The sequence below is a fragment of the Macaca fascicularis genome, chromosome 14 (genome assembly GCF_037993035.2).
Source record: "Macaca fascicularis isolate 582-1 chromosome 14, T2T-MFA8v1.1".
NCBI classification, from domain to species: Eukaryota; Metazoa; Chordata; class Mammalia; order Primates; family Cercopithecidae; genus Macaca; species Macaca fascicularis.
In genome coordinates this window covers 20,891,338-21,177,396 of record NC_088388.1, presented here as the reverse complement: position 1 = coordinate 21,177,396, position 286,059 = coordinate 20,891,338, and the positions used below count along the sequence as shown (strand labels likewise).

At 50.3% G+C, this 286,059-nt stretch overlaps 2 protein-coding genes across 27 annotated transcripts; one reads left to right on the top strand and one right to left on the bottom strand.

Moving 5' to 3' along the window:
* The first annotated feature begins 62,009 nt into the window (after positions 1-62,009).
* On the top strand, positions 62,010-264,810 carry TSPAN18 (tetraspanin 18). Of its 22 annotated transcripts, none has more exons than XM_074013870.1 (13): positions 62,010-62,286; positions 99,011-99,097; positions 118,754-118,885; positions 193,837-193,977; positions 230,954-231,030; positions 231,767-231,850; positions 239,565-239,637; positions 242,781-242,975; positions 250,921-250,995; positions 252,104-252,202; positions 252,673-252,855; positions 259,446-259,529; positions 261,574-264,810. In XM_074013870.1, the coding sequence occupies exons 5-13, from the start codon at positions 231,011-231,013 to the stop codon at positions 261,619-261,621; spliced, it is 861 nt and encodes a 286-aa protein (XP_073869971.1). In that variant the 5' UTR covers positions 62,010-62,286; positions 99,011-99,097; positions 118,754-118,885; positions 193,837-193,977; positions 230,954-231,010; the 3' UTR covers positions 261,622-264,810. The 22 variants fall into 22 exon arrangements, with proteins under 22 accessions (XP_073869971.1, XP_073869970.1, XP_045227632.2 ...); XM_074013869.1 differs by having other exon boundaries at positions 118,749-118,885; XM_045371697.3 differs by lacking the exon at positions 118,754-118,885.
* TP53I11 (tumor protein p53 inducible protein 11) lies at positions 264,730-284,667 on the bottom strand. Of its 5 annotated transcripts, XM_045371701.3 has the most exons (9): positions 284,615-284,667; positions 272,432-272,499; positions 271,366-271,440; positions 270,461-270,620; positions 269,799-269,857; positions 269,558-269,606; positions 269,047-269,143; positions 267,846-267,947; positions 264,730-267,309 (listed from the first exon to the last, which is right to left on the bottom strand). In XM_045371701.3, exons 4-9 carry the CDS (start codon positions 270,587-270,589, stop codon positions 267,176-267,178), a joined length of 570 nt encoding a protein of 189 aa, XP_045227636.1. In that variant the 5' UTR covers positions 270,590-270,620; positions 271,366-271,440; positions 272,432-272,499; positions 284,615-284,667; the 3' UTR covers positions 264,730-267,175. The 5 variants fall into 5 exon arrangements, with proteins under 5 accessions (XP_045227636.1, XP_045227637.1, XP_015290361.1 ...); XM_045371702.3 differs by lacking the exons at positions 271,366-271,440; positions 272,432-272,499 and adding an exon at positions 283,716-283,885; XM_015434875.4 differs by lacking the exons at positions 271,366-271,440; positions 272,432-272,499 and adding an exon at positions 283,716-283,885 and having other exon boundaries at positions 284,435-284,621.
* Positions 284,668-286,059: the final 1,392 nt, after the last annotated feature.

The window sequence follows — 286,059 nt, the reverse complement described above, 5'->3', positions numbered from 1 at the left end:
CAGGCCAGGCCAGAGCAATGCTCCCAGAGTTCCTGCTTATCCTCCCGTTCTCCTTAGATGCCCCCTCACCCAATGCCAGCTCTCCCAATTGCAGCAACTTGTAAAATAAATGTCATGGCCAACCCCAGCCAGCCCAGACAGCTCAGCAGTTTCTCCCTGCCCTGCTCCCCAGCTCTGCACTGTCTTCCCACTCAAGCAGGCTGCAGGGAGCTGGGGAGGCACGGAGGCTGCAGACAGGCAGGGCCCAGCCAGGCTGTCTGGCTTCCTGGATCTGAGAATCAGCATTCATTTATTATTTAGCAAATATGTCTCAATCCCTGACTAAGGAGTGTGCAAAGCAACCCAGTGGGCAGGGTGGGAGTGTGTGTGCACATGTGTATCTGTGTGTGTCTCGATGTAGGTTTATGTTTGTGTGAGTGTGTCTGTGCATTTCTGTGTGTGTCTCTGTGTCTGCATTTCTGTGTGTGTGTGTCTGTGCATTTCTGTGTGTGCATGTGTTATCTGCACATCTGTGGGTGGGAAAGGGGTTTCTGGGGTGAACCAAGGAGAGCCTGTGTGTTCCAAATGGCCTGACTTCAGCAGGCGTGTAAATGGGGAAGGCAGGTGCACTCACTGTTCACAGGAGTGAATATAGAGGGTGTTGGGGGAGGCTCCTGCTATCTGCCAGTCCCTGAGATATCATTATCGGCAAGACAGGCCCAAGGATAAAGTCAGGAACTTTCCTAAGCAGGTTCTTGCAGTTTCAGGAAGGCGAGGAAATGTGGAAGGGCTTAAGTTTAAACCTTTTTAAAGATTTTATTTTTAATTGGTAATATACAGTTTCAAAAGTTTACATAATTTGAAAGGATAGCAATGAAAAGTCAGCTTCCCCTTCTCATCTTCCTCCCTCCAGAGTCCCTCCCCCTAAAACTTCATTTGTGGGAGAATGAGATGCAGAGAAGTGGCTGGACCTTGACATGTGTAATTGACAAGGCAGGTGAGAGCTCAGACCTTCTGCCTGCCACCCAGAGTTCTTTCTCCCAAGCACACTGCTTCTCAGCTGCTGACCAGGGGCAGGTAGGACCCCCTAAGAGACCTTGGGATGTGGTCAGTCCTGGGGACCTCCCCAGCCAGCAGCCACACACCGTAAAATTGCCAATCAATGAAGGCTTCCTAGGGTGTGAGCCGAAGCGGGATCCCATGGTTGGCGCCCCCAGATGAGGTGCCACCTGTGGCTGGGGGACACTTATTTCCTTCTCTATTTCCACCTCAGACCAGGCTCCTAGATGCTGGGGACTAAGCCTTGGCCCCATGCCACCTGGCTTGCTACCATGTTGTCATTCACAAAAGGTGAGCTAATCACAGAACCAATCCCGTAGGCCAGTGGTGAGGATGAAGCGAGATAAAAGCCTGCGGGTTTATCAGTGTCTGATGCACCTCTTAATATTGGAATTAAGATAAATATCATGATTACGCTGGGTGCAGTGGTTCACGCCTGTAATCCCAGCGCTTTGGGAGGCCAAGGAGGGCAGATCATGAGGTCGGGAGATCGAGACCATCCTGGCTAACACACTGAAACCCCGTCTCTACTAAAAATATATAAATATATATATATATAAAATTGGCCAGGCGTGGTGGCAGGCATCTGTAGTCCCAGCTACTCAGGAGGCTGAGGCAGGAGAATGGCGTGAACCTGGAAGATGGAAGTTGCAGTGAGCTGAGATTGTGCCACTGCACTCCAGCCTGGGAGACAGAGTGAGATTCTGTCTCAAAAAAAAAAAAAAGTAAATAAATAAAATAAAATAAAATAAAATAAAACAAAAAGATAAATATCATGATTATTATCATTATTGCCCCTACCTTCTCCGAGAACCTGGTCTTGTTTCTCTCCATTGCACTCTGACATTCTATATATTTTACTCATTTCATTATCACCTCTGTTTATGAAAGATGTTCTACAAGGGCAGGGATTTTTTTTTTTTTTAGACAGGGCCTTTTTTTGTCAGGTTGTAGGGCGGTGGCACAAACATGGCTCACTGTAGCCTCAACATCCTGGGCTCAAGCAATCCTTCCTCCTCGGCCTCCCAAAGTGCTGGGATTACAGATATGAACCACCGCAAAGGCAGGGATTTTTAATTGCTTTTGTTCACTGTAGACCCCCAGGATCCAGAACAGTGCCTCGGCACAGTGGAGTTGCTCTGTGAATGTCTGCTGAATGAATGAGTGAGCAATTGAATGTGGCATTTCTGCCTGGAGTTTGAATACTCCCTAGGGACTTGGTGCAGAGCTGTGGGCTGAGTAAGGACTGGAAGTGAACTTGACCTTGAAGAATATTAGGGTCTGATTGGTCATTGAGAAGGTCATCAACCCCATCAAAGATGATAGGGACCCACTTGGACCAGAATCAGGACAGGCCAGAGAAGCTGCGGGAAGGGGCGCTGGTGTCTGGCTAGGTTTCCTAGACACTCAGGATGTGGCTGCCCTCCTGGACATTGCCTGGAGGCGAGGACAGGCCCCTGAGTTCCCTGTCTCAGGACACTGGGTCCTAAAAGGTGTGACAGCCTTGGGAAGGCTACCGGCCCTGAAACCTCTCAGCCTCCAGACTCCTCTGTGCTCCCATAGTACTTGTGCTCCTGGCTGTCCCAGTTCCCACCCCATTAGCATAAATTGGTTAGCTGGGGGTCTCCCCACTCCTTCCCTTGGTGGGGAGCAGGGCTGATTGGTCGTTGTTTGCCTGGCCCCTAGCCTAGGGCTGGGGTACATAAGAGCCCAGAGGATGCTGGAGATGTGACCAAAGGAGCAAAGGATTAAGTGTGAGTGAATGGGTGGGAAGTGAAGGAAAAACGAAATGGGTGCATGAATGAATGAACGAATGAATGAATGAGTTTGTGAAAGCAAGAATAAGAGGACAAGCCAGTTGACCAGGCTGGGGAGATGTTCCTGCTGAGGATGGGATGTATTCAAACTGGTCCTCCTGCTAAGGTGGGTAAGGGTGAACTAGAGTGCCCTAGGCCCAGCTCTGCTGGCAGCCCCAGCCTCTCTCCCCATCCCTATCCCCACCCCTCCCATCTTGCTGCCTACCTGAGCATCTTGGCTGGTTCCCCATTCACTGGGCAGTCCTCGGAAGCTCACAAAGGCCCATCTGTGAGCCCAGACCCTGCATCTTCTCCTTGCCTTTCTCCTTCCCCACCCCCCAGAGTGGGTCTGAGCCCCTCTCCCTTCACCTCCCATTAAAATAAACATTCATTTACTGGGATTTCCTCTGGGCACCTCCTTGCTCCCAGGGCAGCCCCAACCCTGGCTTGTAAAACTACCTTCCCTCCTCTGCATTTCCTTTTAATTGTCCTCTTCCTTTTACTTGCTGGGGGTGGGGTGGTGGGGTGAAGAGAGAGGAGGAAAGTACAGCTGGGTCAGTCCAGATGTTTCCCTAGAAACCTGGAGATGCCTTAGGATATAAGGTGACAGCCAGCTTCCCACCCAGCCGGGCAAGGCTTAAGTTCATGGGCTGCCAAAAGTTCTGGGGCAGCCGCCTCTGGCCCCTGGTCCCGTCTTGAACCCCTGCAGCTGGTGGAGTGGGGAGGGTAGGAGGAGAGGAGGGAGTCCCTCTTTCCAGGTAGTGCTGACATATCACAGAGCAGGGATTCAGGGGCCTCCTCCCAGTGGTCCCTTCTTAATCCTGCTGGAGCTTCCGTCACCGGGGCTGGTCTGCTGTGTGACCCTGGGCAGTCTCCTCACCTCTCTGGCCTCACGTTTTACCATCTGGAAAGTGGGGCAGAAATAATGAGGCTGGGAGGGCACTGGACTCCCCTTGCTCTCAAAGACCCTTTGGACTTGGAGGTCTGTCATCAATCCCTGCATCCAAGCATTGGTGCATTTAGCCTCCAGATAGGCCAGACTGGGTGCTGGGGACACAGCAATGACCAAAGCACAGAACCAGTTCTTGGGAAGGCAAACAGGGAAGAGGCAATGAGAATTCAGTGTGGCAAGGGCTCTTGACAGAGGGGTATTGGAGGGTCAGGGAAGGCTGAAATGTGAAAGACAATCAGCAGTAGCCAGTCCCCATCAAGTCCCCATCAAGACCCCAAACTGCCATGCCCTGTGGCTGGGATTGCCAATGCAGCTTGCTGCTAGATCCTGGTCCTGGATTCCGTCTTGTCTACTGAGCTACTTCCATGACAAACATCCTTCCCCTTCACTGGATCTTGAGTACCCTCAAGAAGGTTTACTTCCTTTCTTGTCGGCATCTCCCACCTTCCCTTTCTTTGTATCCAACTTAGAATCCTCAGAAGTTCACCTCTTCAATAACACGCTTGCCAATTCCTGAATCCTTTCTTCCATCTATCTTTTTCGCCTACCTATGAAATTCCAACTTTAAATGGGTGAATTCTCAACTGCTTCTTTACCTGCACCAGGGCAGAGGGAGAAAACCACCGCCTAGCGTAGACTGGTCCCCTGGAAATAATGTATCTCAGGACCACTCATTCTCCTGCTCCACAATGTCTGTTCTAGTTTCTGTTACCGTGTAACAAGACACCCCAAAACTCACTGGCTTTAGTTTAGCCGAACACGGTGACACACGCCTGCAGTCCTGGCTACTCAATAGACTAAGGCTGGAGGATCACTTGAGTCCGGAAGTTTGAGGTTACTAAGAGCTTTGATTGCGCCACTGCACTCCAGCTTGGGCAACAGAGTGAAACTCTGTCTTTAAAAACAAGCAAACAAGGCTGAGCGTGGTGGCTCACGCCTGTAATCACGGCACTTTGGGAGGCCAAGGCAGGGGGATCACCTGAGGTCAGGAGTTTGAGACCAGCCTGGCCAAGATGGTGAAGCCCCATCTCTACTAAAAATACAAAAATTAGCCAGGTATGGTGGCGGGTGCCTGTAATCCCAGCTACTCGGGAGACTGAGGCAGGAGAATCACTTGAACGCAGGAGGCGGAGGTTGCAGTGAGCTAAGATCACGCCATTGAACTCCAGCCTGGGAGACAAGAGCGAAACTGTGTCACAAAAAAAATTTTAAAATAATCAAAATAAAAACAAAGAAACATGTATTTAGCTCACAAATCTGTACTTTTGGGTAAGGCTCAGCTCTGCTCTGTGCAGCCACAACGGGGTCAACTTTACTGGAGGCTGGGGGACCCTTTTTAAGGGGGTTCACTTAAAGGAAGGAGAAGGGAGAGAATAATAAAGCCATGGGGTAGAATGTTACAATTAAGTGAATCTGGGTAAAGGCTATATGAGTGGTCTTTCTACTATTTTTATTTTTGCAACTTTTTTTCCAAAATTATTTCCAAATAAAAAGTTACAAAAGTAGACATGTATTACAACAATTCCAACCATTTGAAAATGTGGTAGTTATGTGGCTATTGATTTCACAGTGGCCAAAACCTAGACCGTCCTATTACTTCAATCTTTTGAAATTTGTTAACATTTATTCTACGGCCCAGTAGGATTGTTTTGGCAGACTCCATGTGCCCTTGAAAGGAATTCTGTCTTTACTTGATGTATTTCTCTGTATTTCCCAGGCATTGTTTATGAATCATGTTATTCGTATCATCTATACACTTAGTGACTGCTTTTTGTCAGCTTGCTCTATACGTTACTGAGAAAGGTGTGCTACAATCTCCCACTCAGGTTTTTGATTTGTCTATTTCTTTTGGTAATTCTTTCATTTTTGTGCTTATGTATCATTAGATGCATCCAAAAAATAAACAACAATAAAAGTAATTTGAACAAAGCAAGCTCCCTAAACCCACAAGCCACCCCAGCCGTCATCCTCTCCTGCCTCTCTCACTGCTGATTAATCTTCCCAGATGATGAATCCACACCAGTGCCACTCAGTGCAGACTGGGGACCAGCAGTACCTGGGAGCTTGGTAAAAAAGTCAGTGATCTGCTCTGCCCTGGACTTACAGAATTGAACCTCTGCAGGATGAGGGCCAGATACATGTTTGAATGTGTGATTCCCAGTCACGCAACAAGGAACGATGATTATTAGGGTGAGAAGCACTCATTTTAGTCACCTGCCTTATCCCTACCTTCCAGCTACTCCTCAACCAACTCTGCCAGAAGCGATGACTCTCATCAGGCTCGGAAATGACCTCTGTTCCATGAAATCCAGCAGGAATTTCCCCCTCAGCAATATTTCACCTGCTGCCCACTTCCTCCCTTAGTTTAGACAACAATTTATTGTTTTCTGTAAAAAATAGTATATGCTTATTACAAAAATTAATAATGGAACAGTATCTGAATAATGTAAAAAAATCACTCCACATTCCATCATTTAGAAGCAACTGTTTTTAACACTGGATTCATGCAATTCCAGATATCTCTTTATACATACATACAGAGAGAAGCATGGATAGATAAATAACAGGAAAAGTGGAGAAGCGTACTATAATAATATGGCATATTAAATATCCTGTTCCCAACTCGAAAGTATCGTGTTTAATATCATTTGACTTTTTAAGAGCATAAAAGCCAAGTTCAATGGGGTAAAAGGAGCTGGCCTAAGTAAATGAGAAACGCTGTTTTGACTGAATACTGTAAGACTAAAGAGGAAAAGAATAAAACACAAACACTACTGTCATTAACTTGTTTCTCAGGGCGGTCCAGGTTAGCAATCCTAAAACTATTTTGCTTGTATGTTAGGTTGAACAAATAAGTATACGTTTTGTACATAACTGGAGCTAGGTTTTTCACTTTTAGAGAAAAAAGCTACAAATGGGGAAATGAGGAGGCTAGAATGAAGGCTAGAACGCTGCATTAGAATTAGTCAGTGTGAATTCAGGCTTATTTAAATGTAAATATAGATAGATATAGACAGAAATATAGCTATGTGTAGATACATACATGTCATAGCTCTGCCTCCGAAAGGGCCTAGAAGTAGTGACACTCCAGTAACAACAAGCACACCTAGAATCCACAACTTTTTTTCTTTTTTTTTTTTTGAGATGGAGTCTTGCACTGTCACTCAGGTTGGAGTGCAGTGGCATGATCTCGGCTCACTGCAACCTCTGCCTCCCAGGTTCATGCGATTCTCCTGCCTCACCCTCCCAAGTAGCTGGGATTACAGGCATGTGCCATCATGGCTAGCTAATTTTTTTTTTTTTTTTTTCAGTAGAGACAGGGTTTCACCATGTTGGCCAGGTTGGTCTCGAACTCCTGACCTTAGGTGATCTGCCTGCCTTGGTTTCCCAAAGTGCTGGAATTACAGGCCTGAGCCACCACAACCAGCCTTGCATCCACATCTTAAATTCTAAACAACATTCACCAATAAAGAAACCTGGGTTGCCTGGAGAAACGGCCAATTCTAGGGTTGAAATAGAGTGATATGGTTTGGATATCTTGTCCCCACCCAAATGTCATGTTGAAATGTAAACTGCAGTGTTGGAGGTGGGGCCTGGTGGAAGGTATTTGGGTCATGGAGGTGGATTCCTCATGGTTTGGTGCTGTCCTCACAATAGTGAGTTCTTGTGAGATCTGGTTATTTAAGTGTTTGGCACCTCCCTCCATTTCACTGTCTCTCTCTTGCTCCTGCTATGTCATGTGAAGTATCTGCTTCCACTAGTGATGACCTAGGGTATCTTGAAGAACAAACTTCTCAGCAGCAAAGTGCTCAAGATGTAGCCTGGCTGCTTCTAACTACCTACACTCAGATACAGGAGCAAATAAATGACCTAAAGTTGGAATTTATATTTAAAAAGGAAGCAAGGCATAAACATTTGGAAAATTTGCAACCTTGCCATGTAGCAAAGAAAGAAAATCTTTTCTGGGAGAGGAATTCAAGCAGGTTGTGGAGCAACCACTTGCTAGAGAAATTTGCATAACCAAAAAGGAGCCAAGTGCTAATAGCCAAGACAATGGGGAAAAGGCCTCAAAGGCATTTCTGAGATCTAAGAGGCAGCCTCTCCCATAACAGGCCTTGAAACTTAGGAGGGAAGAATGGTTTGGAGGGAGAGGGCCTGCTGCCCCGCACAGCCTTGGAACAGTGCTTCCCACATGTCAGCTGCTCCAGCTCCAGCCAGGGCTCACAAAGGCCCAGGTACACCTTGAGCTGCCACTTTGGAAAATGCAAGCTGTAAGCGTTGGTGGCTTCCACATGGTGTTAAGTCTGTGGGTGCATGGGGTGCAAAAGTGAAGGCTTGGCAGCCTATGCCCATTTCAGAGGATGTTTGAGAAAGACTGTATTTGTGTGCCCAGGCAGAAGCCTGCTGCAGGACAGAGCCCGCACAGAGAACCTCTACAAGGCCAGTGTGGAGGGGAAATGTGGGGCTGGAATCCCTACACAGAGTCAACACTGGGACACTGCCTAATGGAGCTGTGGGAAGGGGGCCGCAATCCTCCAGTCCCCTGAATGGGAGATTCACTGGCAGCTTGCACCTTTTGCCTGGAAAAGCAGTGTGCACTCAACAACCTGTGAGAGGAACCATGGGGGCTGAACCCTGCAAAGCCACAGGGGCAGAGCTGCCCAGGGCCTTCAGAGCCCACCATTTCCACCAGTGTGCCTAGGATGTGGGATGTGGAGTCAAAGGAGACTATTTTGGAGCTTTAAGATTTAATGACTGCCCTGCCAGGTTTCAGCATTGTATGGGGTCTATAGCCCTTTTCTTTTGGCTAATTTGTAACTTTTGGAACAGGAATGTTTACCCAATGCTGGAATCTTCATTGTATCTTTGAAGTAAATAACTTGTTTTGATTTCATAGGCTCATAGGTTGAAGGAACTCATTTCCAGATGCACCTTTGAACTTTGGACTTGGGACTTTTGATTGAGTTGATGCTGAAATGAGTTAAAACTTTGAGGGACTGTTAGGAAGCCATGATTGTATTTTGCAATATGAGAAGGACATGGGCTTTGAGGGGTCGGGGGCAGAATCACATGGTCTCAATATATATCCCTACCAAATCTCATGTTGAATTCTAATCCCCAGTGTTGGGGGTGGAGCCTGGTGGAAGCTGTGTGGATCATGGGAGAAGATCCCACTTGGCTTGGTGCTATCCTTGTGATGGTGAGTTAGTTATGGGTATCTGATTGTTGTAAAGTGTGTCACCTCCCCTGCCCCACTCTCCCTTGCCCTCACTCAGCCAAGTGAGACGCCTGCTCTTCCTTTGCCTTCCACAATGAGTAAAAGCTCCCTGAGGCCTCCCCAGAAGCTGAGCAGATGCCAGCGCCATGCTTCCTGTACAGCCTACAGAACCATGAGCCAATTAAACCTATTTTCTTTGTCAATTAACCCAGTGTTAGGTATTTCTTTATAGCAATTCAACAATGAACTAATATGCAGAGAAAATGTAAGATGAGCCTGAAACATCTCGTAATGCCAGAAAGAAAGTGCTTACAGAAACAAAGAGGATGGAGGCATTTCAAAAGGACACAATATGCTCAACATCGTAAATCAGTAGGGAATTGCAAAATATAACAAGATACCACTACACACCTATTAGAATAGCTAAAAATGTAAAACCCCAACAGTGCCAAATGCTGTGAGGATGTATGGCAACAGGAACTCTCATTCATTCCTGGTGGAAATGCAAAATGACATAGCCACTTTGGAAGGCAATTTGGAAGTTTCTTACGAAACTAAACACAATCTTACCATACAGTCTGGAAATCGTGTTCTTTGGTATTCACTCAAATGAGTTGAAAACTTAGAGCCACACAAAAACCACACATGTATATTTACAACAGCTTTTTCGTAATTGCCAACACTTGGAAGCAACCAAGATGTTCTTCAATAGGTGAACAGGTAAACTGTGATATGTCTAAACAATGGAATATTATTCAGAGATAACAAGAAATGAGCTATAAAGCTGCAAAAAGACATGGAGGAAACTCAAAAGCATATTGTAAACTGAAAGAAGCCAATCTGGTGAAACCCCCTCCCTTTCTAAACAACATAAAACAAATCTCCTGGGTGAGCACAGTGGCTCACACCTGTAATCCAAGCACTTTGGGAGGCCAAGGCTGGCAGGGGGATTGCTTCAGGCCAGGAGTTCCAGACCACGCTAGGAAACATATTGAGACCACATCTCTACACAAATAAAAATAATTATATCCAGGCATGGTGGCATGTGCTTGTAGTCCTAGCTACTTGGGAGGCAGAGGTGGGAGGATTGCTTGAGCCCAGGAGTTCAAGGCTTCAGTGAGCTAGGATCACGCCACTGCACTGCAGCCTGGTTGACAGAGAGAGACTCTGTCTCCAAAAAGCCAGTCTGAAAAGGCTTCTGTATGATTTCAACTATATGGCATTCTGGGACTATGGTGACATGGTTTGCCTGTGTCCCCACCCAAAATCTCATCTTGAATTTTAATCCTCATTATCCCCATGTGTCAAGGGAGAGACCAGTGGAGGTAATTGAATCATGGGGGTGGTTTCCCCCATGCAGTTCTCGTGATAGTGAGTGAGCTCTCAGGAAATCTGTTGGTTTTATAAGTGTTTGGTAGTTCCTCCTGCGTTCACTCTCCTTCCTGCCACCTTGTGAGGAAGGTGCCTTGCTTCCCCTTTGCCGTCTTCCATTATTGTAAGTTTCCTGAGGCCTCCCCAGCCATGCTGAACTGTGAGTCAGTTAAACCTCTTTCCTTTATAAATTACCCAGTTTCGGGAAGTTTTTTATGGCAATGTGAGACTAACACATATGAACACAGTGAAAGGATCAGTGGTAGCCAGGGGTTGAGGGAGAAAGAGGGAGGATGACTAGGTGGAGCACAAGATTTTTAGGGCAATGAAACTATTGTGTATGATACTATAATGGTGGACCCACGTCAGTACCTATATGTCAAAACCCACAGAATGCACAATTAAAAGAGCAACTACTCATGTAAACTATGGACTTTAGTGAATAATAATGTATCAATATTGGCTCATCAGTTGTCACATATGTACCACAGTAAGGCAAGATACTAATAATGGGAGAAGGTGTGTGTGTGAGTGGGGGAGTGAAGGAATATATGGGAACCCTCTGCACTTTCTGCTCAATTTTTCTATAAGCCCAAAACTACTCTAAAATATCAAGGCCATTAAGTAATACAAAGGAAAAAGGACACAGGAACCAACCTGAAAAAATTTCTCAGTGGCCAGGGCTAGAATAATTTGAACAACAAAATATATCATGATACTGCTGGATTATAATGCAAAGAATAAAATAAAGATCTGCAAGGTCATACTGGTACAAACAAATGATTGACTAAATAAATAAATGGGGGAGAGGGGAGACAAATCTTCATAGAGAATTTCAGATAGTAAATGTGGGATGTAATCATGTGAATAATATTCCAAATAAGAAGGATGGGGCAATAGAGCATCACCATTAGGAGACAAGCACTAATGACTGCAGGCAAGATCCACTGATGAAGTCCCCAAAGTTCCGCTCCAAAATACTTACTAATTTCTGTGGTGGTTTTAATCTATGTCCACAAATTCTTTGATACTCCTCCCTCAAGGAGGAGGAGATGAATTCCCCTCCTCTTGAGTAAGGACTGGATTAGTCACACATTTCTAAGAAATAGAGTATGAAAGGAGAAAAGCAGTGACTTCACAGCAGACAAACCTGGTAGATGCCACCTTAACCAAGTGATCACAGTTAACATCACCTGTAATAAGTCATGTCCATACTATATACTATGCGATAGGCGTTTTTACCTTCATGGTGTTCTTCCCCCAAATCTATCAGTGTAGTCACAGGAAAACATCATGCAAATGCAAATCGAGAGATCGTCTACAAAACATCTGGCTAGGACTCTTCAAAAGTGTCGAGATCATGAAAGACAAGGAAAGACTGAGAAACTCCAGGGATTGGAGACCAAGGAGACATTGGTTACTAAAGGATGAAATCCTGGGGCAGAAATAGGAGATGAGTGGAAAAACTGGTGAAAAAAGTCTACAATTTACTTAATAGCCTTATACCAATGTTAGTGTCTTAATTTGGACAAATAGGTAAGATGTTAGCATTAGGGAAGCTGAGTGAAGGGCATATGGGGAGCACTTTGCAAATTTTCTGTACATTTAAAATTATTTCAGCTAGGTGCAGTGCCTCATGCCTATAATTCCAGGACTTTGGGAGGGTGAGGCAGGTGGACTGCTTGAGGCCAGGAGTTCAAGACCAGCCTGTGCCACATGGCAAAACCCCATCTCTACAAAGAATATGAAAATTAGCCTGGCCTGGTGATGCATGCCTGTAGTCCCAGTTACTTGGGTGGCTGAGATGGGAGGATGACTTGAGCCCAGGAGGTTGAGGCTGCAATGAACTGTGATTGAACCTCTCCAACCTGGATGACAGAGTGAGACCTTGCCTCAAAAAAAAAAAAAAAAATTTAAAAAGAGAGCCAGACATGGTGGCTCAATCCTAGCACTTTGGAAAACTGAGTGGGGAGGACTGCTTGAGGCCAGGAGTTCAAGATCAGCCTGGGCAACATAATGCGACCCCTGTCTTTACAAAACAATGAACAAATTAGCCAGCCATGGTGGTGCATGCCTGTAGTCTCAGCTACTTGGGAGGCTGAGATGGGAGTATGATTTGAGTCCGGAAGGTACTCAAGTGACAGAGCAAGACCCGGTCTCAAAAATAAATAAAATTAAATTAAATTAAAATTAAAAATTAAATTTTTAAAATAAAAAGCTTAAAAAATAAATTAGTAAATTAAAATCAAAGAACTGCTTAATTTTAGATAAATCCTTTTTTACCTTAAGTGATATGAGTTTTTACAAGGCTTTTTCAAGTTAAGAAACATAATTCTGTAAAATATTAATTATGAGATTATATTGTTATTATTTATTTTCATTTGATATTTTGAGACAGTTTTGCTCTGTCGCCCAGGCTGGAGTGCAGTGGCATGATCTTGGCTCTGCAACCTCCGCCTCCCAGGTCCAAGCAATTCTCCTGCCTCAGCCTTCCAAGTAGCTGGGACTATAGGTGCCTGCCACCACGCCCGGCTAGTCGTTTTGTGTTTTTAGTAGAGACAGGGTTTCACCATGTTGCCAGGCTGGCCTCGAACTCCTGAGCTCAGATGATCCACCAGCCTCCCAAAGTGCTGGGATTACAGGCATGAGCCTCCATGCCCAACCAATTATGTTATTTTTTAAATGACATTTTCCCAACTTTATCCCTTACTGGTTGACTGTTGCTGTGAAAAATGAGGAAATTAGCAGATTCACAGTTTCTCTCTGCTTCTCTCCTAGATCTCACAATTCTTGTTAGTCACTTAATGTTATTATTGTTATTGTTTATGTTTAAGTAACCTTTGCACTGTGTCCTATATTCCAAATTCACAAAGATTTTTATTTCTATATTTAAATTGATTCAGAGGTTATCACCAATACATTTACCCTGGCTTCTCCATTCTGGGTTATTTATTTTAATAAATCCCTTTGTTGGCTACATTTCATTGCCTAATTGTTTGTTTCAAGAAGGACTAAGAGGCACTCATTCCCTATATTCTAGAACTCTTGAAAATGTCTGTCTGTGGCCTTTCAATTTGAAGGAACTTGTCTGGGTGTAAATTTCATGGGTCATACTTTCTATCCTTTGGGAGCTTGTAGACTCTGCCCCACAGACTCTGGCATGTTCCTAGAGAGAAGCCTGCAGCCAGCCTGATTTCTCCCACTCTCATGGCTTGAGATTTTTACCTGGACTCGCATATGATTCTTTAGCCTTGAATTTCAATACCTTCATTAGCATATAATGCTTGATGCTGATGGTCTTGAATCAATTTCTTACATCCACATTCAAATCTTTATTTTAGGAATGTTTTCCCTGTTACGTCAGAATATTTTTCATTGTTGTTCCATTTGTTCTCTTTCTCTTTTCAGGAACTGACTGTGCAAATGCAAATGTTGTCTGCCTCTGATCTGTCCTCCACGTGTCTTAGTCTTTCCTATAACTGTTATGGGCTGAGTTGGATCCTCTCAAAAAGCTGTTTGGTTTTTTTGTTGTTGTTGTTGTTGTTGTTTGAGATGGAGTCTCGCTCTGTTGCTAGGCTGGAGTGCAGTGGCATAATCCCGGCTCAGAGCAATCTCCGCCTCCCGAGTTCAAGTGATTCTTCTGCCTCGGCCTCCTGAGTAGCTGAGATTACAGGTACGCGCCACCACACCCGGCTAATTTTTGTATCTTTAGTAGAGACGGGGTTTCACCATGTTGGCCAGGATGGTCTCAATCTCTTGACCTTGTGATCCACCCGCCTTGGCCTCCCAAAGTGCTGGGATTACAGGTGTAAGCCACCACACCTGGCCTTGAAAAGCTATATTGAAGCCCTGATGCCCTGCCCCTAACAATGTGACTTTATTGGGAAATAGGGTCAATATAATTAATTCAGATGAGGTCATACTGGATTGGAGGGGCCCGAAATCCAATATGACTGGTGTCCTTACATGAAGAGGAGGGAGACACAGACACACAGAGAGAACAATGCATGCAACATCAAAGGCAGAGATTAGGCTGTTGCAGCTAGAAGCCAAAACCACCAAGAGTTGCCAGCCACAACTAGAAGGTTAGGCTGGAGCTGTGGAGCAGCTTCTCCCACAGGGCCCCCAGAAGTCGTCGATGCTGCTACCACTAGGATTTTAGAATTCCAGCCTCCAGAACTGTGAGAGATTACATTTCTCTTATTTTAAGCCACCCAGTACTTGTGGTACTTGGCCACAGCAGCCCTAGAAAATTAGTAGAACTATTGGTATATGTTTTGTTTGTTTCTTTACATTCATGTGTTTCTCCCAGATGTTCACTACGTGGCCTTCTCCATTCTGTGTCGCTGTTTTTCCCATGTGTTGTTTTTCTTATTTTCATAATGACTTTTTTCTTCTTTTTTTAAAAAAATTTGAATAGTTTTGGGAGTACAGGTGTTTTCTGGTTACATGCATAGGTTCTTTAGTGGTGATTTCTGAGATTTTGGTGCACCTGTCACCTGAGCAGTGTACACTCTACCCAATATGTAGCCATTTACCCCTCACCCCCATACCACCCTTTGCCCCGGAGTCCATTATATCATTCTTTTTTTTTTTTTTTTTTTTTTTTTTTTTGAGACGGAGTAGCCCAGGCTGGAGTGCAGTGGCATAATCTCGGCTCACTGCAACCTCTTCCTCCCAGGTTCAAGCGATTCTCCTGCCTCAACCTCCCAAGTAGCTGGGATTACAGGTGTGCACCACTATGCCCAGCTAATTTGTATTTTTAGTAGAGATGGGGTTTCACCATGTTGGCCAGGATGGTCTCGATCTCTTGACCTCACCATCCGTCCACCTAAGCCTCCCAAAGTGCTGGGATTACAGGCATGAGCCACCACACCCGGCCCCCATTATGTCATTCTTATGCCTTTGCATCTTCATAGCTTAGCTCCCACTTATAAGTGAGAACATACGGTATTTGGTTTTTCCATTCCTGAGTTACTTCACTTAGAATAATGGTCTCCAGCTCCATCCAAGTTGCTGCAAAAGACATCTCATCCTTTTTTATGGCTGAGTGGTATTCCATGGTGTATATATACCACATTTTCTTTATCCACGCATTGATTGAATATGGTTGGTTCCACATTTCGGAACATGGTTGATTGAATATGATTAGTTCCATATTTTGGCAGTTGTGAACTGTGCTGCTATACCCATATGCATGCAGGTGTCTTATTCATATAATAACTTCTTTTCCTTTTGGTAGATACCCAGCAATGGGATTTCTGGATGGAAATGGTAGCTCTATTTTTAGTTCTCTAAGGTATCTCCACACTGTTTTTCATAGTGGTTGTACTAGTTTACATTCCCACTAGCAGAGTAAAAGTGTTCCCTTTTCACCACATCCACATCAACATCTATTATTTTTTGACTTTTTAATTACGGCCATTCTTGCAGGAGTACTGTGGTAGTTCATTGTGGTGTTCATTTGCATTTCCCTGATAATTAGTGATGTTGAGCATTTTTTTTTCATGTTTATTGGCTGTTTGTATCCATATGTCTTTTTTTTTTCAATTGAGACAGAGTTTTGCTCTTGTCACCCAGGCTGGAGTGCAATGGTACAATTTTGGCTCACTACAACCTCCGCCTCCCAGGTTCAAGTGATTCTCCTGTCTCAGCCTCCTGGGTAACTGGGATTACAGGTGCCCACCACCATGCCCAGCTAATTTTTGTATTTTTAGTAGAAACAGGGTTTCGCCATATTGGCAAGGCTGATCTCAAACTCCTGACGTCAAGTAATCTGCCCACCTTGGCCTCCCAAATTGTTGGGATTGCAGGCGTCAGCCACTGCACCCAGCCCATATGTCTTTTTAATTTCAAAATGTCTCTATTTGTTGCTTCCATTTCTTTCCTGAGAGCTGCTGTCTTTCTGTCTGTTGCCTCATAAGTGCTTTATGGAAACCTTGACATCTTTTAGCTCATTAAGGAGGTCGGGTCACCTGCAATCTCTTTGAGTCCCTGGAGCACTGTGTGTCTGACTCTCCCTCTGTGGTTTTTGTTTGTTTAATAAGTCCTCTTCTGACATTAGTTCTTGTGGCCTTTGCTTATGTGCCTTACCTCTATTGCCTTTTTGTTTTCTTTAGTCCCACTGTGGTTCCTTTGTGATTATCATTCACCTTAGAACATGGCCAGTCATTTGTTGCAGGATGATATTGAAGAGAGAGGTATGCAGTCCAGAAAGTGACTAGGGTTTCTTCCCCGCAGACACGCTCTTTCCAAATCCTTTATTGTTATTCCTTAGACAAACATCACCTCCCACTTCAGCACTGAGCATTGCCAAGACTCAGCAAAGGCTTTCAAACGTCCTCCTTCCTCTGCCTCGCCCAGCAGTCTCCTGGTGCTAGGAGGAGTTGGATGCCAGGCAGAAGACATGGCCGGTCAGCACGTCCCCTCTCGCCCCCCACTGTCCTGTGCTATTGAACTGGGTCTACAGAGGGATATGTCTCATGCCTCTGTGACCTGAGCTGCCCCCAGACCCCATCATCCCCAGAGGAGGCCTCCCAGTGGTGCTGTCTGTAGGGAGACTCGCTTCCTCCTCGTCTCTCTGTGCCCTCTTCATATTTTGTGGCATTTAGTAGCATGTATACTTTCTGGTTTAATAAAAAATGGGGCCTGTAATCCCAGCACTTTGGGAGGTGAAGGTGGGCAGATCACCTGAGATCAGGAGTTACAGGCCAACCTGGTCAACATGGTGAAACCCCATCTCTACTAAAAATACAAAAATTAGCTGGGCATGATGGCAGGCACCTGTAGTCCCAGCTACTAGGAAGGCTGAGGCAGGAGAATCACTTGAACCTAGGAGGTGGAGATTGCAGTGAGCCGAGATCACACCACTGTACTCCAGCCTGAGCGACTTCGTCTCCAAAAAAAGAAAAAAAAAAGAGGTCTTGCTGTATTTTTCCCCCCAAATTCGTTGTTGTTTTCAGTCGGACTTGGGTGCAAGAAGCAGAGTAAACAGGCCTTCAATAAACAGGCCCAAATGCATTCCTAAGTTTCCTCTTTTCTTGCAGGCCACTCTTTCTTGGCATCCCTCGCCCCCACCCTCCTCTCTTCAGTCAATGAAATGCAGGCAGAGAGGACGTTCCTCCCTGAAGGCCACGCTAGTAAGGGGAAGAGTCAGGACACCACCCCGCCCTCCATAGGCACTCTGGCTCCCCAGCAAAAGGATGTGGGTTTTTCGGGTGTTGCTGAATTTCCACTGGGCATGGCCTGACCTGCAACTCCTGAAAAGCAACTGTTCTGTCTTCCCAGCTTCTCCAAGTCGGAGTCCTAGAAATAATCACCATGGGCTCACCCAGCAGAGAAGGACTTGATCCAACACTCTTTTATCGGCCTCAGGGCCTGGGAGGGTTGCTCAGCATCCAAGAATCCTGGAGAGTGACTCGCCTGGAATATTACAGGGGTTGTGGTAAAAGGCGGAATATAAACCAGCCCCGAGGAAACTGCCTCCAGCCACACCCTGCCTGAGAAGCCTCAGGGATCCCTGGAAAGCCTGAGTGGTTTCACCCCACAGCCAAGGAATAGCTAACAGTGAGGGCTGGGGAGACCCCACAGCCTGGGACCTGCATTCAAGTGCCGACTCCACCCTCGATTGACCTGCGGGGCACCTGGGGAAGCCACCACCCTCTCTTGCCTCTGGTCTCCATCTGCTCCATGGATGGGGTGGCCTGGAGGATCCCTGAGTCCCGGCTGGTGCTGGTGCTCCAGGATTCTGGGACCCCTCCGAGCTCCCTCCCAGGGGCTTGCCCTGCTCTTCACTCCCCCTGTAATCCCACTTGGGTGGCTGGTTGGGGATCATTCCCTGAGACCTCTCCTGGATGTGTCTGAAAAGGCCCCTCAGGACCTGCAGCTACGGCCAGCTGGGCAGCAATGTGGTGTTTGCTTCTGCAACCCTCAGGTCACCGTAATGACTCACTCTTCCTTGCCAGTGGAGGAGAACTTAGGGCTTCTCTTCCCCAAGGAGCAACTTCATGGTCAGTGAACTTCACAGTGAACTTTAAGAAAGTCTCTCAGCCAAAGGCAGATTTATAGCCCTGCATTTGCTCCTTCAGCTATTCCACAGCCAATCTCTTCTTATTCCAGAGGCAGAACCTCAAGTTGGCCTAGGGACAGTCACTGGGAGGCTAAGTTATGAGACCTAGTTGAGATCTGGGCTATGGCAGAAGGCTGGGATAACAAGTAGACTTTGACTCTTGTCTCTAGGTACCAAGACCTTTGGTCTTCCTGTCAATCTCTTGCCTCCTTTCTTCTATCCTTACTTATGAAAGGAAAAGATGGACTCTTCATTCATCAATCCATCACTCACCCACCCACCTATCCATTATGTACCCATTCACCTACCCAACTATCTATCCATCATCCATCCATCCACCCATTCATCCATTATCTATCCATTTATCCATCCATCCATCCACCCATCCACCCATCCACCCATCCTTCCATCCTCCCGTTTATCCATTCTATCCATCCAGCCTCTATTCATCATCCATCCTTCTCCCTTTATCACCTATCCATATTTTCATCCTTTCACTCATTATCCATTCATCCATCATCTGTTCATTTAGCCATCCCTCCTTCACTCTGCACATCCCTTGTTCAAAAAGCCACAGGCTTAATAACAATAACAATTACACTACAAGCAGTAATAGCCACTATTTATGGAAAGCTTACTTTGCATCAGGCACTGTGCTAATTGCTTTTCTTGCATTATCTCATCTCATCTACCACTATCCAAAGGGTCCCATGTCACAGATGAGGAAACTGTGATCAATAATCACCTAAATACTCCTTTGGAGATACAAGTATGAAGAAGATAGTGTTTTTCTGACTTCCAGCACTCACCATGGAATGAAGGGGACAGACCCCTGAAAATACAGGGTATCCATGAAGTCCAGAAGTCTAGAAAGTCATAACAAATGCATATATATATATATATATATATATATATATATATATATATATATGTTACATACGAAAGATGTCTTTGGCAATATTCTGTATGTTTGCCTGTTTCCAGATTTTATGGACACCCTGTACAGTAGAAATACAAAGTGACAGATGCTCCAGCAGGACCAGATTAAAAGTCCTGTAGAAGCACTGCAAGAAGATAAGGCCACGGGGAGAGGAGAGGACGATGCTAGAGTAGCCAAGGAAGGCTTCACAGCAGAGGTCATATGTGAGCTGAGTGTGATTTTGCTAAGCAGAGAAGGGCTTTGCTGGTAGAAACCAGCAAGTACAAGGGCATGGAGGCATGAATTGAAGACCTGATCAGAGAAATGCAAATCACTTTTAGCGTTTGCAATAAAGGAGTCATGGGAGAACCTGGGCAAGATGAGACCTTCAAAAAAGGCCACCTTGAGTGCATGGGTGTCATTAGAATGGCATGGGTATCAGAAATAAATGCTCCAGTGCTACCCAGTTGACATGCTATATTTAGGTGGGGAAAAATAACAGATTACTAACTAGCCTAGTCACTACTATCCGATTTTGTGCTATAAAGTGCATACAGTCATCTTTCAGTATCCCTGCAGGATTAGTTCCAGGATCCCCTGTGGATACCAAAATCCACAGATACTCAAGTCCCTTTTATAAAATGGAGTTGTATTTGCATATAACTTATGTACATCCTCCCATATACTTCATATCATCTCTAGATTACTTATAATACTTAATACAATGTAAATGCTATATAAATAGTTGCTGTAGTATATTTTTTTAACTTGTATTATTTTTTATTGTTGCATTTTTTGGTTTTAGTTTTTTGAATATTTATGACCTTCAGTTGGTTGAATCTGCACACACAGAAACTGCAGATATGGAGGGCCAGTTGTATATGTTTCGAGAAAAAGGCTGGAAGGATATTCTAGGATGTCAGCAATGGAGATTTCTGGGTGGTGGGGTTTGGGATAATTTTTATTTTCTCCCCACACTTTCTTTATAACGAGCATGGTAGAAGGAAGCAGGGTTCAGGGCCTGGGAGGCACGGCACCTGGGATTGATGTCCTGTTGGCCATTGACTTGTAAGGAGGCCTTGGGCAAGTCCCTTCCCCTCTCTGGCTCTCGGCTTCCTTACCCGTAGGATGAGAACTGTCCAGTGCTCCCTGAAGGTCCCATCTGGCCCAGCTCCCCCAGGCTGGGGTTTCACAGACTGCAATCTGGAAACGTGTTCTTAGGGGACCCTTGCATTCTATGAAAATTGCCCAAAAAATGGCTGGGCACAGTGATTCATGCCTGTAATCCCAGCACTTTGGGAGGCCGAGGCAGGCAAATCACTTAAGGCCAGCAGTTCAAGACCAGCCTGACCAACATGGCGAAACCCCACCCCTACTAAAAATACAAAAAAATTAGCCAGGCATAGTAATCACAGCTACTCGGGAGGCTGAGGCACGAGAATCACTTGAACCTGGGAGGCAGAGGTTGCAGTGAGCCAAGATTGTGCCACTGCACTCCAGCCTGGGCAACAGAACAAGACTCTGTCTCAACAAAAAAAAAAAAAAAGAAAGAAAGAAAATTGACCAAAAAATATTTGTGTGCTTTCATTTTCATAATGAAATCCAAGGAATGAGTTGTACATATACATAATGTCCTAAAAGTTGTGTCTGGGACATAGTGAAACCTCCATACATGTGAGTTATTTTTATTAAGAAAAATAAAAACCCATCTATCATTTATTCATCTCTGTTGCAGTGATAATTCACAACAGAAAGACATTTTCCTGGGATAAGATTCTAGTTCTTGGGCTGTTCTTTCTTGAATTGGGACCTGTGGATCTCAGGGGCCCCCAAGACACGTTTTCTCCTGTAAAAGGGGCATGCTACTCAAGTTGAATAAGAAACAAGTCTGGGGTCCCTGAAGAGCCAGGAGTGTGGGCTCTGATACCTCCCGTCCCTGCTTTCATGCCTTCCCTTCAGCAGGGGTGACTTGCTTTTTCCTGAGGCCTTGGAAACACGTGTACCTTTCCCAGGAAAATGAGTCCCTGAGGAGGCCTCCCCGCCTGCAGGCTCACTCCAGCACCTGTATTCTGTAACACAGCCCTAATTGAAATCACATTAACATTATGATTCCATTACGGGGAACAAGAGGCTGGCTTCAGGAATGCGCCCCACGGGGCCTAATCAGCTGGACTGGATCATTTATAAAGGGCTGTGCATCTGCCTGGAGCTTCAGTGTTAAGTAAGGCAGACAGGGGCCTATTCATTATTAACAAGGCTTTATGCGTTTGGCCAGGCAGGAGTACAAAGCTGGCCACAAGGGGAGTCTGAGGGAGGAGAGTATTCAGGTGCTAACTGCAGGTGCCCCGTCTGCTGGTGCCCCGTCTGCCAGTTCCCCATCTGCCTTGTCCATCAGTGGAGTCCGAGATGGAGCTGCCTCTGCCCAGGTGGAGGCGACTTCCTATCCCTAAAGCCTTGACTGTGGCCACTCCTCATGCTGAAGGGGGAGGCTAAGTAACTTGCCTGAAGTTCCATAAGTAATACGTAGTAGAGTCATAATTTGAACCTAGATAAGCTAGGTTTGGAAGCCACATGCTTGGCCAACTTGCGGTCCACAGTCCACCCCTTGGCAGTTCACACCTCTCCTGAGATGTGCCCTGGTACCACTCAGTGCTCCCCAAACTCAAGCTCTTTGAGGTTGTGATGTAAAGGAAAGAGCACTGGAAATCAGGAAACGTGGCTGGAGAGCCAACTCCTCCATTCATTTATTTCATTCATTACTCTAAGTACCAGCACACTGCCAGGTACTGTGTTAGGTGCTGTTGCTGAAAAGGTGACTGAGACCCAGTCCTTGCTCTATAGGAGTTCAATAACCACTTGGTGACACCCTACACTGCAGGGACTGTGTCCCCCAAGCACTGGACATACGTGGTTGTGTTGGCGCCTTAACGATAATGAATGAACCCTTCATCATAATGCAGTGTGTGCGAACCATGAATACAAATTCATCAGCTGTACGTATTCTGTCATAAAATGTAATTCTAGATCATTAAATACTAATTTAATTACATATGATTGGAGGCAACAGCGTGTGTTGGTTAGGAGCACAGGCTCTGGGATCCGACAGCCTCAGTTCTAATCCTGGCCCAACTATAAGTTGGGCCGCCCCGATCATGTTACATCACCTCCTATGTTTACCCTTTCTGCCTTACTTTGTCCTGAATACAGGAGATAAGGTAGAAGGAGGTCATCAGGATGAGCAATATTGATATCTTGTAGAAAGAGGTTTGCAGAATTGGGGAAGAAAAGTATGGTGGCTGAGAGTGTGGGGTCCGGGGATAGAAGGACCTGGTCTCTAGTCATAGCTCTATTCCCATGGCTGTGATCCTGAGCGAGTAACTATATGAGGACTCTTACCTTCCACACCTGCAAAATGGAGGCAATAGCAACATTTACCTTTCAAAGCTGTTATCAGGATTGAATGCAATGACGGCAGTAAAGCGCACAGCACACGGTCTGGAATGCAGTAAGGAGTACACACAAAAAGAACCCCCAAACCAAACACCTAATAGCCTTCACCTAGCATTTTAGAAGAATCTTCACCACCCAAGGTGTGATGGGAGTATCCTTAAATGCCACCAGCTGTCGTCCATTTGAAACAGTGAGATGGGGTTGGTAAGACCCATTCTGTAGGATTGAAAGTTGATGATGGGCATGGATATGTTTGTAAACAGAAACACAATGCACAAGTGTGCAACTCCCCTCATTGAGCGCTGATCCTACACCAGGCCAGGACTCAGATGAGATGGGTGGGGAATGAGACGGGTGATCTCCGGACACCCAGGAGAGTCTACTTGGCTGGAAGAGGTATTGGGCAACTCAGACAACCCCACATGTACGGTATCAACTTGAAAATCAGGCCTTTGGAGGGGTGAGAGTGGGCACAAGGGTGGTGGCTGAGGTGCCAGCTCCCCTGCTGCTCCCTGCCCATGCTGTCTGGCATTGCTGGGGTGGTCTGTTCACTGGGTATGACAGAGCCTCTCTTGTGTCTTCTTCCCTCATTCAAGCAAGAAAGACAATTTGGTTTCCTTCCCTCCAAAGTGCTGGGGACCCTGAGTCTGTCCAAATAATAATTTTTAAAAACAATCAGCCTTTATTGTGAGCCAGACCCTAAGTCCTTTACACTGGACTTTAACAGCTGTGCTGGGAGAAATTCTGCAGATGAGGAAACTGAGGCTTAGAGAGGTGAAAGGGCTCGCCCTGGGTTCCATAGCCAACAGGTGTAGCCTGTTTGATGCCAAGGCTCTAGTTCTATTCATGACGCCAAACTGACCAGCACCCCCTGCCTAGCCCAAGGTTGCGTTTTGTGACCATGAGGGGTGTCTCCCCCACGTCGTTTCCTACTCCAGTAATGAGAGATGAAGGACTCCTGGGATAGGTAGGAGTCCAACCTACAAGAACTCCCTCCCCGGCCCAGACTCCACCCTACAGTAGTGACTTCGGGTTATTTGCTCTTTCATCCCAGTCTTCTTATGAAACAACAGCAGCAACACCAGCAATAACAAGAACAGCTACCACTCTCTAGTGCCCACTGTAGGTTGGGCATCCTACGTGCACCATTTCTCTTGACCTTCGTGTTAACCATGGGAGGTGGACATAGTTGGATGCACATATTTTTACCGAGGAGGAAACTACAGTTTAGAGAGGAAAAGCAGAACCAGGATTTGGTTTTCCCCAGAATTTCAGCTCAGTTTCTTTTAACATTGACTGAGCACTTCCTCTCTGTAAGAACTGTGTGTGCTAAGAATTGCATATCAAAATCCCAGGAAGAGAGGCACTATTGTTACCCCATTTCACAGATGAGGCCACTGAGGTTCATAGAGATTTAAGTGACTTGCCCCCAAAACACATAACTTAAGTGGCAGAGCTGGGTCTTGAACACACCTTTCTGAGATCAGACCTGTGTTCTCCACCTTTCTGTCCACAAATGACAGTGACCTTTCTAACGCTGAGGCTGGGGAGAAGGGCATGCCTGGGGCCAGCGCAAAAGCAGCCCAGCAGGGAAGACAGAGGCAGAGCCTCCTTTCAAAGCAATCCAAAAAACCCAGTGGCCCCTCATTAAGAATCGAGCATGTGAGCCTGGCTGCCCAGGAGCTGAGCTGAGATCAGAGACCATTTCCAGCAAGCCTGGGTCTTTTAAGTTATTTATCTGTCTGCATTTTTCATCATTTGCCATTGCTTTGCAAGGGCTCTTCCTGAGAGTCCCTCTGGTGCCCGCCTGGCAGGGTGGCTGGCTCTGGTCTCCCTAATTTCTGAGCACTTCCACGTTCCAGCAAGGCAGCCCGGCCCCAGTTGCCCACGCAGCATCTTCCAAACCTGGACTCTCCATCGCCAGGACTGTCAGGGCTGAGAGACCTTTGTCCCTCTCTCTTTCTCACCAACATCTCCCCACAACATGAGGGCTGCCGAAGTTCTGGAGCAAGCGGATACCTTAGCACAAATACGACGCTCTCGCCCTCCTCTCTCTCACTATGCCCCAATCCATGCTCTGCCCCTCACTGCCCCAGGAGGTTGACCTCTAAGGATTATACCCCCAGGCTCCCTTGCTCTCTTGACTGTGGTCAGGCTTAGGTGATGGGAGACACTGGCAGGAAACCAGAAGGTGGAAGGAGAGAGGGGTTGGGGTATTTCCACCAAGGTTTTGGCTGCATCTCTCTATAATGGCAGCTCTGGTGCGATGGCCTCTCTCCCACACTCCAGTCCTTGCCAGGTTCCCTAATGCTGTTCCCTCCCCCAGTGCCTTCAAGATCAGGGGTAGTAATGGCTTCCTGCTGTTGTTTGTTCCCGGGCCCCTCAGCATCCCGTGCTAGTTCCCTTAATTCTGTCTATACCTCTGTTAAATCCTCCTCGAAATCCTAGCTGATGTGACTTCTGTTTCCTGTTAAGATCCTGACTAATCCACAGGAACTCCTGGCTCCATGAAGTGCAAACATGGGCAGGAATAAAAGCTCCCAGGTTAAGGCTGCCAGGGATACAGGAGAGACTCATGCTTATTTCTGTTTAGAGGACAAAAGTCGCATTTCCTCCAGCACACATCTTAGGTAGGGTGTCCTCATTTCTCTCTACCTCTTGTTGAGGAATAAACAGAGATGCTCTGTTTTATCAATACTCTTGTGACAGATGCTTTGTTTAGAAAGGTGTGAGGCTGGATTTGAACTTCCTGGATGGAAAGGGCAAAGCCCCCTGGTAGGGGAGTGGGTTCAAAAGCCCACATAGCTTTCCACTGTCCCTAACCGAGGTATGACTTTAGGCAACTTCACCACAAACCTCACTGAGTACTTCAGTTGTCATGCTTTGTCTGTAAGTAATAGAAAGACCAATGAAAACAACTTGAATAATGAGAAACTTATTATCTTGCCTAATGAGATACCCAGAATGAGTGGTTCTAGAGTTGGCAAATCCAGGAGCTCAATGGATGTAAAACTCTCAGTTGGCTTCTCAACTAGCCTCTTGGCTTTTCCCTCATGGTTACAAGCTGGCTGCCACAGCTCCAGCCATCACATCAAGATCTAAAGCAGAAAGGCAAGAATCCCTGATTAGACACTGACCCAGTTGCTACAACAAGACCTAAAACAGCAGTGGATTAAGCAAGATAGAAATATATTTTCCTGGTCTTTTACAGTCCCAGGCTAGTTCAGAGTTAACATGGCAGCCCAGTGATATTGAGGACTAGATTTCTATATCTTGTTGCCCATATTGCAAAGTTGGAGGTGGCTCGTCATGTAAGTACAGTCATGTGTTGCGTAGCGATGGGAACATGTTCTAAGAAATATGTCATTAGATGATTTTATTGTTGTCCAAACATCAGAGAGTGCACTTACACAAACCTAGATGGTACAGCCTGCTACGCACCTAGGCTAGACGGTATAGCCTATTGCACCTAGGCTATAAACCTGCACAGCATGTCCCTGTTCTGCATACTGTAGGCAATTATAACACAGTATTTGTGTATCCAAACATATCTAGACATAGAAAAGGTATAGTAAAAATACAGTACTGTAATTTCACAGGACCGTTGTCTTCCATGAGGTCTGTCATTGATCAAAACATCTTTATGTGGCACATGACTGTATTCATCAGGGAGGAGGAGGAAAAGGAGGGGAGAACATGCTCCTCCTTTTGTGGGTGCACATGGTAGTTGCACACATGACTTCTACTCGTATTGTTGGTTAGAACATGGCTGCATGGCCACATCCATCTAGCTACAAGGGAGGCTAGAAAATGCAGGTTTTGGCTGGGCAGCCACATGCCCATCTAAAAACTATTCCTAAGGCCAGGCGCCGTGGCTCACACCTATATTCCCAGCACTTTGGGAGCCCAAGCTGGGTAGATCACCTGAGGTCAGGAGTTCAAGACCAGCCTGGCCAACAGGGTGAAACCCCATCTCTACACATAATACAAAAATGAGCCAGGCATGGTACTGCGTGCCTATAATCCCAGCTGCTTGGGAGGCTGAGGCAGGAGAATTGCTGGAACTGGCGGAGGTTGCAGTGAGCCAATATTGTGCCACTCTACTCCAGCCTGGGTGACAGAGTGAGACTCTGTCTTAGAAAAATAATACTAATTAAATAAAAACTGTTTATACAGGGCAAAAAAGGGGAAAACAGATGCCTGGGGACAAAGAGCCATCTCTTCATAGGCCCTATCTAATGTCCCCTTTGAATAACAAGGAAAACCTTCCCAGGCACCCTCCACTACCTCCCCACCACCAGGCTCCCTCGTACATCTCATTGGCTAAGTAAGGTTCATGCCGCGCCAGTTCCCAACCTGTAAGGAAATCCGGCTGGCTGAGACGCAGGTTCTGCCATGAAGAACAGAAGGGCAAGAATGGCCGCCGAGTGGTCAGCTAAAATTGTACTGAGTGACACAGCTACAACCTGGGAAGCAGCTTGGTTCTTCTATTCCTACACCCCACCCCCTCCTTTTCTTTGGTGGCAAGCAACAGAAATTGGATTTGCTTAGCTAGGCCAGCATAAGAAAGGAGCGAACAGCTGGTGAGAAGGATGCTGCTGGATTTCAGGGACCAGAAGTGGGACATCACATGACTCAGGAGTCTCTGCTCTCTCTGTGGGCTGTCTTCATACCCTCTACTTACAGACTGAGTCCTCCACAGGTGGGGGACATGGCCAGTGAGCCCCCCAGAGCCCCGTCTAGCAGCCCCATCACTAGGTGGGGAGACTCCTCCATTCCAGTCAACCTGTAGAATTCTGATAGGACCAGTAAACTGTGATCTAGGTCGTGGGATCATAAGAAAGCAGGACAAACCCTCCTTAAAAGCATGAGATCAACTTGGGAGAAGGTAGGAGCCCAGAAAAACTGGTCCGGCTGGAGCCTAGGCAGATGAAATAATAGGTGAGCATTTCCATTCTTTACTAAGACTGGAAAGTGAGGGTGGTGAGGTGGCTTTTTGGGGTGAGGGTGGTGAGGTAGGGATGACAAGACCCTAGGAAGCAGGGGGAACTGCCCCTAATTAAACTTCACATGGTGCATTGTTCTGATGTGATTTCTGATTCTGGTACAAGTATGCTTAAGACTGGTGTGCACTGGTTTTCAAACTGTGCTCCAAGGAACCCCTGGAGGCTGGAAATGTGGAGGTGGCTCCCCTGGAGTCAGTGGCAGCATGATTTTTGCCTGTTTTATTGACACTTTAGTTTCTGCTTCTATAAAATGGCAATAATCATGGTAGCTATTCATAAGATCAGTTTTAGTCATAAATTAGATTACCCATGAGAAGGGCCTGACACACAGTACATGCTCAAACATTGCTGGCTAGGGTTATTATTCATTACTTTGTATAAGAAATTATTTGAGGCTGGGCACGGTGGCTCACGCCTGTAATCCCAGCACTTTGGGAGGCCAAGGCGTGTGGATCACCTGAGGTCAGGAGTTCGACCAGCCTGGCCAACATGGTGAAAACCTGTCTCTACTAAAAATACAAAAAAAAAATTAGCCAGTTGTGGTGGTGCATGCCTGTAATCCCACCTCTTCGGGAGGCTGAGGCATGAGAATTGCTTGAACCTGGGAGGCAGAGGTTGTAGTGAGCCAAGATCGCACCACTGTACTTCAGCCCAGGCGACAGAGCAAGACTCTGCCTCAAAAACAAAAAACAAACAAAAAGAAATTATTTGAAACAAGCATTCTGTGGGTTAAAGCAGTTTGAACTGACTGGTCAATTCAAACAGAGGATCTAGGAATCTGGAGACCCAGTACCACTCGGCAACTACGGGATGGACCTTGGGCGAGTCCTGGGCTCCTCCTGCAGACAGGACCCGCCCACCCCAGTGCTCTTATGTCACCTGAAAAATAGGCCCCTCCCACCCCCAGCCCTGAAGACACAGCCCCATGTCAGAGCGCATGCCTGGGCAGGATTTCAACCTGACCCTTGAGTTGGGTGCCCTTCTGCAATGCAGGCCCCGCCTACCTTTCTGGTCTCAGTCTCCTCTTTGTTCAGGTGCGGGTCAGACAGCACCCCATCTCTCCATCGGTGTGGTTGTGACTGTGGATATGGGTGACTCTGTCAGGATTCTGCCCCTGCTGTGCCTGTTTGCCAGGGAACAGGACTGTCGCTGTGGTGAGGTGACCAGCTGCGAGTCGCGGGTGATGGCAACGCAGGGCTGGTGGGGCGGGAATGGTGAAGCAGGAGCCTCGGGAAGATGAGCTGGATAGCTCTTGCCTGGCCCCAGGGAGAGGCTTGGGGCGGGGGGTGTCCATCTGCCATCTGCCCCCACCTGGCCTTGCCCCAGGGGCTGACAGATCCCTCACTGACTGACTGGGCCCTGAGATGCCGTCCTGCCACGTCCTTAGACAAGGCCTTTGACCTCCCACTCTGTACAGGCAGCCGAAAGGGGCACAGGGAGGGTGGGGAGGTGACAGTCCTCCACCTCCACCAGCCCTGGGGCAGCCTCTTGTCCACCCCTTCTGAGACGTCATGGGGGGCCCCTCCTTCCATTATTCATGAGCTGCGGCCTTAGAAGCCCGACACTGCAGACTGGGTGCTTCCCACCTCTCTGACTAGTCCTTCTGACAGCCTGGTGCAGGAGTTCTCAAACATGCCTGATCACTAGGATCAACTGGGGCACTTGTCAAAAATATGGCTTCCAGACCGGGCGCAATGGCTCGCATCTGTAATCCCAGGACTTTGGAGGCCAAAGCGGGTGGGTCAGTTGAGGCCAGGAGTTCGAGACCAGCCTGGCCAACATGGTGAAACCTCATCTCTACTAAAAATACAAAAATTAGCCAGGCATGGTGGTGCATGCCTGTAATCCCAGCTACTTGGGTGGCTGAGGCAGGAGAATCGCTCGAACCCGGAAGGTAGAGGTTGCAGTGAGCTGATACTGCGCTACTGCACTCCAGTCTGGGGTACAAAGTGAGACTCTGTCAAAAAACAAAAACAACAACAACAACAAAATGGCTTCCAGAGTTTCATTCCCGTTGCATCCTAATTCAGTGGATCAAGGTGGGGCCCAGGAACCTGCATTTTACCAGCACCTCAAATGATCTGATGAACATTGAAGTTGGAGAGTTTTGTAGCCATTGAGATTAAAGGGGTGGGCTATGGATCCTTTCTGACCTGGGTTAGATGCTGTGTGACATTGGGCCAATGACTTACCCTCTCTGATTATGTCTGAGACAAAATGGGGACAACATAATCACTACCTCAGAGAGACCTTGTGAAGCCTGAGACCAGGCAGGCAGGGATAGCCCTTACAACTGTGCCTGATAAGGATCAGCAGATGGCAGTGACCACTGGTCTTTGTATGATTATTAATGTCATAGCTAACCCTGCCTGCACAAGGACACTGCGTGGCTTAAGTGAAGAAGGCAGGACTCACAGGGCATATGTTCCAGCATCTAGTCCCACATTTTATCCGCTCCCAGGGCCCCAGGATGAGAGCCTAGCCCTGTCCACCCTGAGAGCCTGTTAATGTCATTAGCTCTGCCGGCCGCAATCCCCTCCCGCCACACTCAACACCTCCCTCCCCAGAGCCCCATCATGCCACCTGTCTGCTTCTCCCATCAGGGCTGCCCCACGTGCTGCCCTCTTTGGGGTGGGGGTGGTCAATCCCACTTCAGGTGATGAGTGGGGAGCTGTAGCAGGCCCTGGGCTGGGGGCTAGGGAAGAGGCCCCGAGTTAGGAGCTGGGGAGGGCAGGGAGTGCATGGAGGGTAGGACTCTGCCCGGATGCCCGTGTTCACAGTCTGCCCTTGGTGCTGAGCCAGCGCCAAGTCTCAAGCTCTCACCTGGACTGGGAAGACATTGGGATGGGGTTGCCTGAGTGGAGACCGAGGTCGGGGGATATAAAAGAGTTAAAATCTTGTCCCCCCGCAACCTACCAGCCTCCTCCCCTGCTTCCCCCAGCCTGAGGCTGTGAGGTTCCAAGATGCAGAAACCAGGTGTCTCCACCAGCTCCACAGTATGTGCTGGGCCTGAAAAGAAGTCACCTCACTGTCCTCCAACCTGAGAGAGCTTCCACAGGGGAAAAAAGGCTGAGAGGCGGGCAGATCTGAGTTCAAGTCCTGGCCCTGCTGCAGCACGTTCTGCCGCACTGGACCTTGACTTCCTCGTCTATAAATTGGGCGTCACAAAGGGGCCCACGGGACTCCTGTGAGGATGTGTGATGATGCTGATGGTGCACACGGTGTGTGCTTCACTCACGTGGGGCTGCCTTTCCATACCTGCACCACACAAACCACGTTAATGGAAAACGAAACCGAATCACAATCCCCCCACCAGCTGGGCTTCTCTGCAAATTAACTGTCCTCGTTCTCCCTGACCCCTCAGTCCTTGTCCCCACTGGGATATAATGCTTACAGGGTTGCAACTCGACCTAGGGCCAGGGCTGCTGTCTAGATGTGTTTCCTACTTACCCTCATATCACAACGTTTTCTCTGCATTGCAGGATTCATTCATTGTTTTTGATTCAGTACGAACCTACTGAGTGTCCCAATGCACAAGGCCCTAGGTTACCCTCTTGAACATCCACTCACAGCTTTTCTTTTCCAAGAGCTCCAACAAGTTCCAGAGGTGATTTTTGTTTGTTTTCTCCCCCTTTGTCTCTGTGTTGGACCTTGGGTCACAGAATTCTAGTAATCATGATCCCTCATTCATGCCATCCTCTTGCCATAGGTTCATAAACGGTTCTCCTTTGTTAATTTATATAAATAAACACCCAAGACCTTGTCATTCAACACAAGAAGCAGAATATTAACCAGCACTTGCATCCGTCTGTGGGCTTCTTCCCTGTCTGACCATCAGCCTTCCCTACCCAAGGAAGCCACTATCCTGAAGCCTTCTGTAGGTCACATGATCATCCCTAAACCAATCACTGTGGCCTTCGAGACAGAACAGGCTGATTGGCTAGGTCTGGATCACGTGACCATACTTGGAGTCCCAACCTGGGGTAGAATTAGCCCCATGCAATGCACGTGGGTGGAGAGGAGAGAGGGATGGGTGGTTTCCCAAAGGCATCCTGAAGGGCCAGGGAAAACAAGAGCCATCAACCACACTTAGACCCAGGCTCAGTGTCACTTGAACCAAGTCTTCCCGTGGCACCACAGGGCTCAGGCCTGCCCTGCTGACCCCCAAGGCCTGGACCTGAAGCTCCTGGAAGAACAAGAGTTGGTGAGAAAGGACATTTTCACTTCCTCCCACGGTCTCGAACCACAGCCTGGAATCTCCAGCCCTGCCTCAGCTGAGGGAGTGGGGAAAGGAGGCTGTCTCTGGGGGACTCTGGAGGGCGGGGCAGCAGGCTGGGGTGGACAGGGTCCTGGGCTGCTGTTTGACTCCTCCTCTTCCTCCTCCTTATTATCATGTCCTCAGGGCGTTACCCAGGTCATCTCCTTTAGTCTTCCCATGATTTTACGCGGGGGGTCATTATTATCCCCCTCTCACAGCTGAAGCTTCCGAGGCTGGCTGGTGAGAGACCGGCACGTGTTTACCCAGCAAAGCGGGGTCAAGCAGAGCCGCAGAGTCCTAGAGCCAGGTGGCCCTGTGGGATTGGCTTCACCCTTACGCTGGGGAACCCAGAGCCCAAACAGTTTAGAGTCCCTGTCCCAGGGCCTTCAGTGAGTGATGGCTCTTAGCCCGACTCCTAATTCACGGCCTGCTCCATGAAGCCAGATGAACCCAGGTGTGAGACTCGGCTTCTCCTCTTCTAATTTCTTTTGAGACGGAGTCTCGCTCTGTCGCCCAGGCTGGAGTGCAGTGGCCGGATCTCAGCTCACTGCAAGCTCCGCCTCCCGGGTTTACACCATTCTCCTGCCTCGGCCTCCTGAGTAGCTGGGACTACAGGCGCCCGCCACCTCGCCTGGCTAGATTTTTGTATTTTTTAGTAGAGACGGGGTTTCACCATGTTAGCCAGGATGGTCTCGATCTCCTGACCTCGTGATCCGCCTGTCTCGGCCTCCCAAAGTGCTGGGATTACAAGCATGAGCCACCGCGCCGGGCCCTCTTCTGATTTCTTAAAGTCTGTGTCCCTCCGTGACCTTGTCCACAAATGGGGATGGCAACAGGCCCCACGTGGGAGCTTACTGTGAGGTTAATCACGCTCTCACCTGCAAGGTGCTGAGCATAGTGGCTGGCACATGGCGAAGCCTCATGAGTGAGGGCTCTTTTCAAGACCATCATTTAGCCCCATGCTTCTCCACCTACAACAGGGGAAGAAGAGAGGCTCAAGTCATCTAAGGGGTGTGGCCATGCTTCCAAAAAATGTAATATTGAAATAGTCCCATAGAGGAAGTCCAATGTGGTAGTTAAGAACACAGACCCTGGGACCAGCCGAGGTTCCAGTCTCCACTCTGCCATCTATTAGCTGAGCCTTCTTGAACAAATTCCTTAACTTTTCCATGTCTCAGTTTCCTCATCTACATAATGGGTTAATAACAGTTGCTGTCTCCTGGAGTTGTTGTGAGGAGTAAACAAGTTAGCCTGTATGTGAAGTGCTCTGAACAACACCAGGATATGGCTAAGGACTTCGTAAGTATTCACTGTTACTAAAAATGCTGGTTATTAGCTGTCACTTTGAACAATCAATCATAGTTACAGAAATAAAATAGAATGTAAATGCTGTTAATCTTCCCAATATAAAATAAAATCACATAGTCAACAAATATTCGGGACTGATTGTTAATTTCCTCACCTTTTATGGAGAGTCACTAGTAGATACTGCCTACAGTGGATAAATGAAGAAACAGAAATGCATTGTTTAAATTGATTGATTGATTGATTTTGAAACAGGGTCTCTCTCTGTCACCTAGGCTGGAGTGTAGTGGCATGATCATAGCTCACTGCAGCCTCAACATCCTGGGCTCAAGCAATCCTCTCATCTCAGCCTCTCGAGTAGCTGGGACTGCAGGCGAGTGCTACCACACCTGGAGAATTTTTGTATTTCTTTTTTAGAGACAAGGTCTTGTTATGTTGCCCAGGATGGTCTCAAACTCCTGGGCTCATGCAATCCTCCTGCCTCGGCCTCCCAAAATGTTGGGACTACAGGCGTGAGCCACCAAGCTCAGCCAGAAATGTATTTTCTATGATTTAGTTTGAAAACAAACAAACAAACAAAACAAGCTGGGCACAGTGGTGCGTGCCTGAGGTCCCAGCTACTTGGGAGGCTGAGGTAAGAGGACTGCTTGAGCCCAGGAATTGAAGTCCAGCCTAGAAAACATGGCAAGACCCTGTCTCTTAAAAATTTTTTTAAAAAAATAAATAACAATGAAAAACAAACTTGGAGTGTTTAGGAGAACAGAGAAACTTACTTTTTATTATTTTCTTAACCATATGCATAGGTTCATTCCATGAGAAAAGTTTTAAAACAATTGAAAACAAATAAATGACGGCAAGTCATTTATAAATCAGAAACAGTTCAAAGAAAGCACTTGCTCTCTATGTTAGTAAGAAACAGGAGATGGAACCAAGAAGTCCACACGCCTACCCTGATTAGAGTTCTTTGGGCAACAAGCATGTATTACTTATAACAATAAAATATGTAAATGAAATAAACTTGAAGCACATGTGATTATTTGGAATCCCAGAAGGAAGGAATATGACACCTAGAATCACACTGTCCCTTCCCCTCACTCCTGACCAGGCCTGGGCGGGAATTCCACTCCTATTATCGGATGTTGCAGAAATCCCAGAAGCTGCCTGGATGTAACCCTGGCTGGGCCTCCATATCCAGGTGGGCCTCCAAGGCAGGGCTGAAGCTACCCTGAGCAGCTTCCCGACCCAGCAAGAAGCCAACTGGCTGCTGGAGCCAAGGAAGCCTTGTGCTTAGCTCGCTCCGTAAAAGGTTCCAGAACTGGGAGCAGATAGTTCCAGGCAGTCCCAAGCATTAGCTCACCTGTGAGTGGTAATATAAGGGGCATTAGAGAGCTTCCTTCAACAATCTGTATCCATTCATTCACTCACCCATCAAATGTGTGTTAAGTCCTTAGCAATAGTGTCCAAATTCTCACCACTTCATAAAAACTCTGCAACCCTGCTTCCAGATCCCCACATGCCTGACACCTTCTTTTTATGTGAATGGAGCATAACATTACCATTAATATTCTGAAATAAACCCCATGGATGTTGTAACTTACCTACGTGCACGATTTTTAAAAAATAACCATATATAATGTCCTATCTGTAACATAAACAGGAAATATAAAGAATGTCCCGTAAAATAAAATCCGCACTTGAATAAGCGCTCAGGCCCAGCTTCTCTGGAAGACATAGGAAGCAGTCAGGGGCTTGCAGCCTATGCGGGACCACCGTGAAGGGGACAGCTACAGATGTACAGGAATGCGGGGCACTGAGCCGAGACTCCAACGTTCTAATCATGTCACTGTCAGATGCGCGTTTCCAAAATTGTGAACAGTTCTTGGCATGTTCTGAATAAAACTAAATATAGAGTTCTCTTGTTTTTGTCTTTAGTTGCATCCTTGAAAATTCAGTATATATTTGAAGTGTGGAAAAATGCTTTATATTTACATGTAAAGCAGAGCTAAAGTCTAGACTCACATAATGATAAACATATTTTCTTCCCTACATGAATGTCCAGCAGGACATGTGAAAGTCACGTGACTTGTGAGGAGACTTCCTCACTGGGCAGCACCATCCCACTTTTTTTTTTAGACAGAGTCTCACTCTACTGCTCAGGCTGGAGGGCAGTGGCATGATCTCAGCTCACTGCAACCTCCGCCTCCTGGGTTCAAGCAATTCTCTGCCTCCTGAGTAGCTGGGACTACAGTTGCGTGCCAACATGCCAGGCTAATTTTTGTGTTTTTAGTAGAGACGGGGGTTTCGCCATGTTGGCCAGGCTGGTCTCAAACTCCTGACCTCAGGTGATCCACCCACCTCGGCCTCCCAAAGAACATCCCTCTCTTAACTCATCATCTGCCTTCCCAGACCCACCACCTGCTCAGTTCAGTGGTGCTCCCTACCCGACCTTATCTTTGTGACAATCGAAAATGCCCCCAATCCATTTCCAAATCATCCCTGGGGGCAGTGCCATCCAACTGAATGTGTTGTTTAATCATCTCAACAATCTGATATAAGAGGTACTAAACTTATCCCTTTTTACAGATGAGGTGAAATGGCTGAGCCAGGACCCTCACCGGAAGTTGTCTTAAGTCCACGCAGTCTGCTATACTTCCTTCTCCTGTGTCCACTGGACCTGCAGTGGCACTGGGGACCCAAATATGAGAAAGGCATCCCAACTGGAGGTTGCCAATGCATAAACACCCCTGTCTATACAGCATGGTGCAGATTCAGACAGAGGAACATATGGAGTGCCGGGACATGCAGCAGAGGAATGAGCAGACAGCAAGAGTGCCACAGCTAAGCCTGGCGTGGAGGTGGTGGAGAAGCGAGGGAATGGCATTGCAGGCAGGGGAACTGTATGAGCAAGGGCATGGAGGCCAGGGAAGCATGAAAAGTTCAGGGTCTATGAGAGGGAGGGGGTGGTGGCAGGGACATGGGTCTGGACAAGCAGGCTGTGATGTGATTGTGAAGCCCGAGAGGCATGGTGAAGCAGTGTGATCGGGCTGGGCAGGCAATGGGGAGCCATGGGAGGTTTTTGAGCAGAGTAGCTCCGTGAAGGTGTTGGTTTTAGAATGATCCCTGGGAGCAGGGTGGAGAGTGAACTGGGAGGGTGAGGCGAGGGTGTGCCTCCAGTGAGCGTGTGTCTCCACAATCCAGACCAGGGATGTGGGTGGGAGCAAGACAGCAGAGCCCTTTCAGAGGCAGAATTAGCAGCTTCGCAACAAACAGGCTGTGGGTCCAGGGTGTGGAGGAGCCTCGAATGACCTTGGAAAACAGGTAACGGCTGGAGGAGAAGCAAATTCAAGCAGATATGGGATCTGGGTGAGGACATTTTGAATCTGAACTCTTTCCTCAACACTGCCTCTCCACTGCTGCTTCATCTGCCCAGAACAGTCACCCTCAGCTTTCAGTATGGCTGGGGCTCCTGCTAAATGTCCCCTCTTGAAAGAGCCTGCCTGACCTCCCTGTCTACAGTAGCTGTTACTTCCTTATTTCCTGTCCAGGCTCTCTACTTATTCCTGTTGCAACAGCCATCATCATTGGTAACTTGACCTGCTAGTTTTATGTTTCCTAAAATAGAGCCAGGATCCGTCCTGCTTTCAGTCTCTTCTGTAGCCACACTGTGTGTGGCACATAGTACCTTCTTGAAAACATTTGTTGAGTGAATAATTTGAGAGAGAAGGATATCAAGGGAGAAATGCTCAGTGAGCACTTACAGATGCCCCTGCTGCCTGAAAGCCCCTATTTGATTCTCTCTCATTTGACACCAGTCCTACAGGTCTTCTATAAAGTCATTGAGAAGGACATCAGTCCTCTCTGAGCCACCTAGCTAGGAAGGGGTATGTCAGGCTCCTAGTGGAAGCCTGGTGTCGATATTGGGGGTCTCTGTGGACCTCTCCCCCACTCTCTGTAAGACGATGGTTAGAGGGAGGTCCTTGCATCTCTGCTGTGTGTGTGTGTGTGTGTGTGTGTGTGTGTGCAGGGGGTGTTAGGGGTGGGAGTGGAGGAAGGAGGAGGCAGCCCGGAGCCGGGTCCTTCCTGGAAGCCAGAGGCAGGATGCCAGAGGCACGCGTTCCCCAGCAATCCCCAGGCCCAGGGGAGGGAGCGCCAGACCTGAGCTCAGCAGGTTGGAGATGCACCCTCTAGCCCACCCCCACCCTACCCTGCGAGAGGTCCTGCAGGCCTGGCCAACACCCTCTTTCTCTCCCTACAGCACTCCTCAAGGAACTGTCTGGTTTTAATAAAAGGAGTGAAACCTCTTCAGTCATGTGATTTCCAGCATCTCCCTTAATTCCCACACGAGCCTGGGGGAGATGTGCATTGTCACCAGCCCTATTTCACAGATGGGCAAACCGAGACTGAGGGAGACTGTGGCTCACCCAGGGACGCAGAGCCAGGCAGAGACAAATCTCATGCTCTTAGCCATGCCAAACACCGTCATCTCCATCCCGGCCCCATACCTGGAACTTCTACACCTGGATACCCCACATGTAGATGCCCCATGCCTGGATACGCCACCCCTGGGCATCCCAGACCTGGGTGCCCCATAACTGGGCATCTCACAGTGGCAATGGGAACAGGCTGAATGGGGGCCCCTGCCCTGGAGACCCTGACAGCCCTGCTCCCAGAATCACTAACACTCGCAGGAGGGCCTGCCTCTTTATTTCTGTCTCCTTGGGCAGGAAACACGGCCAGGAGAGAGATAAGGAGGAAAGAAAGGAGGGGCAGGCTTCTCTGGAGCCAGGGCTGCTGCCTCCCCCTCCACACACAGGGCAGAAGAATAGAAGGAAGTGGCCAGAGAGAGGCAAGTGTCTGAGTCTGGGGGTAGGGAACGTGGGGCATGGAGGTTATCATCTACAAATAACCCTATCTCCAGGACCCCCAGGAGAGGGTTGGAAGGGGCTGAGGCCAGAGGGTCTGGGCTGTGTGGCTGAGGGGGTGGACAGGGGTCATCAGTGTCTGTCTGGGATCCAGATCAAAGGGCCACACAGAGGACAAGGACATGACCTAGGACCCTCCCCTCTGCCTGCTGCTCTGACCCTGCAGTTGGCCAAGCAGGTTGTGCAAAGCCCCATCCACCACACATCCTGGACCCACCTGCCCATTGGCTCAGTCCTCCCCCTGTCCATCCAAGCCTGCGCTCCCCCACCCACTCATCCATCCATCTACTCCTGCCTCCCTGCCTCTGAGCCTTCCATTCTCTGTTCCTTCTGTCCACCGCATCTACCTTTCCTCTTCACCTTCCTGACTCATCCTTCAGGTCCCAGCTTGGAAACAACATTCTCCGGGAAGCCTTCTTAAACCCCCCAAATCCAGCATAAGGAACACAGCCCATGGCCTCCCACAACCCTGGTCTTCTCTCTCTATGATACTTGTGACAATGACTATTTCATACTCACATCCATTTCCCCTACTACCCAAGGTAGGTGATAATTCTTCAGCACCCAGAACAGTGCCTGGCATGCACTAGGTGCTCAATAAGTTCATCTGGCATCTTTACTTTCTTATCTGTCTCTCTTCTCTCTTCCCTGTCTCTCTTTCCCTTTTTGAGGCTTCCTGGATACCTACCTGAGCCAGGTTGGTGTTTGCCACTGCCCTTGAGGCTGGTAGAGCTAGCATGGGAGTAGGTGAGGCAAAGGAGTGGATGGATATCCCATCCACAAATCATATGACCAAAGGTAGAGAGAGACAGAGACTGCATTCTTTTTGGGGTAAAGGAGGAGGAAGAAATGAGAGTGGGCTTCTCGGGGGAGGTAGCACTTGGGCAGTGGAGATGGTAGTGGGCTGAGGGGTAGGCTCAGGAGTCACACAGGGAAGCACAGGCAGCTTTAGGGAGAGGCAGGTGTAAGGAGGAAGTCTCCCTGAAGACGGGGGGCAGAGTGAGAGTGATGCAGTAGTAGTGGTATCAAAGTAGGGGGAGGGAAAAAGAGATGTGGGGGTGAGGCAGGGAGGGAGGGAGAGAAAGAAACAGAAATAGAAACAGCAGAGAAATGAGGGAGAGAGAGACTACAAGACAATGTGACAAAAGAGAGAGCAGGACATCCAGAGACCCCATCGCACGCCCAGGGTGTGTGTTGGTGGAGGCCAGAGGACAGTCCAGGTGCCTGGCTGTGGTGTGTCCTGCCTTTGAGAGAGTGACAGGCCTCAGGTGGGGGTTGGGAGGGCCTGGCTGCTAATCTCCAAGAGAAATGGTCATGGCCATGGGTCTTAATGGAGTCAATGACTCACAGCTGGATGCCGCTCTGTGTGTGTGGTGGGGGTAGGGGGGTGGGGAAGTGGGGGGTGGGGGGGTGGGGAGTTGGGGGGAATGGGTCCCATGCCAAGAGCTATGCAGGGGACAGCTCTGGCTTTGAGGATGAAATGCAGTAGCCAGGGCCAGCACCTGGGGTCTGCTTACTGCCTGGATGCCTCCAACATGGAAAAGCTGCCCTCGAAGGAGAGGCCTGGCTGAACCCAACTCCGAGCCTCTGGCTGGGCTATGTCTTCCTCCCATCCTTCAACCCTTTCCTCTCCTGGACTGGGAGGGGTAATCTGGGGCCTTCTGGAGGTGGCCAGGAAATGGGAAGGAGGGTGCAGCACCAGTTTTGGGGCCCTTCTGAGGGTGAAACTGGGGTGTAAAACTTAGGATCTGCCATGACATGGACATCAGGATGACTAAGAGGCCCTGCAATGCAGGGAGCAAAGCCAAAGGCCCAGGGATGTTCCTGTCCTCTGAGCAAACTGTTTGAGCCTGGCCTTTCTGGGCCTAGATCTTAGCAAACCCCAGGCATTGTTCAGGCTCAGAGTCCAGGTAGAGCAAACTTGTCATCTGCCCTCTGGGAGGGCTTAGTTATTAAAATGGAAACAGCTACCATTTATCCAGAACTCACTTGGGGCCAGGCATGGAGCTACATACTTTATACAAAACACTGTATTTGTCCCCAGTGACTGTCAGTTGCAGGCACAATTATCACCCCTGTATTTAGTTATCTGTTGCTGTGTAACAAATCACCCCAAAGCTTAGTGGCTTAAGACAGCACTCCACTCATTTATTGTCTCACGACTTCTGTGGGTGAGAAACCCAGGCGTGACTCAGCAGGGTCCTCTACTTCAAGGTCTCTCACAAGGCTGCAATCAAGCCATCTGCAAGGGCTGTGGTCTCATCTGAAGGCTTAAATGGGAAAGGATCTCTTTCTCAGCTTAGTCAGTGGTTGTTGGCAGAATTCAGTTATCTCTGGGCTGTGGCCAGAGCTGCTGTTAACTTTTCATCACATGGGCCTCTCTCACACACACACTTGCTTTTTTAAAGTCCACAGGTAGAAGGTGGTAGAGTCTGCTAGCAAGGTGGAACTCACAATCTTTTGTAACATAAGCAGATACAAAGTAACATCCTCAATATTGCTGTATTCTGTTGATTAGAAGTAAGTTAGTGACTCAGTGGAGAGGAATACAAAAGGCTATGAACACCAGGAGGCAGGGTCACTGGGGCCATCTTAGAGGTTGTCAGCCATGCCTCCATTTGATAGATGCAGAAAGAGAACCATGAGAAGTTAATCATTTGAGGTCACAGCTCATGAGTGGCAGGGCCAAGATTTGGACATGGGTCTGTGGGACTTCCAATCTGTAGCAATGCGGAGCCCAGGCTCTGGTAACAGACTGGCTCCACCCCTTACCAGTGGTTGATCTTGGGCTAGTTACCACTTGAAGCCTCAGTTTCTTCTTCCATACAATGAGGATAACAATCATAATAATGATAGAAAATCTCACGTAGCACTTACTTTGTACCAGGTACTCTTCATGTAAGTCTTTTTATGAATGAGCTCACTTGATTCTTACAGGTACCTATAAGTATGAGCCCTCCCATTCTGCCCACACTAAATCATACCATGAAATTTCCGGGTTTTTTTTTTTTTTTTGGACCAAGTTTTGCTCTTGTTGTCCAGGTTGGAGTGCAATGGCATGTTCTCAGCTCACCACAACCTCTGCCTCCTGGGTTCAAGCAATTCTCCCACCTCGGTGTCCCGAGTAGCTAGGATTACAGGTATGCGCCACCATGCCCAGCTAATTTTTGTATTTTTAGTAGAGGAGGGGTTTCTCCATGTTGGTCAGGCTGGTCTCGAACCCCTGATCTCAGGTGATCCACCTGCCTCAGCCTCCCAAAGTGCTGGGATAATAGGCATGAGCCACCACACCCGGCCTTTTTTTTTTTTTTTTTTTTTTTTTTAGATGGAGTTTCACTCTTTCACCCAGACTAGAGTGAAGTGGTATGATCTCAGCTCACTGCAACCTCTGCCTCCCGGGTTCAAGCGATTCTCCTTTCTCAGCCTCCCAAGTAGCTGGGACTATAGGTGCCCACCACCACACCCAGCCAATTTTTGTATTTTTAGTAGAGACAGGGTTGCTCCATGTTGGCCAGGTTGGTCTCGAACTCCTGACCTCAGGTGATCCACCTGCTTTGGCCTCCCAAAGTGCTGGGATTACAGGCGTGAGCCACCGCGCCTGGCCTGACATTTCCTTTTGAAAACTGTCCAGTGGTTTCCCTTCCCACTAGAAGTAAAAGCCAAAGTCTTCTGCTCCTTGCTCACTCCTTTCCAGCCACTCTGGCTTCTGGCTGTGAATTGTCCTCCTGGGGCTCTTGTGTGTGTAGTTCCCACAGCCTGGAGCCCAGTCCTGCAGCTGGGGCTCCCTCCTTACTTCCTGCGGCCTCTGCTCAAGTGTCTTCCCTTAGAGGGCCCTGGGTCCCTCCGTTTAAATACCACTCCACGCCCATTTTCTTTATTTTCCCCCTTTGTTTTTTCTTCCTCCTGTTTTCTTTTTCTTTTTTTCTTTTCTTCTTTTTTTTTTTTTTTTTTTTTGAGACAGTGTCTCACTCTGTCACCCAGGCTGGGGTACAGTGGCACAATCACAGCTCACTGCAGCCTCGACCTCCTGGGCTCAGGTCCTCCCACCTCAGCCTCCTGGGTAGCTGGGACTACAGGCGTGCATGCATCACCATGCCTGGCTAATTATTTTTTTTTAATATATTTTTTTGTAGAGACGAAGTCTCGCTATGTTGCCCAGGCTGGTCTGGAACTCCTGGGCTCAAGTGATCCCCTCACCTTGGCCTCCCAAAGTTCTGGGATTACAGGCATGAGTCACTGCACCTGGCCCCCGCTCCCGTTTTCTATCCCCTTAACCCGCTTCTCTTTTCATCGCAGTGCTGACTTTATATGGTATTAGTTTTGGTTTCTTCATTGTCTGTCTCCCTCAGTAGATTACGAACACAAGGACAGAGGCATTGTTTGTTCCACCAAATCACTAGTACCCAGAAGAGTGCTGGCCTACCCCAAGGCACTCAATAAATATTTGCTGAATGAATGACTGGATGAATGCTAGCTTTTGGTCATTGAGGGTAAGACCATGAAAGGCACCCCTGACCCTTCAGTCCAGCCTGGCTGCACCTCTTTCTCCACTCCTTGCCTTCTCCCTCTAAGAAAGTGAGGTGAGGAGGAATTCTGGGTTCTTGGGAATCACTGAAAAGAAGCTACCCCACTGTCACTCAGAGCAAAGATATAGCCTGGCCCTGAAGGGAGGGAACTGCTCTGGTACCTTCCACCCATCAGTCCTGGCTGCCATTTGCTGAATTTAAACAATTTGATTAGATAGAGCAGTTACGTTAATTTCCAGCTGGTCGTGGTGGCTCACACCTGTAATCCTAGCACTTTGGGAGGCTGAGGCAGGCGGATCACCTGAGGTTAGGGGTTTAAGACCAGCCTGGTTAACATGGGGAAAACCCATCTCTACTTAAAATACAAAAATTAGCCGGCCACAGTAGCGCGAGCCTGTAATCCCAGCTACTTGGGAAGCTTAGGCAGGAGAATCTCTTGAACCTGGGAGATGGAGATTGCAGTGAGACAAGGTCGTGCCACTGCACTCCAACCTGGGTGACAGAGTGAGACTCCATCTCAAAAATAAATAAATAAATAAATAAATCCATTTCCATTGTAGTGGGAGAATGCAACAGTTAAAACACATAAATGTGAATTCAAACGCCAATACAAATACTAATAGCTCATATTTATTGAGCTATTACTAGGTGTGAGGGGCTGAATTCTCTCCTCCCCAAATTCATGCTGAAGTCTTAACCTCCAGTACCTCTGAATTTGACTGTATTTGGAGTTAAGGTCTTTAAAGAGATAATACATTAAAATGAGGCCAGTAGGATGGGTCCTAATCCAATATGACTTATGTTCTTAGAAGAAGAGACTGGGACTTGGACCTCACAGAGGGAAGACTGTGTGAAAGCATGGCGAGGAGACAACTGTCTACAAGCCAAGGAGAGAGGCTACAGAAGAAACAAACCCTGCTCACACCTTGATCTCAGACTTCTGGCCTCCAGATCTGTGAGGATTGAAGTGTCTGTTGTTTAAGCCAGCCAGGCTGTGGGACTTGGTCAGAGCAGCTCTAGCAAACTCAGTCACCAGGCACGATGCTAGGCTGTGTGTGCAAATCTGGCCCGTGAGATACAAAGGCAGTACTAATGAGGTTTTCCTCTCTCTTGTAAAGAAGCAGGTCGGGTGCGGTGGCTCATGCCTGTAATCCCAGTGCTTTGGGAGGCTGAGGCAGGAGGACTGCTTGAACTCAGGAGTTTTAGGCCGGCCTTAATAACATAGGAAGACCCCGTTTCTACTAAAAATTTTAAAAAAAAAATCAGTCCAACATGGTGGTGCATACCTGTAGTCCCAGCTACTTGGGAGGCTAGCAAGTGGGAGAATCATTTGAGCCTGGGAGATTGAGGGTTCAGTGTGCTATGATGGCACTGTTGCACCCCAGCCTGAGTGACAAAGTGAGATCTGGTCTCAAAGAAAAAAAACAAAGGGAAGAATCTTTGAAGGCCTATGAACATTGTTGTTTGAATATGCTCTGCCTGGAGCTGCTGCAGCCATTTTGCCACCACAAGGCAAGCAAACATGGATACACAGAAAGATGAAGGGTACCTGGGTCCTTGATGCCCCTGCTGAACTGTGAATTACCCACCCTAGTTCTGGACTTTTATTTATATGAGAAAATGAAAATCCATTGCTTTTTAGGCCACTTTGAGTTGGGCTTTTTGTTATCTGCCTCTACACCAGTGTGGCACCCCAGTGACAAAGGTAGTCCCTAGTCACACCCCGAGACCCTGAGAAGTGGAGTGACCTGTCTCACATTATACAGCATGTGAATGAGGTTCTGGGACTCAGGCCTCATCTTTCTACTCCAAAGTTCAAGTTCTCTGGGCTGTTTCGAGCTGCCTTGGCCCTGACATTTTCGATGGGACGAGATCCCTGGAATCTGAAACCACTTGGCCTCCCACGTTGCCATGGGAAGCAAGGAGGGCTCCAAGGATGGAATCAAGGCCAAGGAGTGGACATGTAAAGGGAGCAATCGTGGACTCAGGGAGAGGCAGGGCTTGGTCAGAGTCAGGGCAGCAGACCACAGATGAGGCCGCCCGGGGAGGCTGTGAGCCTCAACTTCCTTCCCTACACATTGGAGATGATAATAGCACCTCCCTCTTTGGTTTGGTGTGAGGGTTAAATGAGAAAATGCAAAATGCCTAGAACAGTATCTGGCCCATAGTGAGTAGTCATAGGTCTTAGTTTGTACTGTTACTATTGTGACATCAGCCTGTTTCCGTTTTGTCCTCCAGTCCCCAGCTGGCGCCCGGCCTCCTTCCACCGGAAGCAGCAGCGTGAGTGGAAAATTGGCTTTGGGAATATCTGAGTCCTTCCATTATAGGAATTTGTCTGGGTAGCAGAGCAGCTCTGTGATGTTGTGTATTGAAACCCAAGAGCCCCACCGGCACGACTGGAATTCAGGAGAAGGGTCCCTCGGGATTCCCTGCACAGCCTGCCAGGTCCCCCCACGCTCTCCTCACTGTGTCAGCGTGGCTGAACTGGGAGGGCTGGACTGTGGTTAGAGGAGTTGTGGGTCCAGACGATGGTCACCCTCCTAGCTACTGTGTATCCAGCACCTCTATGCACCTCATTTCATTCACCAACCCAGTCCTCCTGAGTGGTAGGTATCCTGTCCCTGAAGAAGAAACTGAGGTTCAGAGTGGCGAGGTCAGTTTTCCACAGTAAGTGGCGGAACTGTGATCTGCACTTGGACCTCTCTAGAACGAGTGTGCTTGTGCTTTGTCCACTCTCACGCGTACAGAAAAGTGCTCACTTCATCCTGCCCAAGCTAAACCCAATTAAGAATCCAAGTCACAAATTGGTCACCAAAGACTGTGGTTAATTTAGAGACCACTCTGTGTGAAGTGCTGTGCCAGGCACTGTGCTCTGATATCCCTCTTGGGGTTTCACAATTTATCTTACCACAGTACAGGCTCTGAGAAGTCCTGCTCTAAAGAAGCCCGTTTCACGTTGTGTCACTAGCAGCTTCCCGCTTGGTAGAGCTCTGTTTTCTAAGAATCCCATTCACACCCCTTGCACAGAACATGCTTTTGAAAAAGTCATTCTAGAGATTGGAAATGCTGGAGAGAATCTTTCTAGGACCTTCAGAACAAACCCATGCAGACGATGCGACTTCCTTCCCAGAGGGGCACAGAGATAGCTGAGAATAGAAAGGGAGGGACTCCAGACTTGGAGTTTCAAAAGGGCCAGGAAGTACTCAGGTGCCTGGATGATAGATCTGGAGATTGCGTGTGGTTAGATGGATAAAGAATGATCTCCACCCACACCTCCAGCCAGAAGGAATTACTCAGACTGTGGAGGGGGAGACGGGAGAGGATGTGGCCAGGGAGAGGGGTCAGGGAGCCCAGAGGATGCAGCAGGACTGGCTGTAAGGATTCAATGTGGGAAATGGAAAGCACCCTATGAATTTTAAGCAGCAAATGAATTAAAACCGAAAAGTAGATGGTTGCAAAACTGTGGGAGGGCTGGAGAAGGGCAGTCAGGGGCAGCCCCTGGACTTTGGTTTGGAAGGTCATGCCCATTGCTATGACTCAGATGTGTGGACGCTGCTGCCACCACTGGAATTGCCACATACCTGCGAAGCTGGTAGCAGATGCTAGGGACACTCTAGCTGCAGCTCAGTGACTACACCTCTCTTCCTCCTTCCCCACCTCATGGGGGCATGTTTACCTATAGAACCTCATTCATAGCCCAGATCCTAGCTGCAAAGGAGTCTGGGAAAGACGACTGCTTAGCTTTCCAACATCCCCCTGACAGAATAAGGTTCTCAACCTGGGAGTGAGTGTCCCAGAGGCCAGGAGAGCACTCAGGGCTCCTCCAAGAACCGGCCTCAACATCCAACAGTAGGCCAAACCATAGGGGCTTGTGTTAGTCTGTTTTCACGCTGCTGATAACTTATTTATTTATCTAAAGTTATTTAGATAACTTATTTAGTTATCCAGCTGATAACTGGATAATTTATTTAAAAACAAAAAGAAGAAGTTTAATGGACTCACTGTTCCATGTGCCTGGGGACCCCGTGTAGTAGGAGAGAAAATCAGATAGGAGATGGGGGTGGCTAGCAGGTGGATCATGCAGGGCCCTTGTACCTTGCATAGACTTTGACTTTGACTCAGCATGAGATACAGTCATCGCAGAGTTTCAAGCTGAAGAATGAAGTGATGTGACCAACATTTTAACAGGCTCACTCTGAGTAGTGTATAAGAAGAGACACACCTGCAGCGGGGGAGGCAGGAGGAGGCAGGGACAGCGTGAGAGCTGAAAGCGAGGGGCCATTGCAATAGCCCAGGGGAGAGATGAGGGTGTTTTGGAGGAGGATGGTGGCAGAGGAGGTGGCGAGAAATGGCTGGATTCCAGGCGCATTTTGCAAGTGCAGCTAACAGGATTTCCTGACAGATCAAATGTAGGGGGTGAGAGAAAGACATGAGTCAGGGATGACGCCAGGGCTTTTGGCCGGAGCGCTGGAAGGATGGAGTTGCAATCAACTGGAAAGATGAGGCCATGGTTCTTCCTGCTTCTTGCGGGTTCTGCGGGGAGGTGGGGAAGATGAAGAGTTTAGTCCTGAACTTGTAAAATTTACAAGTTCAAACTTATGTTCATCTTCAAAACAGCTGCCAGAGTGTTATTTCTCTGAAAGAAAAACAAAGGAAGGAACAAACAAATCTCTAGTTGGCTAAGTCATGAAGTTCTAACTCTTCGGCTTGGGTGGATGAGTCTTTAATGAAACCTGCCCGGACGCATCTTCCCAGCTCTTTGCTCTCTGCCCATCCGTGTCCCCTTGTGTTCCCAGCCTCCTCGTAGACCATTCATCCATTCATTCCCTCCCTCCCTCAGCATTTGTTTAGCGTCTACTCTGCCAGACACGGAGTTAGGCATCAGGGCTACAACCCTCTTGGAGCTCACATTTCCCATCATCCTGTCCCGAACCCTAGTGCCTTCACACTAATTGTGCCATTTGCTTCAAATACCAGCCAGCTCCTTCTCCTCTCCCTATTTACCCTCTAAGGCCCAACTGTTACCCTGTCTTCTGGGGGACATTTTTGATGCCCCAGACACAGGAAGGTCAATATTTCCAGCACCCTCTGCTCCTATCATCTGGGGGGCTTCTCGAAGGCAGGGACTTGTCCTTATTCAGCCCTCTATCCCCCAGTGTTTTCTTGATTGCTTGAAGGATTCAGCAGCTTGGATCTTGGTCTGAGCCACACTTGGCTAATGATGTCCTTTTGGTCATGGCCTCAGCCGGGATGAGCTGGCCACGATTTTAACCTTTCTAGAAAACAAATACTGGCAATATCCTTTTGAGAACCAGGTGGACCCTTAGAGCCTCATGGTGGGTTCTCCAGGGTAGAGAGGAGGAGGGAGGCTCCTGATCCCAGTTAGTCTAAGTCACCAGCACCAGACATCCACTATGGCCTCTGAGAGCCAGGGTAACCATGGAAACCAGGCATTGAGGGTGGGAGGAGCAACGAGTGGAATGAAGCCAGGCCCACAGAGAGGCCAGCAGGCCAGGCTGGGCTTTGGGGCCACTCCATGTGTCTGTGTATCGGGTGGGGGATGGGAGAGGTGGGGAGTGAGTGTCCCAGAGGCCAGGAGAGCACCAGCTGCAGGAAAGGGTATCTGTAAGGCACAGACTCAGAGCTCAGAGCTCATGAAGTGTCCTCGTGTTTCCCACAGCACAGGGGCCCTGGGCTCCAGCCCCCTTCTTTGAGAATCAGGAAAGAAAAACAAATGAGAGGTATAGAGAAAGGGGCTGATAGTGATAAAAGACAGCAGAGGCCCAGGAGCTGAGCAGGGAGGGCAGGGGAGGGAGAGGGAGAGAGAAAGAGAAAGAGAGAGAGAGAGAGGCTGTTTGATGGAGAAACCACAGAGATGGGGAGGGAGAGAGAGAGCCCGATACCTACATAGAGAAAGAGAACTGGCAGAAGACAGAAAGAAAACCAGCAACACAGACACTGAGAGACACACAAGGATGAGCGGAGAGACAGAGGGAAAAGGAAGAGCTCACGGGGGAAGATGAAGAAGAAATAGGGCAGAGGTGGAAGGAGAAACAGCAACAAAGAGCAAGAGGAGGTCAGAGAAAAACGGGGCAAAGAAACAGAATCAACAAGTGGGGACACAGAGGGCGTCAGCCAGAGAGAGGCCAGAGTGAATGTGAGCAAATGCAAGAGGAAGAAAACAAGCCAGAAACAGACAATCAGGAGAAGAAGAGGGAGGAGATTGAGACTGAAAGATGATCTGATTGGCAGAGGGCACGGGCTGAGCTGCAGAGGCCGGCTCCTAGCCCTACTCCAGGCAAGCCTTGAGCCCTCTGCCATGCAAAAGACCCAGAGAAAATCCCAGTCTGCCCTAGAAAGTCACCAGAGCTCGGCCCCTTGTCTCCCCAGGAGAGTAGCCAGGTGGGGTGACCTGTCCCAAGCTGAGGCTCAGATGCGGTGGCCCTGGCTATACGGCGGGGACCCTGAGGAGTAGTGGCTGCAGCAGCAGTGGCAGGCTGGCTGCTGGAAGTGTTTGTCAGTGGTGGCTGCCCTCCCAGGGCCCTCCATATGCTCTTGCATATGCTTAGCAACTCACCTATGAACTATGAGCTGTATTTACACCCGGGCAGGTGATGACCTATTGTTGAGAAAGGGAGCTGGCAATGTTTTCCATTCCAAGTGGTGTTGCCATCTAGGCAGGCTGGGATTCTCAGGCAACCTGCAGTTCCTGCTTAGTGAAAAAATAAGAGCTACTGCTTTGCCGCCAAGAGATAAATTCCTCCCAAAAGGTAATGCCAGGAAGTAGAATTTCTCTCTCAAATAACTTAATATGTGTTTTTTGTTGTTTGTTTGTTTGTTTGTTTTCCCTGAAGACAAATGAGAACTATAGACTCCATTATCTCCTTGTTTGCCTTGGCTGCCAGGAAGCTCAGATAAAAATGCAGTGGGGGTCTGTAGAGGAATGGGGGTCAGAGCTTCCATTCAGTGTTTCAAAGTTTCCTGTCTAGATTGCTGGGTAAACCAATAAGAACCATTTTAAAAAATTTATTCATTCATTCATTTCATTGACAGACAACCACAGAAAGTCTGCTGGGAGTCAGGATTTAACCCAGGCACCTTTCTTATCTGCTAGGAGTCATCTCCAAACACAGGTCCCAGAACACAGGACTCTGCCTAGCCCATAGTAAACATTTTTTATATGTTTATTCTTTGAATGAACAAATGAATTCACGACCCTGCTTGAAACCCCACTCTCCAGAACTCCTCATAAAAGCCAGATTCTTCAGCTTGGCATTTCGTAAGCTTCCCTATCTACTTCTCTGGCTTTGTCGCTTACCCCTCCCTCATGTGCATTCCATGATTTAATCACATGGACACTTCATAATTCCCAGAAACCCTCATACTGCTTCATACACTCCCCATTTCTTCAGCTGGTGAACTCCTATACATCCTTCAAGACCCCAGTGAAACATCACTGCTCATGACAAGCCTTTCTCAGCCTCCCTAGTTGTATTTAATATTAATGTCTCCGCTTTGCTTCCGCAGCATGCTTGGGCCTTGCCTTTTTTATTGTCCCCAAGTCATGTGGCACAGCGTGGCTTCTTACATGTCCATCTCCTGTACAAGTCTGTGAGGTCCCTGAGGGCAGTATGGGCTCTGGGGCTAGACCCCCTGAATCTAAGTCCCAGTTCTGTCGCTTGCCAACACAGACTTTGAGAAAGTTATTTAACTGCTCTCTGCCTCAGTTTTTTCATCTGCAAGTAGGGCTGATAATAATGTCTACAATTTAGGGTAGTTGCAGAGATTAAATGAGTCAATACTTACGAGGCACCTAGAACAGTGCCTGGCAGTTTAGAGTGCTGAATAAATGTGAACTCTTGTGTTAATAGCTGTGCTACTGACTGATCTGATGGGTCCCCAGTGCCTAGCACGATGCCTGGCACATGGAAGATCCCAGTCACGGCCTGTTGCATGGAAACAAAAACTATTAAAGCATGACCTCTGCTCTCAAAGAGTCCCAGCCCAAGAGATTCATTCCCTGTCTATTCGGTGTCCACCGTACCAGACTTCATTCTAGGTGCAGCTGTAAACAAAACAATAAATAAGTATATACTACAGAATCTTAGAAGATCCTAAGTGCTATGAAAAATAAGTGGTATTAGGATTGCAATTTTAAATGGGGCGGCCAGGGTAATCCTGGCTGCAAAGGTGACATTTATGGGAAGGCCTGAGAGAGGTAGGCTGTGAGTCATGTACCTATCTGGGGGAAGAACATTCCAGGCAGAGGGAACAGCAGGTGCAAAGGCCCTGGGGTGGGAACGTGTCTGGCATGTTGGTGTTAGAGGAATGGCCAGGGGCTCGTCTGGCTGGAGCAGAATAAGCAGATGGAAAAAGGAAAGGAGGGGACCTGAGGCAGCGGGTTGGGGAGGTAGGGGAAGACAGATTACATTGAGCCTTGTAGGTCATTGTCAGGACTTCAGCTTTTATTCTGAGAAGCAACAGGGACAAATGCAAGCCTGTCCTCTTGATCAATATTTCACTCTGCTTCTCAGAGGTATGTGTGGGGTGGAGGTGCTCTGTGTGGAATGCCCAGTAGAAGTGAACTTCCCTGTGGATGACACAGAAAAAAGGCCTGGATGGAGGTCTCCGGCAAGCCACAGGATGGCAGGTGTGGTGAGGCAGGGGTCTGCCCGAGCTGTGTCTTCTTTAGCCATCCAAACCTAAACCCAGGTGCTCCCTGAGCCCTTGGCCCACCAGCACTGGCTTATTTGTCCTTTGACTTCTGAGTCCAAAGTGAAAGCGGCTGAGGTTCCTTCCCGGACTTTGGGGTGGCTGAGTGTTCTGTGGTTCCCTGGAAAACCGGCTTTTTCCCCACCTTGGAGGGAGGTGCTTTAGGTCCTTGTTTCTTAGGCCTGTGGTAGGGTGAGCTGCTTAAGAACAAGGAGAAAGTGGAAGCTCCACAGAGGAGACACAGCATAGGATAAGTGGTCTTGGATCTCTGCATCCTAGAAGACCACTACTGGGCTGGTCAGGTCTCCAGGAACCCCCAAGAAAACAGAGAAAAAGAGCGAGAGAAAGAAAGGAAGATGGGTGGGAGATAGGTAGGGCGGCTATATAATTTGTCATCCAAACCAAGACGCTTTGAGAATGAGGAGACACTGCTACTAATTACAACAACATAATCCAGGCATAAGCAGGAGGCTATGAAGGGGTGGGGAGATAGGCAGAGGGTCAAAGACAGGGACAAGAGAAATATTGAAATAGACATGGAAGGCGTATTAGTCCATTCTCACACTGCTAATAAAGACATACCTGGGACTGGGTAATTTATAAAGAAAAGAGGTTTAATTGACTCGCAGTTCAGCATGGCTGGGGAAGCCTCAGGAAACTTACAATTGTGACGGAAGGGGAAGCAAACACATCCTTCACGTGGCAGCAGGAGAGAGAAGTACATAGCGAAGGGGAGAAAAGCCCCGTATAAAACCATCGGATCTCATGAGAACCCACTCACTATCATGAGAACAGCATGGGAGATCTACGCCATGATCTAATCACCTCCCATGAGGTCCTGGCCCCAATACGTGGGGATTACAATTCGGATTATAATTCAAGATGAGATTTTGGGTGGGGACACAGCCAAACCATATCAGAGGTTTGGCACTAGAAGGAACTCACAGGTCATCTCACCTAACCTGGACAACTCAGAAAGGGCAGAGACTTGTCCAGGCCACCAACACATTGCCAGCAAAGCTGGCACTGGATACTTGATCACTGACGTCCAGTGTGGTGGTCCCTCCTGCCTCCTGGTCTTGGGTGTACTCAAGGCCCTCTTCGAGCTCAACTGTTCCCTTGAGTTGTTATTAGTTTGTTTTAGGCACGGGGGAGCGGGGGTCAGTGGTTGCAGCCTATAAAAATGGGGTATGAATTGTTCAATGGGCTTTTATCTCTAATAAAGTGCTGTTGGTCTCCTTGGCGTGGCCTCTTAGGAAGGATGAGAAGCCACCCACTATTCCCACAGGCCATCCTCAGGGGTCTTTACCTCCTTGCAACGTAAGGAATGGCTGGTGCCACTTCTGTGACCCAAACCTAAGCCCAGGTGCTCTGGAATCCTGGATAACAAGCACTGGCTTCCTTGCCCTTTGGCTTCTGAGTCCAAGAGTGAAAGCTGAGATTCCTCTGGGAATTACTGGCCTCCTTCTAGTAAATCCCAAAGCAGAGAGTCTTCTCCATGATCTGTGAGCTCTGCAAACCAGGGGCCACATCTGTGGTATTCACCATGATATGCCCAGTGTTTACCTAGGATAGTTGTAGCACATGGACAGTACTCTAAAATATTGAATGTCTAAATGAAACCTCAGATTTGAGGGCTCATGCCCCAGAATGTGGCCTGGTGTGGTGCTCAGTGGCACAGATAAAACATAAGATTTTTTTTTTTTTTTTTTGCTGGAGAGGATATGCTACTTGATTTTTTTCCCTTTAGGGGATTTAACCTCCTAATTCTGTTTTGCTAAAGCTAATATTTATTGATTATTTGATTCAGTCTTTAATTCACCAGCTGTTCATTGAACCCCTACCAGGTGCCAAGTACTGTGAATTAAACTCTGGATAAGGCCTCTCCAAGGTGGCTGGTTCACCACACTCAGAAGTGAGCGGCTGCGATCTGCTATGTTGCAATTGTCTGAATAGACCCAAGGTCTTGCGGCAAAGGTCAGCCTCTTAAAAATTAGAGCCACTAAGCAAACATTCTCGGGGCGCTTTATGGAGTTAAGCTGTTTATGCTGGGGAAGCATTTCTAAAAACTGCACCTGGGGACTTTTATCCACTTTATAATTGTCCCTGGCTCCTCTGTAACTGGGGATAGATCAGGCATAAGCCTGTCTCTAGGTTTATTAAAGATTTGCATATTTGGAATAAAAAGCAAAGAATCAGGCAGTCGGTAGCAGAGACAGAGAAAAAGCTGGGAAGAAGAAAAATTGGAAGGAGAGAAGTGGATATCTGGATAAATGGGGCTCAGCCCTGGCTCTGCAATAAATTCCTGGACGAACTTGGCCAAGCCATTTGCCCACTCTGATGTGCTAGCTTCCTCATCTGCAAAGTTGGTTGGGTAAAATCACTTTGAGAAATGGTAAAGTGTTCTATTCCTCTTTTCTGGGAGTCCTCATTCCCTGTCTTCCTGCAGAGGCTCTCGCCCATTCCCTTGTCAGAATGCTAGACAGAGGTCAGCAGGCAACACTGAAAAACAGAGAAAGTCAAAGTAAAGCTGGTTGTTGGCCAATGCTCGTTAACTCAAGAACAAGAGACTCCCCACATTTTTTTCGTGAAAGGTCTTCAGGGTCAGTTCACATATTGGCACATGAACTAGCTGTTCCCATTAAATGAGTCAGGCAAGATGTGAACATTAATTTGAGTAAGTGAATCAGCCTCACTCTGAAAAAGAAAAAAATCAGAATGGATGCATGCATATATAACATGTATATATAACATGTATATATAACATATACGGCTGGGCACAGTGGCTCATGCCTACAATCTCAGCACTTTGGGAGGCCAAGGAGGGCGGACCAGGAGGTCAGTAGTTCAAGACCAGCCTGGCCAACATGGTGAAATCTTGTCTCTACTAAAAATACAAAAATTAGCCGGGTGTGGTGGCAGGTGCCTGTAATCCCAGCTAGTCGGGAGGCTAGGGCAGGAGAATCACTTAAACCCGGGAGGTGGAGGTTGCAGTGAGCCGAGATTGTGCCATTGCACTCCAGCTCTGGGCGACAGAGCAAGACTCGGTCTCAGATAAAAAAATAAAAAGTAAAAAAAATAAAAAACATATACACAGAGAGACACGCAAGCACAGACATCACAGACATGTGCCATCACACACACACACACACACACACACACACACACACACACACTCAAGCAGGGGGTGGGCCATCACCAAGGTTCCTTCCATCTCTGGGGCTCTGTGGGCCGGATGGGAATTAGATCCCAGGGCATGGAAGAGGGCTTGATCTTCTTCCTGCGAAGAAGGAAGAATTTAACAGATGAAGAAGCTGACGTAACAGGATAAAGCTATTGGAGGCAGCAAGATAAAGTGGCTAAGAGCCCAGGTCCTAAAGCCAGATTGCCTGAACCTGGAGCCCAGCTCTACCATTTAGCTAGGTAATATTCGTCTAATTACTTTGCCATTCCATGCCTCAGTCTCCCCACCTATGAGATGGATAATGACAGTACTTAATGCTCTGTAATATTAATAGAGTCAACCATTTCTGAGGGGCTGGAGAAGCTTCTGGAGTCCTCCTTCATGCCTCCTGGCTTCAAGTGATTTTCCTGCCTCAGCCTCCCAAGTAGTTGGGGTTACAGGCACCCACCACCATCACACCCTGCTAAATTTTGTATTTTTAGTAGAGACGGGGTTTCACTATGTTGTCAGGCTGGCCTTGAGCTCCTGACCTCTGGTGATCTGCCCGCCTCGGCCTCCCAAAGTACTGGGATTACAGGTGTGAGCCACCATGCCCAGCCTAGTCTGAAGTTTAAAAATTCGCTGATTGCATTGATTATGCCAGGGACCACATGCATTCTTTGTTCTTACTCCAATGTGAGTGCCCAGGTACACAGCCAGTTCCTGGCCCACAGTTGAACCTTCACAAATATTTGTTGCATGACTGAATTGTACCAAGTGCCCCTGTGAGACTCTGAGAGCTAAACCTGTAATCTCAGCAGCTCTACACAGACGATAATGCTGATTTAAAAAGTCTTACATGGGCCGGGCGCGGTGGCTCACGCCTGTAATCCCAGCACTTTGGGAGGCCGAGGCGGGCGGATCACAAGGTCAGGAGATCGAGACCACGGTGAAACCCCGTCTCTACTTAAAATACAAACAATTAGCCGGGCGCGGTTGTGGGCGCCTGTAGTCCCAGCTACTCGGGAGGCTGAGGCAGGAGAATGGCGTGAACCCGGGAGGCGGAGCTTGCGGTGAGCCGAGATCGCGCCACTGCACTCCAGCCTGGGCGACAGAGCGAGACTCCGTCTCAAAAAAAAAAAAAAAAAAAAAAAAAAAAAAAAAAAAAAAGTCTTACATGTGTTACATGCTTGCTGGTTTTCAAAGCCTCTTTGCAGAAGTCATCTCCTTCAGTTTACACCAGTGGTGTGGGCGTTAACATCTCCCTTTACAGATGAGAAGACAGGCTCAGAGAAGTTAGGCCATTTGTCCAAGGTTGCACAGCCAGAGGTTCAAGGCCAGGACTGGCCCTAGGTCACCTGAACTCCCTACCCACTCCTTTCTCCCTGTCACATGAACATGTGGTCTAGATGTAAATATAATGAGAAAGATTTGAATCCCAGTTCTTTATTTGCTGGGTGACTTTGGGCAGGTCTCTGGCTTTCCCTCTCTGTAAAGCAAGCGTCCTGACCATCTCTGCCTTATGGAGTTGTATGGAGGCTTCAGTAGGCTTGTAGGCCTCTAAAGGCTTTATCACAGTGCCTCATGTTAAATATTAGGAGTCTAAGGCACAGAGAGGCAAAGTAACTTCCCCAAAGCCAAACAGCTGGTGAACAAAGGAGACAAGCTTTGAACCTGGGTTTATCTAACCTCGCAACCTGAGCTTCTACCCAAGTAAGCACTCCACAAGTGGCAGTTATTGGTATTGTGCTGTTTACTATCAGTTAATTTAAAAGTGAAGGTGGAGAATGAAGTTTCAGCAATGCTTTACCCAGCAGGACCTTCCCTTGCTATTCCCAGGGAGTTACTTTTTGGAAAGCTCAGCCACAATGCATTCAGAGGAAGCTTGACCCTGGGCCCCTCCCAGCAAAGCCATCCAGATTCTACTCTGTGTGTTTGTGTGTGTGTGTGTGTGTGTCTGTGTGTGTGTGTGTGTGTCGGCGGGGTATATATAATGTGTGTTTGTCTGTGCGCGTGCACGTGTCCCTGGGAATTGCAAGCATTCCTGAGGGTGAAGAAGGAGGAGGCAGGCCCTTGTACCTTGTGCTAAAAACACTCGGAGAGGCTGGCCCTGGCCTGTGTGAGGCTTGTTGAAGGGAGAAAAAGAGAGAAAGTGGAGGAATCCCTGAGCTAGTCAAGGCCGGGAAGAGTCAAGACCACATCCCTCTAACCTCCACAGGGTGTTCCTAAGATTTGTGAATTTATTTCCATGAAAGTCATTGCAAAGATAAACAAATTTAATCACTCAGCTGTACATTTAATGAACTGTCACGTTTTGGAAATGATTGCAAATTACATATAAAAGGAGACAATTCAGAAAAAAATCAGAGAGGCAATGATTAAACATTTAAAATGCAGACTGCCTTGGCAAAGCTAGGTTGTAAGGTCAGCATGCCTCTGGGGGAAGAATCTGCCAAGTCTAGTGTTATCCAAACAGCCATTCAAGCATTGGGCTCACCTGTATTGCGTATTTATCACATGCCAGGAGCTATATCAAGGAGTTTCCATGAGACCTTCACAGCCACCCCACGCTAGAGTTGCAGTTACGATTCCCATTTAGAAATGCATGGGAGAGTTTAGGTGGCTATCAGTTAATTGAAGTGGCTCAAGGTGGTACAGTTAGGAAGTGGCATAAAAAATTCCCCTGAGTGGCCACGTGCGGTGGCTCACGCCTGTAATCCCAGCACTTTGGGAGGCCGAGGTGGGCGGATCACGAAGTCAGGAGATCGAGACCATCCTGGCTAACGCGGTGAAACCCTGTCTCTACTAAAAAATACAAAAAATTAGCCAGTTGTGGTGGCAGGTGCCTGTAGTCCCAGCTACTTGGGAGGCTGAGGCAGGAGAATGGCGTGAACCCGGGAGGCGGAGCTTGCAGTGAGCTGAGATCGCCCCACTGCACTCCAGCCTGGGTGACAGAGCCAGACTCCATCTCAAAAAAAAAAAAAAAAAAAAAAAAAAAAAAGAAATCCCCTGAGTATCAACTCTGCACTGGGTCTTGGAGACCCAGAGATGAACAAAGCAGGGCCCTAGACCTTGAGAAGCGCGCAGCCTAATCAGCCATCACGTTATAAATGTCAGGAGTCAGGGGTCATCCCTTCTAGTGATTTCAAATGCCTTTTAAGCGAAGGACACTTTCTCCTTGAAATCTCATGTGAGACACCATCATGCAAAACAGATGAAAAGGGAACCTGTTTCTGGCTAAAGCTGGGAGGGAGACTGCTCTTCCTCTTTCGCCTTTCTCGTTCTTAAGATACCTGGAAGCAGTGTCTACCAACCCATCTTAAAACCTGCTGATCTTGTCCAGATGCCTCATTTCACAGATGGGAATACTGAGGCCCAGAGAGGAGAAGGAATTGCCCAGATGGCCAAGACTGGAACGTGGGCCTTTGGACTCCTGGTTCAGGGATCTTTGCTGGGCATGAGGTCTGCAAATGCTCACCCCAGGCGTCCTGTGTACAGTGATTGGGGCGTAGAACCTGGGTGGTGCAGCACTAGACACACTTTGGTGAATTTGGGGCTTTTAAGCCAATTCAACTGTTTCTGCAGGTGCTGGAGAAAGCGAAGCCTAAGAGCTTCCTAGGGGAAAGGTGAGTATTTTCAGAAAAGCCATTTCCACTAGATGCCCTAATTCCAGAGGTATTGAAAGCACCGTGGCCTGGGAGTCAGGAGGTCTGGGTTCAACGCCCAGCTCTTAACCACGATGAGAATCTAGTCTATGTTTCTTCCTCAGTTTCCCCATTGGTGAAATGAAGTGGTTGGATTACAGTGAATTCTCCACAAGGTTCCTTCCCGAATCTTTTAGAACTTTCAGGCCAGGCCACTTCTGGGTTTCTGCCAACCTAGACTTCAGTGGGTGGGCTCTAGCCTTCCCTGCTCCTTCTCCCTCCTGAGGACTGCCCATCCATCCACAGCCCCATCGCCTGCTCTTTGGTTCCTTCACAGCTTCTCCCCTCTCTAGTCCCTCTCCTTGGTGGAGCCTTCACCTTCTAAGTTTCCCGATGAGCCACAATCTTGGTGCCTTACTTGCTTTCATCAAACAGCCAAAGGGATTCTATGGGCCATTTGCCCAAGCCTCCATTTTACAGATGGAAGGACTGAAGCCAGAGAAGGGAGGGATTTCCTCAAGATTACCTTGTGAGAGGGAGGTGCGGTCTTCCTGTAACCCGATTTGGCCTTATCTTGTCCAGGACTAAATTCTTGGGGCGCCTAACTTTAAAAAAAAAAAAGGACTTTTTTGGCCCAATATAAGGTTGGTACAAAAGTAGTTGTGGTTCTCGCCATTACATTCAACAGCGAGAACCACAATTACTTTTTTTTTTTTTTTTTGAGACAGAGTCTAGCTCTGTCACCAGACTGGAGTATAGTGGCGCAATCTCGGCTCACTGCAACCTCTGCCTCTTGGGTTCAAGCAATTCTCCTGCCTCAGCCTCTTGAGTACCTGGGATTACAGGCACGTGCTGCCATGCCCAGCTAATTTTTTGTATTTTTGGTAGAGACAGGGTTTCACCATGTTGGCCAAGATGGTTTCGATCTCCTGACCTCGTGATCCACCCATCTCAGCCTCCCAAAGTGTTGGGATTACAGGCGTGAGCCACCGCGCCCAGCCCACAATTACTTTTGCACCAATACATAGAATTATGTTTCCCAATTGAGAGGACATCCGAGATGTTCAAGGAAATTAAGGTCATTGGAGGTAATCCAAGGGCTTCCAATGTCCTAACTGACCTGGTGAGGAGTGGGGGTGCAAGGGGTCCTTTCCCAGTTCTCTTTTCATCAATGCTCTTGATGAAAAGTTTGTTGCTAATTTGTCTTTAACATCTTTCTAGCCTTTGTTTACCTCCCTTTCAAAGGGAAAGTGGGCCCTGAGCTTCAGCACTTCCTCAGGCAGCAGTATCTTGTTAGACTATATTATTATTATTGTGGTTAAAGATACATTGTTAGAATTTAATAACACTTATTTTCATTGTATTTATTTTCATGGTTACCTTCTGTTTATAGTAATGTGATGCTGGCTTTCCATTTATGGTAATAACATATCTTTTTAAAAACAAGCCATTTAAGTAAATCAAAAAAATGAAAAAATAAGAGTTGATTTAGAGTAAGCTATTCAGCAGATATCCTTAGCTGATGCACAGATAGGGCCAGGTTCTCCATGGAGGCTGAAGAGAGGCTAAGGTCTGGGAAACTGACTTGGAACTGGAGTCACGGACAGAGCTGGTTGTCTTGAGTTGTGTAGCATGTCTGCACTCTCTTCCCCTGCGCCTGCCCACTTCTGCCAAGCCCCAGAACCTTAGAGACTCTATCCCTCCCTCTGGCTGTCTCTGATCTCCACTTCCCAAGCTCCAGCACCCTCGCTGTGGGCTTCCCATTTTTCCTCTTTAAATGTCTGCGGCGCCTGGTGTCCAAGGAGGCTCACACGGGGCCTCTCCCAGCAGCATTCCACAAGTGCAGGACCTGCGGGGTACTCAGCCAGAAGGGGCGGCCTCCACCCTCCATTATGTTTTGGCAGCTGAAGGGTGAATGTGGAGCCCTTCTCCTTGTCCTTCTCTTACAGAAATTCCACCGTTAGAGACTTCCTCTCCTTGGGTGAAGCTTTGCTCACTCTGGGTCCCTTTGAAACCGTGGATCCAGGGATTTTTCTTCCAGCCTCGTGCCTACTCTTTAAGAGTCCCGGTGATGCGATGAAGTTCCTGAAAGGACCAGACATCCCCGGAGTCCTTACAGGGACAAATCCATTTCCTGGAATGTAGGCAAGGAAAGACAGCCACTTCCTGCCTCTCAAAACTCTGGCTGGTGGCTGGGTGCAGTGTCTATGTCTGTCATCTCAGCACTTTGGGAGGCTGAGGTGGGAGGATCACTTGAGGCCAGGAATTGGAGACCAGCCTGGGCAACATGGTAAGAGCCCAGCTCTACAAAAAAAACAAAAAAAAAACAAAAAAAAAACAAACAAACCAACAAAACAAAACAAAAAACAAAAGCAAAAACAAAAAACAACAACCAAAAAAAACGACAACAGAAAACATTAGCCAGGCATGATGGCGCATGCCTGTGGTCCCAGCTACTCGGGAGGCTTAGGTGGAAGGCCTGGATTGCTTGAGCCCGGGAGGTCGAGGCTACAGTGAGCCGTGCAGGAGGTGGGGCTACAGTGAGCTGTGCTTGTTGACCAGGCTTGTCCAGCCTGGTCAACAGAGCGAGACCTTGTATCAAAAACAAAACAAAAACAAAAGACCCCCCTCCCCCCAAACTCTGCCCAGTGGCCTGACTACCAACACTCACATACAAGACAGGAGTAGCGTCAGCTCCTTCCTATTAGTCGCTCCTTAGTGAGAATCAGCTGGCCAAGGAGCCTCCTGCAAAGCTGATGTATGTTGAATGCCTAGGGCCCACGGGGATGGGGTGTGGAAGCTTCAAGCTGGGACTCAAAACACAGTTGCCAAGGGAAGAGAAGTGGGCGACCCGAGCCCTTGTCATCAGCACTTTCACTTGGGCTGTCAGCTTTGATCTGCTTGCTTGTCCGTTTTGTCTGGGGCAGGGCCGGGTAGTTGTTTAGAGGAGGCTCAGAGGTTAAAAGTCTCAGGCAAGTCATGTTAGGGGTTGGAACGAGCCGGTGCTGCTGTGGCAGCAGTACAGAGAAGATAAGCTCCCCAGCCCCGCAAGAACCTCAGCCCTGAGGCGGGAGACACAGATCGAGCCCCTAGCAATCAAGTTATTTGCATCTGACCTGGGGTCAGGCGCCTCCTTGCTGAAAGTCCCCTTTCTTATCTGCAAGTCAAAGGAGGGTGTGTTCCCCAGGCTTTCAACAGGTACTTCTCCCGGCAAAGGGAAGCCCAGGAGCCCGAACGGGACCGAGGATCTCACCCCAAGCCCTGGAGTTGGGCCCTGGGGTCAGCTGAAAGTTCCCCTGGAATAAATACACTTTGGGTCCAGCATGCGCCTCTCCTCACTCCCGCAACGGTATTCCAAATTCAGACGCAGCGAGGGCCGGCGAGCAGAGTGGGAGGTGGTCGGAGGCAGAGGAAGGGGAGATGGGCAGAGGGTGGGCCCAGGGACCCCCAGACAAGGCCTGGACGCGGGGCTGGAGGCGGAGGCCGAAGCTGGCGGGAGGCGAGGGGCAGCCCGCGGAGGAGACGCGCTTCTCGGCAGCAGCGGTGGCTGGAGACGCGAGGGGCGGAGGTTTGGGGAGGAGGAGGGAGCGCGGGGGAGGGGAGGGACGGACGGCGGCGGAGGTGGGGCCGGCGGGCTGGCGGGCGTGCAGCTGCCGCCGGCGTCGCGGGGCTCCAGGCTGCGGGGCGGACGTAGCGCCGAGCGATCCACCGCGGAGCCGCGCGAGGCCGCCCGAGCCCCAGCCCCGGCTCCGGTCCCGGTCCCCGCCCGGAGCCCCGAGCGAGCGCCGCAGCCTCGCGCCGCGGTTCCCCGTACGCGCCGCCACCGCCGGGAAGGCAGCCGGCGCCGGGCAAGTTGCGAGCGCGCCCCTCCGACCAGGAAAGTTTCCCCCCGGCCGCTGGCGGGAGTTGGCGCGGGGTCCGGCCGCCGCAGCTGGAAGGTATGGGGCCCCGCACCTCCGTGCTCTCCGCACGCCGCCGCCGCGCCCCCGGGGACCTGGCGACCCCCGCGCGCCGCCCCGGGGGTGCTGCTGGACGCGGCCAGGGAGTGGGGTGGAGTAGGGATCCCAGGACGGTCCCGGGAAGCCCAGCAACCAAGTTCCACTCAAACTAGCACGCCGGAGCTGGGGGGGCCGGGGAAGGTCTCGCCCCTTGCCTGCCAGGAGTCCGCCGAGGGCCGGGGGCTGCGCCCAGGACAGGTGCAGAGCCGGTGGGCTCCCAACGCTCCGGGTGGGGGAGTGGGGGCTTCTGGAGAACGGCGTGGGGTGGCAGGTGTGGTTGCAAGGTTCGGGGTTTCGGCCAGGGCTGCGCCTGGAAAGGGGCTGAGCGCCACGCCACCCGGTAGGACAGGGAGGGACCAGGGACTGGGAGCGGCAATCAGGGCCGGGAGGGCTGTGGGGCCCGGCAGCGGCACCGAGGGCGGGCTGCCTTTGGGGTCCCTGGCAGCGGGGCGGGGCGGAGGCGCCACGCGTTCCTCCAGGACCGCTGTTATTCCTTAGGTGTGTGCGGTCTGGGGAAGCGGAGACTCCGTGGGGTGCTGGGTGGGTGGGAGGCTTGGGCACGTCCAGATTTAAGGGCCAGTGGGAACCATTTGGGAGGGTGCTCGGCTCGGGTGGGATCGCGCCGGCTCCGGGTCCTGCTGGAGTGAGGTGAGTGGGCTCCCGCCAGGGGGCGCACTGCCCCGGCCCTCGCCCGCAGGAAGCGCGTTCTGGCTCCTGTGAGGCAACTGCGCCGAAATCCAGGACGCAGGGACCACAGACACCAAACTTAAACGCCGGGTCCCGCCCTGAGGAGCCCGTCCTATACTAGCCAGACAGGGAAGCGAGACTGAGGGTGAGGCAAAGGGTTCACAGTTATAAACTGCGCCGTGGGCTGAAAAGGCTGGGAGTCAGATGTGATTTTTCTCGGGGAGGGTGCCAGGTCAAATGGATGATTAAGAAATTTACCCCCAGAAAAAGACGTAAGAAACTACAACTGCGAATTGGTGCAGAGAGAGTGGGTTGGGGAATTAACTTTTTGACGGTTCTTGGAGTTGCAGAAACCCAAACCCCAAAATGCATGCACCCTTTTTGTAAAAGTTGCACCTTTGTCCCCTGGATCTGGCCGAATCCCTGCCTGGTGAAGGCAGAATGGGGGTCTTGGGGTATCCTCTCTCTGGGCACAAGTAAACTGGGAGGCACAGGGTGGGTGGTGGGGGATGGGGCCTTAAAGACTTCAGCAGTCCAGGCAGAAGTGTTAAATTTCTCAGCAGCCAACGAGCCCTGGCCCCCACCCTCAACCCCTGGGTCTGGGGTCTCTAGGCCACATTCTTCTGGTCATTTCACAGTTATTGGTGGAAATCTGCCCTGGGTCCCAGTTATCTGGCCTCAGGGTCCCTGTATGTAGCATCTGTGTGTCTGTGCCTTAGGAAGTCAATGGCTGCTTGCATCTGTGAGGAGTGTCATCTTTGTCATGTGCGGGGCTAACATTGAAGGGATACTGGAGGGACTATTGCCTCATCTTTCTCTCCAGTTCCCTCCCTCCTCCCCTCATGCCAAGTGAATGCAAAGGAGCAAATCCTAGAACGTGCCGTGGCCTCATTGTGGTTGGTAGAAGTTTTCATCTTTCTCTTGGCTGGTAACCTGTGCTCCTTGGGCAGCCCCCGTCCTGCTCCCATGTCCTTAATGTCCCTTACAAAAGTGGGGGAAATGGGGGTCCCTTAAAGAGATGAGGTTCCTCTGTTCAATGTAGTCTGCCACATGTTTTTGTTGGATGCTACTGAAATGCTCCAGGACAAAGTTGCCATAAAGACAGATCAGCATGATTTTTATTTTGAATAGAAGAGGAGGAGGAGAGAGGAGAGAAAGGAAAGGGTGGAGAAGCCTGCTGTCTCGGGATAGGTCTTTAAGACATTCCAGGGGGCTGGAAAACAAAAGAAGTATTTTTGTTGTGTTTTGCTTTTAGTGACTCTTGTTTTTCTGTGGAGGGAAGCCTGCAGGGACCAACCCTGCCTTGGAACCTGCCTGGGAGCATGGGGCCCCTAGAAGGCCAGCGTTTTCCGTGCTCTGTCCTTCCCCTTTTCTCCCCACCCCCACCCCACTTCTCCTGAATTGGAGAGTGAATTGAAACTCCCCAAGGGCTACTAAAGTCTGTGTTTGGGCTTGAAGTATCTTGTGTGGGCTCAGTCTTCTCCCAGGCAAACTCCAAGATCTCTGATTTAGCAACATTTCAAGTCTTGGGCACTCTGTTTCCTTGTCTCCCTTGTCCCCAAACCCATTCAAACAGCCAGTAGATGTGGTGCTTTTACCCAACCCCAGGCTGAAATAGTAGCACATCATTGAAAGCTGCAGGGCACTTTCTAGAAGCGGAAGTTAGTTGGGTTTAGGATACCTTGGGGTTGGGTTTAGGACACCTTGGACTGAGTTCAGGAAGGAACCCTCTGCCCTTTAAAAAATGAGATTTTAATGGTCTGAGGGGTGCGTTGGAGGGCAGGGTGCTGGGTAGGGATATGCGATTAATTCAAGGATTTGTGGGAGGGAGTGCCAGGAAGAAGGAAAATAGCAGATTTGAAGTCTAGCTCTTCTGGGTCATTCATGTGGCCTTGGGCAAGTTATTTCCCCTCTTGAGCCTGCTTCCTCAGTCTGTAAAATGAGTATGTTGGCTGAGGAGATTCTGAGCCATCTTGCAACTTAGAGCAGGAGAGTCTAACCTTATAGGGGTCTGGGCAGCCCTGCTCCATTCCTTCCGCCTTCCATTCAGTGGAAGGCGCCTCTGCCGGCTAGCTTGCCTCTCTCTGCCCGCCTGTACGCAGCAAAATCCTGCGTTGAATGAATGCAGCAGTTTCAGAAACCAGCTCCTGTCATCAGAGCTGAAGGACAGAGTGCCCAGCAGTTTTGGGTAGAGAGGAGAATGTCTCTAACCAGTCCCTGCTGGGAGCCCCATGTTAGTCTGCAAGCTCACGCCCCACTCTTCCTTGGGAAGAGCCCTTTCAGTTCCCGGGCTGCAGGTTTTACAGACCTCTCCCTTTCCGGAGGGCTGCTCTTCTGGCCTATTTCATCAGCCATTGAGAGGGAAAATCAGGAACATTTGTTCATGCTCAGCTGGGGTGCAGCACCGGGAGGGAGCCTTGGAAACCAGCACTCTGGTCCCACGGAGCAGATGACGCCCATCGATCAGGCATTTCTACCACCTGATGCCGTTGAGCCATTGCACCAGCTTGGGCTCCTCCTGCCACCCAGGCTGGCACCTTGGACCTGCATTAGCGCTCCATTTGAGGGAGTGGGGGTGGATCATGAAACACTTTTTGTGAAGAGTGGGAGAGTAAGGTGGTGAGCCTGTGTTTGCAGTTGGCAGGGCTGGTCTTTCATCTGGGCGCTTGTTGTCTTAAGATCCAGCCCTTGCCCCTGGTCTGCACCCAAGACTGCTGCCTTAATTAGTGAATTCAACAACTTGGAGATGAGCAAAAACATGTTCACTGGTGGTGGGCAAGTATGTACAAAAGGTAACAGGATGGAGCAGAAAGGTAGCTGAACCAGGCATTAGGAGACTTGTGTTCTAGCCCAGATACTGTTACAGATGGAGCCATGTGGCCTTGTGTGAGTCACAGCGCCTCGCTGAGCCTCAGTTTCTCTATTTCTTTAGAGGCAGCAGTGCAGGTGGTTGGACTGCCTGGATTTGCCTGTCGGCTTTATCCTTCATATCAGTTTGTGTGACCTTAGACCATTTAACCCCTGGTGCCTCCATTTCCTGATTTGTAAAATGGAACTAGTAATACCCCATCAGATTGTTGTGGATAGTCTTTGAGATGAAACTAGTAAAACATTTAGCATCATGCCTGGCATATAGTAAGTGCTCAATAAATGTTCACTATCATCATCATTGTCATGATTATCATTATTACTATTGTAAAATGGGAGGGATTAACTTTGATTAACTTTGGTCCTTTCTAGTTTTCTGGGGCTGGATTGTGTGTGTGTGTGTGTGTGTGTGTGTGTGTGTGTGTGTGTGTGTGTATGTGAGACAGAGAGAGAGAGAGAGAAACAGAGAGAGAAAGTCTGTCCTTGGGTTAGAAGGCAAGGGTGAATAAGTGGCTTTTTTGGTTCTTTTCTTCCTTTCTCTGCCTCATTGAGGGGCTCCTGAATCTTGTGACTATGCTCATGGTAGCCCCGTCCCCATGGCAAGAAGCCCATTTTGACGTCACTGACAATATCCTGGCTCCTGGCAGTTGAGGGATGATATTTCAACAGCTAGCATTTGCCCATCCTTTCCCTTCTACCCTTTGTTTCCCACCCTTCACCATGGTATGACAACCATATGTTCAGGTAATGTGTTTAAGCTGATCAGCCTCTCCCAGAGTCACCCAAATAAAAGGCTATCTTCCTAGAAGACACTTTCAACTTTAAGATAAATAATCTGGTTCTTCTGTTGTGTTGCTTTATGTCTGGCTGGCCCTGAATCCCTTTTTGTGTTCTGCCCGTGGTCTGCTCCAAGGACGTGGGCTGGGCCAGGTCTGTGGCCTAAAGCTTTGGACCTTATTGGCCATGCTGGCTGACGCAGCCTCTTCCAGCGGCTTGAGAGGGGACAGGCCAGCCAGGCTGGGCCTCTGCTTCACCTTGTTCCAGCAAGGCTGCTGCTCTGAGATATCCCAGAGGTGATTATCACGGGGGCAGACACTTGGGAAATGCTGCCTGTCCGCCAGGAGCTTGACAATGCCTCATCCTGTCTCCGCCTACAAGGATGGTTTAGATATTGCCCACATTCTGTAGTTTAGAGAGTGAAGGCTCAGAAGAGTAAGTGGTGGGATTGGGATTTGATCCTAGGTTGATCTGGTTCTCTATCCTGTGTGCTAAACCACTATATTATATTTCCTCTTGTATCAAAACCTCCTGTGAGCCGAAAAGCCCCAGGAAAGATATCTCTTAGACTGAGTCAGGCCCCCTCCTCCCCGCCTTTGATCATCTTCCAGGCTCAGAGCACCTTATGAGATTCTGTTTTTGTCCTACGTGGATTACTCAGGCATCTTGGGTACAGTGATAAGTAAGAGTTTTTTGGGACATGGCTGCTTATGGAGGGGTTAGAGGGGGGATGATCTTATTAAACAACAAAAGGTTGTAATGGAAAGAGGATGCATATCGGAGCCACAGATCTGAAATTTGAATCCTGATTCTGCAATTTACTGGCTGTGTGGCCTTGGCTTCCTTATCTGTGAAAATCAGAATAACAGCAACCACAGATGACTCTAAAATCTCAGTGCCTTAACAAAACGATTAACTCCTGATTACATTACTTGTCTAACCTGTGTCTCTGATCCACACAGTCACTCAGGGACCCAGGCTTCAAAGATGATAACTCCACCATCTTTGTAACTGCTTCTTCTAAAACATGAGGCATCCAAAGTTACTGCAGATGGGGAAGAGGGAGAAGGGAGAGCCACACTAATACTCAGCTGCTTTGGCCAGGCCGTGACACACATCACTTCACCTCTAGCACCTTGGTCAGAACTGCCATCTGGCCCCAAACCAGCCCCCAGGGAGGCTGAGAATGTAAGGAAGTACATGGATATTTGATGAGCACTAAGTCTCTGCATTTACATTTACCCTAGTAGAGTGTTTTAAGGATCAATCGAGATGATGCATTTAAAGCTTCTAGTATAGACCTGGTATGTTGTTGGTTGTTAACACATAGAAGCTTCCTTTCCCTAATAATCCCAATGTGCATTGCTCTTTATAGATTACAGACTGTGTATATTGAAATTATTTCTGGGCAGATCATATTGTGCCTATAATATACCAGAGGGAGGTGAGTCCATGCATGGCAAGGGTACTAGAAGCCAGGCCCTGGATCTTCAGCCCAGTTCTCCCATGACTTCCTTTGGCTTACTGAAATTTACTACTCTGAGAACGTTTTCCAGCATGTCTCCCGGGATGTTTCAAAACTCACTTCTGCTCCTGTCTCCTCCCCCCATTCCTCAATAGTGTGGAGTATCTGTATTCATTTTATGGATGGTGAGGAGGGGAGGTTGCAGGAACTATCTGGAAACTAAGGGAGAAGGTTCTGGCCATGAGGTGAGACAAGCCAGAGTCTTAGGTATTCATAGTGAGAGCCATAAGAATTGGGCACCACATTTGGGCTGCTTGGGGAATTGCTGTGCAGCCAAGCTTTGGGGTATCCCTCCAAGGCACACCTGGTGCTACCTGCAGCTCCCATCCACCTACATACCTCCATGCTGACCCATTGTGTCCTTGTGAGAGTGGGCAGGGAAGTGGAGGGCCCTGCTATAGTTTGGTTTGTTTGACCTTCCAAATCTCATGTTGAAATTTGATCCCCACTGTTGGAGGTGGGGGGTGTTTGGGTCATGGGGGCGGATCCCTCATGAGTGGCTTGGTGCTCTTCTTCAAGCGAGTTCTCATGCTGTCAGTTCCCAGGAGGCTGATTGTTAAAGAGCCTGGTTCCTCCCTGCCCTCTCTCTTGCTTCCGCTCTCACCGCGTGATCTCTGCACATGCCAGCTCCCCTTCACCTTCCGCCCTGAGTGGAAGCAGCCTGAGGCCTTCTCCAGAAGCACATGCTGGCACCATGCTTCATGTACCACCTGCAGAACCATGAGCCAAACAAACCCTTTTCCTTTATAAATTACCCAGCCTTGCATATTCCTTTATAGCAACACACACGGACTAAGATGGGGCCCTAGGAGGCTTTCCAGGTCTGCTTTTCCAGTACGATGTCCAGACCTAGGTTCAAATCCTGACTGCTCTATTTAACACTTGTCCATCTCTCTCAGCCTGTCTCAGTTTTCTCCTCTGCAAAATGGCAAGAATATAGGAAAGCTAAAAAGCGAGTCAAGTGCTTGGCACATAGTAGGTGTCATGTTTGCACCTCTTCTCTCCCCCTTGAGTAAGAGGAAGAGCTGCCCTTGGCAAGGGAACAGTGCCTGGGGAGATGCTAGAAGTGGGCACATGTGCTTGGACTCCTGGTCCTTGGATGGAGAGGCACCCACTTCCCTTCCCAGCAGCCTTGGGCTGGACCCTTGTGTTGGCTTCCATTTGCAATGGGAGAAGAATTTGGAGCCCTGGGTCTTGGATTTAGGCCCAACTTTTCATGTTTAACTCCCACAGCGGGTGCAGGGCTGGAGGTGTTGCTGAGAGAGGCTCCCCCACCCCGCCCTGTGTTGTTGCCTCTCCTTCTGGGGGGACAGATTGCAGCGTGCTCTAGTGGGCCAAGTGCACTGGGCCACCTGCTGCCTGACATTTAGGGCTACCCCAGCAGGGCAGGCCCAGGGAACTTGCTCATTGGCTGGTGTCTTAGCCCTTGGGGAATGAGGCATTTCTCCAGTCAAAACAGAAATGCCACCCTCCATGGTCCCTGTGGGGAAGAGCTGGGCAGGCTGGACACGGGGAGTGGAGGGGCCTGCGGTTAGGAAGAGGATGATCTCTCAAGACAGGATTCTGAGATGTGCATTCTTCTGCTGAGCATAGTTCCTGGGGTCATTGAAGAGTGCAGCCTTCCCCTGCAGCTAGATTTACGCTGACTCAGGCACGGAGGCCAGGGATGGCTGTGACTGTGGCACCTTGGGGCCCTCAGACACTTCCCTCACTCCTGCATCCAGTCCTCAGCTTCTGTGATGCAGGGGCAGCAGCTCTGAGGCAGTTCCATAGCTCTGTGAGATGGCTTATTGGTTTCCTGCGGCAGCTGTGACAGCACCATAAACTAGGTGGCTTAAAACAACAGAAACTTATTCTCACAGTTCTGGAAGCTAAAAGCCTGTAGTCAAGGTGTTGGCAGGAACATGCTGTCTCTGAGGGCTCTAGGGAAAGGTCCTCTTTGCCTGTTCCTAGCTTCTGGTGGTTACTGGCAACCCTCTGTGTTCTTTGGCTTGTAGATGCCTCCCTCCATCATCACATGACATTTTTTCCTGCGTGTCTGCCTCTCTTCTTCTTATAGGGACACCAGTCTTGTTGGATTAGAGCCCACCCTAATGACCTCCTCTTAGCCTGATTACATCTGTGAAGTTCCTGACAGCCAGGGGTTAGGCTGTCAACATATCTTTTTGGGATACACAGATCAACCCATAGAGGTGGTAGTATTATTGCTCTATTTATAGTCAAAGAAGTCAGCGCAGAGAGGTTATGTAATTTGCCCAGGTTCATACACCTATATACAACTAGTAAGTGACTGGTAAATTACTCTCTGTACATTTCATTCCTCTTACTGTTACAGTAGGTTTGCATACCTACCTCATAGCCTAGTCCTGAGCATCAAAGGAGGTGAATGTCTGTGTCAAAACACACTCTGTCCACAGCTAAGTGTTTGCCAGTTGTGTTATCCATCTTTGCTCCCTAGATGGGATGTCTCCCAGGAAACATCAGCGTATAGAAATTACAACCAGTTGGAGCTAGAATGTTTTCTAGAAATAATTGTTTGAGTTGACTGAATGAAAGGCACCATTTGCATTCTTTCAACTCGCCTTTCTGGAGTTGCCTGCCAGCTCCATCTCCTCGCAAGTAGAGAATATCAGATGAGATGGATTTTTCTTGCTTGATAATTTTGCTGGGTTCCATTTTAGCACCAGAAGTCATGGTGGCTTTTGCAATTTGGGCTTCTCTCCCCAGGAAAGTGTCTGGGCATCTGAATAGGGAGGGTCCCTGGGAGGCTCAGTAGATGACTCTCAGCTCCAGAGCCCTTCCCTCGGGGCAGGGAGAGTTTGGGGGTTCAGCTGTGGAGGCTGGAGGACTCTGATATGCAACCTCATCTGGGTGCAAGGAAGCAGGGGAGGCAACCTGCTGTGGAGGGTTGGGACACATTCTGAACACAGCGCCTGGGTTCAAACGCCTGGTCGGCCTCACCCTATGACCTTTGTTTGATCTTTGACAAATCACTTCAATTCTCTCTGACTCCGTTTTAACTCATCGGGGTTGATTAAAATGCATAAATGTATCTCTTGGGATGGAATGTGTACATGAAAAGTGTTCAGTGAATGTTAGGATTACTTTAAATATTTTATTTGTCATCTGTTTTCCTCCATAGAGTGAGGGCGGAGATGTTGCTGTTTGGTTTTCCATGGAGCTTGTAGTGTGGAGATCAGTCCCTGGGGTTGGACAGATGCTCATATACTGAATGAATGAGGAAATGAATGATTGAATGAGTAGATTCTTAGCTATAGCTTCTTTGGGATTCCATCCCTCCTTGCTATGTACCAAGGCCTCTGCCCCTAAGCCCCTCTTATGTGGGGGCATGGGGAGGCCAAAGCACCAAAGCCCAAAGGGAGTCATAGAATGCCATGAAAATGCTCAGGGCGTCCAGGACAGAAGGGCCACCTCATGGATGCAAAGGACAAGTTGGGTTGGAGGATGAGGAGAAGTTGAGAAGGGAGTCTGGGAAGATTGTGGTCACCGCAGGAAGCAGGTCGTGGTGGCTGAGTGGGAAGATCACATTCAGAATGTGGGGTTTCTCCCATGACAGCCACCAGAGGCACTCCCCGATGTCTCCAGCACACCAGAGAGGCCCGCCCTTCTCCAGTGTGTTAAATCAATAGGCATACCTCATTTTAGGGAGCCCGATCTATGAAAATGCCAGCTGGATTCGAAAGTCTTCATTCAATTTATAGACAAGTTAACTCTAAGGTTCCCACTGCTTCCTTCTGCCTTAAAAATAAATTCCATTTATGGAAGTTCAGCTTACACACTTTGTTAGGAAAACATCTGCTGTGTTATGTGGTCATGTTAGCCGCCTTGCTTAAAACCCTTCGATGGATTCTCGGTTGTGTTCAAAAGGCTTTCATGTGGCCTCTGCCCCCTCCCCAGCCAAGCCTCACTCCGTCTTCTCCAGCCCATCTGCCGTTTGTTTTCTTCTCTTGCCCCTACCTTCATGGACGAGTCTTTGTGACCTTCCTTCCCTGGACTGTTTTTCCTCCCTCTTTAGTTACCTGACGCCTCCTCATCCTTTGGATCCCAGCCCCCGCATTACCTCCTCCAGGAAGTCCTCCTTGACTTCCTAATGGGCCAGATTCCCCATCTGTAGGCTCAGATGGCTCCACAGTCCTCTCCTTGGTGGTATTTTGTCACTCTTGGAGGATTGTTGACTTCTCTGTGTAATTTTTTTTTTCTAACATCTATTTCCTCCACTTTGGTGTAAGCCCAGGAAGGCAGGGGCAGTGCCTGTCTGTTCATCCTTGTATCCCAGGCACCTGGCAGGGTCTCAGAAGGTGCCTGAGAAATTCTCTTGCCTTCTCTCCATTTTCTCCTCTGCAAGCCAGTCTTTTTTTAGATTGTTCTGGTGGTTACTGGTAATCCTCCGTGTTCTTTGACTTGTTGATGATCACAGCTAATATGTATTGATTACTTGCAGGGTGCCAGGCCCTCACAAATCAGATCTCATCCACCAATAGAAGAGTTTTTTACAGTGGGAACGCTGGAGCCCACCTGACTTGAGCCCCAGCTTTATCACGTACCTGCTCTGCAGCCTTGGACAAGCTCCTCAACCTCTCTGTGCCTCATTTTCCCATCATAAAATGGGACTAAATATAACACGTAACTTATGAGTTGTGAGGATTACATAAATTAATTCATGTAATATTTGTTTTTCCAGTTTTGGAGGCTGGAAGTCCATGACCATGGTGTTGGCAGGTTTGGTTTTTCTGACGTCTCTCTCCTTGGCTTGCGGATGGCCACTTTCTCTCTGTCCTCACACAGCCTTTCCCTGGTGTCTCCTGTGTCTCCAGAGCTCCTCTTCTAAGAATACCAGTCAGATTGGATTAGGATCCTTAAGGCTTCATTTTAACTTAATTACCAAAACATTCACATTCCAAAGTGCTAGGGGTTAGGGCTTAAATATGAGTGTGCAGGGAGCACAATTCAGCTGCTAATATCTTCTAATTCAGTACTCTATCCCCATTTTATGCTTGAGAAAACCAGGGCACAGAGAGGTTAAGTCACTTGCCCAAGGTCACACAGCTGCTAAACAAGGATGGGAGTGTAAAATCCAGGTAGTCTGAACCTGGAGCCCGCACTCCACCACCAGATGGTCTGTTTCCTGGCTCTGCTCCTCTGCGGATCCCCACAGTCTTCCCTTTTGGAGCTGGTTTGTTTCTTAACAGCAGAGTGGGGAGGAAATCAGGATCCAGGGGTCTTTGTGACTTATCTCCTGGCCCTTTGCTCCCGTCCAGCCTTGAATCCCTCGTTTGGTGGCAGCCGCCAAAACCACGAGGGAATGGGGGCCTTTACTTCTGCACTTAGGCTGTGAGGGAGGTGGAGGCCGCAACGGGGTGGGATAGTAGTCAGAGATCCCAGGAAGTGAGGGGGGTTTCTTGATTCCAGGGTTTCCCTCTTTCCATATCTTTTTTTTTTTTTTCTAGGAGTTATCTGCTCTTTGAAAATAATCATGTCTGGTTGGGCACAGTGGCTCATGCCTGTTAATCCCAGCACTTTGGGAGGCTGAGGCGGGCAGATCACTTGAGGTTAGGAGCTCGAGACCAGCCTGGCCAACATGATGGAACCCTGTCTCTACTAAAAATACAAACAATTAGCTGGGCATGGTGGTGGGTGCCTGTAATCCCAGCTACTCAGGAGGGTGAGGCAGGAGAATCACTTGAACCCGGGAGGCAGAGGTTGTAGTGAGCCGAAATTGCGCCAGTGCATTCCAGCCTGGGCCACAGAGCCAGGCGAGACTGTCTCAAAAAGAAAATAATCATGTCTTCCTGGTGAAAGACTTAGGAAAAAATAAAGAATAACAGCAAGAGAATGTGGAAATAGAAAAAAAGCATATTCAATGGAAGGTCACTCTCAATCTTACACCAGTCTCTGTGCCCAGAGAAAGCCCTGGACTGCTCTTTGGGGTTTCCAGCCTGCCTTCAGGCCAAGAGATTGAAGCGGGTGCTTGAGGTTGGAGGAACCAGAGGGAACAGCTATTCACCGAAGCCATGAAGCTTCTCCTGGGTAGACCATGGGACATGGGAGAGGTCCGTCCTTTTGGGATGAGTGCCTGGCATGCCACTGCATGGCCTGCCATGATGCAGTCATTCCCTACCGGTGGATTGAGCTGCTTGTCTCATGCACACCCCTTTCCTGTTGCCCCACCGAGCAGAGACACCTATAGTAGGGTGGCCACCGGGTCAATGACCTATTCTCTTTGTCATGGTTGCCTGGCCCTCTCTGATCTCTTCCTGCCCCTTGCCTATCCCTGCTTGGTCCCCGCAAATATCATCTTGGCCTTTTCATCTCGTGGGGCGCAGGGGCCTGGGCTAGGTGGGGTTTGGGAAAGAGCCCTTGGGACCCTTTGGGGAGGATGTGTGACCGGGAGACCTGTGGGTCAGGACAGAGGGCATCTCTACCTTCCTCCAGTGTGCGATGAGGGTGCCAGTTGGCAGATCAAAGGGCTTTTTGTTGTTGTTTTATTTTCCTTTCCAGAGCCTTCTTGCTGGGAAAGCAGGCTGTAGAACCAAGGGGAACAGCTGCCACATGTGTGTCCTGTGAGAGGGCAGGGCCAGCCAGCCAGGAGTGTGGGGCATCTGGCGCTGCTGAGGGGCTGGGACTGGGCCACAGGTGGGAGCTTTCCCCAGGAGACTCTGCACCTAGAAACTGATGGGAATGTAGTGGCCGACCTCAGAGGCTGTGGGCCCTCAGCAGGACAGGAACACCTGCAGAGTATTAGCAAAGAATCGGGGGAGCTGCCCCACAGCCCCACCCTAGCCTGTGAATTTCTGTCTTCCACTGTTCTTCAAATGGAGTGATGGAGGGAGCACTGGACTGTGAGTCCAGAAAGCCTGAGCTTTAAGTCCAGTCTTGGTTTGGTTCTAACAAACTCTCATGTTCCCTCTGGACTTGTTTTCTGAGACAGAGTCTCGCTCCGTGGCCCAGGCTGGAGTGCAGTGTCGCGATCTGGGCTAACTGCAACTTTCGCCTTCTAGGTTCAAGGGATTCTCCTGTCCCAGTCTCCTGAGTAACTGGGACTACAGACATGCACCACCACACCCGGCTAATTTTTTGTATTTTTAGTAGAGACGGGGTTTTGCCATCCCTCTGGATTTCTCGTATCTCATCCGCATCACGGGAGTGGGGCTGCTTGTTCTCCTTTTAACTCCAGAGCCTCTGGGTCTCCCCTGAGAGTCTCGAACTGGGAACATGACCTCGGAGCCTTGTGTCCCCTGGAGAAAAGCTCTCAGGAAGCCCAGGCGTGGTTGTTGATGGAAGTGGGGATGCTGTTTAAATAAATTAAGAGCCAAAGAGGACAATCCATGGCATTCTTTTCAAGAGCTGGGATGATATGCATAACATTTCCTCCCTTTCATTTGATAATTTTTCCTTCTCAAAGCAGTTTAATGAAAGAAAGTGTCTGAAGATTTGCTGCACAATGAGCTCAAATACAAATATTCTTTTAAAAAGGTGGTTGCTATGTAATCAAATTTAAATAATGGGCAATTTTTGTTTCTTCGCAGTCTAACCACTTACAAAGGTCTATTCAAACCTGTCTGAGACGTGTGTGTGTGTGTGTGTGTGTGTGTGTGTGTGTGTGTGTATGTGTATGTGTAAAGAATAATGACCTTACTGTTAGAATCTTTTTGGAAAAAATATTAATGATGATAATAATATAGTTAAAGTTGTGGGTATGAGTTTGCGCGTGTCTGCTGGTGAGACATATGGGATTAACATGAAATGAGCTGCTAGAAGGAAGTTCTGAAGGCAGCTGTAGAGTCCTCCTGGCATTTGAATGGGTGCTGTGAGCAAGAGAAGCGAATAGTTTTGGAGTTCCATGGATCTGGGTTCAAATCCTGAGTTGGCCCCTACCAGCCACATGACCTTTGGCAAGTTATTTATTCCTTCTGAACCTTAGTTTCCTTATCTAGAGAAAAAGGGACAGCTAGAACAAGATCAAGTGCCTAGCGTGGTGCTGGGCATGGGAGCGACCTGCCAGGCTGGCCCCTTCCCCTCCCCTCTGCACCCTTCTCCTTCCTCTCCTCTCTCTGCTCTCTCCCTACTCCCTTCCCTTTTCTTCCTTTTCCTCTCCAGAAGCAGCAGAATTTTTCCATGTACACACCAGACTCATATACGTTATAGCTCATTCGATGCCCAGCAATCCAATCGGAGTGGGATTTTTATCTCCATTTTACAGAATGGAGACCTGAGGTGCTGCAGTTACGGAATCGGGTAGATCACCCAGCAGGTGGAGGGGTATATGGGAAACAGGAAATATTTGTCTGAAGCATAGCAAGGCTTGGCCTTTTCCCATGTATGGAAATTTTTGCCTGGGAGGTATGTGGAATGCAGAAAGGGTTCTTGGTGTTGCTTCGAGTAGCCTGCTTCCCTGCTACCCTCCTTCCCTCCTTCCCTTCCTTCTTTCCTTCCTTTCTTCCTTCCTCCCTCCCTCCTTCCTTTTTCCCTTTTTTCCTTCCTTCTTTCTTTCTTCCCTCCCCCCTTCCTTTTTTCCTTCCTTTCTTCCTTCCTTCCTTCCCTCCCTCCCTCTCTCCCTTCCTCCCTCCTTCCTTCCTTACCTCCTTCCTCCCTCCTTCCCTCCCTCTTTTCCTTCCTTCCTTCCTTCCTTCCTTCATTTCTTCCTTCCTTCCTCCCTCCCTCCCTCCCTCCCTCCCTACCTCCCTCCTTCCCTCCCTCCCTTCCTTCCATTGTGTGCACTAGACTTTTAGTGAAGGTTTGAAGCTGAGGGTCGTCCATCCAGAGGGTAGTGACATGTCATCCAGCCCAGCAGTGCACAGTGGACTGGTCTGTCTTAGAAACTGCTCAGCCATACTTGCCGTAGTAGCTCTCCCGGGTCCCTGACTCAGACTCCTCTTGTTCATTTCTCGTGTCTCAAGCTTCTTCCTTGTCTCAGGCCTGCTCTGTCCCTCTCTGAGGCCAATCAAGGACACAGAGTGTTTCTGCTCCCCTGGTCTCGCTTGGAGGAGCCCCTGCCCCTGGCGTGGTGACTCACGCCAGGTACCGCTAATACGAAGAAAGCAAGAGGGTGGGAGGAGATGGCCTCTCCAGCACCCAACTCCTCATCCTTTCCTGCCATCCACTCTCCCATTGACAGAGACCCTTTCTTATGGGCCCTGGCTGGGGCCTTGGCTGAGGACATGATGGACCCACCAGGCCGGGGCCTCCTTGTCTTGGACCTGCAGAGGGATGGCTTCATGGGGGGCCTGGCATCTGCTCTCATACTCCTGATGCTGCCTGATTCCCCGGGACTGAATTGCACTTCAGTGCACGGAGGCTTCTTAGGAAACATCCTTCCAAGAGTCCTCCCCAGGGGCCGGCAGACCATTTTCCTGAGCCGCCTCTGCCTGCCTGCCTCTCCAGTTGGTTAGGGGAAGCTGTCAACAAAGGCAGCACTTCCCCCTAAAAACTCAGTAGCCAATGATGCATCTGGGTACATGCACATGCCCTCGGATGGGTTCTATTAGGCCCTGAACTTGTACCTTAAGCCATCACCAAGGTTTGCATCAGGAAAAGTGTGACATGAAAGGCAGAGGGTAACAATGTCTTTGGGGTGAGGAGCAGCAGGATTAGATCAAGCGCTTCTGCCAGTTAAGTGGGCAATAGAGCCGTGGGGTGCAGTGGTTAGAGCCGAGGCCTGGGGTCAGGACATTGTGGACGCATTCCAGTCCTGTCTGTCTCTGGTTTGTGTGACCTCGGGCTGGTTACATCTTGGTGCGTCCTTGTCCTTCCATATGACATGGGAAAACAGCAGGCAAGTGGTTGGGGAGAAGCCGAGCACGGTGCTGGTGGGGCTTCTGCAGAAACAGCCGAGTCCTTGGAAGTTTGAGGCGTCGTGGGAAGATGTGTGCTCCGGGCTCGGAAATCCCCAGTTTTCGAGTTGCCCTTGGGTCATTTCCCATCACCCCTATTCTGCCGCCTCTGAGAGCAACAGGCAGACTCCCAAAGCCTGCAGCCCTTTCGAAAGTTTCTGCGGTTGCTGGAGTCCTGCCTTACTTCCTGGTTGTGGACGGGCATGCCAGGTGCCTTCCTTGGGCCCAGAGCTCTGTAGAAGGAAAAGACTTCAGAGATGAAGATAAAACTGCTCCTGCCGGAGGAACTGCTGTTGTAACACCACCCGAGTACCCGCTTTTGGGTACATATTGCTGAAAATGGCCTCAAAAAGGCGGATTTGAAGATGTTAGGGAATTTTTAGATATTTTATTTTAGTTATTATTCTTTACATTTTCAGTATGAGTGAGGGGAAAAGAGCAAGAAGGAGCCATCTGGCCTGCTTGAGGGGAGAAAATGAGATTGCTTGGTTTTCCTTTGCAGCAAAATGCACTGGGAGTTTTTCTGCAAATGTTAATAAAGACAGAAAGCAGTGAGACAACAGTGGCCTCCTGGGCTGCCGCTGGAAACACCTCCAGAGTGGGGCCTCCTCCCTGGGTTTGTGTGTATTATCGCTTCAGAAAAGGCCCATTTTCAGGGATGTCAGATCACCAATCTCAGTTGCATTCGAGAAAACCTCTTTCTTCTAGCCCAGAGATCAACAGGGGAACGTCTGCTTTGGGCTGCAGTCTTGTCTCAGCCTGGGTGCTGTCTCCCCTGTTTACTGCTTAGCTGGGAAGAAGTGAAACAGATGTGATTGGTTTGAGATGAATGAGGTTACTGTCATGTTTCTGGCCTTCGCAGTGGTTCCTAATTGGTTGCAAGAAACTCCATGGAGTCGGAGGAGAGAGCTCTGGCTTAGAGATGGGGGTGTAGCTTCAAGTTCCAGCTTCGACCCAGCCTCATCACGTGACCTTGGACAAGGCAGTACTCCTCTCCGGGCCTGTTTGCCATCTATAAAAACCAGGGCAAAAAACCAAAACCTAACACACACACACAAACAAGCCAGGGTTGGGATAAATTATCTTCACAGCTAGCTTTGCAGGGTTGGCATGGGAAATAGAATCAAATAAGCCGAATCATGGGGTCAGGTGTGGATTTAGTTCTTTCCCTGCTTCTCATAGTCACCCTGGGTATGAGAAGGCTGGGCTGCTTAAGAAAGTAGCAAGGGTACTTTCTTAAGTGCCTTTGGTACTGCTACTCCAAACAGCAGGGGTGGCATGGTGTGGTAGTACCTGGATGGCAGACACTTTTCATCTCAAACGCCAATGCTGATCGATTGGTAGGGCCTGTCTGAGTGCAGCTGAAGGGTGGATGAGCCTGTTTTACCCAGGCTCAGCAGGAAGGAGTGCCAAGATCAATTATTGATGTCTGTCATGGTTGGAGGAGGGTGGAGTGCTAGCGAACAATAGATGGGGAATAGATGGGGGGAACTTTGGGGTGCTGGGTATAGAGCGTAGGGACTGGGGCACTTGAATGCCCTGTCACTGGCTTTGTTGCTCTATGACCTAAGGTGAGGGTCCAATATGGGGCTGAATTTCAAAATAATCATAAAATAATCATACATGGGCGTCTTTCTTCTTCAGGAAGTCTGGTTGGTACTGTAGAGTTGAGCTAGTGCATTGCTGAGCATGTGTATTTTGAAGAGGCCATTCAAGTGATTTTAATATAATTTCATCCTGGTGGAGAAACAGCAAGTAAACCACTGACAACCTATTCAGGCTCCAGTTCACTCATCAGTAGAGAGTAGGGTTTTCCTCATCGTACTGCATTGGAGCCCTGAGGCTCCAATGAGCTCGCGGAGAAGACGTCTGAGCAGTAGCTAAAATAAATGAAGTGCACAGGCCAAGGATACAAAATGATGGCATGTATGATTCTACTTATATAAAGTTCAAAGTCAGCAAGAGAATCTATGGGAGTCAAAGTCACAACAGTGATGCCCTTTGAGCATGAGTTGGGGGGTGTCCAGGAGGGGCACGAGGGGCTCCTGGGTGCTGGTGTGTTCATCCTCTCATCCTGGCTGGTGGTAACATAGGTAGGCTCAGTTTGTGAATGTTTGTTGAGCAGTACACTTCAGATCTGTGTACTCTTCCCTCTCTGTTATACTTCTACGAAAAAAAAGTTCTATTAATAAAACAAAAAACAACTAAGCTGATTCTAATCAGTTGAAAGAGTGAGAGAAGGTGCATAAAAGCCCAGATTTCTGGTTCCCTTGACACATGGCATGGTCTGGTGGCAAATGTGGGCTGGGGGTAAGCAGCAGCCGCCCCACGTGGGTGGGGCACGTTGCTGTCTTCTGTTTTGGTTCGGAGTTCCTGTTGGGATTTGAGTATGAGACCCAAGACTAAATGCTTCTCTCTGGGACTCCCAGCCTCTGTCAGGGAGTCTTTGCAGATGAATGTTGGGTGAGTTAGAAGGGAACAGACGTCTCCTGGTCATACTGGGGTTCAATCCTGACTCCACCTAAACTTACTATCTTGGTGATTTGGGGTGAGTTATTCAGCCTCTCTCAGCCTCAGTTTACCCACTTGTAAAGCAAGGAGAGTAGTACCCACACCAAAATATTGTTTTGGCCAGAGGCAGCCACTCATGCCTGTAATCCTAACACTTTGAGGGGTAAGGCGGAAGGAATGTTTGAGGCCAGGAGTTCAAGAGCATCCTGGGCAACATCGGGGGCCCTGTCTCTACAAAAAATAAAAAAATAAAAATTAGCTGCAGGTGGTGGTGCATGCCTGTTGTCCCAGCTACTTGGGAGGCCGAGGCAAGAGGATTGCTTGAACTGAGGAGTTAGAGGCTGCAGTGAGCTTTGATTGTACTACTGCACTCCAGCCTGGGCAACAGAATAAGACCCTCTCTCAAAAAATAATTGTTTTCTGGTTAGGGCAAGATTATGATTAGAAAATGCACAGTGTGCCTGGGCAGCAGAGATGCCCAGCAGAGCTTCATTTGCCCACTTTCCCCACTGCTTGCCTGGTGCTACCCCTTGTGCCTGTCAGGAAGGAAGACTCAGTTCTTGGGGAGGAGTCACCTGGACCCAGCCTTCCCGTTGCTCATGTCAGGGTGAGATGTGGGAAACCCATTCTTGGGGCCCTGGCAGTTCCCTCCTCACTGGCCCAGCCCTGTGTCCCCAGCCAGCTGGCACTGAAGAATGAGGCCTTTCTCTGACTGGTCAGGGCTAGAGGCCCAGGCGAAGTGGTGGCTGTAGCTCCCAAGCAGCTGATTCTGCTGGCCACAGCACCAGGCTCTCCCACAGGCGAGCATCTGCTTTGCCTTGTGGGGCAACCGGCAACTAGGAACATGCCAGCTCCCTGGCGTCTTTTCTCCATCCTGCCTGCAGCAGCCGAGAGCAGCCCTGCCTAAAAGAGACAGCTCTCTGGGGCACAGAACTTCAGCAAGGAGCTCGCAGCTTGGATCTCAGCTGCCTTCTCGCCTTTTTTTAATCCCAGATATCCCTTGGGCAGGGAGATGTGGGGACCAAGGGACTTCCCTCCTCTAAGACTCAGCCTTATCTGGAAAATGGGTGTGAATCGTAGCAGCCTCTTAGTGCTGCTACGAGGAGGGACTATTTGTACTGAGCCTCGTTGTTGCTCAGGAATCTTAAATATGATCGCGAATATGACTGTTGCCATTATGACTGGTTACGAGGCAGCATCAGGGGAAGCCATTTGGGTTGACTTTGGTATAAAGGATGTGGTTTGAAATGGCCTGTGTCTCGGAACAATCTGTTTTGATTTATTCTACTGTGGGAATTTGAAAATGGCCCAAATGTTTCTCCTCTTCCCCACCTCTCTCTCTCAGCACTCGGATTTCCTCACTCCTGCACTCATCTCCTCGTGCACACTCACACGCTACCGTCACACTTGCTCACTCTCATCTTTCCACACTCAGAGTGCAGGTGGAACTTCCAGGGGCCCAAATACTTTTCCTTCTACCTCAAAGGCTCACACTGTTTCCACTACACACACACACAAACACGTATGCGTGGTCATTCTCACACTGAAACTCCTCTCCCTCTCTCTCATCCCCCTAGTTCTCTCCATCACCCGCAGCAGAGCTGCAGGGTCAGAAGACTCGGTTCTCCTTCTGTCTCTTACTAGCCAGCTCTATGGCTGTGTGATATGGGCCGAGTCACTCAGCCTCTCTGGGCCCTGGTTTTCTTCCTCTCAAAACAGACAAACTACTCGTTTATGTTTAGAGAGATCATCATTTTCTGGCCGGGCATGGTGGCTCACACCTGTAATCTCAGTACTTTGAGAGGCCAAGGCAGGCAGATCACTTGAGGCCAGGAGTTCAAGGCCAGCCTGGCCAGCCTGGTGAAATACCATCTTTACTAAAAATACAGAAGTTAGCTGGGCACGCCTGTAATCCCAGCTACTTGGGAGGCTGAGGCACAAGAATTGCCCGAACCCTGGAGGCGGAGGTTGCAATGAGTCAAGATTGCACCACTGCACTCCAGCCTGGGTGACAGAGTGAGACCGTTTCTCGAAAGAAAAAAAAAAAAAAAAAAAATCAACACTTTCTTCCGCAGTATTTCAGATGATCTGAGATAAGGTTCTTTCTACATCTTAAATTCCCTAACTCTGCCAGTGAGCGGACTGGATCTTATTAGGCAGACCATGTGCCAACCTGGAATTATATCAGTATTTTAGCCTGACGAGGCTAAATATCAGTATTTTAGTACTGACGAGACATCGCTTGGTTTCAAGCTAGAAACTAACACAAGGTCGGGAGAAAATGGAAAGTTCAGGATGGTGATTCACTCTTCACTTTAGAGAAGCCACAGTGTCCTAGTGCCGCACTCACTTTTATTCTTCTCATTTCCTCCTCATGCACCGGCAGAGATGACTTAGGGAAACAGAGGCAGCGGTCAGGTTGCCACTGTGAATGGGGGGTTGGGGGCAGCGGAAATCAAGACAAAGATTTTGTGTTTCCTGCACCACATCCACCAGAAGGATCCACTTCCTTTTGATGTGTATCCCTCCTCCCCACCCACTTCCAGGGACAGAGAGCTAGAATGCATCGAGAGCATACCACCTCCTGTGTACTGCCCTATTGAATCCTTGCAACAACCCTACAGGTTAAGTGTGGATCCATTCCCATTTTAGGGATGGTAAGACTGGTGTATGGTGAGGCTAAGTACCTGGCCCGGCATCATACTGCGTGTCTGGCAGAGCTGGGTCTGCAGCTGGGTGCTTTGGTTCTTGAGCTAAGCTTGTGACTACCAAACACTGCAGTCCTGAGTGGCCCTGTGTCAAAGTGGAGTGGAAAGACACAGGATTTCAAGATGAGAGGCTTGAGTTTTAATCTTGCTCTGCTATTAATTTGTTATGAGCCTTGAGTGAGTCTCTTATCCTCTGATGCTCAGGTTCCCCATTTACAAAATGGAGAGAAAACTAAAACCTGTTGCTCAAGATTACGGTGAGGCATGAGGGAGGTAAAGTGCCTGGGACAATGTGAGTGCTTCCATATGTCAGCTCTTTTCGTGGTTTTCTGATTTGCCTTGGCAAACTTTTTTGCTAGGCATGTGGGCTTGCTACCTGGCATAGAGGGCCCCACCCTGGAGTTAGAAGAATTCATTCCCAAGTGACATTGTGCATAGGTCATCATGATGCCTTTGTATAAAACCCATTTGGCCACCAGAGTGTCTTGGGGATTACATTTCAAGCACTAAAGTGGAATGAATGAGGGATGATTTCGTGCAGTGGTATTCAACTTTACTTGTAGCCACAGAACTCAAAGTTCCACGTGGAACTTTTTTTTTTTTTGAGATGAGTCTTGCTCTGTCACCCAGACTGGAGTGCAGTGGCGCGATCTCGGCTCACTGCAACCTCCGCCTCCTGGGTCAAGCAATTCTCTGCCTCAGCCTCCCGAGTGGCTGGGATTACAGGTGCCCACCACCACACCCAGCTATTTTTTTTTTTTGTATTTTTAGTGGAGACAGGGTTTCACCATCTTGGCCAGGCTGGTCTTGAACTCCTGACCTTGTCATCCGCCTGCCTTGGTCTCCCAAAGTGCTGGGATTACAGGCATAAGCCACCGCACCCAGCCCACGTGGAACTTTCAAATGTGAAATTGCTCAAAATGGCGCTGCCCTGTTGAAGCAGGCATGGGGGCTGCTCCACCCTCCCCAACTCACTTCCTTACTTTGTTATCTCTTAGGGAATCCCTGGGGAACCCATTTTGAAAACCACAGGCCATCAGGTGACAGATAATGAAACAGACCCAGAAAGGGGCGGTAACTCACCCAGGAACCTGAAGCAGGCACTTGGCTAGAATTATTTTCATTAGCAGCATCATTTTCCTTTTTTATAAGAGAGCTTTCCTGTGTTTCTTTTGGCTATCGATCTTAATTAATCACCTAGAGATGTGTCTTTCAATATTGACACTTACTTAGCAGCTGACGTTTCTGAATTATTCTCTCTCCTACCTTCCTCATAGTCATAGATAAAGGCTGAATGGATATTTATTGTTAAAGCTGGGAAAATGGGGCTTTTTATTTGGAAGCTTTTGAAACACTGTATTTACCCAAATAATCCTGCCTGAGTCTGCAGGTGTTTGGAGACCCAGGAAAATGTATTTGACGAAATAAAGGAATAAAAATTGTGACCAGAGTGAATCCCCCTATGAGACGGTTTGTAGGGGATCTTAAGAGTCCTATTTGAATGCAGCATCTCTCTCCACCTCCCACATCCCCCCTTTTGCAGCCCCCGCATCAATTTGGTGTTCTAGACCACGTGGCCTTCTTCCTTCAAAACCTAATTTCCACACGGATTTAGCCAGCAGTGACCAGCTACATGAAGAGCTTTAGTGAGAATCAATAGGCGAGGTCCCTGGAGTGTGCTCTACGCTGGCTGCATGTGAAACATCCCAGCTAAGATGAGGAGCAGCGAAAGAAAGATGGATGCTTGCAAGACATCTGGGATCTTGGATGTTTAAGGGCAAGGTGAAGTGACTTAGAGAGGCTTGGTGACTTGGCCAAGGTCACACAGTGACTTACAGGCAGTGCCCTCATCCTCTAGGGTTCCTAGGCTGGTGCCCTTTCCAACACACTGAACCATTTCTTTGCTGAAAGCAGAAGCCCTTTGCTTTATTATGGAGGTAATAAACCGATTCTTTAGTGTGGCCAAAGACAGAGAGGGAGCGAGCTATTAATTAGAGGACGGTTTTTAGGGCACATAAATGGGCAATGCTATCAGAGCAGGTAGAGATCACCCATGGTATGTCCAGCTGTCCCTGAGTGATGGGAGGTTCAGGAACGGAGAAGACCTGGTGCCTGCCAGCGAGCGTGGAAGAAACACATGTGAATTCAATTCAAGGCTGGCGAGGCTCGTGCTTGGCTCCCTGCACACTTTGTGTTCTGGGAGTGGGTGGAGAACACAGTCTTCTCCAAGCCTGACCCTGGCAGCCTGGCAGATTTCATTTCTTCCTTTTCTACTTGGGAGGCAGACAGGCTCCGGGGCCAGGCTGCCTGGGGTTCAGATGCTGGCTCTTTTTTTTTTTTTTTTTGAGGCGGAGTCTTCACTCTGTCGCCCAGGCTGGAGTGCGGTGGCACCATCTCGGCTCACTGCAAGCTTCGCCTCCCGGGTTCACGCCATTCTCCTGCCTCAGCCTCCCGAGTAGCTGGGACTACAGGTGCCCGCCACCACGCCCGGCTAATTTTTTGTATTTTTTAGTAGAGACGGGGTTTCACCGTGTTAGCCAGGCGGGTCTCGATCTCCTGACCTTGTGATCCGCCTGCCTCGGCCTCCCAAAGTGCAGGGATTACAGGCGTGAGCCACCGCGCCCGGCCCAGATGCTGGCTCTTACTGCGTGGATCTGTGATCTTCGGCTAACTGCCTGTGCTTATAGAGTGGGGATAGTAACAGTACCTTTCTCACAGTGTGGTGGTGAGGTCCTAATGTGATAATCCACAGCACACATACATGCTTAGGAAGTGCCTAGTGGGGTAAGCAGGCAGTTTGCATTACCTGTTACTTTAGGGCATCTTAGAAGGGAGTGTAATTGTTTCTGCATTTAAATAATAATGTTTATCACTTTCTCTGATTGTAAAAGTCACACATAAGGCTGGTGCAATGGCTCACATCTGTAATCCCAGCACTTTGGGAGGCCGTGGGTCAGCAGTTGAGGTCACTTGAGGTCAGGAGTTCAAGACCAGCCTGGCCAACGTGGTAAAATCCCATCTTTACTAAAAATACAACAATTAGTTGGACATGATGGCAGGTGCCTATAATCCCAGCTACTCAGGAAGCTGAGGCAGGAGAATCCCTTGAACCCAGGAGGTGGAGGTTGTAATGAGTCAAGATCACACCACCGCACTCCAGCCTGGGTGACAGCAGGACTTCGTCTCAAAAAAAAAAAAAGAAAAAGAAAAAGGTCACACATATACATATCTCAGCTACCTAAAGCTAATATTTTGCATATTTCCCAGTTGTTTCCCTGTGTGTTGTGTATGTTTGCATGTTGTTAAGTAAAATATATGAGAAGCCAGTGTCTTGGACTGAACTCTAGCACTAGGCCCCAACACACCAACCCAAAATGGAGTCATTCATGCTAAAGTTTCACCTTATCAAACTGAAACGTAAATTGTTTACTTGTAAGATCTGACCTTCCAGGAAATCAGGAGGAAGATGATAGCTTAATCTCCAAAACAGGCCAGTTTTAGCTGGTGTGATGAAGTCCTCTCTGTTTTAACCAATACAAGGAAAGTGACTTTAAATGACCAATCCACATTTTGTTCTTTGTTTCTGCCTTCTTTAGCCTTTTCCTGTCTATAAAGCCCATCTCTTCTATTCAACTCAGCAGAACAACTTTCTTTCTTTCTTTCTTTCTTTTTTTTTTTTTGACGCAGGGTCTCACTCTGTTGCCCAGGCTGAAGTGCAGTGGCTCTATCTTGGCAACAGAGCGCCTTTCTGTTTTGTAGATGGGATGCTGCCCAGTTCATGAATCACTAATAAAAACAAATGAGATCTTTACAACTCAATTTGTTGAAATTTTGTTTCTTTGACAGTTTGTGTGTGTGGGTGTGTGCACACGCATATGTATGCATACATGTGTCTATCTCTATCTCTATATAAATGAGTATGTGTTATCAGTATAATTTAAAAAATAAAATCATGATTCTCATAAATCTAGAATGAACATGGGTCAAAGATTGATTTAATGAGGAGGCCAGCAGGATGGAAAAGCTAGCTCTCAGGGGAATTCGAGGAACAGTGATAATGTAGGCATTGGAGAAAGAATGCCTGAATATGATGGCTGGATTGGATATACAACTGGTTAATGCCCTATAAGGCAAAAAACTATAACCTTGGGGCTTATCTGTTTTACCAGCCAAAAAATCTACAAGTTCATGTGTAACTTTATACAAAGTTACATTCCTCTAGAATCCCCTGGGTAATTACAGGATCCTTGGGTGGGCTTGCTAAACAGTACTCCAATATGAGGTTGAAATGACACAGGCCTCTCTTTGCCTTTTTCCCACATTACAGATGATTTTTCTTAACAGTATCCATATATTCTTTTTGATCATATGCTAGAAAACACTGTGGGCCTCACCTTTCTCAATATTATAGCGCATCCATTTTCTTTTATTTTTTTTGAGACAGAGTCTCACTCTGTCGCCCAGGCTGGAGTGCAGTGGGCTCACTGCAACCTCCGACTCCCTGGTTCAAGGGATTCTCTTGCCTCAATCTCCCTAGTAGCTAGGATTACAGTCATGTGCCACCACCATGCCCGGCTAATTTTTGTATTTTTAGTAGAGACAGGATGTCACCATGTTGGCCAGGATGGTCTCCATCTCCTGACCTCGTGATCCACCCTCCTCAGCCTCCCAAGTGCTGCGATTACAGGCGTGAGCCACTGCACTTGGCCAGCGCATCCATTTTCAAAAGACAGCTTTGACCTGCTCATAAACCCAGCTTGACCCACCCTCTGTGGGTGCCCCCAGCGTCTTGCTGGGGGTCCCAGGGTAGCTGGACTCACTGCTGCCACCCTCACATTTTATTGTAATCACCAATTTCCCTGTCTTTCCATTCAAACTGAGTTTTTTGGGATCAGGGATTTGTTGCGCTGAACTGGCTTCCTGATCCCACTGTCCCAAGCATCTATTATGTGAGCACATAGTGATCCACTTCAGTGTGGCTTGCTGAGTGAATACACGTGGGTTTTAAGACGCCTGGCTTCTGTCAGTTACAAAAAGATGAGCTGTGCTGTTAGGGACCGGCACGGACTCCTCTCCTGGCGTATTTGAGTCAAAGCAGCTCCCACCCCTCATGCAGGGTGACAGCCTATCCACTACTCCCATCTCGAATTCTGCCATTTAATTGTACTTGGACGCAACACCCTCAGTCTGCAAAACCAGTCATGCCTCTTTTCTCTAGGACTCTCTTGACCGAGCTCTCTGGTTTTCTAACTTTCTTTCCTAATCAAGGTCTTAAAGGGGTAAAAAGTTCTTGGCCTTCTAAAGCTAAGGAGGGACAAGTGTGACTTGAAGGATTAATCTCCACGCTATGAATTTTAAAGCTCTCTGGTTCCACGTGTTGGGAAAACCCATCAAAATGCTAATGACTCTGCAGTCTTGCCTCCTGCGGACCTTTTCTGCATTAGAATATATTTACATGGACTTGAGCAGGAAGCACTACAAAGAGTTGGGGTGCAGTTTTCCCAGTATTCCACCGCAGCCCTGTGGGTTATAAAGTCTGAATTAATAGCCCCAGTTGCGGAGAAAGGCTGTGGTTGGCTGTGGGGCTGGGCTGTTCACTCAATTCCAGTTTAAAGTTCTTAGCTTTCAGCTTCCTTGCTAGCTGCAGGGTGGCCAGTTTAGAAACATCTCTATTACTGTCATGTGGCTTTTTAATACTGCTTCTCTCTGAGGCAGACTACCCTTGGACATGCGTTCCCGTGTGTTTAATACTGCACATTGCGTCCACGTGGAGTTCAAGGTCTGGAACATGTTGAGACACAATTCATACCAAAGCCAACTTCAGCACTGAGGCAGTCTCTGTTCTTCTTGAACCATGTGCCAAAGCCCTGGCTATGCTTGTTACCTTTGAAAGCTCCGGTATCTTTGCTCAAACAGCCCAATGATCCAAGATGTAAGATCTCAGATGTATCCTTGGGAGGATGAATACTATTGTGTTGGCCACACCTGGCCCCTAGTGCAGGCTGGACTTAATGAATGCTGTGACTTGGGCAGCTTTGGCTCTGTGACTGTGGATAAGATGCCTGACGCCTTTGAGCTGTGCAGTGTAGGAGAAGGAAGAGTGCAATTTAGATGAAAAGGGAAGTCCAGTGGATAATCCTTGTCCTTACCTCCTTGAAGTGATGAGAAAGTGCTTTCAGACAGCAAAAAGAGGGAGCAGATGTGGGACGATGCCCACCGATGGCAAGAGGTTTTGGGTTACACACGCTCTTTCCTACTCAGTTGGCCAACTTGGCTGTGTCCGTCTGTGGCAGGTCCTACACAGGAGGGCATCCAGAAACCCTGGCTGCCATGTGCTGTCTGCAGAAAAGCCCCAGACCAGATGGGAGGCGTGAGGGGAGATGATTCTTAATAGCAGTTGCATTGAGAATAAACAGTTTCACGCAATCATTTATGGGGATTGGGACATTCCCCGCCTCCCTGGCCCTTCCACCCTCCTCATCCCACCAAGAGCTAATGGGCTCCGATTGGGAGGCCGGTGCCTCTGGGTTGACCCTCGGGGCCCCTTGCTGACGGTGCCCAGAGCCTGCTGCACTGTGTCAAGTACAGTAGGGAATGGCCTCCGTTTCCTGAGGGGGAATAGATCCCCGTCTTTCTGAGGATGTCATGGTTTCACTTCAGCCCCACTGGGACCCTGAGGCACAATTAGCCAGGCTGATTGGAACTCATTCTGGGAACAAAGGGTGCTGGGCCCAGTGACAGGGCGAGCAGGTGGGAAGCGCTTCCCTCCTCCAGTCAGACAAGTGCAGGTGGAGAGCCCGGCAGATACTGCAAGGTTCTCAGCGCTCAGGTGGCTTCATTAAAGGCTGCCCTGGGGTTTGCTGAGCTGGGGACGCAGCCGCAAGGCGTCCTGAGCATGCCTTGGCTCCCCTCCCTCTCCCCCGCCCCCACACCAACTCCCTACGTAGCTAATTTAAAACAAAGCAAAACAAAGCCCTGGCTTTGCTTTGGAGCCATAAACTGCAGAGCTTTTATCTGTCAACAAGCAATACATCAGGCTGGCAGGGGCCCAGCCTGGATCCTGTGGCCTGGCATCAGCGTGGGAAAGGAGGTCTGAGGCTGAGCCGGCGTCCGGGGTCTCCCTGAGGACTCTGCCCCTTCTTGGGGCATAAGGCCAAGTTCTTGTGGCCTCGGGACTCAGAAGGGTGGCCATTTCTCCTAGGAGCCAGGAAGAGATGTAGGGTGGCTAGGGTTGGGAGTACAGAGCCAGGGTGGGGAGAAGAGGAGACAGAGAAATGGAAAGAGAGGGAGAGAGAGAGATGGAGGAGGGAAGAGGGAGATGGAGAGAGAAATTGCCAACAGAAGCTAACCAGGGAAAGGCTTATCATTGGGTTGGTCAACTGTCTGTCTCCCTTTGTTCCTTGCTGCCTCTTCCAGGAAGTCTTCCTGGCTCTCCTCCTTCTCTGAAATCCGACTGACTTGGGATTCTAGGACATCAAGAGACTCTAAACCAGTGGTCTTCAATGTTATCTGGAAACTTAATATATAAATTATTAGGAAGTCCAGTTGTTGTGAATTAAGTGTCTGTTGTGTGTGTGTGGAGGGGTGTAGCCCCCATCTGTTCTTTGTGAGAACAAAAAGGAGGGAGGGAGGGAGGGAAAGGTTCCCAGGAGAATAACTTGGAATCATGAATCATAGCTACTCCCCTTTTTTCCCCAATTTTTTTTTTTAGTTGTCATAAAATACACAACAAAAAATTTACCATCTTGGCCATTTTTAAGTACACAGTTCAGTTATTTTAAATACATTTATAATGTTGTGCAACCATCCATGCCATCTATCTCCATAACTCTTTTCATTTTGTAAAATGGAAAATCTATATCCATTAAGCAATAATTCTTCCCATTTCCCTCTCCGCCAGCCCCTGGTAACCTCCATTCTATTTCCGGTCTCTATGATTTTAACTATTCTACATGTGGAATCATGCAGTATTTGTCTTTTGTGACTGACTTTTTAAAATTTAGCATAGCATTTTCAAGGTTCATCTATGTTGTAGCATGTCAGAATTTCCTTCTTTTTTAAGGCTGAATAATACACCATTGTGTAGATAGACCATATTTTGCTCATTCATTCATCTATTGATGGACACTTGAGTTACTTGCATATTTTAGCTGTTGTGAATAATCCTACTCTGAATATGAGTGTACAAATACCTCTTTGAGACCCTACTTTCTTTTCCTACTGTCTTGTTCCTGATCTTAGAAGAAAATCTTTTGGTCTTTCAGCATTGAATATGATGTTTGCTATTTGCTGTGGGTTTTTCATATATGACTTTTACTGTTTTGAGATAGTTTTGTTATATTTTTAGTTGAATGTTTTTATTATAAAAGGATGTTGAATTTGTCAAGTGCTTTTTCTTTTGGGTATATACTCAGAAGTGGAATTGCTGGAGCATATGGTAATTCTATTTTTAATTTTTTGAGGAACTGCCATACCATTTTCTACAGTGGTTGTACCATTTCACATTCCCACCAACAGTGGGAACAGGGTTCCAGTTCCTTCACATGCTAGCCAACACTTGCTATTTTCTGTTTTTTTTTTTTTTAAATAGTAACCAAGCCAGTGGGTGTGAAGTTGTATTTCATTGCAGTTCTCTTTATTTATTTACACTTGATCTTAGCCAAAAGGCTGATAAATGATTATTGATTGATTGATTGATTTGAGACAGGGTATCACTGTGTTGCCCAGGCTGGAGTGCAGTGGTGTGATCTTGGCTCACTACAGCCTCTGCCTCTTATGCTTAAGTGATCATCTTGCATCAGCCACCCAAGGAACTGGGACTACAGGCATGTGCCACCGTGCCCAGCTGATTTTTTGTATTTTTTGTAGAGACAGAGTTTTGTTATGTTGCCCAGGTCGGTCTTGGACTCCTGGGCTCAAGAGATCCACTCACCTCTTCCTCCCAAAGTGCTAGGATTACAGGCAGTGTGAGCCACTGAGCCTGGTCTCATTGCAGGTTTTGATTTGCATTTCCCTAATGTCTAGTGATGTTGAGCATTTTTTCTTATACTTATTGACTGTTTGTATATCATCTTTGGAGAAATGTATTTTAATCTTCTCTGCACATTTTTTAATTGGTTTTTTTTGTTGTTGCTGAGTTTGAGTTTTCTGTATTTTCTGGATATTAATTCTTTGTGAGATATATGATTTGCAAATATGTTCTTCCATTCCATAGGTTGCCTTTTTGCTTTGTTTGTATTGTCTTTTGATACAGAAATTTAAAATTCTTTCATGAAGTCTGGTTTGTCTGTTTTTCCTTTTGTTGTCTGGGCTTTTAATGTCATATCCAAGAAATCATTACAAAATCCAATGTCAAATTGCTCTGGCTAGAACTTCTAATACAATACTATGTTGAATAGAAGTGGCAAAAATGGTCATCCTTGTCTTATTCTTGATGTTAGAAGAAAAGCTTTCAGTATTTCACCATTGAATATGATGTTTGCTGTTTGTTGTGAGTTTTTCATATATGACTTTTACTGTTTTGAGATAGTTTTCTTGTATTTTTAGTTGAATGTTTTTATTATTAAAGGGTGTTGAATTTGTCAAATGCTTTTTATGCATTATTTGATATAATTTTGTGTATTTTCCTCTTCATTCTGTTGATGTGGAGTATTACCTTGATTTTTGTATGTTTAGCCATCCTTGCATTCCAGAAATAAGTCCCACTTGGTCATGGTGTATAATCATTTTAATATGCTGCCAAATTTGGGTTGATAATATTTTGTTGGGGATTTTTGCGTTAGTGCTCATAAGGGATATTGGTCTGTAGTTTTCTTTTCTTGTAAGTGTCTTTGTCTGGTTTTGGTATCAGAATAATGCTTGGCTCATTGCCCTTTTTACAGAAAGTAGCAGCAGAATATATTTTACAAAATTCCTGCTTCTTCTATTTATCGAGTGTTTATGATAGGCTGGGTACTGTGGGAATCATTTGCAATCTATTAGCTCATCCAATCCCTAGCTCAAGCCTGTGAGGTGGGACTATGGCTGTCCACACTTTGCAGGTGGATATCCTGATATTTGCTGGGATAGAGAATTTTACTGAGGTCGCATGGGTAGCAAGAGGCAGAACTGAGATTTAAACTCAGATCTGTGGGGGCGCACAAGCCTGACTTCTTAACCACAGTGCTTTACATTAATTCATGCTGGGGGCTCCTCATCTCCTACCGTGTTTCCTACCCCTGTTGCAGATAGGCAGCAGGCTACACTGCGGAATTAGTCCTTGTGCAAAGCCCATTCACAGGAACTGTCCAAACAGTGCTATGCTGTTCAGTTATCCTGACCCTTTATCGATTTTAGAGTTCCCCCAAAATGGCATCTTTTCAGGGCTTCTATCAGCAGCTGTCCTTCTGCTGTACATCAGGCAGTTTGCCTATCCCATGCCTGTTCAAAAGCTGGCCTATTGAACACAGTTGGCAAAACAACTACCCTGCATACTGGGCTTAGCTTAGACACAGGAAAGCTTTGGTCTCCTTGTGGCACTGTTGAATTCTTCAGCATCTGGGTCAGCAAAGGCCAAGACAAGAGGCAGCTCTGACCACTCCTTCCTGAAGGCCTTATCTGTAGATCTATGGATCGAGCAGGTGGTACAGTGGAACGAGCTAGGGGTGATGCTGTTTGACCACGTGGTCTCTGCTCAGACCCACTGACTCTGGAAGACTAAAGCTAGGCTCTTCATAGTCCTAAGAGTCTCAGTTTCTCAGGGTCTAGAGAAAATTATATAAATAGTTGAGGGTCATTCATTCCCTCTTTTTCTCACCATTAACCTAGTTCTGTCTTCCCACATTTGGTTAACTAATTGTTTTATAGATCCACTTGTCTTCCCCCTGTCCTTCTATTCATCCCTGCATTCATCCATCTCTCCATCCACCCAGTCATCTTCCCATCCCTCAACCAATTATAGCCTAGTTCCTTCTTTCTACCATTCAAGTTCTTTTATAGATCCATTCACTACCCATCCACCAATTTCTCCTAGTTGTCTATCCATCCAACTATTATTTGCAGAGTCAGTAACTGAGACTCATAGAGGGAGTAAGATACCACCCATATCTTTGAGGAACTCATAGTCTGGTAGGTGGGAAAAATCACATAAACAAAAAATATACTGTTATCTATACACACAATTTGTGATGTGAGCCCGGAGAACAATGACTTATTATGCGTGTTGAGAGAGTGGGAAGGTTTCACAAAGGAGTTAACTGAAAGAAGGTTTTGAAGGATGATTAGGAGTTTGCCAAGTGAGGGGAGGGGTGAAACTCAGGGTTAAGAAAGGAAGAGAGGAATTCCAGGAAGAGCAAACATCAGTGAAGTTGGGCTGAGCACACTCTGAGTCCAGGTGAGTACAATTTGACTGTGGGGTCTGTGCATATGGCAAAAACCTGAAGGTGGGCCTGGAAGGGAATTGGGGATCAGCTGATAAAAGGCCTTGTGTCTAGACAAAGGGAGGCCAGGGAACCCACTAAAGCAGGAGACAGACACAGTGCTCTCCGTTTATGGGCTCACTCTGACAGTGAAGGAGAGGGCAGAGCGGGGAACAAAGGCTGCAGGCTGGCAGACCAGCCAGGAGCCCGTGTGCAGCAAGCAGACTGCAGTAAGGAGGGTGAGCCCATTCAGGGACTGGCAGGTTCTATGAGGATGGAGAGTCAAGGCTGCTTTGGGACACATGAGGTGAATAGAATCAGTAGCTGGGAAATAGACAAGAGTCTTTGATCTGGGTTTTGGTTGCACAGGGATGCTCTGTTTGTGAAAATTCAGTGGGGTGTATATTCATGGTGTGTGTGCTATTGTGTATGTATGTTATATTTCAATTAAAACAATAAAAGTAGAGTAGGAAACATCAGGAGACATATTAAAGTTTCTCATCTGGGCCTCATCCAGGACACTGAAGTGGGCTGACCAAATTTTTCCTATAAATTGAGAGCTCTACCCCTAGTTTGGAGGAAAGAAGAGAAGGAAGAAGCTCTAACTTTTGAGCCAGGCCTTGCAAAATGAGTGAAATTGGCTTATACTCATCATAGTTACTGCCACCTATTAAGCTCTTATATTTTGTGGATTCTAAGGCACACTTTTTTTTTTTTTTTAACATCTTAATGTCTCTAAAACCAGGATACATTGTACAAAAAGTGATGTCATAGTTAATTTAATTAATTGGTAGTGTTTTCTGTTTCTTAGAAGTACTTAAAATTACGGTGTCATTATAATCCATGGAGACTTCCATTCAAGAGCCATGATATCTTGTGCCAGGCTCTCTGCTAAGTCCTGCTACACATTTCTCATCGAATCTCACAACAGCCTGTGAGTCATCAGCTGTTGTAAGCCCTGTGTCATAGATAAGGAGTCTAGGTATGATGTAGGTAGGTCACTTGCTCTGGGTCACAGCTAGTAAGAACTCGATTTAGGATTTCAACCTGTGCCACCTCAAACATTCGGGAGAACTGTGTACAGAGCAAGATCAAGTCGGGCTGGGAGGGTTGTTGGAACTTCCCAAAGCCCAAGACTAACCAGGTCAAGGGTGACCCCCATCATCTGCCCACCAGGCTTACACTCTGCCACTTGCACCCAGGACCCGTTCCTGCTCTTAGCCCTAAACCTTGGGATTCCTTCCTCCATCTCCCAGGACAGCTCTGGCTCTAATATCTGTAGTGACTCCCCTCCCCCGCAGAGAGGAGGGGACTGCAATGAGATCTCATGGGCATGGGGGAAACATTCTAAGCCCAGCTGGTTTCCCTCACACAATGCAGATTTGCTTAAATGGGAATTAGGATTAGTGCTGGGTTTTGCCTCTTCTGGCAGGCTGGTAATAAACTAATCTCCTCTGAGGCTGCAGGAAGGCAAAATTCCACCAAAGACGGGAGACAGCTTAAGGCTCTGGAGCGCAAAAACTGGAAAGTAATTTTGTTATTGACAGGCGCTGCCCACACCTCTTGACATGCAGCCCGCAGCTCCTTCCCGGCGTGGCTGCAGCTTTTAATTCCGTTAATGTGTGACATTCACCCAGGCTGCGTGGCTGACAGGCACTCTTGACACTAATACGTGTTCTGTGCAGTCCCTGGAGCTCATAAAAGCTCATTATCAGTTCTGAGCCAGTAAATGCAGTTCCTGGCTCAGGTAGGCCCGAGTTCCTCTGCGATGCTCCAGACAGTAGAGCAGGGACATCTGCGCCAGCCAAGTCCCACACGCCTCCCTTTGTCCAGGGCCCTCAGCCTCCCAGGCCACTGGAATGTGCCTAGGAAAGCCATTCCATAGGCAGAGCCCTGGGTTCAAATTTATATCCAAGAAAAGGGGTTCCTTCTGCCCTGCTCTGTGAACTGACTCAATCCAGCATTTTGGGAAGTCAGTTTGTCAGCACTACCCAAAGGCAGAATGTGGCCAGCCTCTCCTCTGCCCACTTCTAAGCATCTGGGCTTTGGAATTGCAAGAACATTTCTACACCAAGATGGGCACCCAGGGGGTCATTCCAGCGAAGCTATAGAGGCCAGAAATAGAAATATTTGACAGAGCCACGGTGGGAAATAAACAAATGGTAAATAAATTATGACCCACATGTACTATGGGATACTGTGCAGCTATGAAAAGGACTCAGGAAGATCCATTTTGGACGTGATATCATTGACAAGTGATGTTGTAGAATGTGTGTGGTAAGATCCCATTTTTGTAAAAAGTCACACTGCGTGTGTAGTCACATAGGTTCGTGCTTATACACACATGCATACATGCATTTGATTAGGTAGAATAAAGTCTAGAGGGTCTCACTCCAGAGTGTTTGCAGTGGTTCTACCTGTTAAACAGGATGGCTGGTAAGGAAGCACATACACTTTTGTAGTTAAAAATGAAAAATTTACATATATATACAAATAACTAGCCGAAGGTCATACCTATATATACACACATATGTGTGTGTGTGTGTGTGTGTGTGTGTGTATGTGTTTATGGGTTTATAAATGTAACAAATTCCTCTGATTGTAGCCTTAGTCTGGTTCATGATGCATGAGGTCCCTCTGCACTGACACTGCCTGGATGGACACTTGAGGCCCAGATAGCCAAATAAAATGAGGTCCCATCCTCCAGCCAATCCCTGTTTCCCATCAGTTAACGGAAGTCCTGAGACTCCCTTGCATGCATGAGCTGCCCTGATGCTGGGGTCTGTGGGGTAGACCTTGAACTCATCGCCTTCCTGCTTACGCCCCTCCCACTGTGGAGATGGCACTAGCACCAGGCTTCCCATGGCTGAAGTTCTAGTCCCAGCTCTAGAACTAGCACTAGTTCTAGTCCCAGCACTAGAACTTCCCATGGCCGAAGTTCTAGTCCCAGCTCAGCCTCATTTCAGTGGTGTGACCTTGGGCAAGTTATTTAACTCCTCTGAGCTCACGTTCCTCATTCCTGAAATGGTGACACTTTCTTCTGGGGTCGTAAGTGGTGTCAGGATGATGATCATCATCATCCGAGAGACCTGAAACTCGATCAGGGTTTCCACTGTGCAGCTAGTCTCTGAGGGCAGGAGGAGCCCGGGAGCGGAGAGATGAGGGAACTTCGCTTTCTCCCCTGTGCTCTGGAGGCTGTAAGTTTTGCTGTTATTTCTCAGCTGTGCATGTGACTGAGCCAGTCTCTCGGGACTGGCCTGTCTCTGCTGGCAGGTATATGGCCTGGACATGGTGAATTTGATCCTTCTCTGGTGACCTGGGGATGCTTCATCAAACTGACAGAAGGGAAGGGTTGGAGAAGCTGGACTTCTAACCCCACTGGCATTCTGGAACTGAGTTCTTTTTTCACCACCAGAGGCTTTCCTTACTGTTACTTATCTCTTCATGGATAGCAGACCTTGAAAGTGTTGGGTCTGCTCAAAGAGTCTGCATTCATTAGGCAATGATTAATTCTTTTTCCTGTTTTCAAAATGACTCAGAAAGCCTTTTTTTCAGCCTAAGGAAACCGGAGTTCCCACACCAAGTTGATAATATTCTAGCTAGAAGCAAAGAAACACAGTGTGATGTTTTGATTAGCATGTTCAATGCCATCACATGGATGTACAGGCTCCGGGCTGACTTGGGAGGATTGAAAATATGCCCCCATTCACAGGCTCTGGAGATGCTATCCTGGGAAGCTTTGTGGGGCTGGTGCTTAGTCTTGCCTTTCTAGCTGTATTAGTCCAGTCTCGCACTGCTATAAAGAAATACCGGAGACTGGGTAATTTATAAAAAAAAAGATTTGATTGGCTCACAGTTCTGTAGGCTGTACAGGAAGCATGACAGTATCTGCTTCTGAGGAGGCCTCAGGAAACTTACAACCATGGTGGAAGGGGAAGCACGCACAGTGACATGGTAGGGACAGGAGCAAGAGAGAGAGGGGAAGGTGCTACGCACTTTTAAACAACCAGATCTCACGATATCTCACTCAAGAGAACAGCACCGAGGGGATGGTGCTAACCCATTCATGAGAAACTATCTCCATCATCCAATCACCTCCCACCTGCCTGGATGGACATCTGAGGCCCCACCTCTGACATTGGGAATTACAATTCAATGTGAGATTTGGTGGGGACACATTTGAACCATATCACCAGCCATGGGTGCCCTGTCTGGCTTCTGTGCTTGCAGTGATGGAAGTAGGGAAAGGAGACCTTGGGGAGTGGGAGCCACATGTGGACTGAGGTGATCCCCAAGGACTCCTGCCTTTTTGAAATGTGTTTCTCTCTCTTCTTTCTCTAGAGTGTATCCAGAAGCTACTGTCAGGAGGACACTGTAAGAGAAGCTTGGCACCCCTGGACCCAAAGGAAAAGACACCAGTGGAAAGAGGTATGAAGTGGCAACGTGGCAGGGTGGCATCTTCGCTTACTCGAACAAGAGGGTCTTCTCTTCTGTCTTCTGTTCCTGCCCTCCAAACCACCACTTCCATGTGAGAGGGCTCTCAACTCTTGCCCAAGGGGCACAGGGCAGGAGAAGGGTGGCTTCACTCTTCTCCTCACCCCTAGACATTTACTCATGGGTGAGGGCGATGGGGCCAACTTGGTGCAGGAAGTGAGGGTCGATGGATGGCAGGGAGTGAGCCCTTCAAGGAAGAGTAGAGCTCCTGGGGGCTCCAGGCAGGGTCATGAGGGCTCATGGAATCTGTATCAAGGACCCCTCCCCGACCTCAGCCTCCCCCATACCCACCACAGTTTTGGGACTGTGAGAAGGAGATCGCTTCCTAGGGCAATTACCATCCCTCTGCCCTCGATTCTCTTTTGAACAAAGTCTAAATCCACAAGTACTAGGATCAATCACCACATTCTATGGTGAAACTGAGAACAGAAAAGCCTTGGTCTGCTTCGGAGGCTCTGGGAAGTCCTTCTTGAGCTGACCATGATTCTGGGACTGGTGATGGGCTGGGTGGCCTCATGGAAGCTTTCTGGATGAAAAGCCAAGATGTCTGTCCTCTGAGCAGCCTCGACCAACAGTGTGACTTATAAGTCATTTCCCTCATTGGGCCTCATTTTCTCATTGTAAAATGAGGCAGCTGCAACTTGAATCTCTGTTCTAGCACTCACATCCTCCATTTCTGGGATTCCAAGACCAGGGCTGAAATAGAAGAAGTGACAGGTCAGGGGTTGGGAGGTTGTGGAAGGCCATGGAGAGGAGAGGGGATTCGAAAACTCCAAGGAGATCTGATGGCCTGTCTTGGGCAAAGGACGATGGCTCCAACCCTTGGTGGTAAATCACAGGGTTTGAGGTGCAGAGGAACCTGGGTTTGAGTCCCTGCCTATCAGAAGAGAAACCAGCAATATGACAGAGGGCTTCATGCCCCAGGCACAGTGTGATGCTCATTCGCTGCACTATCCCATTCTGTCCTCTTAACTGTCCTGTCATCTTGCCACTGTGACCACCTCCACACTACGGAAGAGAAAACCAGGCCTCAGAGAAGTTAGGTGACTTGCCTAAGGTCACATAGCACTGAGTAATGTCATCGAGATTTGAAGCCACTGCCTGAACTGCCATACAATTCTTGTGTCTTTTGCTTACTAAAGTCTGTGACTTGAAGCTTAAGGTTAAAAATAATTAGACAAATCATCTCTCTGAAGTTCCATTTCCCGTTAAAAACATAAAAATGGTTTGTTTCCTTGTCCTACACTTTTTTTTTTTTTTTTAATTTTGGGCATCTCACGAAATCCCTGCAGGCCTTGATATTCTGATCTCTAAAATGGGACAGTGACACTTACTCACGGGTTGCTTTGGGGAAGACGAGGAAGACTTAGGAAGCTCCCCGCACTGTTTCCTATATGTGTGCCCTCCACACCTACTCCACCTGCTTCCCCTGCCTGGGCTGCTGGCAGGTGTATGGGGTGTGCAGATTATGAAGTGCTGCACTACTGCCTAATGGTGTTTTCTATTTCGGCTGCCTCTGTGCCCATAGTCAGAAAGCACTTGGCCACTTTCTTAGTCACCAATCTGATAGTTCACTCGCCCTTCTGGAGTGTGCCGCTGGCTGCCCTAGATTATTTTAGGCTGGAATCCAAGACAGGGTGGCCGGCTCCCAGGGGCAGATAAAACAGGGCCAGGCTGAGGCTTTAGTGGACAGTGTGGGAGGAGCGGCGAGGCCTGGGGCCTGCTGGGGCTGTCCCTCACTGACAGCGTCTGTGTCCCATGGCTCACCCTGCCAGCTGCCAGGACCATAATCTTAATTGTAAACCTCCTGGCAGCAGCTGCCCTGATCCCCACAGGAAGCAGTTGCCTTATCACAGAGCCTGGATCCTGCCCAGTATTCTTAATCTGGAGAAGGCACTGAAGTGAGTCAGAAAAACCTTCCCGTCCCCAGGACCTTTCTTCTTGGGGATATTTCTCCATCAGGGGAAGCCGTGGGCCTCAAGCCTCGGTGTGTAAGAGGAAAAAATCTCTTTAAGTGCAGAGCAAAGCAGCAGGGTTGCTATTGTTCTTGGTTTACTTTCAGGAGGACAGCCCAGGGAGCAGAGCTATTTAGCCTTGCCCCTCTTGTTAGCCAGGAAATAGATAAACGTTATAGCATCACAGGGAAAATATAAAGACGACCATAAAGCAACAGACAGAGAGGCATACGCTGTCATGGAAAAGCTTTGCTGGGGTTTTGGAGCTAGAAGGATGGGGGCTGAGTCCCAGCTCTGCCCTTCAGTACTGTTTGGCTTGGGGGCGAGTGACTTGATCCCCCACAGCCTCAGTTTTCTCATCTGTAAGATGGGCAAAGAGCATGCACCCCACTGGGTGGTTGTGAGGTCAAGGTGACTACCATGGGAAGCCCCTGTTTGCTTTGAACAATGGCAGCCCTCTTGGAATAGTGTAGCCTCCCAAGGTGACCCCCTTGAAGAGTGCCAGTCTCTTGGGATGTAAGAGCTGAGTGTTTGTAACCAAACAGTGGGGTTACCCTGGAGACACATACCTCCTTCTGTGCAAGGTCTAAAAAAGGGCTGTAAGAGGGACCTGGGTTGTGTCAGCTCCCTGTCCTGATGTGCTATCTCTTAGAGCCACCTCAAGTGTGAGCAGTTCATCCCAAGTCTCATCCCAAGTCTGTGACACTTCACTCACAGCCATCTTTACTGGACTTTTTCATAGATAATTGTTAATCCTACCCACACTCCAGAAGGCAGGCATTAATAAGCTCTTTCAATGATTCCAGGCTTCATATCTAAAAAGCAGCAAGGTAAGGACCCAAACACAGGGTTCCTAGCCCAAGGACAGTGTGTTTGTGGGAGCTCCTCATGGCACTCTCTGCACCTAGAGGCACCCGCTGTGCCCACGGTGGCACTCTTCTCCAATTCACTACCCAGTCTTGCACTGAGTGTGGTGCTAAGGCAGAAATGAAAGTTCCCTGATGTTTTTATCTCCCCAGCCAGCCGTTTGATGCAGGCTAAGTGAGAGAAGGCAATTTCTATGGATTCCCCAGGCTCCAGTTTATCTTTTTTTTTGTTATTGTTGCTCAAGCTTTTGGTGTTCTATCTAAGAATCCATTGCCAAATTTGAGGTCATAGAGATTTACTCCTGTGCTTTATTCTAAGCGTTTTATTTAGCTCCTACATTTAGGTCATTGATCTTTTTGAGTTAATTTTCATACATGGAGTGAGGTAGGGATTCAGTATCATTCTAGTATATGCGAACATCCAGTTGTCCTTGCACTATTTGTTGAAGAGACTATCTTTTCTCTAGTGTATTGCCTTTGCTCCTTTGTCAAATACCAGTTGACGTATATATGTGGCTCTATTTCTGGGCTTTCTATTCTGTGCCAGTAATCTGTCTGTACTTTCATGAATACCACGCCATTTTATTACTGTATCTTTATAGTAACTCTTAAAGTTGGGTAGTGTCAATCTTCCAACATTGTTCTTCTCTTTCAATTTTGGGTTGACTATTCTGGATGTTTTGCTTCTCCAAATAAACCTTAGAATCAGTTTGTTGATATCCATAAAACAACTTGCAGGATTTTGATTGGGATTGTCTTGAATCTATAGATCAAGTTGGGAAGAACTGACATCTTGACAGTATTGAGTCTTCCTATTTTTGAACATTGACTATCTTTCAGTGTTTTCATTTATTTACTTCTTTGATTTCTTCAATCTAGTTTTGTAGTTTTCCTCATACAGATCTTATATATATTTTATTAGCCTCAAATTTCTCATAATTGAGTATGATATTAACTATTGGTGTTTTGTAGATGCTCTTTATCAACCTGAGGAAGAAGATCCCCTTAATTCCTAGTTTGCTGAGAGTTTTTATCATGAATAGGTGTTGGATTTTGTCAAATCCTTTTTCTGCATTTATTGATATGATCGTGCAATTTTTCTTCATTAGATTGTTGATATGATGGTTTATATTATTTGATTTGTTTTTTTCTTTCTTTCTTTTTTTTTTTTTTTTTTTTTTTTGAGACCATCTTGCTCTGTTGCCCAGGCTGGAGTGCAGTGGTGTGATTTCTGGTCACTGCAACCTCCACCTTCCAGGTTTAAGAAATTCTTTGCCTTAGCCTCCCGAATAGCTGGGATTACAGGCACGTGCCACTATGCCCAGCTAATTTTTTGTGTGTTTTTAGTAGAGGTGAGGTTTCACCATTTTGGCCAGGCTAGTCTTGAACTCCTGACCTCATGATCCACCTGCCTCGGCCTCCCAAAGTGCTAGGATTACAGGCGTGAGCCACTGCGCCCAGCCTATTATTTGATGTTTTAATATTGAACCAGTTTTGTGTACCTGGAATAAATCTCACCTGATCATGGTATCTAAGACCTTTTATACATTCTTGGGTTTAATTTGTTAATATTTGTTGAGGATTTTTGCATTTACATTCATGAGAGATATTGGTCTGTAGTTTTCTTGTAATGATTTTTTCTGGTTTAGGTATCAGCATAATGATGGCCTCACAAAATGAGTTAGGAAGTATTCTCTCCACTTCTATACTCTGGAAGAGATTATTGAGAATTGGTATAATTTCTCCCATAAGTGTTTGTTAGAATTCACCAGTGAACTCACCTGGGCCTGATGCTTTCTTTCTTTGCAAGGTTTATTGATTAGATTTCTTTAATAAATATAGGCCTATTAAGATTGTCAATTTCTTTTTTGTGTGAGCTTTGGCAGATTGTGTCTTTCTAGGAATTGGTACATTTTATCTAAGTTATCAAATTTGTAGGCATAAACTTGTGCACATTTGTGGGCATAGAGTTGTGTATTTCTTTTATCCTTTCATGTCTATGAGACATTCCCATGTCTGTGGGAACTGTAGTGATATCCCCTTTTTCATTTCTGATATTAGTAATTGGTGTCTTTTCTGGTTTTTCTTAGTTAACCTAGCCAGAGTTCTATTGATTTTATAGATCTTTTCAAAGAACCAGCATTTGGATTTGTTGAATTGATTTCATGTTTTCTGACGGCTATGTTTTAATCATGGCTCTATCACTAAGTATCTGAGGGATCTTATGGGTAAATCTCTTTGATTCTACATCTCGGTTTTTACATCTGCAGGATGGTGTGGCAATAACAATGCCTAGCCCTGAGTTGACTTGAGGGCAAAGGTCAAATGTGAGTACACATTCATTTTTTCAGCAAATATTTGTTGAGACCCTACCATGTACCTGGCACTGCTCTACATGCTGGGAATATTGTTTTGAATGAAATAGCAGAGTCTCTGCCCTTATGGAGCTTGCCTTCTGGTTGAGGGAAACAGAAACCAAACAAATACATTGAATATCAGGTGATATTAGGTACTATGAAGTTCAATAATGACTGGAAGGGGCAGGGAGTGACTCAGGTGGTGGGTTGGGGGAGGATTGCTATTATGGATAGGAGGTACAGGGAAGGCCTTCCTAGTCAGATGTAATTTGAGCAGACACCTGAAGACAATGAGGAATAAGCCTTGACATAATCTAGGGGAAGAGCCTTCCTGTTTGAGGGAATAGCAAGAGTAAGGCACATTAGGCTGGCTGGCATGTTAGAGGACCAGCGAGGATGCCGGGGTGCTACCGGCATGGTAGTGTGGATGGAGAGGAGGCCAGGAGTGAATTGGAGGCCCAGCCTGCACAGTGCTGCTAGCTAGGGTGAAAGCTTTGTATTTTGATTCTAAAGGGTCTAAGTTTGGTAGGAAGCCAATAAGCAAGAAAGAGACCGGATCAAATTTATATTTTACTAAGATCACTCTGGCTGCTGGGTGGAGGGCAGTCTGCAGGGAGAAGGGAGACCGGTACGAACACTTATGTTGGAATCCATGGAAGAGGCAAGGTGGCTTGGAAGGTGGAATGTGGTGGAGGTGCTGAGAAGCCACAACATTCAGGATCTATTTTGAGAGCAAAGTTGATAGGACTTGATGATATGATGGGGGTGAGAGAAAGAGGTCAACCACAGCTTCTAGCCTGAGATGGAAGAGCCTAGGGTGGGTTCTGGCAGAGAGTGGAGGGAGGGCATATTGAGTTCTTCTCAGGCATTTTAAGTTGAGATGCTTATTAATCACTAAAGTGGAGGTGGAGAGGAGTGGCTGGAGATATGCACCTGGGGTTCAGGGGTGAGGGTGGGGCTGGTCTCCAAATTTGAGAGCCATCAGCTTATAGAGAGTATTTCAAACCTTTGACCATAATGAGATTACTCAGGAAGTGAGTGAAGATGCAAAAGATGACGGAGGACTGAGCCACTGTCAAGGGCAGTCATGTGTTGTTTGAGAAAATTCTGGTCCCAGGCAAGGGTGGATATACTGAGCAGAAGTGTGCACCTTAGGCAGGGGCAAAGGTGAGAGGCTTGAGGATGAGTGGAGAAATGAAGTTCTGTGCCTTGCTGCAAGGTCTGGCTGGATCTTCTAATGTCTTTATCGGATCATTCATTCATTCGTTCATTCATATGAACCAAAACACTTATCAAGTGTCAATTGTGCTGGAAGCACAAGGCTATTTACCTGTGGGCCCCAGATGTAAATGACACGTAGTGCCTGAGCTGGAGGAGGCCACCATTCAGCTGTTGATGCCTGACATAAAATGTGACAGGTGCAGCAGAGGCATTCCTAGGTATGTTAGTCAGCTTTTCCAGAGAAACAACCGATAGAATATACAGTCAGCTGGATATACAGATAGGATATCAGGATAGATATCCAATAGGATATACAACCCTCTGTATCCATGGGTTTTGCATCTGTGGATTCAACCAACTCTGAACCAAAAATATTCTAGAAAAAAACTGCAAAATAATACAAAAACTCCCAATACAGTGTATTAGCTATCATGAGTAAACTAGAGATGATTTAAAGTGTACAGGAGGATGTGCATAGGTTATAAGCAAATACTGCTCCATTTTATATCAGGAACTTGAGCATTAATGCATTTTGATATCAAAGAGGGTCCTGGAACCAAGGGATGGTTACCTCCATGGATTCTAAGAGATGATTGTTTATATAAAGAGATTTATTATGAAGAATTGGCTCATGTGACTATAGAGGCCGAGAAAGAAAAGTCCTGAGATCAGCACTTTAGGTTTGTGACTCAGGAGAGTTGATGGTGTAAGTTCCAGTCCAAGAAGAGGAGAAGTCCAGTGTTCTAGCTCAAGAAGTCAGACTGGTGAAATTTCCCCTTACTCAGCCTTTTGGTCTATTCAGGTCTCCAGTTGATTGGATAGGACACAGCTGCACTGGGGAGGGCCATCTGCTTTACTCAGTCTACCTATTTAAATGTCAGTTTCATCCAGAAACACCCTGGAAGACACTCCCAGAATAATGTTTGACTCAAATTATCCATCACTCTAGGATATTTGACACCCAGAGCACATGATTTTTGTATACTTGCTTCCTCTATACAACAAAATTATTTTCAGTAATAATGATGAAATAAAATCAATTAGAATAATGGCCAGAAAAGAGACTGAAAATTTTGTGAACTTTGTATTTATAACCATGCCAGTAAACAAACATTATGACATGAAAAAGTAAAAAGATAATGGGCCAACAGTTCTTAATTACATTAATAGATAATTTGACAAAAGAGAAAATAATACATGAAGAAATTTGCAAAATGCATTAATGCTTAAGTCCCTGATATAAAATGGAGTAGTATGTGCTTATAACCTATGCACATCCTCCTGTATACTGTAAATCATCTCTAGTTTATTCATGATAGGTAATACACTGTATTGGGAGTTTCTGTATTATTTTGCATTGTTATTTATTTATTTATTTTGAGATGGAGTTTCACTATTTCTGCCCACGCTGGAGTGCAATGGCGCCATCTCAGCTTACTGCAACCTCCGCCTCCCAGGTTCAAGCGATTCTCCTGCCTTAGCCTCCTGAGTAGCTGGGATTATAGGCGCACACCACCACGCCCGGCTAATTTGTGTATTTTTAGTAGAGATGGGGTTTCGCCATGTTGGTCAGACTAGTTTCGAACACCTGACCTCAGGTGATCCACCTGCCTTAGCCTCCCAAAGTGTTGGGATTACAGGCATGAGCCACTGCACTCGGCCCGATTCTGAATTCTTATTGTCTAAATGAACGGGTATCACAGGATCCACACATGTTGGCTTCTGAATGAATAAGTATGTGCTCTCTGAATTCACACCTATGCAAACACAATGTGCTTTAAAGGCTAAGTTATAAAAATATGCTCATTTGAAGCTTACATACATATTATTAAAACTCACCAGTGACTGCTGCAATTGTTTAGAACTTAGATCACCAAACGATTTTTTTTTTCTCAAAGTGGAGTGTTTTATCACTGACATTGTTTAGAACTGTCAGCTTTTAGTGGGTTTTAGGTTTGTTTTAAAATTCCCTACAGGCAGTTAGTTCATCCCTTTGTTGCCAGCTCCCTGGAAGGACGGCTTCCACTGCCCCGCTCTTGGCACGCCCATGACGAGATGCTCCCAAGAGGGTTGCTGTGAGGGGACGGGATGGAACGGTAGTCAGAAGGTCGGGGAGACCCTGTAACTGAGTCCTGCAATAGGACCAGGTAGTCTCCAGGTAGAATGAATGGACACAAGGCAGAGCCTCGTAGCCTGGGGACCCCTGGCATCCTGGGAACCCTGGGTCAGTAGGTATTTTTACTGAAAAAAGCCGCCAGGGTTCTGAGCACCATCTGTGTACCCGTGCCTGGGGTTATGGAGAGCTGGGCACTAAAAGCTTCGTCCTCAGAGTGGCAGTTTGGAGCCTGCGAGGCTGCCTCCCTCCCAGTCCTGCGCTCCTCAGTCGGACTCCCACACTCAGCCCCTCTCTCTCCTTCCCTTTCTCTTTCAGCAGTACCGTGGAGGCAGCTGTTCTAATTAAAAATCGCGTAAATACCAGGAGATAAGGATCCAGGGGTTTTGTTTTTTATTTCTGCCGAGACTCCCCAGAGAGTCTCTTCAGTAGGAAAGGTCCCTTTGGAGCTGAGATTTTTCTCCTCGACTTCAAAGACAGGGCTTCTTAGGAACAGAACATCTGTTTAAACTGAACTTGAACCAAGAGGCAGGCAGGCATGTCCCACGGGAGAAGGAGGGGGCACAGCCCAAGGGTGTGGAATCTGCTTTCTGTCCCTGGGGGAAGCTCCGCAGGCAGGCTCATTCCTGTATCTCACAGTGTGTCCCCATGCTGGGCAGCTTCTCTTAGTAAATGCAGAGGAAGTGATGGCAGGAGACCCACAGGCCTGGGGCTGGGCTTTGGGTGGACTGCTGTCCAGATAGCATCCAGGCTCCTGACCTCAAAGCCTCTCCATTCAGGAGAGGTAGCAAGGAAACCTGGGGTGACAGAGTTGGCTCCTCCTGCCTGGAGGTCCCTGTGGTCCTCAGAAGTCACCTTCCAACTGGGGACCTCCCAGCTCTTGTCATTTGCATGGACAGAGCCTCCTTCATCCTCCCTTCTTCCCTCCTGATTTCCCTCTCTTCTTTTTTACTTCCCTCCATTCATTAGGCATCCACTGGGGTTCAGAGATGAAAAACTCCCAATCCCTGACCTTGAAGGGCTTACCACCTGGTAGAACAACCAGGTTGATCTCAAAAGATAAGAAAAGTTGAGCACTTTCGTTGTGTGTGTGTGGCTGTTCTTGTTAAGGCAATGAAATAATTCAGAGCTTGGAAAATGAAGGGAAAAGAAATCATTCACTTCCTCTCTCAGGACCAGAGCCTCCTTCGTTTCCTGCTTTTGTTCACACTCAGGCGTGTGTTCAATAGTTGACACCAGAAAGTCCGTTCAGTTTGGCTTCCTGCTTTTTTTTCCCCCATCTCTCCTGGCCTTCCAGTGTGTGAGATTCTTTCCTGGGCATCACAGGCCTGGAGGACCCCTACTGTTGGACACTCAGCTGCATCCAGTGTCTGCTGTCACCTGCATGCCTGCTGGGAGGGGTCGCCAGGTACAGCAAATAAAATTAAAGGATGCCCAGCTAAATCTGAACTTCCTATAGACAATGACTCAATTTTTAGTATAAGTCTGCCCCGTGCAATATTAGTTCCGTGTACTATTTAGGAAGAATCACTGAAAGATTATTTGTTGTTTATCTGAAATTCAGACTTCACTGGGCATCCTATATTTTGTCTAGGAACCCTGTGCCTGGAGTATCTGTTTGCACGTGTATAGTCAATGCTGCATTACTTAATGACAGGGAGAACTATCTGGCTGATAACGTTCCTCTCTGCATTTGTGGGGAACACTCTTCCTAACTTGAATGCTCCTGTTCCTGCCCACACTTCTGGACTGCTCTGCAGCTTAGCGTACCTGGAGGTCACTGAATCCCAATAGGTCCTCTCCAGGCACATTTCATTCCCAGCCTCCTTCTGGGAGCCTCTAGTGACTGCAGTGGTTTGGTTTGCTCCCTCTAGTGGGGAGGGGGTGGGAGGGGGCGGTGGGAGGTGAAAAATTTGCACTCCGTTGGGCCTCTGGGGCTGCTTTCTCCAGCAACCGCCAGCATCTTTGGCAAGGATGGAAACAAGGATTGTGTTCCTGCTGCGCTGGAGGGAGCAAGGGCTTGAGGATGTTGCTCCAGGCTGCTAACCTATAGAGGTCGATGACATCTTTCTCTCCATCAGTGAATTTATTTTTCATTCCAAGGCAACTTTCAGGGTGGTAAAAATATAAAGCTAAGTGGCAGACGGTTTTTTTTAAAAAAGTGATTGTAGGCTGGGAAGACAGGGTTTTTTGCCTTGTGGTTAAATGGATTTTCTGTTTAACTGAGGGTTAAGTAGAAAACTCGTTTTGATTCATCCTCTGTTGTTGCCAATCTTTCTCAAATGTATTAGCTGCTCCCTGGTTTTCCTAAGTGCACCATAATGACCATAATTGAATCTCTCTGCTGGCAGAGGATCCTGTGGGGCGTCTGGGCACACTGTTGTAAATGTCAGTCTTCACCGAGTGGCCCAGTTATTGGGCTTTACAGCCTGCAGCGTAGGCTGGTGTGCTCTGCAGTGGCCTTCACATTCGCTGTCTTCTCATTCTGCCTGCCCAGCCACCCTGGGCCGGGACTCAGGAAAGGAATTAGTAAGACCACTGTATAGATGTAGAAACTGAGGCCCACTTGGGGAAAGATTGGCCCGAGTCACATCTGGCTGGTGGAGGGCCTGGGACTGAAGCCAGCGGAGACAGCTGTGGTATTGGCCCCGATTTAAATCCTGGCTCTCACTTGCTGGCTGGGAGACCATTAAGCTTCATGAGCCTCGGTTTCTTTATCTGTGATTTGGGTATGATAACCTTTCCCTGCATAGCTACCGCTGGGGTTAAGCATGAGGATGTGGGTGGGCTGCACACCACAGCCATCATATATTTAAAGGGAAAATAGCACCCCTCCTGAAAAAGAAATCAACATACCAGTGCTGGGACCCTGTGTCCAGCTTCTTTCTGCTCTGCTGTCCTTCTTCCTCTGAGCGCTGGTGGTTTTACACGCAGACTCTGCAGCTGGAATGTCTGGGTTTGAGCCCTGACTCTGCCCCTGACTCTCCGTGTAACTACAGTCTGAGCTTCAGTTCCCCGTCTATAAAGTGGAGATCATAATCGAAAGCTGCCTCCTAGAGTTGCCGTGAGGATTCAAGGGAAGGGAGCTGAGGAAGTGGGTCAGGGCTGGCCATTGTCATCCTAGTACCTGGTTGAGTGAGTCTGGGTTCACCATGTTTCTCTGGATTTGGTTCATATTCTGAGCCTTTTAAAGGGACTGGGTTTGGGACCTAAGCTCCTTGTTGGTGCCCCAGGAGCCTGCATGGGCAGCCTGGGGAGGAGGAAAGATACCCCCTCTCACAAGCTGGCTTTCTGCACTGTGTGGTGCTTTACCCCTCCCTGGGCGCTTCCCCAGCCCTGGTTCTAAGGAAAGATGCTAAGAGAGACCTGCGGATAGCTTAGGAGGGGACCTAGAAGGGAGACTTCTGCCCTGCCATGGCCCCTGCAGTAGGGTCCCCTACCTGAGGGATGCTGGCCCTCAAATAGCTTCCCTGTTTGGGACCTTCTGTGCTCCCCCATGTGTCATACATTTCTAGCATTTCAAGAGGCATTTGTTTTTCCCATGTTAAGGGATCCATGGACTGAGGAGACCTATCTGTGTGTGACCTCTGAACCCTTTATGGGGGACTGGGCTGGGGGTGGGGAGGACACCCTGCCAAGGTGAGGCCACCTCGTCTGGCCTCTGGGCTGCTGGCTCAGCCACATCCTGGGTCCTGCAAGCAACTCTGCTTCAGCTCTGGGTCACCAGCACCTACTTCTGCCAAGCTGCTGCCTTGTCCTCCAGCTCACCCACTTCCCAGGACCCCTCTGGAACTCTATGGGGATGGGGAGGTTGCAGCTAAGTAAATAGTCACCCTATTATTTTAGGAAAGGAACAACAGCCTGTGTGCAAAGCCCCTGGGTAGGGCTGGTTTATTTATGCATTTGTCTTTAATGGGAAGGCTGAGAGAAATTGCATGGTTTGTGAATATTTACAGGCAAATTACTACAGGGAGGAAATGAATTCATTCTCTCTCCTCTCCCACTGTTAATAGATCACACTGTGGTTCCCTGAAGCCTGCCTCCCACCTCCCCCACTTTTCTTTCTTGCAACTCCTTGTAGTCTTCATGCCAGCTCCAGGAGGGCGTCTGGGTAGATGTGCCAATTTAATTTGCCATGCAGTTATTGAGCGTTAACTGTATGCCAAGCCCTGGTACAGGGACTAGGGGTACCCAGGTAGGCACCACATGTGTGGGTTCTGTCTGCAGAGCTCTGGGGCAGGCTGACTCAGGAGAGAAGTTGCCAGTTGAAGGATTTTTCCTCAGGCAGAGGGAAGAGCATACGAGAACCCTTGGAGGGGTGAGCAGACGGGAATTACGCTCTGGGTGGGGGGTGGGGTAGTTAGTCTTCTGGTGTGGTTAGAGCACCCATGGGAGGAAGAAGGAGGTAGAGCTAGAAATGGGGGCTGGGCTGGGTTCTTTCTAGTTCTGAACTGGGGAAGGAAAGTGGGGAGAAGGGAGAGATGGCCCAGGATGGTGCAACTTGTGTAGCTAGCCAGAAGAAGCACACCTCTTGTTTAAGGGCCTGAGTTGGCAAATAGTAGCCTCTTATGGGGACAGAGGGAGGAATTTCTCCCTCATATCCTCTTTCCTTGGGGCCAAGAGGCATATAATGGGAGGTCTCTGGGCTGTCACTCCTCCCTCTCTTTTTCCCTGCAGACATCACCAATCAATTGCAGCACTTTTGTTGGTTCCAGAATCCTCTGGAAAACAAGCTAGGCAGTCACTACCTATTGATTCCAGCTGGCCTTCTAGAAGGAAGGTGAAGGGCCTTCTAGTAGGTGGCTGGACCTTAGGGTAGCCCCATCAGTGAATTTGCAACGGAGGAAATTTCTTCTTCTCTTTGGGCCTCAGTTTCTCTACCTGTAAAATGGGGAGAGAGATGGCTCACTTGGTCTCTGAGGACTTTCCCAGTGCTAGCCAGCCAGCATTTGTTAATACCCGCAGTTAGTTAGTCTTTCCATTAAGCGTGTGTGCACTTACTCTGACTGGTGCTGAGTGGGGCCCTGGGATACACAGGTGATCCTGGCAGCTGAGACCTGGCCTCCTGAAGCTGACAGTCCTGGCAGTCTGTAGTTCTTAGAACCTCAGGTGTTGAGGTCATCTGACACCAAGGGCAGGGTTGTCTTGATTCTTGCAGACAAATGGCACCCAGTGCAGCCAGCTCTCCAGTGGCTGGAGGTCCTAGGGATCTCTGGGGACATTAGTCCTGGTCTCTGGGCCCACACACCAGGCATCGTCCCAGGATGGTTAGATGCCATTAGGGCTCAGTCTATGCAATAAGAGCCACAGCCCAGGCCCCAGGTCCTGTTGACCAAGCGAATAGCTGATGTGGCCACTGGGGATCCTGAAAGGGCCCCAGGCCACGTGTATCTGTCCTGGGAACCCGCCCCAGGATTGACCCCCCAGCCCTTTTTGGCAGGGGAGAGGCCTCCATTGTGCTCCGTTTCCTTCTAGGTGTGCATGTTCCTCCTCAACCCTTCCTCCCCACCCACTCCATGGTTGTGTTCTCAGTTTACCCCAGGTCATGTCAAGTGAGATCAGCCCTTTACCCTCAGGATTCTGAAATAGAGCCAGGGAGAGGCCAGACATTTCAGAACTGTCTAGGTGCTCCCCAGGGCCAGATGCTCTCAGATGCCAATAAAAACACTGTGTCCTTTTTGTGTTCAGTGAGGGCCCCTCCTTGACCTGCTGTGGGCAGGAGTGACTAGTGATGTTCAGCTGGTTTTAGACCTTGGAGAAGGTTAATGGGATCAGTAGCATCCTAGGCTGGGAGCCTTTGAGATCAGAGCTATGGGTGAAATTCATCAGTCTCATAGAGAAAATGGAGTACACCACCATGGCCTTGTTAAGACACGGATGGCCGTCTACTGCTAATGGGTACACACACTGCTGCATGCTATGCCTTAATGCCTGCCTTCCATGCACACAACTACCCACATACCTGTGCATGTTTACACACACACTGGCACACATACCTGCATACCGGTACATACCTACATACATACCTGCACACCCCCCATATACCTGTGCACACCTATCCACATGCCTGTGCACATCTATGTACACTCCTATCTAAGTGCCTGCACATACTTACCCACATCCTTGTGTCTGCCTAAGCACACATCTGCATACATCCCTGTGAACACCTACACACATACCTGTGTACACCTATGCATATACCTACCTACATCCTTGTGTCTGCCTATGTACACAGCTGCACACATCCCTGTGAACACCTACACATATACCCATGTATACCTATGCACACATCTGCCCACATCCGTGTCTGCCTATGCACACACCTGCACACATCTACCCACATCCCTGTGCACAACTGCACACACACATGTGCATACCTATGCACACACTTACCCACATCCCTTCATCTGCCGATGCACACACCTGCCCACATTCCTGTGCACACCTATGCACACACCTGTGCACACTCACAGACACATGCACACACCCATTTGTGCAGACGTCTTCATACACCTCTCCTACACCACCCCCCAGCTCCTACACACCCACCCACACATCCTTGCCTACATATCTTCCTTCAGATTCATTCACTCCGAATATGTCCTCCCTGCCTGTCCCCACTGTATGCAACAATGCAGCACACACACACACACACACACACACACACACACACACACGTTCACAAGCTGCAACCAAGCTATTAGATGAAATTGATTGTTTCTCAGCTCTGGGCCTACAGAGCTCAGGATTATCTCTTTACTCCAGATTATCCATTTACCTGGATGCCAACAAGCCCAGCAGGGGCTCCAGGGAGGATGGGAAGGTTGAGTCAGGGATTGTCTGGGCCCAGTACAAGTGCCCTCTGAGGCTGGGTATGTTTTCTGAGTCCTGTTTCATACCTCCCTCTGCTCATTCATTCATTCATTCACCTACCATCCATTCATTCCATCCCTTACTGACAGCAGCGATCGAAACAAAAACATGGCCTTTGCCCTGACAAAGCTTCCCTTCTTCTTACAGTCCACCGACTTTATCATTTCCTTCATGGTTCTGATATTTGTTGAGGAGAAAATGACATCGGACTTTGATACTTGCTTTTGGAACCAGACGTCCAGTCCTGGAATCCAGTCTGTGTCTGGAATCCACTTGCTAGACCTTGGCTATGTCATGTCACCCCCAAGCCTCTGTCTATTTCCCCATCTGTAAAATAGGGGTCATGGTTCCTCACTCCTGGGAAGGGCCTTGAGCCCTGCGAATGGCAGCTGTGAGTACTGACTTGAGGACTTCTGTGTTCATCAACAAAACCTTCCTTAAAACAGGGCCGCACAACTTACGAGCTTCCTAAGGCTAGGGTAGGGGCCCTGGGAAACACTTTTGAAGTCCTGGTGAGTCTTTGAGCCTATCTGTGGAGTACCTACTTTTCAGACATGGCCGGTCAGTTTATTTTTTCTGTCCCTTTAAGAGAAAGCGGTTGCGAAGGGACTGGCTCATCACAAACATTAAGGAAATCTGATGCTCTAGAGGTTTCTGCAGGGGGCCGGAGGAGCAGCCAGGAACCGGTGGCTTACTCATCATGTGCCTGCAGCCTTGCTGGAGGGCCCCGGCCAGTTTCTCCCCATCTGTAGAGTGGAGATTGGAAGCCTGTTGGTGAAGGCTCGGAAGATCTCGCTGATGTCAGCCTGTTGAGCATGGTGGGTGGCTGCCTGCTGTCACCCAGTGTCCAGCACGAGGCTCTTGTTGGGAGGGAGGGAGGGAGGGAGCTCTTCCATGCAGTTCCAGAAGCTGGGGCTGCCCAGGGCCTGGAGAAACCATGAGGTGACTAAGTGACTGCTTTTTGTGTTTGTTAAAATGTTTTAACAACCTTAATTGGTCATTGGAAAACTGGACTGTTAGCTTCTCGATGGCTGGGACATTGTGGGACGCTATCATGTCTATGTTGCTCTAGAGGCTGCAGGAGGAGCTGTAGTAGCAGCACACAGTAGGATGCAGCACATCCTCGCTGGATGACGGATAACTGGAATCTTCCAGCAGCCTGTGCTGGCATCTGTCTTCTCCCACAGCCCCGGGCACGTTTGGTAACAACCCAGGACTCTAGAACCTTTCAACATAGCCTGAGTACCTTCATACATGCTTACCCAACAACTTTTTTCCTTTTTCCCCCAAAGAGCTACAAACTTTATTGAGGTTATCTTTTATATACAGACATAAATTGTACAATAACATCCATTTTGACCTTGTATACGTCAGTCCCTGTAAGACATAGAAATTTTCCATCAGCCCAGAAAGTTCCTTCTTAGCCCTCCCCAGTTAATCTCTGTTCCTCCCCCAGGGGCAACCGCTGGTCTGCTTTCTATCACTATAGACTAGCTTTGCCTGTTCCAGAACTTTCTATAAATGGAATCCTACAGTAGGTACTCTTCTGTCAGGCTCCCTTCACTCAGCTTACTGTTTCTAAGATTCATTTACATTGGTGCCTGTATCAGTACTTTATTACTTTTTATTGCTGAGTAATATTCCATCTTATGTTGATATAATAATTTGTGTATCCATTCACCCTTTGATGGTTGTAGTATTGTTGTCAATTTTTGGCTACTACATAATCAAGCTGCTATGGACATTTGAGTCCAAGTCTTTATGTGAACACATGCCTTACTTTCTCTTGTGTAAGTATCCTGGAATATAGTAACTGCATCATAGGGTAGGTGTAGGTATAACTTCGAAGAAACTGCTGGCTGGGTGCGGTGGCTCATACCTGTAATCCCAGCACTTGGGGAGGTCGAGGTGGGTGCATCACGAGGTCAGGAGTTTGAGACCAGCCTGGCCAACATGGTGAAACCCGTCTCTACTAAAAATACAAAAAATTAGCAGAGCGTAGTGGCAGGCTCCTGTAATCCCAGCTACTCGGGAGACTGAGGCAAGAGAATCGCTTGAACCCAGGAGGTAGAGGTTGTAATGAGCCAAGATCACGCCACTGTACTCCAGCTTGGGTGACAGAGTGAGACTCCGTCCCCCTGCCAAAAAAAAAAAAAAAAAAACAAGAAGAAAAGAAACTGCCAAGCTGTTTTCCAAAATGCTTGTATTGGTTTCCACTCCCATCAGCTGTGTACTGGAGTTCCAGTTTCTCCACATCCTAGTCAATGCTTGCTGTGGCCAGCTTTTTCGTTTTAGACATTCTAATAGTTGTGTAACGGTATCGCATTCTGATTTTAATTTGTACTTCCCTATTTAACTACTGATATTAAGCGTCTTTTCATAGGCTTATTGTCATTTGACCTTCTTTTGTAAAGTATCTGTTCAAGTCTTTTTTTTTTTTTTTGACAGACTCTTGCTCTGTCTCCCAGACTGAAGTGCAGTGGTATGATCTTGGCTCACTGTAGCCTCTGCCTCCTGGGTTCAAGCAATTCTTGTGCCTCAGCCTCCCAAGTAGCTGGGATTATAGGCTTCAGCCACCATGCCCAGCTAATTTTTATATTTTTAGTAGAGATGGCGTTTTACCATGTTGGCCAGACTGGTCTTGAACTTCTGGCTCCAGTGATCCTCCCGCCTTAGCCTCCCAAAGTGCTGGGATTACAGGTGTGAGCCACCACACACGGCCTCAGCCTCTTTTGCCCAATTTTTATTGTATAATTTGTCCTTTTTAAAGGAATTCTTTGATTTCTAGAAGAAAACACAGAGAATATCTTTAATGACCTTGAGGTAGGCAAAGGTTTCTTAGGACATTAAAAATAGTAACCATAAAAGGGAAACTTGATAAATTGACTTCATTGAAATTAAAAACCACTGTTCATTGAAACACACTGTTAGGAAAATGGATAGGAAAGCTACAGCCTGGAAGAAAATAGTCACAACAACATGATATACCAAGACTATTTCTTTCTTTTTTTTTTTCTTTTTTTTTTTGAGATGGAGTCTTGCTCTGTCGCCCAGGTTGGAGTGCAGTGGTGCGATCTCGGCTCACTGCAGCCTCCACCTCTTGGGTTCAAGTGATTCTCCTGCCTCAGCCTCCCGAGTAGCTGGGACTACAGACATGTACCACCACGCCCGGCTAATTTTTGTATTTTTAGTAGAGATGGGGTTTCACCATGTTGGTCAGGCTGGTCTCGATCTCCTGACCTTGCAGTCTGCCCACCTCGGCCTCCCAGAGTGCTGGGATTACAGGCGTGAGCCACTGTGCCTGGCCTACCAAGACTATTTCTGAGGACTTGCTTATGCCAGGCATTTGCCTGATGCTGTGTGGTCCTACAAATCCCGCCCCTCTGCCTGTCAATGTCTGTGCCAGTGTCAGGTGTCATGGCCTCTCAGTCCCTCAAGGCTCTAAACTCTTTCACCCTGGTGGTTGCCTTCACAGAGGCTGTTTTCTGGAACACACTTTTCCTGGCTGTTCACAAAGCTCCCTCACCCGTCTCGTCTCAGGGCTCAGTTTCAATGTTTCTTCCAAAGGAAAACCTCCTCGGACCCCAGAGGCACAGCCAGGGAGGGGTCAGCGCACAGCCTGCATTGTTGGCTGAGGGAGAGATTGGAGTACAATTTAGAATCCCATCCCTTGACTTGGGGGTAAAATGCAACATGCCATTAATAAGGGGGCGCTGGTACTGACAAGATGGAGAGGATATGGGGCCATGGTCCCAGATCCAGAGGCCCCTTCTGGGGCAGATATTCCCGCCTTAGCTGCTAGGGAATGGAGAGGGACCAAAGAGGCTGTTGGAAGACTCTGGGGCTCCGAGCGACAGCTGAGGACCAACCTGTACCAGTGTATGTCAGCAGTTTTCTCTGGTGTGTACAGGCTGTACAGGCAGGCTCTCAGCCCTGCTCCCAGGGCCTCTGTTTCCAGCACATGGTCTTGCTTTTATTCCTTGTCTTTACCGCAGTCATGTCCATCCATTACCTTTCCACAAAGGCCATAGATTTCGAGAATGTATTCAGGCATGAACACCCCTAGGTCGGCCCCGCGAACTGGGTTGGACTCCTTGCTCTAATCTCTCTGGGGACCCTGTGCTATCGCTTCCCCTGTTTATCACAGTGTAATGCAATACTATTGCAGTGTTCTTTGTTCACTGTCTGTCTCCATCCCAGGACAGAAGACTCTGTGAAGGAAGCTGCCACCCCTGCCTTGCTCTCTGCTGTGTCCTCAGCCCTCGGGGCTGTGCTTGGTACACAGGAATCGCTCCATGACTTGATCAATTAGTGATTACCCAGCAACCACCGGCAAGGTAGATGGCACAAGTACATTCTCTCCATTTTCCCAATGGGGAAATCAAGGCTCCGGGAGTTAAATGGCTTGTTCAGGGTCCCACAGTTGGCAAAAGGCAGGGTTGTGAGTGAACAGCAGATCTGGTTTTGAATATTTCCACCCTAAGGCAATTGCACTCCTAAGTTTAAACCTAATAATGTGAGTGGTGAATGCTATAAAAATGTGGAGTGCTGTATAAATAAAATGTATCATTAAAAATATCTATGGTGATTTTAATCATCCCTAACCACAGTAATGAGACAAAGCATGGTTCTAAATCTGGGCAGGGCTAGTGCTAAAATCCAGATGTTTCCTAGCGGCCTGATATATTTTGCATTGTGAATGCTTTTGTTAAATGTTGATGAGATGCAAAAGGATATTTACAAAATAAATGTAGGGGGTGGATTATAATAATACATTGAGCACATGAGTACCCACCAACCAGATCCAGAGACATGGAAAACCCTGAATGCTCTGCCCAAAGTCACCTTTTTCCCATCCCAGATTTTCCATGTATTCCCTCTTGCTTTTTTTTTTTTGTTTAATAGCTTTTTCACATCCATTACTTTAATGTTTTCTATTCATTTATATATTCATTCAGCAAATGCTTGTTGAGCTTTGCAACCACGGATAGTTACAGAGCTTCCGAATCCCACCCCTGTAGCCGTGCAGTTGTTGAAAAGGAAGAAATAGAGGTGTTCTCCCCCCTCGTACAAAAAAGTTATCATCATGGTACGTGCCCCCTGCCCCCCACCACCCCCTGAAGCAGGCTTTTATCCCCTCAAATGCCTCATTTGTGCTTTGGCCCAAACTACAGCCCCCTGTGAGTTTTTTCCACAAAGTACTTGTGGCTTTGGCAAGGTGGTTTTATGATGTTGATAATATGCCCTTTGTCTGGGGCCTCCCCCGCCCCTTTCCTTTTCAGTCTGTGTATTTCAGGTCTTCGGCGGGACTTTGCAGAACTTTGTACTTAGCAGGACTGGACTTGGCATAACTTCATTCCTGGGGTCTCTCACTCTTGCCGCCTGCCAAGCGGTGGGACCAGGGCAGCTTCGATGCTGGGGTCTGAGGGGCAAGAGTGGGAGGTGCCCATGAACTTGCTGGCAGAGGGTTACAAACACTTGCTACTTGCTATTTGTGTGACCCTGGGCAAGTCACTTAACTCTTCCTGTTTCCCCTTCCACAAGGTGGATATGGCCGTCGTGCCTACCTGGGCTGTGTTGAGGGTTAGGCAGGCAGAGCCTGTGACGTGCTGAACACGGTGCCTCATGCACAGTGAGGGCCCCACCCAGCTAGCCGTCAGTAGGACAGGTGAGATGAGGGCACCAAGCGATGCCACAGGACCCTGCAGTGTTTGGCCGCCTGGGATTTAAAGAGCGTGGCACATCCACCATGATCATTCAGGCTCCCGATGCTGTGCCCAGTAGGCTGGGCATGCGTTGTATCTTCATTTGACAGATGAGCAGACTGAGGCTCAGAGGATGGTCCCTGCTGCTAAGTGGCAGAGCACAGCAGGGGCCTCCTTTCTGTCCTGTGGGCTGCCTGCCTCAGCCCTCCTCATGGGGAGGGGCCAGATGGGCTTCTGGGGCTAGGGACGGAGGGTAGAAGAGGCTGCAGGGAAAGAAACTCTGTGGGTCTGGGCTTTGAAAGCTGGCGTTGGGTAGGTTCAGAGTGAAACTCAGTGATGTTCTTAGTGTGATTCCCTGCCAGTTTTGTGGCATCTGCTGTCCCTAGGGGGCAAGCATGAGGGCTGTCCTCCGCCAGACCCTGCTGGTGAGTGGAAGTTGCCCCAGGATCTAGGGTGATGTGGTCACTTCCCTGCTACCTGCACGGGATTATCCACTTACTTTTTTTTTTTTTTTTTTTTAAGACAGGGTTTCACTCTGTTGCCCAGGCTGGAGTGCAGTGGTACGATCTCGGCTCACTGCAACCTCGGTTCCCCGGATTCAGGCGATTCTCCTGCCTCAGCCTCCCAAGTAGCTGGTATTACAGACACCCACCACCATGCCCTGCTAAGTTGTGTGTTTTCAGTAGAGACTGGGTTTCTCCATGTTGGTCAGGCTGATCTCGAACTCCTGACCTCAAGTGATCTTCCCACCTCGGCCTCCCAAAGTGCTGGGATTACAGGCATGAGCCACCGCTCCTGGCCTGTCCACTTAGGATTTTTAACCCTTGCTCCATTTTCCTCTGCCACTGTTGAGGGTGATCTTAGGAAGGCAAACCGTTCTGACTATTAGTCAGGGCAGGGCCTAATTAGGAAGGCATACATATGATGCTTGTGGGCTGGGGACAAGATTTGGATGGAGATACAATATAGATGAATGGATTCTAAATCTATGCAGATTGTTTGGGGCAAAAATTTCAACTCTTGAAAAACAGTGATCTAAGCTGCCCATATTTGAGTGCTTTCTATGTGCCACCGTTACCTCCATCAACTCACTTAATCCATCAACCCTGTGATGTATGTACTTTTAGGATTCCCATTTTACAAACAAGGAAACTGAGGCTCAGAGAGGAGAATTAATTCTTAGTAAGGAACACAGTTGAGATTCAAAGTCAGTTCATGTGGATTCCAGAATCTGAACTTATCCCATCCCCACCTGCAACTCGGATCTTTCCAGAGTCATGGGTGGTGCAGAACCGGAGAAATGCCTGCAGTGGATGACTCTGTGCTGGCATTGCTGGCTGTGATGGCTGATTCTCATCCTCTTAGACAGAGTGGGAAGGCAGCAGGCTCAGAGGGTAAGAGCCACACTGCCTGGCTCTCTTGGCTTCCCCACGCCTCTGTTTATCTTAAAGTGTAAATAATAGCAATCTGACTTAATAGGCTTGTTATGAGGGTTAGAGAGAGACTGCACATAAAATGTTAAAACTTGCCAGGCCCAAAGCAATTACTAGATGTGAAGATCATCTCTGCCCAGGCAAAAGCCAGGGATCTGGCTGACCTGTCCTCCAGCTGTCAGGGGATGCTTTTGAGGAGATCTGTAGCGGTCCTTTTTTGTGAGGCTGCTCTCTGGAGTTCTCAGAAGACCCCAGTGTGACTGCTTACTTAACTCGCCCTTCCCAGGCTGTGTGTCTGCCTTAAAGCCCCTCATTACAACACAAGGCAGTCACACTGGCTTCTGTTCGTTGTGGACCTACTAGGAGCCTGGTCCAGGCCCAGGGACATTCCAGGCATTCTCTCTGGTAGGACAAGTATCATTATCCCCATTTTGCAGATGAAGAAAAGGTTGAGCATGGAAATCGGAGCTTGCTGGTAAACATGCCTTCTCCTCCATGGTTCATGCAGGGGCCCAGGAATCTTCTGTACGCAGTTGGTGGCTGAAGCTTTGGAGAGCCAGGGACCCACGGAGCAGCCCTCATCCCAGGACCCTCAGTCCCTAGATGGGTGGGATTGGTCACCACAGAACCTCAGCAGTTCTTGGGCTGCACGGCTCAGTGGAACTTTCTGTGTGATTGAAATGCTGTCTACGTGCGCTGTCCAATATGAGAGCCACTTGCACGTCAAACTTTTCTAAGTATGACTAGTGTGACCAAGGGACTAGCTTTTTAATTTTAATGAGTTTAAACGTAAAGAGGCACGTGCGACTAGTGGCTACTATATTGGTCAGTACAGGTTGGAGGATAGGTTTTCTTTTTTTTTCTTTTTTTTTTTTGATTTGGAGTCTCGCTCTGTTGCCCAGGCTGGAGGGCAATGGTGTGATCTCGGCTCACTGCAACCTCCGACTCCCTGGTTCGAGCGATTCTCCTGCTCCAGCCTCCCGAGTAGCTGGGATTGGAGGCACGTGCCACCACACCCAACTAATTTTTGTACTTTTAGTAGAGACGGGGTTTCACCATGTTGGCCAGGATGCTTTTGGTCTCCTGACCTTGTATTCCATCCACCTTGGCTTCCCAAAGTGCTGGGATTACAGGCTTGAGCCATGGCGCCCACCTCGGAGGAGAGGTTTTCTGCAAAGGGAAGCATTTGAGAGAGCTTGCAGCACCTTGCTGGTGGCTTTGTTTCTCCTTTACCAGGAGATTAAGAGGAGTTCATGTGTCACAGCTGATTTTACACTGATTCCCTCCCCGCCGCTTCATGGAGAGAAGAGAGGCCAAGTGACTGGAAGAATCCATGCATGCAGCTGGTGTTGCCTTTCTGCAAGCACCTCTACGTGGGGTGCCTGGGCTCGGCATGTGGAGAAGACCGCAAAAAGCAACGCAGGCACGTGTGTTTTCCAGAGAGGAACAGGAACAGCAAGGGAAGGAAGACCTGCGCATTTCCCCTTTGCGCTAACCTGACAATAACACCCTCGTGTCAGTCTCTGGGTTTCATTCACCCAGGAAGGGAGTGTTGCATGAATTCATCAATGAATTCTTTTCACAGCTTACCAGTGTTTGCATGACGCAGAGGCGGGATCATCAGAGAAGCTGAGGTTCTTACTTCCCAACAGAAATAAGTCACAGGCAGGGGAATTAAACAACCACCCCACGTCAAATCTTGTAGGGATCTTCCCATCTTTAGCCAAAACTGAGATTAAATTATCCAATTTGGAGCTTTTGGAAGAAAAATAGCTCTGTTGGCTTTTCCTTCTGCCAAGAAAAAAGCTCTTCAATTTGTCAGTTCCTTTATGAACTTGCTGTATGTCTTAGGACAAGTTCCTTAATGTCTCTGAGCCCCAGTTTCCACACCTGACAAAGGCATATCTTGAAGGGGATTGTAGAAATTTGATGAGACAAAAAGTGAGGCTGGCCTTGGCAAGTAACAAAGCTCTGTTCACTCTTGAAAGTAGCCATGACGTTGTGCAGAGGGAGGTGAGCTCTTGAGGAGGCTTCGAGATTGGTGATTCGAGCTGGGAGCAAGCCAGGGGTGAATGGCGGTCCGTATACCCAGAATGATGGTATTCGTGGAATGAGAAGGAAAAAAATACCCCAGATCAGTAGGAAATGACTCTTTATTTTCCTTGACTGTCGACAGGACACCACAAGCACTGGAAAAGGAAAAAACAACAATAATCATGTTCAAAATGTATCTCCAGGGGCCCTTGGGAAAGGCAGCCCTGCCCTCCTCCTAATTCTCGTCTCTGTGGGGCTGTGCAGGGCGCAGAGGAGCTGGAAGGCCCCCTCTGGAGCTCTTATCCCATGCCCGTGCCCCTTTCTGAGTGCTTTAGGGGCATGAAGGATGATCTGGCTAGTCCACAGGGTAGCTGGGTCTCTCAGGGTTTCTGGGGTGTCCTCATACTGTCTCTGAGTCTGAGACCTCAGACATCATGCGCTTACTGTCCTTGGTGGGTCACCGGGGCAGCAGCTTCACTGCTGGGCTATGAGGGGTGTGACTGCTGCATGTTTCCACATATGTGTGTATGTGTGTGTGTGCATATGTTTTTGTGTGTGTGCATGTGTTTGTGTGCATGTTTGTGTGCGCATGTGTGTGCATGTGTTTGTGTGTGCATGTTTGTGTGTGCATGTGTGCGCGTGCATGTGTGTGCATGTGTTTGTGCGTGTGTGTTGCGTGTGTGTGCATGTGTTTGCGTGTGTGTGCATATGTGTGCATGTGTTTATGTGTTTGTGTGTGTGTGTGCACGCGCATGTGCTGTGAACTATAGGAGAACATACAGTGGTGCCATCTCGGCTCACCGCAAGCTCCGCCTCCGGGATTCACGCCATTCTTCTGCCTCAGCCTCCCGAGTAGCTGGGACTACAGGCGCCCGCCACCATGCCCGGCTAATTTTTTGTATTTTTAGTAGAGACAGGGTTTCACTGTGTTAGCCAGGATGGCCAGATGTTTAAGTAAACCTGGAACCTTATAAGGCAGAGTGAGATACCCGAAAAGATGATGCCATGAGGCTTAGAATCCTCCGTCTGCCTCTGAGCCTCAGCTTCCTCATCTGAAAAGTGGGGCTGCTAGTAGCTAATTCACAGAGTGGGAGAACAGGTCCATGTAGGGCCAGGAGGACAAATCGTAGCCAGGACAGGGTGACATGGTAAGGCTGTCATCCTCACGTCGGCTTCCTCTTGTGGATCCCTTTAGGAAATGTCATTTTTGTGTTTGAAGCTGGGGTTTTCCTTTTACCTGGGTCCCCTCTTCTCCTGGGGGCATCAGTGCAGGGTCTGTCCTGAGACTTCTCTCCAGACCCTCAAGAAATGAAGGCTAGCCTGGTTCCCATGGCCCGGCGTCCAGTCTGCTGCTGTCTCAAGCCTGGTTTGAGTCGTGGCCTCCTGAGAGACTCCGTTCCCTCTGAGTTTTGGGAACTGAGCCTGGAGGTGGCTTTCTTCCTTTTTCAGTTTCCCCTCACACCACTGAATGGGGGCAGGGACATCACCGGTGGGGAAGTGCCCTGGACTTAGTACTGGCCCTTGACAGACTCCAGCACACACCTAGGGTGAGAGCCGTGGAGCCAATCTGCTTCTCTGACTTTGGGGGATAGCCGGGGAGATATGCCTGAAGTGCATCCATAATAACTTCGTGCACAAGTTTGAACTAATTGGCTCATCTGTTTAATTAATATTGGATACTCCAGGTCCCCTGAAGAGGCTGGAGAGCATCCATCTGGCCCCCACGTGGGGAGGCTGGAAGCCTTGGCAACGATTCCGGAGCGAGTGGGGCATTTGTTTCCATTCTAAATAATGACTGCCCTGATGCCACCCACCCCACCTCCTTCTCCTGGGCACTGGGAGGCACTCAGAGGCATCCTAGTAACTTCTTCTGTGGACTGTCTCCTCCTCCTGGTCCCCGCTGTGTCCCCAGCCTCCAGGGAGCCAGTCTCCAAGGTCTGGGCATCTGCTCTGGGAAGAGGGGATGGGCTCCGGGAGCAGTGTGCAGTGGACAGTGGCATTGCCAGAAAGGGCTCACGGAGGGCTTGTGGCCAAGGGCAGCAGTGAATCTCCCTGGCTGTGGCACTCAAGGCACCCTCACTTCTTGGCTGTGTGACAAGCCATTTCACCCAGCGAGCTTCGGTTTATCACAGCATTCATAGCAGATGATGGTTTACCAGCAGTAAATTTGGGGCTAGCATTATGTTTGTTCATTCAGAAATATTTATTGAGCACCTACAGTGGGCTGCAGACAATGTCCTGGATAGGAGGGTACAGCAGTGGACAGAAGCCCCTCCCTTGGGGAGCTGACACTCTAGTGGGAGAGGCAGACAGTTAAACAGGTATTCAATGTGAATTGATTTGTAGACAATATTTGTTTGTATGTTATATAAATATCATAGAAATTCATGTGCATAATTAAATCTATATTTCTTACTGGCTCATATATTATATATATCTACATAATAGTCCTGAGAAATTTAGCGAGTGATGCCGGGGGAAGCTGTTTTTGGTGCAGGTCAGGGACACCTCTGTCCCTTCAAACAGTGTTGAAGAAGTGAGGGAACAGCCTGGAGTATCTGCGGGAAGGACAGTTGCAGGCAGAGGGGACCGCAGGCAGATGCGGCCTGGAGCAGCCAGGGGCTGGTGAGTCCCAGGGCTGGAGCCAAGTTCACGGGGGCTGAGTGGAAGGAGGTGAGCAAGGGTGGCCAGGGAAGGTCATGAGGGGCCTTGCGGGCACTTGAGTGTGGTGTCTGTCTTGCTGACCGCCTGGCACACAGTAGGTGCTACCTAAGTGTACTTCCCTTCACCCACTGTTTCATTAGAGCTCTCTCAGCAGCAGAACTTGTGCGGGGTGGTGGGAATTCAGAGAGGAGCAGGGCCCTCTCCGTCATGGGCTTTGGTGGAGCTGTGTGGAGTGATGTAGAAACCAAGAGGTTTCTGTGCCCCTCTCATCCTCACTCAGTGGGTTCCTACCGGCAGAGGTGATGCCTCAGTTGGCTCTTGAAGGAGTGGACCTCCACCACGGGGAAGTAGCCTGGGAAGGATGTACTGAACAGAGTGGACAAGCAATACCTGCCAAGGCCAAGAGGTGGGACAGAGTGTGGCTTGTGGGACAAGTGCTGGCAGTGACTGTGGCTGGAGATCCAGGGTTTGCAGGAGGGTGGGGAAGCCATGGGAGCTGAGGCTGGGGAGTGGTCCAGCTCCTGCAGGGCCTCTTGTGTGACTCAAAGTCAAGTTGTCCCAGAAACAGACCCTGAGATGAGATGTGCTTCCAGGGCGAAGGGGCAGGAGCTGGGAAAATGGGAAAGGAAGGGAGACAGCGAAACAAGGGTGAGATCCTAGGCCAAGCCCTGCGAGGTCTGGGGTGTCTGTTGTGCCTCAGAGTTTGTACCTCACCTCCTGAGTTAAAGTGATTCTCATGCGTCAATCTCCCAAGAAGCTGGGCTGATGGGCATGTGCCACCATGCCCACCTATTTGTACCACACTGTGGCAAGGGAGCTGTGCTTTCCTACCCCACACCTGCTGGTCATTGGCTGAGGAGGCGGGGAGGCTCAGAGCACTTCTGACTCTTGCTTGTGGGGTAGAACCGCTCCAGGGACTCAAGGGCCACCTGCTGAAGAAGAGTCCTAGGTGCAGGCATTAGGAGCAAATGTATTTAGAAACGCACCAGGCATCAGAAGGGAAATGGCTGAGCTAAGGTGAGCAGCCCTCCCAGCGTGCCAGTGACCCAGGAATTTCCTGGGTGTAGGATGCTGAGTGCTAAAGTCAGGATGGTCAGTCATCGGGAGCAGCAACGGTGTTGCCACACAGACCTCACCGTTTTGAGCCTCAGTTTTCTTTTCTGTAAAATAGGGATCAATAGAGCCAACCTTGTGGGGGATGCTGTGGAGAGTTACCGCATGTTACTGCGGCACATTGCCTGGCCTAGAAGCCACTTGAGGAATGCTTGCTCTCTAAGCCCTGCTCTCCACTTGCCAGGCACTCGATGACCCCAAGCCCTGGAATGATGAAAGCAGACATTTCCAAAGCTGGGGAATGTCCTCCTGTTCTTTACCTTCCACCGCGCTCCTTTCCCATCCCTTCCCCAGCCGTTTGACAACTGCCCATGGTCTGAAGCCCTGGAGAAGAGGAGGCTGTGTCTTTAAGTGTTCCGAACAGCACTGAAATGTTATGACAGTGCATCTCACAAGGGATGCCGTTTCCATGGTAACCCCACTCTAAGATAAGCAAGCCGCCTGTATTTTTTTCTGAAAGGTTGAGGAACAGGGGGGTGGGGGGAGTTAGGCGATCTGTCAGCTTGTGGGACTTGAAAGCAAGAGCCACGTCCATTAATCCTTTAGCTCCGATTGTGTTATCCAGGAATGAGCCATTACAGGAGGGAGAAGCAGGGCCCCTTCCCCTGGTACCCTGTCTCATGAAGTTGAGTAGGGGCTACCTCTGGACGCGTAGCAAGAGGAAGACAGAGAAAGAACCACGGTCAAGTTTTGTCTGAGAAACTGCAGCCCTCTAGCCTTTACCAGGTTCACCCCTACCAAGTGTTTCCTGGTATCCAGAGAGTACCTGGTCGAAAGAACCTGGAGCTTCACACATGTGTGCGTGTGTGTGTGTAGAGCTTAGAGTGTGTATGTGCGCGTGTGGATGCATGTATGTGTAGAGCCCAGGGTCTTTGGTATTAAGAACTTAGGCTCTGGCCGGGTGTGGTAGCTCACACCTGTAATCTCAGCACTTTGGGAGTCCAAGCAGGTGGATCACCTGAGGTCAGGAGTTCAAGACCAGCCTGGGCAACATGGAGAAACCCCATCTCTACTACAAATACAAAAATTAGGTGGTTGTGGTGGCACACGCCTGTAATCCCAGCTTCTTGGGAGGCTGAGGCATGAGAATCATTCGAACCCAGAAGGTGGAGGCTGCAGGGAGCTGAGGTCTCATCACTGCGCTCCAGCCTGGGCAACAGAGCAAGAGTCTGTCTCAGGAAAAAAAAAGAAAACTCAGACTCTGCTCTGAGACATAAGTTCAAATTCTGGTCCTATCAGCGACTGGGTTATTGGACAAGCTACTTAACCTGCTGAGCCCTCAGCTTCTTCATCTATAAATGGGGATAATAATGAAAGCACCTGTCTGATGAAGTGGGTGTGAGGACTTAAGAGAGAATGAATGTATGTAACTAACAGTGCTCAGCACAGTGCCTACTCCACAGTAGGTGCTTAATAAATGCTAGTTATTAACATGCATTTTCATTAACTGAATCAATGGGAAAATGATGCCAGCTTGGTTGAAACATAAAGAGGGGGTCCTCACTGGCTTTAGGCAGACGTCGGCATTGTCCAAGACCACCTCAAAGACCTGCTGCCATTTCTGCCATTGGAACCCCCACCTCCACCCCCAGGATCTTCCCATCCTACCTAGAGTCAGATCTAAATTCCTTATTGTGGCTGACTCCTGCCAGCCTCATCCTCACCACCTGGGCTCCTTCAACTAGCTGGGCCAGTTCCTATCCTCACGCCAGCTGCTTCTCTCCTGGGACCACTGTTTCCTTACTGGCCCACTCCAGCGTGGAAGGGTTTGACATCATCCAAGGGCTGCTGCCTCATCCCCTGGTCCTGATGTTGGCATCAAGCGATGTTTAAGATGCCTGCCCTGGAGCTTCCCTGCCTGGGTTCAGATCCAAGGTCCCACTGCCTGCCCCAGTCATGGTAAGCCAGATGATTTCTCTAAAGCTCAGCTTCCTCATCTGCAAAGCGGTCATGATGGTATCCTACCTCCACTCATCCAAGCGGTAGGGGTGCAGGAAACCAGCTGGGAGGCGACTGCAATAGTCCAAGCGAGTTCTGGCGGTGGCCAGCCTGACACACAGGTGCGAGGATCGGGCATGCACCGGACTTCCAGGGATGAGTTCACACCCACTCACTGCCGCTCCCTTACTCCTACCACTTCTGATTGTCTAAGCTTCTGGGGCCCAGACCCCATTTTCTGCCCCAGGAGCCGGAAGAAAGGATACATTTCTTTCACCAGACCCCCTGGAGTCTTGACCTCTCAGAACCTGACTGGCTTCCATGTGGTTTGGGGCCTTGGGGTGTATAGGCATGAGATGCATTGTGCCCTGAGCCCACTGCCGACTGGCACCAAGGATCTTTGGAGGCTTTGGGGTGATCTGGGACTAGCCAGGGCTCCCCGCTCCCAGGCCTGCTGAATGTGGAGCTGTAGCCTGCAGACACAGCCTGTCACTGTCACTGCCTGCCCCAAACCCCAGGGGTGAGCCATGGCTGCAAACGCACTTTCTATTCCTTTTTTGTGTCCTCTGACCTCCCTGTGGTCCCTCCGTTGCCCTTTCCATGCAACATCACGGCTGTATCTCATTCATTTGCCCCAACATCCAGGAGACCCTTTGCCCACAATCTGCTTTTACAGAACAGCGAGCTGAGATGTCACAAGATGGCAAGGAGGAGGAGAAAATGGAGGCTGCTGGTTCATTGCTAATTTATTTTGACAACCGTAATTTCATTTTAATTATTTATGATCATTCTTCAGAGTTCACTGGCAAGTGACCTGAGGTGTATGTTTTGTGCAGTGGAGAAGCCATGGCAGTGGGAGATTGGTTTTCAGTGTTTATGAGGTTTTTGCTGATTCATGGGAAATGGATGGCAGGGCCCTCTGCCCCAGCCTTAGCCCCACTCCTGTGGGTTCCTCCACCGCCATTGAAGAATTATTCTCCTTTACACGATGGGGATAAAAGCAAGAACCTGGAGCTCGGGGTCGGTCATAGGGACTGGTGGAGTCATCGTCCCTGTTTCCAGCTGGGTTTCTTCTTGGATTTTACTGCAAACCTCTCCAGGTGTTGCCTGCACATAGCGCCCAGAATGGAACCCAGCATGTCAAGGTAGGGAAAATGTTGGTGACCACAGGTCTCCCCCGATCCTTGTTTTATGCACTAGGGAAGTAATGACCAGAGAAGGACAACCATAACCTCAGTCTCACAGCAACAACCAAAACGCAGACCTGCTGAGCCCGGGCCAGCCTGAGCCTACCCACCCTCTGTCTGTCCTCTAGGCTCCTGCCCTGGCTGGAGCAGGGTGTGTAGGTATCTGTTCACATGCATGTTCCCAGCCCCCAGGCCTGAGTCTGCAAGGACTTTTTCAAGAAAATCATCACCCACTTTGAGACACTGGCTTAGAGGGTGTGTTCAGAACAGTGGCTACTTCAAGACCATGGCTGGTGGGTTTCCTGTGGTATTGGCTTTGAGGGTTCTGAGAACGTTCTCTTGCCCCTGAGTAGCGTCCTCACCCCACTTCAGGTATTACAGGACTTGTAATCCTACCTGTGGAAATCTTTTCCTTTGGCGATAAGCATCGCCTTCCATATTCTGGATGTCCCTAGGAGGAGTGACTCATTAAGGCCACAGGAAATCCGTAATAACAACCCCTCATGTCTGTTGAGTAGGTTGGACTGTTGGCTTATCTGATTTCTCACAACCCAGGAGGCAGACAAAGCAAGACTCTTTCTGCCCATTTTACAGATGAGAACTGAGAGGTTCCAAGAAGTTGACACCTCTAAAAGTCACGTGGCCAGTGAGTTCACAAACCAGACTCTGGACGTTTGAGCCCCCACTATAGCCTGATGGAGTAGGGTGTTAGGGAATAGAAGAGGCTGAGAGGACTGGTGAGTGGGTGAGGGAGTGAGAGGGGAAAGGCTTTGGTGGGGGCTACTGTACCCGCCATTATTTCCCTCTGCATTTTGGTAGCTTGGAGGGTAGATCTGGTGGGATTTTCTGAGGGATGTGAGGGATGATGGCGGGGTGGGGAGGAGCATGGAGAGTGATGAATGGATTGTGTGCCTGAGCACCTGGGAGTGAAGTCCTGCCAATCATGAAAATGGGAGCAGGAGCAAACACCTGCAATGGGATGCCTCCTTGATGGGACTCAAAGATTCTTAAGGACCAGTTCTGTGCCGCATTTTATCATCCTTGTGTCTAGCAAGGGCACTGATGGGATGAGATTCTCAGGAATGGTTTGTCAAGAGTAGATGTGAATGGGGGAAGGGAAGGAGCTCCTAAGAGCATGAAAGTGAAAAATTCGGGAGGAATTAACACTCCCCTGCCTCAGGTGAAGCGACCTCTGGCCTTTCCCTAAGTGAGTGACATACAGCGCTAATGCTTGGCCCCTAAACAGTTGTTCAGCAGAGAAGTTTAAGAACCATTGTGTACTCTGCCTCCATTTCTAGAGAGTCAAGACACTTGTTGGGTCAAATAAAGGCTCTGATAAGTTCTGCACAAAGGAGCCTGTTTAACTTGGGGTAAGCCAGCATTTCCCAGACTTGACAGATCACAGTGTCTTTTTTTTGTTGCTGCAGTTATTAACATCTGAACACACTTCTAGAAAGGGAACACACTTCAGGCCAGCCTCCCTCCTGTCAGCTCAGCGGCTGGCCGTCCCTGAAGAGGGTCAGAGAGGCCCGTGCCCTCCCACACTCAGCTCTTAGGAAATCACTATCTACTGTTGAGGATTATTCTGAAGATGGTGCCATCATTAGCATCATAGTAGCGGCTTCACTTACTCAGTCCTTAAACCCCCAAGCAATGTGGTGTGCAGTTTGCCTGCGTCTTTCATGTAAGGCTCACAGCAGCCCTATGACATGGGTACTGTCATCACCATCCTTATTTCACAGACAGGGGAAGATGGGGAAAGCAAGGCTTGGAGGAGTAAGTCACTTGTCCAAGTTCACACAGCTGGAAAGTAGCAGAGCCAGGATGTAGTCACAGAAAAGCTCCAGTGCATTCCTTCCCCCAAGCCTAACCACTGCCCTGTCCTGTGAGGGACTTGGTAGCCTCCCGCATCCCACCCAGACCATGGCTAAGACACTCTGGGGACCCCAGATTTGGTGTTTGCGTTGCTAGCTTCAGTCTGGACCCCCCTGGGCAGCCCCCAGCCCCTGCCCTCCCCTCAGCCTTCCTGGAACTGATGCTGAGTATATTGGAAACCCATGGAATTGGAGAGTTTTAAACAGGAAACTGGTATAATTTTGGTCAGGAGCTCAGGCTAGAGTGAGGAAGCTCTGCCAGGCACAGCCACATCCAAAAGAAATAGAGAGGGAGGGTTTAGAGTTTCCAGTTTGTGCATTTCAGGGATATGAAGATAGATAAAGGAGTTGTATTCAACCCTGTCCAGGCTTGACTGTCTTTTGTTTTTCTTGTCTCCCAAGTCCCTCTTTATTGAATCTGGTGAGACCGAGGCCAACCAGGGGACCCAGGGCAGTGAAGCTTCATCTCATGGGACTTACCCCACCCCCACTTTGCCTTTGTGACTTTTTGTGTCACGCTTTGCACCCCACCCCCTCCCAGGCAGTGCTGCCCCCTCCTCACCCCTGCCCTCCCTCATGTTTTGTTCCTCTGGGAGCTCCCCAGAGAGTGGGCCACTGCGGGGGTCATTGGTACAGAGAGGACACAATGGAACTCTTGTGAAGCTGTGGGCTTCTCCTGCCCCCCTCCCCAGGGGCCTGTCCAACATTCCGCAGCCTTGCCCGAGACCTTCTTGAACCCTCGTCCCCTTCGAAAACCAGACTAAACTGGTCTCGTGGGGAGAGGGTTTTTGTCTGCCTAAGGAGCCTGTCCCACACCCCACCCCAACTTCGGAGCGGCCACTGCCCTTGCACACCCCATACCATGGTCCAAACGACACACCTACAACACCATGCCAACCTCAGATTTAAATGTTTTTTAGATTAGCAAGTTCATTCTTCACTCAGCTCTCCCCAGCCCCCATTCAACTGCATTTCAATTCCACAAACATCTGGTAGCCCCCCAAGTAAGGGAGAATTTCAATGAGCCGGCAGTAGCTCCTGGTGGAAGAGGGCATTGTGGTGGGGGGACTAGAAGGATGGCCCTCCCAGGCCTCTTGCATGGGGTACAACATTGATTGGGTGTTTATTATGTGTCAGCGATGATCTCTGTGGTTGCAGCAACCCCATGGGGTAGGTGCCACTATTTTCCCTTTCTACAAAAGAGGAAACTGAGGCATGAGGAGTGATGACCCATTCCCAGGGTTACAGTCAGGAAGTGGCAGAGCCAGGATTTGAACCCAGGCAGCCTGCCTTCAGAGCTGCTCTTAACCGCCCACTGCATTTATTAGAATGCTTGGCGAGTATTTATTTATTTATTGAGACAGAGTCTTGTTCTGTCACCCAGGCTGGAGCGCAGTGGCATGATCTTGGCTCAGTGCAATCTCTGCCTTCTGGGTTCAAGTGATTCTTGCGTCTCAGCCTCCTGAGTAGCTGCGATTACAGGTGCACACCACCGCGCCCGGCTATTTTTTTGTGTGGTGTTTTTTTGTTTTTTTTTTTTTGTATTTTTAGTAGAGACAGGGTTTCACCATGTTGGCCAGGCTGGTCTCAAACTCCTGACCTCAGGTAATCCACCTGCCTCGGCCTCCCAAAGTGCAGGGATTACAGGTGTGAGTCATTGCGCCCAACTTGGCAAGTATTTATTGAGCTAGGTACTCTCTGACACTAGAACAGCCTCTCCCCAGGGCACACACTTTAAGATTCACAACATACATTCAGACCACAGTCTTCAGGATCACTGTGCAGGTATTAGAGGACCCATTTTGATGATGGAGAAGCTGAGGTTCAAAGAAGTGAAAGGTATGGCCAGAGGCCCCAGAGCTGTGGATCTGGCAGATCTGGGATTGGAGCCTCTTCTGCCTCACTTACATCTCAGCTGAACCCTTAGCTCAGTGTCAGGACGAAAGACCTGTGCCGTAAATGAAAGGCTGGTTACCTGCAAGAGACCAGGGCCCAAGGCTGGGTGATCCCCTCTGTCTGGGTAAGAACAGGCCACCTGGTTCAGGGCTTTCCCTGGCTGTATGAAGTTCCCCTTCCATAGGGCCTGCGTTTGTGCAGTGATGGGAGGCTTTGCTCAAAGCTCATTTGCAGGTGTTCTCTGCCAGAGCCCCTCTCTGGGCTGTGCAGGAGGATGCCCGGTGACACCTGTTTGCAGAAGTTTCTGGTCTCCCTACCTGGAACCGATTTTGCTCAACCCCCTCGTAGTCTCTTCCTGAGAAGGGGGCTTCCTAGGATTGGGGACGGGTGGGGGCAGGGACTTCTCAGGCAGTCAGTGGGGTCATAAATCCGGCTAATTGCAAAGCTTCCTTCCACAGAGGCACAGTGTCTGCCCAGAAAGTCTGTCTCCTGGGAACAGGCCAAGAGGACACAATGAGTCTTTACCATGCAGGGGCCCGCCTGGGCTGCGAGGGGCTGGGGGCCTGACCCACAGTCCAGGGCTGCGCAGTCTGACAAGTGCAGAAGCAGAACCAAGCCTCACATCTTCTGACCCCCAGGCTGAAGCTTCTTAAACTGCACAACTGTCCCCTCATATCTACGGATGGCTGGTTGTATGGATGCTAACATCTGCAGGTGCTCAAGGCCCTTAGATTATTTGCTTATTTATTTATGTTTAAATAGCTTCCAAATCAGGATTGCCGGATTGTGGGGGCTGAGCAATTGGCACGTGGGAGTTCACTGTGGTATTCTCTGTGTGTGTGCTTGAAAACTTCCAAAAGTTAGAGTTCACATGATAAACTAAACGTCATCACTTCAGAAAGGCTTTTGCAGAACACAAATTTAGATTGCCATTCTCTGCAGCCCCTGCTTTGCTTCCTCCACAGAAGTTACTCTAACGTGAGGTTCTTTTCTTATCTGTCCATGTCTGTCTCTGTCTCTGGAGTGGAGCTTCCTGTGTTTGCTTCATTTACAGGTATCTCCTTATCTGCCAGCACAGAGCTGGGCATACAGAAGGTACCCAGTACATACCTGTGGAAGGAAATAATATCCATATGGCATCCAGAGAAACCACACTAGCTTCAGGGGATTGGTGGGGAATCATGGGAAAAAATGAAAAAAAAATCTTCATAAGTTAGCAGTGCCTCAGGGTGGTGGTTAAGAGCTCCAAAGACAGTAGGAAACTACCTAATTTGAATCCCAGTTCCATTTTCCCAGTGATCTTGGAAGAGTTACTAACCTTTTCAAGTCTTTATCTCTTCACTTGTAGAATGGTGGCAATAATAGTTCTAGCTGCCAGCTTCAGTGGCTCACGCCTATAATCCCAGCACTTTGGGACTTGGAGGTGGGAGGATCAATTAAACCCAGGAGTTCAAGACCAGCCTGGGCCACATAGTGAGACCCTGTCTCTACAAAAAATAAAAATCATCAGCTGGGCATGGTGGTGTCCACCTGTGGTCCCAGCTACTCGGAAGGCTGAGGTGGGAGGATTGCTTGAGCCTGGGAGGTTAAGACTGCAGTGAGCCATGGTCAAGCCACTGCACTCCAGCCTAGGTGACAGAGTGAGACCTTGTTTCAAAAAGATTCTAGCCATCAGTATTCAAGAATGTCATCCATGCACTTCCCTGCCAGGTCTTAGAGCTACCTCACTGGGAAGCACATTGGGACCTGGAGAGTCTCTCCTCAAGGTGGAAAAGGTAATAGATGGGGAGTTTGGGGAGTGGACAGCAGCCCCTGGGGTCTTTGATGGGTCAGGAACCTGAAGGAGTGGAAACAGCAGACAGACACAAAGGCTCTGAGATGGGTTCCAGGACCCAGAGAAGCGAAGCACAAAGTGGTTGAGGTGGGTATGGGGAGAGCTGTGGGAGATGAAGTGAGGGGCTAGTGGTGGGGGCTGCAGGGCCTTGAAGAGTTTGGGTTTTATTATAAGTGCAATGAGAAGCCTTCAGAGAGTTTTAAGCAGAGAAGCTCCAGGTTCTAATTTGCATTTTAAATAAATCCCTCTGGCTGCTGCATGGAGAATGGATTATTGGAGCAAAAGTAGGAGCCAGAGATCAGAGGAGATGGAAGTCAGGGCTGCCTCTCCAGCCCCTACTGGATGGAGCAGATGGGAGTGTGGGGGGGGTGGGAGGTATTGTACACACACACACACACACACAGCCTTTGGCAGGTTGGACTCAAGAACTGGGTAAGAGGTGGCTGGGGCTGCAGGTGGTAGAGGCTATGGGTGGGGACTCCAGGGCCTCTAGATGAGAGGTCCAGTTTGTCCAGACTGGTTTCCAAAATGCTGGGATGGGAGAGGAAATAGTGAAAGCAGAATGACACAAAGGGCTTTGCTAGAGAAGCCTTCCTTGGAGTCTGCTCAGACCTATTCCTTTTATTATTGTTGTTCAGAGCATTGCTCTGATTTTAACATTGAGCTGCTCTGATAAACAGGTGCACCAGCTCCAAGATGGCGGGGACAGGGGAGGGACCCATGTTTGGGGGGAGTCATGGCAGAGGCACGGGGCACAAGTGAATCTTTCACTCACACCCATTCATTGAGGGCCTGACACATTCCAGGCCCTACTAGGTGTTAAAAGTTATTCACTGGTCTATAAAACCAAGTTTCTGTCCCCGAGGAATTCAGCCTAGTAAGAAAAGGGAGTGTACCCGGACCATACACAAGTGAGTGTTCATGGGTGTGAACAGGGCAGGAGCAAAATTCACACAGGCAGTTAAGGCTTTTCAGAAGACAGAAGTCAATGGAGAAGCCAAGAAAGGATTTACTGAGATGGCCTTGAAGGACTGAGGCTGGGAAGATGACATTCTGGGTGTGGGGGACAGCATTTGCCAGTGCTTAGATGTGGGAAAGCAGGGGGTGGGGTGGGGAGTATTTTTTTAGCAAAGAAGGTATCATCCCTTTGGGTGGGGATTCTGGGAACATGTGCAGGAGTAGGGAAACATTAAATCAGGGAGGGAGGTTGAGGCCATAGTACAGAAGTTCTTGAATGCTGAATTTGGGTTTAATTGTTCAGTCATGAGCAGTCTGAAGGTTTTGGATCAGGCCAGTAGCCTGGAGATACGGCTCTGAGAGAGGGTAGAGGAGGGATTGAAGAAGTGAGAGACTGGAACAAGTTGTCTACTGCAAGGATCCAAGCAATAGAAGCTGTCGCCCTGGAGTGGAGCAGGGGACACCGGGGTGGAGATGAGGAGCTGATGAAGGAGGCAGCAGGACAACTCTTTAGGACTTTGGAATGAATTGGATGGGGCAAGAACAGAAGTGCTCTGAGTCTCTGTGTATTTGAGCTGAGATGCCTAGATTATAGAAGCAACTAAGAAAAATGGTGGGAACTCAGAGGATAGAGGAAAAGCTAGTGAGAGGGACCACAGAGATGATGAACTCAGCTTAGGGCAAAATTGCTATGATTCTTACTCCATCAGCCTTCCTACATGAAAACCCCATTCCAGCAGTATTCTCTCAGCACTTGGATGGACGTTTGACCAGCATTTATTACACCTGAAAAATAAGAATAAAATGTCACCAGCTCACTGAGCTTGCCTGCGCTGTTTATTCAGATTACATTGCTGTTTATCATTACTTTGCTGTTTTGTCTCTTTCTGCTCCTGGATGGTAATTTTTTTTTTTTTTTTTTTTTTTTTTTTGGCCCCGAGATGGAGTCTCGCTCTGTCGCCCAGAGTTGGCGTGCAATGGTGTGATCTCGGCTCACTACAACCTCCACCTCCCAGGTTCAAGTGATTCTCCTGCCTCAGCCTCCCAAGTATCTGGGATTACAGACATGTGCCACCACGCCCGGCTAATTTTTGTATTTTTAGTAGAGACGGGGTTTCACCATGTTGGACAGGCCGGTCTTGAACTCCTGACCTCGTGATCCGCCCGCTTCGGCCTCCCAAAGTGCTGGGATTACAGATGTGAGCCACCGTGCCCTGCCAGTAAGTTTCTTGAGGGCCACAGGCAGAGGCCACATCAGTTCTTTTTTGACTTCTGTGGACCCAGGATACAGCACGGTCAGCACCTGGCAATGGACGAGTTCAACAAATATTTGTGGACTGAAGGAAGGAAAGGAGGGAGGGAGGGAGGAAAGGAGGGATGCCTTATCCGTGTCAGTTTAGCATAGAGCCTGGCCCTCAGAAGCTCTGTAACTAACATTTGGGGACCGGAGAGCAGTAGATGAGGGATTCTTGGCAAGCTGAGGTTTTCAGAGCTCCCCTCTGGTAGCTGCTGTGCTTGCAGGGGTGTGTTTATCTTTAAGGTCTGGATCTAAATTTTTCTTTCAAGTCCAAAGGCTTTTACAAACCCCAGCCTAAAACAACAACTGGATTGCATTTCTGAGGAAGAAGGGTGGGGGTGGGGAGAGAAGGAGAAGGAGAAAGCAAGAGAACCTCTCCACTGCCAACCCCATAATGAGTTCCGAGATGGAGGTAGAGCTAGAAAAACAGAACAGGCTGTTTAAGTGAGACGAGCAAGAAGCCCAGCCCCCAGGGAGGGCCTGGAGAGGATGCAGAGAAGAAGTCAGTTTGTGGAGAAATAATAGATCTTCTCCTGGTTGACTGTTATCAGGGCAGCTGCAGCCGCCCTTGGTGGGGGGAATCAGGAGTGACTGTCTGGCTACCTTGTTAGTGGGAGGGGGTCCTCCCAACCATGGACGGGAGCAGCCGGCACTGGACACTGCCCAGCAGAAACAGAGCTGGTTATCGCTTTTCATAAAGACTGGTCATTTTCATAAAGCCTAATCAATGCCTGGGGGATTCTCCTTGGCAGAAAGAAAGGCAGCTCTAAATGGGAGCGGCAGATGCATGCATCTGTCAGGAAAGCCAGGGACAACGTACAGAGGGGTGTGGCTAAAGACAGGTGGCATTCCTGGCCATTTTTCACAGCTCTTTGTGATGCAGAAGTAAATACATATGTAAGCTGCTTCCACAGAGGCATTCTCTGGGTACTGGTAAATCAGGGAAGGTTTGGTGGGAAGGGTCTTGATGCCTAACCTCACATTCTGGCTCCAGTTTCCAGGAAGCCCCTGTTCCTCTCAAGAAGAGATTGGGGCCCTGGGCCAGGGAGGTTGAGTTCGAGTCCCGTGCTGAGCTTTACTAATAGTGGGATCTCAGCTCAGTCACATGGTCTCCCTGGCCATCCATGTTTGCCTTCTGTATTAATCTGCTAGGGCTGCTGTAATGAACGCCCACAAACTGGGTGGCCCAAAACAAAAGATGTAATCTCTCACAGTTCGGGAGGCTAGAAGTTCAAAGTCAAGGTGCTGGCAGCGTCGCGCTCCATCTGAGGCCTCGAGGGAAGAATCTCCCCTCACCTCTTCCAGCTTCTGTGGGTTGCTGGCAATCTTTGGCATCCCGTGGTTTGCAGACGCATCACTCTAATGACATGGCCATCTTCCCTCTCTCTGTATCTGTCTCTCTGTGCCTCCTCTCCTCTTATAAAGGCACAGTCATTGAATTTAGTGCCTACTCTAATCCAATATGACCTCAGCCTCATTAATGCCCTCCGCAGATTCTTTCCAAATAAGATCTCATGCAGAGGTTTTGGGTGGGCACACATTTTGAGGAAACATTATTTTTTTTCCTTTTTTTTTTTTTGGAGAGTCTCACTCTATCCCCCAGGCTGGAGTGTAGTGGTGTAATCTCGGCTCACTGCAACCTCTGCTTCCCGGGTTCAAGTGATTCTCATGCCTCAGCCTCCTGAGTAGCTGGGATTTACAGGCACCTGCCACCACACCCGGCTAATATTTGTATTTTTAGTAGAGACAGGGTTTTGCCATGTTGGCCAGGCTGGTCTCAAACTCCTGACCTCAGGAGATCCACCTGCCTCAACCTCCCAAAGTGCTGGGATTACAGGCGTGAGCCACTGCACCTGGCCCGTCTTTAAAGAATTGTTATACTGTATGAAGTCAAACATATATAGTTCCTAAATAATTATTAGGTGCCTGTTGGGTGCATAGTGCTAGAGAAGCACACAGATAAGGATGACGCTGTTCCGGATTTGCCAGCCTCATTCCTAACAAGCCAACTTCAGCTCAACTTGCACTAGGTCTGTTAGAATGGGTGGGGTGGGTCCAAGAAGCCAAAGTTTGCCCCAAAAATGTAACTGCTTAAGGATAACACCTGTAGTGATTGTATGATACAGCCTCAAACTTGCTTGGGCGTTTAAAGGAAATTGTGAAAGCCCTTTTTTCAGTGTTACTTGTTCTACTATAAAAATCTGTCTAACTCATCTTGGGACTGAAAGAACATTTTCTGATTCCAGAGACTCTCTCCAACAATTGTTGGAACGTTGGTTGAATAATCTAGGAAGTCTTTGGCAGATCTAAGTTAAACATAACTTTTCGAGCCGGTTCCTTCAACACCTCCAGAGCAGGCAGGAAGTGTATTAGCAATAAGAAGCATGTGGTATGTCAGACAATTTTAGGTGGCACTCAGATGAACTGGAATGCTTTTTATTTCAATGGTTATATAGTTATCTGAGTTTGTATTTGAAGAAGTATATTTAGCACATAAAACCCATGGTTTCCTGAACAGTGCTGCTTAAGACAAAGTTTAAAAAATGAGCTGCGTTTAAGTCATTGAAAGAAACAGATTCAGTAAAGGACAGTACAAGCCAAGGACAGTGGCTCATACTTGTAGTCCCAGCTACTTGGGAGACCGAAGTGGGAGAATCACTTGAGGCCAGGAATTGGCATCCAACCTGGTTAAGTAGTGAGACCCTGTCTCTTAAAAAAAAAAAAAAAAAAAGAAGAAGAAGGAAAGAGGCGGGGCACGGTGGCTCATGCCTGTAATCCTAGCACTTTGGGAGCCCGAGGCGAGTAGATCACTTGAGGTCAGGAGTTCGAGACCAGCCTGACTGACATGGTGAAACCCTGTCTCTGCTAAAACTACAAAATTAGCCAGGTGTGGTGGTGCGCGCCTATAGTCCCAGCTACTTGGGAGGCTGAGGCAGGAGAATTGCTTGAATCCAGGAGACCGAGGTTGCAGTGAGCCGAGATCGCACCACTGCACTCCAGCATGGGCACAAGAGTGAAACTCCATCTCAAAAAAAAAGAAAAGATAAGGCCGGGCACGGTGGCTCAAGCCTGTAATCCCAGCACTTTGGGAGGCCGAGACGGGCGGATCACGAGGTCAGGAGATCGAGACCATCCTGGCTAACACGGTGAAACCCCGTCTCTACTAAAAATACAAAAAACTAGCCGGGCGAGGTGGCGGGCGCCTGTAGTCCCAGCTACTCCGGAGGCTGAGGCAGGAGAATGGCGTAAACCCGGGAGGCGGAGCTTGCAGTGAGCTGAGATCGGGCCACTGTACTCCAGCCCGGGCTATAGAGCAAGACTCTGTCTCAAAAAATAAAAAAAAATAAAAAAAATTAAAAAAAAAAGATAAAAAAAAGAAAAAGAATAGCACATGTGGGATACAGAGAGGGTAAAATGAGTGAATGAAGGTGGTATTCAGTGGGTGTGGGTATTGCAAAATTCCTGGGGGCAACTCAAGTTTGGGAATCACTGGTTGAGTGGATTAAGACTTTGGCATTGGTACCTGGGTTTGAATCTCTGCTCCGCTGCCTGCTGGCCTGGTAAACCTCAGACAAGTCGCCTAATGCCTTTGGGTATTAGTTTCCCCATCTGTTAAGAAAGGCTTTGTGGCCCAGCTGAACATCCCTGTGGAGCACTGCGCTCAGAAGGAGAGCTGATATGGGCTGCATGTGGCCTCCAGTGGGACAGGAAGACAGGCACACACCCCAGCTGCCCAAGGGTTACTCAAAGGAGAGGACCATGTAGGGGTGGCTGGGTTCTGAGACTCTGAGCTAGGGATCTCCCCTAGAATGTGGGACCCTGGAGTGTAGTCTCAGGAGGTAGCACTTGAAGATCCAAGACTGAAACAGGGCCAGGAGCAGATATTGTTTTAGTAATTTGGGAAACTTTGGTTTGACTTTTTTTTGTATAAGCCTCTATTATGTGCCAGGTGCTTCATATGAATATTCATTATTTTGCAATAATTTCCCCCAGGAAAGTGATATTATTCCCATTTTACAGATGAAGGCACTGAGGCTTAGAGAGGTGAAGTAACTTCACCAAGGTCACACAGCTAGAAGAGGTGGTGCAAGGATTGGAAACCTCTACCATCATCCTCCAGCATCTTGAGGGTGGGTGTTTCCGAACCTGGATTCAGACCACTGCTGTGATGATGGACAGACCTAGTACAGGAGGGAGAGAGAGGAAATTGACGAGAAAATCCTATGCCTGTGTAAAGAATAGCCTATTTTTGCGTGTGGATTCCCTAGGTAAAGGCATCCACAGGCTCTGCTCATTTCCCCTGTGTTTCTAGAGCGGGGACACTGGGGATCATTACCTGATCTGTGGCTCTCACTTTTCTCTGCAGCATAGGAGTGAGTGACATGTCCAAATACATCCTCCAGAGACCATGGGGGAGGGAGGTGAGGACGTGGAAGAGGGAGATGGAATCTCAGGAGATCAGAAAGCAATTTGAACATGAAGTTACTCTCTGGGGCCTGGCAGCTGTGTGGAGAAAATGATATAATTTAACGTTTCTTGGAAATTGATATTCTCACTTCCCAACGGATCTGGGTTTATGGACAGATCTGGGTTCCGTCTCCCTCACCATGGTTTGTGATAACTGCTGATTATCCATATTCGTCTAAGATTTGCATTTCCACACGGACTCTTTGCTTGAAAACAGGCCTGTGTTAGTTTGGTACTTGGGTCTATTGTGGTTCTCAAGTGTCATCCTTGAACTTGGTGCCTTATCTCCTTTCCAGGCTTACACCCCCTCAGAAATCATGGTAATCCTAAGAGCTAACACTGATTCTATAGCAACTACCATGGGTCAGACCTTGTTCTAAGCACTTCTAATGTCCTAAATTATTAATCTTCACCACACTGTTCGCTGATGCAGGTACAATGAGCACTGTTTTACAACTGAGGCACAGAGAGGTTAGGTGACTTCCTAAGGCCACACAGCCCACCTGTGGTGGAAGCAGGAATAGAACCAGAGTCTGCCTTCTTAACACTGTGCCATTCTGAGTTCCCCAGGAGTTCCTTTACACACACCCATCATGCACTGTGCAGATGTCCATCGCTGAGTTTATAACACAGGGGAGCATTCATATATTTTCCCATTTATCTCCACTGAGAGGTCTCTGAAGCTGGGCATGAACTTCTTCATTCTGCATCCCCAGGACCCGGCGTGGCACCTGGCATATGGAGACTATTCGATCATGTTCTTGTCACGAAAGGATTCAAATCTGAAATTCACTTTCAGGGAAATTCACATCAGTGGCTTCCCAGGAATTGGGAAGGAGCCATTTGAGAAGCAGAGAGCCACAGGTCCATAGATGCGGCTGGCTGTCAGGACATGTGCCCGGATAACCCAGCTTCTCACTTGATGCTGAACATTAGTACAGAGTTGAGGTACATTTCTGGATCTCGAGGGCGTGGGTGCTGGGAGTATGTATCTCAAGAGGTGTGATAGCTCTTCTGAATGATGGTAGTGAGTATGCCATGGGCAAGGCAGGGTGGCACCATGGGATACAGCAGCATGCGCTTCTGATCTGGCTCTACCACTGATTTTCTTTAAACCTCATGTTCCACATCTGTAAAATGGGTTTGTTACGGGGAATAAGTGAGATGTACAGTGAAACGTGTTCAGCACAGCGACTGGCCCATAGGTCCTCAGTAAATGTTAGCTTAATGCATCTTATATTGTCAAAATTACTTTCTTATCTAGCACCCACTGGATCTTCACGCAGCCCTGCAAGGCCCCATTTGATGGAGGAGGGAACGGCACAAAAATGATTGCCTTAGGTCATAGGGTTAGGAAGTGATGGAGCAGGAGCAGACCTGGAGCTCTGGCTCATAAACCAGTGCCTTCATCCCCATATCACCCTTTTGCCTTCATATCATTGGGAAAACTCAGGCTTTTCTTGCATCTTTTTTCTTTTTCCAAAAACCATTTATTGAGATGGAATGTACATAGCATATAATTAAGCATTTTAAAGTGTGCAATTCAGTGGCATTCAGCTCATTCATAGTGTCCTACAGGACCACCTCCGTCGAGTTCCAAAACAGTTCCATCACCCCTTATCCATCAGGCAGTTTCTCCCCACCTTCCTCTTTCCTCAGCCCTTCGCAACTACCAATTCCTCTTCCTACTCTATGGATTTACCTCTTCTGGGTAGTTCATATAAATGGAGTCATACACTATGTGGCCTTTTGTGTCTGGCTTCTTCTAAGCATGTTTTTGAGGTTCATTTCTGTTGTAGTGGGTATCAGAACTTCATTCCCTTTTGTGGCTGAATAATATTCCATAGTATGTATATACTCTAATTTGCTTACTCATTCATCTGTTGATGAATATTTATTTCCATCTTTTGGCTCTTGTGAACAGCACTGTTATGTTTGAGCACCTGTTTTTAATTTTTTTTTTTTTTTTTTGAGACAGGGTCTCACTGTGTCACCCAGGCTGGAGTGCTGTGGCTCGATCTCGGCTTATGGCTCACTGCAACCTCCTCCTGGGCTCAAGTCATCCTCCCACCTCAGCCTCCCAAGTAGCTGGGACTGCAGGCACATGCAACCATGACCAGCTAATTTTTTGTTATTTTTTTTTGCAGGAAGGGGGTTCTGCCTTGTTGCCCAGGCCAGTCTCGAACTCCTGGGCTCAAGTGATCTGCCTGCCATGGCCTCTCAAAGTTCTGGGAATTACAGGTGTGAGCCACCATACCCAACCTGTTTTCAATTCTTTTGAGTCATAGTGGTTTCCTCATATTTTAAAAGAACAGGCAGAAGCACATTACACTGTCATTTCGTAATATGATGTAACCAGTAGGCGTTTCTAATTAAAGAATTGACTGATATCTGTCTCATCCCAAAACAATAACAGGCTTCCTGTTCTATAAACACAGTTGAAACTCTTTTATATCCCTAGTCATAACTGGAGTTTCAACACACACACACACACACACACACACCCCTGCCTGTGCCTTCTCATACTGTAGCCACAGCTTTTCCATTAGTTGTTGTCCAACTGGGAGATTGCACCTCTGTTGATGTTTATTCACATAATCTGATGTTTGTTTTGTTTTGTTTTTTAACTGCCTTCATTAGACACTCAGCACCATTCGCTGGATGTGAGAAGAGAGAGGGAGGGAAAGGCACACTCTACAATTAGCCTTGGAAAGGGAATCAGAAATGTAAGCACAATTAGTCTCCTAGTGATAAACTTCTTGATGACATGTACCATGTTTTAGGGTTTTTTTTTTTTTTTTTTTTTTTGAGATAGAGTTTCGCTCTTGTTGCCCAGGCTGGAGTGCAGTGGCGCAATCTCGGCTCACTGCAACCTCCGCCTCCTGGGTTCAAGTGATTCTCCTGCCTCAGCCTCCCGAGAAGCTGGGATTACAGGCGCCCACCACCATGCCTGGCTAATTTTTTTGTATTTTTGGTAAAGACAAGGTTTTACCATGTTGGCCAGGTTGGTCATGAACTCCTGACCTTAGGTGATCCACCCACCTCAGCCTCCCAAGGTGCTGGGATTACAGGCATGAGCCACTGTGCCCGGCCCATGTTTTATGCTTTTTAAAGAATGTTTCCTTTAGCCCTGAGTGTAAAGTCAGGAGTTAATCAAAGCACTATTTTGATGTGCTGACAAGTTCCTTAATGAAGATGGCTGCTATCGGTAAAATTAGGAACCCCCAGGGGGAGAACAGAAGGGCCAGCTCACTCTCCAGGGTGACAGCTGTCCCAGTTAACCCTGTGAGTAGGCAGGGCTGGCAATGCCATATGTTGCTAGTGGTCGACTTCAACCACAGAAACAGGCTCTGTGGTTTCCTTCTTTGGTCACTCTCAATGAGTAATCGAACATGCTTACCTCCCAGGTCTCTAGCAGGTGGGCCTGCAAGCTGGGGGCATCCTCCATCCTGTACAGGCAGGCAGGCCTAATTAAGGCAAAGAGCATGCATTTTGTAGATCTGCAGGCCTGGGTTCCAAACCCACCCTGGCCACTTCCTGGCTGTGTGACCTTGGGCAAATGACTTAGCCTCTCTGGGCCTCAGTTCCCTGATAGGGTTACAGGAGTGATGACATGAGCTCTAGCTTGTAATGTGTTCACCAAGGTGCTTGGTGCATATTAGGGCTCACATCTGTGATTGTCGTTATTATGCCCTTTCCCTGCTTCCTTCCTGCTGCATGTATGATGTAGGACCTTCTTGCGTCTGATGTGTAACTGATGTTGCGATTAAACTAAAAGAATCCTCTGCTCTCATGGAGGGCAGTCCAGTGGGGATGACGCATAAACAGACTCACAGAGGGGACATCATTTGCTGCTGGAACCCAGGGGAGGTGGCTCAAACTCTGATGGGGACCATCTTCACAGACCTCCTAATCTGGTTCCTAGAGAATGAATAGTGGAAAAGGTGGGGCTGACATTTCTATTACCCGTCTACTGACCCTATCCCCAAAGGGTGCCAGGGATCATTAAGGCACAGACCAGGTTCATGAAATAGCTTCACTGGGCTCAAAGAGAGGCTGCAGGATTCTTAGCCAAAGTGGGTATCTGAGGGAGGGAGAGGGGATGCCACGGGCTGCCCTCAGCCTCTGAAGCTGCTTTGGCACCATTGGGGTCCCTAGGGTTCCTAGGAATGTTAAGACAAACCAGTGTGCATACACACACACACACACACACACACACACACACAGAGCACTATTGCTTATTTACCCTGAGAAAAGTTAATGCTTTGTATATTGAATGAGGGAGCAAAGCCCTGTGTCTGTGTATGGCTCCCCGACACCAGGCCTGCTCTTTCTGGGGCCACCCATAACCCTCACCTTGCAGCAGCCTGCTGGCTATCTCTCTGTGCTCAGCTCCCTCGCTCTCCCAGGGAATGGGCCGCCTTGATTTCTCCCAGTCCTGCCAGTCCATTCCTGGCCTCAGCGGCCTGGTGCTTCTGTCTCCTGCAGCACAGGCACCCGGCCAGGCCGCTTCTGGAGAGATGACCCTGAGCAGAGGAAGACCAGCTGCATGCCCTGTGGGCAGGAAGCCACAGGCCACGGCCTGAGGACAGACACAAAGGAGAGGGTGTGCTTTGAGTGGATGCAGGCCAAATCTTTGCTTAGTCTTCACTGTGTGATCACGGCAAGTCAGGGAACCTCTCTGAGTCTTGGTTTCCAGAGGGGGAAAATGAGAATCATGATACTTCTTGCATTTGTGGGGTTAAAATAATGTATATAAAGTGCCTGGCACAGTTCAAGTGCTCAGCACACCGTGGTTATGAGCACAGAGTGAGTGAATTGGAGACAGTCTTACGCTTTCTCATGTCCGGGAGTGGCTGCCAAAGGGCTCTTGAAATTTCCGCTCAGCAGGCGCTGCTGGAAGGAAGACCTCTATGAACTGGCTTTGTGCCCCTCCTTGCTGTGTGACCTTGAACAAGACACTTGGTCTCTCTGAATGAGGTTAGAAACGGGAATTGTACAACCACTATCAATGCCAGGGTCCCAGCTGCATGCATGACAAAAATACACTTCAGAGGCTATTATTTTGCAAGATGCCCACAACCTTGCCTGGAGAGGCCCAGGAGGAAGTGCATAGACCAGAGGGCAGACTACCACAGAGGGCTGAGCTGAGCGGGGCAGAGCCCTTCTGGGTCCTCTGCACACTTGGGATCCAGCCACGCCCAGACCTGGAGAAAAGCCTGTGTAATGCAGGGGCCAAGATGTGAAAATAAAAATCAAGGGTGCAGAGATCCTGGGAACGGGGCCTTGGAGATAGATTCTTCAGGGATCATCAAACTTTATAAAGCAGCAAAGCCACTTTTTCAAAGGAAAGCCCAAATAGAAAACAGACAAAAGCAAGAAAGGAGTCCTTGGGCGGTTTAATTCTTCATTGTTTGGTGGAAAATGCCTCATTGTTTGTGGCATCTCTGCAGAGCACCAGAATGGAGGTTCCCAGACTTCATTTCCTTTACCAATATATATTTTTTTAAAGTCAGGACTGACATCTGCATCTGGTTGCCAATCTCTTCCTGTTGCAGAGTAAGGATATATATTTTTTAAGACAACAATCATCCCTTATCACCATTATTTCTTGGAAGAAAGACTATTTGCCCCTCTTCCCACTCCCCAGATAGGAAGGACTGGGCTTTACAATGAAAACACTTGGCTCCATGAAAACTCATTGTCTTGTCTTGAGTTTTCTCACTTGCTTATTTGAAAATTGCAACAGCAGAGCAGGATGTGTGAACCCCTTCCAGAAGGTTTCCAGTCACATGGTTTGAAAGGCATTGACTAGTCCCAGTGCCTCATTTTGCAGATGTGAAAACTGAGATCCTAAAAATAATACGGTGCACTCACTCAGCAACACTTTGCGTCTGTGCCATGCTATGCACCAAGCCTGAGTTAATACTGGGGCTTCAGAGAGAAACACCATCTAGGAGGATCCCACAGGGAGTTGGTGGTAGAATCCATCCATCCATCCATCCATCCATCCATCCATCCATCCATCCATCCATCCAACCATCCACCCACCCACCCGCCCACTCATTCATCAATGGTAAATGGTATGGCCACTACAGTAGACCAGCCAACTAGGAGTCCAAACTATGAACAGGGCCTACAAGGTACTGCCTACTGGGTTTAAAGTCTGATAGAGCAGGTTGCTAAAACTAAAGAAAGCTAGTAAATAAGATAATTTCAGAGAGTAAAAAGTGATGCAAATATGATGAAATATGATAAGATGCAAGGGTGACAATGGGGGCTGCTTGGGTGTATCCCTCTGATGGGAGGACATTTGTGCAAAGAAGACCTGAACCACGAGAAGAACCTCACTATGCAGAGAGCTGGCGGAAGAGCATTCCAGGCAGAGGAAATGGCAAGATAGAAAGGGGCTTGGCGTAGAGGCACAGCAGTGGGAAGATTAGAGTGGCAGATGGTGGAGCCGGTCAGAGGCTTCACTGTGGGCCTAGGAAGGGCTCAGCAGGCAGGCAGCTAGGCTCCCACCTGTAATGTAGGGCAGGCACTCCTCGGGGCTTCCAGGCCCCACTAGGACCTGCCTTCTACCTTGACACATGGATCCAGACACAGACTAGAGTGATTCACGGGCTGGATGCATCTCTCTCCCCATTTTAATGCCCTTCTCAATCCATCTTGGGTCAGAAACAAGGGACCAAAATGAGCCCATCTGCACTCCCAGAAGATGACTGAGAATTGAGAGGCCAAAGGCTGAATTCTTCAGCTCTGCTGCTGTTCAGCCCCTCCTCAGGGGCTGCTGGACTGTGGGCTGGTCGGGGGCACCCTCAGGGTTAGGGTGTGTGGTCTTGAGGACTGCCCAGCTGAGGTGCCTTCTTTTGTGCCTGGAGCGTGTGGTATGTGAAGGGGGGTCTGGGGAGTTGAGGGATGATGGGATTTAGACACTTGTTCAACAATTATGTCTTGAGCACCTACTCTATGCTGGGGATTGTTCTAGAATGGCCACAGGGATACCATGGTGATAATGATAAATACATATTTGCCTTAGATAAACTCAGGCCATAGTGAGTGCCCACAAAATAAAAGGAGCTCATGGACCATGATGGAGGAGTGGGGAGGGTGCAGGAGACTTCAGATTGCCCGGCAGGGGCAGCTTCTCTTGGAGGAGGGGGCAGTTGAGAGCCAAGCTTGACAGCCCACCAGCCATGTGTCATCAGGAGAAGTGTGCTGGGCCAAGAAACCAGCAAAGGCAATGAGGTGGGCACAAGAGGAGGCTGAGTGGCTGGGCAGAGGGAGCAGAGCAGATGATGGAGTCTCACAGAGCCTTCTCCCCAATATATCCAGAAAACAAAATCAGTGTCTGTGTGCAGCACAAATGCAGTGGGGAAAGCGCCAGAATATAAAAACCTGAGCTCTTATTGTGCCTTCCTGTGTGACCTGGGGCAAGTTTATTGCCCACTCTGGGCCTTAGTTTCTTCTCTGTAAACAAGACTGCTGGACTGGAGAAGGAATGATAAATCACTTTTATTGTTAGTGCCAACGTAGACCAATGATAGCAGATGCCAAGGCACTGGACTGAAAAGATGCATGGAGCTCCCTTCCAGGTAGATCAGCAAAGAGTACTGTAATCGATTAGTGATGTCTGTCATGGGTGAGAACCAGGAGGCAGTTACATGCATGCCACACATTTGCCATTTCTGGGTCACCTGCGACTGAAATTGTCCAGAGACTACATTGGACATGCATGTGCTTGTACCAGCTTCAGCATCTGTGTCTTTTCCCCTCTGGTTCATCAGAATTGAGTGCTGTCTGTGCTCTGGCACAGGTGAACATCAGAGAATAATAGCAGCTGATGTGTGATGCTGCCTCTGTGTTGACACCAGGCCCCGGTGCTCATAGCTTGTGTAGTCCTCCCAGCAACCCTGGGAGAGGATCTTAACTCCTCTCTCCATACATAGGGATTGAAGGCAGGTGAGGGCCCACACGTGTTCGGAGACTGTACCCTGAGAATTGCTTGGGGAATGAGTTGATGAGAAGCTGGTGCTGACTGGCAGCTTCTCCTGTGTCCTCCTGCTTTCCCCGAACCTGCCTGCCTCCAGTGAATTCTACTTCCAAATGCAAGTGAGTGTAGACTTCCTGGGGGAATCTGCTCCAAGCTGCTGCTCTCTGGGTGCAGGAAGGAGGTGGGCCGTGGTGCCTCCTGAGCAGGAGGAGCCTGACAGCTTTCTCTTCCAAGCTGCTGTCCGCCTCTCCTCTTCCCCCATTGCACTTCCGTTCTGTCCCTGCCAAGGAAGAGCAGTACAGCAGAGTGCAAGGCCCTGGTGAGGCAACTTTCAGGTCAGGGAATCCTGTGACCAGCTGGGCTCTGGTGCCAGATGTGCAGTGAGCTACCGGGGCTAGCAAGATGGGGCCACTTGAATGAAGGCTTCCTCTCAAGGAAGTGTGATGCTGGAGGTGAGGAGCGGGGTTGGGGGCCTGCTTAGCTTCCCTTTGGGGATGCCCTTGTGAATACCACAAGATCAGCACATGGGAGAGGCAGCTGATAGCATGCACGGTGGGCCATCCTGGGTTCCAGCTCTGGCTTTGCTGCCTGCTCTCACTGTGAGCTTGAGCAAGTCACTCAACCTCTTTCTCAGAGTAAAATGGGATTTATATTGGTTATCATCAAAGTAATGCCACTTAACAAAAGATTCCAAAGCTCAGTGGCTGAAACCAACATTTACTCTTGGCTCAAGGGCTGTAGGCTGGCTGACACATGGCTGGGCTGGCCTGACCTAGGCTTTCGGCTCCAGGCTTGGCTGCAGGTTGTGTTGATATCTGCTCTCTGTGTCTCTCTTCCTCCTTGGGCTGGCAGCTGCCTGGACCCTGTAGTCAGCTTTACATGTGTTTATTCTGGGGTTCAGGCTGAAGGGGCAGTGGCTACTGAGATTTTCTTCTCACAGCAGTTGACCAGAGGGCAAGAAGACCCTCCCAGCCTTGGCACAGTCATGCCTCTGCTCTGACATCCCATTGGTCAAAGTCAGTCATGTGGACAGGGCCAAATTCAAGGGGTGGACAGTCACTCTGCCCATGTGAGGCTGCAGCAAGAGTGTGGGTGACTCATTGTTTTATAGAGAGGGAAGACTGTGGAACCCTAATTCAGCGTGCCGCCAAAGTGCAGAAGGGCTTTGATGCAATACATAGTGTCCAACCCATCTACTTCACAGACAGGAAATGAGGCCCCAGGAGCTGAAGTCACCCAGGCCACCTGACCACTGTGGTCCAGGCACTTCTGCCAGTGTGGTTTCATTTCATCCAGCTGGACAACAGTCCTCAGTGGTAACTGAAGAGGAGAGGCCTGTAGCTATCCAGGAAGCGGGGCTGGGGTAGGGATCTGCAGAGTTCTAATTCTTTCCGTGTTGAATGCTGATGTCTGTTCCCATTTGCCTTTAAGCCTGTGTTAAGTTAGGAGGGCAGGCAGCACTGGCCTGTAAGTCAGGATATCCCAATTTTGCAAATGGCTAGGTGGGTAATGTGGGCAAGTCCCTGTTGTTTAACTTGGCTGGTGCAGAACTGACGGTGAATGGCAGGAAAGCCCATTTCCCTCCACGGCCCTGCCTGTGCAGCCCTCCCTGGGCAGGGGATGCTATTTCTATACATCCTTCAGGACGCAGCCCTCCCAGGGCCCTGACCCTCACCTTCCTCTGTCCCCAGCTCTGAAGCAATGGAGAGCCTGGGGCCAGAGGATTTCCTGGCTCAGCACCCCAGCTGTCCGGAGAGCATCAGCAGGGGCCCAATTCTGTGTCCTTACCTGGGTTCTCTGTTTCCAGATCAAGGCTGATGAGCAGGTGGTCCAGCGTCCTGAGTTTGTCTGAGACCTGGCTCCCGGCTTCTCTCCTCTGTGCCCACTTCACTCCAGTAAGAGCTAGAGCATCCCACATTCCCCACTGCCTGCCCTATCGCCACATCTCCAATCCCCCAGGGCTGAGAAACACAGCAGTCAATGTCTGACTCTTATCCTTGCAAGGAAAAGGAGGAAGAAGTGAACAGTTATGTATTGACGGCTTATGTGCCAGGCCCTATATAGCAATGGTTATTATATTGAAAGAATAATATATGATATAACGTGTCCTAGATGAGCCTATCATATAAGCAGGGAGTCCTGGCTGGGGCTCAAGGGGCCTAGGCCTGAGTTCTGGTCCTGCCACTAACAGCACGTGGCCTGACTTCCCTGAACCTGTTTCCCCATTTGCCAAATGGCCTAGGTGATCTCTTACATCCCTCCCAACCCTGGTAGTCCATGGTTGGGCCAGACAGACCCCTCCTGAGTAAACAGCCTGGCCATTTGCCTGCCTTCTCAGGTCCTGGTTTCATGGATTGTTTAGAACATTCCCTGGAATCTAAGCCACAGATGTGCCTGGTATATGGATGTGCAACTGGATCTGGAGAAGGAGTCAGGCTGCTCTGAGCCCCCTTCTGTCAAGGCTGCCTTCAGGCGGACTCTTCTCTGGAGTGGTTTGGCCCCATCTTGCCTTTGGCCGGGGATTGCTACCCACTCCAGGCTCCTGCTCTGTGCTCCTGGGTGGGAATTTGCACCCAGGCAAGCTGCTGAGTGCTAATGAGAGGAGCTGGCAATTATAGGGACTGGGGTTGGGGAACTTGATTTCTGGGGAATAGAGATTGGGGACGGCAGAAATGGCTACATTTCAGCCTGATCACAGGGGCCCAGGGAACTTACTCTGTTTGTGTGTTGTGACGGGAGGTGGATTGTGCGCATGTGTGCGTGTGTCGGGTTCTTTAAAACTGCTAATTGTCAGGGTGAAAATATTTTCACACATTTGCTCTCCAGGAGAATGTTATTATAGTGCACACTGGCAGCCTCGTTGAAGTCAAACGGACACAGTCAACATGGAACTCCTAATTAATAGACGCTCATGCTGCTCTCGGGCACGGCAGCGGAAGTAATTATCATGATTTAATTGACTTTTCTCCCCTCTCTTATGCACTCTGCTTTTTCCATTTTCTTGAGCTTGGAAGGCTTTTTTTTTTTTCTCTCCTCTTTCCTTTCCTTTTTTTTTTTTTTCTTTTATGCATACTGTCTCTCATGCCAGTGCTCTGTCAAATCCTATTACAATAAATATTGTGACAGCAAAAATCTCTACATTACAGAAAAGTCCAGAGCCTGAGCCAATGGCTTACTTATTACTTATTACCGTCTGTTGGTTTTGTAAAGGTACGACAGATCCAGGCAAAGGTGTCTGGCAAGGGGAAAGGGAGTTGATTTGCTCAAAACTTTTGGTTTCTGGAAGCTCCCTGGGACTAAGGACACAGAGAACCATCTGCACTAGCGCCAGCCAAGGAAGGTTGCTGTCAAGATATAGTCAGGGCTTAAGGAAATCCAAGGGGCAAAACTGGGACACCTCTGAGCCCCTGCAACCAGCAAATGGAAGAATTCTATCTCTGGCCAGGCTCCTTAGGGTGGCCTATGCTCTTTGTGCTTTTGACTAGTGTGGTCTACTCACTCATGGTAACCTTGACGCAACTGGTGCCTGGGCCATGCATTCTCATGGGTTTCAGTTCAGTTTCTCACAGCCAACTGGCCAGCGCCCTAGGAGCCTCCCTGTGCAAACCTGAATGCCTCCTGCTGTTAGACGGGGCCTTCCATCCATGCCTTCTGCGGCTAATGGTCAAGGGGTGGACTGCTCTGGGCACAGGCATCCTCCCTGGTCCAATCATCTGTGGCAAGTGGACAGGGTCATATGGTGCACTGTCCACTTCTCAGAAGCTATGGACCGAGCCTTTTGCAATAGATGAGACTGTGGGAGGTGCCACATGGCACTTGAGAGCTAGACTGCTTGTGGCCACTTGCTGTGCATTTTTGTGCAAGTTCCTTAAACTTTCTAAGCATTGGGATCCTCATCTATAAAATGATACTTTCCTAGGTCGTCATGAAAGATACATGAGTGATATGGTTTGAATATTTGTCCCCCCTCCCCAATCTCATGTTGAATTTGACCCCCAGTGTTGGAGGTGGGGTCGAGTGGAAGGTGTTTGGCTCATGGGGGTGGATCCTTTATGTCATGAATGGTTTGGTGCTCTCCCTGCATTAATGAGTAAGTTATTGCTCTATTGGGTTCATGCAAGAGCAGGTGTTTAAAGGAGCATAGCTTCTCTCTTGCTCCCTCTCTTGCCATGTGACATGCCTGCTCCCCCTTCACTTTCTTCCATGAGTAAAAGCTTCCTGGGGGTTCACCAGAAGCCAGGCAGATGCTGTGCCATGCTTGTACAGCCTGTAGAACAATGAACCAAGTAAACCTCTTTTTTTAAATCAATTACCCAGTCTCAGGTATTCCTCTAGAGCAACACATATGGACTAATACAATGAGTTGGTGCTTTTGATACACCAGAGAGGCACTCAATAAAATGTTAACTTTTAGGTTGCAGAAAGATAGATGAGGCAGCTGCCAATGTCTGATAAACAAGTGGAACATGCTAAGATCACAGACATCGAACATTGCAATAAGCCCGAGAGATCAGGTTTAGCTCTCTACACTCCTCACTGTACACATGGGGAAACTGAAGCACAGAGAGGGATGTAGCCTTTTTTTAAGGTCAAATAATTTTATCTAATATGATACTGGACTGTTTATCATGGGGCTAAAATTAGGACCAAGACATTTCCTTGGGTCTCACTGGGGATTATTGAGAGTGGTTGACTTTTAATTAGAACATTACAAATAATAAAATCAGGAAGAAGAAAAGATGAGCCTGTGATTGTTCCGTTTCTTTCCTTTGTCCCCATATTGGGATGATTAGTTAAGTGCATATTAAGGTTCTGGCCTCTCTTGAAGTGCATCATCTTCATTATTTTTCTCAGATAATTTCTCTCTGGGGTCGGTGGGTGAGATGACACTCATCAGCTATGTTAGACACTTAGCTTCTCTGAGCCTGAGTTTTCTCATCTGAAGAATGGGGAGATATACTTGACCCTACTTGGACTGAAAGCCATTCAAGGTCAGGGATGGTTTCTTCTTCACCTCCTCTTCCTCTTCTATTTCCCTGACTAGAACACTGTCTGGCACACAATGGGTTTCTGCATAAATTTACAGAAACTAAATGATCCCTCGAGGAAGTAGAAAGACTCACAAGGAATCAGGTCTGTGGACAGGTTGTGTGGTCAGCTTGGCTGTGCTCCTGAAAGGTAGGGCCATTTGTGCAAGAGCTGAGGTTCCAGAATATCAAGATACTGCAATCTCGACTGTCTTGGAGGAAGGGTGACCTTGGCTGGGTCTGCTTCTGAGGATGGCTGGGGGTGGAGACCAGACTGGAGGGGTTGAGATATGAGTAGAAGACAGAGAAATGGCAACAGGAGGTGTAGCCAATTCCTTTGAGAGGCCTGGCTGTGACAGGCAGGAAAGGTGGGGTGGGGGTACAGGGATAGGGACACCAGAGAACTTCTATGTGTCGATGAGACAGGGCCAGGGATATTCAGTAAATATTTCAAATATATTCAAATATTTCAAATATTCAGTAAATATTTCCCAATTTAAATGAACTTTGATCTGGGGGTCTTTCTCAACACTTTCAAGAATGGTTGTGGGTAAGATGATTGGTAATAATTGAGAACCGAAACTACTAGTAATGGGTTCAGGCAGTGCCTGGTGCTGCAAGAGGTAAACCCACAATCTCAGTGGCTTAATACAATACACATTAATTTCTCACTCAGCAACAATTCAGTGAAAGTGGTGGGTGGCTATCCACACAGTATTTTGGGTCCCAGGTTTCTTCCATTTTATATGTGTGGCTTCCAAGCTCACCATGGAAGGAGGAAGGAGTAAAAAGGGCTCACTTATTTTCTCATCTCATTCTCATCAATGATAGTGGAAGTGACGCTCAAGTCACTTCCACTATCATTGGTGAGAATGAGTCACATGACCACACAGGTGCAAAGGAGGCTGGAAAATGTAGTTCCTGGCTGGCTAGCCCTTCCCAGCCATAGCCCTAGAAGGAGCATCCCAGTGTTTGGGGGACAGCCACCCTTCTGGAATTACAGCTGCCTTCAGCTGTCCTTCCCCAAAGGCTGAGGAGACACAGGCTAACTCTGGGAAAATGTCAGACCCCCAGCGAAGACCAGGACCCTGCTTCTGAGGACAAATGAGATAAATCATTGACCTGGGCTTCAGTTTCTCCAATTGTGTAATGTAAGTCCTGCTGAACCAAGTTAAGTGAATTAAAGGGACTGAGGGTCTCACACGTAGGTGGAGCTGAGTTCATTCTCCCACCAGCTGTGTACATTGGGCAGGTTTCTTAGACTTTCTGAGTCTTTGTATAAATTCTCCCTGACTTGCAATGAGGATCAGCAAGACACTTCTGGCCTATAGTCAGCCCCCAGTGAATGTGAGTTGCTGCTGTTACTATCCAGGTCATCACTTCATTCATTACAACATCGGAAAGTGACGCAGAATTTTTCTCAACCACTTTGCCAATCAGGGACCTCCATGACCGGCAATGCCCCCTCACTGCCCAGGCCTTGCTTGGCCCCAGGCCTGCCACTGGAGGCACTCTGCCCACTCAGGCTGATTGCATTATAGCTTGTACCCACATTCGGTGGTTCTGGAACTCTTGTCCTGCGTCCAAGAAGAATGAGGATATGCTGACAATTGAAAGGGTGAGGATGGGTGGAGAAGAATTTTATTGAGAATGGAACAGCTCTATTGGAGAGACAATGCAGTGGGGGGGTTCCCCTCCCCCAAAGTCAGGTAGTTTATCTCCTAGTGTGGCTGGGTCCAGGGCTTTTTATGGACTCAGGATGGGGAGTGCGTGCCAATTGATTTATGAGTATGCAAAAAAGGTGAAAGTGAAGACACCACTCAAAGGTGGCCACAGCAGTGTAGAAAACCAATTAGGAAAGGGTAGGTAAGTGTAGAATAGGTAAAGGGTGGGGATCAATCAGAGGAAAGCATGCCAGACTGGAAGACAGTTTCTCAGTCTGGTCCATGGATTTGACTCGTAGCTTGGCTTTCAGGCTTTAAACTGTCTTCAGACGGAGGTGGGGTTTCACTGGGGACCCACCCCTATTTGTCTCCTGCTATCAAAAGTAAAGGTCCTGGCTTAGGTTTAAGGCAAAATGAATACAACTGATATTGTCATGTTTTTGTCATCAGCATTTTCCATCACCCTCTGAGACAATCAGAGAAGCTCATTTGAGTCAAGTAGCTGGAGGAGGGGGGGAAGAGGATAAGAAAGAGGTCCCCTCTTGGAGCTGGGCACCACTCATAGCGGAAAACCAGGATTTATGGGGCTTATTTCTTGTCTGTCTCTGAAAAGAGGCACTAGAGTCCTGCGCTGTAGCCAGTCGCTGGGAATCAGTTAAAAAACAAGGCTTGGTCATGACCGCCCCCAGCTCCACCTCCTGCTGTCAGGGTGTTCCCTCAACATAAAGCCTGCCTCACTACCATCGTTGAGGGTTTGGAGTTCAGGCCTTTGATGGATCATTTGTTTCTTGAGCTGAGTCCTCAGAAACCTCTGGTGCTTTTGAATTTCCCCTCTGCTAGGGAAGGATAGATTGGCACCCTGCCCTCACCCCACACCCCTCCTAGCTGTCACTATGTAGTATTTTAATTTATTGGTCCTGGCTATTCATTTGCCTTGTTAATTATTTGCCTGCCCTCTACCTTAGCTAATCAGTTGGCCTCTTTTGGGGGCCTCTGATCACCCACCCCCCACTGGGGCTGGGGGCAGGGATAGGGGTTGTGATGGCCTTGATGTCTTTGAGGGAACCAAGCTGTGTGTGTGTGGGGGGGTCACTGGGAAAGTTCAGAAAGGAATGCTTCCCTGGGAGGGGCATTGGCCATTCTGCCCTAACCGAATACCTCTGGGGCAGTCAGGGCCACCCTGTGACCTCCAAACAAAGCTGGGGGCCTTTCCTAGGACTGTGGGAAGCCAGATAGGACAATGGGAGGAAGGAGAAAGCAGGGAGATAAAGCCAGAGGCCCCCAGGCCTGTGCCTGAGATTCCAGAGGCCGACTCCTCACATCCCAGCGGAGGAGGCCTTCAGAGTAAACACGCTGGGCTTCCTGGTTCACAGGGCCAGTTCGGGTTTTAATTGTGGCTGTTACTGTTGAGATAATTGTTCCATTTCAGGAGAAGCTGGAGAAAGGAAAGACTGTGTGTCCGATGCTTCTGCGGGGATACTGCTCTCATTCATTCATTCACTCATGCTACAGATGTTGATTGGCACCAGCCAAAGGCTTTGCTTGGTGCTGAGAATGTAAAAATCAACATCAGCTCATCCTCATCCTCCCTACACCCTTCTCTGGTCCTAGAGACAGACACTAAACCCATCCTCCCAGTTCAGTGTGGTCAGACAATAATAGGGACGTGAAGCTGTGCCAACGCTGGCACTTTACCTTCCTTTTATCAGGTTCTGGGTCAGAGCCCCTGAACTGGGGGGAGGAGTTCTGACCTGAGTGCGCCTGCTGACTCCTGAATATCAAAGGCGGGCAGAGCTCCCTTTTGATCTCTTCTCTTGACTCCAAACTGAAGGACACTTAGAAGGCAACATGGTAGAGCCTGATGTTTATCCAGCACCTTCCATGTGCCAGAAACTGTGTGAGAGCTTTTGCAGATCACCTCAGCACAGCCAGTGAGGGAGGGCTGACTTGTTTCCCACTTCACAAATGGGAAGACTGAGGCCCCACCAGGTTGAGTCAATGGCTCAGTTCACATTATTAGGAAATGGGCAGCCTGGGTGGGAGCCCAGGTCAGTCTGACTCCAGTGCTCTCGAGCTTCTCCCTGGGTCCTGCCACCTTCTGTAGTGTGCGCCCCCATCCACTGTTGGGCTCTCAGGCACCAGCAGAGTCTGAACTTCTCCTAGAACAAGGCTGGTCTTGCCTGACTTGATGCATCCCAGCGGGACCCCTCCTGTGTGAAGCCTCCTGACAGACTCGAGCTGGAAACAGGAGTCAGGGGCCATGCAGCTGTCTCCTTACAGGTTTCGGGGATGTTGCTGTCTTAGCATTTGCACCTGATAGAAATGTTTAAGTGGGGGTTGGCTGGGTTTTATACGCCCAGGGCCTGTGTTCTCAGACAAGGCCATTTCATGGATTCTCAGACTTCCCCGGTTCCCAACAGAGACCCTGGTGGGCTTATTTCTCCATGAGTGTGTTTAGGGATGGATGCTTGCTTTGTCTACTGTCTACAGGCCTTGTAGCATATGCAAGGCAAGGCAGCCCCGAAAACCAGGGTGTGGGTCCCCACTCTGTCCTCTTACTGACTGTGGGCCTCGGGCCGGGAGCTTCTTCTCTCTCAGCCTGCATTTCCCATCATTACAATGAAACAAGGATAAGATCTGCCTTACAAGGCTGGAGGAAAGATGGTGAGAGACAGGGTCCACACTCTTACACCGCACACAAAGTGAGGGGGCCATCACAGAAAGGAAGGCTTTCCTGGAATAGCCAAGGCTAAAAGAAGGGCCGGGCATGGTGGCTCATGCCTGTAATCCCAGCACTTTGGGAGGCCGAGGCGGGCAGATCACCTGAGATCAGGAGTTCAAGACCAGCCTGATCAACATGGAGAAACCCTGTCTCTACTAAAAATACACAAATTAGGCCAGGCGTGGTGGTGCATGCCTATAATCCCAGCTACTTGGGAGGCTGAGGCAGGAGAATCACTTGAACCCAGGAGGCGGAGGTTGCAGTGAGCCAAGATTGCGCCACTGCACCCCAGCCTGGGTGACAAGAGTGAAACTGTCTCAAAAAAGAAAAAGAAAAAGTGTGCATTCACCAATGCATGCAGGTGGACGCTTTTGGATCATCGTCTATGTATCTATTGCTGACAAGTACCACTGATATTAGCACCTAAACTTGCTATGTGCCAGACACTGCTCTCAGGGTTTTACCTGGCTCATCTTGTCTCACCTGGTTTAGAGATAAAGAAACTGATGCATAGCATGTTTAAGTAACTTGCCCAAAGTCACACAGCTAATAGGTGGTAGAGCCAGGATTTGAAACCAGAAATGTCAAACTCTAAAGCCAAAGCTCTTTACGCTTCAGGTCTTGCCTCTGGATGTTTGTGTGGCCTTGTGGACAGACATACACAGGGGTCTGGATTCTGCACAGAGCCTGAGTCAGAGGTAGTATGGGGAGTGACTTGGGGAGCCTGGGGTAGGGGCAGGATTTTACTCTCTTTCTGTATAATGTCATTTCTCCTTTATACACTTTTGCCCTCCCTGCCCTGTTGGCGCCTGTGCCCAGCTTACCAGAGTCTTATGTGATTGCGGGCAGGAGGGACTCTCTCTTCTACGTGTGAAGGCATTTGGATTCTTGGGTGCTTCCTGTTGTGGCCAAACCAAGAGCCTTTTAGCTCACGAGGGCCCTGCCTGGATGTCTGGCCTCTCTGGGCTGGGCTGGAGTCTTGGGTGGACCCTGCCAACTCTGCCACTGCACTCCTTCCTGCCTCCAAGGTCACTGCTTCCACATGACCCTTCCAGGGGGCCTGATTGTTTTCCGGCTGGTTGCTATAATCTATCCTCTGAGCCTGTCCCAGGGGCTCTAGGCCCCGGGGTTGCTTTTCCAGGTCCCCGATGTTACTTACCCACCACACAACAGGGATCCCGGCAAGCCTCAGGTACCTTGAGCCATAGCTTCCCTTTCTCCCTCGGCCCCTGCTGAGTCTTGAACCCTGAATGTCTGTGCAGACAGGTGTGCCCTGCCCAAGCCCAGGCCCTGGAGGAGGGTAGGTGATTCTGCAAGCAGACTGGGAAGTGCCTGGAATCTGGGAGGCAGCCTTGCCGGGGGTAGGGGGGATGGGGGTATCTCCAGGTGGGTGATTTCCATATGCTGAAGGGGGACGTGTCCCACCCTGGGGTCATCACGGACTTGGCTGGAATAAAGCCTTAGCCTGAACTCAGGTTAAAATTATCCCCCTTTTAAAACATGGAAACCCAAACTGCTTGTGATTTCGAATACCTCTCAAGAGACCTGTTCCCACTACAGAAGATATCTTTTAACGTGGGAAGCTCAGTGTGCGTTTGCGAGAATGGATGCTGAGGGGTTTGGAGACAGGTGCGTGAGGAAAGGAAGCTGTGGAATTGTGCAAGAGAAGTTGGCAGAGAGAGGAGAGGGACATGGGAAGCAGGGATGATTGGGCCCTGAAGCAGGAGAACTTGGCTGCGTTCATCCTCTGCAGGCCAGGACAGTTCTCCTGGGAGAGTCCAAGGCACAGGAGTTAGGAAAGCAGGCTGCAGACTCCCACCTGGGTGTTTGGTTTGAGCCTTGGCTTCAACCTTACTCATGTTTCCCCACAGGGATGACTTCTTTCTTCCTGGGAGTTCATGGACTTTGGACCTTATTGTTATCATTTTTATGATGTTAAAGGTCTTCTCTGTGTAAGCATTGGGTGTCTTGCACAGGTGGCTATGCAAAGTGCCACGAGGTAGAGGCTGGGGGAATGAGGGTTTGGAGATGCTTGAGGTATGGTCTTTACCTATGTGAAAGGCTGGAGGTCTTTCTTTTCAAAGCCAGAAAAATCTGGCTTTGGACTACATCATTCCGATCCCAAATCTGGCTCTGTTCTCTTATTGACTGATTGCTGTATTTAAAACGGTTTGTTTAATTAAACAAACAAACAAAAAAAGATGGCAAAGAGTTGGGAGCCTCGATTGTCCATTAGCTGGCTGGAGGATCTTGGCAATTCTGATTTGTCTGGAATGGTTTCCTTACCTATAGGAGGATGAAGGGGTGCTCAGGGCCTTTGCAAGGCTGGTATTGCCACAGACAAGTCCACAGGGCCATAAGCACTGAGGCAGGGGCCCTGGAAATGTCGTCTGAGCTGAATGCATGACGGCAAGCCCACTCATGTGGCTTCAACTGCCTTTGTATGATGGAGGCTTCTGAATTCCTAGCTAGACCTCTTTCCTACACTCCAGACCCCTGGTGTCTGGATGTCCCATAGGTCCTTTACTGACTTAGCAGCTTCCCTGACCTTCATTCCCTTCCCCCTTCTGCAGCCCAGCTGCAGTGAACGGGGAGCCTCAGTCTACCCATGGCCTGAGGCCACTACCAGGGAATCCTCTCTGACTCTCCCCGTGCTTCACTCCAGCCCCCTCAATATCCAGCCCATCCCCAGGGCCTTTCCATTCTACCTCCTAAATAGCTCTTGAATCTACCCTCTTCTCTCCATCATGACCCTTGTGGAAGTCACCACTATCTCCTGCCTGGGCAACTGGTCTCCCCACCTCTACTCTTGCCCCTCTCATTAATCCTGTCTCTCTACTATAACCCAGTTTTTAAAATGCATGTTTATTTTTTAATTTATTGACTTAATTTTTAGAAAAATTTTAGGTTTACAAAAAAGTTGAAAAGTACAGAGTTCTAAAGAGACTCCCCTTACCCAGGCACACACACAGTTTCCCTGATATTTACATCTAATATGATTGTGATACATTTGTTACAGTTGAACCAATATTGATACATTGCTATTAACTAAAATTCATAGTTTCCATTAGGGTTCCCTCTTTGCATTGTACATTCTATAGGTTTTGATACATGTATGATGACATGTGTCTACCAGTACTGTGTCATACAGAATAGTTTCACTACCCCCCAAATCCTCTGTCCTCCATCTAATCTTCCCTCCCTTCCTTCTCCTGAACCTCCCACAACCACTGGTCATTTTACTCTCATCATAGTTTTGCCTTTCCAGAATGTCATATAAATGGAATTTGACAGCATGTAGCCTTTTTAGACAGGCTTTTTTCACTAAGCAATATGCATTTAAGGTTCCCTCATGTCTTTTTGTGTATGATAGCTCATTTCTTTTTATCCCTGAATAATATTCTATTGGACAAATGCAATTTGTTTACCCATTTACCTGTTGAAGGACATCTTGGTTGCTTCCATATTTTGGCAATCATGAAAAAAACTGCTGTAAACATTAGTGTGCAGTTTTTGGTGTGGATACAGATTTTCACCTCATTTAGTTAAATACTAAGGAGTACAATTTTTGGATTATACAATAAGATTATGTTTAGTTTTGTAAGAAACCGCCAAACTCTCTTCCAAAATGGCTGCACCATTTTGCACTCCCACCAGCAACGAATAAGGGTCACATCCATGCCAGCATTTGGTCTTCTCAGGATTTTGGATTTCAGTGATTTTAATAGGTATATAGTGGTGTCTTATTGTATGAAAAAAGAGCCCAGACATTTTGAAACATGCGCTATGAACCAACTGTGTCTCTCCCAGCATTTCTGTGGTTCCCACTGCACTGAGAATAAAATTCCGACTCCTTCTGTGGTCTGAAGGGCCTGCATGATCCACCCCTGCCTTCCTCATGAGGTCACATCACTCCCTTCCCCTAGCCTACTCCACATCATCCACACAGGACTCATTTCAGTTCCTAGAACCATGTGATCTCTTTCTTGACTCAGGCACAAAGAGGGCGTTCCCTCTGCCTGGAGCTCTTGTCCAGCCCTCTCCACCTGGCTGGCCCCTCTTACTCTTCAGTGTTCAATGCAGATATACCTCCTTGGAGAAACCTTCCTCTTCTCTCTCATCCCACTCTATCTATTGCCTTCATGGCACATATTTCAAACGGGGCTTGCAGATGTATCTGCTGGACTATAGTTTGCAAGTGCCATAGCAGGGAGAAGCCATGCCAGTTTGCTCACCATCACATCCCAGTGTCTTGCATGGTACTTGGCATAAAGGTATGACTTGATATTTATTTGCTGACTGGAGAATGAATGGCTGGGCCAGTTTAGTTGGGTAGGAGAGGGAAGGGGAAATATTTATTGAGCATTGGTTAGGCACCAGCCACGTCTGGCCACATTCGTGTTTGTTATTTTCTTTGATCCTATGAGGGAAGGTCATCTGTACTTTACAGGTGAGGAAAGTGAAGCAAAGGGGGCTTAGGCAGGGATCAAATTCCCACAGAGCCAGGCACCTAACGCAAACAAGTAAGCAAATTCAGTGAAAAACAAACAAGCAAATCAGCAGCTCAGGCTCGGGCATTTAAACTATGGCTTTAGGGTCTGGAAGATACCAGAGAGTGGCAGGGACTGCAGTAAACTTCATCACACACCACATCTAAACAGAGACTTACTCTCCAGCTAGCTCCAGTATTTTCAGATCTTCTAATATTTTAAAAAAGAAGTTGGAAACTCAGCTTTCTAAAGAGATGTTTTCCAATTGTTGAAAATTACCAAGCTAATTCACACTTTTAAAAAAATGCCACTGTGCCGGCTGGGCGCAATGGCAGGTGCCTGTACTCCCAGCTACTTGGGAGGCTGTGGCAGGAGAATTGCTTGAACCTGGGAGGTGGAAGTTGCAGTGAGCTGAGTTCACACCACTCATTCCAGCCTGGGCAACACAGCAAGACTCTGTCTCAAAAACAACAACAACAAAACAAACAAACAAAATGCCACTATGCCAATGCTGTGTTAGGCCAATGGAGGTGTGATCCACTTTCTTAAACTCTGGTTTAGGGTCCAGGGAGCAGAAAAGCAGGAGAGGTCCTCTGAGGACCCCCATCTGTTCCACCTTTTCAGACCTTTTGAAAGGCTGCCTCGTACCTCAGGAACCGATGAAGAGGTTATGTATGCTCAGAGCTACAGACTCAGACAAAAGATGTGGCCCCGAAAAAGATGTCAGGATGTTGCCATGCACTAGAGCTGACAAGTGTGATTACATTTCTGTATCCCTGGCTTTCAAGGTCTCTCACCCAGGCCCTCACAAGCCCCAGGGGAACCTAGAACTTGGCTTTGGAAAAAGCATGTCCAAGGATACAAACCTGGGCATCACTGTGCTTGTTTACATGGCCTCTTGACCACTCCTAGGTCCTGCTGGAGATGCCTGAGTTATCAGAACATTTGGATCATTCATTTACTCGCTCACTCATTCATTCATTTATTCACAAACATAGGTTGAGTGTCCAGTATGCACTGGCATTCTACATGCTGAGGAAACAGGAAACAAGGTCTCTGCCTTCATGGAGCTTGGCTTCTAGTGGGAGTAACGAGTTAAGAGATGAATGCATAACATGATGTCATGCAGTGGTTAGGCCGAGATGACAGGGTGTGGCCGGTGGGGTGGGGAGTTGTCTGGGACAGCTGGTCTAGGAAGCCTTCTTGGAGGAGGGGATATTTGAGCAGAGACCTGAATGAAATGGAGGGAGCTGAGCTGAGATCCAGGATAAGAGGTTCTAAGCAGAGGGAGAGCCAGCACCATGGCCCCTGACATGCAACAGCTCCGAGTTCAAGGAACAGTAAAAAGGTCACTGATCAAAGAGGGTGAGAGGGGAGGACAGTGAAGGAGACCATCACTCCCCTAACTTTAAGATGGCGTCCACCTGTCCAAGCACTTGACTCATGTCATAGTGACCTTCAGTTCCCTACCTATGATGCAGGCGTCATTACCCTCACTTCATCAGAGGAGGCAACATCGCTTGACGCCGGTGGCTGCCCATGCTAGATGGGCAGTGTGTGGGATGTGAAGCCAGGCAGCCCGCCTCCCAGCCGCCTCCTTTCCATCGGTATGCATTCTGCATCTTACCAAGGCCTATGTATGTGGTATCCAGCTCCATGCCTAGCACAGTCCATGCTATTAATGAATAAATGATGCTTGTTCGTGCTCCACTTGATGGAGGGTAAACCTCGTTTTCATCCTCAATGCCTCCTCTTCCTTTTCCCTTCATTCTCCTCTGCTTCTCTCATCCCTCCCCAGCCCAGCTTCTGTTTCCAATTCTCTACCCTAGACCCCCAAATTCCACCTTCCTCAGCTCCCAAAGAGCCTTTCCAGCTCTGGGCTGCTTCTTCCCACGCTGACAGCTGGAACAGAAGCCCGGAACAAGCCAATCATATTCCTCCCAAACTGCCACTGCCCCAGAGGGACATGTTTCTCTGCAGCACCCTCATTGTCCCGGGGGCCCTGGGGAAGAGCTGTCGTTGTCGGGCTTCCGAAGCTGACTTTCTTCCTTGTTCCTCCTTCTTCGATCTCTGCTGCACCTGCTCCTGCCTGGCTTTGCCAGAGCCTGCAGCCTTCTCCTTGTTCAGGCAACAGCCTCACCACCCACTGACTTCACAGACGTTCACTTTTCCAGGGAAACCTCGGTGGCTTTCCACTGCTGGTCTCCTTCTCGAGTGGCGTGGTCTGAATATCTAGGATATCTTTGGGACTTTACTTTCCAATGATGCTCCCTGGTGGTCTATCAAATAAGGCTACACTCCTTCTCTGTGCCTTTGCCCACACGCTCTCCTCTCCCAGGAATACCGTTCTTCCCTTCTCTGCCTGCCTGAAGCTTCCGTGTTTGAAGACACCTCCTCCAGGAGTCCTCCCTTCACTGCTCCAGTAGAAACACTGTCTCCTCACTCTGGGCTCCAAAGCCTCTGGTCTGCCCCTTATCATTTATCTCGGTGCCTGGCTGTCCTGGACACAAGGGACAGGGCAGGATCCTGGACAGACACAAGAACCTGGGTTCAAGTGACAGCTTTCCTTCCTGTTGGCTTAGTAACCTTGGGCAAGTAGCTGAACCTCTCTGAGCCCCATTCCTTCATCTGTAAAGAGGAATAATAAAATTACCTTCTTGGGTTGGTTTAATGATCAGAGACAAAGCCCCTATCTCTGAGCAAATGGTGCAGCAAATGGTGACTCTTAGGTAATTATTTCTCATTTGACTCTAGTTGCCTTGTTTGCAAGAGCTTTACCTTCCACCTCCTCTAGGAAGCCCTCCTGAATTTCCAGGCTTAATTCCTCCTTCCTGTTATCACCAAATGACCTAATTAATAAGCACTTTTCAACCCTTAGAATAGTTATTTGAATGATTTTTATCTTCTATGCTAGAAAAGGCTTATAAGCATGAATGACATAATTTTATCTCAAAGAGTCCATCTGTGGTGGCTAAATGTCACTATGGATCACTGTAAACCCAGAATGATGGCTGGGCAGGGGAGAGGGACCCAGGAGCAGGCAGGTCACCCCACTGAGCAGAGAAGATGCCGGCAACTGCAGCCTGTAATGTAGACACCAGGTCTGATAGACACCCCACCTGGGCCTTGATTCTTCTTTCTTAAAAGTCACCTGGTGGGTCTCTGGGATCTGGGACTTGCTGGGGATAAAGACACCCTCCCCATCTAATCACTTGCAATTAGATGCTCACCCCCACCCAGTAGAGGAATTTGCTTTGTCCATAACCTGCCTGCCCAAAGAGAGCCTGCTGGGCAGGTAAATAACACTTGGGTGTGGCTTCCCTTTGAAAAGGAATTTATAATGGCGGCTTCCTAGATAATTAATTACTGCTGCCCACTCTGCCCAGCTACAGGCAGTCCCAGCGATCAGCTTTTGTTCCCAAGGCTTAAACCCAGGCAGGAACCATGAGATTGCTGAGGCCAGGAGCAAAGAGGGGGCTTTTTAGGATTCTTTTTTCTTCCTTTCAAATGGACCCTCAGGGAGATGCAGGCGAGGTGGGGGGCTTGGGACACAGAACAGTGAATTACTAGCTTCTTTCCAGCCTGCACCTTGGGCACCTCTGGCAAAAAGACCTGGCAGTTCCTTTCGGCCCCTGGAGCCTCTCGCCTCTGCTTAGAAAACAAATCCCTGCCTAAGCTGGGGTTTTTTGTTGGCTCCAAAAGGAGAGAGCCACATGGGTTCTTTCTGGGGAGGAAGAAACGGCCCCAGGGAGAGGACTGACTGGTTGGGTTTCAGAGTGCACTGTGTGTGCCTGGGTTGCGAAGTTGGCAAATGATGAATCTATTTTTTTTCCACTTTGATGAAACCCAAGGCCTCACAAGGAGTTTTCACCATTGTCCTTTGCTAAATGCATTTCCCCAGCACCCCTTCTTTCATTTTCTCGCTTCTCTAGGGAGTTGGGGAAGTCATAGAGAGAGGGGTTAGGCAGGCAGGCTCAGCACCAGGCTGATGTGGGTTCAGATCCTGCTCAGCTGTAACCCAGGCATGTTGCTAAACTTCTCTGACCTCGATGTCTTCATCTGAAAAATGAGAGTAATCACAACACTCACCTCAAAGCGTTGTTGTTAAATGGGATAATATTTGCATGGTCCTCAGATGCCCTACAAGTAGACCCCAAGGCAAGCATTTGTGGACAGAAGATATATTAAGGATTATTTCCCAGAAGAAGCCGCTAAAGGTGTTGGGGGAACAGGACAGGGAAGGGGAGGAAGCCAAGCGAGGGGGCGAGATTAGGCCCTGCAGGGGGCTGCTTTTGCTGGTCCCACAGGGAAACCTGTAAGTTCCTGTTAACTTGAGAGAACTGAGCTTTCATCCTCCACACCCTCAGACATTGGCTAAGGGCCACCCTGAGGGTGAGGAAGGGATGGAATCTTCCAGGCACCTCTGGCTGCCTGCACATGGGAGCAGGGGACTCCGGTAGCTCAAAGGTCATCCTCCGATGAGAGTGGCTTAGGCAGGCCTCTAAGGAAGAAACACACAGAAGAGGGGGCCGCGGGGAGGGTCCCTGACAGTGCTGCTGCAGTATGGGCAGCCCCCAGCCCGGCATACGCAAGTGTTCAGTACACCGTCCTGGGTCAGTCACTGGACAATTCACGCAGATGAGAATCACAGAAAGGTTAGGACATGAACCTGCAGAGGCAAAGCATATCCATGTATGGGCTGGAGTTGGTAAGTCCCTTCTCAGACAGGCTTAGATCTCCTAATGTCATAGTTCTTTGGAATTTCAAGCTGAGATCTTCTTCATATTTCCTGAAAGTCCTTTTCGTGCCTTTCCTGGGGGTTTGGACTGCTCCCAGGGGAGGAGGAAGGCTTGGGTGAGGCATTACTGGACCAGGCCTGATTTTGCTGAGAAAGCGATCTGCAACCCAGCTTGGATCAAGCCCCTCCCCAACCTGTCTGGTCTCACAAACACGTTGTATTTTACTGTTGGGGGGTGGCAGGGGTGGGCAGTGGTAACAAAATGTTACAGGCATGCCTGGTTTTATTGCACTTCTGTTTATTGTGTTTTTGTTTTGTTTTTATTTATTTTTGCAAATGGAAGCTTTGGGGCAACTGCACATAGAGCAAATCTATCAGCACCATTTTCCCAACAGCATGTGCTCACTTCCTATCTCTGTGTTGCATTTTGGTAATGTTCAAACTTTTCATTACCAATATGTCTGTTGTTGTGATCTGTGATCACCGATCTTTGATGTTACTGTTGTAATTGTTTGGGGGCATCACAGGCTGCACCCTTATATGAGGGTGGATTTAATTAATAAATGCTGTATGTGTTCTGACTGCTCCACCCACCGGCCATTCCCCTGTCTCTCTCCCTCTCCTTGGGCCTTCCTATTTCCAAATACACAACAATATTGAAATGAGGCCAATGAGTAACCCTACAAGGGCCTCTAAGTGCTCAAGTGAAAGGAGGAGTTGCACATCTCTCATTTTAAATCAAAAGCTAGAAATGATTAAACTTAGTAAGGAAGGCATGCTGAAAACTGAGACAGGCCGAAAGCTAGGCTGCTTGCACTAGTTAGCTAAGTTGTGAATGCCAAGTTCTTGAAGGAAATTAAAAGTGCTACTCCAGTGAACACACACATGCTGATATGGAGAAAGTTGTAGTGGTCTGGATAGAAGATTAAACCAGCCACAACATTCTCTTAAGCCAAAGCCTAATCCAAAGCAAGGTCCTAACTCTCTTCAATTCTGTGAAGGCTGAGAGAGGTGAAGAAGCTGCAGAAGAAAATTGGGAGCTAGCCAAACTTGGTTCAGTTCATGAGGTTTAAGGAAAGAAGCTGTTTCCATAACATAAAAGCACAAGGTGAGGCAGCAAGTGCTGATGGAGACGCTGCAGCAAGTTATCTGGAGGATCTAGCTAAGATCATGGATGAAGGTGGCTACACAAAACAACAGATTTTCAATGTATATGAAACAACCTTCTACTGGAAGAAGATACCATCTAGGACTTTCATAGCTAGAGAGAAGTCAATGTCTGGCTTCAAGGCTTCAAAGGACAGTCTGCCTCTCTTGTTAGGGGCTAATGCAATTGGTAACATTAAGTTGACGCCAGTGATCATTTACCATTTTGAAAATTCTAAGGCCCTTAGGAATGACACTAAATCCACTCTGTGCTCTGTAAATGGAAGAACAAAGCCTGGATGACAGCACATCTGTTTACAGCATGATTCACTGAATATTTTAAGCCCATTATTGAGACCCACTGCTCAGAAAAAAAGATTCCTTTTCAAAATATGACTGCTCATTGACAGTGCACGTGGTCATCCAAGAGCTCTGATGGAGATGTACAGGGAGATTCATGCTGTTTTCAGGCCTGCTGAGATACATCTGTTCTGCAGCCCGTGGATCAAGAAGTCATTTAAACTTTCATGTCTTCTTATTTAAGAAATAGATTTTGTAAGGCTGTAGCAGCCATAGATAGTGATTCCTCTGATGGATCTGGGAAAAGTAAGTTGAAAACTTACTGGAAAGGATTCACCATTCCAGATGCCATTAAAAACATTCGTGATTCATGAGAGGAAGTCAAAATAGCAACACGAACAGGAGTTGGGAAGAAGTTGACTCCTAACCCTTATGAGTGACTTTGGGGAGTTCAAGACTTCAGTGGAGGAAGTAACTGCACATGTGGTAGAAATGGCAAGGGACCTAGATTTGGAAGTGGAGCCCGAAGCTGTGGCTGAATTGCTGCAAACTCATGATAAAGCCTTAGTGGATGAGGAGTAACTTCTTATGGATAAGGAAAGAGATGGAAATGACTCCTGGTCAAGTTGCTTTAAACATTGTTAAAATAACAACAGAGGATTTAGAATATTACATGAACTTAGTTGCTAAAGCAGTGGCAGAGTTTGAAAGGATGGACTCCAATTTTGAAAGGAGTTTTACTGTGGGTGAAATCCTATCAAACAGCATGACGTGCTACTGAGAAATCTTTTGTGAAAGCCAGAGCTGATTGGTGTGGCAAACTTCACCCTCTTATTTTCAGAAATTGCCACAGCCATTATGACCTTCAGCAACCACCACCCTGATCAGTCAGCAGCCATCGACATGGAGGCAAGACCCTCCGCCAGCAAAAAGACTACTACTCGCGGAAGGCCCAGATAACAGTTAGCATTTTCTAGCAATGAAGTACTTTTAAGTTAAGGTATGTACATTTTTTTTTAAACAATGCTATTGCACACTTAATAGACTACAGTATGGTGTACACATACTCATAACTTTTACTTTCAGTGGGAAACCACAAAATTTGTGTGACTCACTTTATTGTGGTGTTTGATTTATTGGGATGAGCTAGAACTGAACCTGAATATCTCCGAGATATACTTGTATCCACCCAAATATTGATGAGATTTGGGTGGTGGGGTTCAAGAATAATGTCCCCACACCCCTTACAAAGATGTCCATGTCCTAATCGCTGGAACTTGTAAACACATTTTCTTACATGGTGTATTAGTCTGTTCTCACGCTGCTAATAAAGACATACCTGAGACTGGGTAATTTATAGAGGAAAGAGGTTTAATTGACTTACAGTTTCACATGGCTGGGGAGGCCTCACAATCATGGTAGAAGGCAAAGGGAAAGGAAGGCATGTCTTACATGGCAGCAGGCAAGAGAGCTTGTGTAAAGGAACTCTCCTTTATAAATCAGATCTCATGAGACTTAACCACGTAATGAGAACAGCATGGGAAAGACCCGCCCCCATGGTTCAATTATCTCCCACCGGGTCCCTCCCGAGACACATGGGAATTATGGGAGCTACAATTCAAGATGAGATTTGGGTGGAGACACAGCCAAAGCATATCACATGGCTAAAGGGACTTGGTAGATGTGATTGAGTTAATGTTTTTGAGGTGAGGTGGTTGTCCTGGAATGTCAAGGTGCAGCCAGTCGAATCACATGGGTCCTTAAAAGTGTCAAAGGGAAGTTTGACTTCAGAAGAGGAGTGTGGGAGTGACGCCACCTGCGAAAGACTGGACTGGCCGCTGCTGGCTCTGAAGAAGGAAAGACCCATGAGTCAAGGAAGACAGACAGCAACCTCTAGAATCTAGAAAAGGCAAGGAAAAGGGTTCTCCCCTGGAGCCTCCAGAAGGAACGTGACTCTGTAGACACAGTGAGACCCATTTGAAAGGACTTCTAGAATAGTTAAGAAGATAATACATTTGTGTTGTTTTTAGCCACTAACTTTGTGGTCATTCATTACAGCAGCCAAAGGAGACCCTTTTAGGTGGTGTAATTGTTTAATTTTATGTGTCAACTTAACTACCTAGAGTACCCAGCTGTTTAATCAAATCCTCATCTAGGTATTGCTAGAGAGGTCCTTTGTCAATGTGGCTAACATCTACAGTCAGTTGACCTTAGGTATGTAGGAGGGCCTTATCCAATCCGTTGGAAGGCAGGAAGAGCAAAAATGGGGGTTTCCCAGAAAAGAAGGAATTCTGTCTCAAGCCTAGAGCATCAGCTCCTGCCTGAGTTTCCAGCCTGACTGCTTACCCTACACTTTTCAGACTGTACATCTCTCTGAACGTTTTGGTGGACATGCAAATGCGTTTCTGTTCACTTCACCTTGATGCACTGGAAAGGGTCTGGGGCTTCGACTCTAGGCCACCTGGCTCCCCAGTCTGTCCTCTGTCTGCTCAGGCTGTCTCCCTTGCCTCCTGCAAAAAGAGAAACCATTTCTCAGACACTCTCTGGGATTAGGCCAAATAAATGAGTCTGTGTCTGTCTGTTTTTCCCTAATGAGCTTCTCCCTCGGGCTCTTTTCCCTTTTCCTTGGATCTCTGCATTCATCACTTTCTCTCCCACAAGGAAAGAAAGTATATCCTCGTGTCTTCCTCTGTCCCTCCTGCAACAGCTTCTCGGGATGCAAACCCCTCTGCCATTCTTTCCCTTTTATCTAGCCCGCCTCTGTCTCTCCTGCCCTCCCCCTGTCTGCCCCAGGGGTTCCTCTACCAACTCCTCCATCACCACCACCACCTGCCTTCTCTCTGCCCCACTAATCTTGTCTAATTGCTTCCTGGAGTTAAGACAGGCACCATCACTGAACTGAGCATGCAAGAGGGGAGGGAGGTAAGTGTGGGGCAGAAGCTCAGGGGCCATTTAGGGACCGGGGGCAACCAGAGGACAGGGAAGGCCAGTGGCTGTAGGCCTAGGGAGGCAGAGGTGAGTGTGACTTGTTGATTCCATGGTGCTCACCAGGATAGCTCTCCGGGGGCCCAGTCCTCCCAAGCACATGGCTTGTTCTGCAGTCACACTCCTAAATGCCACACCCAGGGTGGGTGGCTGTCCTCAGCTCCTCACAGGACTGTGATGGGGCCCAGGGCCAAGCACCTCCCCAGAGCTCATGGCTATGTCAGGAGGGAGCCTCACCCTAGGTCAACCTGGGCTTTGTTCTGTGCAAAACCAGCGTGCTGCCTTGGCCAAGTCCTCCACGGAGAGAAAACTCCTGAGGCCAGGGAATCTTGAGCAACGTTGTTTGAGGGCTCAGTTTGTGAATCTGTGAAATGGGGCTGATCATGCATGACTTAACTCCTGAGCACTTAAGTAGACTGTTTGGCGAGGGCATGGCACAGTGCCTGGCCTGTTGTCACCAGCCAGAGAGTGGGGGAGGCAGCCTTGAGGGTCTTTGCCCATTTCCGCTGGCCTCTCTCCCTCATTGGGGAAAGTTGATATAATAACTAGATGTCAAAAGACATCAAAAGAGGAAGCAGCATTTGCAGAGCACTTTGTAAAGAATGAAGCTCTTTTGGCGGGTGATCTTGCTTAATACTCCTAGTAGCCCTGAGGTGAGGGAATGATTCTTCTCATTTTGGAAATGAGAAAACTGAAGTTCAAAGCAGTGAAGTAGCATCAGTGCCTGAGGGTGCCCAGTTCAGAGCTGGGATGGAGCAGGATTCCAGTCCCAGGCTGCCTCCCGGAGAGATGGGGCACAGATTCCCATGGGCAAAGCAGGCCCCAGACTCTGTTTCTGTTTCAACAGAAACGCAGCGGTGTGCTGCTTGATGTTGTGCAAAACACACCATGTTCATTATCCTGCTTGATCATGACACAGCTTGCATATCAGGCAGGAAATCTTAGCCTCACTTTGCAGATAGAAAACACCATCTAGAGAGATTGAATCATTTCCCTGTTTTCCATAGCCAGCAGGTGGCACGGGGCCGCCATCCTCCAAGCTCAGGGCTCCTGGTTACTGCTATATGACCATGGGTACAACTGTACTATTCTTTGCCTCAGTTTCCTCCTTGTCTCCAAGGATGTAGTGAGAATTAAATGACACACGGATGCAGAGAGCCTGGTATCATCACAGTACCTGCTGGGACCTCAATACCTGAGCATTTTCTTCCCTTTGGGGAACTCTTGCATCAGCCCCCCAGGGCAGCAGGAGCCCTGGAGTATTGCCTGGCAGGATTAAAGATATGCAAAGATTTACTGAGTGTCTACTGCTTATGTGCTGGAGGGTTTGGTGGTGACAGACACAGTGGCTGCCTACATGGAACGTAATACTCCAGCACAGAAGGTGGGCAGAAAACAAGGTAACCAGGAATTCATCAAATGACTGCATGTGGCCAGTCGGGGTGGCTGATGCCTTTAATCCCAGCACTTTGGGAAGCAGAGGCAGGCGGATCACTTGAGGTCAGGAGTTCAAGACCAGCCTGGCCAACATGATGAAGCCCCCGTCTCTATTAAAAACACAAAATTAGCCGGGCATGCTGATGGGTGCCTGTAATCCAAGCTACTCGGGAGGCTGAGGCAGGAAAATCATTTGAACCCAGGAGGCAGAGACTGCGGTGAGCTGAGATTGCACCACTGCACTCCAGTAAGAGCACAAAATTCCATCTAAAACAAAACAAAACAAAACAAAAAACTGCATGTTGTAATAAGTAGTATGAGAGTGGGAAAATAGTTTTTAAAAATAAGAAAGACAGGCTACCTTACTTACAGTGGTCAGGAAAGGGCTTTATGGAGGGGACCCTTGGGCTGGTGCCCTAAAGCAGGTGAAGCCGACCGTGCAGAGCTAGGAAGTGGAGGGTTCCAACTGACAGGGAAGTATGTGCAAAAGGCCCTGGGACAGGAATAGGTTTGGGCTGTTCACGGGTAGAGAGAAGAGCAATATAGCTGGGGCCCAGTGAGAGATGAGGCAGTGGTTCCAGCAGAGGTTGGCAGGGATCCCACCATCAGGTCCAAATGATAAGTTTAGTCTTTTCTTCTAAGTCTAATATGAAGTCATAGATAAGGCTTTAAACAGGAAGGGATGCGCTATGATTTAAATTTTAAGAGGTGAGCCGTTTGTAAGCTCATGAACAATTATGGTTGGAAGGATCTCTAAATCTGATCTAGCCCACCTTTTCATTGTGCAGTGGGGAAACTGAGCCCCAGAGGTGGAAAACAGGTTGTCAGTGTCACACAGCACATCAGGGCCAAAGCAGCCCTTGAACCCAGATCCTCAGACTCCAGCTCTAGTGGTCCTTCCTTTGAGAGGCTGGCAGAAGCCCCAAGGTGGGTACAGCCTCAGTCTCCTTCAAGGATGAGGAACCATGCCAGCAACCAGGCCACCTCAGGTCTAACTGTGGCTGCCCCTTGCCCATGACTTTTGCTTCATGGCCACTATTAGGTCCCTTCATGCCAAAGAAACATACATGAACCAAGTTGGATTTTTAAACCACACCCTCGCTGTAGTAACTGCAATTCTGCCTGAACGTGTTTGACCCCATGTAAAGATACATCTGCTAGCAATTCTGAGAATGCATTTAACATTTTTGCTCTGTGATGCACAGAGCATTTTCTATGCATGACCGCGTCTTTCTCTTTTGGAGCAGAGTCCAGGCAGCATGACCCACTTTGTGCAGACGGGATGATGAGGCCAAGAATGGCTGATTGACTTCCATGAAGTCAGGGAGGGATAATGAACGAGAGAGGGCCTCCTAGGTAAGCCAGGGGCAGTGAAAGGGAAGAGAAAGAAGAAACTGAGCAAGAAGTCCTTGAATTCCAGCATTAGAACCTGAGAATCATTCTCCAGGTTCTAAGAATTATAAAATGATAGAGCTGGTAGGCCTTAGCAATGGCATGATTCAATCCATCATCCCAAAATTCCATTTAGGAATCACATGTAAACAGTAAAATGTATAAATCTTCAGTGTGCAGCTCAAGGATTTTTATGCACCACGTCACCATCATCCAGATTAAAGTATAGAATGTTCCCATCCCTCCAGCCCAGAAGGCTCTCCTATTCCCCATCCCAGTCAGTACTTCCCTTTTCCCTCCCCCTTCCTGCAACCCTTCCCCCAAGCAGGTGACTACCATTCTGGCTTCTATCACCTTCAAGCAATTGTGCCTGTTCTTGAACTTTGTATAAATGGAATCATACAGTGTGCATTCCTCTGACTGCCTTCTTTAGCTCAACATGATTTTATGATCCATCTATATATATCCAATATCGCATATAGCAGTAGTTTGTTCTTCTTTATTGCTGTGTGATATTCCATTGTAGGAATATATGACAATTTATCAAATTTTCTGTGGATGGACATTGGATAGTTTGCTTTTTTTTTTGGTGCTTATGATTAAAGATGCAACTAATACTCTCGTCCATGTCTTAGTGGGTCTAGGCAGGCATTTCTCTTGGGTGTGTAACTGGGAATTGAAATGCTGTGTCTTGTGTTTAGCTTTAACAGATGCTGTCAAATAGAGTGGGCACGTCATAGGACAGTCCTGCTAGCAGTGTGGAACAGTTCTAGTTGCCCTACCTCCTCACCCACACTTGGCATTACCTGTCCAGTTTTAACCAACTGGTGGGGCTAAGAGATATCAGATTAAGATATTTAACCAACTGGTGGGGTTAATGAGATATCTGTAGTGATATCTCCCTGTGCCTTTTAATTTGCATTTCCCTGGTAGTAAGATGCTGAGCACCTTTCCATATGCTTATCAGCTATTTGGATTGCTTCTTTTAGAAAGTGCCTAAGTCTTTGGCACAATTTTAAACTGGGTTGTTTTCTCTTTTTCTCTTATTGATTTGTAGGAGTTCTTTATATATTCTGGACATAAGTCTTTTGTTGTAGATAAGTGTTGCAAATAGTTTTCCCAGTCTATGTTTTGCCTTCTTACTTTCTTATGGTGCCCAAGAATCATTTGATAAGAAAGAAAATGTATATTTATTGAGAACTTCGTTTGTGCCAGGCCTGGTCCATCTACCTCACCTTGCCTGGTGCTCACCACTCAGTGAGGCAGGAATCATCGTCACCATTGCAGATTCAAAAGAGGCTCCAAAGATGTATTGAAAGGATTAGAATGTGGTGTTTGGAATTCTCCTTAATGCCAATACTTTAGATGTATGTAATTCTTTTAGTTTATGAAGTGCTTCTCTGATGGCTGTCTTATTCCATCATTAGTTTAAGCCAGTGAGGTAGGCAGGCAACAGTTATTGGAGAGGTAATGTCCCATAGAATTTACTGAAGACTCACCCAGAGCAGGGGGACACAGTGGAATTTAGTCCATTTGGCCATTCAAAGTCGAATGAGTAAGACAAGTCAACATCCAATATGGGGTGAAATCATAGAGGCTTATTCATGATTTATCCCTCTGAGCCTCAGTGTCCCCATCTGTAAGATGGATTTAATGAGACCTACAACTCATAGAGCTGTTGCATGGATGAAAGAATGATACTGCATGCAAAGTGCTTAGCACAGTACCTGGCACATGAGTATCTCACTGAGTTTTGACATGGTGTGTATATACCAGGCTTGTTGATGAGGGTCCCGCAGAGAATACACCAGAAACACTCTCTGCCCCCACGGAGCTTGTAGAGATGAAGAAAATGCAATGGGAGCACAGCACAATAGTGGCCACTTTGCTGTGGGATAGATGGGAGGCTTCACATAGGAGGCAACATGTGAACTGGGTCTTGAAGGTTGAATAGGAGTTCATCAAGTGGGCAAAGAGAGGAAGGACATTCCAGACCAAGAGAACTGCATGGACAGAAGCCTGAAGCTGGGACTTATCCAAGGCTACCTGGCCAAGAAATGGGTGAGCCTCTTGCCCGATCCCAGATCCCAGACCTGTGTTCTGTCTGCCTTCTGTGTTCTCTGCTTGACACTCTCCAGGGCATACAGTTTACAGAAGTGGGTGGGTAGGTGCCACCTGTGCTATTTCCACCTGGCAGGGTGAGCCATCACCAATGCCAGACCTGCAGCATTTCCCAAGGCAGCAGGGAAAAATGGGCTTCCAGTGGAGAGCAAAGCATCAGCTTAGGGACTTTATGACTCCCAGACTCCTGTTTCCCTTCCTGGATCTCTGTTATTGCATCTGTAAGATGGGGAGAATAAAAATGGCAATAATGACCACACTGATGGAACCTTTCTTTACTGTGTGCCAGGCACTGTGCCGAGTACTTTGCAGGTGGCATCTCTTTTCCTCTATGCAACAGCCCTGTGAGCGGTGGCTCTCTTTATTCCCATCTTCTAGATGAGGACATTGAGGCTCAGAGGGATAAAATGACTTGTCCAGCATTTCACAGAGCCAGGAAGTGGCAGCATCCGAACCAGACCAGCTCTGTGTGACTCCAGCATTCCGGCTTGTAGCTAAGAGATCTTCCTGCTCACACTCCATTCCCACCGCCTCAACATGCATCTCTGATGTTTGATGAGTATCTGTTTAATGAACGTGGCTGTCCCTTCTTGTGGGGTGTTGGGCAGGCCTGTGCAGTGATGCGGGAGAGTGCTTGGCAGGGGCCTGCCTCCCCTGAGGCCAGAGCTTCTGACTGCCCCTGAACTGTGAAAGCTGGTTGTGGGGACACCTCAGGGATCAAAACACTCGACAAACGTCAAGTCTAAGGAGCCCCGAACATTTAACGGAAACAGTCTGCTCTGGGCTGGGCTCTTCCAAGGGGCTGTGTGTGTGTGTGTGTGTGTGTGTGTGTGTCTTTGTGTGTCTATATATGTCTGTGTGTGCACCCATGCTGGGGCCAAACCTAGCTGAGAGGAAGTGGAGTTGCATTTATTATAACATAAACTAAGATAAGTTTCCTGCCCAGGGGAAATACAGGCTATCTCCAGGTAGGAAGGTGCCCCTTTGTCAGGGAAGTTCTTCTCCACCTTCTACTCTGCAGCCGTTTGAGGAATCCTGCTGAGCACAGGACTTGCGCCTGGGAGTGGCAGGTCCTTGCTCTTCAGGAATGAACCCAGCCTATTGAAAACCATCATCTATTGAGTACCTACTGTATGCCATGCACAGAGTGGAGAACTTCGGGGGGCTTTCATAGTATTTAACTCTCGGAAGGGCCCTGTGCCTGCAGTATTCCCTCAGGCTGGTGGGAACTTTGCGGAGCATTAACTTCAGCAGGAAGCAGAGGAGGAGCCACTTGCCCTGGGAGAGGGAGAGACCCAGGACTGTGCGGCTCCAAGGCAGAGAACTTCCAGGAAATCCCAAAGGCTTCAGGGATGGGGTGGCTTCTAACCAAGGCTCTAGAAGGATGGGAAGGATTCTGACAACAGAAATGGGGAAGAAGGGCTTTCCTGGCAGGGGCAGCAAGCAGAGGCAAAGGCCTGGAGGTGGACTAGCACAGAACAGGAGACAGGATGGTGGCCAAGAGTACAGGCCCTGGGTTCAGAAAGCCACAGCGTGAGTCAGGATCCCTCACTTAGGAGCTTTTTGACCTCCTGTGAGTTACCTCACCTCTTCTTTAATAAAATTGGGGGCCGGGCATGGTGGCTCACTCCTGTAATCCCAGCACTTTCAGAGGCTGAGGCAGGCGGATCACGAGGTCAGGAGATCGGGACCACCCTGGCTAACACGGTGAAACCCCGTCTCTACTAAAAATACAAAAAATTAGCCGGGCGTGGTGGCAGGCGCCTGTAGTCCCAGCTACTCAGGAGGCTGAGGCAGGAGAATGGCATAAACCCGGGAGGTGGAGCTTGCAGTGAGCCAAGATCGCTCTGCTGCACTCCAGCCTGGGTGACTGAGCGAGACTCTGTCTCAAAAAAAAAAAAAAAAAGAAAAAAAAAAAGAAAGAAAATTGAGGCAAAATTTACATAACATAAAATTAGTCATCTTAAAGTGTGCGATTCACTTTGCATAACGTTTGGGAGGTTCATCCACATTGTAGCACTTATCAGAACTTCATTACTTATGATGGCTGAATAGGATGTACCACATTCATCTGCTTATCCATTCCTCTGTTGATGGGCATTTGAGTTGTCCCCACCTTTTGGATACTATAAATGATGCTGCTATAAACATTTGTGTACCAATCTTTGTTTGAGTCCCTGTGTTCAGTCCTCTTGAATGTAGACCTGGGAGTGGTTGCTGGGTTGTATGGTACCTCTAGGTTGAACTTTTTAAGGAGAGAGTATCACTTTGAACTTCAATTTCCACACCTGCAGAATGGAGATAATAACAACAGCTGTGTCATAATGAAGGGAGGATGGGAAGGGATTTGAGGATTAAATGAAGTGCCCAGGATAGTGAGGGCTCAAAGTACCTTTTGTTGCTTTTTTTTTTCCCCCCCAGATGGAGTCTCGCTCTGTCACCCAGGCTGGAGTGCAATGGCGTGATCTCTGCTCACTGCAACCTCCGCCTCCTGGGTTCAAGTGATTCTCCTGCCTCAGCCTCCCAAGTAGCTGGGACTACAGGTACATGCCACTGTACCTGGCTAATTTTTTTGTGTTTTTAGTAGAGACAGGGGTTTTACCATGTTTGCCAGTCTGGTCTTGAACTCTTGACCTCAGGTGATCTGCCCATCTTGGCTTCCCAAAGTGCTGGCATTACAGGGATGAGCCACTGCACCCGGCCTCAAAGTATCTTTTGAATAGGCTGTGCTAGGGAAGGCTGACAGGTTGTGGGAAAGGAGGATGATGAGCAGGGGTCTCCCGTGCCTAGCTGAGCTTGCCCCTGCCCTGATCCGTTTGGCTCCTCGAGGCTTTCAGTTCTTTCCCCACCAAAGATGGGGCAAAGTGAGCAGACGGCTGGTACCCTGGAAACCAGGCCCCTTCCTGCTCTTGGAGCCAAGGAGGCTGGCTCTGCCGGCCTCACTGAGCTGCCTTCCCCCAAGGAGTGTGCCCTTAGCGACCACTGATGCCCCATTTGCTATTTGCTCTCTCTCCACTTCTTTCCTTCTCTTCAGAGCTGTTCAGGCTTGGCAAGCAGCAGGGGCTCAGAAACCAAATTAACAGGTAAAATTCCCATTCTCTGCCTGTTACTCGCCTGGCTGAGCTGCAAAGTCTGCGACATAACAGGAGTTGGGAGTGAGGAGGGGGTGGGGGAAGGGAGCCAGTGTCAACAGGACTCATTTGAGAGAAAGAAGGATCCCCAGACTCATGATGTGGGAAGAGGCCAGTGGCACCCAGGGAAGTAATCACTGGGGTACCCCCTATTCCCTCTCTTTCTTCAGAGCTGCCTCCTGGCGTCTGTGGTTCTCTGACACTACATGGTCCATGAGTGGCATAAGGTGACAAAGGAAGACAGCAGGGAGCTTTGCCCAGGGGAGGACTCTAACCATGGGGCTCCCCCGACCTCACTGGCCCTGTCTCTTCAGCTGTACTCGGGTCCCTTTGGTGATCAGGAGACAGGTGCTGGGGCCCAGCAGTCAGGCAGAACTGAGTTCAAGTCCAAGTGCAGCCATGTAGGCATTGCAAGTGACCTTGGGCAAATTCTCTCTCTGAGCCTCCGTTTCTTCATCTTTAAAATGGGAGAACACATCTCTTAGCTGGGTTGTTGGTTTTGAGATCAGGAGGAAAAGTGCATTGTACAGCACCTGCCTGTGGTAAGCTGTTAGGATAGAGGCCATGGGTGACGGTGGGGGGCAGGGGGGCAGCAGTGAGAGTCAAATGATCTTTGTTGATTCCTGTCTCAGGTTTGACTCCTGTTGGGCATTGAGTCCCGTGCCAGGAGGAACTGTGTCTGTTTTCTTTGTGAGCTCCCTGTGTTTTAGGTGGGGGTCCCTAAAAGCAAGACCTGAGTGAGGATGGTTATCTAGGTGAACTAGCGAAGGAGGATTCTCAGGAGAGCTCTGCAAACCAGCAAGGGAAGCAGGAGAAGGCAGAAGAAGTAGCTAAGCAAGGGTGAGGTTTAAGAGCAGGCTAGACTCAGCCTGGTCTCTGGGGCATGAATGGCCTCTAAGACATTGCCCCAAACAGAGGCAAGGGAGCTGGACTGTTATAGCCCCATGTCAGCCTGCCAGTGGCTATGGGCTAGGCCTGGGGGTGCAGATGGGGGTGAGATCTCTGGGCAAGGTGGCTTCCAGAGATCTCTGGGCAAGGTGGCTTTATAGCCAACAGCAGTTCCCCTGGAGAAGGTTGCAGCCGTGGCACTGCTGCAGTTGGGATGGGTGTCCCATCCAGGAAAGGGGACCAGGGTCCAGCACCCAAAGCACCTGCACACCCTGAAAGCCCTCAGTCTAGGATGATGAAGAAAGCACTCACCGTGGCACCTGGCAGACTTTGGTGCAGTGCCCCTTCTGCCACTTCACAGGAATCAGTGACCTTCCTGGGTCTCAGTTCAATGATCCCTCCCACATAGGGCCCACCGGGTTTGCTTGAGGACACATCAGGTGCCACAGCTCATTCGCCAAGCACACAGTTGGCCATGAGCGTCAGTTGGGTGTGGAGGGCATACGATTTGTTGCTTTCCCCATAAATAGGGAGACCGTCCCAGGATGGGGTCTCTGTGGTCTGGCCTGGCCCAAGTGACTGCCTTCCCTCAAGGGTGAGAGATGGACTACATGACCCCTAATAACCCCTGTCCCCAGGACCAACAGAGAAGAAGGCCATTGTTCTCAGCTCCCTTCCTCCAGAAATGAGAAACACAGCTGAAGCCGCTCCTGCTCCCCAGGGCCCTCCAAGGCCTGGAATTTCCCCATGGGTGTTTGTCCCCAACATGACTGATTTATTCCTATCATTATTCCTACATATTGAGTGATATGTAGATACATTCTGCTTAGTAAAAAGAACATATTTCAGGTGGGGTTAGAACCCCTCCTGCCACCATTTGCCAAGAGAACTGATGACAACTCCGTGTCCTTGTGTGGTTGAGGTGTGGTCAGGAAAGTTCTCCTTTAGGGTGGTGCTGCCAGGGTTTGGGAGGGACTCACACGATCCCAGTGAGGACAAGGGTGAAGGCCAGGCACTTCCCAAGGTCCCTGCTGGCCAGAGGATGGCACAGAGGGGTGTATGAGCTGCCCAGCTTGGGTTTTTCCAGAAAAACCCTTCAATGTGGATGGAATGATCATTGCAATACTAATAATAGTTTCCATTTACTGAGCCTTACTGTGCCCCAGATAATAGCAGATAATAGATGGGTCTTTGCGTCTTCTCATTTAACTCTGCACATGAGACATGTCCCCATCTTACAGATGAGAAGGCAGACGTTCAGGTTCACATAAGGTATCTAAGGTCACATAGTAAGTGATGAGGCCAGGGTTCAAATTCAGCCTCACTCACCCAGGAAGTGGGGTGCAGGAGACCCTGATGCCTGTCCCAGTCTGTGCCAGCTGGCCTTATCCTAGGAACAGGTCATTTCACTCCCCTGGCTCAGGCTCCCCAGATTCCTCCTCACCTCACCTTTACCCATCTGTGGGCACTTAGCCCTCTGCCTTCCCCACTCCAGGGTTGAAGATGGTGGAATACCTCTGTCTCCTTACAGAGAGGAGAAAGTGGAAGCCCAGAGAGGGCGCTTGATCTGCTCCAGGACACACAGCAACGTCATCCCAGGGCTGTGGCTAGAACAAGGGTTTTCTCCCTCTTGGTCAGTATTATTAACCCGTTGACCTTTCTGCTTTAATCCAACCCCAGACTTGGCCATGCTGCACGTGTGTGTGGGGATGTGAGTGAGTGCGTGGAGAGGAGAGGGAAGCTTCTCTCCTTGGTCACGTTTGCCACACACAGCCTGAGCAGCGGGCCAATGGGGAATCTCTGGGGACTGGCTGGCTCTGAGTGGAAGCTGCTCCCGGTGTCACCTGCCCCTTCCTACAGCTCCCTGGATGTCACACTTCCCACTTCCTAGCGGGGCTAGCCCTGCATCCCCTAACCACCTAGAGGTTGCCCTCTAAGACCTGTGCACTTTCTCTGTGGTCTGGCCTCTGGCTGAACAGGGGGTTTTATACAAATCCCAGTAGAGAGAAATAGATCAATGCTCCCCGGAAATGTCTCCATCAGCTTCCGGAGAGTGGGCTTCAGAGTTCCAAAGAGCAAAGTTGGAACATCAGACAAGGGGGAAAAACAAAACCCAGGACCTAGAGTGGTCCCTTTTGCCCCTGTCGTGAAGTTCCTCTGGGTCCCTGTTACCCCAGGCACTCTTGCCCCCCCGCCCCCCACTGCTGGGTCCCTGTCTACCTCCCTCTCCTCTCTCCTCTCATACCTCTGCCAAAGCACAGCCCGCCTGCTGCTTTCTACAGCTGCCATGCAAATGCAGGCCCCTGCGCCATTGCCTTGGCTCTGTCTTCTGCTTAGAGCGCCTTTCTTCATCATCTCCAACACCCATTGCAGCTAAGCCACCCGCCCGGGTGCTACTTTCTCCATCTTCAACAGCGCTGTTACCCATTCATTCAGTGCCCAGGTATGACATGCCATTCCAGGCCCTGGGGATACAAGAGTCAGCGGTTGGGAACATTCCCCAGCCTCTGTCTTCTTCAGCTATTTGGGAACATATCGCTAACTCAGGCTCACTGCAGAGACAGTGCCAGAATTTCTGTGCCCTCCCCCAGTGCCTAACATAGTAAGTTATACATACTTAAGTAAGTTAATGAGTGTTTGCTGAGTGAATGAAGGATGACTATCACTTACTGCCTTCTATTGTGATGTCTCTGCAGGGATTTCACCCACCATTGGTCGAGTACTGTATGCCATGATCAGCTCTAGGCACCAAGTTTCTGTGTTCCCAGGATTTGTTCTTATTTATAACAACAAAGTAGATAACATCGGCCCTTTTCTGGTGCCCGGCCCTGATTAAAGAGGCCTTGGTGAAGAGGCAATGGCAATGTTACATGTAGTAACAACCCTATCAGTAGGAACTCTGATTATCCCCATTTTACAAATAAGAATTCAGGCCCAGATAATTTAAGGCATTTTCCCCAAGCCACACAGCTGGTCAGAAGTAGAGACAGGACTCCAATACCAGCACTCTGACTCCAGAGCTCAGCCCCTTACGTTTATTGAGTGACTGAATGAATGACTCGTGTGCTACTTGATATGCTGGCTTCTGAAAGAGTTAATTCACACTCAGGAGTGGCTGCAGAGGCCTTCTTTGTGCAAACATGTACATACTATGCATACATGCACATGTGTGTGACCCCCTTGGCTCTCTCTCCAGTGTGTGCCACCTGTGCTAGAGTCTATTGTCCTGTCCCTGATTCTTGCCTCTCAAGTGGACCATGCACTGGCCCTGTGTCTGAGGGTCCTTATATAGTCTCTTTGCTCAGCCAGACATGGGGGTTACTATGCCCTAAAAGATCAATTGTTCCTAAATGCAGCCAGGATGTTTATCAGGGGAAGGGGAAAGGAAATAAGATGGTCTGCAAATGAACTATGACAGATAAACCTCACCTCCCAGGAGACTCTTGGGAAATATGCAGGCTTATAAAAATGCTCTGGGCCATTCCAACTTGGAAGGCAGAGATGCGTCTAAAATCTACCAAAACATCCATTCACGTGATCAATTGCTCATTGCTTCATCAAAAGATCAAGGGTTCGTGCTATACTGACACCCTAATAAATGAAGGAGGGACTTGGGCATTGGTGGTCTTCCAGGGCCTAAAACAGCAGGTGGGGAAGCACCTTGGTGAAGAGGCAATGGTGAGCTATAGAAGGTTTTTGAGCAGGAGAGGGACATGGTCCAAGCTTCACTCCTGAAGATCTGTCTTCCTGCCTGGTGGAGGATGGAATGGAGGGGCAGCAGAGAGACTGTGGAGGTTATAGCTGGGGACTGGGTGACAGGGGATGAAAGCTCAGGTTAGGGATGTGGAGTCCATGAAGGGGGTGAGAAGGGAGGAGCCTCATTATGGAGATGTTTCCGGGTAGATGGGACTGAGTTGTTTTGGCAGGGGAGAGAGAGTGGAATTTGAAGGCCCATAAGTCTGGGAGACTGAATGACTGGAAGCATTCCTGGAGGGGCCATTTCTGGGACAATAATAACAATAATTGCTACACAAGCCTTCCTCTGTGTCAGGCACTGTGCTTTATGGCTTTTGCTGTATTAAATACTCACAAGAATCCCCTCAGGTGATAACTGCCATTGTCTTCATCTTACACATGGGGAAACTGAGGCACAGTTACCTTGACAGAGATTACCCAGCCAATAACTGGTAGAGCCAGGATTCCACTCTAGGCAGCTGCCTGCAGAGCTTCTGCAGGTAACCCCCACCCCACGCACCTCTCCATTCACAGGCCTGCAGGAGGCTGTCTTTATTTCTGGAGCGGACATGCATTTCCAAGCAGAAGCACTGAGAGGGGAGGACCAGGGCTTCACTTGGAAACTGACCTGAGTGCAGAAGCAGCACCTCGAGGACGAGTCCGCAGCCCTCTGGGGCTCCTGGTTCTGTGTGGTGGGGACATCAGCCCAGAAGATTAATGAGAGGGCAGGGGAGGGAGGAAAGGAAGGAAGGGAAGGAAGAAAAATTGCTGCCCATTATACCTGCCCTTTGGCAAGGCCGGGTAATTAGCAAACCCTCGGCAATAAAATATTTCGTTTTGGTGTAATTGCAAAGTAATTATGTGGTATGGGTTGTGTATTAATCGTGTTGATTAATTACACTCAGGTAGTAATTAAACATCTGCTTGATAATCGTGTGCAGCCTGAGGCTGAACATTTATACACATACACACACGCCTGTGCCACACGCAGAGCTCCTTGGTCTCTGCTCATTGGGCGGTGTGTGTTTGTGTGTGTGTATGAGATGTGGGTGTGTTTGACAGAGCCTCGCTGAGTTAAGAGACCTCTCCCTCCCCCACCATACAATGAGCACTTTGTTCCCCAGCCTCACCTGGAACACTGGGAGGAACTGACCTACGACTGGGGCCGTGCCACCCTGCAGCCCCTCTCGGAACAGAACATGAGGCCCAGGTGTCTCCTGTCTGGCAGGGCTGCCAAGCCAAGCTGGGTTGGCACGGGGCTCAAGTGCTCCATACGTGGCAATGTGCTGTCATGTCTTAGAACTCACTGCAAACTTGGCACCAGTCCCTTCCTGCACCCTCTGAGACTGTGTTTGGCTTTGAGGGTCCGTGCTTGGGCAGATTCCTTTTCCCCAGCAGCTGGGAGAAAGTTTTTATTGTAGGAACCACTTGGGCTGAGGCCCCGGTACCAGCACAGCACACCCATTAGGACTAGATTTAATAACCTGATCCTGGACACTGTGGGGACCAAAGCAGGATGCTGACCTGTGTGCAGGAGCCTGTTTCTCACCTGGATCCTGCCCTTGCTGTGTGATCTTGAGCAAGTCACTCCCATTCTCTGTCTCTGCTTCCTGGTCTATAAAACAAAGAAAAACTGAGCTCGGAGGCCTCCAAGGGCCTTTGCAGCGCTGCTGTACTCAGATTCTAATTTGGTTTGTACTAATTAGGAATCGGAGACAATTTAAATTCAATACATATGATCCTTAGTGAGTAAACAATTGGAAATAATTCCTTCCTTTATGACTTCCCAAAGACTCACTCATGAGCAATGAGAACCCAGTGAAAATCAATAGCTTTTATTTTTCAGACAGAGAAATTGCAGGTTCCTTGAACTGCTGGGCATTGCAATTCATTGTTGTATTTTAAAATGTTATGTTTATGTTTATGGACTGCCATTAGATAATATGGATTCATCCTGAAGGTGGTTTTTTCATTAACTTAACTCATTTTACTTATTAGTTCACATTTATAGCTTGGGTTTAATAAGCACACTGTGCAAAAGTCATAAAATACCCTTTTTCTTTAACAATATTTTAAAATCAAGACTTTTCTGAGTCATCTCAGGTTTATTTGCTCATAACTTGCTTCTTCTGTGATTTGAGGCCCAGCACAGCCAACTGTAGCCTGTTATTTGACCTTGAGCTTCAGTGTCTTTATTTGTAGTAGGGGAAAGGCATCACTAGTTAATAAAAGTAATCAATTTTAAAAAGGAAGCATTCGACAATCACTTACTATATTCAAAGTGGTTCTGATATATAAGCTGGTTGAATCTCACATTCCTGAAATGGCTTTATTTTTTCCCCCCACTTTATAGGGGAGGAAACTGAGGCCCAGAGAGGTTAAATGACTTGCCTGAGGCCACACAGTTGGTGACAGTGGCAGAGCTGGGATGCGAACACAACATGTCTGTATGAGTCATGCTGACACCTAAAATTAACCCTCACAGTATCTAAATCAACCAACATTTTCCCTCCCACATCTGTCTTCCTACCCTCGGCCTGTCAGACTCAGTATCCCTCCACACCACCCACCCACCTTCCCCCAACATCCCCTTATCCCCATCCACCCCACCCCCCACCAGGCCCTGCCCATCCTCCTTCCATCCTCTTGTTTTCTGTTTCCACTTGCCTGGGCTTCTTGCTGCTTTTATTTATCTTTATTTATTTATTTATTTATTTATTTATTTATTTATTTATTTTTGAGACAGAATCTCACTCTGTTACCCAAGCTGGAGTGCAGTGGCACGATCTCGGCTCACTGCTACCTCCGTCTCCCGGGTTCAAGTGATTCTTCTGCCTCAGTCTCCCGAGTAGCTGAGACTACCAGGTGTGTACCACCACGCCTGGCTAATTTTTTGTATTTTTAGTAGAGACAGGGTTTCACCATGTTAGCCAGGATGGTCTTGATCTCCTGACCTCGTGATCTACCTGCCTCAGCCTCCTATAAGTACTGGGATTACAGGCATGAGCCACCGTGCCCAGCCTTCTTGCTGCTTTTAATTTCCCGGAAGCACATTTCTGCCTTGTGATCTTTAGTGGTTCCCCATTGCCTGTGGATAAATTTCATCATCCTTGGCCTGGCATTCAAGGACCTTAACCATCCACCCCTTGCCTTCCACTTCTGTCTCACTTCCCACTCTGCCCCAACAGGCGGGCTTGGCTCATGGTCTTGAATACCCACCCACATGTGGGTACCCCTGTGCCTTTGTTCGCCCTGGTCTCTCTGCCTATAGTGCCTTCCACGTCTTCATACATTCCGATCTTCTCCTTCCTCCAGGAAGCCTTCCCTGGGGCCTCTCACTCCTCTGAATTCATAATGATTTGATGAACCCCTCCTTAGCCATCTGGAACTACAGACCCACAGGCATTGTCCTCTGTTGCCCATAACAGTGAATAACCCCTTTGAAGGTGTAATCTGTGCCTCTCTCATCCTTGGTGCCCCTGGAATCTCAGGTATATAGCAAGTGTTCAATTAATGCTTTCCAAATGAGTGAATGTTCATGTTCCTCGTGGTCTCCAGGAAACAGAACTCCCTGTCTTCTCTGTTGAATTCAGGACCAGCCCCATGCAAATTTCGGGAAAGACCTGTCCAAGTTCTACCTACTTTCAACAGCTCTTCCTCCCTCCCTCCTTCCCTGCACGCTTCCTTCTGTCTTCTGAGAATTGTCACATTTCTTCTTGATCAGTGACTCAAACAAAACTGTTTTCCTCTCTTCTTCCATAAAATTTCCTTGTCCTGGGCACCATTTACTTGGTTTACTGCGGCGTGAATGGGCTTCTGGTTTCTGGCAAATTAATTCCAGCTCTGATGTTCATCGTGGATAATGGTGAAGAAAACGAGACATCCAGGGGCTGAACGCCACTCTGTTTTTGAGCCTGAGGATTTTGCAGATGAGGAAACTGAGGCCCAGAGGTGGGGAAAGAGGGACTTAGGTAAAGGAATCTGCTGAATTCTCAGTCAAGGCTCCCTGGGGAACTCTCTGCTGTTTCCTGGGTTATCTTGATCATGGGGATTAGAACTACCACTCTGTTGGTGGTCAGTGCACTTTACAGTTTGCATGAACTTGACCTAAGATAGGCATCTCAGCTGCTCTGTGAGGTTTCACCGAGGCTCAGAGGGGTGGGTTGCCTGCCTCGACCACAGAGCCGGTGTCTAGCAGTGTAGCCAGGGGTGGAATGCAAGTCGGGCTGTGCCACAACTGTGCTCTCCCCACTTCCCCCGTGGATGCCAATGCTCACTGGCTTCCCTACCTGCTGGCAGCAGCCTTGTGTTTACGCCAGACTTGATCTACGGGATGTATTCCCCTGGTTGGAGCAGGTAGCTAGAGAGGGAAGGAGACAGAGCCAAGGAAAAAGCCAGGCCAGGCCTCAGTGAGAAGGACCTGGCCTCAAAGAGCCTAGGATCAGAAGATAGGTGACGTGGGCCAGGCCTGGCTCACAGCCCTCAGAGCTGGGCTTCCTGAGCTGCTGTGGGATGACCAGGGCCTTGTGACTGTCCACTCCCAGCCCCATCCACCACTCAGCCGTATCCTCCCCAACTGGCATTTCTGGGCCTGGACTTGGGAAAGGAACTTTATTTGAGGATGACACACACATGCGTTTACAATGACACATGTTCACACACTGAATCCCTGCCCCCACACACACACAGATGCATGCCCACCCCCACATGCTGCCGACAGTCATGCGCACACATGGGTGACACATGCCCTCCTGAATGTCTCTAGTTCACGCTCTATTTTAAACAGTCTAGGCGGCAGCATCCCATAGTGATCAAGAGCTTCTGCTCGTAAAGCAAATAGGGGTTCAAATCCAGTCTATTTCACAGCTGTGTGTCTGAAAGTTACCTAGCTTCTCCAGGCTTCAGTTTCTCATCAATAAAACGGGGATGATAGCACTGTTAGAATGAAATGGGTGGACACATGTAAAGCGCTGACCACGGGACATTTATATTCATTTCTACTCAGCTCCCACAGGCAGCCTTGGCCTGTGGTCTCAAATGCCTGCCCCCCACTCCCACATCTGAGTATCTCCATGCCTGTGCTCACCCTGGGCCCATGGCCCACAGCACTCTGCTGCCATCTCCACACACCCATGTCTGCCCCCTCCTCCAGGAAGCCTTCACATGCCCTCGGGTGTTATCAGGGGAATTAGAGGAGAAGCTCCTCTCCCCGTGAGTTATTAGAAGCACAGGCTTCAAAGCTGGCCTGAGAGGTGGCAGACTGACGGAGGGTCCGTGATCCCCTTTCACTGATGGAGAAACTGAGGCCCCACGCAGGTGAGGGTGTGCCTGAGTGTTCACAGCAAGTTAGTGTGGTGTTGGGACTGGAACCCAGGACTCCTGCCTGCGGGTCTACAGCTGTCACCTCCTTCTCAGAGTGAAGACTCCCCCCTCCATGGATCTGTTAGTTAGGTGGGTGATCTGGTTCTCTCAGCCAGTTTGAGGGAGCATGGAAGTTGGGGGAGATAGATGGAGGGAGCATGGAAGTTGGGGTACAGAGAGGAGTGGGAGATGCTAGGGAGGAGAGGCCCAGAGTGGGAACTGGGACAGGGTGGGCTGAAGCAGGAACCATGGGTGACCTGGTGAGCCCGCAAGGATGGCATGGCTGTGTATGCTGCTACTGAAACAATCTCTGTCGTCACCTCTTTCCTGCAGCCATTTATTTATTTCTTTATCATGCCCTTTTGGAAAATGCTGGGAATGCCACCCCTCCTGGGGAATGCACCCTCCCCCTGCTCCCCAGTTCACACCGTCTGGTGTGACATTCGTGCTCACCAGCTTGCACAGTGCTAATGACATTTGCATTTTACTGGCTGGTGAAATGTGGGCTGTGCTTGGTGACGGGGGTAAAGGGATCCTTAGGCAGATGGGAGGTTCCCAGCCTAGAAAGAGGGGCAGGCTTGCTGATCTGGGGGCCCACACAGGTCTCTGAGATGCAGAGAAAAGGGAGAAGGTGGGTGCAGAGGGGAGGAATATCTGGCGGAATTTAGAGATGCTGTTTGTCTAAAGGCTTGCCAGGAACACAAGGCAACCCAAGTCTGGTGTTCCACCTCCCCTGACATACACATGCACTGTCCTCTGCGTCACCTCCTTAACATTTATTGAGCAATTTCTAGATGCCAAATGCTCCTCTGTGGGCTTCACAGACTTATGAAAGTCATTTGAATTCCCAGCAATCCTCAGGAAAAGATGCTATTATTATTCCCATTTTACAAATGAAGAGTCTGAAGCTCTGAGAGGACACCTGACTTGCCTCTTCTGGAAAGAGGTTGCGCCTGTGGCCAAGGTCCACCTGCCTCCAAAACCCATGCTCTTGGCCACTGTGGGCAACTTCCTGTTCTCTGTCTGGGCTTGAGCAGAGCCAGGAAACATTTGTCTGCTGAGGCCCAAGACTGAGTAGAGGTGGTGAGCATCCTCCCCCGTCCGCCGCCACAGCATGCAACAGGCTCCTGCTATGCTCCTGGGGCTGCTCCAGCCTGACAGCTACAGAGAAGGGTTTGGCCCCAGAGAGAGGCCCCAGCATGAGTCAGGAGAGACCCAGAGTTTAGGCCTTGCTCTGCCACCAACTCGCTGTGTGACTTTGAGCAAGTCGTGCCCCTCTCTGGGTATCAGTCTCCTTATTTGTAAAAAGAGGCCATTGGTCTGGCTGCATGGAGCATCCCAGGAATGCATTTTCACACGAGGAAGAAACTTCTCTCCAATCTGTTTGGACTCATGGAGTTGCCTTGCACTCAGACATACAAATTATGTTTTACATCAAAGCAAATCATGAAACATTTGCTGAACCTCCTCTCCCTTCTGCAAGGGGAACTGTGCTAGATGCAGGGGTTATGATGCTTATGTGTTTTTACTCAGCACACGCATACACGGGCACATGCATACCTTTGTGTCTTAGAATTATTTCCAGGCTACTTCAGTCGGATCTAGATGTTGAGTCTCCAATGCTGATGCTCACCTGCAGACTCCTGCAGTCTTGGTTTTATGACTTCGCCTCCTGCAGGGCCAGGAGAGCCCTTCAAACAGAAAGAAGAGACCTCAGCTCAGGCAGGTAATCACGGCTGCCTCTGCTTCCCTCTCACAGGTGAGCATCTCCTGGACAGCGTCAAGCTTCAGATGAGCTGAGCTTCTAATACTACCATCAAAGCAACCGGAACCCCTTGAATTTGATTTCTGGAGACGCGGGCATAATCCTTTTGCAGACGTCTCAACGCTGGCTCTCCAGGTAACGGAGTTTAGGCTTGTTCAGCAAGGGGATTTTTGCTACTTTTGTTGTTGCTGTTGTTGTTGCTAAGGGTGACCATCAGCAGGGCACCTGTCATTCTCTATCATTCATTCTCTTTCATGCATTAGTGTCTGTCTCCCTCATCACACCAAAGGTGCATGGGCAGGAGTGTAAGGGGTGCAGATAGTGTGAGTGGATCTGAGCCAAGGTTGCTGGGGTTTCACTAGATTAGCCAAAAAGATAACCCTCAGAGGGGCCAGACAGCTGAGAAGGCTGAGGTACAAGCTAGCCTACCAGGTTGCTGGCCCATACCCCTCAAGCTCAGCTGGGGAAGGGTGGAGCTGTTGCCCAGGTAAGCAAGAACCAGTGGTGGGTCAGAAGTAAAGGTTGGCTGCAGTGGGTGGTGAGAAGGCAAAAGCTGAACTGAGGTCAGATGCTGCATCATTTGGGAGCCAACACTCAAACTGGATTAAGCAAGATAGGCCATTTATTAGCTTTTTTATTAGTTTCTAATATATTGTCGATATGGGGCCTATTTATTGGTTTCAAGGCAGGCAGGGCTGAAGCCAGGGCTCAAATGATGCTATTAGGACCATGTCTCACTACATCCGTGTCCTCTGCCTCCCTCCTTGTGAGTTTCAGTCCTTGGCAGCCACTCTCCATGTGGCAGCAGGGCAGGGACGTGCAGCTGCAGACTGACGTCTTGCTCATTTCAAATCCAATGGAAGGAGAGCTTCTTTTTCCTAGGAGTTCCAACAAAAATCCCAAAGTCAAGGCTTATTGGATGGTCTTGGGTCACATGACCACCTCTGAGCAATCACTGAAACCTGGAGGATAAGCTATGCTGATTGGCCAGACTGGGTCAGTCCGGGGGTGGGGGGGTTGTGGGTTGAGTTGGGGGGTTGTAGGGGGTTTGGGGGGGAGTGGGGGGGTGTGGGGGGGGCGGGGGTTTGTGCCGGAGGGTGGTAGGTGTGGTGGGTTGGGGAAGTCAGCCTGCATGCATGAGGGGATGGACTTCCAAGGGAAAATCCAGGCATTGTTTTTAGAAAAAGGAGTAAGGAATGCCGGGCAGACAAAGCAGCAGATTCTTCCTACTGGTGTCATGGTGGGAGTCAGGGGCGGGAGCAATAAAGCACCCAGGTGGTCGCATGTGCCCCAGTTGGGGTCCTTCCTGTGATTTATGGTACCAAGGTTGGCCTCTCTCTAAGTGCCTCTTTTTTAGTGAATCCAGTATCTGAAAGCCCAACTTTCTCACACACACACACACACACACCCCCCATGCCTCTGATGGATCTGCAAGTCATACTTCACGTTCCAAAAAGATTGTTCCAGAAGGTCTTCATAAAGAGTCCCTGCACTCTCTGATGGCCGCCCCACTATTTCAGCTACCCCAGCTCCTGGCTGCCTTGAGTAGACCTCCACTCGCAGGGAAGGCCTGTTCCTTCTTCCCCCCACCTCCACTCCTTCTTGACTTGGGGGACTTTCTTGTGCCTCTTTAGGGTTTATTTGCCCTAAATGGGCCCCTTCCCAGAAGACCAGCCGCAGCCTTGCTTCTCCGAAGCCCCTTAGAGGGACAGGGGAGTAGAGGGGGACGGCCACTGGTTGAGTGGAAGCTCTGCCTCTGGGGGCACAAGGGTACACGTGGCCAGGCCAGCCTGGCAGCCCTGCTGCCCTCCACCGTGGCAGCTCTGTCCTGCATTTAGGGAGAGATGTGTGATTTCATTTGAGCAAATATTCCTCTGCAGAAAAAAATACTGAAAACCACAGCTTGTGATGCTGCCTCCCTGGCAGCTGTGGCCAGGCACTTTGTCAGATCTGCCCTTCGCTTGGTTTTGGTCAACCACAAACCTCTTGGCCCTCCCCCAGTCTCTCTCGGTCTGTGTCTCGCCTGTGGGCTCCAAAGCTCTGACTCACCGTGCAGCCAGCTCAGCGCTCAGCACCACCCTGCCTTATATGGTGAGCTCAGCACCTCTGGGTCAATGAGTGTTAATTCATTTATTCAGCCAATGGCTGTTGAGTGCCTACCATGGGCCAGGAGCTGTTTTAGATGCTGGGGATTGAGGGTGAGAAAAGCCCAAAGGTCCCTGTTCTCAGGGTTCCCTGCCCTCTCCTCTGGGAGATCTCCTGAGGACAGGACCCTCCTCTGGGTGTCTTGCCCCCAGCCCCTCGCCTGATGTCTCACACAGTGCTAAACCATAACTGGGCTGGCTTGGTAGATACGTCAGTCAGTTAACTTTCTACACCATTTTGTAAAGTTCCCACCTGTGCCTGATGCAGCAGAAATAGCAGAATGACTTGGTTCTCAGCCTTTAGGACTTAGGGTGTAAGGTGCCACTCGTCATGGCCCTGGGGAGGAGGAGGGGCAAGTGTTAGAGATCTGTATGCAGACCTGCTCCTGGAGTGTGCGCCTGTTCATAAAACGAATCATACAAGCTCCACTTCCCAGGCATGCTTCATTCATTCAGATGCACTCAACAGGCACCTCAGAGGCCAGCTCTAAGGGAGACGATCAAAGTCAAGACATCCAAGGTAAAGAATGGGAGGGTACAGAGGAGAAATAGAAAAGAAGGCTTGGAGGTTCAGAGGCCAGAAGGAGATGTTACCGCTGCACAGTGGTGGTGTAAAATCAGGGGACGCAAGGCCTGTGAGCTGAGCCTAGATATGGGCCAGGTGAGGACGCTAGAAAGGACATTTGGGAGGAAGACACAGTGAGAGCAAAGGCCTGACAGTGGGACCCTGAGGCTTGAAAGACTGTGCCAGGCAGGAAGCCAGATGAACTCGGTTAGCCTTCTTTCCTGCAGGCCTCCAGGCTTGGCCGTGCTGGGCCTGGGGCCATCTTGTCTTCAAGGCTGCTTTCAACTACAGCTTGGGTGGGGAGTTTAGTAGCCCCTCCCTTTTCCTTTTGTCCTCTTCGTCCCTGGAAAAGGGAGTTTTGGAGAGTCCTTTCAAAGAGATGGTGCTGCACAAAGACCGGGAGTTCTCAATCCTCTCATTCCTGAGATCCGTTACAGAGCTTAGGACTCATTTTCACTTAGAGCATTGCAAGCCGCCGACCTAGTGGCAGACCCTGGGCTGGAAGTTGGGAGACTTGGTCTGGGCTGTGCTACTGATGTCCTTAGCCTCCTGGCCTATAGTTTATCAAGCCCCTTCCAGCTTGAGACATTGTATTCCATGTCAGACCTGGATTCGGATCTGAGCTCTGCCAGCAGTACAGCCTCAGTATTCTTATATGTAAGTTAGGGATAATAATAGTACACTTCTCATAAGACTGTGTGAAGGTGAAAGGAAATACTTGAATGACAGAAAGTGCTTAACAGAGCACCTGCCAGGGATCAGCATTCAGTGTAGTACTGATGCTATTGGTGTTGTTATTATTTATATTTCAATCGTATTAATATAACTCTGTGGGAGTCTTCAGTGTATAGGTGCCTGTTGGTCCATGTCCCAAAAAACTTGGTGATGGGGGCCAGGCGTGGTGGCTCACGCCTGTAATCCCAGCATTTTGGGAGGCTGAGGCAGGCAGATCGCAAGGTCAGGAGTTCGAGAGCAGCCTGGCCAACGTAGTGAAACCCCGTCTCTACAAAAATACAAAAATTAGCTGGGTGTGGTGGCATTCACCTGTAGTCCCAGCTACTTGGGAGGCTGAGGTGGGAGAATTGCTTGAACCTGGGAGGCGGAGGTTATAGTGAGCCAAGACCACACCACTGAACTCCAGCCTGGGTGACAGAGTAAGACTCCATCTCAGAAAAAAAAAAAAGAAAACTTGGTGATGGGGTGGGACGTCACACCCCTCCCATCTCCAAATAGTGATGGGGTTGGGGCTGCCTTACCTAGAATCACATTTATTCGTTGATTCACCAACACTTCATTGAGCACTTGCTGTGTGCCTGGGCCTCTGAGAGGCACGTGGAGTCCTATTGGATAGGATGCTCAGGGTCCCTGCTCTCAGCAGCTCAGGTCTTCAGGCTGAGGCCTTGGGGGAAAATCCCACCCCGGCTTCCCATGGTACCTGAAGCTTTGTTCAACCCTCCCTTGCCATCTTGGGCCTAACTCCTGGGTGAAATGCCAGAGAATCCACTAAAATGAACTGGTCCGGTGTTGCACATGGACCTAAAGGATGGGGTGGATTGCCAAGTCCCAGTTCAGCACCAGGAAAACTGAAGTGTTTCAGGGGGAAGATGGGCTTGCCCTGGGCGCCAATGGCAAAGTCCTGTTTCATTGTCACCCCGCTTTGATGCTTGTTTGGATCCTGAACTGCAAAGGGTTTTGATTATTTCTGGAGGATGCCAAGCCTGCACGTGGAAGGGGGTAGGGGTCCAGTCTGCCCCTGTGTTTGCCTTGCGGTCTCCTGGTGGCTGTGGGTATCTCACCCTCTCTGGTAGCCAGCAGAGCCTGCCATGTGGGGCATCAGCCAGGGGTTGGTGAATGGATGGATGGGTGGAAGGATCACAGTGGATTTTCTAGAATCCATGTTGTCCCAGCCTCAGCCAGGGTGGCTGGAGATACCAATCTGTTGGCTTGTTTTTCCATGACAATTTGATTTTGGCTTCCGTGGAATATCAGGAATTTTCAAGTAGTGGAATGGACTCAAAACAAATGGCTTTTGAGCTGATCAGCTTTCTCAGTTTGATTTCAGGGAGGCAGCCTGGTGTGTATCCTGATTTAAGGACCAGAGCTTGCAAACTCCAGCTCCTGGGTGACCTTGGGCATGTTATTGAGTCTCTCTCAAATTCTCGTCTCTCATCTAGCAAATGGTGGCACTAATGGCATCATAGGGCTGTGATGAGCTTTAAATTAAATAATGAGTGTTAAAACATGTAGCAGAGCTCTGGGCACATGGTAAATGCTCAAGAAAATGATGATGGTGTATTTAATGAACACCCTTAAGTTATTTGTTGCATCTTCTTGCTCCCCCACGGATTTTTCCAGACTACTTTGCATTTGTAAGACAAAAAAAATTACTTTGAAAAGTTATTATTACACAAGCAATATAGGCTTCTTAAAAATTCAAATGATCTGGAAGGATTTAAATTAAAAAGCAAATTCCTCTTTCCTCCACCTGCCAACCACATCAGTCCCTTTTCCTAGTAACATTCTCTTTGAATGCAGGGCTCTTCAAGACTAGAACTTTTCTTCTTTTTTTTTTTTCTCTCCTTAAGGGCAGGGGACAGGTAGGAAGTCAGGAGGGGACAGTAGTCTGGTGGCTGTTGCAGCCAGTTGTCATCCAGGCTAAAAGTCCTGAGGCTGGTGCCAAGGGGCCTCAGTGGAGCAGAAACAGGAGCAGGAGCAGTCAGGTCCCGTAGGCAGCCTGGCTTCCCCAGCACTGTTTGCTCTGAGTCACAGGGGTCTCCAGCACTCTATGGGGTCTCAGAGTCCTGGAGATGAGAGTGGCCTGAGCCGAACCACATTCAGGCCAGGCTTGGAGTGCCAGGCTCACAAACAATGTGGATGGCCACCTGCCAGGGCCCCCTATTCTGTCATGGTGCCCCAGGGCTCAGTCCAGCTCCAGCGTCTGTGACCCTGGCAGCACAATCGTTTGTTCCTGCTCACCTTCTGACAGTCTGCACTCCCAGCTGTGCCCTCTGCTGCCACACTCGGGTAGAGGCCCAGGTCCAAGTGAACACAATTGGCATTAGGCTCCAGCAGGACTGGCACAGGGCCCAGCACATCATTGGTGCTAAATGGACTTGCAGCAGGTACAAGGTGTGCCATCTGCCTTTACTTCTCTAAATCTGATTTAATCTGCCCTTAGCTCCCTCGTGCATTTGAAAGACATTCAATCCCAATTATGTTGGGGAGTGGATTTTTACCACCTAGGATCACATAGGAGGCTTGGTGGCCTTATGTGATCTGAAACATCTGGGAAAGGCTGCTGGACTTGAGCCCGCACAGGGGCCCCGCAGACAGGCTGCTTTGCCAATCTCAGGGTCTCGTGAGGCCAGGTGGGCAGCAGCTATTTCTGTGCCAACCAGGGCACAGCTGTGGTCTTTGGTTGCAACTCCAAGCCATGAGCTTTGGTGTTCAGTCTCCCAGCCATTCTCTGGCATCTCAGGATCCCCCCATCACAGTCTGATCATCTCTTGGGAGAGCCATTCCTGGAGCAAGGCACCTGAGCTCGTAGCTTTTGGATCCCACCAATCTGGCTGATCTCTAGAGACGCTCTCCACCCCTCCCCTCAAGCCTGCTGCCTCTGCCGCTCTCCTCTGCACACTCACACCGCAGCCACCTTCATGGGCTTCAGCCTAAGCTGTCTTCCTAAACCCGGCCACTTTTCTGACTGGCCTGGGATACCAGCCACCCCCAAGGCTTAGAACCCAAAGACTTGGCCACCATCTTGGGAAAGAAGAGAGAATACCCACTGCCGAGTGAACACATTGGGGAAAAAAATGTCTCAAGACATGTCCTGTCACTCCCACTGGTTGCAACAAATGCATCAATACCTTTCATTCAAGTATTGATTGAGCACCAACCTTAAAGCAGATTCTTTCAGAGGCTGGAGGTAAAAAATAATAAAAGACCAACCTCAAGTTGCTTAGGGTTTAAATAGCAGTTCTCAAGGATGCTCCTCAGACCAGCATCACCAGCATCTCCTGGGAACTTGGATATGCAGATTTTCAGAACTCCATCCCAGACCCTCATGAATCAGAAACTTGGGAGTGCAAAGGCCCAGCAAACCTGGGTTTTGACAAGCCCTCCAGGAGATTCTGATGGAAGCTCAAGTTTGAGGGCCCCTGAGGCAACAGCAGGCAGCAGTCTGTCTAATGCACTGTGATGCATCAGCCCATAGACCAGGTGATGCATGCTGGGGAAGGGGGAGGTACTGGAGAAGGCTTGGTTTATGATTTTTTTTTTTTTTTTTTTTTTTTTGAGACGGAGTCTTGCTCTGTCACCCAGGCTGGAGTACAGTGGCCCGATCTCGGCTCACTGCAACCTCCACCTCCCCAGTTCAAGTAATTCTCCTGCCTCAGCCTCCTGAGTAGCTGGCACTACAGGCGTACACCACCAGACCTGGCTAATTTGTGTATTTTTAGTAGAGATGGGGTTTCACCATGTTGACCAGGGTAGTCTCAAACTCCTGACCTCAGGTGATCCACCCTCCTCAGCCTCCCAAAGTGCTGGGATTACAGGCATGAGCCACCACACCCGACTGGTTTATGAATGTTTTAAAGGGGGACAAAGGAGTCTGTGTGTGAGTCCAGAGAGAGTAGATTCCCGGCAGAGGGATTAGCACATGCAAAGTCCCTGGGGCATGACAGAGCAGAAGCATTCAAGGAGCTACAAGTGGTGCCACTGGGTGGAGTGAGCAGAGGAAGTAGGGGAGGGGAAGGGATATGAGATAGGCCTCTTGTGCTGAGTTTGGGCTTTTCCCCAGGAGCACTGGGGAGCCATGAAAGGGTTTATGCAGAGGAGGAAGACAGGTGATGCCCTGAGAAGATGGTAGGGAGGTGGGATAATGGTTGAGCGTGAATAGACTCAGTTGCAGTCATTGCAAGGCCTCCAGCTGGTGACAGGCTGGCTTCTAAGGGCAGGGCTGAGCCTGTGGGGAGATGGAGAAAAAGGAGGCCGGGTGCAGCATGGATACCCTGGTCATGCAGGAGTTCTGCCCTGTTACTAGATCCTTCCCTCAGGGGACTCAGTTGGAGGCTGGAGCCCAGGTGGCCATCTGTCATCACTCTCCGTCTGAGTGCCTTGGAAGCCTTCAGTCCCTGCCAGGCACTGTAATTCATCTCTGCATGCTCCCCTTTATCTTTTTGGGGATAGAGGAAATAAAATACCATCTGCACATCTGGGTGCTAGGCCTGGAATGGAGGCACCTGGACGTGCAAGAGCTAACCCAGACACCCCTGAGTGTGGAGCTGGGAGGAGACCAGGAGAGGATCCTGTCGGGGCCTGAGGTGGGAGCCGGGCTGTGGGTGTGGGTGTGAAGGGCACCTGGCCTCCCCACCTCAGTACTGGCGTGGGGAGCCCCATGGAGAGGAGGGAGCAGAGCCCCTTCCTTAGAGACCCCAGCCTTCCTTGCTGCATTCCTAGGCCCAGGTGGGCACAGCTTAGGGAATGCGGGCTCACCTCTCCCAGGATCAGGGAAAGGAGCTTCCAATGAGCTCATCCTACAGTGAGTCCAGCCACTGGCCGGGAGGAGAAAACTTGCAAACCACAACCAGGGTCCCGAGTCCTTGGGGCCGGCAGAACTGGAGAGAGGGAAGGTGGAGCCCCCACACCTGGGGCAGAAAGTGAGGCAGGTCTGAAATAAGCCGCTGGCTGGAGGGCCAGATGGGGACTCTATATCCTTTGAGTTTAGCAGCTCCTGCTTCCAGTGCACCCACTGCTGGTGCTAGTTTAAAGGGCAGTTGCTTGGAGCCAGGTGATGCCGGCTCTGGTCTGTGTGTATTTAAGGATCACGTTAGCTCCAACCCGCAGTCACTGCTGATTTGTGGTGAGCGCTTGGAGGAGCTGTGGTTCTGGCTGAGGGGTTGCCAGCCAGGCTCTGCCCATTAGGTCTCCTCCCTCAGGAGGGCTCAGGCCCTTTTTTCTGCTTTACTCTTAGTATAGATTTAACTCTTGAAAGAAGTGATCAGCAAGGATGTGTGGCCTCGCAGACTGGGCCGGGACGGATTTTAAGGTCATCAGTTTCGACTCCTTGAGAAGTGCTCATTCAGCTTCTGCTTACATACCTGTAGCGACGGGGAGCTCACTACCAACCAAGAGAGTGGTGTTCAGACTGCTTTGAAAAAAGTCATTCCCCTGCTTTGTAAAGCCTTGGGTTTAAATCCTATCCATGCTGCTTGCTGTGTGACCACAGGCAAGTGACTCACCTTCTAGAGCTCTGGTTTCCTTTAGTCCAAAATGGGTTTGGTAAATATCCACTTCTCGCACTTGGAGAGGTTAAAACCAGTTAACTGTACAACCAGGAACGAGTCAGATCTCTCCACAGTGCATAGAAACTGAGCCCAGACAGTCTTCTCAGCAAATGTACATGTCCCACATCCAATAGTATCAGCAGGATAAATGTCAGCTTCTCCCTGGCACATAGCTGATACCAGGATATGATTGGTGCTGCCTGCTCCTCCCTTTGATGGAACCGCAGTGCCTTAGAGACATGGCCGGGCCCCCTCCATGGCTTTTATCCTAACTCAGAGTCCTCAGACCACAGGATGCCCTGAGCTGTCACACGGGCCCAGTGTTCAAAGGCTTCTAGAAGGCTCAATCTCTCTGGAGGCCTCCTTCCCTCACACAGTCTCCTCCCAGGGCCCTGTCAGAACCCCAGGCCCACCCTCCTCACATTATCAGGCTTTGTGTCAGGGTTTTAATGAGGTCAGGGTGGGCGGGCAGGCCGCATTGCCTCAACTCCCACAGGAAATAACAAGAAAGCACCAGTGGAACGGCTCAGGTGGAGAGGTGGTCCCTGAAACTGGCAGTGACCTCAGGCCTCAGCCCGCAGTACCACACTTCCCACAGGGCATGGGCCTTGCCCCCTACCATACCTTTCTGCAGTCCTGTTTTGCTCTTGTTCGTATTTTATTTTTTAAACAGTCTTATAAAGGTATAATTTACACACCATAACATTTGCCTGTTTTAAGGATATGATTCTATAGTCTGTGTTAACTTTACAAAGTTTTGCAACCATCACCACAATCTAATTTTAGAATATTTCCATCATTCCCCAAAGAAATGTGGCACACATTCGCCATCAGTCCCTGTTCCCACCCCAGCCCAAGGCCACCACCAGTCTATTCTGTGTATCTATAGATTTACCTTTTCTGGACATTTCATATAAATGTACTCATATGTCTTATGTGGAGGTGGGTGGAGACAGTGTCTGCTCAACGATATGCCCGTCTCTCCGCAGCCAGCTAAGGCCAAGGCAGAAGTGTGTGTTTTTCTTTTTAAGAGTTGAAAGAGCTCATCGAGGCCCCTGAGTGCAATTTTTACTTCAGTGCAAGAAAGAAATCCTCTGTACCAATCTCCACATTGAAACCCCTCTGACATCTGCTTTAATACACCTAGTGTCAGCAGCTCACTACTTCCTGGAGACTATGGGAAATTCTCAGATCCTGATCGCATAGAGTGCCAGTCCTACTGGTGTCATTTGATCTTTGGTTTTATCCTTTGAGATGGAATCATTTTACAGCTCAGGAAATTGTAGCTCAGAGAGGTTGAGTCACTTACCCAAGGTCACACAGAGGATGGCTGGATTTAAACCCCACGTCTCTGCGATTTCAAATACATGGTTTAACACCTGCACCACATTTCAGCTGTTAAAGATGTCATTACATTCGACTCTGCTGGGGGACTACTCATCTTCGCATTGGGGTTCACTCTGTCTTCTTATGTTAGTAACTTCTACTCATTGTTTCTAGTTTTGCTGAGTAGACTCACACAGATCACCAACCTGAGAGTGGAGTGGCATAGAGACTGGAGAGGAGGAAGGAAGCAAGGAGGACTTCCTAGAGGATGTCTGAGTTAGGACTTGAAAGATAAGCAGGAATTGATGGGCAGAGCTGGTAGGGAAGAGTTTCCAGGGACTCTTAACTGACAGTTCTTTCATATTTCACAGCTGCTTGAGACTGGAGGGAACTGTTTAGAGTTTTACTCTTGCTGTCTGTCATTCGCAGTTTGGGCTATTATAACAAAATACCGTAGACTAGGTGGATTAAACAACAAATATTTATTTCTCAAGATTCTAGAGACTGGAAGTCTAAGTCAGAGTGCCAGAATGGTAGGGTTCTCGGTGAAGGCCATCTTCTCCTTCCATCTTCATGTGGCAGAGAAAGAAGCAAGCTCTCCTGTCTCTTCTTATAAGGGCACTAATCTTATTCATGAGGGCTCCATCCTCATGACCTAATTACCTCCCACCTCCAAATATCATCACATTGGGGGTGAGGATTTCTATATATGAATTTGGGGAGAGACAGACATTCAGTCCACAGTACTATTTATTCTTCCCCACACATCACCAGTAAGTGGTGGTCCAGCAGCAGTGCTTGATTACCTCCAAAGAGAGGGAGCTTACCACCTTACCTGGGAACCTGTTCCATGGTGGAGCAGTTCTGATTCTGCCACAACCAGCTTGGGACCATGCAGGACACAGCCAGTCCCTCTTCATACCACCAGCCTTCAGGATGCTGGGCCTGGCAGGCAGCCTGAAAGTCTTGGCTGAGATGTGCCCTGTTCCTTCATCCATTCTTCTCGGTGTGTATTGTTTGGTGTAGATGCTGCTCATGCCTGCATACCTGCCTCAGGGATGCCCATCCCATACCCTTGGACTTGGAGGCAGGTTCAGAGTAGCGGTTAAAAGCCACTCACTATGCCCTCATGCAATCTTTTCTCCATGCACAGAGACAGAGCATGGAGGGAGCTCTGTAGTTTCTCTTCCTCTTTTTTTTTTTTTTTTTGGAGACAGAGTCTCGCTGTGTCACCCAGGCTGGAATGCAATGACACAATCTTGGCTCACTGCAACCTCTGCCTCCTAGGTTCAAGCAATTCTCCTGCCTCAGCCTCCAGAGTAGCTGGGATTACAGGCATCCACCACCGTGCCTGGCTAATTTTTTTGTATCTTTAGTAGAGATGGGGTTTCGCCATGTTGTGTTGTCCAGGCTGGTCTCAAACTCCTGACCTCAGGTGATCCACCCGTCTCGACCTCCCAAGGTGCTAGGTTTACAGGCATGAGCCACTGTGCCCAGCTTCTTCCCCTTCTTATAAAGATACCAATCCTATCAGATTAAGACCCCATTTTTTTTTTTTTTTTTTTTTGAGATGGATTCTCGCTGTGTCACCCAGGCTGGAGTGCAGTAGTGTAATCTCGGCCCACTGCAAGCTCTGCCTCCTGGGTTCACGCCATTCTCCTGCCTCAGCCTCCTGAGTAGCTCGGACCACAGGCGTCCACCACCACGCCCAGCTAATTTTTTGTATTTTTAGTAGAGACGGAGTTTCACTGTGTTAGCAAGGATGGTCCCGATCTCCTGACCTCGTGATCCACCCGCCTCGGCCTCCCAAAGTGCTGGGATTACAGGCGTGAGCCACCACACCTGGCCGACCCCACTCTTATGATCTGACTGAACTTCAGTTACCTCCCTAAAGGTCCTATCTCCAGTGAAGTCACATTGGGAGTTAGGGCATCAACATATGAATTTGGGTGGAAAGAGGCATAATTCAGTCCATAGCATGCACCAACCTCACAGGGTTGCCACGAGGATTCACTGAGTGAATGCATGTAAAACATCAAGTGCAGTGCCCGGCACATGGTAAGTGCTGTGCTCATGTACGCTATCATTGGAGCACTGAGCATTATGGGAGAATCCTCTTTCCATCCTTGCTGCAAGTCTAGACCCTGTGAAAGCCTGATGAATATAGTTCACATGTTATTTAATGATAGCAGGTATCTATATTATGCTTACTATATGCCAGGCTCTGCTTTAATGCTTCACATAAGTTATTGAAGCTTCACACCAGCCTTTTATGCAAAAGGGAACTGAGGCACAGAGAGGTGAAGCAACTTGCCCAAGGTCACACAGCCATCAAGTGCCTAGTAAGTTGATAGCACACAGTTAAGTAATATTATAGTTAATATGAAGTAATAGTCATTAAATGCCACCTGCCCAGCCTGGGCACAGGGCGCCTGTGCTCCAAAGGAGATAGATCCATGACCAGACAGTGGCAGGACTGCATGCTGAGTGTTCTGACAGGGCAGACCCAGGGAACTATCATGGAGCCCAGGATACCTAGGGCTGTGGCACCTAGCCAGGCCTAGAGAGACACCAGGGAGGGCTTCCTGGAGGCAGGAATGTTTCAGCTGAGGTTGGGAAAAAGATGGGAGAAATGCTTGGATAAGGGGCTAGAGGTGACGGTATGTGGTTTTGGGTTGCTGGAGGACTCAGCCAATCATTTCCATTCTAAGATAGTCCAGTGGTCCCTTGGCAGCACAGGGGCCCTGCATAGCCTAGAGACCCTGGGGTGGCCCAGCACTTCGTGGCAGCCTGGGGGTTCCATGTTAGTTCAGGGAATTTCATGGTGGCCCAGAATTTTTTCCCACACTCAAGGGACCTATGTGAGCCTGGGCACACCATGACAGCCCAGGGATTCTGGATAATCCCAGGAGTGCCATGGCAGCTTCAGGAAGTTCCAGACATTTTGGACCCTGGGGATTCTGTGACAATCCCGGAGATTGCGTGGCAGCTCCAGGGTCCTGTGGCCTTATTCTTGTGGCTGCAGAAAGAACAATATGCAAACTCATAGCAGACAAACCCCTCGACTGGAGACAAAGAAAGCAACATGGAAGGGACCTTATCCAGCGATGCATTTTACAGGCTTAAATCTAAGGAGATGTGGCTGAAAGCCCAGTCCCTCCAAGGCCCGGGGGAGCTGAGGGATCTGGACTCCTTGGGGTTTATTTCCTTCTGGGAAGCTGAAAATGAGCCACCTTGAGGAGGTCTGCGGGGAGTGCTGTCCTGACTTGTAGGCATGTGACTTGAAGAGGACTTAGGATGCGCCTGTTGCCTGGATACGCAGGCACTGGTCGTCAGAGCCCTCTGAGCGGAGCATGGGGCAGAACCCAGAGGGAGCTGTTATCTGCTAAAGGAGCTGGCGTTCCTGGACCTACAGACATCAGGATTGGCTCCTCAAGGGGCTTCTATGATCTAGGCCCTCCCAGGCTGGCATAGCTGTGTTTGTTCCGGCCCTGCCACTCCAGGCCAGCTGGGTGGCTTCACCTGTCCCCACCTTGCACCCAGCACCCGCAGCATGAGGATAGCCCTACATCTGTTTCTTAGGGGGCTTCAGGAGCTGAGTGGGGTGGGAAAGACCCCTGTATAAAAGCATGAGGACACATTCCTACTCCACCATGGAGCTGTGCACTCCTGGGCAAACTCCATACCACTGAACTTCAATGTCCTCACCTGTAAAAAGGAGATGGGCCTAGCACAGTGCGGGACATACAGTAACCAATGTTAGTTTCACCTCCACCTCTTCCACCTGAATCAGAGATGGCAGCCCGGCAACCTGGGCATGGGGAAAAGGGTGGGTCTCAAGAGGAGAGCCCATCTGGTCCCATAATAGTCAATGGACTTTGTGCCTTTGCCTCTGGGCAAAACCTCCCTCCTCTGCCCTTGGAAGAGCCAGAATGATCTCTCCCTGTTCCAGGCACTCGATCTCATTTAGCCCTCCCTCTAACACTGTGAGATAGTACTATGGCGATCCCATTTTACAGATAAGCAAACTGAGGCACAGAGAAGGCAACTCAGCTGTCCCAAGTCACAGAGCAAGGATTCATGCCCGAGTCTGTCTTGATTGCCAAGCCTCTCTTCCCAGGTATCCTTTTGAAACACCCCAGGGAGAAAGAGGAAAATGGTGAGATGGGAACCAGCTGGAGAACTAATTGCATGCTTGGTGCCTGGGTAGGGGGACATCTTTGTCCCTCAGGTCTATGGCTGGCTGGGCTGGCAGTTCCCAGTGGGGAGGCTGTGAGGAGAGGCTGGGGCTGGGTTCCACCCAGGCTGACTCCTGATCCACTTAAGGATCTTCCAGCCCTCAACAGAGTGGAACCTGCTGAGACCGCGCTTCTCCCTTTAGCAACCCTTTTTCGGAGAATACCATAGGAAGAGGAGGGAGGCAAACAGACATAACTGGAGAGAAGGAGGGGTCCCGCAGCCCACAGACCCATTTTGCTTTTCCAGCCAAGTGAGAATCAGCATTAAACGGGGGGTAGGGGGGTAAGACCCACTTCCCCTGCTCGCCTGTGGTTACATCTCCCCCAGGGCTGGAGCAGCACCTCCATGCAAGAGTGAGAGGCCTTGAACCAGCCCCTTGCAGAGGTACATTCTCCCCCGTGGGGCCCTCCCTGCCCATGTGGGCCTAGAACACCAGACAGCCCAGCTCACAGCCAGCCTCTCTGATGCGACTGCCAAATACCAGACCACTTACCGGGCTTTTCCAGAGAGCTGGTGTCCCTAACCAGAGCTCTAAGCCTGCAATTAGGCAAGCAGCAGAGGGCTTAACTTTCTCTGGGCTGTGGGCATTTCAGTGGGAAAGATAAGATTGGTTTGGATTAAGCTAGAGCATAAAATAATATTTATCCTCAAACAATACTCTCTGGCTGGGAGCAAGTCTGGGCCCTGGGGCTTCGGAGGCTAGGGGCTGCCAAGGGATTTGCCACCTCCCTTCAGGTCACCAAGAAATCTTCCCTCCCGACCTTCCCTCAGCCTGGCTCGTTGCACAACCCAATTCGCAGTGCTTGCTCTCATTACAAAATGGAATCGAGAAGACCTTATAGCGTTCAGAGCATAATTATCTGCAGAGCACTTGCCCTGTGCAAAATTATCTCATCGAATCCTTATAACTACCTTGGGAGTCGAGCTTATTGCTCCCACATTGATCCAGACTCAAGTCCCAGCTCAGTCACTTCTAGCTCTCGACCTTAGGGAAGTGGCTTCATTTCCTGTGCGCCTCAGTTTTTCGCCTGTAAAATGGGAGTGATAATAGCTTTCTCAAAGCGTGCTCAGGAAGATGAGCTAGGATTTACATAAAACACCTCATCCGTGCCCTGGCGCCATAGTAGTGCTTAATGAATGGGAGGTGATATTATAAAATCTTAGTCTTTCTGGTAAAATAGGCCTCGGGTATGTGAAACAGCCTAGCTGGAGTCACAGAGCTATTCAGTGGCAAAGCTGAGATTCAGACCCCAGGTGGTGTGGCCCTGTGCGAGCCAGGCCTCCAACCTACTGGTCAGGAAAAGGCCCAGGCAAGAGCTAGCCTGGCCTGCATGGGGCTCGGGGTGCCACTCAGACACAGCCTGGAGCTCCAGAGAGGAAGGACCCCTGTGCTTCCTGTCCCCAGTCCCCTTTTGTGGAACAACAGGGCCGTTTTCTGTTCCTTATCCCATGCTTCAGTGACCTGTGCCCCTGGGGACTAGGAGAAGATCGCCCTGGCTCATTCCCGGGATGAACAAAGGTGGGTCAATTCTGTCTCTGAGAGGACAAGGGCTGACTCCAGGGAGGCAGGTGTTATGTGTCAAATAGGGTGTGTGCCAGCGTCCCCAGCTTGGACACTGTAGAGGGCACTCCTCTGATTAGTGACCTTTGCCACATGTGACCTTGCTGTGTGGCCTGAGGAGATCCCTGTCCCTCTCTGGTCTTTGTTTTCTTATCTCCAAAGTAAAGGCATTGGAAGTAAACAGAAGGGATCACTGCCTAGGCTGGAGAAATCAGGGAAGCCTTCATGGCTGAGGAGACATCAAGCTGGGCCTTGGAGGGTGAGAAGGAGTTTTCCAGGCTGACCAGGGAAGAAAAGATATTCCAGGCCCAGGTTTTAGCACCATCAAAGACACGGTAACATTAGAGTATGGGGTTTAAGTGGTGGCCCTTTTACAATGATTCGTTTTAATTACATAAATAATACATGTTCCTTGTTGTAAAAAATAGAAATCATTCAAGTATGAAGAAAAAGATAAAAATCGCCAACAGTCAGCTACTCTTTGGTACTGCTTCAGCCCTTTTTAACATGATTGAGAAAGTGGCTTGTAAGCTTCCTGATGTATGGAGACTCTCAGCTCCCGGGCAGACAGCAAAGAACAAAGAATTGTCTTCTGGAAGCAGAGCCAGGCCACAAGTCCCAGACAGACAGGGTTTCATGGAGCTGGGACTGGGAAGAGCCCACCAGGAGCATTGGTGCCTCCTCCCCAAGGCCCCTGCAGAGCCTGCAGCGGATGCCAGGGTGGAAGGACTTCTCCGCCTCTGAGGAAAGGAGGCCCAGAGGGAGGGTCTTTGTGTGCACAAATGCAGCCTGTGGGAAGGGCCGTGCACTGCCACTTCTGGCAGTCTCTGGGCCTGTCAGCTGGCAAAAGTCGCCATCCCGCTGCCAAACCATCAGGGGGTCCCCATAGTGGCTTAACTGTGGTTTCCTATGATGTCTGCAGGGTACAGCAGGCTGGGGCGGGAGCCTGATGACATTGTGAAGTCACTGCTGTGATCTTGCCAGTTCTCCAGCGCTGCCTTTAAAAGGTGGTTCATCTAATGGATATTGGGTGGGGTTGGGCAGGGGCAGTGTGTGGCCCAGGAAGAGTGGCCTGGAATGGTCTGTCCAAGGTCATTCAAGGGGAGAGGTGCAGGCTGCAGAGATCCCAGTGTCCATTCCCTGGGCTCCCACCCCTGTTCTCCCATCCCCAACACAGAGAACGTTTTCCAGAAGCCTCAGCCAGGACCCACTCAACTAAATAAAGCAGTGAAAGCAGCCCATGAGGACCCCCCACCTCTGCCCCTCTGTTAGATCATCTCCCCGGGCGTCCAAGCATCTGGGGCCCCAGAAAGCGGGGAAGGGAGGGAACGGAGAGAAAGAGCGCAGGTTGTGGTGACCACCTGAGCCATCATCATGTTGGCTATGAAAATAGGATGGGTTGTTCCATTTCGCCCACAGCCCCTGTGAAGTCTGTTAACAGTAATTACAAAGTTAGGAGAAATTCCCAGGCCTCCTAATTAGTGTGAATAGGGGCTGGGTAAGCTAGTCGTGGGAAAATAGATGTCTTTGTTTGCATTCTTAAGAGGAGACCACAGCTTTCTACCTTTAGGTGTAATAGAGCTTGGCCTCTCTTCTCTCCCTCTCCCCACTGCTCCCGGCCCAATACCCTGCACTGTGGACAGGCATGTAGTTGCACATACCCACTGACCACTATATCTCCTGTGTGTGCACATGCAAACACACACATGCACGTACACACACACACACATGCACACAGAAGCACAATAGACTGCATCTTTCCATCCTGAATTAAGACGTCATCTGGCAAAGCAAACACCAAAAACCAAACAGCATTTCAGCCATGCTTCCGGCCCCACTGGCAATACCATCCAAGGCCCCTTCCCCCAGCTCCACCCCAGACACCCCAGGGGACTCCTTCCCAGGCCTCCCCAAATTAGACTGTCTTAACAAACCATTACGTGTTCCAATTAGAGCAGCAGCGGACCTGGCTGGCTGGGCAGTATAAGAACGCTCTTCTCTTCCCGCTAACAGGCTGAGGGGCACCGCCCCGGGAGGGAACGAGCCACGCTGGGCTCCCCTCTGGATGCTGTAGAGATAATGAGATCCAGCGTCTCCATCCCAGCCTGAGGAAGGCTCCCTGCTCTCTGGGTCTGGGGCCGGCCCGGGGGGAGGTTTCCTTTGGAAGCAGGAGGGAGAGAAAGAATAAGGAAGTGAAACTAACATTTATTGTGCAGTATGGGCTATTGAGCCTGTGCCAGGAAATGTTGCACAGGATGGTGCTTTTTAAACTGAGTGGTGGGTACCCACGGGGCCCTGGGGTACTTCTCCCTGAACCAGAAGGTACACAGAGTCTCAGGGTTCACCCTGTGCATCCTGATAGAACATTAATTCTTGAAGATTTGGAAGATAACACCTTACTTTTATATTTAAAAATCATATTGTTTAAATATGTGGTATATTTTGGAGTAAAATGCAAAAAAATTACATGAATATGTGAAATAAAACAGGAGATTCATAGTCAGATGTGCTCTCCCACTCTTGTGTCTGGGCTGGGTCTCCAGATTTCCAAAAACGTGGTGGTAACATGTTGTCTTCCATTGCCATTGTGGGAACTGAGGAGAGAGCTTTCCCATTGTGTGATGTTGGGCAACCCCTATACCTCCCATCCCTTAGCAGCCCAATGGAAATGCTAATAGCACCTCCCCAGGGCCAGCTTCACAGCTATGTGACCTGTGCAATCCACTAGAACCCTAAACATCAAAGGGCCCCACACTTGGTTCAATGCTCTGCCCTTGCCATCTTGAAATTCTTAATAACTTTTGAACAAGGGACCCCCCTTTGTTTTTACTGAGCCACGCAAATGATATAGTTGCTTCCCAGAAGTGCTGTAGCTGGTCCTGCACCTTCCAGTAGAGTTTTAGCAAGGGTTAAATCAGACATGCGTGAAAGAAGCCCACATGGAAATTATCCCTCCCTTCCTCCCTCCCTTTCTCCTTCTTCCTCCCCTAAACATCCATTGAGCACTCAGTATACTGGGTGCTGTGACTCAGCCATCAACCAAAGCCCCTGCCCTCTTACATTCAAGAGAAAGGGAGAGAAGGTGAATAACAGAAAGAAAACATTGCCGGAGATCCTGTCCACAATGAGGGGACAGACAGTAACGGAGTGCATGGGCTTTTGTGTGAGAGGGGCTTAGGGAAGGTCTCTCTCTTTGAGCAGAGACCTGAATAAGTCGAATAAATGAGCCATGTGGACTATCTGGGGGAAGAGAGTCCCAGGCAGTAGGATGAGCAGGTGCCAAGGCCCTGAGGCAGGAATGTGCTTGCCACTGAGGAGGAGGCCAGAGCAGCTGGAGCTGGCTGGAGCGGGGTGAGGAGGGTGGTCGGAGGTAAGCCCAACAAGGGAGGGCCAGGCCACAGAGGGTCTTGTAAGCTGTTGTGAGGATATGGCAGGGGTAAGTAAATGACAGCATGGGGGTGGAGGACTCCTTCAGCCAGAGCTGGATGTCTGTGGCCTCCCAGGGTAAGTGTCTGGAGGCCAGATGGCAGAGGGGAGGAAGAAGGGTGTCCCATTGTCCTCTGGAAACTCAAGGCAAGTTGTCTTTGGTCAAGGGATGAGTGCCAGCTGCCATGCAGGGACCTCTACTGTAGGCAAGATATGGCTTCTCTCCCGGCTGTCTCTCCTCCAACTGGGCAATAGCTGTTTCAGCCCAGACAGCTGAGCCTCACCGCACCAAGGGTGAGGCTGGGGGAGGCTGGACAGTGGAGGAAGGAGTAGCCTGCCTTTCTGGAAGCCTAGCCCATCGTCCATCCTGGGCCTCCATGACCACATCTTGGACAAGCTGTACAGTCAAAGACCAACCCGAAAGGCACTCATGACAGTGCCTGTGCCAGAGCAGCACCAGGATGGCCACTGAGTGAGGTTTTCCAAGCCATAGCCCTGCCAATGAACTCCAAGATGTACGGCAGGAATGCTGGAGAGTGGGACAGCCAGGCAGCCTTGGTGCCAGGTCCCATACGCAGGGCTGGAAGCTGTGCCAGTTCTGTGCTTGTGGATAGAGAGACCCTCATGTTCTGCTAGCCTCTGCTAAGCTGCATAACCCTAGTGAAGGGGTGTCACCTCCCTGGGACTCCATCTCCTCATCTGTAAAATGGGGATGATAGTGATGTTATGAGGATTAAATGAGAGTGCGGGTGAAGCACACAGACGGTCTCCTGGCACATGGGGCATATTGACCCAGTGTGAGCCCTTGGGTACAGAGGCCTGGTCTGATAGTCACCGCTGAGTCACACGACCTGATCACAGCTCAGCTGAGAAGTAGGCCACCGAGAGATGAATCTTAAGACCAAGCCACCATGTAATATTGCCAAAGACCTTCAGAACATGTTGTGTGGCCAGGGCCAGGTCCTCAGAGCGATCATCTGTGCATGAAGTGGTTGGACTCGAGGACCTCTGAGCCCCCTCCAGCCCTGACATTGTGTATGATGGGAAAGTGACTGATCCCTCCATGAGAGCCCACCTACCAGGGCAGCACCGCTCAACGCTGGGCAGGATGGCAGACCGCAGGGGTGGGCAGCATGACACCTTGTGGCTCCAGAGGACTGCTGGGCAAAGGACCTGGCCTGCAGGCTGGAGGGGCTGGCTGTCTGTCCTCCTGTAGCAGGCGTGGGACCCCTGCTGTCCCACCAGGGAGAACAGTAATGTTGGGCAGTTGTTATAAGCCTGGACTCTGCAGCCAGACTGCCTGTGTTCAAATCTCAGCTCTGCCACTTTCTAGTGTGTGACCTTGAGCAAGTGACTTAACCTCTCTGAGCCTCAGTCTTCACTGTTGAGAAATGGGGGCAGTAATAGCATGACCGCACAGGGCTACGGGAATGGATAACCATGTCTGGCACTGGCAGATCTGTGGAAGTGCAAACTCCTCTTGTTATTGGTTGTTTTCCTGAAACTAGGTCCCCAGCCAGGTCCTGTCCTGGTGAGCCAGTTCCACAGCTGAAGGTGGGGGTCCTTCCCAGACCCCAGCCACCCTCTGAACCTCAGCCGCCACCCCTGAACACCAGTTCCCTCCAGGGGCAGCTGTAACATCATGACCAGAACAGGTCATGAGAAGGAAGGATTTCTCTGGGCATCACTCATGAAGTTGAGCAAAGAACTCCAAAATCCCTATTTCAAAGTGAAACATGACCTAAAAAGGGTCTTCATCCTAGTTTCCTATTTGTGAACTGTGGATATCGGTCCCTCAAAAGGTTGTTGGAAGGCTTCAATGAACTGTATGGGAAAATACATCTCCGCCACCTGCAGCCCAGCAATGCAAGTGTCCGCTGTATGCCAGGCACTGTTCAGACACGCTCCACCTGCTTCATCCATTCCAACTGGCAGGGGAGGCACTGCCTGCCCAAGGGGGCACACAGGAGGAGGTGGTCGGTGAATTCAGACCAGGACTAACCATTCTGGACCCTGTCCTCATTGTCTCCAGTTGCAGGCACCCAGGAAATATGATCCAGGTTCTACTTTAGGTTTGTCTCTTCTCAGAACATTTACCTTGGCAAGCCTGATATGATGGCTTCTATAAAGGACCTGTTTCCCATAGAATCTGTTCTCTAATAACATTTGCTGTTTGGAATTATACTTTGGAAGCGGTCATTGGTGAAATAATGACTTCAGGCTAAATTCAGAATCATCTTCCCAACTTTCACAGTGTGGCCCAGCTTCTTAGGCTCTCTCTGGACCGGACCCAGCTCTGTACAAGTGGTTAGGGCCCCTGGTGGTCCTGGAGTCACCTAACCAGGGCTCAGATGTGAAGTGACTTGCCCAAGGTCACACAGCACCCAGGGGTAGGGTCAGATCAGACCCTGGACAGCCTCATTCTAAAGCTGCCTCCCATTTCCCTGGAAGCACAGCATCCATGTGGTCCCCGGGAAACCCTGTCCCTGCCCCTTGGAACTTCCTCTTCCTTAATTAAGGGGCAGCTGGGGGGAAATGAAACACCTACCAGTTCTTCCTTTTCCCAGCAAGGAGGCTCCCTGGGGCCCCTGCTCCCAGCGGGTCTCTACAGTCCTGAGGCTACCTCAGGCAAGCAGGGCTTTGTACGGTGGTTCACACATGCAGAGCCTCTAAATTAAAGGCAGCCACCTCCCTCTGGGGGTCACAGTCCCAGGGCAGGGCTAGGGGATTTATGCCCAGGCTCCCGGATGAGGTGTGCTTTAAGAGGATGCGTTGCCGCTGATGTTAGCAGGTAGCCTTCCACCTCACCAGGAAATGGTCAGACACACACACACACACACACACACACACACACACAGCGAGAGAGAGCGTGTGCGTGCATGCATGTGTGTGTTCCAAGAGGGAAGAGAGAGCAGAGACAGAGACAAGACTCTGAGACGGATAGAGACAGAGGGACAGGCTGGCACATGGGACTCAAGGCCAGAGAGTGGGGTGTGGCCAAGACACGGAGCTAGCTGGCTGGCCGTGAAGCCTGAACTTAAACCCAGACCCCCAGACCCAAGGGTGCTACCTTTTGTTCTTATATCCTCAAGAACTGCAGAAAAGGCACCAGTTTGCCTGATTTGAGCCTGGCTTGAAGCCCTGTCAGAGTCCTGCTTTCAGCACCCCTACTCCAGACACGGAGGGGCACTTTCCTGGGTTGAGGCACCATTGCTGTCTGTTTAGCAGGGCAATGTGAGTGTGCCTGCGACCTCCCCTGCCAAGCTCAGGCACTGGGCACCATGAGGCAGGAACTACATCTCCTGAGATCTAGCACTGTTACAGGGTGAGGTTTTCCCTCTGCTCCCAAGAGTTCTGTTTCATTAAAACCTGGATCCTTCCATTTTACTGACATTTCTTAGCCCTGCAAGCCACAGATTGGGCTGTATGTACATTTTTAAATGATGAGGCTGGCTCATCAAATATTCAGACCACCATTTCCATTTCTAAAAGGACAATACCTGAATCCTTTCCTCCCAGAAATGGAGCCAGTGGCGCCTAGATATTTCTGCAGCGTTGGCACTGGGAACCGTGAAACCAGGGCACGGTGTCCCACGGTAGATAGCGAAAGGTGTGACTTCCAAATGAATCACAACAGCGCCTGCTTCTTTTCCATGTTTTATGCGGTGTGGTCTCATTCAACATTCACAATGACCTGTGGGATTACAGGGTGTGCTGAGGCTCAGAAAAGCCAAGGCCACACAGGTAGTGAGTGGCAGAGACAACTCCACCTGGGCCACTCGCCACTCTGCATGATGTGTGCCCAGAGAAGCCCAGGGCAGGCAAGTAACTTGTTCAACATCAGAGGCTGGTTAGTGGCAGAGCAAGGGTCAAACCCTGGGTCTCCCGACTCCCACTACAACGCTTTTTCTAGTGGGGTTTCTGATTCTGAAGAGTTCCGTGCTTGTCCCTACCAGCTTTGGGACTTGGATACCTCTGAGCCCGGATGCTGGAGAGACTGCCTGGGTTCGGATGCCAGCTTAATCACTGAGTGATTCTGGGCCAGTGACTTCACCTCTCTGTGCCTTGGTTTCCTCATTTGTAAAATAGGCATAATAATTGTACCTACTTCGTAGGTTGTTGTGAAAATTAAATGAGTTAATAGATGCAAGGTGTTTACAACCATTTCTGGCACTTAGCAAGCATTCTGTATTAACTCTTATTGCCATCATCACCATTACTGCCATATCGTCTCTTTCCCAGGGATGCAAAGGAGATGACTGGCTCGTCTGTCAGGGTCCCAGCTTCCTCTCTGCCCCAGGTCTGCCCACACAGCCTCCAGCCTCCCTGCCCCTTGTAATTGCTATTGGGCCTCAGCAAAGCAGGGAAGAGACCTTCCCAGGCACAGCAGGCTAATCAAAGTGCATACCCTTGGCTTGTCATATGCTCTGGATGGGTCATTTGTCATCCATTATCGCCCCAGAGATGGGGCCAAGGTCCACAGCAGGCAGGCGGACCGAAGCTGCCCAAACAGATCTCAGCACAACTGTTCCATGCGCCCTCCTTGCCTGGTCCTCTGGCAACCCTTGTGCAGCCAAGCTCCGTTCCCATGTGCTACAGGGGTGGGGGTAGAGGGACTTGCTGTGTTCAAACAGGGCAGCAGCATTAGGTCCCAGGCCTCGGTGGGTGGCCAGCTCGACTTCCTCCAGTTCCTTTAGCCTCTTCTGTTGGAAAGATCCCACCTGTGCTGCTCAGCTCCTCATGTTCCCCACTCCGGGCTTTGACTAAACCTTACCAGCTCCCAGGAGTCACGTCCAGAGCTCCCCCTGCGGAGGTTTAAGTCAGCCACCACTTGCCCAGTGTTTCTCATTGCTAAGGGCATTGCCCATGACCCATGAGGGCCTCATTTGACCATCATGAATGACGACCCTGGGAGGTAGGTGCCATCTTTATTCTTATACTCCAGATGAGGCTGCTGAGGCTCAGAGAGGTGCAGAGATTTGCCAGAAGCTGCACAGCCACATGGGGTATGAACCCGGCTCTCTGGATAGGCAGTTCTGTTCCCTCTCCAGTCTCTGTCCCCACACAACAGAGGGAAATGCATTCACTGAGAGAGAGTCCTCTCCATTAGCCGAAAGTCACTCCCTCAATAATTCCTAAAGTCAGGAATGCACAAACTATAACCTGTGGGCCAGATCCTGCCCAGTGTTAATTTGTAACTAAAGTGGGGTTGTCCTAGAGTCACGTCCAGTTGTCCCCGTGCTCTCTATGGCTGTTTTCTCAACCCAAGGCAGATCTGGGTAGCTGCGATGGAGACAGTATGGCCCCAAATCCTAAAATAGGTACTATCTGGCCCCTTTTGGAAAAAGTTACCAACACCGCTCTAGACGAGTGTTCGGCAAATCCTTTCTTGTCCCCATCACATCTATGTCCCTTCCCTAAGCCCTTCTCCGGTATTTATTACTTTCCATCCTGCCCAGCTCCCATGAGGTGAGCCAGGTGGGGATTTCTGTCCCCATTCCACAGATGGAGGAACTAAGACCTGGAGAAGATAATGATGATTGTTACTATTATTTTTTTCCCCAAAGAAAAGTAGAAATATTGTCCTGGCGCTCTGAAAGCGTGACTCCTTGCTCATCCCTGGGCTTCCTAGTGGGATTGCCAGCGTCCTGCCGGGCCTGGGGAGCCTGACGGGTTGGTAGAGCTGGTGACCGGTCCTCTGTGGAGGGATGAGGCGTTTCTCAGCTTTCCTTTGTTTCAGCCCCCTGCCTGTCTCCTTCCAAGCCCAGCCCTCTCCCTCCCCCAACCCCTGGCGTACATCTTTCTTTATGACTCCAAGGAGCAGCTGGGATGCTTTTTATGGGGAGGAAAGAGAACAGGACTCTGACTCCCTCCTGTCCATCTACTCAGGCCCAAGCCTCAGGTTCTCTCTTTGATTCATTTCCTTGCAGTCTTTTCTCAGCCATGCAGGGCGCTTCTGTCACGGTCTCTCTGTCTTCCGGTTGTTCGCCCTCCATAATTTGAGCTCTGAGTACCTGTAGTCATTCCTCTTATGGGAAGGGGTTGTGGCCTCCCCTAATTCGGGCCAGGTGACTAGAATCAATTGCAGTTGCCCTGAGAAGACCCTCTGTCTCCAGTATTTATTACCAAGCAAATATCAATGGGGCAGATGCCCTGTGGAGTGAGGCCCGGGGCTGGGCTTGATTTCTGCTCTGATGACAGTTCCTGGGCCCTGGGGGTTGGGGGAAGCCTGCCTTGGAGCTGGAGGATGCTGTGAGAAGGAAGGGAGGCCTCCACTGTCTGCCTGCCTTCGAAGTTCAGGAAACTTGCCCTCCCTGGGACCGGAAGACACCTGTTGTCTCTGGATCTGGAAGCTTCTGGGAGCTTCAGGCCCTTGAGTTCTGAGAGACCTCTCCTTCACACTGCACATGAGCATTATTCAGGCAGGAGGAGACGTGACACAAGACCAGCAAAGTCTCTTTACTGAACACAGGCTGAGAGCTGAGAAAGTTCATTGCAGAGAGGAGCAGACAAAGTGAAATTGATGGGACACTGATGGCAGCCTGGGATAGTTGAAGGGGCTGTGATATCAATAGCAGTAAAATCAAATGTACAGCACTTAGTTCATCCCAAGCAAGCATGGCTCCAATATGGCTGTGTCATCTCAGGCAAGCTGCTTAACTTCTCTGGGCCCCACTCCCAGTGAAATAGAATCGTCTCTGCTGTGCTGTCTTTGCTGGACGGTTATGGGGATCAAGCAAGGACATAAGCATGGAGGGCTCTGGGGGCTGTGAAGCAGAACATTGATGCAGGGAGCTGTTTTGTGATTCATGTAAAGGAGGAAGGAATCTGGTTAGATGCCAGGAACGACTTCCCACTTAAGGAGGAGACGTGGGAATAAGGTTGTGGGAGCTGCCCTGCTTCCTAAAGATCTTTAAGAGTAAGGTCAGTTTGGCTGTCGAGAAACAGTTTTGATATTCACAGAGACATTGGCCAAATGACTTTCGATGTCTTTTTCATGACACTATAGTTAGGTTCGTTCACGCAAGAAAGTGATCAGTGGCCATATCAGTATGTGCACGTAAGTGTTTGGTCTGCATCCACAGCTGGTCTGTGTGCCTGGGTCTGTGTGGGTTTGTTTGCACGTGTCTCTGTGTGTAGAGCAAGAGGCCGGAGCCAGAACTCCCGCTGACTCATCTTCTTTATAAAGTTGTTGGAAGAATTTCCTCTTGCTGTCCTAACCAACTGGGGAGGACTTGGACAAAGTACCAGAGTGGAAAAGGATTTTAGATTTGATTTTTATTTTTTATTATCCGACTTCCTAAATTTCGGCTAATAAGAGCCTCAGCTCTGGAATTGACTGCAGAGGCTTGAATCCAGGCCCCTGCCCCATGCCCCAATCTATGATCTTGGCTCCTACTTCCCCTCTCGGGGCCTCAATTTCCACATCTGTAAAATGGGGGTGGCAATGCCTACTTCATAGGGACATTGCAAGAGCCAAGTGAATTAGAACATGCAATGTCCTTAACAGTGCCTGGCCTATAGAAAGTGCTTCATACATGCTGGCTATACTCAGAGAGCACTGGCTTTGGCGCTCCTCAGCAGTGGTATAGCCTTGGGTGAGTCACTTCATCTCTCTGACCCCAGTGTTCTCAGCTGTCAACTGGGAATAATAATATGCCTGTCTCATAGACTATAGTGGGGTTCAAAGGAGATAATGTAAGAACTTAGCACAGTGTCCACTGCACAGTCGGCATTTAGGAGGTAAAAGTAAGTTTCCTGTGTTCACCTGCAAAAGGGAAACTCCCCCTGGGACCCCCCTTTCCCCTCTCCTGACCCTTGCCATAGCCCCAGTGTGGAATTCTGTGTCTCACCCACTCCCTGGGTTTCAAATGCCACCTGCTTTATCCTGTCTGACACTAAGCGCACCAAGGAAAGCTGGAAGCTCCCTGCGCCCTTTTCTGCTGGGGTAGGGGTGGGAGTGAGACTGTGCTGGCAGGAATATCCAGGGCTCCCCCGTCCCTCACCCCTGGCTCAGAACTGTGCCCTTTCCCTCCCAGTTCCCAGGCCCCCTTAATACCCGTGAAGCCATTAAATATTTAAATCTGGGCAGTGTGGTGGGCCAGGTTGTCCCAGCAACAGCCCTGCATATTTTGGGATGGATTATTGTCTTTCAAAGGGTCTTTTTTGGAGCTCCAGGCCCTGGGGGGGATGCAATGTGGGAAGGGAGGGCCAATGGGGAGGAGGTGAGGGGGCTCCTGCCCCACTCTGAGGCTTGACTGTGAAAAGCAGCAGAAACTGAGAGTCAGAGAGGGCAGGCTTTGCCCAAGTTTTCAGGGTCTTGACTCAAACCCAGGACTCGGGGCTGGCAACTCCTCCTCTTCACCACTTGCTTCTGCCCTCTGAGTGCCCATCAGCCGGCAGGTGCCCTGGCCCTTAGCAGCCACGTGTCTTCTGGCATCTGAGCCCCTGTTCTTCCCTCACCAGCTGGTATGGGAAGCTTACACACCTTCTCTGAGCCTCAGTTTACCCCTGGGTAACTCAGGAATAGTTCACCCACTTTCAGGTGATGTTGGAAAGTGCTTAGTATGGTTCCTGGCACACATGAAGCAGGAGCAGTTATTACATTGATGGTATTGTTAGAATGACTGAATCCTTATTGGGGGGCACCATCTAGTACCCCCTGTATTCTCTGAAGGGACTCAGAGGAAGTGGGAGAAACAGACCTGATCACCAAAGCGTTTATAATCTGGTAGAGAAGGTTCAACAGCAGCGAGTTCAGAGTCACCTGTCCCTGGGGCTAGGCTTGGCTTGGGCTACATTTGGAGGTTGCCCAGTGTGTGGCCAGGAGCACCCAGGCTGGGAGCCACCATTCAGCTCTGATTTTGCTATGAGCCTCTGGGCCAATCCCCTCCCCTCTGGACAGTCTCCTGAGCTGTAGAATGTGGGTAACCTCTAAGCTACTTTCTAGCTCAGCTCCATGTCCAGGATTTGAATTCCAAGGCAACTTTGAGACCCAGGTGGGACGGATGCACCAGAAAACCACAAGGATGATGATATAGTTTGGCTGTGTCTCCACCCAAATCTCATCTTGAATTGTAATCCCCACATGTTGAGGGAGGAAAGTAATTGGATTATGGGAGCAGTTTCCACCATGTTGTTCTCATGGTAGTGAGTGCATTCTCACGGGATCTGATGGTTTTATAAATGTTAGTTTTTCCTGCGCTCACACTCACCTCTCTCTCCTGCCGCCCAGTGAAGAGGTGCCTTCCACCATGATTATAAGTTACCTGAGGCCTCCCTAGCCATGCGGAACTGAGAGTCAGTTAAACCTCTTTATAAATTACTCATCTCAGGTATTTCTCTCTAGCAGTGTGAGAATGGATTAATACAGATGGCCTGTTTCTCCCACCCTTGGTCTTGGGGGCACCCCCTTTAGGAAGTGGGCCCAAGAGGATGAGGCTAGTCCTGCAAGGTCCTCCTGGTCCCCATGTAAACCCCACTCTTTGAAGGTGATTTCAGGGCTGAGGTGGACCTCCCAGAGTCCCACCCAGTCACAGGACCCAGCCAGGCTCACAGCACCTCTTTCCCTACATTCCATTCCCCACCACAGACCTCTGGGTAAGCAGAAAAAACCGCTGCTGCCTCACACCCCAGTCCCAGGCTCTCTCTGGAGGCAGGAGGGTTTCCAGAGAATAAAGTCTCCATTCCAGACACATGCTGACTGGCCCCAGCAGGAGGCCGGTGGCATCAACCATCCAGTTTGGGCTGCCTAGAAGAGGAGGGGGCAGAGGCCAAGAGCCAAAGCCCACATGGGTTGATGTCAGGGAACCTGGGCTCTGGCTGCTAGGAATGACCTGGAAGGATTCCTTGTGGGTTTGACTGGCAGATGGGCCATTAGCTGATGACTTGTATGTCACCCCAGATTTGGGGGCCATAATTTTCAGCATACTTGGAGCCTTGGACCCTAGATAAACCTCAGGGTCCTTCTCATCTTGAGGTCTCTGAAGCTAACTTTGTAGACCTTCCAGGGATATGAGAAAAGGCGAGACTTGTGGGCCTTCATTGAGCCTGCAGAACCCAAATCTTAGGGCCAAGTCCCAGAGGTCTGAGGGTTAGCAAGCTCCCAGGGACTTTTCCCATGCTAGCTGGCTCCCTGTTCTCCCCGTGACCCAGAATGGCTGGGCCTGCCCCAGGCAGGAAGATGGCCACGGTCCTGCCCCACATGCTCTTTCCACGGAGTTTAGGGTTTTGATCCCCACCCTCTTTCCTGCTCACATGGTCCCATTTGCTTCTGCTGCAAACTTTTTTTCCCTCTGCTGAGAGCTGGGGCTGAGGAGAAGGATGATTTAGGGGAAGGATGGGAATCATTGAGTGGCAGATTGGACTGCTAAGACAGATGGGCTGAGCCATTACCTTCAAGGCCAAATGATGTTCTCATTCTGGGGTCTATGGATTCCGTAGAACTCAAGGGATTGGTGAACTTTGAGAAACATATCTTCACTTTAACATTTCACTGAAAATGAGTATTTTCTTCCATTTTAAACACAAGCAACAAACCACAGTACTGTTAGCAGTACTTGTGACTTTGTCATCAATAGATCTAAGTGCATATTTTCAAATTACCTAAAAATTGCTGGGAATTTCTTAAAATGATGATAGTTATTAGATCCTCACTAGATCTTGAGTTTTGCATGTTCATTAAAAAAAGCACTTGTATTATCCTATTCCAAATTTGCTTTTTAAGAAGTATTTTGGTTGTGCACAGTGGCTCACACCTGTAATCCCAGCACTTTGGGAGGCCAAGGCAGGCAATTGCTCGAGCCCCGGAGTTCGAGACCAGCCTGGGTGTCATAGGGAGACCCTATTTCTACAAAAAGAGAAAAAATTAGCTGGGCATGGTGGCATGCATCTGGAGTTCCAGCTACTTGAGAGGCTGAGGTGGGAGGATTCCTTGAGCCCAGAAGTTGGAGGCTGCAGTGAGCCATGATCATGCCACTGCATTCCAACCTGGGCAACAGGGACCCTGTCCCCCAAGATAACGTTTTTGATAGCTATATTTCAATATAATTGGTTTCCTTTTTAATCTTATGTATTATATTTAAGTGGGGTCCAGAGGCCTCATCAGACTGCCGAAGGGTGGGGGTAGATGTGCGAGATCCTTGTTAAGGGGCTAGGTGCTGGGCTTTTTGGAATCAGGCCAGATGGCTTTTGCGGCCTGGCTGAATGATGTGAGGTAGGTTGCACACCGTCTCTGAGCCCAGTTCAATCACAGGTCAGTGGAGAGTGGACACACCCTCTAGATTCTTGTAAGGACCTGTATGCCTTTAGTTCAAGGCCAGATATACAGAAAGAGCTGTGGAAACCCAGGCTCTGGTTAGCATGAAGTTTCCGAAAACCTTCAGGGAGGCAGCCTGGAGGATGAGAAACAAGACTCAGTCCAGGTGGAGCCAGAGCAGGTGCTGCCAGAAGCTCTGGCTTATGCAAGGCTGGGCAGGGGACGCGGTGAGGATTGGAGACTGCTGTGGCCGTAAGCCCATGTGTGTGTATGGGGGGTTCCTGAGGGACTAGGACACAGGGACGCTTCGGAGCAGCCAGAGCAGAGTTATCCATCTTCAGAGGAGCTTCAGAGGCTGCTGCTGGCTGATCCCTCAGGTCTGGGGGTCACTCCTTCCATTCTTTCTGGCAAGTAAGGCTCCTGCAAAGGCCAAGGATCTCACTAAATGGGGAATGAACAAAAGCAGAAACGTAGGCAGGAGCGAATGAATCAAGAGTGTTATGGTGTGAATTACCACAAGAATAATGGTTGGTTGGAGGAAGCTTGTTCTTTGGCTACCCAGGGAGGCCACCGAGGGAACGCTCTCTGAACCCCATGGAAGCAGCCAGGCCATCTGCCCCCTTGTGCCTACAGCCCCTTCTCCAAGGTTATGGGAGGCTGTGGGGCTGTCTGCTCTCCCCACAGCAGGCTGAGTCAGCCTTCCTTCCGTTCCCCTGGTGCTTACACCATCTCCCAGAACTGGGGTTTCCCTGCCACACCTGGATGTCTGCTTCTCTCCTCCTGGCACCTGCCTTTCCCCAGATCGGGCACCTTTCCTGGAGGGCTCAGCTGGGCTCAAAGGACAGGGTGTGGGTGGGCATCCTGAGCAGAGGGGGTGGCTTCACTCTGACCCACACCATCCCTCCCAGGCCCCCGGACTTGTTCGCTTGGCCTGCTTCAACTACACTTGGCTGTTGGAGGTGGACGCTCAGGCCAAACACTCTTCCTGACAACCAGAGTGACCTCCGTGCTTCTGTGCTCCCCCCAAGTTCAAACTGTGTGGGTTTCCCAGGTTGCCTTGCCTTCTGAGAAAGTGGCAAAGTAACAGTCCCTAAAAGAGGGTGAAGAGCTTTGTCCGCAGAGGCCTTTGCAAACAGGTGGTCTCAGTGCAATGTCTAGTGCCTAAGACAGGCAGAGGGACCCCCGACCTGTTTCTGGGACTGGCACCTTCTGTGGCTTAAGTCCAGCCCCAGCCTATGGGGGATGGCAGGCATGGATTGTGTGAGGGTCACCCTGGGGTTTGGGGACTCCGAGTCCTCTGGAAGACGGCCAGGGCAGAAGAGCCAGGAGATAATAAGCCAAAACCTTATTTTGTCCCAGCAGGTCCTCCAGCTTACTGTGTGACTTCAGGCTAGTGAGCCTCAGTCTCCTCATCTGCAAAACATGACTGCTCACCTCACAGTGTAGTTGGGAGGGTCTGATGACATACGTGTATAAAGCATTCAGGAGTTACCTACGTGCAGGTGTAAGTCCTGGGAGGCTGCCTCAATTGCTGGGAAGAGCAGCGGGCTTCATGTCAGGAGGTCCTCGTTCTAGCCATGCTGTGTGACTCTGGGCAAGAGCCTGTCCCTCTCTGGGCCTCAGCTCCCGCAGTGTGAAATGAGGAGTTGGAGACAACCCTCACTAAGATGCTTCCTTCTTTGATGATTCTCTGATGGCCCTGTGGGAATTCTACATGGGACAGAAGAAAGGGCTGGTGGCAGGGACAGGGTGCCCAGCCTGACTCAACTCACGGACTAGAGAAGGGTCCTTCTCAGAGCCTGCAGATGCTCTGTGCTGCCTTGACATTCACAGCTCCATGAGCTGGGGGGGCAGCGGAGCCTGTCATTTAGGATCCGATTGCATCCACAGCAGGCTGTGCTCCTGGTTAAACCTCAAGGCACCCACCCCTCAGGAGCCTAATTAGATTTTATCCCCCGCTCAGCTGTGACCATGTCCCCATGTTGGTGCCAGCACCAGGCACGCCAGGATCTCAGGCCAATTGCTTGTTTATGAGACCGTCTGTCTTGGGATGAGGCCCAGCAGGCACAGCCAGTGAGCAAATAAGTCCTCCCCATCAGCCTTGAACCTGATGGCAAGAATCATTGTTAGTCTTCCAGGCCTCAGGCCGGCGTCCTGACCAAGGAAAAGATGTGGGTTTGCAGTCCAGCAAAACCTGGCTACAAATCCCAGCTCCATCTCTTCCCAGCTCTGGGACCTTTCTAGCCCCATGGAGCTTTAGTTTCCTCATCCCTAAAGGGGAATGATGATAATATCGTCTACTTTGTAGAGCTTTTTGGAGGATCAAGTGAGATCATTTTAAGTGAACGCCCATAATACATTGCCTTGTGTTATCATCAGGCCTCAGTAAATGCTGACCCTGTCCTGGTCCTCCCCACATGGCCTCCCTGATTCTAGGCTCTCCCTACCCCAGTCTTGCCCTGGCAGTCAGGGTTTCGTTTTTGTATCTTGCCTGGCAAGGCCAGGACACTTGGTTAATGTAGCCAGTAACACTTCTCTCCAAGTAGGGACTGCGGTGATTGTCTCACTAGACTTGAGTGAGTCCTTGAGGAAGGGCAGCCCTTGGTCCCTATGCCTTGGACCAAGCCCAGGGCTGGCACTCTTGGTTCCGGGAGCACAGGAAGGAGGGAACGGGATGTGCAGCCTGTCAAGTGCTTTCACCTTCATCATCCCCTTGCATCCTCCTGGAAAGGATCTTAGAAGTTAGCTCTGAGCATCCCCACCTCCCAGATGTGGAGGCGAGGCTCCAGAGGTGAGGTGTTTGGCTCAGGCTTGTGGCTGGCACAGGCAGATCCCCCACTAGTGGGAACCCAGTTGCAGGGGAACATAGGGTCCTCTGAGGCTCTGCCCTTGGCCACAGCGCCCTCTCCTGGCCAGGGTGCATGCAAGCCCTTTCTCAGCCCTGCACCAGCCCAGACCTTCCTTTGCTTCCTCCACTGGGGGCTTCTCCGTCTCTCTTGTCCAGCTGCCTCCTTTCCTTCTCTCCAGAAAGCATGCCTGGGGGCTGGGGAGAGTGAAAGTAAAAGGAGTGATTTATGAACTGAGCTGTTCTTCTTAATCAGAGAGCCCCTCCTGAGCCCCTGCTCCGTGCAGATGGGGCTGAGCCGCCATCTGGGCAACAGGAGGGGCGAGATTAATAAAGCTGTCTGGCCCGGGCAGGGGTCCGCCGAGGAAAGCCCCAAGGCACTGTGTGACCTCGGTCCCATCTCTGCGCCTTTCTGGGCCTCGGGGCTCCCATCTGTTAAGGGATGGCTAGCCTGGGCCATCCCCCAGGGCCTCCAGCTGGCTCAGGGAAGGAGTCTAGCCAACTTCCTGGGCCTCTGTGCCTGGCTGCCTGGTTCAGGGAAGAGCAGCACTGGGCTGGAGACTTTGGAGACTGGGGCATGGCGCTTCCTCTCTCTGGTGCCACGCCCCACAGATAGGTGTCGTATCAGGAGCTCTGGTTTGGGGTCTAGCTGACTTGGGGCTGAATCATAGCCATGTTTTGCTAGCCAGGTAAATAAGCTCAGGTGAGTTAATTACCCTGCCCAAGATTCAGTTTCCTCATCTGTAAAATGGGTTAATAGCAGTACCTACCTCCTAGGTAAGGATTAAATAAGAGGACAGGTAGGAGAAAGGTATAGCGGAGTCTGGTACATGGTAAACCCTCAATCCTAGTAGTTATTAGGCTCAGTGATCACAAAATTGTGGCAATTCATTTGAATTTGGGTCTGTTTAGGGGAAAGATGTTTGTATCCATGCTACCCAAGCCATGTGTCCATAGCTTTCCCCCCACACCCTGCTCCATTCATAACTGGTGAATGTGGGCTGGGCATCCACTTATTTCCAATATCTGATGCTGTTGATCATAATAGCTCCCATGGTACTGTGAATTCTTACAACCACCTTTGGCTTCCAAATTCATCATCACAGTTTTCCGAGGAGAACCTAGCACCTTGGAGAGGGGGGTGACTTTCCCAGGGTCTCCAGGGAGCTGGCCAAGGCAGAAACCAACCCAGCCTCTGCAGAAGCATCAGTGATGGGGTGAGCATGGTGTCACTGGGCTGTCCTCCTCCAGGACAAATGAGCCAGTCAATGCGACAGGGGCTCACAGAGGACAAAGAAAAAAAGGGAAAAGAGGTTAGTTCAGGGAAGTTGGGACACCACAAGGGGCGAGCCCATTCCCGGCCAAGGGACAGCATTCAAAGGGGCTGGAGCTCCCTGGTGGGGAGGAGGCAGGCAACTGCCAGACATACCCCCAGAGTTCAGCACCTCCTCCTTGTCTCTGGGTTGGCCTCTGTCACCCATGCTGCTCATCTCAGCCTCAATGTCCAGAGGGAGATGAGGTAAGGAATGGTGATACAGGGCACCAGGACTGGGATGGAGCAGGAGAAGAAGAGAAGCGGAAGGAAACCATTACCCCGTCCTTGCTTCCCTGAGCCCTGGGGCTGGGCATGGGGTACAGGCCCTGAGCTACAAAGCTGGAAACAGCTTGAAATCTCCCGAGGATGCTCGGCCTTGTCACTGATATCTCCAAGTCTCAGTTTCCTTCTGTAAAAACCATTCACCTGTGTGCCCATGCTTATTTGCACCTTGTGCTCCCTGGCACTGCCCCTAGCACATAGTACGTGCCAATGTACGTCTACTCAGTGGATGGTAGATGGGTGAGTGGGTGGGTTGAGGGACGAAGGGAGGGATGGGTACATGGGAAGGAATCTTTCACCCACCACCCCTTCACTGACCCCAGTGCACCTGCGGTAGCCTGCCTCGCGGGCTGTTGTGAGGATTCATTGTGATCACACAGGAAGAGAAAGCACTTTCTATAAAAGCCACTTTTGAGTCTGACCCCTGAGTATGGATTCCAGCCCTATCACTTCCCAACAGTGTGATGCTGGACAAGTCAATTATCTCTCTTTTCCCATTGGACTCAGTTTCCCCATGTACTGCGGGGATGATGGGGTGATACCTACTTCATAGGGTTGTTCTGAGCATTTCATGAGCTCACGCATGTCAGCACTGTACCCCAAGTGCACGGAGTGCTGAAGCTGGTGCACACAGATGGGACAGGCAGTTGAAGGGCCTGTCACTTATGTATGTTTAGGCCAATAGGGGTGCCAGCTCCTGGGGCTGTGGCCATGTCTCAGGAGGGAGGCCCCTTCTCCTGTCTTTCCATCTTCCCATCTCTACTTCTGCATTCCCCCAAGACTAACCTTCGCCATCCCCTTCCCCACGATTCCTCTCCCCTGTGCCCAGAGTTATGCCGGTGGAGTCAGTCCTCCCCACTGTGGGCCCCCCAGCACTGCTGTTATCTGCCTCCTTGTCTCCTCCAAGCTACCACCACCACCACTCACCTGTGTGTCCATGCTTATTTGCACCTTGCACTCCCTGGCACAGCCCCTGGCACATAGTAGCAACTCAGTGTATGTCTACTGAGTGGATGGTAGGTGGGTGAGTGTGGGTTGAGGGAGGAAGGGAGGGATGGGTAAATGGGAAGGAATCTTTCACCCACCACCCCTTCACTGACCCCAGGCAGGCTTGTACTTGAATGGGAGGGATTTTAAATAGGCATGGATGTCTCCCCTTTCCTTCCCTAGGAAGACCCCTACAGCCCAGGCTTCCCCGGGTCCCAGGTCTTCCTGGGACCGTCCTCTAACCCAAGGTTTGAGCAGGAGCTGGCTGTGGAATTCCCCGCAGGAGTGATAGAACAGGAGTCTCCATATGGGCCTGTTTGACTTCTGAAATCGAACCCTCATTTCCACTGCTGGGAGCTGGCCCTCTGAAGGAACCTTCTCGCAAATCCTTATGCAAAGCCAAGAAACACTTCCCAGCATCAAATCTCTCTCTCCTGGGAGTCTGGGCTTTGGGGGAGGAAGTTGATGAACAAGGCCCTGCTGGCACTCTCTCTGCTGAGGTACTGTTGTGGATGGCTGGGTGGCAGCCAGGGATGCAGGTTACTCACACCCATCATCTCCTCCCAGGCCATCAGCCTCATGCAGCCGTGTCAGCATACATGAAGCCCATGCTAGAATCTGCAAGTCTCTTAAAGATGTGCCTTCCAAGGCAGCACCTGCAGAAGCACCCAGGAGCTGCCATCTGGGCAGAAGGCCACTCCCCCGCTGGAGTGGCCCCAGGTGCTGAGAGCTTTTCATGAGCTCTAATGGGCCCAGATTAGCAGGACACTTGCCCCAAGTGTGTGTATCTGGAGGGCGGGTTTTCATAAGCAGCTTCTTTCATGGGGCTGCTCCTTATTGACTTCCTGTGGTAATTGAATATTTTCTCTTATTGGACAAGCTGGGCCGATAAAAGAAATATACACAAGCCTTGCTGACGGGAGATTCTGTCCTGCTGATGCCTGAAGAACTGCCCAGGTGACACATTGGCAATTGCCTCTCCTTTCTCAGCGTACCTCTGCCCCATCACCTGACACTGTTCCATCTCCAGTCTGATCCTTTCTGATCTGCCTGTCTGTCTTTCTGTCTCCTTCGGTCTGTCCCTCTCTTTCGGACTTGGCTTTGTGTATTTCTCTGATTTGCTGACTCCACTGTCTCTTTTTGCTCTTTTTCCACTGTACATTCATTCATTTATTCATCGAGATATGTAATTGAGAACCCACTATGTGCCAGGCACTGCTCCAGACACTAGAAATAAGCCAGTGAACAAAACAAGTCCTTGCCTTTATGAAATATGCATTCTAATAAAGGCAGATGCATGCTCCCAAAATAAATAAGGAGTACATAGAGTATGTGGTGTATCCACAGGGCACGGGGCTGGGCTTCCAAGCTCATATCCATGACTAATTAATTGGTTTTGGAACTTGGCCAAGCTCCTTTTCCCTCTCTCAGCCTCAGTTTTCTCATTTCCAAAATAAGGGTATTGGGCTAGATCGTGCTTGCCAACCTTTGACGATTAAGAACTTCTTTTATTGATATGCTGGTGATGTAAGTTACACAAGAGCTGGATCTAAGGCAGCACTTACACAAACAGTAGTGTCAGAAGTTTACCTGAAGTTCCCTTGAAACCCTTTGTATTAGTGTGTTTTCTATTGCTGTAACTGAATACCGGAGACTGGATAATTTATAAAGACGAGGCATTTATTTCTTACAGTTCTGGAGGCTGGGAAGTCCAAGGTCAAGCACCTGCACCTGATGAAGTTCATCTTGCTGCCGGGGGACTCTGCAGAGTTCCAAGGTGGTGCAGGGCATCACATGGCGAGGGGGCTGAGCATGCCAAAGTGGCTTTTATAACAGACCCACTCTCGGGATAACCAACCCACTCCCATGATAACCCATTAATCCATGAGTGGATTGATCCAGTCATGAGGGCAGAGCCCTTGCAATCTGATCACCTCTTAAAAGCCCCACCTCTTCATCGTATTACATTGAGTGTTAAGTTTCAACATGACTTTCAGAGGGGACACACATTCAAACCATAGCATCCTTAAACGCCTCGTTTTGTTATACACGAAACAGTTGGCTGCATCTGAGGGTCATGTTGTATTAGACACCCATTTGTAAGCATAGGACCTTCCCATGGCCAGATGAGGGTTGCTGTGACAGGCACATGAGCCTTCAGACCACAGGATCCACAGAGCAGATCCTGAGGCAGATACCACATGGAAGGACAGGGGATCACAGCACCTAAACTGCTCTCCAGTGCTTTCCAGGTGCACGTGGGGAGTGGAATTCCCACTAAGTCAAGCTTGCCTGTGATGCTGACTCTTGCATTTCATCCCTCTGAGCCCCAGGATTTAAAGAATTTTATGCACCAAATAGAATGTTCATTTTTGTTCTGCAAAGTCATACAGACCTGGTGTCTAGAGATTCTGAACAACCCAAGAAACAAGGTCATCACCTGGGGGTGGTTTAATTGCTCCAAAACCCAAGACACTTGCCCCTCGAGCCAGCCCATGGTGAGAGGTTGATGTCTGAGATGTTATTTGAAATATTGAAAATAACTTTAGGATGTTGCTAGTCTCAGGGAACCCAGTTTGAGCACCACTGAACACAATCAGTCTCCCTGCTTCAAAATCCTCCACCCCAGAGTCCTCCCCTCTCCTGAGGCTGAAACTGATGTGCCTGTATCTAGAACAGCAGCTGAGAGGAGCTACCTTGTGCAGGGCAGGAGGGAGTAACAGAGCCCAGAGCCGGGATGGAGCCACCATGTGTCAAGTGCTGCGTGAGGGACTGTACCTCTATGATACAATTTCATGCTCAGTTAGCACAATTTCTAGAGGAAGTCAGCATTCCTGTCCCCATTTTGCAGGCATGAGAGCAAAGGCCTGGAGAGGTTATGTAGTTCATCCACAGTCATGAGGCAAGAAAGCGATAGGCCAGGTCCCACCTGACCCTATAGGCCCCACCCACACTGCTACTCTCCCTCCAGGGCCCCCTCAGCTCAGGGAAATGGGGAGACTTCGATGGGCCTCCCACCACTGGCCCCAGAGAGGACATCATGTCCCACAGCAGACAGGCCCGCCATCTCCTTCCTAAGTGCCTCTCTTTTGAGCAATAACAAAGCTCTTGGACCTCATAGTCTCAATTTTCTTTTCACCCCACCCTCCAGAGATTCTCCATTGGTTCCCCTCCCTTTAGAAGTAAATTAGAAAACTGTGCAGTGAAGTTGACTTCTAGAAGTCATCCATGGATGGGTGGAGCTAAGAGCCAGGCAGAGATTGGAGGTCCCATGTGTATGTCATTATAGTCTGACCAATTGGCTATGGAGGTGTGTCCCCACATTCAGAAGGTCTCTATAGGGGATGGAGCAGGCGAGCCCTGGTCTCTAGGCTTCAGCCTGGCAGTGAGTGATGGCCCAGGAAGCTGTCCCTGCTGGAGAATAATGGGAGATAAAATGGCATAGGTGGTATGAAGACAGGTCTGCACTTTGGAGGAGGATGGATGAATGGGGCAAGGGAATTAGCATTCATTGAGAATGATGATTAGGAGTTGTGGCCCAGATTAAGATAGACGTGGGTTCAAATTCTGGCTCAGGCACTTCTGTGCTATGTGACCTTAGACAAGTGATTCCACCTCTCCGAGCCTCAGTTCCCTCCTCTGAAAAATAGAATGACATTACCTATTTCCCAGAGTTTTACAAGGATTCAATGAAATTGTATGTGCTCCCTGGCACATAGTAAGAACTCAGTGTATGCCAGTGGTTACTATTATTAGCTACTATGTGCCAAGCCCTGTGCTCAGTATTTTCCATGCATCATGAGGAGGGCTTTTTTTTGAGATGGAGTTTCGCTCTTGTTGCCCAGGCTGGAGTGCAATGGCACGATCTCGGCTCACTGCCACCTCTTCCTCCCGGGTTCAAGCAATTCTCCTGCGTCAGCCTCCCAAGTTGCTGGGATTACAGGTGCCTGCCACCACCCCCAGCTAATTTTTGTTATTTTTAGTAGAGACAGGTTTTCACCATGTTGGCCAAGCTGGTCTCGAACTCCTGACCTCAGGTGATCTGCCTGCCTCGGCCTCCCAAAGTGCTGGGATTACAGGCGTGAGCCACCGCGCCTGGCCGAGGAAGACATTATTTTTATCCTGACTTTACAGAGAAGGAATTCAGTTGTATGCAGTTCAGTAACTTGCCCCACCAGCTAAGCCTGGCAGAGCTGGGACACAGTCCCCTGTTGGGCACCAAAGTACTCTTTTTACTCATCCACCCTGCTCTGAAACTAGAACCCAGGCATCCGTATTCTCCACCGGCCCCTGGGCTCACATTGTCTGTTTTCCTACCTGACTCACCTTTGAGGTTGTGGGAGGCTCTTCCCAGGAGACACGTCTCCTTTGATTGCATTTGTCTGGGAACCCAGCACTCCGCAAGCCCAGGCCATGAGATGTAATCTGCAATGAATGTGGTACACAATAAATACAGGTAGTCCGTTTATGAGCTGCCGTATTTATTACACCCCTTAATTGCTAAAAAGCCAGAGCCAGCTGAAGCTGGATCCTACCCTGGAGAGAAGCTCTGCCTGGGTGGGCAGAGGGAGGGATGGCAGAGCCTGGCCTCCCACACAGGAGTACTCAGCCTCTCGCTGTTGTGGCTGCTCTGCCTCCAAAGGCCCGTTCATCAGAGTTAGGACCTGATAGAGGAAATGGTCAGGGCATCAGATTCCTGCTCTGCCATTTGACACATGAAGACCCTGAGGCCAGAGAGAGAAAGTGATTTGCCCAAGGTCACACAGCAGTGACTTACAGAGCAGGAGGCTGGGCTCCAGACTCCTAGGCCAGTGCTCCTTGTGTCCAATTCTCTGCTTGAACATCTGCTCCTGGATCAGGTAGAGACACAGGATCTGGAGTTGGGTGAGTGGTGGTTTTGTAGCCCAGTCCGTGCATACAAGCTGTGTGATACTGGGCACGTTACTTGACCTCTCTGAGCCTCAGTGTCATCTGTAAAATGGGCATAGTACATCCTGCTTTAGGGGCTTGTGGAGAGATTAAAGGCAGTCAGTTCTGTGGAGCTGGCACGTGACTAGCCATGAGTCAGTGTTCAATAAATGTTCTTTCCTATCCTCTTTTCCCTTTCCAAAGGGCACAGATGTCTGAAGATGCATGGAGCTGAAATCAGCCAAGAGCTGAAAAGAGAGATGGGTCAGAATAGAAAGGCTCTGGGGTGTGAGGCATTGTCCTGGGTTTCTAATCTAACAGCAGGCCTGTGAGTAACCTATGAAGGCAGTTAGGTGTGGACGTGGTAAGAGCTGTCCACCCTGCTCTGTACAGGTACAGCGGGGAGCCCTTTACATTGGACATTTTCATAGGTGAAGAAACTGAGGTTCCAACAGGCTAAGTCACTTGCCCAAAGACGCAGAGGTAGAAAAGGTGATGGGCTGGGATTCGAACCCAGGTGTGTCTGACTTCAGAGCCCATGCTTAGGACCATGCTGATTAGATGCAGGTTAGATGTTCCTTCTAGAAATCAGGGATGTGGTTGGCAAGCTGGCCTGGAATTGGTATCCTGGAGGACCATTCTGCAGGAAGAGAGCCTGGACTTGGTGAGGAAGGAAGAGCCAAAGGCCCCACAGTCAGGGATGGTGGTTGAGATGCTTAACAACCACTATGCACTGGCATGAACCAACCGAAGACATGCTGGCCAGACAGCAGGACAGCGATCCCTATGGGTCCCCACTGAATCTCAGCCCTGCCCACTGCCCTCTGGGAGGGCAGGGCCTGGAGAAAGGGAAGGGATAGGTTGTCCTGGTGCCTCCCATCCCTGGCAGCTCTAGGCTTTCAGGCCTCAGGAAGATCTGGAGAGAAGGGTGAGCAAGCAGGGCATTAGGAGGGCCCTGTCCTGGGCTGTCCTCACCCAGGAAAGGGTACAACAGAGAAAGGAGAGGGAGCACAGGGAGAGCACGGCTGTGGGTTTGAATCCTTATTGCTCCACTTTCCAGCTGTTGCAGGCGAGGAGGATACAAATGACTGGAAGCATGCCTTAGCCCAGCACCAGGCTTCCTACACACCCTGCTGAATTAACACTCTCTGTGTGGAGGGGTTTTACTTAGTCCAAACCATGTGCAACCCTACTGTGTCCCAGGAGCGCACAGCCACAATTCTGCTCCTCTGAGATTCACCAGGAACGCTGGCTGATGATGTTATGGTATATATTTTGGTGGGGGCAGTGATGGATGTCAGCAGAGGCCGTGGGATATTATATTAGGGGAAGGCACTGAACTTGGCTCGATGGGGACAGGAGGGGGGAATCAGGGAAGGCTTCCTGGAGGAGGTGATGCCTGTGACGAGTGTTAAAGGATGAATAGGAATTAAGTGGGACTGGCGTAGGTGGAAAGGCAATCCAAACAGAAGGGATCAGCATGAGCAGAGGCACCAAGTAAGCCTCAGGGAGATACCTCTGGGGGACTCTCCTTTGATGGTGGTGATAGGAAAGTCAGGGCAGAAAAAACAAGAGGTGGCCATGGGCAGTCTTGGAGGTCCTGTGGTCTGCAGGAGGCAGCTTGGTCTCCTATAGAGGTTGGGTTCCAGCAAGAGAAGGCTGTGGTGACATGTACTTTGTGGAAGGGTCCTTCTGGCAGCAGGGAAGCACTGGATTGAAGGGGAGGTAGGGAGGCCAGTCCCAGCCCAGAGGCTGCAGCCATGTCTGGATGAGAGAGAAAGCTAGGAGCAGGGCTGAGGCTGGAGATGTTTCAGAGACCCCTGTGATAGAGAGGATGGTGTCATCCGATTTTACCTCCGAAGGCAGATGGCATGTCATGAATTCAGGCCACGCTCACTGAAGTAAAGACAAATCCCCCATCCTGCCATCACACACACACCGTCCTTTGTCCTTCCAAGCTGGACTGCCTGGGTTCCAATCTTGGCTTCACCGCTCACTAGCTATGACCTCAGACAAGTCACCTCGCCTCTGTCTGTCTCAGTTTCCACCTCCGGAAAATAATAAGAGTACTAATCTCATGGGCTGTTGTGAGTTAGTAAATGTAAAGTATTAGGACGGAGCCGGCACATAGTAAATGCTCAATAAATAGTATTATTTGTAGGGGTGGAGACTTGGGTGGATAACCTCAGGAAAACCCTGATTTCCCCTTCCCCCAACACAATTTAAGAGAAACCCTTGGGGCGCTGTTAGAAGGACAAAAGCTTGGAGCCTGGAGTCCCTGGGTCAGGTTCACCCCATGATTTTCCCTTGCGTTCCTCACCAGGTAACTTGGTGCCTGTTTCCCACTCCTAGTAAAATAAGAAGGAGGATGTCCCAGGTGGGCTCTGAGTGTCTTCCCTTCCTGGCTTTGATGCTGAGTGGCCCCACTTGTGCCTCCCCTGCTCAGCATTTTTCCAAGTTGCATTAAGGACCAGCAGAGCAACAAGGAGGAGGTGTCCCTTTAGGGAAGAAAGCCCTCCGGCCCCAGGGCCAGTGCCAAATCCAAAGCCCATGTGCCTGTCAGACCTTCCTCATGGGCTCCAGGCGCCTTAGCTATGTCTGCCTGGCCAAGCTCAGCTGGTGGACAGACACCTGACACCTTGGCAGAAACAATGAGAGGAGGGATGCGAGGCACCACCCCTGAGACCAGGAACCTTTCCCGTGCCCACTCCCTACCAGCTGGCTCTGTCTGTGCTCCTCTCTCCATGGATTCAAATACACTTAAAAACAAACAAACAAACAAACAAACAAACACCTCTAGCTCAGACCAAAACACAGCCTGGGGTGGTGCTGTCATCACCGATTAGGAGAGGGGTGGAGTGGCCAGGCAGGTAAGATGAGAGGCAGGCACCGCTCTGCTCCATCTGTTCCTTATGATATAAGGGTGCTAGTCTGGCTGCTGAGGAGAGTGTTGGATTGTGGTTTGGGGTGGGGAGGGGACAGAGTTGCTGAGACCCATTATGTGCCATGGGTCTTGTCACTGCTTCCTACAAGCTGTGTGGCCTTGAACAAATCCCTTAACCCTTCTGAGGGCTGGGCTGATGGAAGCATGTGTCATCAGAGTACATACCTCCTTGGTGGTCACAAGGATTAAACGAGATAATATGTGCAAAGCGCTAGGCACAGTGTTGGATCCCCAAACAGTGGCTACAATTATTACTGTTTTCCCAAATTCATTTTAAATTGACAAATAATAATTGTATATGTTTACGGAGTCCAATGTGATGTTTTGATACACGTTTTACTATTATTAATATTAATAATAAGCCTCCCAGAAACCCTTTGAGTCAGACTTAGCAACCTTATTTTGTGGAGGAAGAAGATGGAGTCCAGCCATGTCCTGTGGGAGGAAGCGGGAGCTGTAGAAAGTAATCAGATACCATCTCCCCGACATCCATCCACACCCCGACACATACTCCCAGAACCCTTTGCACCGAGTCCTGTCATGGAGGTACAGACACCCCTGCTGGAAGCACCTGCAGTGCCGGCAGCTCAGGACTGGCTTGAGTGCTGGCCCTGCCCCTTACTAGCTGCGGGACATTGGACATGTCGTTTTCATTCTGAGTCTCGGTTTCCCCACCTGTCGCATGGATCTCTAATCCCTGCCCTGAGTCTCTCCTCAGAGCCGTTATGAAGAAAATGTGAAAATAACGAATATGGAATGTAAACATGTCTTGTGCACCTTGAAGTCTGACTCATGGGAGCAGATGCTGTCAGCTTCCCCTGGGGGATGGGGGACGTTTGCATCTCAGTGCAGCCCCGGCTGTGCCTGGCAAGCAGCAGATGCTCAATCAATGCTGGCTGAATGGAATTGTGTTCAGTGACTTTGCTGCCACGGGTATACTTTTAGGTGAAGACAGGAAAGGCTCCCGGGGAGGTGGGATGCTGGAGGTCTCAGAGTCGACGTAGCCAAGGCTCAGGAAGGCTTTGGCCCCAGAAGCAGGTTTTAGACCCCCAGGTAGGCTGCTCTCCTTTTCCCTGCAGCACCCTGTCTCACTGGCACCAAGCAGCCGCCCTGGTCTGTTCTGTGGCTGGAGGGTATGTGGGATGGTGGGAAGTTTGTCAGGCCTGGCTTCCGGTCCTGGATATGGGACCTTGGCAAGTCCCTCCAGGCTCTGGACCTTGGTTTTCTCTTCTGTGAAATGGCCAGCTCACACCTGCAGTAGAGCAACAGCGTGAAGCGGGACTGCTGGGCACTTACCACATGCCCGACGATGTGCTAAGCATGTTACTGTGGGATTTCAGTTCATCTTCACAACACTGCTAGGAGGAAGGTTCTGTTCTTAATCTCCGCTTTAAAGTTGGAGAGAGCAAGATCCAGAGAGGTGGAGTAATTTGCCCAAGGTCACACAGCAAATGAAAGCTGGAGCCAGGGCTGAAACCCAGCAGTCTGGCTCCAGCATTCTCATCTCTATGATCGGCCTCCATCTTCTTCCAGCCTTTGCACGGGTGGGGCTGGCTGTGGGGCCCCCCTGGGGAGGGGCTGGGGTTCTTCCTGGGTGGGGTCCCCCATCGGGAGGACTGAGGTGGCCTTGTGTTTTTAGGTGGAGCACCATGGAAGGCGATTGTTTGAGCTGCATGAAGTACCTGATGTTTGTTTTCAATTTCTTCATATTTGTAAGTATCCTGGGTCTTCCCAGGCCTCTGCTGGGTGGGCAGAACTGGCTGCTGCTTTGAAATAGTCACACTGGGCTGAGTCCCTGGGGTGAGCACAGGGGCCGGTGCTAGAGGCAGGGGTACCTGCCAGCCAGGCTTTCATGGAAGGGGGCCCCCAGCAGTGCCCACCGCACTCTGAAGAGCCTACCTTCTTAGGAGAAACATTTTACACAGGCCCTGGGGTGGGTCAGCCCCTCTCAAAAAGGTGGAGGGGGCCTCAGTCCGGCCACTGTGTTGGGATCTGACCCCTCGTGGGGAGTGGGAAAGGAAGGGATGGGAGTGATCAGGGGGCAACAAGAGGGAGCCCCACCCAACCTTATCTCCCTGAGCAGTTGATGGACTTCAGAGCTGGAGGGGCCGAGTCCATGTAGCCACCAGATACAATCAGAAACCTCTCTGGGACTGGAAGACCTGCATTCAAATTCCACTGCTGCATCTTAGCAGCTTGTGATTTGAGACACATTTCACCTCTCTGAACCTCAGTATCTTCATCTCTTAATGACCTTCCTCAACAGGCTTTTTGAAAATTAAGCAAGCTTAGTTTACAAAGTACCCTGGATGTGGTCAGTCCTCAATAGCTTAGCTCCATTTCCATCCAACCTATGGATTCTGTATATGAAGGGACAGAGGCCCGGACATTCAGGTGACCCACCCACCTGCTGGTGGCCCACCGAAGGCTCTGCTCAGACTCACGGCCCCTCCCAGGAGTAGAGCTGTGGCCCTGGCTTCTTGGACCCCCACAGGCTTTCCTGGTCCAGCCCTCTCAGCCTTTGATCTTAGTACAACCAAGACCTGGGTGAATAAACCTCCACCCATGTCCTTCAGGGCAGGCTCTTGAAAGAGGGGTCCCCTCTCTGGCCAGGGCTGACCATCTGTCTCTCTCTCAGCGTCTATCTTTCCCTCTCTATCTCTCTCTATATATCTTTGTGTCTTTTTAAAAAATATACATTTCAGCAACTCCCTTAGTTTCTCTTCCCTACCTCATCATCCTAAAAAGCCTCAAGCCTGGCAGACTTGAATTCTAGACCCAAGGTCACCACCTTCCAAGCCGGGTGACCCTGGGCCAGCTCATCCTTCCTCCAGCCCCAGCGTTCCCACCTGAAATGGAGCTGGGCCCTCCTTGAAATGTTTAGCATACAGTTGCTGAATCCCCAAATCTCCGGCAACAATAAGGAGACACAGATTTTCCTGGAGGTCGTGTGGGAGACCAACGAGAGAGGCACAGGCTGGGCACAGTGGCTCACGTCTGTAATCCCAGCACTTTGGGAGGCAGAGGCGAGTGGATCACCTGAGGTCAAGAGTTCGAGACCAGCCTGGCCAACATGGTGAAACCCCGTCTCTACTAAAAATACAAAAATTAGCCATGCGTGGTGGCGGGTACCTGTAATCCCAGCTGCTTGGGAGGCTGAGGCAGAAGAATCGTTTGTACACGGGAGGCGGAGTTTGCGGTTAGCTGAGATCATGCCACTGTACTCCAGCCTAGGTGACAGAGTGAGACTCTGTTTCAGAAAAAAAAAAAAAAAAAAAAAAAAAGGAGAGAGACACTGCACAGCAGATGGCGAAAATGGAAACCCTGTCGCTGGCCATGCCTGTTAGGTCTTTCCTTCTCTTTCCCCTGCTGAGTCCTTCAGGCGTCTCCACTGGACTGCTGCCCTAAGGGTACCTACAAACGCCCCTCGCCCAAAGCCATCAGCTGTCTTCAGCTTGCAGTCCTGCTCAGCCAAGCCAAAGCCCAGCAGTTTTCCTGTCACCCAGCTGTCAACCCTCACACAGGCCTCTTGGGCCTCCGGTCCTCCCACCACACAAAGGGATTTCAAATACTTTACAGCCTGCAAATCCCATGGTACCAAACTTTGGTTCTTCCCACAACAGGTCTGCTTCTAAAACGTATCTGTGCCCAAGAAAAATGGAATAGGCTGGGCACAGTGGCTCACTCCTGTAATCCCAACAGTTCGGGAGGCTGAGGCAGGAGGATCACTTGAGCCCAGGAGTTCGAGACCAGCCTGGGCAACATGGCGAAACTCAATCTTTACAGAAAAATACAAAAATTAACCAGGCCTGGTGGCACGTACCTGTAGTCCCAGTGACTTGGGAGGCTGAGGTGGGAGGATGACTCAGGCCCAGGAGGTCAAGGCTGCAGTGAGCTGTGATCCGGCCACTGCACTCCAGCCTAGGTAGCAGAGCAAGACTCTGTCTCAAAACAGAAAAAGTAAAGAAAAATGGAACAGATATTTATTGAAATCTGCTAAACGCCTTCTATCCTTTCTTCCTTAGTGCTGCCTTAGGTGGTGGGTGTTTGAGTCTTCTTTTGACCACAAGGAAGCTAAAAGGCTCAGATAGGTTATGACACTTGCCTAAGGTCACACAGCTAATAAGTGGCACAGCTCTCTCTCTAGACTATGCTACCTCTTTCCAAAGATAAATAAGGCACAGAGAGCCCAGGTTGATGGAGACATAAATAAGAAGGCTTTTGAGCCATGGATTTGAGAGAGGGGAGCCCACTCTCAGGTTGAAACCTCACTGAGAGTCCTGTGGGGCACAATGACCATGACTTGGTTGGTGTTTTCCCAGCCCCTAGCATGGGGTGGGGCAAACACAGCATAGGGCTCACTCAGAGCATGTTCATGGACCTTTGTTTAGGGTGTTGAGGCTGCAGTCAGGGGGTCTGCGACCAGCAGGCATCTCTGACTCTGCCATGAACTTGCTGTGTGACCTTCAGCAAGTTGGTGGCCCCCTCTGTGTGGAATCAGAGGGTTGGACTAGATGACCTCCTAATCCTACAGGTCTTGACATTTCAGGAGAAGATAAAATTGGCAAATAGCCTGTATATGATACATTTCTCAGCAGCCCCAGGTAGGGCCTGGGTCAGAAATTGGATTTAGAGGATACGTGTTGCACTTAAGGTCACGGCAGCTAGAAAAATTCCAAGCAATTCAAGGTGCCGCTGGGACTCACTGGCTCTCGCTGCAGATGAATTCCTGCCTGGCTCACCTAGTGCTTGATGCCTCCGACCCTGGGGCCGGCTCAGGGGAGTGGTGGGTCAGAAGTGCCTAACCTCCCTTTCTGCCTATTTCTCCTCCCAACTCCTCCACTGGCCCGAGCAGCTGGGCGGGGCCTGCCTGCTGGCCATCGGCATCTGGGTCATGGTGGACCCCACCGGCTTCCGGGAGATCGTGGCTGCCAATCCTCTGCTCCTCACGGGCGCCTACATCCTCCTGGCCATGGGGGGCCTGCTCTTTCTGCTCGGCTTCCTGGGCTGCTGCGGGGCCGTCCGTGAGAACAAGTGTCTGCTGCTATTTGTGAGTACCCCAGCCCCCACCCCACCCATGGGTGCTCTGAGGGGTGTCGGGGATCGGCTGCAGACTCCCAGGCCCTGCCTGGCTTCCATTCAGACCAGTGCTTCCCAAACTGGGGGCGGGCTGTCAAAGAAGGGATCGTGGAGATGAGCACATCTGACCGCACTCATTCGGTCGTCAATAGTCCTGAAACCGTGAGATGCTCAGCGACTTGCCCAGAGTCCCATGGAGTTGGCGGCAGAGGGGATGACACAGACGCTAGGCCAGGGCCCTTGTAGTGCTTCAGGCTGCCTCTTCCCATGCCTTTGGGACCTGTTTTTTTCCCCGGGGCAGCCCTTCCTCTTTCCCACTTCACTTTGTTGCTTTCCTGCAGACAAGCCAGGGCCCTTGGCTTAACGCACACCTAGTCTGTATCCACATGCCAGGAAACTCAGAATGAGGTTTGTGCCACATAGGCCCACCTCCAGGGGTGGGATGGTCCCCAGCCTTTTCCATTTGCCTTGGTGGCGCCAGCTTCCAGAGTCTGCTTTTTTACCAGGCCCACGCCTGCAGTAGGTGAGCTGGCCCAGGTGGAGGGAGCCTTGCGTCCAGGTCTGAACAACCAGGCGTCTCCAAGGCGTGGTCAACTGAGAGCACTGACATTGACCTTGATGTTTTTCCACTTGCTTGCTATTAAAAACTCTAATATATAATTCCTTAGTAACATCGCTAAGATGGCTAGTAGATGAGGCCTTCCCCTTGTAGATATCCAATTCTGAAGTAGGTGTGATATGGCCTCTGAAGGTTTCTTAGTCATCAAGTAAATAGCCCTTGAACTCCTGTCATGCGCATGTAGTTCACTGGGTGCTGAAGATGCGTCGGGGACCAGGAGCGACGGTCCCTTCCCTCACAGACAGGCACAGGGGAGGCAGCCGAGCTGTGCGGATGAGCTGGGCAGCGGGCAGGCCTGATTTGAGTGTACTCCCTGCTCCATCCCCTAAGGGTGCGGCTCCCGTCTAGTTCCCTGACCTCCCAGAGAGCAGCCGAGTCTTCTTGTTAAATGATGGGCAGGCCAGCTCAGCTATAGATCACAGCCAAACCAGACAGGCAGTGCGTCTCTAGTTCTCTGGTCTCCTGGATTCCCATGGGCGGTGGTGCTTGGGGTCTCCACCTGCTTTCCTGTGCTCAGCGGGTAGGTCTTCTCTCCTCTAAGAAGTCCTGGACTTGGAGAACTTCTGGGCTGAGCCCAGTCCTGCTACAGGGTAAGTTAAAAACAGCCCTGTTTAGAGAAGTGTGGATGTGGCTGGGTCAACTTGTGGATGCTCCTCGTGTGAAAATTCGTGGGCAGAGTTAAATGACAGGGAGACCTGGGCTGGTTGGCTGGAGGGCTCCCTTGCAAAATTCTGTGGATAAGCCAGCACCAGCACCAGCTGGGAGGAGAGACCTAGCACCATACCTCCTCCCCAGATGACAGCACACTGCACGGCCCCATTCATGTCCCGGTGAGATGCCCCCCATCCAAAGGAAGTGAAGTCAGCTGCCAAATGAGTGACAGGGAGCCTTGGGCCCATGTGTCCTACAACAGCACAACCACCACAGACTTCATTTGAAGCGAAACAAAGAAAAACTGTGAGCGCCCCCTGGTGGACAGTTCTCTACTGCTTGTCACGGTGCTTGCAGAAGTCTTGGCTGGGGAGCCCGAGCGGACTTTAAAAGGAGCTGGGATATGGGTCCCAGGACACACCCAGCCTCCCTTTCCCCCTCCTCACCTCGGCCCCCAGGGGCTCATTCATTGTTAATGGGTTCGGCTCTGAAGCCAAGACAGGAAGCCAGGCTGGTGTTCTTGGCTGGGACCAGGCTGGGGCGGCTCCAGTCTCCTCCAGTAAGTGGCTGCCTGCAAACCTGCCAGCCACCCGAGGCTGTCCTCCCTCCCATGCTATGGGAGGCAGGACTGAGACCCAGGGATAGGAAATGTGTCCACGATCCTCCCGAGAGAGCTGATCCTGGCTGCCAGGCTGGGGGCCCTTCGACAAGGCCTGATGGCAGACCCTTCCCCTCCCCTCCCAACCCCGTCTCTCTCCCTTTGTCCCCCTTCCTTCTGCCTATCTCGGTGCAGCTCCCTTTCTTTCCCCTCTGCCTCTGTCCTTCCCATCTCTGTCCTTTTTTATTTTTTGACAGGGTCTCAGTCTGTGGCCCAAGCTGGTGTGCAGCCGTGTGATCTCGGCTCACTGCAGCCTCAACCTCCTAGCCTCAAGTGATCCTCCCACCTCAGCCCCCTGAGTAGCTGGGACCACAGGCACATACCGCCACACCCAGCTAATTTTTGTATTTTTTTGTAGAGACAAGGTTTTGCCATGTTGCTCAGGCTGGTTTTGAACTCCTGGGCTCAAGAGATCCACCGCTCGGCCTCCCAAAGTGTTGGCATTCAAGGCGGGCACCAACACACTTGGCCTTGTCCTTCTCTTGATCTCTGTTTTTATTCCTACGCCCTTTCCTTGTCCCTGTCCTGATCTCTCCCTTCCCCGTTACCCTGTCTCTCTCCACTTCCTCTGCTTGCCCTCCCCTCTCTAAGGCCCCACCCATACAAGCCTGAGGTCACAGTGTGGGTCAGAGGCAGAGGACGCTTGGATCAAGGTCTTCTGGCTCCCAGACCAGGGCCATCCACAGGCTCCTAACCTGGAATGGACTCCAAAATTTACCTAAAATTATATGCAAAATGTTATGGCAGGGCCTGTTTATGTGTGTTGTATATACGTGGATTGTGTGCATACTCATGTGTATTTGCATGTGTGTTGTATGTGCATGTATGTTGTGTTCTATTGTGTGTGCTTGTGTTTACATGTGTGCATTGCTTTGTGCATGGGTGTTGTATGTGCATGGGTGTTAGGCATGCATGGGTGTTACATGTGCGTGGGTGTCATGCGTGCGTGGGTGTCGTGCGTGCATGGGTGCACATATGTATGTGTGTGGACATGTGCCTGTGTGTGCACATGTGTGTTGTGTGTCCATGTGTGTTGCCTGCATGGGGGTTGGGGGGTTCTGTATTTCCAGAGAAAGGCACCAAAATTTCTGGAAGGTTTTCAAAAAGGTTTATGCCCTAAAAAAATAAAAAAAAAACCACTTCTCCCTTCCTGGCTGAACCTGGACCTAACTGTGTGGTGGTTCCAACGGAAGAGGGCATGGAGCCTCACCCCTGGCAGCTTCTGGGATCCTTCTAGAAGCCTTTCACTGCCTTCCCAGCCTGTTGGAAAGGAGAAAAGGCTTGTCTTGAGAGGGGCCAAAAGAGTGACTTTAGTCAGTCCAGGAAACCTGGCTCAAAGGTTCGCAAAGCAAGGAAGCCTTGAGATGGGGCTGAGGATCCCCTTCCCTCTGCTCTGAAACTGAAGTCCCACAGGACCTGGGGACAATCAGACTAATGACCAAACCACTCTGTGATCAATTTATCTATCTAAAGATCCATTTCCCAAATACTTGCATTGATCAGTATGATAGCACTCACATGCAATAAGACAGTTTCAGCCTCCTATTGAAAATGTGTGGCATCCCTTTTTCCCATTTGCTCACCTTTGAGTATTTCAAGGATTTTTTAAGCCAACTTATCTAAAAATTCTAATTTTAAAAGTATTTTACAATGAAGGCAAGCTCAACTGGAAAAAAGAACAGCAAAAAGAGATGAGTATATTCAGAAAAGATAAATGAGCTGAATTGTACATGCGGTATGTAAATTTGGTAAATATTTATTAGACAGGGGAACTGTGAGCAGACATTGCCTATAAGCAGATGGGTTAGAAAAGCCTGGAAATATTCCCAACTAGGCAACATAGCAGTTTCCTCCCCTTTGCTAATTTTTCCATCCTAGGGAAAGTGATGCAAATTAGAGGATCAGGAATGGCTGACAATTGTGTCCTTAGGCAAATGGGATGCAAACCCTGGGAAAGGCCTTGATGAGGGGAAGCCCCAAGAATGTCTGGGTCCAGGGGAATTCCCCAAAGGACTTTAACACTGGTAAATAGTCTTAAGCAGGAGGACATTTTCATGCTGGAGAAGGGCGAGTTGGCAGAAGTGGCATTGTGACTGCCGTGGGCACCGCGGCCTTGCACTTTGATTCACACTCCCACATACTCAAGTCACGCCCAGGCCCTGTGCCTGGGAAGGCCCACTTCCTCCAGTCCACGGCTTCCCAGGTTTATTTTTATATCTCATCTCCTGATGCTTCAGGTCAATGGAAACTCCATGAAGATGGGAACTGAGTCTGCCTTGTATGCATTTATTTGCCAATACCTAGCACAGTGCCTGGCACGGAGCAGGTGCTTAATAAACAGCTCTGGAGCCAAGGAACAGAGAGGACGTGGTATCAGAGGTTTGGCTAAGTGCATAGACTTTGGAGTCAGAAAAGCTGAGGCTCTAACTCCTGCTCTGCCATTTCCTGGCTGTATGACCTGGGGCTGCTCACTTAACCACTCTGAACCTTAGATTCCTCATATATAAAATGAGGATAATCATACTTCCTTCCCAGTGGTAGTGTTGCGTTCATGAACCAGTGGGAAATGCATGTTTTGCTTGGCTCTCTTTGTGGGATGCCTAAGCACTCTATAAATGGGAAACTAGAAGCATTGGTGCTGAGCCTCAGGAGGCTTTGCAGGCCATGTGGAAACCGTAAGACCTCGGGGCTCCCGTAGCTTCCAGGGTAACATGGTGATGAGAGGCTGTGTTCCGCAATCAGAGTTCTTGGGGTGAAGTCCCAGAGGTACTACCCACCAGCTATGCCAGCTTGGGCCAAGTACTGCTCCTCTCAGCCACAATCCCCTGTCAGTAAAATGGGGGTGTTGCTGATAACAGCATCTGTCTCAATAGATGAGAGGGCTTGATGAGATGATCCGTGTAAGATCCACAGTGTCTGGGTAGCAAGGACTCAGCAAGTAGCTGTTGCTGTTTTTCCAGAGCCGCCCACACCAGCACTTGTCTTCGGGAGGGGTGTGCTTCCTCTGGGCTCTAAGTAACCATCTGAGCAGCTCTCATGTCATGCCAGTCTTGCGAGAAGCACTGCACCTGCATTACCTCCTGGAAGCCATGCGCAGTCATCCTGAACCGCACACACACGTCCCAGAGTGACGGGCACGCAGAGTGCACAAGGCTTGCGATCTGCTTCGTCCATTATTTATCACTGTCCAGGCCGAGGCTGGTGGGCACGCCAGCTCCAGCTCATTGCCGTGGATGGAAACCATTTCCGAGGCTGCTCCTTGCCAGCCTGGGGATCTGCCAGTAGCTCCAATGAGAGGACAGAGGGCAGGGAGGGGCTCCTCATAGAGGCCCCGTGTAATGGAAGTGGATGGCCATCCATCACCAGTCAAATGGAAGTGCCAGGATCCCTGCCAGCGGCCTCCGTCACTGTCACAGGGGAGGTGAGGCTGCAGAGGCAGAAAACACATTTCTCATTTCCTCCTGGAAATGAGAATTGTGGGAGTGGCAGAATGGACCATGGGCATTGTGACCTGGGGCACAGGGGCTCCCCCCACCCCGCCCTCATCACACTCTGCTCTGGTTGGGGAACTCTGCTCCCTGACCTCAGCTGGAGGTCAGCCCCCTCTTCAGGGAGCACACGAGCATCTGGCCTGGTGTCCCTCATCCAGATGTGCCAGGCAGGCCACCCAGCAGACCCTACTGAGCTGTGGAGGCAGACTCCTGGGCTCAGAAGAGACAGTGACAGAGCAATGCCCGAGCCACACCCTGCATCAGGGAGCAGACGCAGCCTGGCGCTCTGAAAAGGCAGCTGGGCCAGGAGGGAAGCATTCTCTCTGCAAAGCTCCGAAGAGCTCTGCACCTGTGGGGTAGTCATTTCCCTTCTCCAGCTTGAGCTTCCTCAACTTCGAACAGGGGGAAACTACATAGAAAAGAGACCGTGAGAACAGCGTCCGGTGCCCGGCAGTCCCCTGTGACAGCAGAAGCCTATGTCGGAGCAGCTGGAGCCCAGTGAGACCTCAGGGGCTCAGGGGCCCACGGTGCATCTGAGGGCTGAAGCAGACTTGACGTGGTGGCTGGGGACAGAGGCCAGCCAGCACAATGCAGGAGGGAGGAGTGACACATCCCCGCCGCAGGCTGGCTGCTCCGCTGAAGCAAGGGCTCTCCTTAGGTTTGGACATTTACAAAAACTAAAACCCGCCTGCCAGGCCTCGGAGATGTTTTATGTCTGTGTGCGGAATGGACAGATTCTACAGCCCTCCCGAGGCTCTCGCTAAGGTGGTCCCCGGCCCATGCAGTTTGGAGAAGCCTCAGGTCCTCTAGAAGGCAGCCGCTGTGGGTACTGGAGTCAGGGAGGGAATTGGACTGGGGTCTCCCTGGGGTGGGGATAAAGTGACAGAAATCTTCCTCTGACCACAAGAGGCACATTCCGGGAGAGAGACACCTAAAGGTATTGTCAGCAGCCCACAGAGCATCTGCGAGGAGGCCAGTGCCTCACCAGGAGCCGGGCCTAGGAGGTCACAGAGGAGCCTGCTCGTGGCCCACATTCGCTGCCCTTCTGCACATGAGAGCCCAGTGCCAAGCTCAGCTTGGGCTCATTTCCAACAGGGGAAACGCTTTCAGATTCCTCCTGATTCCCCACAGGGAAACCCCGGAAGTGGGTCTCCACATCCCCATTTTTCTGGCAAGAAAACTGAGGCTCGAAGGGGTTTGTTTGAGTGATTGTCCCATGACACGCGAGGACAGACAAGGCGGGCCCTGAGGTGTCCTGACTTGAAGCCCAACACCCTTTGCCTCCTTGCAGCCTGGCACGTCAGGGACAGGCAGGCAGTCCTGATGACTGGGACCCCAGAGAGCAGGTCTGGCCGCTGCCTAGGTACCTGGGAGGGCATGGAAGAACCAGTCTGTGTGTGTGCCAGGGATAAAGTCCTCTGCTGGTGGTTTCCAGGTAGGGTGACAACGGACTTTGTCAAGGGCACCAGCTATGCTGGGTAATGAAGGCAAAGCCAGTTTCTTCTGTTGACAGCTCTCAGCCCAAAGGAACCCACACAATGACCAGGGGGGGTGATGTGGCAGGTCACAGGGACTTCATTGAAGGCGAGTGCTTCACCCTGGGCTCATTCATCCATCTAAGAGTCCTGCGTCAACACCTGTGCTGACCCAGACATCCGAGCAGGCAGCGCACTGAGTGACAGCTCCTGTGCTAATGCCGTGCGGGCACCTCTACTGGGCACTGTGGTGTGGGGGAGCCCAGGAGAGGGGCTGAGGCTTCACCTGATCTGGAGAAATGCAGAACTGGTAGGCAAGGAAGGGCAGTGCCTTCCTGGCCGAGGTAACGCAGCCTGTCGAGGTCGCCGAAATGAGAGGCACTGTGGTTCATTCAGGGAACATCACATTCAGTGAGTGGAGCAGGAGCCTGTGTTAGATAGCCAACTCCTGGCCCCTGGGTTTTGAGATTTGGTAGTCATACCACCTTCCCTCCAATCTTTTTCCTTGGATTTTGGCTGAAGGTTAATGTGACCTCCCCACTTCCCATGGGAACCAGAGGCAGTGGGGCAGGGAGAGGTGGCCCTGGGGCTGGCAAGGTGGGGAAATCCAGCTGCAGATCCCCAAGGCACTCAGGATTCTCATAGCCCGTACAACCCACACAGAAGGAAATTTACCCAGAATGGGCTCAAACGGGTTTCATCAGCGATCTCCTTCCAGGGCGGCTAAGTAGGGTTGTTCAGGCTGCACACTGTACAAGGAGCCTCTGTAAGGGTACCATTTGCATGGAATGTATATATTTGTTTATTCTTTTCATATTTTGATCACAATCCTGTTGACTCCAAGGAGGCATCACTGGTGTATTTGTTATGAAAAATGTCTGACTGATAGCAGTGGAGTGTCTTAATCTTATAAAATGAGTGTATTGCGTCACCGGTATGACAGGTGGACGACTGCATTGGCCAGTGGCCGCCCCATCCCCTGCCTGCCCTCTGGGCTCACAAGCCTGTTCCTCTCCCTGCAGTTCTTCCTATTCATCCTGATCATCTTCCTGGCGGAGCTCTCAGCAGCCATCCTGGCCTTCATCTTCAGGGAAAATGTACGTACCAGGCCCCAAGCTTTCCTGCCTCCTGCTATTAGGAAGAGATTGGTGGCCATTCAGGTCTGGCTTCTCCCCTCACTGAAGGGTCTCAGAGAGTGGGCAGCCTCTCATCTGGCACTTCCAGCCCAAGTCATGGCCCCACCCGCCTGGCAAGGCCCCCCCAGGCCAGAGAGAGACCCCAGTAAGCCTGTTCCTGCAAGGGCTTTTCTCTGCTCCCAAAGCATCTGGTACAACCCCATAAGAATAGTCAGAGAGGCTATCCCAAGCCCTGGAATGTAGGAGCACAGGGCAGACTGCCCTCGGAGGAGGTCCTGGCTGGTATCCTCCTGGGTACCTTGGCCTCACAGGCCACCAAGTTCCAGAGGCTACAGGCAGCTAGCCTGCCAGATGCCACCCCTGAGTTGACAAGAGCCAGGCAATAGCCAAAGGGAGACGGGGGCAGGGGGAGGGGGAAAGATGAGAGAGGAGGAGGGGCAATGGAACAGGAGACACAAGATGGCCCTGGGGTAGAGGAGGCAGGCCGGGAGGGTGGTCAGCACGGAGCAGAGGAGGCGGCCACCACAGCCTGTGGGCAGACACATGTGCCCAGATGATCTCCTCTGCTAAGCAGCACCCAGGGCCCTCGCCCTTCACTGCTGCCGGAGGGAAGGAGAATGTTTTGAGAGAAACTGAGACGGACTCTTCTCGAAATGGATGTACAAAGACTTCTTGCCTGGTGCTGTAGCTTCTTCAGGGCCTGGGACCCAGGGCGTCTGCTTAGCTCTGTCTGGGGAATAGCTCAGGGTGGAAGGGGTGGGATGAGGGGCAAACTCCCCGCCCAGATACGCCCTCCCTCTGGGCAGAGCTGCAGGCGGAGCGAGGTCCTCAGCGCGCCCTGACCTCGGCTCCATGAGGTGTGCATGTGTATAGCCTTCCTTTCTACCTTGGGGGTAAGGAGACTGCCCCAAGTTGGTGGTTTAGGAGAATCCCAGGGGGCCTGGTACCAGGATGCACAGCCCCTAGCTCTGATTCCCCCAACTCCCAAGCAGGTGGATGGAGAGACAAGGGAGGGTGGGGGCCGCACCCAACTGCCAGGCCTCAGCCCATCTTCTCCCTCTGCCCCCAGCTCACCCGAGAATTCTTCACCAAGGAGCTCACCAAGCACTACCAGGGCAATAACGACACGGACGTCTTCTCTGCCACCTGGAACTCGGTCATGATCACAGTGAGCGACCCCCCAGAGAGGCTGTGAATGTTCAGAGCCACGATGCCCAGTGTTCACGTGCCCACGCCAGGCATCAGTAATCAGACCTGGCCTGGGAATCAGCATCCACGCAGCATTCCAGGCACACTTGATCACAGCCCATACTTGGGATGAAACCTGTTTGCTATCCCTGTCTTGGCTCCCCAAGCAATGGTCATTATGATGATGATAATAACCAGAGCAACTGTTTATGGAGGGCTAAGTACTTGGTGAGCTAGGAATTGTTACTACCACCCCTGTTATAGAGATGAGGACATTGAAGGCCCAGAGAAGCTGAGTGGCTTTCTCATGGTCACACAGTGGGGACAGGTGGAGCCAGCCCATGCCCAGTCTTCTGATGCCACTCCTTTGCAGAGGCTGTCTGTCCTTCTCTGTCCCTGCCCCGTGTCCTGCTCCTGCCCACCAGACCCTTCTCTGGGATCTCCCCCTAGTTCGGTTGCTGCGGGGTCAACGGGCCTGAAGACTTTAAGTTTGCATCTGTGTTTCGACTCCTGACCCTGGACAGTGAAGAGGTGCCGGAGGCCTGCTGCCGGAGGGAACCCCAAAGTCGGGACGGGGTCCTGCTGAGCCGGGAGGAGTGCCTCCTGGGAAGGAGCCTGTTCCTAAACAAGCAGGTACCAGCCCTGCTCTCCAGACAGGGGAGTGGGTCTATCGGGACTCGGGTGACCAGAGCTGGGTGGGAGGTGCTATCACCCCAGAGGGTCTGAAGCTACCCCAGAGGGTCTGATTCCCAGAGGGAATCCCAGGGGAGTGCTGGCTGTGATATGGGATGCCTGCACCTGAACAGGGGCTGATGGAGGCTCCGTCCAAGCCCCTGAGATCCAACCAAAATGGGGAAGGATGACAGTGGCAGATGGTCTGAGGCTGGAGTGGGCATTTGGGCTGGGGCTCAGGGGTAAGTAGGAGTTTTCCAGTGTTTCCTGAGTTTCTGATAATGCAGGTCCAAAGGGAGGGAGGGGGAGAGAACAAGAATTACACAATGGGGGGCCCTTCTTAGCCATACACAGTATTTTGGAGGAAGCTCTCACTTGCCATGTGGGGCTGCCCTAAGGGAGCGAGGTCTCCTTGACCTGACTCTCCAAGGTCAGAGAAGCTCCTGGACTTTTCTGGTTCTCTTGCAGCCTGTGGACTTCCTCTCAGCCTTGGAAGAAACCCTTTCCCTTCCTGCACGTGCCATTTCTAGGGAAGACGAGGGGCTGGCTTTGTGTGCCTCCTGCCCACACCCCCGCACGAGTTCACAATGCCCTTGCTCTTAATCCTCTTCTTCCTACTGACCAGCCCCCACGCTGCCAGTGTGGGTGTGTGACCAGGCTAGGCAGGAGGAGAGGGAGGGAGAGGATGAGGATGATCTAAGCCTGGGCCCTGGGCCCTTGCTTGAGTAGGACTTTAACGAGGGTCTCATGGAGAGTTCCAGATGCAAGAGACACAGCAGGGGACAGGAGACAAGGCCCCTGTTCCTTCGAGGCTCACAATCTCAGAGGAAGTGCAAGATGAATAAGCAGCAAACAAACGAGAAGTAATCATTTCACATGGTCATGATTGCTGCGAAGAAATAATACCCTACAGATGAGGGGCTATAATGGGCCTTGGGCGGGGGCTCAAGGCAGAGTTTGCAAAGTCCCAGAGGAGGTGACAGTGAGCAGAGGCCTGGGTCTTGGGGCTCTGGCGGGCCCTTTCCAGCCTCAGCTCTGCCCCAGGAACTCAGCCCCTCTGGCCCTGGCACCTCCACATGGATTCCTGAGGCCCTGAGGGCCACATTCTCTCTGTCCCTCCTCATCCTGCCTTCCTGCACTGGAGGAAAGAGGCTCAGTAGAGAAATGAGGGCCCTGAGTTGAGGCCACTGTGGACGTGGGGCAGAGAGACCTGCCGTGGGGAGCAGCTGCAGGGTGGGGAGGGGAGTTTCAGGCTTCCATGGCAGGTGGGGATGGGCTGTTAACTGCTGCATTGTCTTGGCCAAGACACCCTCTCTGGACCTCACATTCCATACGTTGGCAGAGGCTGCTGGCTGCCCCCTATGTTCCATTCACCCCCGCTCCCCTGTGAAGAGAATGGTTCTCACACCCCATGACCACCAGCTAGAGGCTGCGCTTCCCAGCCTGCCTTGCAGCTAGACCATGTGACCGAGTTCTGGTCAACCGGAGGCGAGCAGAGGTGATTTGTGCAACTTGAGTCGCATCCTTAAGAGAAAGTGCTGTGTCCACCCCTCCTTTTTTCTCTGTCTGGGACTTGGCAGAGGGAGGTGGCCCCTAGGATGGCAGAGCATCCAGAGAGAAGGAGGCTGGGCCGTGGACAGTCCCATGGTGCAGCGTGACCACCAGAGCGCAGGGTTTTATGTGAAAGACCAGTGAATTTCTCACTTGTGGAAGGGGTTTGAGATGCCCGTTGCCAACAGCCAAACTTAGAGCCTTCTAATGCTACTTGTAAGTTTTTAGGAGGCTTCCCATGGGCCCCGTTCTGCATATAAGATGTGCTTCCCATTTCTGGACTCATCCTCCGTTAGGGTATCTCCTTTCCTCTCATGGGCATGTCTTCAAAATCGGAGCTCATCAGAGAGGTCCCTGCACAGCCACGTTCCTTCTTTCCAGTGACTCTGTTGTTCCTGAGGATCTGAGATTGGCTCCTGGGGTTTCTTTGCTGAGACATTCACGTCCCTCCTGGGCATTTCTTCCCATTAAAAACCTGCTGCGGTGGGACTGTCTCTATTTGTCTTTTTCTCCAAAGCCCCCTTGCTTAAAGCCCAGGATGCATTTTTTTTTTTTTTTTGGAGGCTGAGTCTCGCTCTGTCGCTCAGGCTGGAGTGAAATGGCACAATCCTGGCTCACTGCAACCTCCACCTCCCAGGTTCAAGTGATTCTCCCACCTCAGCCTCTCAAGTAGCTGGGACTACAGGCACGTGCCACCACACCCAGCTAATTTTTGTATTTTTTGGTAGAGACCGGGGTTTCACCATGTTGGCCAGGCTGGTCTCGAACTCCTGACCTCAAATGATCACCCCCTCGGCTTCCCAAAGTGCTGGGATTACAGGCGTGAACCACCGTGCCCGGCCCCAGGATGCATTTCTGACTTTGCTGGCAGGTCCATGGCAAGGATGTGGGAAGAGTTGAGTTCGCTGTGGGGGTTGGGGTGGGGGTGAGGTGTGCAGGGATATGTGGCGTGGCCACAGGGGCATCCTAGTTGCTCTATGGCCCCCTGGTCCACATTGGTGGTGGACCTGGGTAGACAGGGGGCTTTTACACTGGGCCAGTGAGAAAGAACAGCAGGTAAGACCAGGGTGATGGCGGTAAAGACAGACAGGTGTGTGGATCTGAGAAATGTTCAGGAGGCAAAATCTACCAGCCTTCGTGATGGGTCCTCATTGGAGGAGGGGCAGGAGGAGTTGGTGAGTGACTGGCTTCTGGTTTGGGGAAGATCTTGCATTCAGTCTAGGGCATGTTGAGTCTAAGAAACCTTTGGAGGCCAGGCACGGTGGCCCATGCCTGTAATCCCAACACTTTGGGAGGCCGAGGCCGGCGGATCACCTGTGGTCAGGAGTTCAAGACCAGCCCGGCCAACATGGAGAAACCCCATCTCTAAAAATACAAAAATTAGCCTGGCATGGTGGCATGCACCTATAATCCCAGCTACTTGGGAGGCTGAGGCAGGAGAATCACTTGAACCCGGGAGGCAGAGGTTGCGGTGAGCTGAGATCGCGCCACTGCACTTCAGCCTGGGCAACAGAGTGAGACTCCATCTCAAAACAAACAAACAAAAAAAAGCCTTTGGAACAGCCGAGCAGAGGTGCCCAGTGGGCAGTTGGGTGTATGGGGTGGAGCTGGAGGGGGCTGGTGCTGGAGATGTACATGTGGGAAGCATTGCATGTAGGTGACCATTGTGGTGGCAACCGGGCCTGGCAGCCCCTCGTCAGATTAGGTGGGGGGTGACTGTGGGTGGCAGCAGGGGCCAGGGGATGTGCCCACCCAGCAGAGAGGGAGGATGGCACTGGCAACAGCCCACATGGTTAGAGGACTCATAGTCTGTGGTGGCAGGCTGGGGAGAGGCTCCCCGCCATGTGTCTCGCCGGGTGGTGACAGGGGAAACAGTCCTGGGGGAGAGATGGTGGGAGGCAGTGAAGCAACCTCCAGGTGTGTAGATGTAAGCTCTGAGCCACAGCAGGGCCTGGCCCACAGGAGGGATAACCCAGCCGCCCATGCCAACCCCCTTTCCCTTTAGAACAGAGGAAAGACGGGGAATTTGGAATCCCCCTCAGTGTAAATCCTGGCTTCCCTTCCTCGTGTGTGACGTTAAGCAAGTTAGCCACTGCTCCTCCCTCCCTCCCTTTTATTTTGGGTAAAGTGCAGGTAAGACCCCTCCTTCCTGAGGGGCTATAATGAGATCAAGTGAGAAAGAGCCCACGAGGCCCCAGCAAAGTTATCAAGAGAGCAGACACTCAGCGTGGGTGGTGGCGTACCGTCCACGCCCCAACCTCCCCAAGGGTGTCTGTTCCTGGGAAGCTTCCATTGGCCAACCTGGGCTGCTTGGTTAAGTCCAGGGGCCTGAAGGGTCTTTGGTGCCAAAGCCTAATAGTGGAAGATGAGCTGTCAAGGCCCAGGTGCCACACAGCGGGGCTCAGCTTCCCTCTGCTGGACAAGGTCCCCAGCTTCTTGCCAGTTTCCCCGGGTAAGGCATCTCAAAATTAATTTCATGCTCCAGAAGAGATGTGCTGCTTCTCCTGTCCCCTTCTGGGTGTGTGTGTGTGTGTGTGTGTGTGTGTGTGTGTGTGTGTGTGTGTGTGTGTGTGAGAGAGAGAGAGAGAGAGAGAGAGACAGATTGTATTGCAATAACACTCAACTCTATGCTCAGACACTTTCCACCACTCAGGATATGCTGAGAGCGCGGCACGGAGAGACAGACAGTAATCCTTGGTAATCCTAACAGGGATTGAGATTGAGAGTTTGCTACTTCCCAACACTCTTCCTAGTGCCTTACCTGCAGTATCTCATTTTATCCTCGCAGCAATCCCATGAGGTAATCTACCTGGCCCCATTGTATAGATGGGGCAACTGAGGCATAGAGAGAGGAAGTAAATAGCCCAAGGTCACACAGCAAGCAAGTGGCAGCGCTGGCTGGGACCCCAGGCAGCCAGGCCCCAGGGCTCACCTGTGTAACCACTGCCAGCTACCACTCTCCTGAGCCATTGCTATTCCCTGTTTGGGAAACCCCTCAAAGAACTTTACAAACCCAGGGTGTGTGCTGGGCCTGCAGGATGTGGAATGATGTGCCTGTGGCTGGCGGGCACGCGGAACGCTGAGGGGATGATGGGAGGGCCAAGGTGTCCCCTGCCAGGGCTGATCCCAAAACAATGCAACTCATCTCTCTTTCCTCGCTTGCAGAGCAGGTTAGTTTTTTTGCAGTTATAGTTCTGCGTTTTAGGGTTCTAATGCCTCAAAATCGCTTAACAAAGGATTTGGGGCTCCAGCATGGGTAAGCTGGCAGATCCGGGATGGACCCTGGGCCTCACTGAATGGATGGGCCAGCCCTGAAGGGACCCCCAGCCACAATGATGTCCTGACCTGGCCTAGGGTAGGGACCCCTGGGTTGCCCTTAGGACTCCGTCCCAGTCATACAGCTCTTTACTGGGCTCCCAGTGCCACAGCAGAGACAAGGCCTGAAGGTCCAATTAAGATCTTTTCTCCTTGTTGTCATCTCTGGGCTTGAGGTCTTTCAAAGCCTGGCCACACACAGCCTGGTCACTAGAAATTACCTTGGGCATCGTCCTATAATGCTGATTCCTGGGCTCCACTCCAGACCCAGTGACCCAGTGTTGTGAGGCGAGGCCTTGGTATCTGCATTGCTAAGCACTTCCCGGATTATTCCCACGCACACTCAGTCCCGAGAGTCTCATGGACCCAGACCGTTGTGCTGGTGGGGTCTGTTTCTATCTGGGTATATCCCGTTTGCTCCATGGGGCTCCAGGGAGGGCTTCTGGGGGCCTTCCCGGCCCAGCTCCTGGTCAGCCTCCAGGCAGGTACTAGGACATCACCTGGCCACTAGTCCCAGATCAGGCCCTGCTGCCCACCTGCCTGGGTACAGCCTCAGTCCCACTTTTGGCCAAAGGGGCTGGGTTTCTGCGTGATGGACAACAGAAGTTAGTATGTGAACACCCAGGAATCCCCGGTCTCAACAGAGCCCAGAAATAGCAACCGTCACCGAAAAAGGGCTGGGCATGATCTCTCCACCCCCACCTGGGGACTTGTTCCCTTGCAGGTTCTCAGCCTGGGCCCAGAGAATATGCAGGTTCCTATAAAGGAAGGAAAGTTCTCCCACTTTGAAAATATGTGTCATTCAAAGCAAGTACCATGCATCAGTCTCTGTGGTCAGCATGGGGGAGGGGAGAGTTATGAACATGAAGATGACAGAGATGTGAGGTGCTCAGGGTCAGAGGGGGCCGCAGCCATGGACTGGCAGCTCCTGGCTTGGCACTGGCTGGCTTTTTCTCTGTCTCCCCACACCTCATTCCTCTCTATTTATCTCAATCTCTATCTGGATCTCGATCTCTGTCGCTGTCTCAGTTTATATATATCCAGGATTGCTTAAGAAAGCAGTAAGAGCATGGGAATTAACTCCAGAGCCTGTGGGCTGGGCTGGTTCAGAAAGCTGCCCGAAGGAGGTGGCATGCGAGCAGGGATTTGAACGCTGGAGTGTTTCCTTGGGGAAGTGGTTGAAAATCAGAACTCCTGCAGCCAGGCAGGTCACAAGGAACAGTAGGGGAGTGGGTGTGGGACAATAGGGAATGGGGTGGGGGGATCCTGCGGACCCCAGGGAGCACCTGTTGCATCCGAAGGCAGCAGCTGCTGACAGTGCTGATGTGAAAAGGAATAGCTCCCCTTGTTGGTTCTTCTGATTTCTCCAGAGGTTCAGATATTTGTGGGAAATTTCCCAATCTTCCAATCACTGTAGTAGCGACATAAGGCATGGCCCGCACACTGTCAGTTCTCTGCCTCACCTTAGGGGCCAGGTGGCAAGGAGGGTCTTTGGTGCATTGCTGCCAAGTCACTGCTTCTGGGTCTCCTGCTCTGCACCCCCTCCCCACTGTCCTGTCTCAGCAGCCATGTGATAGGGTGAGAGCTCTGGGGACACCTGCCATGAACCCTAGTCCACATGCTGACTCTGACTCCAGGACTGTCATCCCCTGGCCATAACTTCACCTCTCATCCCTCCCTCCAAGGGCTGTTACACGGTGATCCTCAACACCTTCGAAACCTACGTCTACCTGGCCGGAGCCCTTGCCATCGGGGTACTGGCCATCGAGGTAAGTAAAGGCCTCCACTTCTTCCGCTCCCCAGGATGAAGCTTCACTTGGAGCCTAGGCAGATGCCCCCAGCCTCCCTCCCTCTTCATTTCCTTCACCTGGGACCCAAGGGGCCCCCACTGTGGACACTATGGGGTGGTAAGCCCGGCTGTGTCTCTGCTGCCTGAGAGTCATTCTTGAACTCTGGAGGTGAAACATGGGAGCCAATGTCCCAGAAGTGGGGATGGGCAGGCCCTGAATGTCATACCCACTCCCTCCCACTCCCCCATCCCCATCCCCACCTCCACCCCAGCTCCATGGTCCAGAGAGATTTCACGCTTGCAGAGGCATCGGCACAGCTGCTTTGAAAGACAGGCTGCAGCCCGTGGTTCGAGATCAGGCCTTTTCTCTGTGGGGTGTTCAGGGCCTACGGGGCCTTACTCACCCATAACGGTGGTCTTAGCCTCCTTTATCTAAGGGCCCCTTGAAAGGTGAGCTCCTGCAGACCGTTTGCAACCACCACTAGGTGGCGCCTCAGCCAAAGGGAGGAGCGGCCGCCTCCCATCTCTGTCCTCTGGGATCTATGTATGCCTGGCTGAACTGAGCGTTGCCCACACCTAACCAAACCCAGGAAGGGGCACTCTGGGGCCTCAGCCAGTCCTCGGCCTGCGGGGGTAGGAAGTCAGGCAGCCGGATCCTCAGCTTCCCCCTCCAGCAGCCTGGGCACCTGGCACCATGAACTTCGCCTTGCCTGGTTTCCCACTGTGCCTGCAGCCCACCGAGTGCAGTTTCGTGGAGGCTACTGGGGATGGCAGAGAGAGAGGGGTCATTTATTATTCATTCATGTATTCAACAAGCACACATTGAGCCCTACTCTGCGCCAGCACTGTTACAGGTGAACAAGTCCCCTCATGGGAAGCAACAATGAACACGATAAATCTGCAGCAAGCCCAGGGAACTCTCAGGAATGTGTCCCATGCAGGAAGAGCATGGGCCCTAGAGTCCGGCTGCCAGCTCTGCCTCGCTCCAGATGCAGCATGTCTGAGTCACAGTTTCTTCATCTGCAAAATGGGCTGATCACCCTGCTCCCAGGGCACAGAGGGATTACAGATGACGGGGACGGCATGCTGCTGGGACTCAGGAAGCAGCAAATATATACTTGATCTGCTGCCTCACTCCCAGCCCAGCCCATGAGCCTGGCTGGCCAGCCCCATGGGAGGCAGAATCCTGCTCAAGACGGATACTTTTACGTGGCCCCGTCCTGGCAGCCCCTCCCCATGCCAGTGAGCCTCCTGGTGATTTGGCCATGACCTGTGGTCTGGGGACTGTTCCCTCGGCTACTTGCAGTGAGCTCTGGCCATGGGGACATCAGCAAATCTGGTCAGTCCGTGAGCTAGGGTCTCCCTGCCCCACCACCCCAGGCCCTCAGCCAGGTGTTCAGGGATGGAGCGCCTAAATCCGGGAAGGGCTGCAGCTGCTTGCCTATTCATAGCAGTCCTGGTAACCTTTACTGAGCATCTTCTAGATAACAGACACATTACATCATTAGGTAGTTGCATTACACTTATATCTCACCACCTTCCTGTAAGCTGGAGGGGAGCCTGCAGGGGTTGTGAGCATGGGCTCTGGGGTCACAATGCCTGGGACTCAAACCCTGGCTCCCCTGCTGGTGGCTATGTGACCTCAGGTAGGTTACATACCTCCCAAGAAAGCACTTAAAACTGTGCCTGGCACATGGCAAGCTCTGGATACATACTGAGGCCCAGTGCAGGGAAGTACTTTGCCTAAGGACACCCCCTGGTATGTCAGGGAGCTGGATTTGAACCCAAGACTCAGTTTCTAAAGTCTTCCTGATCCCTGACTCCACCAAATAAAGCCAGGTATGGGCTGGTGAGAAGGGCTGGCCCCAGGGGAATGTCAGGAATCCCTACGGGAGGAGTGTGCTAAGAGGGACAGGCATTCACTCTGCCCCGGAGGCAGGTGACCCTTCCCCTGGAGTGGACCAGGCAGCCCACAAAGGGCCCTGCCGGATAAGCCAGTTTCTGCTTTTTTCCCTTTTTTGCAGCTTTTCGCCATGATCTTCGCCATGTGCCTCTTCCGGGGCATCCAGTAGAGGGTGTGGCCTGAGGCCCGAAGACTCGCCCCACCCACCACTGCCCAGCACCCGATGCCCTCCCCTGCCCCTCCCCGCTGTCCTCTTGGCCCCAGGGGAGAAGATGACACCATCAAAGATGGCCAGGAGAAGGGCCAGGGGCATAGAGCTATTTTTTTAACAAAACAAAATAAAGACAAAAGTACGGACTGATGTATCCTCGCCTGGACTCAGGGCAGGTGCCGTGGGCTCTCTGCAGAGACCCCAGCGCCTGGCCCAGGATGTAGGCTGCTCTAGAGACCAAAGGAACACCAGGCCCAGTGCCCCTGTTGGTCCAGCCAGACCCTGGGCCCTCTCTCCTCACTGCACCAGGACCTGATGCCAAGAAAGTGAGGATTTAGGCAACGAGGAGGACAAAGCAAATCTCAGAGAAGTCATCAAAGCCCCACAGAGATTCATCTGGCACATCCTTGAGGACTCGGAACCCACAGCGCAATCCCTGGTCCACTGGAGGATGGACTGTCCCCTGTTCAGGCCGGGGTCAAGAGTGAGCTGCTGAAACGGCATCCAAGAATGGCCCAGCTGGCAGGATCCTTGCATTCCCCATCTGTTGGACCAAATAATCTCAAAGGCCCAGAGAGGGGCAGTGGCTCATCCACAGACACACAGCACAGGCATGACGGAATCTGAGTTGTCTCCAGGCTGCTGTCACTGCATCCAGGACTCTGTCAGCTCTGCTGCCCACATGCACCCCTGGCCTCAGCATTCCGGTTCCCCCAGACAAGAGAGGGCAAGCCAGCCAGGAACCGCCTCCTCCCTGCTCTACAGCTAAGAAAACACCATTCCATGACTTCCCACCGTGCCCTCCCTCCTACCTCCCTACACCTCTCTCTCTGAGTCCCCAGGAACACACAGGGGTGCACCTCACATTCCCTTGTCCATACTGCCCACCTCTCCCCACAAGCCACCCCCTTCCCTGTCCTTCCCCAACTCCTCAGCTCCCAGAGTGGAAGAAATCCCCAAGATCATCTGGGTCTCCCTCTCCGCACCCAGAACTGAGGCTTGGGTATCTTCAAGATCCTTGCCAAGACTTCTCCACCCTCTTCTTGCATACCTCCAGGGACAGAGAGCTTACTACCTCCCAAGGCAGCCTCCTGCCTTTGGACTGCTCTGACTTTAGCATCAGCTTAATATACAGAAGAGGTTTCTGTTTTTCTGTGGCTCCGTCCACGGCATCCCACTTGCCTGCTCTTCTTCCTGGAGTGTTAAGGTCACACATTGACTCCCCTGAGCCCTCTTCTCTCCAGACTAAAGAATCCTGAAGGCATCGAGGCCATTTCTGCTGCAACAAGGTTTCCTGTCTCTTCACTGTTCGCCCATTTCTTAGTATTCCCTCCAGGCTTGCACGGGCAGACTCGCAGACGCACACCCACAAGTATTCAGTTCTCAAACTCTAGATGAGTGTTGGCAACTGGATTGCAAGATGCCCCTATCCTGATAGATCAGGGGTGGCTGCTGGAGGCTGTGCTGGGGATCTGAGGTTTGGTCTGGGCTCAGTGAGAGATGCGGTGCAATCCTGATGAGTGATGTCTGCCAGGCACCGTGAGTTTGATTAGTGATGTCTGCCATGGGCAGGGATGGAAGGAGCAGTGTGATGTCTGCTCTCTTTTCTCCCCTCTCTCCCTGTTCAGGAAGAGCTTATTCTGTCTCACAAGCCACCAGCACCCTGTATCAGCCTCCAGCCTCCCCTCAGGCTTTCCAGTCACCAGGGACACTCGGAGTCACAGCCTAAAGCCCAGTGTTCCCCGGCCTGTGCTCCTGCCCCCTTCTGAGATGCAGCCAGAAGCTCTGTGCCTGCTGCAAAGATTCAGGTGGACCCTCCTCCAATCTCCTCCTGCTGTGCCTGCCAGTCCTGGCCCTCCCACCAGGTCTCTGAGCTCAGTCTTACTTTAACAGCTTGCTCTGGCAGCCCCATAAATGACACCTGAGCTCCACAGAAGCTAAGCTCCCGAGACCTAGGGACCTGCCGCTGGTACCGCAGCCCAGCCTGGGGCCTGGGACCTGCCCCTCTTGAACCACCTACGTGCTTAGCCCCAGCTTTTTGGAAGAGGCAAATGTCTGGTCTGAGAATGACAAGGAAAAACAAAAAAACCATGCTGGGCAGGACTGAGGCAAATTGCACAGCTTTATGGCTCTAATCCAGGGGCATCCCAGGCTTCTAGGGCCCATACGAGTCAGAGGGAGAACCCAGGAGAAAGGTCTGGTCACAAAGGGAAATCTGACTAAGGTGGGTTCAAGGGCGGACACAGACTGCTTTTCAATGGCTTTCCACAAATGTGCCAAGGAACCCTCAATCAGCCCAGATTCAGTTCCCCAGCCAGCCGCTGGCCATCCTCTTAGCCTGGAAAGGGAAGACAGGCGGTTTTCTGCTCCTGCTGGCATTCGCCCAGGCTGGTAGCTATTTGCAAGGCTGCCTGAGGCCATTCCTTGGAGGCAAGGCAAAGAAAGCTCAGCCCAAATCAGGCTTGAGCCTCCCTCCACAGCACAGGGAGGAACAGGGTGCAGCTGGCTTGGTCCAGATACAACCCACAGCAGGTTCTGGTGGTGGCTGGGGGTAGGGGTGGGCAGGGATACCTCTTCGTTTCTTTTTACCCCAGAATACAACAGCTCACAACAGAGACTTCCTCGGACCCCGCTAACAGGGCAAGGAACAAGACGACTACACTGTTCATCACAAACCCTGCCTGTATTGAAAGCCACTTTCCTGCTCTGAAGCTACTGCCTCTTAGAGAAAAGGGATCTCTTTATGGGCTGGGGGTGAGGGCTCCTCCCCAGGGTCTCTGTTAATTTCTAGCCTTGGTGCTCAGGCCCGTCCGCAGCCTCCCTTGTCCATCTCTCTATCCGTGCTTGAGGGGCCCAGACAGGATTCCTCAAACCAGCTGAGGCCCCAGCACCCCCATCTCCCCAGAAGCCCCTTCCTCTCTCATGTGTTGAAAGTCTATTTTAAAAACTGTCTCTGTTCCTTGCCGTAGATTGCAGAGCTGATTTATCACGTTTCTCTCCTGTGAGACCCCGTTTTATATGATATATCCAGAGGAAGTTTTGTAACATAAAACAGGCCGCCCACACTGATGGTTTTGCACTGGTTTTTGTGACTGTTTCTTACAAAAAGAAAAAGGAACAAAGAATAAATAGTGACCGTGAAGAAAAGGTGGTCTTGATTTGGGGGTGGGGATAGACTGGGGTGAGACGGAAGCTTGACAAGAGGCTGCTGATGGCTGGAGGGAGCTGGGAAAAGAGGTGTTCCAGGTCACCCCGAACGGAGCGCAGTGCGGGGCCCACACGAAGCTTTCCTCGCTGGACTTAAGGGCCCCCCTGTCCCTCGCCCCTCTGCCACTGCCTCCTTCCCAACTGTAAGTCCTCCTTGCCTTAGAGTCCCCCTGCCCGCCGGCTGTACGTCTGTCTTCCAGGTCTTATCTGACCCGCAGTCCCCTCCCTCACCCTCTCCCCCAGGCTCCACTACAATTAGGTCTAACCAAGCCACCCGGTATTTCGTGAGCACAGCTCTGTACCAGAGCCTGGCCAGCCCCGTGGGTAAGGCCACGCCACCCTCCCATCCCACGGTTGAGTGTGGAAGACTGGATGTCTCAGGGCCAGCAGACGCCCAGCGCACAGCCTCATTCCCCAGGTGGAATGCACCTGCAGTGATGGGAGGACAAAGCCACCATCCCTATTAGAGGACTAGGCCTGGCTCAGATGGGGGACTGAGGCTTCGGCCCGAGGGCACTGCCTGCTGGCGGCACCACCGGTGGGAGGCAGTAGTGGCTCGTGGCCAGACCAGGGCTTGGCAGCAGGGAGGAGCTCTTTAGGGAGAGGCACAGGCTTAGGTAGCGAGAGACAGATGCCAGGAGAGGGGCCCTTCCTCAGGGTCCAGCCTCCCATTCTGCTCGGCCACGTTTACCAAGCAGAGCCTTGGGGCATCCACTGGAACCACGGTGGTGCCACTGCTCTGCTGGGTACAGGCCGTGGTGCTGTATCTGGGTGCAGGGACAGCCAGGCACAGAGTGGACAGGGGTGAGGACCCCCGGCAGGGGCCCACCTGGCAGCAGCCAGAGCTGGCTGTACATATAGACACCCTCCAGCCATTCCCGGCTCTATGCCAGGATGGGAAGCCAGTCTGGGGCCTGGGGCTGCTTCTCTCCCTACGCCTGTCCCCAGGGCTGGGGCTTGCCCCTTCCCATGTGTGCCGGTGTGCTGGCAGGAGGGAGGGTTGGGATCAGGGACTAATGGGGGGTGTACAGCACAGGCTGGTGGGCCCTCAGGGAGAGGCGGGGGGGGGGCTCTTCAGCCCCAAGACAGCCAGTTGTCAGCCTTTGCCAGGGTGCCAGGGTGCCAGGGTGGGGGAGATAAAGGGAGGCGGCTTGCTGAAATGTTTCTACTTATTTCCTGTGCTGAGTTTGAGGGCCACCCAGTCCCACTCAGCCAGGCCCTGGAGGCAGCCAGGGTTGCAGGTGTTGAGGACAGCTCACCAGGAAACAGGGAGGAGTGGGGGACAGGCTGAGCCCAGTGGCCATCAGGCCTTGGGGGACATTCCAGGGCGAGGGAGCGCTATGGCTTTCCTTCTGTTCCTCCTCTCCCAGCCCCACCTCTTACAATGGTCTCCACTGGGGGCTGTGTGTCCCTTTGTCAGTGCGGCCTGTGGGTGCAGCTGCTGGCTGCCTCTGAACTCAGGCTGGTTGCAGGGAGGGGGCTCCCAGGGGACTCCGGGGTCCTGGGGTAGAGACAGAGTGCCCTAGAGCAAGGTCCCAGGAGAGCTCATCGCGCCAGGCCAGGAGAGTGGGGACAGGGCGTCTAGCTGTGTGTGGCCCATCCTCGAAGAACGGCTGAAAGGGAGGTGCCATCTCAGACCGCACACCCTGCCTGCGTGCCCTCGGCTGGGCTGTGAAGGTGCACGTGTGTGTGTGAGAGAGACTGTGCGTATGTTATGTGTATGTGCTTGCTCACATCATGGGGGGGGGTGTGTGTGTGTTGTGTCTGTATGTGTGTTCAGGGTGTGCGTGTGGAGAGGGCCAGATTGGGGAGGAGGGGTACAGGGTTTTCTAGGATTAGAGGGAAGCCAAGTTTAGCTGGTTGGGCACTAGGTTGGCTGGGGGTGTGGGGAGAAGGATGGGGGTGGTCACAGCATCTCTCAAAAGCAAGAAGGGCTTCCTGGCAGAAGAGGCTGGACCCTCGACTTAGCCCACTACCCTCATGACTCCAGCTTGACTTTCGTCAGTGTCTGTTGAGGGGGTCTGGAGGCCGAGAGACCCAAGGAAAGGAGGTATCACTGTGAGGGTGAGGAATCGGGCAGCAGAGGCCCCGTCTCTCCCCACACCAGCATGTCAAGCCTGAAAGCCCAGGAGGTCACAGCACACGGAGTGCCCAGGAGGAAAGGAAGGCCCCCCACCCCCTGCCTCCCTGGGGCAGGGCTGGGGCAGGGCAGGGGACCCTCCTGTCTTCCAGGAGCCAGAGGGAAGCCGAGGCCCCAGCGCCACTCTGCCCTGGGCATGGGCAGGGCCCCAGGCCCAGCGGGCAGCTAGGCCTTCTTGGGTCTTCGGCCGACTTGGTAATAGTAGTAAATGCTGATGGCGACAAAAAGGAGGCGGCTGACCAGGAGCAGCAGGATCCCCAGGGACATGAGGCCCGTCTCAGCTAGCGTGGCAGTGACCACTGTGGGAGAGAGGCCGGCAAGGCCACAGGGTCAGAGGAGGGGATGTGTCCTGGGGCCGCCCCCCAGCCCGGAGCGCTGGTGTGGCCATCTCCCTAACTTCACTCTGAGCCCAGGATCCTCCCAGGTGGGAAGCACAGGACCTGCCCCCTGCCCCTGCCAACCCCACAGATGTTTCTGCTCCGATGTCTCCCATGTGACAGGAACCGGGGCACAGCAGGTGGGCAAAACTGAGCGCCCATTATTACACAGGTGCTGGGTCCAGTGGGCAGCGGGCGCGGGGGCTGCAGACGCATGTGTGTGCAAGGCCATAGAAGTGTGTGGATGTGGGAAGCTACAGGCATGTGTGTTAGGCATGTGTGCACAGGTGTGCAGGCACACAGGTAAACACAGCCAGGTGAATCCTTATCCCTCTCTCCCCTCACTAGCCCCCCACAGACAGGCTTTCATCACTTCCCACACACCCAAGTGGCTAGAGCAGGCAGGTCAGGGGCGAAGCTGCCCATCAGCCTCCCTCACTGCCCACCCCAGGACTCACCCAAGAACTGGACCCCGAAGTAGCAGGCTTCAGTGAGCAGGGTCCATCGAATGATGACCTTCTCAGCCGTGTAGAGAGCGTTCCACATGATCAGGGAGATGCCTGGGGCAGGGGACGAAGAGGGGGCTGGGGGTGGGACCGCTGGCTCCCTCCCAGCAGGGCAGGAGGCTCCTCCTTCCTCCGGCCACCGCTGCAAGACAGCCGGGGTCCTGGACTCCACGCCTCCGCCCCATTCACACTCCTCAAATCAAGGCTGTCTGTCCCTGATCCTGTCCCCTCCAGACTCAATGCTGCTGCTTCAGTCTGTTCCTGTCATTCTAAGGCCCTATGCGACACTGGGCGAGTCACTTCCCCATGCTGAGACTCGATCTCTTTATAAAGGGGGAGGGCTGAGCTCCTGGCCCCTGCCCACGTCCGGTTCTCTCAGGTGGATGCTGTGTTGATGGAATCCATGAGTTAATGGGTTACCTGGTCCTATAATCGGATTTTCTTTCACATGGACTCCCAGACAGAAAACCTGAGCCCATTGAGAACTCACTCTAAGGAACTCCCCAGGGGGAGGGGGATGAACCACTGACTTGGCCTCTAGCAGGCCCCGCCCACCCAGTGTCTGCTGGTACCAGATATGCCACTGGGTGTGTATTTATTTTGTTCCAACAACCCTAACTCCAGAGGAGCTGAGCCTTTATTCTGTAGGCAATAGGGAGCCATGGAGTATTTTGTAGAAAGGGAGGCATATTACCTATGCTGAGCTTTAAAAACTAGTTCCAAATCCGAACATGTGTATCTCAGGTTAGAGAGGAAACACAAGTGGCTCTGGGGATAAAACAGGCTGGGTGCGAGGGGTTTTGCAGACACTGAATTGATCTGCCTCTCCTCTAGGCTGTGAAGTCCTAGAGGGCTGGGCCTGGGCCACCTCCATCTCTGCACCACAACGCCCAGGGCAGTGCACACACTTAGGAGCGCTCCCCGCAGAAGGTGGCAACGGCAAGTTCCAACCCACTGGGTATATTCCACCAATGGCCACAAGATGGCAGCACATCCCCAGCAGAGAGATTCATCGGAGGCCGGGGCGTGGGCTGCAGCATCTGCCCGAAGAAAGGAAGGGGTGCCCAGGCACGGACCCCCGTGCTCTCCTCAGCCCCGCTGGGTCTCCCAGCTGCCCGTCGCCTCCCCCAGGCCCCGCCCCAGCAGTACTCACTGAGGAGGGCACCGCCATAGAGGCGGATGGGGGTCTTGCTGGTCACCTGGGCTCCATCAAAGACCGCATCATAGAGCTGGTCAGGGAAGGCAAGCGCCTGCGGGCAGCGAGAGGGGTTTAGAGGTCCTGCTTGGGAGACGGTGGGGGGTGACAGCTGATGCCTCCCACGGACGCCTTCCTTCCCCCCAGGAGCAGGATCAGCATCCTTGAGGGCAGTCCAGGGTCTGGACCTGATTGTCCCCACCCACCCCCATGCCAGGACAGAAAACTCCAGGGTTCCTGGGACAAGGAGTCAGGCCACACATGGCATCTAGTGTGCTCCTGGACAGGGCACAGGTGTGGCAGTGCAGGAGTCAGGCTCTCGGAGGCAGCCCGAGAACCGGCAGTCCGAGAGCCTGACAGATGGGCCCTGCATGAGGGGCCAGGATGGAGGAGGTACCCCCAGGGAGCCTGAGAAGGGCTGGGGCAGCCACACGGGGCCAGATCTCAGGGGCCAGGGGTGGGGGCTCACCATGATGGCAATGCCAGAGAAGAGCACAGCAGAGACGAACTGCCAGACCCTGGGAGGCGTGGAGAGAAGGTCACAGCCCTGCCCCCGGGGACCCTCCCTCTCCAGCCCAGATCCCCAGGGATGGCAGGTTTGGGGGAGGTAATGAGACAAAATCCAGGGACCAGGCCAAATGAGGTGGGGTCTTGTGCATTCTGCTCCCATCAACCCCTCCCCTCCCCCAAAAAGTCAGGTAAACGCTCACCTGAGCCCCAAAGGCTCCCGAACAGTAAACTTGATTTCATTGCCCAAGACCTGGCTGATCTGTGGACAGAGGGGGTCAGAGGGCAACCAGGGTGAGGGCAGTTCTCAGCGCCCCCACTCACTCATCCTCCCAAGTTCTGCACACCCAGGGACCCACCTGGGCACCTCGGCTTGGCCAAAGGGTCCCCCAGGTGGTGAGGGTCACATGAGGCCACCTCCTCTCCTGCTTCCCCTTGACACTAGGGTTTAAAAGAAGCTGAAAATATGATGGTGACATATGAAAGCTCAGGGCTCTGCCAAACGCAGACTTGAAGCCTGGTACTGCCACTAACCAATGTGGCCGTGGGCAGGTTGCCTAAACTCTCTGAGCCTTCCTTTCCTCAACTATAAAATGGGTTAATAATTTTACAGTATCTACATCTTCTAGTGCCAACAAGAAGATTTTAAAAATGCTTATAAAGCAATTGCTGGAAAACCAGGCATGTAATAGGCACTTAATTCTAACCATCTCGTTATTCCCCTGGCATTGCCGTTAGATTTCTAGGAACATGAGCTAAGTCCCAGAACTCCTGTGGCTCCCTGGGCCTCAGCTAACCTTGTCCCCTATGGTGGGTCAGCCTGGCCTCCCCAGTTGGTGCCGGAGGCCCCTGCTCTGCACCCCACCTTGGAGCGATGCACCTCCCCGTCGTCGTCCTCCCCGCCCACGCCGAGGATCTTGCGGGTCTTCAGGCGGCTCACAAGGTCCGTCTGGCTGTGCTTCTTCATCAGAGGCGGGGGCTGCTTGGCCGCCATCTTCTCCTCCAGCCCGGCCTCTGCAGAAGGGCTGAGGGGAGACACCGGTGTCTTGCCGCAGTTCCTCCCCAGCTCCCAGACTCTAGGGGAAGGGGCCTGACGTAGGGGAAGGCCACACCCCACGCCAGGCCTGCTGAGGCCTCCCCACGAGCCCAGGGCAGCAAGGGGAGCACAACCGGCTTCCTTGTCAAACGGCTGAGGCGACGCTCTCCAGGCCCCTGAGGCTCTGGGAGCGGGTCTGCTCAGGTGGACACAGCCCACGCCATCTGACAGGCTGCATGGTGCCTCAGAGCCAGCCCTGGAGGCGTAGGGCCCAGGAGACGGCATTTGGGCCTGGATGGCGGCCACATCCAAGCTTCCTGGGGGGATGGGGAGGAAAGGAGCCTGGATTCATGGGGGCAAACAGGGCTTAGAAGACAGCAGGGTCTGTCCAAGCCTGGGCAGGGGCTTCTGGGGTCTGGGGTCTGCGTCCCCACCAAACTTCTGTCCAATCCTGTAGGCCAGTGAGCCCCTCTGCCGTCTCCCTGCCACCCCCCTTCAAACCTGCCAGGACTGAAGAAGGGCATGGGGTGCCCTCATACCCAGGAGAGCCAGAGAAGGCTGCCAGGGGTGTTGGCAGGGACGCTGAGGTGGTCTAGGTTCCCTGCTCAGGCCTTGCCCTCCCGGCCATCAGCCCCACACCAGCCCCTCCTGGCACCCCAGGTCTGCCCATGGTCCTCCCCAGCCCCCCACTCCCCAGCCCCAGCAACATCTTGAGTCAGGCTAGGAGCACCTACTATGTGCCAGCCCCTCCACTGGGCGACAGAGATGCAGAGAAGCTGAGTGCCCGTCGCGTCCTCAGTCAGTCAAATCTAAGCAGAGGAGACAGAAGTGTAAACGGGGTAAGGTGAAGCCTCAGAGCCTGGCTCCGGGGTGGCCCTGGCTTCTTTAATCACAGCTGCCCTGCAAGATGGGTGCTACTGACGGACACACTGCGAATGAGGAAACCAAGCTCCTGGGGTTTCAATGCCAACCAGGGTGAATAACAGTGTGCCACTCCCCACCTCGGGCTGCTTCCAGCATCTCATTCCCACTTGTACCCACCGTCCGGTAAAGGCAGAAAAGCCATCCCCATCTACAGACAGGCTCAGAGGCCACTGGGCTCTCCACCAGGGGACCCTGCTGTCTCAGTGTCCTGTGGCCCCAGGCAAATCTCACCCTCCAGCCCCAGCCAGGGCTGCCAGAGGCAGAGTGCGGGGATGTCCCCAGGTCACCTCCCATTTTCAAGCCTCCTGGTGTCTTAAAATAAAGCACCCGAACAAACATCAGAACACAGTATCAAACTGTGGGGTATGTGGCTGTAGACCGGATCAACTAGGGAGGCAGTGTACCATGTCGCATTGGGGAAAAAAACTGCAAAAGTTGATATTGGCGGTCTTTAGTGAGTGTGATGTCATTTCTAGGCCAAACTACCCTCCTACGCCCCCTGGCTTTAGTTCCTCATCCACAAAAGGGAGTTGATACGCCTTTCCCCTCCCCACACACAGGCCCCATGGTGATAGGAGACAGCGGCGGGTGGTGTGATGCCAGTCCCACGCCTGGCACACAGAGACTCTGGGTTAATGCTTCAGTGTGTGCCAGCCATCAGGACAGGAGGCCAACCCCACCCTGCCAGGGAAGCCAGAGCCTAACCTTTCATCACCCGGCTCCTGGAGGGCCCAGGATGCTGTCCCAACACCTCAGCTGCTAGCCACCACCTTCTGGTGAACCCAGATAGAAGCTACAATTAGCCACATCCCTCCCGCGGCCAGGCGAGGCTGCCCTGAAAGTCACTAAGCCGCTGGTGAGAACCGGGTCCCTCACCTGTTCCTCAGCCAAGGATGTTGCCTGGCTTATGCCCTTCCTCTTCCAGCCTCCCCGTGGCCTTTTATCTTTTAATACATACAGCAAAATAGACAGGCTTTAGTTGTGCAGTTATTTGAATTTTAGCACACACATAGATTTTTGGAGCCACCAGCTCCAGATCAAGATAACGGGCAGTTCCATCACCCCAAAAACTCCCTGGCACTGTCCTGGCCACACCCTCCCCTCACTCCTCCATCCTGGCAACCACTGATCTAGTCTCTGACACTATAGCTTTTGTGTTTTCAAATATGCTAGGTAAGTGGAATGATAAAGCATAGAACCTTTTGAGGCTGGCGCCTGGCATTGAGCAGAATGCCTTTGAGATTCCTTCAAGTCACTGTGTGTATCAGGAGTCCACTCCTTTTTATTGGAGTGCAGTATTCCCTGGGGTCCATGTAGCAGCTTGTTTATCCATTTGGTCACTGAAGGCCATGTGGCTTGTTTCCAGTTGTTGACGATTATGAATAGAGCTGCTAAAAACCTGCGTTTCTGTGGGACCGTAAGTTTTCATTTATCTATGGTAAATACCAGGAGTGGGATTGCTGAGCAGTGTGGTACATCCCTGTTGGACTTTCAGAGAAAGCATCAAACTGTTTCCCAGAGCAGCCATGCCACTGCGTGTCCCTGGCAATGCAGGAGTGTTCCAGTTCCTCCACATCCTCGCCAACACTCGGTAAGGTCGGTCTTTATTTCAGCCCTTCTACGAGCTCCTCCTGGCTGGTTAACCCCTCTCCCAGGCCAGATGTGCTGCCTCCCTCAGTCCTGCCTTACCCCTTCCTGCTGTGTGGCCTTGTGCTCTGAGTCTCAGTTTCCCCATCTGTGAAATGGAGCCGTCATTCCCACCTCCCCAGAGCACTCAGCAAAACACCTGCACATTTGCACGAGGAAACCGCATTTAGTGAGGTCTGCTGTGAGCAAGGTACATGGCTGGTGGGACAGGCCCCCATCCTGAAAGAGCTCCCAGCCTGGCCGGGGTGGGGAGGGGGCACTGATCTGCTAGCCACTAATTAAAGTGAGTTGCTTTTCCTCTCTGAGCTCTGGGGTCCTCATCTGTAAAATGAAAGCAGCCAGCCTCACTTTTCCCCTGGAGCTGGCCTCAGGAGAAACAAAATAATGGACAGACAGTGCTTTAGAAAGAGCCAGCTCACTGCTCAAGCCAGAAGGCCTAATGGGTTAGTGCTTAACTGCTGAGGTCGCTCCCTGGATTTGAATCCCAGATCCATCACTGCCTGGCTGTGTGCCTGTGGGCAGGTCAGTCACTTACCTCTACGTGCCTCAGTCTTCCCATGTGTAGTTGGGAAAATAAGGTGTCCTATCTTATAGAGACATTGTGAGAATAAAAGATGTAATCTCCATGAAGCCATAGGGAAGTGCCCGGCCCACAGCAAGTCCTCAATGAAGACGGGCAATTGTTAGACACAGACACTCCCACCCTCCCCAGGCCTCCCATGTGGCAGTGGCACCAGGATGGAGGCTATGGAGGAGCGGGAAATGGGCCTAACTAGCACTTCTTAACTTCTCCGCCCCACTGGGTAAAGTCCCAGATCTCAGTCCCAGGGCACAAGGCTGGCACTCAGCCACTGCCTACCAGGCCCAGGCTGTGTCCACAACCCACCTCCAAGGGGCAGAAGCTTCCAGGCATTGGATGAACTGCTTTCCTCTGCCAGCTGACCCCTCTCCACCAACACACACATACACACACTACACACACCACACACCACACACCCACACACCACACACCACACACGACACACACACCACACACACACCACACACACACCACACACACACCACACACACGCACACCACACACACCACACACCATACACACACCGCACACACACACACCACACACCCACACACCACACACCACACACGACACACACACACCACACACACCACACACACACGACACACACGCATACCACACACACCACACACCATACACACACCGCACACACACACACCACACACACCACACACCGCACACACACCACACACACCACACACATACTACACACACACCACACACACACCACACACACCACACACCATACACACACACACCACACACCATACACACACGCACACCACACACACCACACACACCACACACCATACACACACACACCACACACCATACACACACGCACACCACACCACACACACCACACACCATACACACACACACCACACACCATACACACACGCACACCACACACACCACACACACACCACACACACCACACACCACACACCATACACACACACACCACACACACACCGCACACACACCACACACACTACACACACACACCACACACCATACACACACACACCACACACACACACACTATACACACCACACACACACTACACACACACCACACACACATCACACACACACCACACACACTACACACACCACACACCACACACATACCATACACATACCCACACACACACCACACACACACCACACACACACCACACACACCACACACATACACACAGACCACACACCACACACACACCACACACACACACCACACACACCACACACACCACACACACACCACACACACATGCACCACACATACCACACACCACATACACACACACCACACACACACACCACACACACACCACACACTACACACACACACACCACACACACACCACACACTACACACACACAACCACACACCACACACGCACCACACATACCACACACACACCACACACACTACACAGACCACACACACCACACACAACACACACAACCACACACCACACACACTACAAACACACACACACCACACGCACCACACACACCACACACACCACATACACCACACCACACACTACAAACACGCACACACACACCACACGCACCACACACACACCACACACACCACATACACCACACCACACACTACACACACTACACACACTACACACACCACACAAACCACATACCACACAAACCACACACCACACACACACACCCCACACACCACACACATACACCACACACACACCACACATATACACCACACACATACCACACACCATACAAACCACCACACATACACCGCACACATATGTGCACACACACCAAACACACCACACACACACCCACCACACACAATGCACACACAAAACACACTACACACCTACCACACACCACGCACACACACACTACACACACCCACCACTCACACCACACATACCACACACACTACACACATCACACACATCACACACACACCACACACATACACACCACACACACACCACAAACATACCACACACACACCAAATACCACACACACACCAAACCACCACACACCACACACATATGTGCACACACACCAAACACACCACACCCACCCACCACACACAATGCACACACAAAACACACACACACCACATATACCCACCATGCACACATACACACCTACCACACACCACGCGCATACACACACTACACACACCCACCACTCACACCACACATACCACACACACTACACACATCACACACATCACACACTACATACCACACACCACACCCACACCACACACTACATACCATAGACACCACACACACACACACCCCACACACATCACACAGCACACAACCATACATACACACTACACACAACCACACACACCACACACAGACCACACACCACATGTAGCACACACACGACACACACACCACACACACACACAGAGCATTACCCTCTGCACCCCAGGCTGGAGCCAATAACAGCTGCTGCAAATCAAAGGCTGTGGGTCATGTCAGTGTCACCTGCTGGGGCTGGTAGAGCACTCACTACAGTGTCCTGGACGGAATTACTCATGGGTAGGACAATCTTCATCCACAGGCACTGCCATCAGACATCTGGGCTGGTGAGAAACGCTGTGCCCACCTCCCAACCCCACCCTAGCAGGGAGGTCACCACTCACAAAGGACCCCTGTGACCCCCCAGAGAAAATGGAATCTTGACCTCCAGGGAGGAGGGCCCCACACCCACCTTCCAGCACAAATAACTGCTCTGAGAACTGCACTCCGCCCCTGCTTCACCCCCAGGACTGGGCCCTGCGATGATCAGATCCACCCAGCAGCCCCACACCTGCCCCACCCGCGAAGCAAGCCACGCACACCCCTCAGGTCTCCCCTTGACCTTTCCTCCCCTTCAGGGCCACTCCAGGTGTTTATTTCAGGCCTGGCACCATTTTAACCTAAGTAAGGACAGAGGACTCCACGGGGCACTATGACCAAACCCTGGCTTTGGGGGCGGGGGACCTGGGTTTGAGTGTTGGTTCTGCCCTCTTGCCAGCTGCGCGGCTTTGGGCAAGTCACCGCGGCTCTCCTAGCCTCAGTTTCCTCTCTTGTGAAATGGGGGTAGTGAGAACGCTCAGCTCGCAGAAGTGCTGGTGGAGAGAGAAAGAAGGAGTGCACGTGGGCGCCCATGGGGAAAGTGCCCTGCCCAGGGAGGAGTCTGGCCCTCCGTCCACTTCCCTTTCTCCACTCAGCTACGCACAGTGGAAAAAGCCTGCCATCAGCGCTGTGAGGCTTCCTGCTCTGCCCACTGCCTTCTGAAGGGCCCCGGGGGGTTTCCCCAGGAGCCGGGCTGCAGACGGCTGGGGGCAGGGGAAGCAAGGACAGCCACCCTTCCACCCACATCACCTGTCTGGCAAGAAGGGAGGACGTGGCTCCCAGGGCCCAGGCCTAGGATCCCAAACCATTCCCTTCTGCCCTGCCAGCTGCTCTCGCCCACATTCCCGGTCAGCCAGCAAACCTTTCAACAGTGGTTCTCACTGCTGACCCTTTACCCAAGTGGGAAGGTCCCTGGGACACTCTGTCCCTCCACCATGCTCCTTGTTCCTTGAGGCTATCTTTGCACACAGTCGCTCTTCCCAGGGACCCTCCCAGAACACTGGGTCCTCATCTTCCTCTGGACTCTCACAGGTCTCAGTGTCTGCAGCCACTGGCCACTTAGAGCCTCCACTCCTGGTCATTTCACAGCAGTTTGGCTCCCCAAGACCAACCAGTCTGAAGGTATAGCTTGTACCGTGGTCCTCCGTGTGTCTCTCCGTGAGGCTGGGGTGCACAGTAGGCACTTTGTCAACACAGGTGGAATAAGCAGCTGTCAGGCCAAACCCAACCGGCACGCTCAGAAGCCCACAGGTTAGATGTGGCAGGCTGAGGGGAGGCTGTGCTCCAGGCCACACAGAAGCTGACGGCACAGGGCAGGAAAGGGCTTTCCAATTAGGCAGAACTGGGTTCAAAAGTGGCCACTCTCTGTTGGTCAGGTGGCCTTAAGCGAGCAGGCTCAGTCCTCAGTACAATGGGAATCACCCCACAGCGCCTTACTTGCTTACTCATGGGGTGCTGAAGACTCCAGGAGAGGGGGTGCACATGCTCTTGGCAGAGGGCCTGGCAGAGGGAGGTCTGGGCAGCAGTGAAGGTTAGAGGACTGGATGAGAACACTAGGCCTCTGACATTGCCCCCCACCTCCTCAGAAAGCTGTGGCATCACCAGCAGGGGAGTGCCCCAGGGCAGGGATTTCTTTGGGTCTTGTTCTCTGAGCCTGGGACAACTCTGGACACATGAGGAGCTCAACAGGCATTTGTGATTGAATGAATGAGTTGGGAGGAGCTAAGAGGACCTCTTCAGCCAAGATCTGACTCCCTGCAGTCCCTCCCACCTCCCCATCTGCTGCGAAATCTGAGGCCAGGGAAGAGCCCAGGGACCAGGCGGGAACAAGCAAAGCCCGCAAGACTAAACCAGCCAGGAAGAGAGGGTCTTGTTGGGGGCGCAAGAGTCAGGAGAGGATGACAGACAGGGAGGTGGTAGGCATATTTGTAACGACTGGGAAAACTTGGGCTCAAATCCCTACTCCTCTTAATTGCTCTGTGACCTCAGGAAAGTTACTTAACCTCTCTGAGCCTCTATGTCCTCATCTGTGAAACCACACTATTACTTCTACGAAGCCCACAGGTTTGTGATGTGTGATGATGAGAAAGTGCAGCTGAGAAGCCTGGCCTCTGGTGTGTGCTCTGTAAAGGACAGCAACTAATAATATGAATAAGGTGGCTGCCCAGGCTCTGCCCTGGGCAGATCAGATGGGACTGAGGCATCATTCCCCTGCAGTTCCTAGAGGACTTCCCCAACCCCCTGCCTCTTTCCCAGGAAGCCTGGTTTCCATAGAAACAGATGGACGGTTGAGCTGTCCCCAGCATGGAGACTATGCCCGTGAGGGCTGGCTTAGGAAACCTGACTGGCCGGGGGAGTGGGGAAGATGAGGGAGGATAGAGGAAGGGGCCCAGAACGTCCATCAGTGGCCAAGCCTCCCCGTGAGTCAAGGGGGAGTCAATGCTGCTGCACACCTCAGCCAAGGAGCCACTGCCTTTCCAAACAAGAGCTTCTGTGATAGGGGCAGGCGGCACACCTGTTCCTCCACCCTGCATAAGGAAGACCGTCCCCAGGGCCACCTACCCCGGGGCTGCAGGGAGCGGGGCAGGTACTTCAAGACCATGAATCCCCTGCAATCCCCACCACAACCCTATGAGAATGGCCATATTATCACCCCCATCTTACAGATGAGAAAATGAAGGCTCAGGTGACTTATTCAAGTGTCCCTTGAGGTAAGTGGCAGAGCTGGAATTCAAGCCAAGGTGACTGTTCTTTAACTGGACATCCTGAGAGGAGCTGGTGTGTGTGTGAATGTGTGTGGTGGTGGGCGTGGGCGGTGTTTGGTGGACTTGGCCCATACAAAGAGCGGAGCTCTAAGCCATCTTCCCCATGGCAGCTCCCCCGGAAAGTCCCTGGCAGTTGCCAGCGTCTGCACTCCGCTCTGGGGTCCAGCCTCCCTTAGGTTAAGGCCCTGCAACTCCAGCAGGACTTGGGGAGGGAGGCAGGGAGACCCATTGTTCTGTTATCGCCTTGGTACAAAATAGCTGGAAATGGGGTCTGGGACAGGGCAACACAGAGTTGGGGGGCGGGGTGCTGGCAGTGAGAGCCAGAGCCTCAGGCCACCGGCCAGAGAGAAGGGGAGGCAGGAGAAAGAATCTTTGCTCCCTGGAGGGTGGGACGGAATAGAAGGTCCAGAGCTTGCGTCATCTGCTCCAGCTGCGGTCCCTCCCAGGGCTGCCATCGGCCCCGTGGGCAGGATGGGGGTCTAGAGATCCCCTAGCCCAGAATCTATCGCCAGGGCCCTCAAGCAGTGAATCCACTTGTCAAGGGCTGTACTGGAGAGGCCTGGGGACTAAGGGACTTGTGTTCAGATCTTGGCTCTGCACTACTAGCCTCGTACCTTTGGGCAAACTCCTCTTTGAAGGAGCCTCCCTTCCTTCCACCGTAAACGGGGCAGTGGTCCCTGAGTCACAGGGCTGTCGGGGGCTAGAGAGCTAATCTAGAAGTCACAGGACACAAAGGAGGCTTTATGAAATTGGCTGCACTACTGACATCCTCGCAGCAGCCTCTGGGCTGCAGGTTTCATTGGAGGCCCACAGCTAAGGAGGAAGCTGAGGCAAGGCTACCGGGTGGCTGGGCCTCGGCTGGCTCCAGCTGGCTTGCTATCAGGCCATCCCTCGAGAGCATCATTATTCCAAAGGCCGGGGCTGCCTTAGTCAGTCTTGTCTCTCAAGCAGATCCTGAGCCAGCGGAGGGCGGAGTTGCAGCATCCGTCTCCCTCATCACCTCAGCATCACCACTGGGCTCAGTGTCCAGGCTGCTGCAAAGAGTGAGGACAGAGCGGAACTGGCCGGGAGAGGTGGGCGCAGGATGTGAGTCCCGTGGCAGTGGCAACCCCCGTCTCCATGACACGGCTCTGCAGTTGAGAAAGGTTCCACGCCCCATTTCCAAGAACCTCCAGGAACATGTGCCCTGGGATCTGGTAGTGGAGGGTTTGTCCTGGAGCTGGAAGGTGGCAGTGTGTCCTGAGTCACTGGGCCCAGAGGACAGCTGAGGTCACAGGCAGATTCTGCCATCACTGGTAAGCCAGACCCTGTCTTTGGGGCTCAGTTTCTTTGTCTAAGAAAATGAGACTGTGGTCTCTAGGGTCCCTCCCAGCCCTGCCTCACAGCAGCCACACTCCAGGCCCCTGCTGGGCCCCAGCTCAAGCTGCCCCACCCCCAAGTCCCGCCACCCCTCAGCCTGGACCGGCACACAGGTCCTATCTTCCTACTCTTTGTGTTTGAAGGGGCCCAGTTTCCAGAAAGGCAGAGGAAAGCCCAACCTTTCATCAGAAACATTTCCAAAGCTTTAGGGACAAATAGGAACATTCCCTACTGTGCCGAAGAGGGTGAAAGGTCAGGGCAGAGCAGGTGGCAAGAAGGAGGCATCCCTGGGGTCCTCCCCTGGAGGGTCTGAATCTACTGCTGTGGGCAAGGGGATCAGGCCCTCTGATGGCCTCCATCACCGCTCAGAAATCACTGGGAGGTTCTTCCTGTCTCAACGGTCATTCACACGGGCAGAACACGAAGCATTCCTGTCCTTTTCACTCAGAGAATAGGCCCGCCTGTCCCTTGGCCCAGTGACCATGTCAGGGCCCTTAGGGCAGCTAGTGTCATCATCAGGACAGCCTGACTTCCAGATCCTATGGGGCTAGGGGTCTGGTGAGAATGCAGCAGGCACCTACCTCTCCTCCCGGCCCCAACTCTCCCCATGCCCCTCCCCCGCCCCGTGGCTGTTCAGGAACTTAGAGTGGAGGAGAAGAGGTTGGGAGAGGAAAGGAGAGGAGCTTCCTCAAAGGGATCCTCCACCAGGTTGAGCCCATTTCTTCAAAAGCAAGTGGTGATCTGTCTTCTCGGTAGGCTGGGAGAGGCAGGTGGAAGGGTCCCTGCCCTTTTCCCAGGATAAGATGGGCCACAACCACAGTCCAGGACTGAGTGTCTCCCCAATCCTGGGGTGCTGACTTAGTGGTTAAAGGACTAGCTCATGACTTAAAAGACTTGTGCTTCATCCTGGCTCTACCACTTATGAGCTGTATGCCCTTGGGCCAGTGACTCTGCCTCCCTGGGCCTCAGTTTCTTCATCTGTTAAATGGGTGTAATAATGACACCAACCTCTCACCAGTGAGAAGACGCACAAAAATATCCAGAACAGCGCCTGTTTTGTAGTTAATGTTCAATAATAATGCTGCTCATTATTTTTAGATTAGAAGATTCTATTCCTTGCCTCAGTTGCCCCCTTGACCAAATGTGCCTCACAGCAGGTCCCCTTTTAGGGATCATGTGCCCGGTCAGAGTGGGGTGTTCAGAAGGGAGTGGTCATAAGAAGGAAGTGGGATGAGAGAGAGCAAGGGTCACTTTGGGGCAGGAGGATGATGCTGCACTGGCCCTGGGAGGGGTCCCACCAGTGTAGCAGGATAAACAGTGAGACACAGGGTGCCGGGGAGGTATCGTGGGCCAGGAGTCAGAACATCAGGCACCCCGCCCTGCAGCTGCCACTCCTGGCCTGTGTGTGTCCTGGGGTGACTGATATACTGTCTCTGAGCCTCACTTCCCTCACCTGTGAAATGGGAGGAATTCATCCCTTCTCAGTCAGCCTTGCCTCCTATCTCTTCCTCAGCCCCTCACTCCCCTGCAGCTGCAGGGCACACACATTCCAGCCTCAGGGCCTTTGCACGGGCTGTCCTCTAGCTGTCTACACAGCTCACTCCCTCATCTCCCTCAAGGCTTTAGCTCAAAAGTTACCTCCTCAGGGAGGCCTCCCTGACACCCTGTTTAAAATGACAACCCAGTCCCTGGCCTCAGTACCCCCAACACAACTTTTCCCCTTCACCTCTCAGTACACTATATAATTTGCTTATTGTTTTTTGTTAGCTAATTGCCTCTTTCTGCCCCCTGCTTTTAAGCATTAGCTCCATGAGGACAAAAATTTGTATTTTTTCCACAGCTATCTCCCCAGTGCCTGAAACTGTCCCTGGCACTTTTCTCCATATGCCATTTTTGGTGTAATGCTCACAAACATTTTGTTCGATAAGCAAAAGTAAAGGACAGCCCCAAACTGTGTCACTATGGGACATTCCTGTTAACTCCAGCCCACTCCTCTGCCATACCCCTAGAGGGGCAGGCCCTTCTTCCCACAGAGGTGTGGCTATCTAAAGAACTTGGGAGGCTGGGTGTGAGCTGGAGAAGGCACAGGGGGCCTGGAGGCAGAGCTGTGCAGAAAGCAGGTCGCAGTCCTAGAACCGGCAGGTCATGACAGCTGGACATGGGTGAAGGGGCTTTGGGCCTTAGTCCTCCACTCCAAATTTGGAAGCACGGAGGAAGTTGACGACGTGTAACTGGGAAAGAAGCGGCCAGGGCAGAGGCCTCCTGGGATCGTGGAACAGAGGGGGCCTCAGGAACAAGACGACCCATTTTACAGATGGGACAACAGAAGCCTAGAGAATAGTCTTATTTCCTAACAACCCAACAAGAAAAATCTTTTCTCTCCTTTCTTGAAGTCTGGGATTGAGGCTAAAGGGCGGACAGTGCCCCCTCCTGGCTCTGCAACAAAACGACCCCCGCATCCCTGGGATCTGCCGGCCGCAGGTCCTGGTCCCCTCTCCACAGGCCATCGGGGATGGAGGTTCAAGGGACCACATAGTTGGGGTGGGCAGCCCCGGTGACTTCTCCTCGCAGGCCCGCCCCGTCAAGAAGTTTGTTTGAAAGAAACCAACCAGGAAGTGAGGGATAGTAGGGTGGTGAGGGGGCCTTGGCCAGCCGCTCTGGGCTTTGGAGGAGCCTCGGGGTTCTTGGCCTCTGCGCTACTCCTGCCCCAGCCTCCATCGCTCCGAAGGAGAAACCCACTGCCCCCGAGCTCCAGGAGGAGGCGGAAGCCCGCGACTGGGTCAGGGCGAAGGAGCTCAGAGCGAGGGGACCCAAGGCGAGCGCCCCGCCCCGCCCCGCCCCGCCCAGTAGGGCGCGCCGGGGTGGGCGCGGCGTTCTGGCCTTTCCTCCACACAGCCTCCACCGGGTAGGTGCGAGTGCTCTGCCCACGGCAGGGGCCCTAGCCCACCCAGCGTCCGGCCAGTAGCCCCACACTGCCCCCTTCCTGCAGATCGCGCGACTTGGGGGAGGGTGGGGGGCGTCTCCACCTGTGCGTCCCCTACCCACCCCCTAACTGGGCTCAGGCGCGGCCTGGATTTCTGCCCGCCCCTTTCCAGCCTGGGGACTGGGGACTCTCCCAGCCTCGCCCCTCCCCCTCCAATCTGTCCCTCATGTCCCCGCTCCAGACACTCACCCACTTTCTGAGACCCGGGCCGAGCGCCGGTGTCCCCCGGCGGGGAGCTCCGAGTCGTTAGGCGGCCCCAGGTCCTCCGGCCCAGGGCCCCTGCCCCCAGGCCCCCGCCCCAGAAGGTCAGGCCAGACTTGTGGGCAGCGGGAACTCCGCCACCACCTCCGTCCGCGGCCCTGCGGGGGCAAAGACGGGGGGAACTCGCAAGTTTGCGCCGCGCACTCCTCCGGCCGGGAACAATGGCGGGAGGGGGAGGGGACAGAGAACCGAGCGCGGGGACCGAGTCAGACCGTAGGGAGACAGAAACTGCTTTCGCTCGGTTTCTCTCCTGCACCGAAGCAGAAAGCTCGAGCCCGAGAGGCAGAGGCCGAGGACGAAATAAGCAGTCCAGGAGGAGGGCGACCGCGGAGCCGGGGGAGAGGGGAAACCGAGTCAGAGGGAGGGGCGGCAAGGGGAGAGCGCGCAGGGGAGACGGAAAGGGCTGCGAGACGGCGCCTTGGGGAGTCGGGGAGGCGACCCCCTGGGGTCCCAGCGGGCTCAGCGGATGCCGAGATGTCCCGGGGCGCCTGGCTAGCGCGCGCAGGGTCCCGGCCGCCCCCCTGCGGTCCCGGCGGCCGCAGGAGCCCCGCTGGGTTGCGCTGCGCAGGCGGCGGACGGGGGGCGGCAGGCGGCGGGCGGGGAAAGTCCGCGGCTCGGAAGCGGCGGCGGCGGGGAGCAGAACTTACGGGCCTCGCGCGTGCCGGCGCCAGGCTGCGTGGAGCTGGTGTCAGGCGGAGGCTCCGGGCTTGGGCGCCTCACATCGCGCCGCCCGCGCGGGGCCGGGCAGCGCAGGGCAGGGCAAGGCAGGGCAGGGCAGGGCAGGGCCGGCTGGACTGCGCGCGGCGCCCTGCGCGGCCGGGGCTTACCGAGTCTGGCGGCCCGCGCTGGTCCCTCCTCTCGGTTCCGCGCACAAGCCAATGGCGCGCCGTCCCCTCCCACGCGCCGGGCTGCCTCGCCCCCAGGGTGGCCGCCGGGGCTGGTGGGATGGGGGTTGGCGGGGAAACCGGGCTCCCGGCTCCCCCGCGAGGCTCTCCCGGGGGCCGCCTGCAGGGGGCGCACGCGCGCCCAAGAGAAGGCGCCGGGGGAGGAAGTAGCGCGGGGAGACCCTGGCGTTGCCCGCGCCGCCCAGGAAGACTTTCCTGGCAAGTTCTGCAGACGGTGCCCCTTTCTTGGGACGATCAACGTAGATGGGCAAACCACACCATCTTAAATAGCCTTGCGATGTCTCCCGGGCCCAGGTCGGTGTCTGAAATGGAAGGTACTGCTTTGGCTGGCGGTGATACCCAAGTGTGTAATAACACAGTCACGACAATAGTCACCGTTTGCTGCGCACTCTCTGATGCCAGGCACCATATGCTAAAGGAGTCACAAGTATTAACTCATTTGATTTTCACAGCAACCCATAAGGGCGCTGTGCTTAGTCCCATTTTACTGGCGGTGGTCGTTGAAGTTTGAGTTCACTCAGCCTTCAGGCTTCCAGCTTAGGCCCACCCTTCTCTCTCCCTGCTTGGTGTGACTTGGCCAAATAACATGACCCCTCCGTCACTACCGCCACCGTCTTCATACTCCACCCTAAAATCCAGCTTGACGATGCTGCTGTCAATTGCACTGTCAGGGGACTAGGATCTTATCTGGGGCTCTAGGACGCTTGTTGGGGCCACAGTTGTCAAACCTTTTGTCTCTATACATCCTATGGGGGCCTGGGATGAGGATGAGGGTTGGGGGTCATGGAGGCTGTCTGGTGGCCTGTCAGCCTAAAAGAACCAGGTTCCTACAGACAAGGCCCCACCCTCCAATTCTGGGCTCCTTCCACCCCTTATGGTGGGAAAATAATGTGCTGTCTTCCACCCTAACCCCCACCACCCTATGCTCTCCTTAGAGAAATGCCTGGATCTCTTTCATCTGGTCTGATGGTCACAGTGGGCCAGGAACCGGGGTGGGGGGCTGCGGGAAAAGGAAGGCAAGGCTGATGACGTGCTCCATTCCACAAGTAATTAAGAGAGAAAGAGGTGAGTGGCTGCCCCAGGCATCTAGCTAGGTGGGCATTCTGACTCCAGGTCTCAATTCTGTCTGCACCAGTTCCTTAAGGGTTACCAGATCACCTAGGTTCAAATCTTGGCTCTGCCTTTTAGTCCCTCTGCGGCCTTGGACAAAATAAGTCACTTAGAGCAACCAATAGTAGGAACCGGCTATGGTTGCTGTAGAGATTTAGAGTTAATAGCAGCTGCTCATGTTTATTGAGCATGGACTCTGTGCCATGCAGGCTCCCACTGTCCTCACCAGAGCTGGGATTGGGCAGGAGAGTCTGTGC

Bases quoted from the DNA above. Each gene is read 5' to 3' on its own strand.
- TSPAN18 (XM_045371694.3), top strand. From the start codon at position 231,011: ATGCCTGAAGAACTGCCCAG. The intron at 250,996-252,103 runs GTACGTACCAGG...CTCTGCCCCCAG, and splicing joins CCTTCATCTTCAGGGAAAAT to CTCACCCGAGAATTCTTCAC. The intron at 252,203-252,672 runs GTGAGCGACCCC...ATCTCCCCCTAG, and splicing joins GGAACTCGGTCATGATCACA to TTCGGTTGCTGCGGGGTCAA.
- TP53I11 (XM_045371702.3), bottom strand. From the start codon at position 270,589: ATGGCGGCCAAGCAGCCCCCGCCTCTGATGAAGAAGCACAGCCAGACG. The intron at 269,858-270,460 runs GTGGGGTGCAGA...CTCTGTCCACAG, and splicing joins GGGAGGTGCATCGCTCCAAG to ATCAGCCAGGTCTTGGGCAA. The intron at 269,607-269,798 runs GTGAGCGTTTAC...CACGCCTCCCAG, and splicing joins CGGGAGCCTTTGGGGCTCAG to GGTCTGGCAGTTCGTCTCTG.